At 47.5% G+C, this 278,793-nt stretch overlaps 16 protein-coding genes, 4 long non-coding RNA genes and 3 other non-coding genes across 47 annotated transcripts in view; 12 read left to right on the top strand and 11 right to left on the bottom strand.

Moving 5' to 3' along the window:
- The first annotated feature begins 18,849 nt into the window (after positions 1-18,849).
- On the top strand, positions 18,850-24,998 carry LOC130516496 (uncharacterized). Of its 2 annotated transcripts, XR_008947506.1 has the most exons (3): positions 18,850-19,231; positions 19,480-23,500; positions 24,763-24,998. It is a non-coding gene; the product is annotated as an uncharacterized LOC130516496 (long non-coding RNA). The 2 variants fall into 2 exon arrangements; XR_008947505.1 differs by having other exon boundaries at positions 18,850-23,500.
- A 7,297-nt stretch (positions 24,999-32,295) lies between these two features.
- On the bottom strand, positions 32,296-39,253 carry smek1 (SMEK homolog 1, suppressor of mek1 (Dictyostelium)). Of its 2 annotated transcripts, none has more exons than XM_057016506.1 (15): positions 38,220-39,253; positions 38,034-38,089; positions 37,566-37,664; positions 36,865-37,482; positions 36,404-36,481; positions 36,195-36,311; positions 36,002-36,118; positions 35,784-35,915; positions 35,471-35,573; positions 35,225-35,383; positions 34,960-35,129; positions 34,552-34,691; positions 34,138-34,328; positions 33,854-34,062; positions 32,296-33,740 (listed from the first exon to the last, which is right to left on the bottom strand). In XM_057016506.1, exons 1-15 carry the CDS (start codon positions 38,359-38,361, stop codon positions 33,624-33,626), a joined length of 2,448 nt encoding a protein of 815 aa, XP_056872486.1. In that variant the 5' UTR covers positions 38,362-39,253; the 3' UTR covers positions 32,296-33,623. The 2 variants fall into 2 exon arrangements, with proteins under 2 accessions (XP_056872486.1, XP_056872485.1); XM_057016505.1 differs by having other exon boundaries at positions 34,552-34,694; positions 38,220-39,252.
- Positions 39,254-42,621: 3,368 nt separating this feature from the next.
- Positions 42,622-47,318, top strand: LOC130515915 (uncharacterized). Of its 2 annotated transcripts, XR_008947304.1 has the most exons (3): positions 42,622-42,909; positions 43,847-45,791; positions 45,885-47,318. It is a non-coding gene; the product is annotated as an uncharacterized LOC130515915 (long non-coding RNA). The 2 variants fall into 2 exon arrangements; XR_008947303.1 differs by having other exon boundaries at positions 43,847-47,318.
- An 11,599-nt stretch (positions 47,319-58,917) lies between these two features.
- trnar-ucg (transfer RNA arginine (anticodon UCG)) lies at positions 58,918-58,990 on the bottom strand. The gene has a single exon. It is a non-coding gene; the product is annotated as a tRNA-Arg (tRNA).
- Positions 58,991-61,177: 2,187 nt separating this feature from the next.
- On the top strand, positions 61,178-87,904 carry LOC130516013 (pleckstrin homology domain-containing family G member 1). Of its 3 annotated transcripts, none has more exons than XM_057016743.1 (17): positions 61,178-61,433; positions 71,903-72,450; positions 75,613-75,713; positions 76,230-76,299; positions 79,311-79,357; positions 80,827-80,977; positions 81,234-81,365; positions 81,612-81,794; positions 81,876-81,971; positions 82,122-82,208; positions 82,536-82,569; positions 82,653-82,739; positions 82,834-82,895; positions 82,971-83,156; positions 83,249-83,368; positions 83,451-85,275; positions 85,354-87,904. In XM_057016743.1, exons 2-17 carry the CDS (start codon positions 72,052-72,054, stop codon positions 86,304-86,306), a joined length of 4,533 nt encoding a protein of 1,510 aa, XP_056872723.1. In that variant the 5' UTR covers positions 61,178-61,433; positions 71,903-72,051; the 3' UTR covers positions 86,307-87,904. The 3 variants fall into 3 exon arrangements, with proteins under 3 accessions (XP_056872723.1, XP_056872722.1, XP_056872721.1); XM_057016742.1 differs by lacking the exon at positions 61,178-61,433 and adding an exon at positions 65,032-65,771; XM_057016741.1 differs by lacking the exon at positions 61,178-61,433 and adding an exon at positions 65,818-66,037.
- Positions 87,905-89,410: 1,506 nt separating this feature from the next.
- On the top strand, positions 89,411-93,185 carry tcp1 (t-complex 1). The gene is made up of 12 exons (XM_057016295.1): positions 89,411-89,569; positions 90,013-90,098; positions 90,173-90,301; positions 90,565-90,662; positions 90,758-90,868; positions 90,951-91,132; positions 91,409-91,535; positions 91,776-91,951; positions 92,057-92,180; positions 92,286-92,478; positions 92,567-92,730; positions 92,831-93,185. Exons 1-12 carry the CDS (start codon positions 89,497-89,499, stop codon positions 93,042-93,044), a joined length of 1,677 nt encoding a protein of 558 aa, XP_056872275.1. The 5' UTR covers positions 89,411-89,496; the 3' UTR covers positions 93,045-93,185.
- Positions 89,801-89,939, top strand: LOC130516675 (small nucleolar RNA SNORA29). Its single transcript, XR_008947565.1, has one exon. It is a non-coding gene; the product is annotated as a small nucleolar RNA SNORA29 (small nucleolar RNA).
- Positions 90,340-90,482, top strand: LOC130516677 (small nucleolar RNA SNORA29). Its single transcript, XR_008947567.1, has one exon. It is a non-coding gene; the product is annotated as a small nucleolar RNA SNORA29 (small nucleolar RNA).
- A 67-nt stretch (positions 93,186-93,252) lies between the features above and the next one.
- acat2 (acetyl-CoA acetyltransferase 2) lies at positions 93,253-96,044 on the bottom strand. Its single transcript, XM_057016298.1, has 9 exons — positions 95,876-96,044; positions 95,102-95,236; positions 94,837-95,018; positions 94,657-94,774; positions 94,448-94,591; positions 94,255-94,372; positions 94,025-94,184; positions 93,844-93,954; positions 93,253-93,773 (listed from the first exon to the last, which is right to left on the bottom strand). Exons 1-9 carry the CDS (start codon positions 95,922-95,924, stop codon positions 93,603-93,605), a joined length of 1,188 nt encoding a protein of 395 aa, XP_056872278.1. The 5' UTR covers positions 95,925-96,044; the 3' UTR covers positions 93,253-93,602.
- A 340-nt stretch (positions 96,045-96,384) lies between these two features.
- Positions 96,385-101,935, bottom strand: wtap (WT1 associated protein). 2 transcript variants are annotated; one of them, XM_057016296.1, is made up of 8 exons: positions 101,718-101,935; positions 101,146-101,183; positions 101,001-101,056; positions 100,848-100,906; positions 100,593-100,720; positions 99,818-99,996; positions 97,688-97,842; positions 96,385-97,588 (listed from the first exon to the last, which is right to left on the bottom strand). In XM_057016296.1, exons 2-8 carry the CDS (start codon positions 101,173-101,175, stop codon positions 96,930-96,932), a joined length of 1,266 nt encoding a protein of 421 aa, XP_056872276.1. In that variant the 5' UTR covers positions 101,176-101,183; positions 101,718-101,935; the 3' UTR covers positions 96,385-96,929. The 2 variants fall into 2 exon arrangements, with proteins under 2 accessions (XP_056872276.1, XP_056872277.1); XM_057016297.1 differs by having other exon boundaries at positions 101,525-101,933.
- A 157-nt stretch (positions 101,936-102,092) lies between these two features.
- On the top strand, positions 102,093-104,985 carry sod2 (superoxide dismutase 2, mitochondrial). Of its 2 annotated transcripts, none has more exons than XM_057016300.1 (5): positions 102,093-102,116; positions 103,670-103,875; positions 103,957-104,073; positions 104,147-104,326; positions 104,412-104,985. In XM_057016300.1, exons 2-5 carry the CDS (start codon positions 103,788-103,790, stop codon positions 104,555-104,557), a joined length of 531 nt encoding a protein of 176 aa, XP_056872280.1. In that variant the 5' UTR covers positions 102,093-102,116; positions 103,670-103,787; the 3' UTR covers positions 104,558-104,985. The 2 variants fall into 2 exon arrangements, with proteins under 2 accessions (XP_056872280.1, XP_056872279.1); XM_057016299.1 differs by lacking the exon at positions 102,093-102,116 and adding an exon at positions 102,569-102,765.
- An 8,533-nt stretch (positions 104,986-113,518) lies between these two features.
- Positions 113,519-134,784, bottom strand: fndc1 (fibronectin type III domain containing 1). 4 transcript variants are annotated; one of them, XM_057017127.1, is made up of 22 exons: positions 134,625-134,784; positions 131,280-131,474; positions 130,649-130,702; positions 127,759-128,004; positions 127,519-127,614; positions 127,211-127,328; positions 126,935-127,122; positions 126,453-126,560; positions 125,880-126,068; positions 123,301-125,778; positions 123,079-123,191; positions 122,847-122,958; positions 122,413-122,751; positions 121,826-121,900; positions 120,925-121,095; positions 119,216-119,449; positions 118,017-118,125; positions 115,864-115,943; positions 115,708-115,737; positions 115,292-115,453; positions 115,071-115,193; positions 113,519-114,391 (listed from the first exon to the last, which is right to left on the bottom strand). In XM_057017127.1, the coding sequence occupies exons 1-22, from the start codon at positions 134,695-134,697 to the stop codon at positions 114,276-114,278; spliced, it is 5,409 nt and encodes a 1,802-aa protein (XP_056873107.1). In that variant the 5' UTR covers positions 134,698-134,784; the 3' UTR covers positions 113,519-114,275. The 4 variants fall into 4 exon arrangements, with proteins under 4 accessions (XP_056873107.1, XP_056873109.1, XP_056873111.1 ...); XM_057017129.1 differs by lacking the exon at positions 121,826-121,900; XM_057017131.1 differs by lacking the exons at positions 130,649-130,702; positions 131,280-131,474; positions 134,625-134,784 and having other exon boundaries at positions 127,519-127,582; positions 127,759-127,898.
- A 1,941-nt stretch (positions 134,785-136,725) lies between these two features.
- otofa (otoferlin a) lies at positions 136,726-174,428 on the top strand. 9 transcript variants are annotated; one of them, XM_057017777.1, is made up of 48 exons: positions 136,726-137,105; positions 139,701-139,759; positions 146,811-146,899; positions 151,026-151,125; positions 152,562-152,761; positions 157,992-158,065; positions 158,137-158,263; positions 158,390-158,444; positions 159,150-159,281; positions 159,723-159,785; positions 159,859-159,943; positions 160,020-160,179; positions 160,320-160,506; positions 161,015-161,201; positions 161,514-161,737; positions 161,934-162,042; positions 162,159-162,345; positions 162,431-162,551; positions 162,629-162,729; positions 162,984-163,074; positions 163,391-163,507; positions 163,594-163,746; positions 163,838-164,030; positions 164,370-164,494; positions 164,583-164,717; positions 165,217-165,378; positions 165,630-165,701; positions 165,901-166,020; positions 166,103-166,264; positions 166,348-166,510; positions 166,780-166,946; positions 167,111-167,140; positions 167,240-167,368; positions 167,437-167,512; positions 167,755-167,900; positions 167,976-168,110; positions 168,190-168,327; positions 168,402-168,529; positions 168,606-168,776; positions 168,867-169,027; positions 169,092-169,234; positions 169,312-169,400; positions 169,948-170,046; positions 171,258-171,499; positions 171,568-171,746; positions 171,823-171,923; positions 172,118-172,305; positions 173,000-173,140. In XM_057017777.1, exons 1-47 carry the CDS (start codon positions 137,024-137,026, stop codon positions 172,296-172,298), a joined length of 6,150 nt encoding a protein of 2,049 aa, XP_056873757.1. In that variant the 5' UTR covers positions 136,726-137,023; the 3' UTR covers positions 172,299-172,305; positions 173,000-173,140. The 9 variants fall into 9 exon arrangements, with proteins under 9 accessions (XP_056873757.1, XP_056873755.1, XP_056873758.1 ...); XM_057017775.1 differs by lacking the exon at positions 169,948-170,046 and adding an exon at positions 169,610-169,708 and having other exon boundaries at positions 136,727-137,105; XM_057017778.1 differs by lacking the exon at positions 172,118-172,305 and having other exon boundaries at positions 136,727-137,105; positions 173,000-174,428.
- On the bottom strand, positions 172,701-178,090 carry drc1 (dynein regulatory complex subunit 1 homolog (Chlamydomonas)). The gene is made up of 16 exons (XM_057017791.1): positions 177,694-178,090; positions 177,521-177,587; positions 176,972-177,099; positions 176,696-176,879; positions 176,497-176,634; positions 176,343-176,429; positions 176,143-176,265; positions 175,945-176,072; positions 175,729-175,863; positions 175,345-175,651; positions 175,172-175,252; positions 175,021-175,104; positions 174,855-174,931; positions 174,638-174,781; positions 174,457-174,559; positions 172,701-173,228 (listed from the first exon to the last, which is right to left on the bottom strand). Exons 1-16 carry the CDS (start codon positions 177,765-177,767, stop codon positions 173,217-173,219), a joined length of 1,872 nt encoding a protein of 623 aa, XP_056873771.1. The 5' UTR covers positions 177,768-178,090; the 3' UTR covers positions 172,701-173,216.
- Positions 178,091-181,679: 3,589 nt separating this feature from the next.
- Positions 181,680-184,500, bottom strand: ostm1 (osteoclastogenesis associated transmembrane protein 1). Its single transcript, XM_057017808.1, has 6 exons — positions 184,031-184,500; positions 183,683-183,797; positions 183,519-183,616; positions 183,340-183,450; positions 182,847-183,012; positions 181,680-182,405 (listed from the first exon to the last, which is right to left on the bottom strand). Exons 1-6 carry the CDS (start codon positions 184,472-184,474, stop codon positions 182,350-182,352), a joined length of 990 nt encoding a protein of 329 aa, XP_056873788.1. The 5' UTR covers positions 184,475-184,500; the 3' UTR covers positions 181,680-182,349.
- A 9,228-nt stretch (positions 184,501-193,728) lies between these two features.
- LOC130516632 (uncharacterized) lies at positions 193,729-194,220 on the bottom strand. Its single transcript, XR_008947544.1, has 2 exons — positions 194,084-194,220; positions 193,729-193,961 (listed from the first exon to the last, which is right to left on the bottom strand). It is a non-coding gene; the product is annotated as an uncharacterized LOC130516632 (long non-coding RNA).
- nr2e1 (nuclear receptor subfamily 2, group E, member 1) lies at positions 194,199-200,566 on the top strand. Its single transcript, XM_057017806.1, has 9 exons — positions 194,199-194,742; positions 196,949-197,094; positions 197,653-197,740; positions 198,052-198,287; positions 198,588-198,734; positions 198,862-198,958; positions 199,040-199,189; positions 199,267-199,372; positions 199,663-200,566. The coding sequence occupies exons 1-9, from the start codon at positions 194,685-194,687 to the stop codon at positions 199,823-199,825; spliced, it is 1,191 nt and encodes a 396-aa protein (XP_056873786.1). The 5' UTR covers positions 194,199-194,684; the 3' UTR covers positions 199,826-200,566.
- Positions 200,567-200,714: 148 nt separating this feature from the next.
- snx3 (sorting nexin 3) lies at positions 200,715-209,659 on the bottom strand. 2 transcript variants are annotated; one of them, XM_057017815.1, is made up of 4 exons: positions 209,439-209,659; positions 203,801-203,896; positions 203,218-203,342; positions 200,715-201,442 (listed from the first exon to the last, which is right to left on the bottom strand). In XM_057017815.1, the coding sequence occupies exons 1-4, from the start codon at positions 209,598-209,600 to the stop codon at positions 201,337-201,339; spliced, it is 489 nt and encodes a 162-aa protein (XP_056873795.1). In that variant the 5' UTR covers positions 209,601-209,659; the 3' UTR covers positions 200,715-201,336. The 2 variants fall into 2 exon arrangements, with proteins under 2 accessions (XP_056873795.1, XP_056873797.1); XM_057017817.1 differs by lacking the exon at positions 200,715-201,442 and adding an exon at positions 201,598-203,116.
- A 467-nt stretch (positions 209,660-210,126) lies between these two features.
- afg1lb (AFG1 like ATPase b) lies at positions 210,127-226,268 on the top strand. Of its 3 annotated transcripts, none has more exons than XM_057017798.1 (13): positions 210,127-210,369; positions 210,503-210,828; positions 212,829-212,895; positions 212,994-213,095; positions 213,308-213,435; positions 216,586-216,685; positions 218,108-218,166; positions 223,345-223,427; positions 224,140-224,210; positions 224,814-224,914; positions 225,291-225,431; positions 225,544-225,651; positions 225,744-226,268. In XM_057017798.1, the coding sequence occupies exons 1-13, from the start codon at positions 210,255-210,257 to the stop codon at positions 225,879-225,881; spliced, it is 1,539 nt and encodes a 512-aa protein (XP_056873778.1). In that variant the 5' UTR covers positions 210,127-210,254; the 3' UTR covers positions 225,882-226,268. The 3 variants fall into 3 exon arrangements, with proteins under 3 accessions (XP_056873778.1, XP_056873777.1, XP_056873779.1); XM_057017797.1 differs by having other exon boundaries at positions 225,741-226,268; XM_057017799.1 differs by lacking the exons at positions 216,586-216,685; positions 218,108-218,166 and having other exon boundaries at positions 225,741-226,268.
- Positions 226,269-228,033: 1,765 nt separating this feature from the next.
- On the top strand, positions 228,034-257,017 carry foxo3b (forkhead box O3b). 2 transcript variants are annotated; one of them, XR_008947536.1, is made up of 4 exons: positions 228,034-228,681; positions 228,934-229,654; positions 252,114-253,717; positions 254,076-257,017. XR_008947536.1 is itself a non-coding variant. In XM_057017790.1 (4 exons), exons 2-3 carry the CDS (start codon positions 229,097-229,099, stop codon positions 253,536-253,538), a joined length of 1,983 nt encoding a protein of 660 aa, XP_056873770.1. In that variant the 5' UTR covers positions 228,048-228,681; positions 228,934-229,096; the 3' UTR covers positions 253,539-253,558; positions 254,076-257,017. The 2 variants fall into 2 exon arrangements, 1 of the variants encoding a protein (XP_056873770.1); XM_057017790.1 differs by having other exon boundaries at positions 228,048-228,681; positions 252,114-253,558.
- Positions 234,130-234,884, bottom strand: LOC130516633 (uncharacterized). The gene is made up of 2 exons (XR_008947545.1): positions 234,758-234,884; positions 234,130-234,663 (listed from the first exon to the last, which is right to left on the bottom strand). It is a non-coding gene; the product is annotated as an uncharacterized LOC130516633 (long non-coding RNA).
- A 7,218-nt stretch (positions 257,018-264,235) lies between the features above and the next one.
- On the top strand, positions 264,236-274,988 carry armc2 (armadillo repeat containing 2). Of its 2 annotated transcripts, none has more exons than XM_057017787.1 (19): positions 264,236-264,642; positions 265,482-265,749; positions 265,824-265,896; positions 266,064-266,226; positions 266,321-266,399; positions 268,374-268,441; positions 268,959-269,066; positions 269,618-269,799; positions 269,909-270,011; positions 270,211-270,425; positions 270,844-270,989; positions 271,505-271,604; positions 272,306-272,978; positions 273,173-273,295; positions 273,387-273,500; positions 273,684-273,816; positions 274,334-274,488; positions 274,627-274,799; positions 274,933-274,988. In XM_057017787.1, exons 2-18 carry the CDS (start codon positions 265,541-265,543, stop codon positions 274,764-274,766), a joined length of 2,784 nt encoding a protein of 927 aa, XP_056873767.1. In that variant the 5' UTR covers positions 264,236-264,642; positions 265,482-265,540; the 3' UTR covers positions 274,767-274,799; positions 274,933-274,988. The 2 variants fall into 2 exon arrangements, with proteins under 2 accessions (XP_056873767.1, XP_056873768.1); XM_057017788.1 differs by having other exon boundaries at positions 264,240-264,642; positions 272,306-272,582.
- An 8-nt stretch (positions 274,989-274,996) lies between these two features.
- Positions 274,997-278,793, bottom strand: part of sesn1 (sestrin 1) — a 29,470-nt gene continuing 25,673 nt past the window's right edge. For both annotated transcript variants that reach the window (XM_057017792.1, XM_057017793.1), the window contains 7 exons: positions 278,647-278,793; positions 278,392-278,574; positions 278,017-278,253; positions 277,682-277,936; positions 277,412-277,602; positions 277,182-277,326; positions 274,997-277,092 (listed from right to left, as the gene is read on the bottom strand). The exon at positions 278,647-278,793 is cut by the window's right edge and continues 54 nt beyond it. In XM_057017792.1, the coding sequence (XP_056873772.1) occupies positions 277,006-277,092; positions 277,182-277,326; positions 277,412-277,602; positions 277,682-277,936; positions 278,017-278,253; positions 278,392-278,574; positions 278,647-278,793 (1,245 nt within the window). In that variant the 3' untranslated portion in view covers positions 274,997-277,005. The remainder of the gene's footprint in view (positions 277,093-277,181; positions 277,327-277,411; positions 277,603-277,681; positions 277,937-278,016; positions 278,254-278,391; positions 278,575-278,646) is intronic.

The following is a 278,793-nucleotide window of genomic DNA, read 5'->3' as shown; positions in this document are numbered from 1 at the left end:
AGGGCTTCGTCTTGAAATTTGACTCCAGAGGACATGATGTCATCTCTACATGTGGTCGAACATAACGTTCTCTGTCTGCTTCAAAGCAATCAATGTAATCTGGTCATACACCTTTTCTCAGATGAAAACTAAAGAACTGAAGGTGAAAGAAATGATAAATAATAGACCAATGCATTATTATATTTACCAAGACTTATTCACAACACGTCCATAATTGTTTGACAGCATGTCTTCAATAGTTAACATTGACATTGATTAGTTCCTACAATTTTGTCACAAGAAGACACAACATGATTTGTAAGTCAGCAGCAGTTTCCTGGAATTCTCTGTCCCAGTCTCTTATCTTACAATCTTACATCTCCTTAGCCTCCCCAAGTGGATACCTTCAATTATATATTCCAATCCAGCCTGCTTGTGCTCTCATTAGTCACCGGGGAAACAGATGTAATCTGGTCCTTGTTATTGTGTGACAGTCTGCCTGTGGCTTCCATTTGAGATTTGTGTGTGTGTGTGTGTGTGTGTGTGTGTGTGTGTGTGTGTGTGTGTGTGTGTGTGTGTACATCCATTCAAGACATCCATATGTGGCTGGGGGGGCTTTAGCCACACACATATACAAGAAAGGAAGTGCCAAATGTTCCACTTCCTGTGTGTCTGGGTCTGTCTATGCAGCTGAGCTAAGACACAGTGCAGGCCAGCAGACAGCAGAGGTGTGTGGCTCTCTAGAATACACATGAAATACTGGTGTGTTCTGTCTTTTGCCAAAGTCCTTTGCTTACAACCTTTTCAAACAAATAGTTCCCCCACCCACCCAGAAAAAGCTCCATACCCCTACATACAGGTTGAGTGCCCCACTGACCTCCAAGACTAATGAAAACCCCTCAGAATCCTCCCCCCAGCCCATTACCTATAGAAAAGGTCTCTACCTCTCCCTCCTCCTCCTTTTTCGTCTTTACTGCCCTCCCTCCTTCTTCAGTAGCTCTCCTGCTGCGATGCGGTTGGCTCCTTTGATCTGGCCCAGCGCTCTAATTAGAAGGAAGAGAAGTGTAGGCCAGTGAGGTCACCATTACCCGCGACCCCTCTCATCGACCACTCCAAATGTCGTTAGAGAGCGAGACGTTCTCACGCCGTTGACCCACTGGCCGCAATGGTGGGGGGATCTGGATCGTGTTAGGGACCCCTGTAAAAATCAGGCACAATTTACATCTAATTTGAGCCGCTGTTGAGGTCAGTGTTTGGCGTCTCGTTAGTGTCCGACTGCGGAGGGCAGGGGGGAACTATAATACTGCCGGACCAAAACGGTAAAGTCCTCGTTAAGGTGGCCTTGTTACCTTAAGTTTAGGAGTTCATCAGGAGCAGAAATGCAAGGACCTGAGGTAGCTGTCAGACACACACACACAAACACAACTCTTACATTCCAAAAAGATGTTGTGGGTTAACGATTCCTTCAAGTGCCAGACCCTACACAGCTAGGATTTATCATGAAAGCAATAACCTGGATCTTGAGATTTGTCATAAAAGCAATGATTGGGACTCGTTAGAGGATAAGACTGATGAAACAACATGATGACTACTCTTTTGATCATGGCTGTAAAGTAGCAGAGGCTTACTGTGTTTTGTGTTGAAGGATAATGTGTCATTACGTGAGGGATGTGACTCACCAGAACAGGCTGCAGCACACATAAACTAAAGACTTTGGGAAAAACACAAAACGCTAATAATACTCTCAATCTGCTTGTTAGGGGTATTTCCTCTTGCTCACTTAAACTCCCAGAGTGATCAAATCTCCCAAAAGCCAGCCGAATCCCTGCAGCAGGATGACTCGAATAAAAGGATCCCCAAGGGGGGGGGGGGGGGCTACACACATACAGTAGATGCGCATTCACACATGAATGGAGCTAATCACAGCCTCACCCTGCCCAAAAGACTGTAAGTGTGTGCACGATCATTCCTCACCTCACTGCTAAGGAAGCCATAAGAGGGAGGGTGTTAGGGTAACACATCAAAGCGTAGGGATATCTTCCATGGGAAAGGGTAAGAGCAAATCAAACGTCTGCCTACCGCCCCCCCCCCCCCCCAATCTTTACCATCCCTGGATTCTATTGTATATTGGAGGGGGCTGGGTAGAAAAATCCATGTATCTGCCAAGAAAATGTCAGTTCAAAGACCACGTCATGATGTGATTTAATATGCACAGGAAAGTATAAGCCCAGGGTAAACTGTCCAATGTACTCATTAAATGCTCAATAGGGGCGATATTACCAAATTGCTGGGTTGGTTCTCGGCGTTCTCTTTGTCAAAGGTGCTGAGTGACGTTCAGGTGTATGCAGGTGTGTGAGCCTATTTAAAGAGCGGTGAGTGTGATTTGTAAGACTTTTACGAGGAAAGAGCATTTCATGTAATCATGGTGTCAGTTTTCTGAGGGGGGATGCATATGTAGGTACATGGCCGTCACCCAGGGAGCTGATTTGGGTGGATTACATTAATCCATACCTGCTCTGTTTGTCTCCAAGTGATTGTGAAGCCAGAGCGAGGCCAGGCCACCCTCATCTGAGAGTGGAAGTCCCCTGAAACTGCAGATCAACCACAGACTAATGCCCATTTTCCATTGCATGCTACCCTCGCAAGAGAGAGGGGCTTCTTTGCTCCTTTGCTACGCTTCCCTCGGGGAAGTATCAGAACCAGCTTCCTGACTGGAGAAAGTGTGGTGGCTCCCAGCGACATTCAGTTTAACCTTCTTCGCCTCGGGATGAGTCGGCGAGCGCAGCCATCGCCATGTCATCAATATGATTATTTATTAAACAAGGTTTGTTCCATCCTTACGGATTACCTAAATATTCTGCGTGTATGTTTGTTAATGTATAAGAAAAATAGTGTTTTTCCTCATTTGGGAGTAATAATTTATTAACACAAATTTGTAATGTATTTAGAGAAAAACAGCATTTTGTTTATCAAGTGATGGCTAGGTATTTAGATGTCAGTCACGAGGGATACTGAGCCGGGCTGGTTGAGACCACCAAAAATGGGTTCAAGCTTTTGTGGTAGAAAAGGTGCCTCACACGACGGCAGCACTCTTTTGTGGTTGTAACCTTTGATATTTCAAATCGCCGCTCATATCTTTGGGCTATTATGAAGGCATGAGAGCCAAGCTTTTGACATTTTTCAGCATTTGCATGCTAATTGAATGGAGATTTCAGATGAGCTATTATAAAGAAAGCTGAATTAGCTTAGGACAAAGACTAGAATCAGGGAAATTAGGTTATTCATACTTGCACTTTCACATCGATTACATTATTCTACAGAAAACTGAGTGCTGAATAACCTAATCATTTTATCATGTGATAGCCCAACAGGAAGAAATTATGAACAAGAACGAGACCTCTGCAGGGAGCCGCATGGGTCAGAAAACTAAATGTATCGATCAGAACTCTGGGCGTCGCACATACCCATCAAATGACATCACCACTGGATGATGTCACCGTTTTAGGATATTTTGTCTTCCGTTTTCATATCATGGAGAAGACACATTGTCAATCTGTATCTTTAAGCCAAGTATCTCACAACTACGCATAAACCCAACAGCACAGAAGAGAGACACCCTTTTTAGCTAACCTCAAACCAAGAAGCAGCTAAACATTTTAATTTGTATGCTTTTGATTTGGTTACAGCAGAATAGAGCTATTTAAGAGGTCTCCTCCTGTTTCCTGGCTTTACCCTAAGCTACATGCCTGATCTGCTTGTTGTAGTGTCTCATTTACTCCAGGGAATTTAGAGCAGAATCAAACCTAGTCATCTAACGCTCTATGAGAAAGCAGATATCCCAAAATCTTTAAATGGGCAACATCCTCCGACATCCGAGAGTCATTTGGCAGTAAATCTGGCAACAGCTGCATGTGTCACTGGTCTAGATCAGCATTCCTGGTAAAAGGAGGAGGTTAGGATTTCAAGCTGTTGACGCTCCAAATGCCAAGACCATGAATATCTGGTCAAAGAAAACAGACGTCACTTCCGAAATGAATTGTTGCAACACTGCATCCTTTCCAAGGTAGTAACTGCCCTTTCCTTCAGGGAAACTCGGTCCGATACACCCACACATAGGAAATCTTTTCTAAAAGAGAGATTATTCTGATTCATCGTGAAGAAAAGAATAACCGCTGATAATTTCTTGGCAGTGGTTTTTGGAAAATTCGTCCTCCGTCCATTCACCACAATCACGTAAAATGGAAAATCCAGAGCGGTTCGGGAAGTGTAAGAGGTGGCCGAATAATGGCAGAAACCAAGGTTCTACCGCCATCCATAGTGGCTGTTAGCCTCGAGCAAGGCATGAAGAACCCCAGCAGCATGGCTGTCAAAAAGAGCTCTTTCAAGGGTTGTGTCCTCATTATATGGACACCACATCTGTTGTGTGTTAAAACAACACACATGCTGAGGGGATACATCAGGTTCCGTCAAGAGTCTTCTTACCCCACCAAGATTAATTATTGAATGGGTATTATTCCTGATTGATCCAAATCAAACCGCAGCAGCTCTGTCATCACTGTCTGGAGATGTGCTGCGTGAGAATATCTGGCTGTCAAATCCCCCACCTTAACGGGTTTTCCTTAAAAACAGGCTGCTGCTCATACTTTCTGCATGAACACAATCATCATCCTCAGCACTGCAGATAAAAGAGCAGAGTCTGAAGCTAATGCCCGGGTCGCCGTTTGATCCAGATAAACCACCAAGGCTAGATAACCCACTTACACGCCCACGCTCTTTACCAGCTGCAGGAAGTTATTCATTCATTCTCATAATCAGACAAATACCGCCACTCCTTACTTTCTGCGGTAATAAGCTTTAAGATACAAGGAAGACGGGACAAAACTGCTCAAAAGCCGTTAGATAAATGATCAAAGTGATTCAAATGAGCCAGCAGAAATTTCATATGTTACATTTCTGACAGTGGGAGATTCTGTGGGATGCAAGGATAAAGGCTTGGACACAGCACTGCAAGACATCTGTCTGACTGAACCCCTTCTTTAAGGACCTCCGGCCAGCGTTCCTTCAGCTTTGACCTCTAGCCGTCACCTTGAGGCCAAAGCGGTCTATCAGGCGGCCCCCTTTGGCGTGTGTTTTGAAGGGCACCATCACCTGACAGAGTTGAAGCCAATCGTGTCGACAGCGACCAGAGAGCCTCTTGCGCTCCTTCTCACACTTACTCACATGCACGTTCACAAGCACACGCACCTCTGATCTGTGGACAAACACACCTGAACACCTGATACCATTGAGTCAGGGCTTCGCCCCCTTTTCATCTCTTCACCTGCTGTTTTCTTTCTTTCCCTTTCTCTTATTTCTTTTTTTAATGGACAGCCTTCAGGGCGCAGGGAGAAAAATCACAATAAGATTTCTGACAGCTGCTTTTATGTTTTTACACTTTTATGAGCTATAAACACAAGGAAATAAAGTGAGGCAAGTTGTCTTAACAACACACACACACACACTCACAGAATGGAACTAAGACCATTTACTCAGTTGTTATTAGGATTGATTTTAAATTCAGGATTCCTATTTCTGGTATTTCCATTGCTTCACCATCCATGAGGAGATTCCTTTGGAAGTGATCCTTGCGGATTCTCGTGTTGTATTTAGGGTCATCTGCATGTGTGAATATCACCCCACACAGGGCTGATAGCCAGTGTGTTGCTCAATTTAAACTCTGTCCCTAAATGAGTCTCAACTTGTTATGTCTGCACGAGCATTTTTTACACACACACACGCGCACACACACACACACACACACACACACACACACACACACACACACACACACTCTCTATTTATGTGTTAATGATTAGGAGAAAGAGCTATTTGCTGGTGATGGGAATGTGGGCAGTGGCCTTCTTAATGGTCGTATGTGGGTCAGAAGACCAAGGCTGCTGCACTTTTATCGAGAAAGATTGCACGAGTTTCCTCATGTAGCTTTGACTTTAAGCTCCCTTTGAAGTATTGTGGCTGAGCTTGACAGAGGTTCGGGAAGCGCAATTTTTTTTAACTTAATTTAGGGAGAAAATAAAGAAATGGGGGCAATTTGAAGAAAGCAATGAGGATGTGAAAAAGAGCAGTGGAAAATGAAGCTTACTACCCCCATCCTGCACTGCTTCGACTAAAGAACCGCTGGCAAACACAGGCGTGTTACTTTGCAAAAGATTTACAGCGATTACTGGCCATGTTGGGCTTTAACTGCTCGTAAAACATTAAACCAATCATTTGATCAAAATCGCATATAATAAAAAGACCGGAAATGATTAAGAGGAATATTACCCTTATCTCATGTGAACTTTTGACATTATATGCCAACTCCAGTCACTTGAATATCGGGGGGGTGGTGAGGGGCTGTCCGAGGGCGATGAAAGTTGGCGTCTGCCTGCAAGCGCCGCTCTGCCTATTTACATACATGCGAGCATGAGTGACGGCTGTGTCCGGGGAGAGTGACAGAGACCGGTGTGAGTGGTGAATCGTGGTGACAGTGCATCAAGGGAGAAGGAGCGGAATAGCTCCTGTGAACGAGCGACCTCTGACCTCCGTGTCAGGACTGAGGCATCCCTAAACAATAGCATGAAGAGGCCGAGAGGGCCGGGAAAAAGATAAAAAAAAGAAGACAAAGAAAGGGGGGGAAACGGCTTGAGGTCCTCTCTGGCTTTTCCCTGATCCAGCTGTGAAAGCCCTATCACTGCGTCCATCTGTGACACTAATGCCGTCCTAACGAGCCCGCTGATAATGTTGGCGGTGAAGGGGCACGGGGTCAAGGGTTAATGAGGGGGAGATAGAAAGATTTGGGGAGCACTGGAATGACAGCGCAGTATCAGAATTGTACAACCACAGGTGTGAAAGACAGGACCACGTAAGTGTGTATCTAGAGCCTGGAGCCCTTAGCTCAGGGGTCGGCAACCCAAAATGTTGGAAAAGCCATATTGGACCAGAAAAAACAAACAAATCTGTCTGGAGCCGCAAAAAATTAAAAGGCTTATATAGGGCTTATAATGGCAACACATGCTGTAAGTGTTTATATTAGGTGTATTAGCCTACTTTCCAAATGATAAGTAGGTTACAAATACATAATGAGCATTCATGATGAAATGTTTATTTTCCCCGCAGCGCATCCTGGAGAGAATGAAATATTTATTATACACATTTATACAGCATTGGAAAACTTTAAAAATGTTTGTCATGTTTTTCCTCCTACAGAAATTATATTAAAACAATTTCCATTTTCATATTTTTGAAAAAGCTCCAGGGAGCCACTAGGGCGGCGCCAAAGAGCCGCTCCAGAGCCGCGGGTTGCCGACCCCTGCCTTAGACCATCTTAGCCCTCTGGTGTTGCATTTGTTGCCATAACCGGATTGTCTTAGCTGTAGCGTTAGCAACATCCAGTGCTGTTGCTGCAATTGAGAGACTCCTGTGGAACACAACGGTTTGCACGCTAACACGTAGCTCCCACGTTTAATAACCATAAAGACTTAAAAACGCAGTTGCACAAAACTTGCAACTAAAAATGTGTGCAGATGATGCTGCGGGTTTTAGTGAACTACGGATGTGTAAATGCTTCAACAACAACGTGGGTTCGACGGACATCAGCATCCCACCCACACGAAGCTAGCTGCCAAAGCCGCGTTGAGCTATTCCACGAGTAAAACGTCTGAACTGTCAGTGTGGCTAATTGTGAGCTGCAGGTTTTGACAAGAAAGCACGTGCAGGAAAAAACACTGTAAAGCTGTCCTTTGTGGGTTTGTCAATCATGGTCTCCAAGTCCTGGAGTCTGTTCCTCAAGCAAGCAATCAGAAGCACAGATGTTGGATTTTGAGGCTTAAAACGAGGCTACGATGTGTAAAGGATGATGATGATGATGAGCTCTCCTGTGGAAGTGACTAGACTTGTGCAACTGAATTAAGACTGAACTCCACAACCAAAGGTTGAGCTAGAGGAACCCGCCCTGTAAACTTTAACTGGGCCGAATTGCTCCCGATGACATTGTGCAAAGACCCTGTTTCACCTGTCTGTCTTGGTCTGTGTGTGCCTAAAGCAAACTCATTGCTCAGCCTGCTATCTGCTCTGTCTACCCCATGCCTCTTTAAGCAGGGAGAGGCTCGTGAAGACAGACCCAAGGCTGAAGTATTGACTCACTGGCCAGGTCCTTATCATGGTGAGAACCCACACATATGACGAATGAGTCTATGGTGCGGCAGATAAGACGGCAGGTAAGCGGAAAGGTCATGGGTACAGAGGATAGATTGCTTTGCTAAAACAGCAATGCATAAGCTGCATGCAGATATCTGCTTTGTCTCACTTTGGTTTAGACAGAGGTCAAATATGAGAGACTGACAGGGAAGGACGCGGAGAGGAAGCTTAAACTGGCTAATCTGCCTTTTAAGAGTCTGTTAACCACATACAAGCTGTCAGAAACACGTCCGGGCTCTGTACACAAACATGTGTGAGTGAAAAGAGGACACACACACAAACACACATGGATGTGTGTGTGCACGGACACGTTGAGCAAAAGAGGCCACTGAGTGCACAGCAGGAGGTGTTAGATTACGGGGACTGTCCAAAGAGCCGCCTGCTCCTATCTTTATTTAACCGCTGATTAGCCCGACTCTTTGAAGGCCCCTTTAATTGCTACAGTAATGGGGCTCTTAAAATAAGGAGTTTTTTTCACCTTTTTATTGATTAATCCTCTCATGACACCAATAAAGTCGCCCGCACTCCCGCCAACGCAGCTCACATTTGTCTCCTTCTCCTTCCTCTTTCTCCGACACTGGTTTTCATCTTCACCCACACTCCACATTTCAGCGCTCGTCCTTCTACACGCTCCTCCCTGGATTCTTGACTTTGCTTTGCCTTTGAAAGCTTGAAACAGTTTTAAGCCACTTTACCAGACCCTTTACAGTGTTAGAGAAGTAGCTTGTTCAAACAGAGAGGAAAGAACGGGGAGAGATTTCAAATTAAAGGTAGCCAAGTCATTAAGTTTTAACGCCATTTTAGTGAGGCTTGGTCTATTGCCCAAGTACAAAAGTACGGCTGAGTTGCATTTGTACATTGTTTGGTAGCAATAATCTAACAACGCTATTTTAAACTTATTTCGTATCGCTACCATTACACCCCCTTAAATGTTGTGCGTTAGTATGACGTTGTTGAATTTTGTTACATTCAACATCATTTACTTCCTGCAACCTTTAGGAAAAAGCAACTACGACTCAACATTCTGGACTGTCGTTAAAATAACCAGCCTGTTTAAATTGTGAAAATTCACAATCCATCATTGTTAGGAGAGCAAGGAGGCCACTGGACTAGGCCTTGACCTTTGACCTCACGGCCCGTGCTTATTCAGCTAACTTTATTATTATTTGGCCCTGACCTCTGTCACAGCTCAATTCCATGGGCACAGTCTGTCCCTCGGGTTCCTCTGCTCATTAAACCACAGACTGGGACTCACTGATTGGCTAATCATGGATTACCAGCCTCCCCTAATATTTTGCCTTGGACAAATTAAAAAGCGACAGGGAAAATTAGCGTTGTGATGTGTGAAACTGTTTCTTTGACCTTTGATTCCTCCCACATTCTACCTTTTTTTTGAAGGACAGTCAGTTTCTGCCACACTCGTCTTTCCGCCAGACCTGTCTGACCTTCGGAGCTTGAAAGACGCACTGTCCACCGTGTCTACGTACGTCTCTAATATGAGCCGATGCTGTTAGATCACACCCTGCGCGACAGCGTAACCTTGGAGACTCCCTAGCGACGGCTGGTTCTGATCTCATTGCGCGACGCATCGATCTGCGTCTGGCTCCCGTTCTGCAGAGTCAGCCCGAGGACTGTATCGATCCCAGGTGGAATTAAGGAAAGAGCTGACCAGCCATCAGCGGCTGTCCAGGAGGATAAATATTGGGGGGTCTGAGGAGGAGAAAGCTCAATACACAGGGAAAAGTCACGGTAACAACTGAGCTAAAAGCTTTCAAGATGCCAGAGTGGGATGCAGCTATATATTCTATCATGAGACGATGTTTAACACAGCAAAAACTCAAGTGTCACCATCTAGATGGTCTGGATCCACTCGGCTTTTATGTCTGCATCAACATGCATCAGCCTGTTTCCACCCTCAAACCACACTGAAGAAGCTTGTTTACATGTTTGTACACAATAAAGGCATAAAAAGCCGCTTCTGTGGTGTAATGCGAGTATGGAAGTTAGCTGCTTTAGTTAGCTCTAAGGCATATTCGCGTTTAGATGTAAATGACGGCATGAATGAGGAGAGTTGAACACAGTAATCGGAGCTATTTTAAGTATAATTTGAATGTATGGCTGACAGGTGTGGATGATATTACAGTGGGAGGATCAAGGCAATTCCTGTTTAAGTTTCCTTCAGCTATTCTTGTATTTTATGAAGCAACTCCCCCTTTCATCCAATTGTGAATCTAAAATATCTTCTGCTGTGATCTACAATTTAATTTTGTAATTTAAACATTTGTAATCCTTTGACTTCGCGTTCCGAGATACTTTCACCTGCTCATTTTCTCCCCGTCTGGCGTAGAAACTGAGCCCTGACACAGATTAAAGGAGCCTAATTGGGGATTTTTAATCAACCAATTTAAAAAGCAATTTATTGCACCGAGCATGACCTCTGACCTGACCCAGAAATTCTCGACATGTTTCCTCTGACCCTGGTGGATGAGGGGGTCTCACCGCGTCAGCAACGGAGAGAGCCGGAGGCAAAGACGGAATTTGCTAAGCCGTACGTCAGCTACAGCTCACGGCGGGACACGAGGAGGAAGCAGAAACATGTGCGAGTCTGGGCAGGGGTGTAAGGTGGGAACACGACAGGGTAACGACTTCAGAATGAAAGAGAATGTGGTCATTTTGAAGTCCAGCGAAGGAGGTGGGGGGTAAACAAAGCTGGGCCTAGTAATCCCACTCCTGACCTGGTTTTATAAGGATCCACTAATGATGTTATGCCAGCTGACACACACACACACACACACACACACCACACACACACACACACACACACACACACACACAAACCTTTCAGCTGACTGAGACAACCCCGCCCTCCCCTCCACTTCAGTACATCAGCTGACAGACGCCTTCCCATCTCCAGCCTGACAGCTGACTGTCTGCCCCCCCCCCAACACAAACACACACACTCCCCAACTGCTGACCTCCAGCAAATCCTGCATATTCTTGTCCTGTGTGTTTCGCAGTGACAAAAGGCTCATTAACAATAAGACTTAGAGGCTGCAAAACTCCACCCAAAATCCTACACCCAACCTTCGGGGGGGGGGGGGGGGGGGGCACAGTTTCTGCCACTTCATTCGGATTTGAACTTGACTGAGCGGGGAATAGTCACTTGGCGCGTCACGTCCAGCTTGAACATTCTTGTAGGGAAGAGACGGGATTAGGGAGGTAGAATCTAGGTTAAAGACACTACGCAGCCCATCTGTTGTTTTGGTTTTTTCCACCGCCGGTGATCAAGAGCAAAGCCCCCCCCCCCCCCCCCAACCATCCATTTCACTTGAATAAATATGCAGTTTAAACACTGCCGAGCTGATTATAGCACCAGGAATCAGAAAAGACAAAACCTGATGTAGCTATAAAGTCCGTTTAAGTAAAGCGTGCAGCATGTTTACTGTTCTGATGCCAGAATTCATTTATTATTCTAGTTTATATTTGAAGCCTTTCTGCTTCCCTTTTGGTACCCCAGTCTTTATCTCTTGTGTGTGTGTGTGTGTGTGTGTGTGTGTGTGTGTGTGTGTGCATCTCGGGCTGTTCCAGTTTCCCATGCTCCTAAAACTGATAACCCAGTTTAGTGATTTCCACACGGACACACTCAGCACTGGACGCATGCTCCACCGAGCTGCATGCTAACGAACGCACGCTTCAGACCTGCACTCAACATGACCATCTAACCTCCAGAACTGGGTTTACCTATAATCAACCTGCAAATAATGGAACATCTTTTTTCTCAGTGTTTTTCAGAGGCCATAATTAAGCTTTGCTATTGGAGCAGGTATTTTTACTTCTTTATAGCAAAAAGGTCCCTGATGAGGATCCAGAAGGGCCACAATCAAATCTGGGCATTTGGAAGGAATGTTGCACAATTCAGCTTCCTGCCATTGAACAATAATGAAGCCAAAATATTCCGGACACGAGCAGGGTCAATTATGGAGGATGACACGAACAGGAACATGGAAATGGACCTGATGTATCCATGTGCCAGCTTTTCCCTCCGTTGTCAGCTCAACTGAGCCATTGGGAGGAATGACTCATGCAGTTTGATGGTATAATCTCACACACACACACACACTTGCTATACAAATCACGAAAATCGATATTCTACCAGAAGATTGAGGATATTTTGGGGAAGTGAGGACATTTCAGTTGGTTCTCATAACTTCAAAGGACTGGTTTAGGGGTAAGACGTGGTTTTAAGGTTGAGGTTAGAATTGGGTTTAGGTCAGGGTTAGGAGCTGGGTAAAGCACACAAAGATAGAAATACAAGGATGAGTGTGTGTACCTTGTGGTTCCTCACAAAAGTGTGGCCCTGTGTGTGCGTGGGGGCCCTCAGACCCACGACAGACGTTGCTACCACTTACAAAAACCAACCAGACTGATTGAGGCAGCGAAAGATGGAGCAAACGGATAAATCAAGCCTGAAGAAAGACAAAAGCAGCTGGCCAAAGGGGCCCAAAGTGTCATCGTGCCTCCACTTGGGGTGAAAAGGAAGGTGGGTGGGAAAGAGGAAAGGAAGTCTAGAGCAAAATCTAGAGGAAAGTTCTTTCTTTTCCAAGACAGCTGAGAGTCTTATTATGGGATTAGATTTAACCAGTGCCCCCTCTCGGAATGTGGAACAGAGGGCTGGTGGTTGATGGGTGGAAGCGTTTCCAGGGATGATGTGGGCAGGACGGATGAGGGGTGGGGTACCATTGGTGGTGTTAGCTGGGTCAGGGAGGCAGCACGCGGGAGGGCTTGGCCGCACGCCCAGGGTGGGGTGGGGGGGTGAAGCCGCAGCACTGGGGTCCCTGTGGATCTTTGCCAGCACTGCAATTACTTTTCATTCTAAACAGCTGGCACATAATGGGTATTCAGGCGCTCGGAGTCCTTTAGACAGGACACGGAGATCCCAATTCAGCCCAGCTCGCGTGCCTCAGTATGACAATGAAGCCAGTATTCACCTGACCGAGGGACGCACGTCAAGGTGTGATGATGCAAGTTCCTGTGGTGGAATCAACAAACATCCATACAACCTAAAAACGTTCCCTCTTCGATTATCCCATATGACATCATCCCACAGAAAAGGGAATTTTTAAGGGTATAACCAGTGTCAAACGTGGGGCGCCAACATTGGGATTGACGTGTGTGCGTTTGCTTTCCGATGCGAATGCGATGCCTTTGTGGTCATTTAGGCTTTTAGTACCCTTGCAAAGGCGTCTGTCATTGGTTCAGAACAAGCTGCCGAGTCAGCGGACAGAAAACTTTGGGAAGTGTGAAAACAAACTGAAGAAAGTGCACCAGGAGGCGCAAACACAATGCAAGCTCAGACACTGACAGCACGGCATCAAAGCGCAAGGAGAGGCATGGTGTGTGTTTGATCCGCAGTAATGTGCACACAGGCTGGGACCCGCAAGTTGAGTGTGGGGGAATTCTGTGTTTATGAATTCAGTCTGTTTGAAACTCGGTCCAAGTTTGTAATCCACCCACTGTGTGGCGGCTTTGTGCTTTCCCTCAAAGCACTCACACAATGTAAACATGGCATTTTAAAAGGGAGATCTTTTTCTTTTTTTCTTTTTTTTTTTTAAATCTAAAGTCTAAAACAAAGGGAGCACAGGAAATGGACTTCATCTTGAAGGGGAAAACAAACAGAGCAACTGTCACTCAAGCCCGTGTGGCGATGTGGTGTCAGAGGGGATGAGTTGTGGAGCCAGGGGACTCGGCTGCCTACGAGCAGCTACCGGTATCGGCGGCAGGGCAAAAACACGGTGAGCGCGTGTGCGGACGCTAATGTAGCTACGGTGCAGCTGACTTCCTGCGTGTGATAGTGGTGACGATGGATGACCCCATCCTTGGTTCCCCCCTCAACAGGACTCCTCAGAGGACAGGACCCATAGGGTGTAGGACACGGTGGCAACTGTGTGGGGTATGAGCAGATCAGGTCCTGCTGCTGAATGTGAGAAAAGCTTCATTAACTCGTGCGCACCACCTCGACACAGGAGCAGGGAACAAGGAGACCTGCGTGAGTCGCCTTCACGCCTGATTAGAGATCAGTTTCTAGTTTGTTGACAGTTGATTTCCGGTGCTCCGTAATCTCTCTCCCATTGGCACATTACAACTGGATTCGCTTCCTAGACGTGCACGGGTGGATCTTTTTTCCCTCTCCCTTTTTTGTTCCACAAATGTTGATCGAGGGAGGGGTTTATTTGACAAACACGCTTGCCAACCGTTAAACAGCACACCTGAGTCACCTGGAGGACTGGAAAAACTCCCTTTAACCCATCAATCAAAAACACTGACAGAAAAAGAGGATGTTATATCATTTGCGCGCTTACCCAAATGATTCCAACCGACAAAATTCCCTTCACATTTGGCAATAGGTCTATGTCTAAATCCACCTTGTGTGATAAATATATGAATGTGTTGGCACCTGGCCACCTTTGTTTGAGAGATTTCTTTGCTGCAAGGTCTATTTTGGGGCAAATAAGCGGCCCAAAATATAGAGGTATAACAAAAAGTTTACACAAAAGTAAAAATACAGAGTATTTTAGTCCTTTTCCAACCTAAAAGTGCAAATAGAAACGTATTGGTTGTTCTTTTCTGTCAACTGCATCTCAGCTTAGCTAAAACTGCCCATTTAACAAATATTCCAATTACCAGGAAACTATTCCGGTAGTGCCTGTAAAATATGCCTAAAACATCCGTCAACAGTTAAGTAAATGATCTCTTTGAATAAAGAGGGGAGAGGAAAAACCAGTTGATAAAAAAAGAAAAGTTTTGCGGCGTTAAGAATTATATTTCTTTGTTGCGCCTGACGGCAGAATAAATGCCCCTGGGGTTTTTTTTAGCCTACTGGTGGAAGGAAACTATAGACTTTGACGGTTTAAGAATGAAAACAATCATCTGATGACTCGGCCCGGCAGTCAGTGGGCCATCAGAATATCCTGCTTCAGGAGCAAGGAGGAATAACAGCCGTGGAAACACAACTGAGGCTGCAACTTCCTGCGGTTGGAAAAGTTCCTCTGATCAAAAGAATTACTCGTGGCTTTGAGACGACTGCGGGTTGACCTGCAAGCGTGCACTGTATAGCAGAAACCGGTGTCAATCATGGGCTGGATCTTCTCTGGCAGGGTTCCACCCAGTACTTTCCATCAGACCTGCCTCAGTCTTTTGAACCTGAATCTGCCTGAATCTGGTTCTTGGAGAAGATCTCATAAATGGACATCTTTAGAAAAGTGGCACTGTCACTTCTTCCAAGCAAAGAGTTTTTCCCCGTGCTTCCTGCCGCCGAGGTCGGACTGCAGCGTGCCTATCAGCAATGCCAAAATCATCAGCTTACGGCTGAATATGATTAGAAGCACACGGCACAAGTCTGCCCGGGAGCATAACCACGACTCTCTGGCTCAGGGGCGGGATTAGACTCTCGTGAGGTGGCTCCCGCCGAGTGTGTGCGCACACGTGCGCGTGTCGAGACAGGCGGGAGGACAAATGCAGACGATCTGCAGACAATTTCCAAAGGTTTTTCATTATTCTGTAATTGGTTCTACACCCACTACACTACACTTACTCTTGAGTACAATAGAGCATAAATCAGCTTACACTGCATCATATTTGGCCCTTCCGATAATTAAAAGGATGACTCACCACCTCGTTTGTTTTAAACAGCAACAAAGTGTGACGGTCCCCAACAGCAAAGCAAAATGATGCGAAGCTGTAACCACAAATCCGACCAAAACCACAATTGGATCAATATTTATGTCTTAACTCAATAAAGAGCCGGGACTGACAATGAAGATTGAATTACCAACAGGATGTTTAATTCAACTGAGGACACGACTGACATGTAAGGTCAAGGGCATTGGTGGAGTTGACAGCTGCTCCTTTTCACACCGCTCCTCCGTGACCTTGGAAGTCAAACACCCTCCGCATCCAAAACAAAGACCTTTTGCACTTTAAAGAGCCGGCGCGAGACAAACAAAGGAAGGATAGCAAAACATTTGCCCGTGCACCGTCATCCACCACGCGGTCAGTGAGGTCCAGCTCGCCACTGGCTTTCGGCGTATGGGGACGTTTATGTCGCTTGAGACCCTGAGCGGGGGCGGTTGCCATGACGTACAGTGCTAATCTGAGGGGTTATTCAATCCCTTGGAGTTTACGACCGCCCAGACTTTGATGTCGTATATCGTTATGGCAGCTACGCACATTCCGTGTTCAAGAGACGTGATTGGATTGCGCGGAACACATCTGCGCGTTTGCCAGGCGGGAGGAATAGCTTGTCGCCCTCATTTCTGTCCGGGTATTTTTTCACTCCGCCCTTTTCTACGATAGGGGGCTCTCGTCACAGGCTCAGCGTTGGCCCCATCGGATGATGCCCCAGCTGTCATGACGAGCACTTCCTGCGTCTCCCTCTGGGGTCTTTTCCTCTAAATGCTCCTGGTGACACAGAAACATGGAAACTCATTTCCATACCGACCCCCTGGGTATTGTAATTAAATTTCATAATCACTTCAGGGGTCCCGAGTCGACCAAAACAATAGGAAAGTAGGCTTCTGTGTGTGTGGGGGGGGGAGTGTGGGTGGGCGATCACATGCCCCTTTTCCTCCGTGACTTTCTCTTTCTTAAAAAATTACGACCACTTCCCTTTCCTCTCATCCTTTTCAGCTCTTTTTACCCCACTTGCTTTCTTTTGCTTTCTCCGTCCCATAAAAATCATTGACCTTGGGGAGTTCCACCACTTCACCATATCCCTGGTGTTTTATTGCACCCCATTGTGCGTACACCCGGTGGGTCAAAGGTCACCACACTAGGGTCACGCTGCAGTGAAAGTGCCCAGACAGCTCACTTTAGCGCTTTTTATTTGGGATCCTTCAGCTTTTATGGGACTAATGCCTGAAAACGATATGTATCACTTTGGAACCAAATGGTTTTATTTATTATTATTATTTATTTATGTATTTATTATTCATTGCCATTATAGCACCAGAAAATTACCAGAACTTTCAGCACATAAAAACGACATATGAGCAGAAACATTTAATATGAGTTAAATATCCTGCAAGTTCAAATCTTGGAAGGAGAATCTCAATCACATGGACACTCTTCAATGCTCTTCCAGCAAAGCAGATCAAAATGTCGGATGGAATTCAAAGTTCCAGTTGAAGCCCTCAAGTGTGTAAATACTGGACGGATGTGAAAAGGATGACGGTGATGAGAAGGAACATGTGTGCTCACCGAGGATGTAAATAAATTCTATCGCTAACCGGCCTGAATCCCCCATGATGATGTGCAGCTGGCGGGGCAGAGGTGCCAGCGAGGGGAAGCTCTGGCACAGTTGGGGCTCAACTAGATTTCCCAGTACTGAAGTAGAAAGCAACAGGGAAGTGATATAATCCTCCCCTGGACATGGGCCAACATCTTCTATCCCGCTAACAATACCTCCAACACCTTTCCTGACTGTGCAGCGTGCGTGTGCACATTGTCTGTGTCTTCCTCTCGTGCCTGCCTTTGTTACAAAGACAAGGATCATATGGTTATATAAGAGAGATGAGGTATCATTTGGGGAGCAGAGAGCGATTCAAGGGGGGGCATCCCCCAAGGGATTGGGCAGCATTCCAGCCCTTTTCCTCACATTTACCCCCACTCTCTCTCTCTCTCTCAGCTACACGTGCACGCACACACGGTTCAGCACACGACAGGTGTTGACTTAAGAGCCCTTCTCCTTCCTGCTTACACGTTCAATTATGGCACCTTTACACCCGTCGCAGCCCCCATCCTTCCCCATCCTACCCAATGCCTAAAACAGATACCTGAAAATGATATCGCATCATCGCCCGGCATGAACATCTGCCACCACATGTTGGTGGCCTGATGAAATGTAGACAGTTTCTATAACAGAACACTATTCCTGTCTTTCTTCCCCCTGTTTTCCTCCTCACCTCATCCATCTTTGTATCTGCCTGTCTGATTTTTCTATATTTGTCCCGCTCTTTGTCTCCTCTTCCCGGTCCGTTTTATATAACCGCTTCCTAAATCCCACAAGGTCCCAGAGCATCCTATTGTTTCTCTCGCCATATATACATCCACCCTGCTTTAAATGTGCCCTCCCCTCCTTTTTTTTGCTTCCTGTTTTCCACACTCTCTCTGTCTGTCTTCACCTCCCTTTCTCTATCGCTTGTGTCTACTGGTACAAGCCGGTCCCAGAGAGGGAGAGCGTTGCAGACTCCAGGCGGTTGGTGTTCCTGGCAGCCTTTACAAGCAGACACACAGTCAACGAGGACAAAGCGTCTGGGTTGAGATGAGGGGAAAACGCATGACTGGGCTGCCACCGTGAGGGGAGCGCAGGTATAACTACAGGAAGGGTCACCGAGTGGAGACGGCGAGGATGATGAAATACTGGCTGCTTTTCAGTAAACCCAGCCGAGGCTGGGTGGGCGGGGGATGAGCGGCGGTGAGCTCATTGCTGCTGCTTACTAGCTCACGGCCACAACAGCTATTATGCAAGAGAAAGGGGGGGGGGGGGCGGTGGGAGAGAAAGAGGGGAGCGGTGTAAACAACAGGAGGTTTCGGTGCGGATGGTGCGCCCGGCGAGACGATGCCCAGAACGTCTTCAGTGTCAGCGCCTTAAATGCTTCCCAAGCAGAGATGCGGGCTCAGATTTTCAGGGCTCTTTTGTCTCCGAAAGTAAATTTGTTGCGATGGCGTTTGAGAGATTTTCCTGTCGTCAACCGTTACCAAGACAAATAGAGACGTCCTGAGGCACGGCAGGACCTTTAACAGATAAATGGTTTTAATTCATCTCTTTCAACGCAGCTGCAAGATGCTGGGACCCATGAAATATGACAATATTCAACTTCAATGGATATGCAAATCATCAACAGCAAGGCAAATTCATGCAAATCCGCGCCGTTTCTTCATATTGGGAACGTGTCAGACGGGGGACAGGTCCTCGCTCACAAAAAGGAGTCTCATGAAAACACAAGGTGGCAGAGAAAGGGTAGAGTGAGATATTCTATTTTTACAGAGGGAGATTGTCCTCGCAGACCTTGAAAACAACACGCGTGCTTTAATGTGTCCTTTAAAGTGGAAAATCAAGAACTTCAGCTGTACACAAAAGGAACCAACTCTGCATTCCTGTCACGTGAAGGAAATTCTAAATGTGATGCAGGAGAACATGCGGCCGCTCCGAGACAAAAGTGGCACCGGCTCTGGGGTCACTTGTCTTTGTTTGTGCTTACTCTTCAGTTCTGCAGCCCTCCCTGGGCACCTACCCGCTGCCACACTAGACTGAGCAGAGGTGACCTTCAGGATGCAGGTAAAGGCACGAGCAGACACTCCTTCCTTCCTCTTCTAAGGTACGCCTCACTGTCATCTTTTTTTTTGGAGGGGGGGGGGGGTAATATTTGAAACGCTGGAGTCGGTTCATTTGCAGCTTTCAAATCCTGTTTCCTCTCACTTTGGTGCCATGTCGGCTTTCTGTTTGTTTGTGTCGGTACCTTCCTGGCGCCCTTTCCATTCAATCATTGCACAGCCCATCGACAGCATGGGAAAATCAACGATGAATCTAAACCTCAAAGCGCCATCAATTAGAAGACAATCGGGGGCCCGGGGGAACAAAAGGCTGAAGACAAAAACAGGAGAAACATTTTTCTTTTCACAGCAATCTAAAGAGACAGTTTAGACGTAGAGTTTTAGGGAATTGAGGCCGACAGGCTTTTTTCTGGAGCCCAGTGGGGTACTTATAATTTGGTGGGTAGGATAAGGGAGGGAGGGGGGTTGTAAAACAATGGCATTGTCTTTGTTGTACTTGAAGCCTCCGCCACAGCTTGAAGATTTTTAGTAGAAATTTGCTTTGAGTGAGAAGAAAAATGGGGGGTTTGAAGGGAGCGGCGCGTTAATTCCACCGTGGGGATCACATGCCCTTATCAGTCCCCAATAACAACTCTATCAGCGGGTTACATAACTGGGGTCTGCTCCCGAAGCAGACGGTTAACCCTCTGCAAAGTCTGCAAGATTAAGCGGGAGGGGGCGAAAATGATGGAGGTTATGAAAATCCTTCAGCGTTCATTTTAATGCCTCAGTGGTTTCACGGGATCAGAATGTTACGGACCAGACGGCGTCAGGCCGTCTCTCCCGCCTTGCTGCCATTTTCTCAGTCGTTTCCACCACTGTAGCGAGACGGAAACTATTGATTACGCCTGGTTTTGATCAATAGCAGACAAACAATCGTCTCAGTGCGGCACTGATAAAGCGAGGCCTTAATCCGACATTGCTGGGAAAAGCTCACATAAAATCTAACATTCACACGACATCAATAATTGACAGTTCGTCCACATGATCCCACCAGATTTATTCAACTTGACAGAGGTAATGACAGCAGCAAGGGAACAAAGCCTCCAAAACTGGGAGAGATGGAGAGGGCAAGAGAAATAAAAAGTAGACACAGCTAATGCAGCAGGACAGTAGCTTTGTGCTCGTCATTGTGTTGTCCACCCTGTGATAGCTTCCCTCGGGCCCCTCTGCCCTTCATCGGCTGTAATTTGCTGTTGTCATGTTGGGTTTATATCAAAGATGTTCTACAGGCCACGATATTTGAAAAGAATTGTGCAGCTTCCCTGTGCTGTCCTGTGGCTCATGGTCAGAGCCCCAGCAGTGGGGCTTCAAAGGTTGAAGTATCCTGGGGTGACAGCTCTCAGATCAGGAAGGGCAGCGTGTTTGGGGTCCTGGAGACGCCAAAAAGGTTCTCAAGCCAGGGCCCCGTGGTAAAGACAGCTGTGAGGGGGGTGCCTGAAGACAAGAGGTGGAGGGCCAGAGGAGAGGAAGCACATTTTTGGTTGAAGGGTGTATTGTCACCACCCATCATCTCTCATTGCCCCGTTGAGAGTTGAGGGGGCTCGACTCGACATTTTTCTTTTCAATTGCCTTCCTCCCTTCTCCTATATCACAGGAAAACCTCAGAGATGCATGAGAATCTGCGCTGGGCTTCTTTAAAGACTGTGGCCGTGTCCTTTATCTCACTCTCCCACAGACAGGAGCCAAGCCTGCACTCCTCCACGGGGGCCATTAAGTTCAAATTAGGATTTTCATCAGTCCCTAAGCACTACAAGCTCATTATTGACAGCCCCGTGCAGACAGCGCGGTCGATTCACTGCCCTTCCTTTGGCTCTGAGATTCCATTTTCAACAGCCGCCACTGATATTTCCACGACAACGGACACACACCACCCTGGTACTGACACTTCCCAAAGGAGTATACACAGCAGGCCACAGGATCATCATCATTAGTGCACTGGACAGCAAAGAGAAGACACCATATCAATCAAACAACTGCCAGGAGAGACAGCAACAGGGGTGGCATGCAGGTGTCAGGGGCGTAGGGACCAAGGCGGTAGTGGCAAGATTTAAAAATAAGCCAAAGACGCATGACACCGGCAATGAAGCAGCAGACTGCGGAGCAAAAGCACAAAGACAGTAGCAGAGGGAAAGAGCCAGACAAACAAAGAGAGATGAGCCACCAGCAATGCAGGCTACAGAAGAAAAAATATGTCTGGCCACCACTCCCCGAGCAGAGCGCGCCAGGCTATTACAGTAATGAGTGCAACCGCAAGACTGACGTCATTTATCTGTCGTATTATAGCATGTATAGGACAAAGAGAGCAGGAAATTACAGGCAGAGAGGGATGAGGAGAGGAATGATGGAGTAAGGGGGTGTGACAAGGAAGTGTGAAAGAGAATGGAAAAAAAGGTACAAGACAAAGGAAGCGATAATAGGAAATTAATGTGGGAGGGCTTCTCCCACATTCACCTTGCCTGGCATTGTCACAGCACCAGGAAGAAGGAAAAAAACATATAAAACAGCCCCCACCAATATTTAATTCCTCTCCACAGTTGGGTTCACAAAGACAATGGTCGACTTATTGCACACGTATGCGCGGCCGTCACTCCGGCTGGCCCGATTAGGATAATGGACGTGGCAACAAAAGGAGGGCACCGATTATCTACATCTTTATTGCTAATTGGCTGGAGATGACTACCACATGCTAATCCGATGCACAATGATTCCCAATCAGGGAGCGCATTTCGAACGGAGCCTCGGCACTGGAGCCTGGTGCTGAACTTATGTGGTAATCGAGCTTCTGTGTCCATTTTTGGAAGCTAATTGAGGCACAGTCCCGCCAATCCGAGTGCTGGGACACTGTCCGGTACAACCTGTTTATTTGCTGGCCACTGAGCAAATCTGCCCAACCTCATGCAACAAAACTTGGCAAAATAGTTTGTCTGATGTGAAGAAAAACGGTTAATAAATGAACAATGCTTCAGTATTTTCCCACTATTTTGACTTGACTAAAAGCTCATCGATATGGAACACATGTAGGCAGTTCATGAGGAGACTGGAACCACAAGTTAAGGAATGGTGGGATATCGCTGATTCCACACCCCAGGACACAGAGAGCCTCTTTATTTTAGCCAAGCATGGCAGGAGGGGACCTGAGCAGCTATGAAACAGGGGGCCTCTTCAGCGCGACCACCCCAAAGACAACCCGCTGTCGGGCCGACGCTGTGAAAGTTGCAGAGGAATTTGCCATGATGGCGGAAACAGCCTCTCCTCTGGTGGACTTTCAGAAAGAAAAATGCAAAACTTTACCTTTCGGTGCTCAAAAAGTTCTTCTCCGTCCAGGCGAAGGAAACCCTTTCAACACATTCCTGCTATTGTCTTTATTCCCTATTACATGTGGAGCCTGTCATCATGTATCTTTCTGTTTCAGAAAAAGATCATTTCTACCTGAAGCCAAATGTTTATGGATGAACACAACCCGCTGCTTCCGAGATGCCTTATTTCCCAATGGGAGGGGGGACTGTCCTGTAACATGTACCTAGATTTAAAAACCAGCAGTTTGGGGGCCTTGGTATGGACCCTAATAGGACTCTACACATCACTGCTATATTCCTTTGTTGAGATTCCAAGAACACGTCACGTGGCAAAAAGGAAATCAAAGGAGCCGTTAGAACACGGAGTCACCCTCATCAGACTACAGACTGGGGTAGAAGCCAAGACAGGCCTGTGCTTGATCAGCAGGCCCCCTTCAGCAGGCGTCCCACCAGATCCAACTTGGTTGTGCATTCGTAACCAACTTGATCTACTGTACCTGCAGGCGGAACCATTCCGTGGTGCAGATTGTGATCAGACAGGAATGTCTGTGAAGGCTCTGAACTCTGGTGACCTGGCAGCGCAGGATCAAACGGCGCGCGTCCGTCTATACGTCCAGGTATTTCCGGAGTGCACCTCGGGCCCGTTTTACAGCGAACATTCAGATCACATTTCATACAGAAAATAAGTGAATTTGAGTACATAAGCCACGTGCGCTGCATGTTTGTGGGCGCGCACGTCTTTCTGCATGCGCCGGCCGCACACACGCAGGGACGCCGCCAACATGTGTTTCTGATGAGTCAATATAGATCTGCATTTCAAATAAAGATAATGGGAAGCAGAACAAGAGTGAATGAAAGGGAGCAGGGCCTGAAGTATGGTATCTATGGGTGGGGAGGGGGTGGGGGTGGGTGGGGCATTCCTGAGGGCTGATGTTGGAGGAGAATTAAAAAATATCTCCGGCTGCTTGGAGGGGGTACACGGAGGTTGACACACACTGCTCAGTCAGGGCACTTGCTGCTGATCCAGTAAGCGCTCACTCACGGCCAATTATGCTTCCTGTGATGTGTGTTCAACCCGTTCTACACGACCCCCCCCCCTTCACACACACACACACACCACCCAGCCTTCCTGCCTTCAGCCCTCGAGCAACGTCAGCCGGAGAAAGTCGTCAAAGGCGCTGGGATCCAACCTGCAATCAAAAGCTGGCTGTCACACACTCAGGTAATGATTAATGGCTCGTATCCACTGACCCAGAGAAGAAAGGGGAGCAGAGAGCAGATGGGAGTTTTCAACTCATTACAAAAGCATAGTAACATGTGTCGAGAAGGCCTGGCACCTCCGTGTGTTCATGTGGCCCCAGCAACTGGCACTGGCGGGGCAATTACAGCGCTGAGAGATGAAAGCCTCTCTCCATTAGAAACGTTAGGTTGTCAAGGTTTTCCTCACTTCCAGGAAAATTAACAAATTAGATACAAGAGGTCCGCTGTTCACCTGTATCACACCCTCTCATCCTGAAGCCCTCCCCTCTATCCCAAACACAGCCGGGCGCCAGTGGCGTTCCGTGGTGGAAACCAAACACTGGCCAGTTTTGACTGGACGTGATCTGTGCTTCCGGTTGGAATGCTGCCAGAGGGGGATTCATGGTTCTCACCCAGAGGAGGACGTTTACAGGAAAAGGCTCTTGGCTGGAGCTCTCCTTTTTCATATCCAAAACACAGGGACGTAGTCACGGCTGCATCGGGGCAAAGTGTTCCCCAGGTGCAGGTCTGGGGGCACAGAGAGACACCTTGATGAGCTCCCTCACTCGCCAAGCAGATCTTGTTTATGGCCACTCCCCCTAATTCTAATTTCTAACCATTTTCCATCCTTTCCACTCAGTGAAGGCTGGATAATAACGAGGACCGGCAGCATTGCCGTGGAGTTTGCGCAGCACATCCGTCAGTCTGCCCCGTCAGCAGCACTAATTGACTTCCTGTGGAAGGAAGGCACAGATCCACCACGTCTCCTTTTGCCCTCGTCCAGCAAAAGTCAGCGTTCCACTCGGCTGTTCTGTTGTAGCCATTTGATTCTGTGCATCGGAGAGGTAACACAATAAATATGTTTGTCATAACCTGCCCCAGTTCTTCATCTTGGTTGTATTTTGTGTGTCTTGCTTGAACTGTTGCCCTCAATGCAACAACAACGCTGCCCCCCCATCCCCAAGACTTCCGATGGTACAAAACGAAAACCAGATCAATGCCAAGAGCCCATTCATTCTACCATGTGCATATTTCTGCACATATGTGCACTTACAAATATGTAGAGTGCACACATGTGTTGCAGCATGCCTCCCCTGGGAGTTTGTATAGTAGCCATAATGTTCTAATGCACCCCCCCCCCCCCCACACACACACACATTGGAACCATATGAATTAAAAAACATTCCTCAGACACTTTGATCGTCCGCAACAGGAAGATAGAGGAGCTCCTTCCGCAGATCGATCAAAGAGGAAGATGAACACTCAGTAAAGTGGGGGGGGGGGGGGGGGTTGGCCACAGAGGAGGACTTAACTCAATCTTTTGGGTAATGATATATTATTTGTTCTGGATTGTTTGTGCTCCCTGGTTTGTTTTGGTGGCACAGAGCGTGGCGCTCTCCAGATCTGGGGAAAGAGAAGATGCGAGAAGGTCCGTAGAGAGTGAAGCTGCAGGAAAAGGCAGACAGGGAGTGGAGGCAGTGAGCCAGAGTGAGCGGCCTCCAGGGACAACAGCTGAGGTGAACCCATCGATCCGAGTCAGGTTTCACCTCCTCAGCAGTGACGGCGGCGCTCTGCCATGGAACTGAGCCCTGCATCCCGTCTGGACACGCTGACCTCGACCCTATACTGCGTCTGTCGCCTCCGTTTGTGAGACAGTCACAGGAAAACAGAACTGAAACGTGTCTGCAATCCTTCGAGCCGATTTGTAAGCATCCTGTGGAAAGAAAACCCAACAAAAAACTGCTGTAAGCTCGACATGGCATGAAGACTCCCTCCAGTTTAACACGTCCCTACTTCTCATCGCCAGGAGCCTGAAAGAACCAGATCCACTCGTGAGTGTTGGGGCTCTGACGGAGGACAGGGCACCTCTCAAAGCCCTCCACTGTCATCCAAGATGAGTGAGCCTTGTGACAGATGACCGAGCATGTGGCATCCCGCTGACCCCTGACCCGGAAACCTTTCTCCCATCAGTCCCTGCTGGGGCTAACTGGGGTGGTTCCACTGGCCACTGGGGTTCCTTTGTGTGCGTGGGCTATCCCATCAGAAGAGGTCAGGCAGGGGTGAGCCCAGGAACAGGCGAACTTTGACCCGCCCGCTACAGGCCGTAGGTTGTAGTATTCGGGCAGAGTGTGCCGGAGCTGATAAGATTGAGACTTGGAGGCAGATGACAGATAAGACTGATACAATAGTTTGCAGTTACAAGTCAGCATATGAAAACAGACCACACAAAGACAATGGATATGAAGCGATAGTGTGATCTGAAGCTGATTAGATAGAAATGTCTTAGCTCGTGTCCCTCGGCGGCCATGCTAACAACTGTAGTTTACAATTCCTTACATATGGAGCAGGGCCAGAGCTTGGATAATTGACTCCATTCATCAATGGCAATGCTTTCTTTGGCTCAATCCTATTTTAATGGCTGTTATTTTGTTTGTTTATCGTTAGAGTACATGTGATTTTGGCGATAGCAAATCTTAACCGCTAAATTGTAGTTTCAAGCTGAAAATCACGACAGTCCCAGTTGCATAAATTAAAAATCTCTTTAAAATTGCCTTTATGGACTTTCTCAAAAAATAACATGAATTATTAATGGGGAGATACAAGTAGATTTTGTTTTTCCTCTCCGATTCAGAGAGCTGCCAGGGAAAAGATGTCGTTTGTAACTGAAAACTCCAGAAAACCTCAAAGGGCTTTTAGAGTAAAACCAAAAGGAACATTTCTTTGAATTTTCTAGACCAAACTCCTGCTTAATTGAGCTCTATGGAAGGTTTACAGTATTACAAGTAAAACAAATTTCACTGCAAATGGAGAAACAGCAACGAAAGGAAAATACTTGCAATTCGGCGAAAGTGTCAGTCAGAGCGAGCAGTTAGACTCCGAGCTGGATATTGAAAGTGAAGTATTTACAGTACCATAAGTGCTCAATACAAAATGGACAACTTTTTTGGCCAGTCTATTCCGGAAGAGCCATGGAGCCAACTGAGGACTTTATCCTGGACCCAGTCCAAAACCTTTTCAGCAGCCTGACCACCCAGAGGGCCAGACAGCACCAGTTACACTGAGCCCGCCTCAGCCAGCATCAGGCTGAGCAACCCGACCAGAGGATCGGGCATTTAACCCAGACCAAACACGCCACTGCCATCTCCATGAACGGTAAGAGCTGGGTACTGAAACAGGAAGAGGTGGTCTCCCCATTTCTGATGGCATTTTTTGCTACTTTCACACAGAAAAACACACTCAAATTCTGTGTGTGTGTGTGTGTGTGTGTGTGTGTGTGTGTGTGTGTGTGATCCAACACGCAGCTTCCCTGTGCCAAGAGCTCCGTGTACACCAGTTGAATGAACATCACCCCGGTCTCAGGTCAGATGTTAAGGGGGTTACAGTAGAACTTGGTGTTTGGAGGATCATTTTCCCAGGTTTGTTTTTGCCATACGGCTCATGTGCAATAAAAACACCAGCAGACATCACAGCGCACGCACACTTTGCAAGGTAAACACACACACTCACACACTTGTGATGGACAAGGCCATTCCTCAGGCCCTCGCGGTTAATGTCCCTTCAAGGAATCGAACCCCTCCACAGCCTTCTCTCGCGCCGCTCCACCATCTGACCCTTCACGCGGTTCTACCCATCAAAGGTCAAGTCGACGCAGTTCAATCGTGACCCTGCCAACGCCGGCGCTACGCTGGTCTGTAATGAGGATGGGACTGCGAGGGCCAGGGTGATGGCGGGCGCTATAGCCCAGGGCGTGGAGGGGAAATAACGTGTGAAGTGCAATCTGCAGGGTGTGTCTGCCAAGTGAGGTCAAGCCTTTCCGTGCACAATGAAAGTATGTCGTCCAGCTACGGGAAATATCCCCCCCCCCCTCCCCCCCAAGTACTTGACACACTGACTAAGTCACAGAATGTATGCAGAGTAGAGGAGCCTATAAAAAGCCTCAGAATAGAATCAGAATCCCCCCCCCATAGCAGCGAGAGCAGAGTCGTGCGCTGCAGCCCGACGATAACGGAACGGCGCTGTCAGCCGGGGGACGGATTCAGGCCTGTGCTAAAAATAGCTCCCGACACAGCGCCACTCTCAACGCCGACTGAGAATCTCTCATCACACTTCCACACACCGGGACGGCTCAGGCGGGCGCGCACGCCTCGCTCGGCACGTAGTTTGAACAGTAACCTGATCGAGCCGCCGCAGAAACCAGAGGCAATCAGGAATCAAAGCGAACCCAGCCTGTGCATGCGTGCATGTGCCGCAGACATGTGAGCGTGTGCACGGGGACCAGGGTGAGGTAGTCGGAGATAAATGGAAGCAGAGTTTGTGGGGGCGGGGGACCACTTTTCCCTTCATAAAGCGAGGAGCACATGCCTCTGATGTGCCCCACCGGAGGAGGAAGGAGAGGCTTTTTCGTCAGCAACGAGGAGATCTGTCTCTTCTCCTTTAGCTCCTCGGAGAGGGCGAGAGGAGTCAAAGGAGGGGGGGGGGGGGGCGGGATAAAAGATGTGTTTGCTCAGTACCACAGGCTGACACGTCTCTCTTATCTCCTGCCCAGGAAAACCACATGCCCCGAGTCTACGAGGGGAGCAATGGGGAGCTAGATGAGGTGCAAGTGTGTGAAAGGGGGTAAGATTTAAAAGTGCCCTTGAATCAGAGGAGCGTTGATGCCGTGCATCCTGCAGGATGACAGTTATTCAGGGTGAGAGAGAGAGATGGAGGTGGGAAAAGGTAAATGACTGGCCACTGCCCCCCCCCCCACACACACACACACACACACACACCTGGAGTGGCGAGGACACGCACCACAGCGCCGCCATCGAACAGCCTCACACAGCAGCAAACCGGGAGTCATCAGGAGTGACGGGAAAAGGCCAATGCGTTTGATCTGGATTCCCTGCCTGGAAACAAAAGTGGACACAAATTGTAAAATGTCAAACAACATTTAGGTTGGTTGGAGGGGGGGGGCTCAGTTTGATTAGTTTTGTGTTACCGGACGGAGCCCAAAGCCCACCAAGGCACTGCCATTGACTCGGTGGATGGATTTGTGAAGTTGAACGCTGAGTTTAACGCACACATTAGTCTCCCGACTGGTGACCGGGGCAGCGCCAGTGTGTGCGTTTGTGACTGGTCCCACATGTTCAACTCCTGCTGAACCATGCAGCCAATTCCCCTGTTTATTGACTGGAAGCCGATACCTTTAAGGGCTTCATTCATACTACATTGCGTGAGGTAAATTCAATAGCCAGGCATGGTGGTGTGTGCGTTGCCCTTCAGAACCCTAAGCTAACCTTTTTGGGGGGGTTTTAACACATTGGATGTCTGCTGCTGCTTGTGTTCTCTTCTACAGAAGCTGTTCTGTTCTCTACTCATCTGGTGCTCTGCATCATTTCAGAACAAAGAGGCAAATAAAAGAAAAGTATACAGGCCCAGAAGCCCACTGATCTTATAGAATTAAGTTTCACATAGCACTAAACATACACTTCCATGACATAAATATGCACCCGTCCACATATGCTGCTCCGAGGAACAGACCCAAGTGTTGGCATGTGTGTGATCTAGCGTCTGCAGCTCGTGGTGTGGATTTACAGCAAGGCTCACAACTTTACTTCCGACCCATCTTGCACGCCCCCACACACACACACACACACACACACTCGTTTAGGGAAGGTGCACTCTTTATCACTGTGACATTTTCATTTCACACGCAGCCTAAGAAGCCATGCATTTACACGCGTGTTTCCTGTGCCCCCGCTCTGAAGCACAACACCGGCCACTTAGCGTTTAGCGACTGCAGATCAACCCCATGTTCTTCCACTTCCACCTTTTCCTGGGAAAGCTCATTACTTATCTTTGATTTATGCTGCAGGGATTATGAAGGAACCGCAGAGCGTTCCAGAGGAACAAAGGCAGCGTGGGCTTTGCTGCTGGTTTATGATGCAGGCTAAGGAACGCTTGTATCCGGAGTATTGACAACCGCCATATGCAGATTCCAGAGGTGACAGTTTTCTCCTCCTGCACTTGCCTGAGATTTTAGGGCATCTAAAACTAATCATACTAACGGTGTAGGAAATATCTCCTGACCTTTATTTATGACCTCTCCCAATGCAAGACTCATTTAGGACGGGTAAAGGGAAAAACCTGTTTGTGTGACCAAGCAAAGAAGGCTGGAGTGGGTCATTCTGCCAACACTTTTAATGTATTTAAAGGGCAAATGCCTTTGCAACAGGGCAGTTTCCAGAAAATTATTCAAGGCAATTATGGGCAGAGAGGCCCGAGTCATTCCAAAGACTAAAGAGCTTGTTTCATTGAAGCAGGTCTCCATGTGAGCCTTCGGGCACAGATGGAGGAGATACACTGTAGCTTTGACTTAAGGTATCTGTCAGACATTAAAGGGGAGTCCATGAAAAAGCACGGCGCACTTGTGCTCGTCTCCACGTCTCACCTCCGCCTGATGTGGACCAGATGTGGCCGATGATCGTTTGCCTCCTCCCTTTCATTTCGCTACCGACGGATGCCGACCCGGGCCGTCGTGGACGCCCGAGGGGCGGGTCGGGCCTGCAGCCTTCTCTCTTCACACGGCTCCATTGTTTCAACCACGATGATTGATCACGCACGCTCAGGCGGACATGCTGTGCTGAGCACGGCCAGTCACCCCCATAAATGTAGGGGCGCTCCGGCCCGGCCACAGAGAACACTTTGTACCTTGGATACACGGGTCATTGTCCGCAGAGGAGCCCTGCTCGGCGGGGAAACCCGCTGGTAGACTCGGTACGGCTGTTTTGACAACCTCACTTTGGTTTCCCAAAAGCGCACGTGTGTCTCATTTCCTATTTCGGACCCTGGTCTGGTGACGGGGATTCCAATGAGTTACTATAATAGATCGCTGTCTTGTTTTGATCAGTTATTCTAATTTTAAAAAAAAGTGGGGAGGTATAAATTGAGATCCGATTAAAATTATACTATTTTCAAACACGTTGGTGTTAGAAACGAATCGGGAAGCTGTTTACTTGATTAATTACTTGCCCCAACTTAAACGCCATTCACCCTCCGAGTGGTCTATACTGCCGCCTACAGGCCTCCCGGAATACTGCAGCGTGTGGCCAAACTAAAAGCGAAATTTACTTTTATAATGGATCAATTAAATCGGCATTCCATTATAAATAAATAAAGCCAAGATTTATTTTTGGTATAAATAAATCATCATTTGTACAGTGATCAGTTAACGGTGTTGCAAAATCTGTTTGAGAGATAGGATGATGAAGGAAACTTAAAGAACTGACAACCAGCTGTCTAGACAATGAGGAGATGGAACCAGGTCAATCAAGAGAGCTGTCAAAGCAGCTTTTCAGCTGCCCCACAGGAAGCTGGACGGCCGTGTCACCGATGGAGACTCTTCAATCTGGCAGACATACTGACGTGCAGAGCAGGGCGAGAGCCCTGGCACTGGGAGTGGAGGCGGCATCCTGGGGAAGAAGTGGCTGGCACCAGGAACAGGCTGGTCTCTGCAGTGGCACAGAGAGGGAGCGAGATCTCACACACACTCACACACTCTAAATGCCCCAATCCTGTTGAGGAGCAAACGGAGGCTGGCAGGGAGCGCCGCTCCTGAAAAGCTGCCGTTGTCTGGAGATGGCTTTCATGTGAATGGAAGCTTTAATAGGCGTTGTGTGACGGCTCTCCCTGCACACTGAGCGCCGAGTGATCCTCTTCTGTTGGTTTTTAATTAATAGGCAGTGTTTGAAGGCCACAATGCACTTGGCAAGACAACACAGTGACTTCTTGGTGGCCTTGATTCTGTTTGTTTTTGAGTCATACTCAAACCCCCACCGAGGCGACCACATACGCTGGGAGGCGCCGACATTTTCCTTAAACTACGCTCGATCCTTGTAAGCAACAAAACCTTTTGTGAGGATACAACTGAGACATGACACTCCAGCTAAAGAATTGGAGTTAATACTGTTGAATGGGGGGGGGGGGGTATATTTCACCCCCCCCCCCATTGAAATATAAACAGATTTAGATGTACAGAAAAACAAAAGTTACAAGTGTTTTATGGCTCAGCAGGAAAAGTGGAAGTTTTTTGATTTGAACTACGCTGCTTAAACGGCGCCACAATTATTTCGTGCGTCGATGCTGCCACCTAGTGGACGACTGTATGTATATTGGACATAAACTGACTTAATCGGGTGATAAAAACAGTATATTTCACTTTACCAACGACATAACAGTGCTTTAATTCATGGAAAAGAGAAGACGAGCCGAACCAAACACATGAGAAGCGAGTCAGAGCTAAACAAAATATAATGATCATGTATTTGTAGACAGTGTTTCAACAAAACTCATTTGTTCTTTGGAAGAATTCACAAATTTACTTAAAAAACAGAAAGAAAACATTTACAGGACCAGGAATATTTGTGTTAGCCATGTTTAACCCAACGACATTGGATCAATAAAACCAATATGGTGCAGTCGTTCCCTCGACTAAAGATTAAAAACAGGAAAATACTTCTGATTTGAGGATTTAAGCACGGAAGTCTGATAGTAAAGATCATTTTAGTGGTCCCAAACATTTGGAACGATCGAGCGTACACTGAAGGACGAGGAAAAATGAGAAGATATGAAATGAATCATCAAATCTCAATTCCACTCAATCTTTAATCAAGACGGGATTACAAATTCTCCAAAAAATCTGCAGTTTCAAAGGGCAAAAAGGGTAAAACTAGCTCACCTACTGAGGTCTTTAAAAACCTGTTCAAGTGTGACTGAAAACATCCTGAACATTCAAAGGCAGGTCTTTTGTCATTTACAAAAACAGGAGAATCGGAGACAAATAGAAAACAAAAACGAACCCATGAGGGAAATGCTGGCTTTTTCCCCCTCTCCCGAAAAACAACGTCCTCCGAGGACGACACTGATGACATCATCAAAGCGACAGCGAGGACAGCGCGCTGTCCCCCATCTGGTCCTATGCACTAACTTAAAAAAAAAAAAAGACACAACGCAACAGACACGGGAGGAGAAGAAGCAGAGGAGGAAGGAAAATAAAGAAACAAGGATGTGAATTCTGAAGAGGGTGCAAGTGGTGGTTCTGGGTCTTAATTGGCCAACCGTCTGGGCTGCTGTGAAGTCCATCCCTGAGTGGGGGGGGGGTGGGTCGGGGGATAGTGGGTTATGGTCCGAGCCCACGGGCTCTGGAAATTCACTCTGCAGGAACATGTTTGTGTGTGAGGTCTATTCCTCCGGTACGTCAGCAGCACCAGCCGGACCGCAGCTGTCCCAGTGCGCTGGGTCACCGCGTCTCCCCCGACTCACACGTCCGTTAAACTTCAGACAGGAATTCTCTCCTAATTTCCTGATTGGCACTTGTATGCAGTGGGTTCGGGGAGGCGGCTGCGTCGGCTGTCCGCTCCTTCATTCAGTCAGTCTGCTGACCCGTTGGATCGTTCCTGTGGAAAGTTTACGCACCGAAGCCGTCCGAGTGGAGCGCACGCTGAACGCAACCATGCTTCACTAGCTGAGTCTCGGCTTCTTTGTGGGCGGCAGAGAGTCCTCTTTGCTCTCCCCGTCGTCCTCGTCGTCCTCTTCCTCATCATCGTCGGGATAGTCCACCAGGCCCACCAGGCCTCCCTGAAGACCAGACACACGCTTGAATTCATCGCACACTTGGGATTTCTCTTCAAATCAAAAAGCATTTTGGTTTCGCCTCCGAGCACGAAAGACAAGCACGATGGCTGAGCTACCTTTGTCGTTACAGCTGTGTTGGAAGAGCCTCGTGCTCCAGAGCCTGGAGAACCCGGGGATCCTGGAGAGCCTGGGCTCAGCGGGGCAGAGGGAGGAGGGCTGGACAGGCTGGTTTTGGTGGAGCCAGAGAAGGCCAGTTTGAAGCTGGGGTTCTGCCTGCCTGAAAAGCTGGATTTGGCCAGGATTTCTTTGTCCTCTGGTTCTTTCACTGGACACAGATCAGATATTCTCATCTCTCAGGACACCGCCGACTCTGAACTATCCGGCCACTGAAAACACTTACATTTCTTTCTCTCCATAAACTTGCTGATGGGTTCCATGAGATCTTCTTCTGTTTTCATCTTGTCAGAGGGCCGAACCACCGCGTCGCCGTCCTCCAGGTCGTCCTCGTCTGTGTTGAACCACATCTCTTCTTCGTCCTCCAGAGTCCGCGCATCACGACGGAAGCGATGGTTTCTTAGGATGGAACGCATGCTGGAGGGGACGGCATCAAATACGTTAACCTTATGCCTCTAGTTAACAACTAAATAGGCATTAGGCTGGAGGACCGGGTAAGGACATTAGCCCCCGATGTCACATGAGCCCACATAATGCTAATCTAATGTTCAGTACCACAAAAGATACAATATTTAAGAAACAGTCTTTCCATTGACCAGCATCCATCTAAAATGAAACAAACGTCAAAAGTGGCTTTTACCTGTCCAGCTTGGGGTTGTCTTGCCTCTCTCGCTGCTGTTCGTAACGTAGCTTCAGACCTTTGAACGTTTGGACATAGTCCACATCTTCCAGGGCTTTCCAGTAGTTCTCTACTATGTGAGCGGTGAGAGATTTCACGTCCTCCTGGTAGCAACGGAGGGTGTGCAGGAAAAGGAATGTGGAGGAAGTTAAGACAAGACAAAGGAGATGCGTTACTCTATGGAGACGCTACAAACTTGTATAACAGTTAGCTTTATTAGTTTTTATATGTGTTTGAAGCTAACTGTTTACATTTGGAGGCAGTAATATAATAGATGTATTGGGATTATTATTGGAATAATATAGGTGTATTGGGGGTGATTTGCCCTACCACCAGGGAAAACATAGACCCCGAAAGTGCAACACTCACCACTCGTACATATTCAAACATCTCAATGATGGCTGAGTTCATGAGATTGTATCGAGAGCCGTTGTTGAGGAAAGCCTTAATCACAGGTTCAAAGAGAAAATTTCTCATGATGTAGCGATTGTAGAATTCATCCTTCAGACCAATTATTCTCCTCATGAACCGCAGAGCACCTGAGAGGAGGACAGCAGATGAAAAGGAGCCTAAAACCTATGAATCGTTCAAAGAGGGACGGTGGGAATGATCTCGGGATAACTGTGGGACTCACAGAGTGCCAGGAAGGCATGCTGGGAGGCAGTGAGGACCAGCACCCTCCTGAGGATGTCCTTGTTGATAATGTAGTTCTTGATGTGGTAGGTGTGGTGCTCAACACAGAACGTCAACAGCTCCAATATTAAGGCCAGCAGCTGGGATGTTTGGAAATCATCTGATGGAGCAATAATAGACATTTGCATTCTTCCCAATGCAGCATTTGAAAACCAAGCCAACGTTTACAGCCGTAAGTGTTCCATACCTTTGCTAGGCTTTTCCTCTGTGGTGTTGGCCAGTAGTGGAGCTGACAGAACATGCATGCAGTGCTTGTAGAAGAAACTCAAGAACTCCGTTTTCTCTGTTTTCTGAAAACAAGAGAAATAAATAAGCCACTTCAGTTATAAAAACAGGGATTTGTGCTGTTGTTTTATGATATCGTGCTATGTTAACAAGTCGTCTAATCACCAATTCAAAATCAATTTACAATAAAGTTCACTCAAAAGTGACACACTAAAATGAAAACTTGCTTTCAAGTATTTATTTCTAATAATCATCAGTCAAATGACAAAACTCACATTTGCTGTTGCCAGCATATTTTCCGGGTCCACCAAAGTCCGTAACAGACCCATTAGCTGCACCGCACCGCCCAGTTCTGGGTCTGTATCACAAATCATGTGTTCTATGATGAGGTTGATCAGAAGGATGTCCTGGAGGGCCAATAAATGACAACAGGTGAGATGTCTGACGTCTGCATTCACCTGAACCATCTGCTTCTGGCCCACGCTGCACTTACGTCATCGTTTTGCTGAGGCTCCTGCATGACAAACTCTCGTACCATAGAGGGGTTGTATTCCACCAAGTATGAAAAAATGTCCGTTGCTGCTGCACGAACCTGGACATCGTCCATTCCCTGTTCCATGGCCAAACATTTACTCTTCAGCAGCCTTTCGGCATCTTATTAAAGCTCGCGGAACGTTTAAACTCACCAGTATGACCTCTAGGGCTTGGAGAATGCCCATGCCTGACAATGTCTTGAAGAAGGCATCTCTGTTTTGAGGTTGTAACGTTTGCGAGAATGCACAGAATTCCTTTAGGAAATTTACCTGTAAAGAGAAATCAGCACAGCTCGATGAGCGGTGGGTCCTGAGAGGGAGTTAGCGAGGAAATCAGGAAATCGCACACAAGTCTTTGTTACCAATTCATGCCGTTTGTCGTCATCTGTAGTCTCGTCTGTTAGCTGTGTAAAGAGGACACTCAGGAACTTCTCATCATCCTGACGTTGACACGGGGAGAGAAAGAGATGTGGAGGTGAACAGGACATGCAGGTCTTTAACACACCTCAACTGCACGATGACCCAAAGAAAGGTCCGATCTGTTTTAATCAACGCCGATGCGTAGCCGCGTGCGCCAGTTGCAGGTTCATCATGACGCTGTAACTGATTTACACGCCACTGTTCCGTCTCTATGGACACAGCCACTCATAAACAGCGCTGAGGTGTCGCAGCACAGAAACAATGATCACATGATCGTAAAAGACAAGCAGACAATCTCCACTGGACGAAGGACAATCTCGTCCTCGTGTAACCTGTACCTGTCACATGGCGGCTAAAAAGACGGACAATCTGTGGATGTTGTTAAAACGCGTTAATCTCTCACCTGTAGCATGCCCACAATCTCCACCTTGTTGAAGAAGATGAAGGAGTGCAGCGTGGACAACATGTTTTCCTCAAAAACAGAGGGCGTAGGAAGCACCATGTCCTGAATGTACTGCACTCGATATGTCTGGTGGATTTTCTGACGCAGTTCGGGATCAGAGATGGGAATCACCTCTTTAAAATGGGCCGTCTTCGTCAGGAACTCCCTGTGCCGCCGGGGCTGGGGCAGCGCTGGATCGAACTCCAGGCAGCCAATGACGTCCATGATGCACTCGTCAGAAAACATGACCTCAAACAGTGCCGTGCGATTAAGCAGAAAGATGCCTTTAATGATTTCATAGATGTGGTGTAGTCCCTCTCTGTTCTCCAAATCCTCGCAGACGTGGAACAGGTCCAAGAGCTTGCGAATATAGCCCTCGTTCTCCACGGCCAGTGCCAGTTTCTCGCGCCGCAGAGGTGACGGTAGAGACGAGGCCACAAGCTCGGCCAGATCTTCCAAACGGTTCAGTTCGCATGGCGGTAATTCCAAACCCGGTGAAGACATTTCATCAAGACGCTCATCCTCCGACTCATCTACTACGTCCTGGGTAATGTCCACTGATGGATCTTTCCCCTGCACCTAAATGATGACAAAATAATGCAAATGTCAACTGGGTGGACACGGTGAAACTATTAGCAGCCCAAAAACGGCACAGTAGCTACCTGGCATATTTTCTCCCAGATTTCATCACATCCAGCCTTCTCCTGGAAGCTGAGCGCCAAATCGTAATTTTCAGCCTCTGACCACACTATCAATGTATCCTAAAACAAAAAAAACTATTCAGTAAAAAGAATAAATGAGGACACCACATTCAAAACTAGAAAAACTCAGAGCACAGACCACCATGCAGGGCATTTCACCACGTGACAGTTTACAGCACATATATAACATTCTAAGTTGCTTTAAGAGCAACGGCACTTTAGATCAAAGCCCGTTGGGTTTGATCTTCGGATTACGGAACGTCAATGTCCCGCCGGAATCTGAACCGTCACCAAATTTTCGTCGTCCGTCCCTTTGCCCATTTCCTGAACATTTTGCTAGCATCTGCTCCGAACTCTGAGTCATTTTGTTCACAGATACGTAAATGCCAGCTGTCAGGTAACCTCCAGAGGGAATGAGCGCTGGCGTACCTGCTGTTTCTGGTAGGCTGTGTTTGGATTTATCTTTGACTCCAGCAGCAAGGACCCTGCAAGAACAAAAACAAAGATCAAGTGAGGAAGCTGGGTTAATGCTTCACTATGCGGGCATGGTTAGCGGTTGGCGTCGGTTTCCACTGGCCAATATTTCTAAAAGAGTCGAGCATAAAAAGGACTTACCGTCACTTTCTGCTCGCACCAATAGAGATGTGCCTTTCAACCGGTCCACATAGCCCGAGGAGACGTGCCCGGTCCCACGGTCGTCCCACTGTCTGTCCTCATTGAGGGTATAGACTTTAACTCGCCGACGAGTGTCCGTCATCTTGGCCACAAGCTGTAAGGCAGCTTCCCTCCGTGGATCCTGGCTCTAAAAGTCGGGTTTACCTCTTCCGGGCTCGACCGTACACTCCCGTAACAAACCCCAGAGGTCAACCAGGGAAGCAGTTCTTCGCAGGAGCTCAAATTCAACACTCCTTAATATCCAGGTCACTTCCTTGATAAATGTTGCAGTGAAAAATATATGGTCGCCTAAACAAGTCAACCCAATATTGACTTGTTATGGTTACGAGCAACGCGCGCCAATCAGCTTACACTCAATTAGAGTGATCTTAGTGCAGATGTAAATTAAAGTTAATTTACAAGTCAACCTCACACAACCCACCAAATCCAGGAACCGATCTATAAAAGTATATTCCTATTAAAAACCAAAGTTACAATTCAAAATATTGCCTAGTACAGTATGTACGGCGGCGGCCAACGTTTCCCAGAGACGTTGGCTAGCAAGCGAATGAGTTGACTAGCTAACGCGCTAACTACATGTATGCCACATATTCAAGAATTAACAGTACCTTCAAGAAAATTCACAAACGGTGGGAACAGAAAATATTACTCAGATCTATGGCCCACACACGCCTCTGTTCCCAGAAGCAACTGTAAAAAATACGCCAGCTAGCTAGCGTTAGCTGCTATTTCTTCCCAAGTGTTCCGCCATGTTCTGGCTTGGGGCCGCGGAGAAACCATTCTCTCCGCACTGTTGCTCATACGTCCCAGAAATATTGCAAACGGCCTAGATGCAGTCGCGTAATTATTTCACATCCACGCTTTACATTATAACCTTATCCGCCATTCATCCGGAGCATGTCGCTCAATTAAATGCTAACGGTTCCCCCCTTGAGTGTTCCGCCATCTTGGGTCCCTTCAGTCACTACGGGGTTTCCAGCACAGCAACAACAGGGCAGCCCGCCGCGTTTAAAGACACACGAACACGGCTACTCGTGTGCACTTCAGTGACGCATCTTACATTATTTCAGATTTTATTTTATTTTCAGATTATTTTTTAAAACATGTCCGTAAGTAATTATGAGAATTTATCAGCGAAAAGATAAAAATCATTCACGTGGGTAATTGTACACAAGTTCACAATGGACACAATCCAGAAGGACTTCTTTATTTTATATAAATCCATGTGGGGGTGTATAACTGAAGATGTGCATGACATGAAACAAACAGTTAAAAAAAAAAACAGTTATCAGTTAAATGTAAGGGTCAGCAGGCAATGGGGTATTGAATTCACAACTATATAGAAATGATTACACTACAGTATTCCTAAATCAAAGAACAGGCACATAATATTAAGCCTGAAACTGCACAACTCAAACCGACAATCTGAAAGACAGGGATCAATGTTCTCACCACTGTGATTAACTCTTAATGACCGGCGATGTGCTTCTATGTGGCTTGCTGTGCTTGACGGCGCAACAGGACATATATCTTCTCCTTAATCCAATCTTTGTTATATGGTTGGTATGTCTGAGTGTCAGCTCTGTACCTGTATAAAATAATCCATGATACTCTCCTTTAAAAAGATGCTCAACAGACAGAATGCAGTATTAGTTGCAGGGTGAGTTGTACTTACACGAGACAGCTCAGATCTGCCAAGTCATCAATAAAATCAAACAACTGACTAATGTCGTAGGTGATCGAGGGGCTGTTTGGATTCATCCTCTTCAGATGCTCTTCGTACATTTTGCAAACCCCTAGAAGATATTGGAACAAAATCTAAATTTGGACAGGCGTGTAATCATCTGTGGTTGTTCTTTATCAAAAGCAGGCTTTTTAAGGTTATTTGAAGAAGATTGGTCTTAAAATGAGGTCCTATATTATGTTGTATCACTGTCACGTGTCTGCTTTATTTTGGTATATCCTTGAAACCAAATGAGGCTAATGTTATCTCATCGATAACAAAATATGTTTACTCTCCGGGGCTACATTTAAACATTATTAGGGCAATCCTGCCTTTTGATTTCTGTGTAAATTGGCCCAAGGCTCACCTTCCATACATTCATTTACTGACTCATAGTCCGCATATGTGCGGCCCTCCGGTCTCTTCGTGGGCTGGACGAGCAAAATTGTGTGAGACTGTAAACAATAATATTAGTTACTGCATATAAATTACAAACTCCACAACATGTATTTGCAGATTAGACTGTTACTTTGACCCTTTGTTTTAGCAATGGGACTTCATAAATTCATCGTAAATGACAACAAACTAGGAAAATGACGGTCAGTCAACACTTAACGACTATTTAAAGATTCACTTTGTTATATAACAATACATTTTATATGCTAAATTTTTCTCCCTAAATGGTTCACATTAAAACCTCAAGAGAAGTTAATTGCTTATTGATTTTAAACACGGCCTATTTAGGAGAACGTAAAATGGAATACACACTATATTAAAATGTTTTCGCCAACTTTCGCTTTAGTAGACTCAAGAGCGTATAGAGTAATTTGACCTTCTAATGTTAAAAAAAAAGCGTGCTTACCATCCTCTGATCATATACACTTTCTGTATTTCTGAGGGCAAAAACTCTTATTTAACAATTCTCTACTCGCAAGTGATGGAGCGGTTTAAGATTTTTTAGCGGAAACGGAAACAGTTTTATTCCGGAAGTAGATGTGACTTCAAAATAAATTTCACAACAGCTTTCAATGTAAAAGTCCGACCGTAATCGACACCGAATAAAAATTTATCGATGAATTTGTCAAACCTTGTTTGTCGAAATGTCTTTGTTTTTCATGCTAGAACATATAACACAGCAAATATTTTTAAACCAAATATAATCTATGAAATTGTAAATTACTAAGTGGATGCAATATATTTACGGCTTATTTTTTACATTTTCTATATATTTGTATAAAATACATGAAGAATTTAGGCTTAGAGGGTACGCCTTGATGGAAGGATTGTGGAGGATTGAGGCGGCAGATTACGAACTCCGGATTCTGGTTAGAGAATCAGGATGGTTGGAGAGAGGGGGCTGAATTAATCTGGATCTGGGATGGGCTATCGTTCAGAATGCATTAACAAGCTAATGGAGTCTTGATGTTTTAGCTACATCTCTGAGGGTGGGAGGAAGGTTAAAGTTGAGGTTACAGCATAGTACAGTAGTAATACAATGTTACATAGTACAAAAGATTGCTTTGTGATCAAAGCTCCTTGTCCTTGAAACTGCACTCTGACAGAACAAACTCTAATCCAATGACATGATATTTTTAATTAACATGATTTAATGGTTGCACACATTATTTCCAAATGTCAAAGCAATAATAGGCCTTTATGTAAGAGTCCAAGTTTAGAGTTTTAAACGACCATCTCCGCGTCCGTTTCACACATGGACAGAAAATAGTTTGTGGCTGCGAAATTGCCCTGAAGCTGCATTTAGCTGTATTTGAATGAGAAACCACGGTGGTACGTTGCCTGAATGGGAAGAAATACCAACAGGAACCCGACAAAAGCGAAATACTGTGGAGGCCAACAAGGTTTCCACTCACATGTGCATTTAACTGTCAACGTGAAATAACTGTGATACGTCTGTTTTAAGTGATGGGGAAGGAAAAACACTTTCAATTCAGTGCTAAGTTATTGGTGGTCACAGACACACGTGCACACACAGAGAGAACATGATGATCTAAAATGAAAGCGACACGTTTTCCCTCGCAAGTCTCTCATCGTGGTGTGTGGCGTTAAAAAAACAATCTTAACAACCACCACATTCACCTCTTGACCCACACAGCCGACACCTCCACCCTACCCACGTCGGTCCGTCAGACGCCTTCCCCCCTCAGAGTTGGCGTCTGGCGCTCTTGCGCTTGCTTCTCTTTGGCTTCGAAGGCGCTCTTGGTGCTGAAGAGTTCGTCCACCGAATCCATGACGTCCTGCATCTGCCTGGAGAGATCCGAGTAACTCTCCTTCAGCTCCTCCTGCTGCTGCCTCAGGTCGGACGCTGCCCGCATCAGCTCGGTGGCCCGGTGGCTGCAGTGGCTCCTCATCTGCTCCACGTCGGACAGCAGCACCTCCATGCTCTTCGTCAGCTGCTCCAGCCGCTCCACCGTCACATCCAAACAAGACGCGTCCACAGTCCCCACCTGGGAGTTGTCGGGATCCTGGGCCTCGGGCTCACAGTCCGGCTTCGACTCCATCGCACTGCAGCTGCGATCAAGAGCTTCCAGTCACTCAGAGGGAGTCCTGGAAGAACATGGAGTCATTCAGCAGGCTGCACTCGTTTTAGAGAGATGAGGAGAGATGTCAAAGATGCCGAGGTGCCCTTTCTGTGTCTCAGCTGATAATGAGCCTAAGCTTCTTGGGTGCTAATCTGGTTCACAGAGAGTATGTGTGTGTGTGTGTGTGTGTGTGTGTGTGTGTGTGTGTGTGTGTGTGTGTGTCAGGCTGGAGATGCCCTCTCACTGACGTGCTGTCCTGTAATCCATTTTGTGCGTCTATCCTGAGTAACACATCACGGTCCAGAGCCTCGCTGGCGTTGCCAGGCGACAGGTGGGGTGTTAGATTATGCTGCTTCCTTGCTCTCAGGTGAGTCACTGCGTTTCTGTCTGAGCCGACGGGTTAAAGGTCGTCTCCATCAACTCGCCCGGTTACCTCATGAGAGGTTCATGTCTAGATGAGATTTCTCACTTCTCGCTGCATTTTTGTTGCAAATACGGAAGGTTCTGGTTAGTTTTAGCACAAACAAGGCGGCGTTGTATTTATCTTAAATGAATAAGGGGCTCATCAACCTAAAAAACATTTGGTTTTAAGATTTCAAGTAATTCCAGCATCAAGATTTCATGATTCACAGTAGCGCCATAAGCTAAATTACAATGTTAACTGGGGCATAATAAATGTTTTATTCTGCACTTTTTATGTGATAAATATGTTTCACTTTACACATTGTAATGCAAAACATGTGCAAAAAAATGACATGGGAAAATATCGTAATGAGAAACTCCAGTGCACGTGTTAATATTCAGAACCAAAGAGCTGGAATCTTCCCTTTAAATGGGTGTAAAGATAAGGAGCTGAAGCGATGACCTCACCACCTTTACACTCTTATCAGAATAAGAAAACCCGGTGCTAGGAGGCCAACGTCAGGGGTTGACCACGCCGGTTCAGCTGACAGACTGTATGAATAAAGCTTCTTCTCCACAATTTGATATTGGGTTGATAAAATACAACTAGGAGACGCAAATCTCAAAATTCTATTTTTATTTTATTTTGACTTTTTAAAAGGCTTCACTTTCCAAAATGCAATGCACTGAACAATATGTTAGAAATGCCAAACAAAGAGAATGCTGCATATGATAAAAGATGTGAGCAATGGAATTAATCAAGCAAATTATATGAAAAAATATCCCTAAAATTGCCATTTATTACATACAATGATCAATAACCTATTACAGGGGCTGTAAATACAGATGCTCATTTTAAAAATAGGACATTTTCAGTTACCTTTCTCTGCTGTTCTTTACAGAGAGCTTCCATGATCTTACAGCATGCAGACTGAAGATAAATGTGTGTGAAGTGGAGATCCTACCCAGACCACCGCAGCTCTGCCCACCTCACAGGAACTGTGGGTTCAGGACCAAAGAGAAAGTTGTTGCCAGGTGAATATTCTGAATGTTCTGATTTTATCAAGTTAAAAAAAAAAACTACGAAAAAGTTTTAAAAGTTAAGCTAAGTTTTTGTCCACTTTTACGTGTTTAAAAAGCTTGTTTTTCAAAATTGAGCGATATTTAATATGGCCACACGGGGGCGGTGTTGTCCGTCTCAGTTGTCTCATTCGCGCTCACGTTGACGATGTTTAAAACATCTATTTTTGTGCCCTTTTCTGCATCAGTTCTTGCCTGGAAATGTTCACATGTGACCAATTATCGGCCAACATGTGTGTGTGTTTTGCGGGGGATGGGGTATTCAAGGGTATGGATTATTTTACCCAGGGTCGTATTCAGGGAGGGCAGCCGAGCGTAAGGCCGAGAAGAGAAAGGAGGCATTGTTGTGGTCCAGATGAGTGTCATAGGTGCCTCAGAAAATAGATTCAATCATGGGGGTTCAACAGAAACACACTCACGACATCCCAGTGAGCCCCTCATTCTCTGACCAGGCCTGGACCCTCCTCCAATCAAGGGTTCGATGTATTAGTCGAGCTTGTATTGTTGCCTCACCAGTGCTGAGAAAAAGAAAGGAAGATACAGGAAAAGCCTATTTACTCTGATCTGAGGTCAGCTGAGGTTGATGGGACTAATCTTGTCCTCCCTCATCACCCATCAGATCTGATCAAAACAAGAACGTGTAGTAGTTCCCCTCCAGGACCCCCAGGGACCCTGGGGGTGATTTTAACCCCAGAACAGGGTTTTTAGGGACTCTCCTGATGTTTCATGCTTCTCCATCTGGATCTTTAGGGACATTGTTCCTCCTACTACTCGGTCCATGATGGCATCTCCAAAGTGAAACCCACTGTTGACGGGTGGGTCACCTGCGTGGGCGGTTCCGTGGCTCAGATATGGACGAGAAGCAAAGGAAACGCATCCTGTCCATCCCAAAGAGAATTTGGTTAATGGTCCAGGAGCTCCTGCCTGGTTGACCAAGAGCGATTTAACAGTTTTTAACTTATTTCTATTGGTGTTATGTGCTGTGATCAATGCTACTATGTATGAGCGACTTGGCGGACACGAAACCGTAAAGTCAATGTCCACGACTTGAGTTCTGTCAAGGTCCGTTTCGTTGAAGGACCCAAAAATAACCACTTTTTCTCCCACAACGTCACTTTGACCTTTGAAAATCTCTGCATGGGATTTTTTGTCTGAACAAATTTGGTAGGAAATTAAAGGAACCTTGGTGACATAGATCTAATAATGATTCCCCGGAGAAATCTTGCGTTGATCTGCTTTGATCTTTGACGTCTGAGTCGCTGCCGTTCAAAATCGGACGTTCAAAGGTTAAATGGCTGAGGGGTAACTACTTAACTGAGCAGCTTATTCTTTAACTGTCAGTTCCTCCGGTGAGATACTGACAGTTAAATCCCTTGAAAAAAGGAGGCCGAATGCTTTTGTTCAGCAGCACACCAGAAAAAACAGACTTAACGTCTCGATCGGACTTCTGGAGAAGCAGCCTTTTTCTGGTAAATGGGTGTGATTCCTGATCTCATCCCTTCAGGGGAGTACAAGTGCATGAATCGCTAATGTTCCAGAGACGCTTCCACCGCTTTCATTCGGTGCCAGAGAATTTCCTCCCCGCTGACAGTGGAACAGTGGAAACTCGTACTCGTTCGACCCCAGCGAAGAGTTTAAACACTCCTCTTTGTATTTCTGCTTTAGATTAAAGAATTTTATGTTCTCACTGGCACCTGTTGAAAGAAACTGTTTCGCCATGCGGTTTCGTTGCTGCTAGCGGCTGCTGCACATCCATGCGCCTCAGAGGTAACTAGGTCAGCCATTTTTGGGGACGTAATTGAACGCATCAGGCTGACCTCCACCTGACCCGCCTCCTTTATGAATCCCTAATGTGTTCAGAGCATCAGTCAAGTGAAGCACTTGGCTCGCTTCGGGATAAGTGATCCACATGACATCGATCCGCCGCTCACCCAGCCGTAGCGGGGAGTCTTCGCTGCACCTGATGTTAGCCGGCCGCCAGCGCCGCGCTCCCTCCACAGAGCTTGAATTGTTTTCGTGTCCTTTTACACATTCTTGGGCTTTCAGTTTCTTTCCAACAAGCCTCATGGGTAAGCTCAGACTGACTTTTTATTTTTTTAATTTCCAGTGAATTGCTACGTTTGGCTAGCATCACATACAAACACAAGCATGTGGGAATGCAGCGTTTTGTTTTTTTTCCAGACAAAAGTGGAAACAGACAGGACCTGAATGAAATTAAGCAAGTGGAGCAACAGCAGGAGAAAAAGCGGGTCACTTGAAGCACGCTTACAATGCAGTCTTTAGTGTTGGACTCTACTTCAAATGTGAAACGTCTTAGCTTGAGACTCCTTTCACTGAGACAATGAGGCTCATAACTTTAGCAAGTGTTACAGAATCTGTGTCTGTTATAGAGATTTCGACATGCACAATGCATCATGGGTAAAGTAGATAGCATGAACTGTGCTACCAAAGGCACCAATGATTACTACATTTATAATGGAAGGAGCAAAATGGTGGACAAGTTTGTTTCTTTAGTACACATACTGAACACATATCACATTGAATCTACTTTTTCTGTTACTACTTATTTTGTTAAATTTAGAGGAGAAAAAAGCGACAAACATCAAACTACTATTTCTTTCTTTTTTGGACATACTTGCTGCGGCCGCCAGGACCTCATTTACTCATATCCAGGGCTGGGAAACAAGTTTTACACACTGGGGAAATCTGCCGTTCCTCTGCTCCTCTCATAGCTAATTAGTTTTTGAACTAATTGCATGGCTAACTTTAGCAAAGAGACAGCCTAGTTCCATCCGCCTGCAAGAGTACAGAGGAGAGAGAGCAGAGGGGTCTGGTGACGTCTGAGCTTTCTTGGTTTTTAACAGAAGATTCTGGAAAAAGCTTGAGAGTCTTGTATGTGCTGTCTGTTTTGTGACGTAGAGCGCTTCACAAAGACTTTGCAGGTAACATGCATTTTGGAACAAGGACACAAAGCTATTAAAACTCCTGAAATCCATCCAGATCTCTGCAACATGGTGGTGATTTCACACCGAGAGTCCGACTCTTTACTTCACTGTCATGCCTGCCTTCTAAATATGAAGCTCATTAGCTTGAAAAATGTCACCTCGATGTGTGAGGGAACCACCCAGCTAACGTTGGGCTGCCATTACAGAAACACAAACTGTACTTGAGTTTGAAGTTCTGTAACATTCAGTTGCATTTTTATGCGATGCTAAACCCAGCTCAGACAAGCTAATTCCCCGCTCCTGTATCACAATACTGTTGTTCAGCAATAAAGTGAACATATAAGACCCACAGCAGTGTGAAAATTGATTGATGTGTATCTGTTGGGGCTCATCCATGTGGACCTCCCTTCATCAGGCTCTCAAAGTCTTGGTCTGGCAGATGAGGGAAGCGGATCCCTCCACCTGGGGTCGAGGTTCTCCCCATACTTAGGACGGAGAAGGACAACACGCTACCCAAAGCGTTTTCAGATTTCTGTGAAACTGAGCTGTAGTTTGCTCCGAGACGGAGCACAGACACACTCAATATCTACCCCTCGTGCACCAGGAATAAAGCTCAGTGTATGATTAATCCAGTTCCCCCCGCAGAGCTCGTGTTCCGCGAGTTCTCGGTGAGATCAGGAAGCCATCGTGTGCCATCATGGTGTGGTGATGTCATGAAAATATGTTTAAACAGTCAATCGCTGATGGCTGAGGTGGCGTGTGGCTCTTTCCCCGCATAAAACCAACAACCCTGCGGGAACTTCCACTTATCTCTGTTCCCGTTCGCTACAATCTTGATATTTTGTATTTCTCTTCCCAGAAGGTGAAACCGGCGCATTCAGAAATTCCGTGTTATGCAATCACTCGCGCTGATGCGCAGGACGTGGAGAAACAGCACCGCTTCGTCTTCTTCGACAGACTTTTGTAAAGGCAGCGACGGACGCGCGGCCCTTTCTTGCATCGCTCAGGGGGGCAACAGGGTGAAACCAAAACATGGGGGCATGATGGTCATCGGCAAGATATTCCACTTCCTGAATAGATTATGTATCCAATGCAAAAAGTCCTCCTTCTTTGGTGTCCGCTTGCATCAAAGCGGTGCCTGTGTCCCCACTACATCAGCATAAGCTGGTGCCACACTTGATTACACACCCACTCTGGCATTTCCTGCCTTTTTTTGGATTTGACTTCATGCTAGCGGCCATTAATCCCGCCGGGCTGCAACAGCGCCCTCAGTCTTAAAGTCTCCCCTCTCTGTCTCTCCCCAGTCCGGGACGGCGCTCTTCCCACAGAGAGGCCTCCCAATGCCCGAAGGTGAGCACGTGCTTGTGCACGCACCCATCTGTCTGGGAAGCTGTAAAAGTGATGCCCGGCGGCAACGAAGCAGTGTCAGAAATGTCTGTTTTAAGTGTTAATGCTAAAGTTTAAAGGAAGGGGGCCATGAGCTGAGTCAGCAAAAATCTGTCCAAACAGTTCCTTCCGACGCCCCATCTGTGTAAATCTTTGAGGATCTTTCCTTCTTGTGGCTTCCTGCGTCCTCCGCTCATTTGCAGCCTATTTTTAACCCCCACATTGGCCTGCGACGCTTCGCCAGACTCCATTTATCTGCAGCAAACACCAGCCACGTCTGCTCCGGAGTCTGGCGCAGATAAGCCCACCCTGTCCCACCATCTCGGCCCGGTCTCACACTCATGTAGGGACCGGGCCGGTCACACACTCACACACACACGTCTCTTGGTCTAGGAATAGGGGAAGAGTTCCAGGATGCAATAGTAATAGGGAACAATGCTTTGCCTTAAAGAACCACACAATCCTGACCAAAAGGGGCCTAAGAACGGACGCGGGCGCATTAGGAGACGTGCATAAACATCGTTAAATGCAGGAAATATTTATCTTGCGGTCAGGAAATCATTTTGTGTCTCCCGCAGCCCGAGTGATCCGAGATAAACGCCTGTTTTCAACAGAACACTTCCTGATTTCATACAGCCTGGATGGGGGAAATGGAAGGATTTTCCTCAGGGCCCCTCCAGGAGGGGTCTGACCTCCGCTAGGCTTCAGGGGCGGAAAATGGCTCGTTAAAATCTGAATTAAATCTGGTGATGCCCCAAAAGGAGCCCGCAGCCGATTTAAAACTGATATCAAAGTTTTTCTTTGACTTGAACTCTAAACTATGTGGGCTGTGGGACTCCCGCTCGGCTGGAGACGGCCCTGCGTGCCTGCACACGTTCAGGGAAAACGGTTATTGTACAACTGTAATTTCTGCGCTAGGAGACGAGACGCTGACATGCAACCTGAGTGGGGGGGGGGTGTTATCACTGAATCGGAGCGGTCCGCCGCTGACAGCGAAGCGAGGAGCTAACCCTACGACGAGGAGCTAACCCTAACAACAATGGTCAACGGGATGAAAACAGGGTTAAACATAATCATTAAAAGGGACTTTATGGGTGCTAGGATGTTTATTCTCAACGGTTCTGTAAGATGACCCGGCGAGGCTCATTCGGGGCGCCCTTGGCTCTTTAGGACAGCTGGTTTTCTCTGCTGAGGCCACAGCTGGGAGGGTCAAAGCTGTGGCGAAGCCGTGGCCACTCTGGATGGTGTCTGGTCGCTACATCCATGTGTGTGAATGGTGGTTGGGTTCGTGTTTAATGGTTCTCTGTCACGTCTTGCAAGTTTTTGATGAGCGGCTTCCTGCCAAAGGAATGTAGATGAGCTCCCAGCAAACTGCTACGTCTCATCAAGTACCATGAAAAAGTAATCCGGCACTGAGCACTTTTGACGGGACTGTGTGTGGTGTGATCGAAGGCCTCACCAGCACGTGATTCTGTCCCACCGCCGATCTAGAATCTCGTTCTTCACGCCAGAAATCTCGGAAGATCACAAACAAAAGATTATCAAACAAAACGGGAGGACGAACCTAGCGAGAACCGGGGGAAAAAAATCCACAGGAGTTTGGAAATTCAAAAAGATGGGATGAAGGTGGTCTTGGGATTCTTTTTAACAAGATGGATTCTGTAACCTGTGGTGGACGGAGAGAGCCCCGTCATGGATCTGACGCTGACCCTTTTACGTAACCACGAGCCTCCGCCGCCCACGGCAGGTCCGCTCACCTCCACGGGTTTTTCAGCAGGGGCACGATGGCAGACGAAGGTGCGACTGGGCAGGTTTTCAGGCACTTCAGGCTTTTTAAGCGATGATTGACGCAGCAGGGGGACATTTTTAACTTCTCCCAAAAAAGGGAAAGTGGGCTGAGCCGGATCTCTTCGGCGGCAGGTGTTCCTCTCGTCTATCTCGAGAGAACGTAACGCGAGAGGCGATGACCTTTGTGACCTTTCCCCCGACTCTTATGTCAGCTGTGATTTATGGCCTGCCACTTGGTGTCTGAAGCTCCTTCTTGCCGTCATTTCTGATGATTAGCTTTAGCTTTAGCCGACATCAGATGTGTGAATTCTGAACCATTGAGGTAAATAAGGACAACATGACACACTTTCCAGACACTGAACCAAAGCAAAGTCCAACGATGTTGTTCGGAGCCACAGTAGCAAAGACGGGGGGAGATAAACAGGCAAATTCCACTTAGTCACATGACCTGCAGAGCTGCCAATCAGGATGCTTCTTTGTATTTTTTCCTCACAGGAAAATTTAATATTACAACATACATTTGATTTTAATCCAGAACTGAAAATCCAGGCTACCTTTTATTCAGAAAGCAGCAAACATCAGTGCAGGTATGATGTCCTGGAATTCCCCAACAACCGCCTTTGTAACGTTGCCGCCCAGACAAACACAACAAACTTATGACATCAGCCTTTTGGTTAAACAATGAGCTGCAGCTTAGTTTAAACTTCAGAGCATGTTGCAATAACTCAGCGGCAGCTAGCAAGACTTTCAACACTGTCGCACTCTTGTAAGTTTATTGTACAAAAAAAATACAGAATTTCCTGTTGATGAGAAAAGCTAACTTTGGAAAACGAGAGGTTGGGTGCGTGGAAAGTTCACTCTTGTTTGTCACATGATGATACCGTCGCAGCGGTTTACGAAGCCACAGCTGGCAGATCTCTTACCGTGTCCCCCGATTGATGTTTTAACTGGAGATCTTTCACACGAATGGCTCCACAGGAAGTCTTTGGTCCTGCACTGTATCACGTGCCCCCCCCCCCCAGATAATCATAAATCACTCTGCAACCTGGCCTAATTATAAGGTCCAGGTGGTGCAAGAGCAGCACGAGTCAGAGGGCATCAGTTTGCAGCTAAAAAGAAAAGCATCTGTCTATCCTAACCCCAACCCTAACCTAACCTAACCTAACCTAACCTAACCTAACCTAACCTAACCCCAACCCTAAAACTAACAACTTCACTAGGTCACATTTTTGCATTTGATGACGGATTTTCCTCTTTTGTTAGCATTTCAGCTGTGTAATATTTGCTGAGTCATCATTAACCCTAGTTATTTTGAATCACCTCAGCTAATTTGTTGAAAGATAGCCCCCCTTCCACCACATCCATCCACCCCTTGTTTTCCTAGAGGCTGGAGCAGAGCTCTCTCCGCCTGAGGGGATGGGCAGCCGGTCTTTGTGCGGGGGGTCATGATCTTTCACCTGCTGCTGGCTGCCTCCCCTGCTGGACGGCAGTGGGGAGGAGCTGAGGCGTGAAGGGGTTGACAAGCAAGGGGAATCAACTGAGAAGAGGGGGTCGAAGATAGCGCCAGCAGAGGTTAATAGGAGTTGACAAACACCTTCTGTGTTTTCTTTTGTTTGTGGCCAGTGTAGGACCAGATTTGGTGCCGTGGTTGGTCTGAATGAACCGAAACCACAATATCTGCCAGTATCTGCCATCATCTGTTGCGTTCAGCCGCACGGAAGGTTTTTGGGTAATAATGAGCCTCTCAAATGTACAATTAAAGCATGAAAAGCAAGTCTTAGCTTTCACAGTAGTCGTGCTAACCTCACCAACAGGGTGTCACCTGTCTTTGGTTCACTTCCTGTCGTGATAGCCTACGCAAATAACAGCCCCGATCAGGGAGACATGCAAAACACCATTTTTCACATGCAAAGTGATGCAGCAATCACGCACAATGCAGTCGGACAACATCCTTCTAGCTGCTGCAATCGATAAAACACAGCTTGTGTGTGTGATCCATTGTATCGTGCAACATTTCAATAAGGTTAGCTTGATGGACGAGCTGCTCTCGCCGTCGTTTCCTGTCATAATTCTCACATTTCTCAGTTTGTCATCGCCCAATTGTGTGTATAGTTGAGTGTGCACATATCGCAGGACCAAAGGTTGATCCATATCTCCATGTGTTTCCTGTTAAGTTCAGGTGTGTGTGTGTGTTTACACTTCTCTGTGAGTCTCTGGGCCAGACAGGAGCTGCAGCTGGACATGCAGGGACTTGCAAGCTGTTGCACAAAGATATTTTTGGACTGCCGCTGTTCCTGCGAGGAACGTCCTTCAGAAAAGGATGGATTTGGGACTCATACTTTGTGCAGTTGTACGACAGAGAGCAAACAAAGTGATGATTGGGTGGTTCTGAGGGGCCGGTTTGCTGTCTTACACACACTTCAGGGTTCGTGTGAGCTCTGTCAGCAGCCATCCAGCACCTCTGATAACACGCTCGCCGTCTGTGCGCCTTCAGCCGGGAAGGACATTCCAGCACACACACGAGCTGTGCTGCGCTACTAACCGCTACTTAAGCCCTTTAAAGATCTGCTGTAAAAACATGTTCCACCTAATTACACCGTTTGTGACAAGGAGGGAAAGTTTGGCCCTCTGCCTTCACCGTTTCACATGCTAACCTTTGGAAACGTTTTAATGTCTGCTTTCAGGATAGCTTTAATACCCATTTGCAGGACAGCAATCACGCCAAGAGAAGGCTAAGCAAGATTCTAGCGGCGTTACGATGGTGGATTCCGCCCAAACAGGGAACAAAGAGGAAACCTGTCACCAAGTCTGTTTGTTTTCGCTTGTTACCTAACATCTGTGCAGGTGTTTGCTCCCAAACGGTCCTCTAATGAGAGCCATTACATCCAAATGAGATGTGCGTTCATCTGTCAGGTCGTCACAGGAAACCAGAGACAACAACTGCAGATGTAGACCCGGCGGCCCAACCCGCTCTCTGCGTTAGCCTCTCTTCAGTGATGGTCTCTGGTGCTGCTCCTGCCAACATTACTGCATTTTGCTTGGGAACCATCCAGGTGCCCTTTGAACTTGGCAGAACTTTGTTTTCCTCCATTTTGCAGCCTTTTCTCTGCCGCGCCACTTTGATATACGGCCCTCATAACAAAACCTGCACCTATTGTTCCAGATCAAAGTCCGCGTTCAGGTGTCACGTGAGAGAGCAGCTCTGAGGTATTTTGGTTTCGTACTCACATATCGCACCCCAATGTGCGATATGTGAGTACCGCCTGCGGCTCGGTTCCAGACTGGAATTAAACGACCGTGATGGACTCTGCTGCAAAATTGCCATGTTTGGGTTTGCTAAGACTTGTTTCATCGGACGCCCCCTCGTCTCTCTCGGCCCTCTGCAGGTTGTAATGTAAATGAAATGTTGTAAGGTCAGAGGTGAGGGGAGGGGTTGGACTGAAATACTCCTGCTCCAGTAGCATGTGGCGTAAAAATACCAGTGGCTGGATGTGGTGGCTAAAAGCTTGTCTTCATTTAATGTTATTACTAAATGCTCCCAATGAAGTGGCTTTGACCAAGCTCCCAGCCTCATGGGTCCATTTGGTTTGGGCTGGTTTTAGTCCCACAGCCACTGTAATAGTCCTGTAAAGTTGCAGGAGGTTTCCTGCAGGGGGGGGAGACAACAAGAAGCCTATGGAGAATGTCAGGGTGGGTCAGTGGTCACCAGCTCACCAGGGCCAGAGGACGTCCCAGGACAACGGATGACATTTTCAATCCCGGCCATTCAGATGAGTCACCAGCCTGAAGTGGGAAAATACGTCCGAAATTCCCTCCAATCACCCATTTTATTTACCGTTCCATCTTTATTTTCTATATTCCGTGCTTCCGCAGCCTTATTTATTGATACCCTTTGAGCGTACCTCCATTTATCTTGGTCTCAATGATGAGACAAGGTGCCCCTGAGAGTATCGCTCCCCCTCAACCCCCCCTCACCTGCTGAAACGCCACCACTGAATTCTGACACCGGCCGGTCTTCCAGCGAGGTCCGTGAAACAATGAGGCCACCCAAAACTGGTAGGGTGATCCAGAAAGTGAATGTGCGCCGTTGTTGGACGCAGCAGCTCCCTCCCTCCTCCCAAAGGCCCCCGTCTCTGTGACCGGCTTCTTTCCTCTCTCAATTTGTTTTGTCTACTTCTCCGCCCCTCCGATGCCCGGCGCTATTTCTGACTTCGGCTCGTTTCGGTGTACATAAAAAAGGGTGCAGCAGATGAGAGTGGGCTAACGCGCGAGTCGGCAAATTGTTTTTAGCACCCCCCCCCCCCCCCTACACACACACACACACACACACACACACAAGGACTGAATTGAACAGCTGCATTTGGCGTCATCGAGGGATTTCACCAGTGCAAACATCAGGAGCGTGACCTCCGGGCCGAACCAAGTGTCAGTGCAGGAGGGGTGCGGGTTTATCTTAGCACAGTGGGAAACAGGTGAGGTTTAAATTGTATCAGAAAGAAAGAAAGAAAAATAATCATAGTTGATTAAAACATAAATAAATGCGTAAAATGCAGACGTGTTGGAACCTCAACTTCAATCAATGGATTTATAACAGTATTGGTTATGGGGATCCTGTTCAGAATCACCCAAACCTGCAGTTTATTTGAGATGAAATGTATAGAGAACCACTGAAAGGTTAAAGGTTATGGTTAAACCATATGGGCCTCCCACAATGGCTCGCTCCACTCCAGCTCTTCTCACACAAACTGTTTTTTTTCTTGCTAGTCAAAGGTCCGAAGTTGGGAAAAGCGTTATATTTGCTGGTGATGCTCCTGATCGACGCCAATGAGGATTAAAATAATCGGAATTTTCCCACAATGGTCTGCAAGTCTTAATACCTCTTATAGGGGTGTTAGGGTTGTAACATCATTTCGCGCTGACCTGTTGAACCCCTCCTGCACACTGACACACACACCTGGCCTACAGCAGCCCCCACATGTCATCTCTATCCCTGTGTTTAGTAAATCTGTCAGCGCTCAGCAGGTTCTGCCACTGAGTGACAGAGTTGGTGGGAGAATTCCCCTCAGACTGAGCCAAAGGACAATCTGGTACAAAGCAGGACATCTTGACACTTTTAGGGACATTTTGCTAAACTTTTTCCAGATTTGTGAAACGCTTTGCAGAGCTAAACTTAAACTCTAGACTGTATAATTACGCGCCTGTCCATTTGTGGATGCCCGAAAAGAGTTGAGGGGGGGTTCTTCAATGGCTATAAAAGTTATTTATTTTATATAGAAAAGAGAAGAACCCTTTCCATAATACGACCAGCTTTTCTCCTTTTTAATGCCCCCCCTCCCTCACCAGTCCAATTCTCCCACTCAGCAGCTGTTCCTCTCACTTTCTACCCTCTTTCCATCCCACCCTGCACCCCTGCATGCTCATCCACATCCCCCTCTTACTCCAGTGTGGGGCCTTTGTTTTATTGTTGCACCGCATTTGGCAGGGAACACCCCCACCCCCACCCCCACCCCTGTGTGGACAGGGGCAGGAGTCCGACTGCCTGTGAGCACCAGGCTTGAGCAACAGAATGCCCAGAAAAGGAGAGGATTAGGAGAGGGCATCCCACCACAAATGAGCTTTGTCCGGAATTGAAAGTGTTGGTTTTGATTCCTTTTTCTTATTCCTTTTCTTACTTATTTTCAAGTTTTCTCATAAAAAAACAGGGTTTTGCGACTCAGTCATAATCTCTGCCACTGCTGCACTTGGCCCTGAATTAAAAACACAGATCAAATGTCACATTGGTTTCAAATGAGCCCACAACGCCCCCAGTCAAAGGCAGGAAATAAACAATCATTATTTGTGCTGCTCGCAGACGCCTGTTTCCTACAAGGAGGTGAAAATATGCAAGTCGGGGGGAAAAAACCAAACAAAATATCAGGTGCAGGCTTAATTCCAGCCCCTATGAACATATCCAAGTTGTGTTTTGATCCCCTATAACTAGCATTTAGCAGCAGACTCGTGTTAGCCCAGAGAGGAAGAGCCCCGGGGTGTATCTGTCTGATGAGGAAACACAACACACACCAAACAGACAGCTCGTAAGTTGCTGTCTGACTCCAGCTCACACAGTGGATATTTAGACTTTTCTTTGTCAATAACATGTTTAAAAAAGCTATTTGTTTATGTGGACAGATATGTGTTGGGGGGGGTCAGGCTTGTGGTTTGAAAATGAAACCAACTGTTTATCCCACAGGGGCTGTTTTGGGCTCCCCACAGGAAATACCTCACAATAAATGCCCAAGAAGTGAGGAAAATGTGAATCTGTCACCATATGATACATTTGGGGCAAAGGTTGTGAGCGGTCCAGTGGCATTTAAAGCCATTTAGCGACTTCCTGTTGCATTAAAGCTGACATGAAACAGACAGGCTGTAATGAGCCACCCTCTGCAGCAGCCAAACTTCCAACTGTGTCCCCAGTGCAGTGACGAGCTCAATGGCACGTGCATGTGTGTGTGTGTGTGTGTGTGTGTGTGTGTGTGTGTGTGTGTGTGTGTGTGCGTGCGTGTGTGTGTGTGTGTGTCAGACGGTGCAACAGGTGGTGTCAGCTTTTGAAGTTTGTCACTCCGTTCCAGAACAAAAGCTGTGGACGTTTCTGAATGCAGGCCTGTCCGGCTTCTGTCTCTGCCTTTGTGTGCGTATGTGTGTGTTTGTGCGCACGCTCACTTGCGCATGCGCACGTGCGTTGTGTGGTCATCTTTATGAACTGACCATTGTGCCCGTGGCCCTCAGCAGATGTGGACTGAACAATGAGCTGGGTAAATAAAAGGAAGTGATGTATAAATAGCCTATTACATCTGCCTGTGTGTGCATGTGCATGTGTGTGTGTGTGTGTGTGTGTGTGTGTGTGTGATCCTGTTTGTTGAGAGGAACTGTTCCTTCGGAAATGACACTGTACTCTGCAGGTGCAACCTGCCAAACAAATGGTGAAAACTTTGCAATCTAGCAATCTTTCCTTTGTCTGTGCACGTCTGGAGTTTGTTTTTCCCCCTTTCCAGTTAGAATTATCGTTGCTCTTTATCCATCTGTCGGGGGTAAGGTAAGATCTTAATCACAAACAGCAAAGTTTGGCTAGAAACGCCTCTCTAAATCACATCCTGGTGATAGTGCGAGTGCATGAGGGAACGGGTCTAAAAATAAAGGAGCCTCCTCCCTCCAGCCATCCCTCTCCATGGATCTAATGTATCCAGGCCACTTATAGAACGGATGGGGGGTGGGTGGGGGCATTCTCAAGTTGATCTTTCTCAAGCCTGCGTCATCTTTTCGTATTTTGTCTTTTCCTTGATTAAAAATGTAATTATAATTCTTTATGTAATGAGTGAAGGAAAAGCTACATGTGAGGTCGGTGGCTAATTGCGTCATTACCATGATTTGAGATTAATCAGGATCCACTATTTACAACCTTCACCTGCAACCTAAGACGTGTCACAAACATCTGTATTTACACCAAACATGGACAATGTACAGTTCCAGTCCGACACCTTGGACGGTTGATGGACTGGCGATAATCCTTAAATTGTTGCCATAGTAACGCGTACGGTTGGATGATTAGAACATTAAATTCTTTTTGATCATTCAGCAGCTAGAAGACAGACGCCGTTACGTGACCTCCGGGAGGTCAGAAGCGGATTCTTGAAGAAACGTCGGCCCACGGAGCCTGTTGCTAAGCAACTATTCAAACCTGTTCTGCTGTTAGATGTAATAAATGTCACTTTGCAGTATGCTTTATAAATGAAACTAATATTTCAGGTCCAAAATGTGTGAAATGTTCCTCTTTAATTTTCATGATCCTAAAAAGACCCAAAGTCGCTTCGCTTCACTTTGGTTCTGTTCCTGCAAAACAAAACCTTCAGTTTGTTCCGTCCCCAGTTTGTTCCGTCCCCAGTCTCAGCGTCGGTACTTTTACAAGTCTGCATCATTAGCGTGGGCAAAGCTGTAACTACATAATTCTGGGTGCAAAGTTCCACTCCTTTGAAGGGGGAACAGGCGGTGCAGCCATTCATTTGCGTTAGAAGTGAAGGCAGCGGCGTTTCCTTCCTCGTCGGGATTGGCGCAGATATTTCTGCTCGCTCTGAATGGCTCAATAAAAACGAGAGTTTAAAGCCGACTCCTAATTCTGGGCTTACTGGCTTCAAAACCCACCATTTACTTCATTATGGGGGCTCGAAGGGGAGAGTAAAGACTCGATGTCGAAGAAAAGAGTGAGAAAAATGAAAGGAACGGGGAAGCAGGACGAGGAGCTGACACTTGTGTGTGTGTGTGTGTGTGTGTGTGTGTCGGGGGGGTGTTCACTTTGGGAGAAGAGCGATTTTCCTTTGGTACAGTAAATAATAGCCCCCGCTTGAGTTGGACGGGTTTCACGGCTCCTTTTGTCTGCAGTGACATCTTAGGTTCCCTAAAGAGAGCAGAGGGCCTGAGAGGGCTCAGCTTCCAGGGTTTTCACTGGCATGGGAAAGGCTGAGTATTAACCCAATATGAATATGGAGGGAAATAAAGCCTCCGCAGGTCAAAGGGAACCTGCCAACATGCACCCCTGGCTCTTTATCCCAAACAAACCCACATAAGTACTCATGCAGACACACACAGCAGAGCAAACTTGCTGTATGTGTGTGCACAGTATAACTTTCATCCATTTCTTACTATATCCTGAAAGCTTCTTTTAAATGCACAGGCCAAGTCGTAGAGTGGGAGAGAGCATCAGTGATTCCCAGTCATTCCCTTTACACCCTAAAAGCAACACTTAACCACGAAGGGACTCGAACCCTCAATCTTCTGATCCGAAGTCAGACGCCTTATCCATTAGGCCACATGGTCATAGGATCAAGGAGTCCACAACCTTGCTTCAGGTACACAACCTTCACTGTCTGTAAAGACATATACAGTCATCTCGTGAGTCATCTAAAGGGAGCAAAAGAAGTCCAAAAGATGAGGGCCCATTAGCACTTCCTGTTCCTGTGTTGACAGTTTCAGTCCATCAAGTCTGGGTGGAGGAGATTGTGATAAAATCGTAATGTTGTGTGACGTGGGGATGACGCGGCGGTCACAAGAGCGTGACTCACCTTGTTGGCGAGGTCATTTCCTGCTCGATGTGGTCATTTGTCAACAAACAACGGGGGACGGGCAGGAAGCGGAAGCGCTTGGGGACAGTTGGTTTCCTGCTTTGGGTCATCGGGAGGCATCGAGATACTCAAGTCACGTTTGGACTTTTGCTCAGACTTTGGTGTTTTCCTGTTTCTGACGGTCTTTCAGCACTTTAACGATCCCTAAACTTCCTACCCGACTAGTTTGACCTTGTTGGCCAAGAAGAGGAGCACGAGTTACCTGAGCTAATCACAGTCATCATCCAGCTTCACACAGTTTCTCTTCCAGGAGGTCCAATTTTTAAAGTAAACAACTGCATTCGATCATCAACACAGTAAAACAAGTGATTACTTTAGCTTTATAGTTGTACACACTCCACCCACCTGACCGTCACCATAGGTCGGCAGTAGGCTCTCATTTGGTCGTGCAGCCACGATGCTAATGTGACAGCTCGCCGTGTTTGAAAGTGGAAGGTGTTGCTGTTGGGTTACAAAGGTTTGGCATGGTGTTTGTGGTTATAACAGGTTAAGAGCAGCAAATCGCTGACCCACATCAGCCCTGTTTGTCACCGCAACAGTGGGTCAAGAAGCAGGGCTAAAATAGCTACGTTTCACAGGCTAACTGCTCAGTCTATTGTCAGAACATTCCAGGATTAAGTTACATGCAGCTTGCGTCAGGAGCCAGTGTTGGCGAATGTGATAGCACAGCTACACCTGTGGTTTTGTTTTCCCTCAAAAGGACCAGCGAAAATATGCGAGAAAGTGTGCGCCCCGACAGCGCCAGGAGGTCCTTTATCAATCCCAGGAAGCCTTGCTACCAGGAAGCAGTAACGGCAGCCAGCGGCTCTGCGCAGAAGGGACTTTCCTCCATCCTGCTCTGTTAGGATGCAGAACAATGACTGAATCACACACACACACAATGAGACTGTTGGCTTGGATATTTTCTGTGTGTGCTCATACAGAGCCGCTCGCAGCAGGCCGAGCCCTGTGATCTCCGCTCTTTCTCTCTCTGTTTTTGTTGTGACCCTTTTGTGTTGATAATCTGATAGCTGAGGAGCTCCGATACAGAAAATGGCACCGGGGGGGGGGCATTCTGGCCCACTTGCGGTTTTAGCAGTGGGACGCGGACAGCTAGTCCTTGAGCTAGTTGGATGGAAGCGCTTGGTCGTTATTGGATATTATTTAAGATTATTTCAATTCTTGATTTTTTTTGTGTGTTGAGCTTTCACAACTTTTTGAAATGTATGTTTCTGGGCTGGGACAACAACGAATTGCTCAATTCCCTCATTGTCTCTGCTGCACTTTCCCAGTCTGTTTAGCAGGGAGGAAGCAGGTCAAATAATATTTAATACCAAATATGAAAAAAGGAGAAGAAAGAAAGAACATGAGGAGAATAGAGGACAATGTGGAAAGATTTTAGAAGGCAGCAACCCAAAACACAATGCTAAACATGCGTCTGTACCCTGATTCCAGCTCAATTTGGGATCCGCTAAGGTGTGAGACCCTCGTTGATCTCAACAGGACTGTTGGAAGCAACGGTTCAAAGGACCGGATGGAGCAAAGGGGTTTAAAAATGGACAGGAAGTGGGTGAAACTACGGAAATGAGCGGGCGATGGGGTGTTTTCGCACACCAGATCAGTGCAGTTTCCATCACTTGTGTCCTCTGCAGTGCTGGCTGTTCTCCAGTCCCCACCGAGATCCCATATGATAGAGAGAGAGAGAGAGAGAGAGAGAGAGAGTGAGAGAGTGAGAGAGAGAGAGAGAGAGTGAGAGAGAGAGAGAGAGAGAGAGAGAATAACAGCCTAGCTAGAAGCAGGGAGAGAGACTAGTCTTGCAGTAATTGGTCAGGAAGTGGGCTACTTGGATGTGCAAGCTCCTCTCTTGTCTGTCCCCCCTCCCCTTCCAGTGGGCAGTCATTGCTTCCATCAGTCCCCCCCCTCACCTCTCTCCCCTTTCCTCTCAGTGTCCGTCTTTATCCCAGATCTGACCTCATTGAGGGGAGGACCACAGAGAGCGGGCCGCCTCAACGTGAGCCCAGCTCTTCCCCAAGTCATTTTTCAGAGGTCTCGCTCCTGGTGAAGCTGGACATCGTTCAAAAGCGCAGACATGGATCTAACCTTCGACAGGACACTGGAATACCAGCGTCGGAAGAAACTGTGGCAATGGTCTCACTGAGGTGAGTAACAGGTTGGCCTCCTCTGAGCTTTGACCTCACTGATGCCTGAGCAGATTTAATTTGCTGTGGAGGGTTTTGCCTCCCCAACTTGCTCAAAAGAGAGAGAAACGCCGTTGCAGCACTGGCAACTTTATAAAATCTTTCTTCAACCTCTCAGGACCCTCAATTAGAGACCGAATGAGCATTTCTTTGAAGCTTTGTGGTCGGAGATGTGCGTAGAAGTAGGAATGATTACATCTGTAGGTGTGTTTGTTATGTCTGTTTAATCCAACTTGAAGGGTCGCTGCTAACCTGGTTGCGCTTGTGTGTGTGCCCACACGGACGTGTGTTCTCCTTTGTGGTCTGTCCTCATTCTGGGGACGGTAACTGGAGCACCAGGCTTCTAAGGGACGCAGATCTGCAGATAAACTGGGATGGACCCATTTCGAGTGTGACTCCAATCGTTCAGAGTCACAAAGTTACCAGACTTGAGATGACTTCACTTTTCGAGGTGAAAAAAATGTTGTCGCTCAAGTCATTTTCACGTTTCCCTAAAACGTCTCACCGTCTCAGCTCTGCGGGGTCTCCTTTCCTGGATCGGGACCCTCGTCCTGTGTTTTTAATCTCAGGCCAAACACCGTTTCCTCCATACATCCGCCACACATGTTGACATACACACGTTTCTGATACAAGTCGAAAGCTGAGACAGCTCAACTGTTATTTGCACACAGGAAACATAACCCGACTCCAGAATGCTTCACATTTTGACTAACGGTTGGGGGGGGGAGTTTTGGTGCGTTTCAGATCCATTTTCCATCCAAGGGGCCAAGTTATTTTTGTATACAGGAAATAAAAGTTATGAATCCCAGAAACCACCTGTTTTTGTGCTCTCCCCCCCCCAGTTGTCTGTGCTAATATGAACATCAACTCCAAGTGGTTGAAATCTGACATTATCTCCCATCGTAAATACTTTTCCTGGTTTTTCCGAGCCTGCTCCGTCATTAGGAGCGTCTGCTGACCTTGTTGACACAACAGCTGCAGATTTTTCTGTGTTGCTGTTGTCTCGTCTGACTGTACTGAGAGGATATTCCCGGGTTTTCAGCCAGTTTGGGCAGGGACAAATATGAGATGAAACTTGTTCTGTAGTCAGCTGTGGCTGGGAGAACAGCGTCTGCAAAGCTCATCTGTAAATGGGGAAATCAATATAGTAAAACAGAGTTAACTGGCTTCTTTCCACTGGGATTAAATTAGTCTACTGGGATGCTGATGCCTAAGAAAGGTAACCAAACAATGTTTTTGGCATGAACTAAGGGTTAAATATATGAATAAATCATGTAATTTAGAGTATTGGACCTCAGTGATCTCCAGTCACTGATCCACAATCCAGAAATATCAGTGTGAATGCACACAGACTCCAGTATTTGGAGCATTACCTAGCTATTCAAGCTAGCCATTAGGTTTTAGAGTGGGGAATTAAGCATTTGTCATAAGATTTATATCACAATAATGCTCTTCTTGTCAGCTAGCCAGGCTTTAGCCGCTGCCCTTTACCGCTGCTGTTCATTTAATATTCTCATTTGATATTCATGACACATTCACACCAGTTTGCACTTCATAGATTACAGTTAAAATGTTCTATTCCTTTCAGATTTCAAGCATATCACAACAAATACAGAGGACACACTGTTAGACAGTGATGAATTCGTTTTCTGGACTTGAAAAGGGTAAAAAAAAAAATGCGGCTAAACTGCTAATGAAGAGCTCAGAGGGCAAAAGCCAAAGAGCTGTGACACTGAATTAATCTGTGTGTGTGTGGGGGGGGGGGGGGGGGGGGGGTGCTTGACAGATTGAGAAAGAAAGGAGTGTGTGTCTGCAGATGATCCATCTCACCAATGACCAAGACAGACTGGGTCACAGAGGGGGGGCAGAACTGTATACGAGCGACCCTCCACCCACAAACTGCTCGTTACTCACAGCAGTTCTGCAGTCTGGGGCTTAGAGAAAAGTAGAGAAATGAGGATGCTGTGACCCCCAACGCCAGCCCATGGCCTTTCTGCGTCATTCCGAGCCTTTTTCGTGTGTGTGTGTGTGTGTGTGTGTGTGTGTGTGTGTGTGTGTCTATACACTAGTAAAAGTTCAGCAGAGGGTGTATGAACTCTGTGCTCTACTTCAGTGTTTGCACTTCAGGATTGTTATGAGGAATTGAGTAGTTTATTGACTCTCTCTCTCTTTCTCTCTCTGTCTCTCACCCGCCCTCCCCATTCTGACTTCCATCACTCTGCCAAACAACCATTTTCCCAAATTAAAATAAAAGCTTGACATCGTGCTCCAAGAATGACAGTGCAGCTCTTACCTGTTGCAGGGGGAAGTTCATCATGGTTTCTAGAATGACATTATTAACATGTTAACTTGGTCACCTGACCTTGTCCTTAAATCAAGCAGCTTTGTCCATGCTGGACACACACGCCTCTCTGTGTTTCTGATAATTCAGCATTTCCAATGACTTTTACATGATTTAACGAAACTATAAACTTATCAGAACCTTTCCATACTGATCTCCAGGAAAGAAGGATGAGCTTTTTCTCTATAACTGCTGCAGTGTTCAGGCATTCAGCTGCTGCTAAAGGTTTCTATCAGTAGATCGACCTCGGCTGATCGGAGGATTTAAAGGCCGCCTCCCTGTCTGCCAGGCCAGAGGTGCTCATTATGAAGTGTGTGTGTGTGTGTGTGTGTGTGTGTGTGTGTGTGTGTGTGTGTGTGTGTGTGTGTGTGTGTGTGGCAGGGTAACAGTAGTTAGATACGGAGGTTTAAGGGCTTTGTGGTTCAATGAATCCTCAGACCATTACCAGAGAGGGGCCATGCTTCTTGGAGTCTGGACTCTACGTGTGTGTGTGTGTGTGTGTGTGTGTGTGTGTGTGTGTGTGTGTGTAGTCCAGGGGGTCTCTATTATTGTATTGGTAAGAAGGGGGTGGTGTGAGCAGGACCCCATGCTGCTGGGACCAGTCCTTGTCTGTGGAGAGGGGTGACTAATGGTCGGTGCATTGAGCCTTAGTGCATGACTGAGGTTCTTTTGTCCCACGTGTGTCTCCTTTTGGGAAACATGGTCTGACCTGAACTTCAAGTGTTTCTGATATGGTCGTGGCACCCACCACACGAATCTGGCGCTCTGTCCAATGTCGTCTTCCCAATCTGGAGCTCGCAAAGCAGATGCCTCTAATTCATTCAACTGGCAGCAGTGACACCGTAGGTAGACGTTTCCTTTTCACATCAGTTTTGATTAATGATGGAAACATGTTGGATCAAAGGGGGGGGGGGGGGGGGGGGGGGGGGGGGGCTGTTTTGAACCACTTTTGAACCGCTCTCACCATCATCAGCATTAGGGGCTGCATGCTTCCTCTTCGTTTGTCAGGAGTGTTAAAGGTTATTAATCCTTCATTCAATTGAAAGTTGCCAACTCACCTGTGCCCCAAAAGCGCGTCTTTGGATTGTGGGAGGAGTCCAGACCCCCCGCCCACCACGGTGGACGGACAGAGAACATGCACACAGGGACGCACCAATGAAGAGTCCGTGCACGTCACGTGCGTTGCTCCGATCTGGGAAGCAATGAGCGGATGAGGTGCTATTTTTCGTGAGCAGGCTCCCGCCCTACTCATCAGCCCTAACCCTCTCCCCTGTTCCTCCTAAACCGCGCGAGCGTGCGTGTGATCTCTGGGGCTGTGCGCCAAAAGCACACAGCGGTGCTGGTGCAGCGGAACGCGATGGAGCTGCAAAGTTCGACTTCGGCTAAAAGGGGCGCGGTGGCAGGAACGAAGGAGAGGACGGGAAGATAAAGGCAGAGGGACGAGCAGAGGCGGCTCTTTGCGTGGAACTCCCAACTCGTACTTGTAATTTGCTGTGGGGCAGAGAGGAGGAGTCAGGAGGAGGGGAATACCCAGCTGGGAGGGAGCAGTGGAGAGCAGAGGCCATTCACTCCAGCACACACATGCAAACACACACCAGCACTTTTGTAGATGCACACATGAAGGCAGCGGATGTGTTGCAAAGGAGGCAGAGAAACATCTAACCAGCAGCAGCAGAGAGAGGCTGCAGGATTCTGTTGAGTGCCCCCTCATGTCCCTGCTGGAGGATTCGGACTTGATGTTTGGCCCCCGGCTGAAAGGATCCACAATGACTGGGAGACTTTGGGACGTCTGAAGGAATTTTGGTTTTTTTGGTTCCAGATTGGTGGGAATACTCAGGATATGTGGCACGCCCGGGAAAATCCTGCTTACCTGTAACCCTGCAGCAAACATTTTTGCATTAGACAACTGCATTTAGGCTAATTTCTGTTGGAGAGGAGCCAAGGCACAATGCCTACTGGTGAGAAGACGCTTTTTCCTCCTTAACAGAGTGTGTTTTCTTTCTTTATGCTCCAATTTAACAAATCCATTCGGAGCCGTTCACATGCAAATTTGTCAGAACTGCAACAAGAAATGAATCCCAATGTGGCCGGAGCCCTGTGTTGTGAGGAGGAGAAAGCTGTGGAAAAGTGTCCCGAAAGTGTCACGTGTGCCACCCCAAAAGCCAGAGAGGAGAAGAGAAGAGGTTGACGGTGCGGCTGTTTGTCTCGATGGCTCTTTTGACTGGTGTGTGTGATAGTTTGTCTTTCGCTGACACACTGTGTGAAGCGTCTCCAGAGCACCCTTCTCCCAACAGTACAGCTGTGTGAACAGTGTCCCCGGCTTGTTTTATCACCCCTGCCGTTGAATGTGAGTGTTTGCTTTCTCGCATCACAAGTTAAATCCCTGAGCAAACTCAGATCGTGGCGTCTGCAGCGTTTGGAGATTCTTTTGCTGATGTGACGGTTTATATGATTGCAGAAGTTGTTATTTTTGAATGTGCGCTAGTGAATCCTGATCTGTAGAATCTCTGGACACATATACCTATGTCCTCTTGTGCGGAGGTGCTTTTCTGCAGTTTGTGCCCCAAATTAGAGGCTTGAGGGCAGGGGTGGTGGGGGGTAGCTTCAAAACGAGATCGACAGCAGAGCGAAGAAGAGTTGGGGGGGAGGGAGGAGGGGGGGCGGAATAATTACTGTTAAGAACAAATTCTTTGGTTTAGAGGTGCTGGAGACAATGGACCCCTCGGTCTTCCTCCTCCCACTCCACTTGCTTGGCTGTGCAGGGAGGTAGAGGACATCTGCCCCCCATACCGTGGACTCACGTGCAAGGAATGGGGGGCATGGGGATTGTAAAGTGGGGTGCAGGCTCATTCGAATAACATGTCTAGTATAGGAAATAAGTCAATAGCCGTCCAGTCCTCGGGAGAGCCGCAGGACGAGTGTTTTCCCAAACATCCGGAGAATGAGACTAGTATGTCACACTCGACGGGGGGGCAAGGGGAAGGGTCGCACGGGTGTCCCGAAGGTGGGTGTGTGTTTCTGAAAATAGGGAGGTGTAAGTTTGCAGACGGACATTTTTTTCCCACAGAGGCTAAACATCAATGCTGTCTGCTAAAACTATGCTGCGCATTCCCACTCGACCCGGGTGCCGATCTGTGTGTAGAAAACCCATAAATGTGCTTTTGAAATGTTGTCGTTTGATCACTGGAAAGGTTTCTGTTTGATGACAGAGGAGGGGGGCGGGCATTTCCTGTTAATTAGCCTCCCAGCTGTGTCCGTGTTTATTTTAACAGTGTTTTGTGGGTCAGCGAAGGCCATAAGAGTCTATTAAATCACAGATCAGGTTTATGTTTCCTGGGTTTGTTCAGTATGAAGAGGGAAGGCTTGTTTTCCTTTACACATGGCTGCTGAAACATCTGTATTGTAATTGATGCATATGTCCTGGCCTTAGGAGCTCTTTGTTTGTCCCGAGGAAACAGGCCATCCTGTCTTAAATCCCGTCCTTGGACCCTGCCTCTCCCACCTCTACCCTCGCTCCACTCCATCTCCTCTCCCAGCCCCTCCGTGACCGCTCGGCTCAGCCGTGGTGTGAAATGCCGAATGACACTTTAAGGTCTTTAGCGTCAGTTGAAATCAGGGCTGCGTCTCTATCAAGGGGACGGAAATCGAGCCGGGCGACGAGGAGCAAAACCAGCACGGCGGGACTCAAACATCTCATTTTGCTTTTGCCTTTGATAGAGTGGCGCTTTGATGATTCGGGCAGTTTGCTTGGGGTGGGGAACTTCGATCCGCACTGGTCTGGAGACAGAAAAGAGAAAAAGCGAGGAGGGTGGGAGGCGTCTGACCTTTTGGCGTCTCTTCTCATCTCTTCCTACTTTCATTCCTCTCCTCTTCCCTCACACATGTCCAGCTCATGCGACACCGCCCCAACATTCTGTGGCTTGTCTCCTTAAAAACACCGCAAACTGGCACATTTTCACCCCCCCAACTTTGTGCACCAGTCATTTGTAATGTTTTTAAAACCACCTCTGCACGGTGTTGAACCTAAATGCCATCTGGCCCTTTGCCGCATAAACAAGCACCCACACGGACAAACAGCGTTGATTAAAGGACCTGTGAGGTGTGTGAATTGTGTGGTCCAGTTTCTGCAGCTAACACATCAGAATCTGGTTTTAATGGTGTGTTGTTTTTTTTAAATTAAAGATTTGGGGAGTTTGTGTCCTTAGAATTCTTCGCTTGGACACACAAGGTCTCGTCCTCATAGATGAGTCCCTTAAACGTGACTTGGTAACATGAGTATGAATAGGGAGTGCTATGGAACACATGTGCTCCAAATGCTAATATGAGCACTGGTGGTCTGAAGCCGTGCACGGGTCCCTCAATGTGTATTTTTACATGGTTAAGTATGCTTGTAGAGGGATGGTCTGAGCTCGCAGGAATGTCCTGCAGAGCTCACAAAGCGAACAGCAGCCGGCGTTACGGCCCGACAAACACGGGGTTTAAACCCATAATGACACGAAAGTAGGAAGTATTGGACAGAGTGGCATCGATCTAGAAATGACGGGAAATACAGACGAAGGAATGGGGTCATGTGTGAGGCTGGCTCATGTCCGCCGACGTCATGTTTCACCCGATGATGTTGACAAGAATTTCACTGGCACATCCTCGGAAAATAAGCGGTCTGCATGTCTGACGACATAATGAGTGTTTGTGGACTGTGCACCGGCCGCACCGAGAGCGCGTTGTTTACTTCACAGACATGAAGAGCCACACTCAGCTTTCCAGAACCAGACAAACGGCTGTCTCCAGTTTGGACCTCCTGGCTCTTTATTTCATCGATGTCAGCAGTGTCAAGACCAATATGCCCCTCAGACCGAATGCACCTTCACAAAGCCTGCAGTCTTTGTGGACAATGTGCCTTCATCCATAACATATCTGCCCCTTTGTTGGTCACTGTATTCACTCACGCTCTCCAACCAGACCAGAGACATGTGAAGTTCACTTGCTCATTACTAAAGGCTGCTTTCTGCTGTTTGGGAGACTCGTGATGATCATCGGGGCCTGTAAAGAGATGAAGGAGCCCACAGCTGTTTGCTGACCACTCTGGTGTCGAGAGCAATTCAGGGGGCATAAAGTGAGAAGTGGGCGGGTTAAGTGCGGCATCAGTCATTAAACTTGGCTGGACTGGTAGAGAAGCACCAGGGTGAAGATAATGATCTGGAGTTTGGATTTAAGGTCAAACTCCTGTGTATGGATAACTGACTATTCTTGGGTTGTTTATACATGGAAAATGGTCACAAGTGGTTAAAATTAGAACAGTAATAATCCAGTCATATCCAGGCAACACTTGTTTAAAAAGTCCAAAAACGGCTTACAAAACTTTTTTCTGATGACAAGTCCTCAAGGTATTGTTGGTGTTTTTGGCATTATCCTGCCTGTTTGGTTTCCAGACGTGCCTGATGTTTTAACATATCAAACTGGGCTGAACGCTTAATAATCCTGCCTCAGGGTGTTGAAGAAAAGGCAGACAGTGAAAGGTTGTAATGGCCTTTCTCATACACTCACTCTGGCAGGAAACACGGCCCTCATTTACCATCCTAATCCTTGCGCGTGCACGCACACACACACACACACACACACACACACAGAAGATGTCCGAGCTTCAGTTACCTCCCATCCAGATTATGCTGAAATGGATCTGTGTAAATGATCCCTAAATATGGCTGCAACTCTGTGTGTGTGTGTGTGTGTGTGTGTGTGTGTGTGTGTGTGTGTGTGTGTGTGTGTGTGCGTGTGTGTGTGTGTGTGTGCGCGTGTGTATGTATGTGTGTGTATGTATGTGTGTGTGAGTGAGTGTATGTATGTATGTACAAAAGTCAGACCAGTTCACCCAGGAAACAGCCAGGGTGTGCCCCAAACATGAAGCTAGAAGGTGGGAAGGAGGGGCTGGGCAAACAAGATGGAGCAATCTCTCTCTAAAGATGTTTGGGTTTCACTGCAGATGTACTCTGTATTTGCCTGTGTGTGTGTGTGTGTGTGTGTGTGTGTGTGTGTGTGTGTGTGTGTGCGTGCGTGCTGGTATCTATATCATTAAGTGCCTATATCAGATTGTGTTATAAATGAAAGACTCACATATGTTAAACACACACATTTACCTACCATGATAATGAGGTAGATATGTCATGCGTCTGTCATTCAGCTCAGTTATCTGCTAATGGCAGGATGTGTAATATAATATAAACCAGGTCCCTTGGAAGGTGTGTGTTAGCGAACCGCTGCTCTTTTATCTTATTTCCCCATTAACACTTGTCGCTCATCTTTGTTCGTCAAAAAGTGGGTCGTGGCTTGAGAGGGCAGATTAAGAATGCTAATAAATAAGATTAGCAAATAAGAATAAAATAAGTTTCTCTTAAGTTTTGCAGGCTGAAATTCCTGCCTGTGTCTCTTGGCATTAAAGTGGAGCCAAATTAAAAGTGGAAGGGTTGTGATTCAACACTCCTACACAAGAGCCTGCTTCAGTGAAGCAGAAACAATCAGCATAAGACGCTTGACTAAATATTTGTGCTATATTAAAAATACATGACTGTAGTTGTATAAACAGACAAAATCTTTTGGATTTTCTTCATTACTTGCTTGTTTTAGTACACCTTTACTCCCTCAGTAAACAGTCTAGTTTCTCATGTGTCAAATGTCAAAATGGAAAAAACAAATCTACGTGTGTTATCTGCGCTACCCAGGAACAACAGGCTGGGTGAGTCTCCAGGGACAAATTGCATAATATCGTAAATACCGCATCTACGGTAGTAACAAGACTGTGGTTTAGAACATATAAGGTGCTGTCTCTTCTCCTTTTGATTCATGGACCAGCCGTCTTAAAATGCAGCTAAACCCAGATCTATAGAGTGTAATTTGTACTTCTCATACACTCTTGGTCCCTGGACAGTAGGGACAGAATCCGACCTGTGTCCAGTTTAACCAGCGTGCCTGCTGCTCACCAAAGAGGTGTGTGCAGACCTCCAGGGTTGGAAAGATGAGAGCGAATGTACCGGGAGTCTTTGCGCCTGTTCCCCGCTTCACATTACATGTGTCTGAATGCAACTCTGTGATCAGGGATGCTTTGAAGTGAGGCCGGTTTAGGCTGAACCGGTGCTGCTGGAAAAGAGAGAGACGGAGAGACTCCATCCCATACAGCACCAGAGCTGCTGGGTGAATCCAGCTTTGTAGATAAAAATCGGCATCAAACCTGATCTGAGCTGGCAAGAGGCTCTGTTGTCCTTGTTTATCTACTTCCTGGTTTAGGGGCTTTGGGAGAGTCTGGAAGAGGTTGAGGGGAGCAGGTTTGAGCTTGTGCTTAAGCTTCTTTTTGCCAGAGTGAGGCTTTGGGGATGGTAATCGAATCTTAACGGCTCTGTCCACAGACATGAGGTTGGGTGCCAGATTGGCACCGTCTGAGAGCCAAATAAACACACAAGGAGCTGCACACACAAACATAAGGCCTCCATTCACCGCCTCCGTCTCCTCCTCTATTAATCTGCTCATTAAACTTAAATCCCTGCTCCGCTCTTGCTCAGACACCTAAAACGCTCAGCCTCTCATCTCCGGCTGTTTTGTGGCCATCAGGCTCTTCTGTGGATGGATGGAACCGAAGATCTGTGAGGGTTAGTGATCTCGACTGGCGGGTGGTCACCCGGACTGCGGTCAGCAGGAATGTCAGGAATTGGGATGTGAAACAGATAGAGACTGTGAGGCTGGAATGAACGCCGCATTGTGAGAGCGTCGCACACAGCACGCTTAGTTTGAGGGGGGGAAAAACGTGTCAAATGTGCGCAACAGCCTCAACGGCCGTCAGGCGGCTGCAGGGACGGCGAAAAGGCGGGAAACATTATGCGTGATGGCGATGAACTCAGCTCACTAACGCAATTCACGGGTGACACGTTTCAGATCAGCTGTCTAGACCGGGCTCGGGGATTACCCCCGTGATGACCCCCGTGATGACCGCCGTACTGCAACAACCATAGTGGAACCAATGCTTCGGTGGCGCCCAGGTGCCTATCGCACGTTATGTGAAAGTGTGTGACAGTGTTTTCTTTTTCTTGTTGTTTCCCCTTAGACGATTACAACTACCTGCCCGATGTTTTGCCCCCTCTTCCTGAGGTTCCGGACTCTGGCTCAGCCCTGAGCTCCGTCGACATACCACCCCGGTGGCTCCGCAACCCGTCCTTCCACCACGCCTCCTTGCGCTACCGCTCTGCCCTCAGCATGGACTCGTCCCTCGACAGGCCGATTAGCTACAGCTCTACCTCCTCTTCTGCCTCCTCCCGCGACAGCCATTGCTCGCTGGGAAGCCGCTCCACGCTCGTTGCCGCCCCGCACTGTAACCTCGGGACCCCGGATCAGGACTCTGGGGCGATCCGGCTGGAGCTGGTGCCGGCCCGGCAGCTGGGGTGCCAGGATGAAGATGGCGGGAATGATGGAGGGAGGGGACAGGGGAGGCCGGACAGTGAACAGACTGTGGCAGAACATTCAGAGCCTGAGGTGGGCCCAGATGCAGAGCAGACGAGACAGGGTCAAGGACCCAAAACCTATGTTGACCGGGTGGTGCAGGAGATCCTGGACACAGAGAGAACCTACGTGCAGGACCTGAGGAGCATTGTCGAGGTACGGAGCACTCAGCCGTGATGAGACATCTCTGAAAGGATATTAATGTAATCTGATTTATTACCAGTTGCTGTCAGCTAATGTTATAGATAAGATTGCTTTTTTACGTGAAATCACAGATTAAATTCCTGCCAGGAAATGTGTCACAACCTGCGCCTCCCAGATCTGGTTTTCCTGAGACACGCTGGGCTTTAAATCACCAGATAAGAAACTTCCCCCAGGCCTTTGTGCTTCTCCTACCACACGTGACACTCGAAACCTCCGATACAATAAGGTCACCTGTGTGTGCGGTTGCGGTCTGGATGTTGTCATTTCCTCTGAAAGACTTGGAAAATTCAATGTAACGAAGGACACGAATGGAAAAATAGACTTTTGTTGTGGTTCGCTTTGGGGAACAAACACGCTTCCCCCTCTCGCCGGTGTTTTAGTGGCACTGCTGAGCAGCGGTGCATTAAAGGTCCTTCCTCTTTATTTCTTTGTCCAACCAACAAACATTTGGACAACAAACATCATATGGTGTGCGAGATGCTAAACTACGGTAAATTTGCATATTGAAATGCTTTATTTTGCATGTGCTGGAACCTGATTGGACAGCGCTCCCTCCCCCACTCCTGGCCGTAGTGTCATGATACGTGTCTGTGATATTTGGGGTTAAAAAGTTCATTCCAGAATCGCAAAGCAGTGCAGGAAACTCACATTTCGAACACAAAGTGAAGCAACAGTGAGTTTTCCCATTTGTAGGTTCGGGCTGTCACTGATAATCAACGTTCCCCCTTCTTTCTCCCCCTCAGCTCCTTAGAGGTGGGGGGGGAGGAGATAGGAAAAAAGGTGGAAGATAACAATGCCTAAAGTGGGTTAGAAAAACACTGAGCAGAGCTGAGGAGCTGTTCCAGTAATCCCAGCTTCCATTAACACCACAGACCACCTTTCATCGTGGGACCACCAGACCACCCAGCCCTGGACGGCCACGTTAACATGGACAGGACAGCTAATTATTCATCAGGGAAAAGTTGCATGTACCGAGCGTTCCCTGGCCCCCCTCCATGGCTGCGCTGTGTGGACACAGAGCCCTGATTGTGTTTGCCATTGCAGAGCTTTTAAAGGGATGGTTTACCTTTACGCACGCCACCGTCGCATCTATTACCAGCTGGTTCTGCAGCCGCTAATTCACTAATCTCTTTTCCCATGCTGCTTCCTGCAGCGGCGCAGGGTGCGACGGCCTCAGAGTAAATATTTAGCCAGACTCCCCTGGGCTCACCTGTGTTTCATCTGTCAGCAGCAGAGATGCGCTCAGTGCACGTGCTCAATGGATCTGGGTTACTTGAACTGTATATAAGGGAACAAACAACCGCAGACGGACTCTCAAGCTGATAGAAATGGGAATATACACCAATCTATACAGGGACCTGGCAATTACAGAAGCCATCTAACCGTGGATGGAGAATGTAAACAAATCTAAATCTGATGCCACAATGGAGGGCTGGAGTTTTGAAAGGCACCTTCCATATTTAGTGTCCTTGGAAACGTCTCAAACTAGACTCGCAGCATACGACTGGAGATTTGTCCCATTTGTCTCCACTTGCTGTGTTGTTGTTTTCCTGGTGTGTTTTCTCCAATTGCGGTGTGTTTAAGATCTCCTCTGATGTTTTTTAGTTCTGTGGGATCACCCCCCCACACACACACACACACACACACACACTTCCTCGACCATCTCGCCATCCTCTGCATCTTTCTCGCCTTCCTTTGTTTTTATTCTCGTGTTTTTGAGGTCTGACAGGCATCGTGGCGGCCATTTGACTAGGATTAACCTGGAAACAGCGCTCTGCCTGTGGAAACATTCCGAGTAATGAGATTTCAGTGTTTGCACTCAGCATTGTCTGGATTGTGTGGACTTCCTACAGCGCCGCAGAGTGAAGGATGTGTTTGATTCTTTTTTTTTTCTTCAGGAAGAGCGTGCGTGCTGGAGGAGGTTAATGGTTAACGCGAGAAACTATCGGGTTTGTTTTCGTGTTGCGTCTTGTGCTTCACGGGGAGTGTAGCTGTGTTTTTGTGTGCCCATTGTCCAGCTTAGTCAAGCTTTGGCTTAGTGCGATGACGGAGCGGGTCAGGCTGGCTCAGACCCGCGGCCCCATGGCCAATGCAGCATCGCGTTACGCAGAAAGTGGTTCCTACTGAGATACATAACCAAAAATTAAATCAACGCACGGAACAGCTTCTCTAATGATTTACCCAAAGTATGTTTGGAGTGGTTGCCATGCAGGAACTAGGAAGGTTTTTACTCATAAAAACATTTCGGGAACCAGTTTAGCTACTTCAGGACAGGGGCCAACCTGCTCCACCACTGCTCGGCAGGATGACATAAACTCCTTTTAAATTTGAAAGGATCCAAAATATCAGTTAATCCTGGAAACAATCAACCCGTCTGCAGACTGATGGGACTGATATGATTTCATGTGTAGTTTCTACACACTCAAACGTGAGTTCGTGTTTGTTGAGGCGTTGGCGCCCGTTCAGTGTGATCCGGTGATATCAGAGGGCTTCAAACATCCATCCTGCCCTGTTGCAGGTCTAATCACGGTTGGACCCCAGCCACCAGGAGGCCTCCAGCCCCCTGAACCCATTTGCCTACCTGCTCCCGAGTACGACTGGGTTGATGTTTGAGTTGGAACGAGTCTTATTCCTGTGTAGCTGTGGGAGTCAGGCTGGTCAGTGGAGTGTGTCCAAGCTTCCAGACGGTTCCATGCAGACCAGTGCCCTAACAGTTCCTCGCTCTGTCTCTCCCGTCTCCTACTTTTCCTGGCGGACTCGTTTATCATCTCCTCAGGTGAAATGCTGAAGGAGTGATAAATGTCGAGAAAAGGAAATCCTCCAGATTTATGCCTGTTTGCCTCCCAGCATTTTCCTCACTCGGGACTTACAGGGACGACCTTAAAGTTGACTAATGTCACGCTCGGGCAGTTGTGACGCAGAGCTCTAATAACTGCCACTAGTGGATTACCTGATCATTCTGTGTGGGTGGGGTTGGAACAGACTCTGCTTTGGATCTTGAAACAAAATGGCCGTCCTGTGGTCAAGAGCGGTCTGCATGCGTCCCCGTCTGAGCTCTAAAATTCTGGCTCCCTCATAACTTTAATGTGAACAAACTGACTTCTCTTTTGGCAGGACTACCTGGAGAGCATCTCCAACCAGTCCCGTCTGGCTTTGAGCTCTGAGGATAAAGAAGCTCTGTTCGGCAACATCCAGGATATCTACCACTTTAACAGGTACGGCTCACACGAGCACACAAACGCACGTACCGGATGTGCAAATCTACATTAAAAACACTCTCAGGCTCATTGGGCTCATTTCTGTTTAGGGTGTTGCCATGGCACTCAGGTGTGGGTCCTCGGTTACGCCAGCAGCACTTTAATTTATGTGCTGTTGTGTTTGTGCACCATTTCGGCGTCAGCCACGGTGGTCCGATGACATGCACGTGCACGCCCCGGCCTCCCACTGAAGTGGGGCAGTAAAAAGAGTGGTCGCAGTGACCTCATGCTGCAGCCATGAAACAATAACTCCCAAAAGAGGCCGTTTTATTTCCTCAACCCGTTCTCACTTATGTGCACGAACCTATGGGAGATCCCTGATTGAATTCATGGAAGTGGTGCCGTTTGACCTAACTTGTCTCGTAGGGGGTGGCTCCTTCTGAAATCCACTGTTTGAAACAATGAATTGTGGGAGTCGGGTGGGAACTCGTGTGTGTATGACTGAAACTGTGCGTGTGTGTGTGTGTGTTTCAGGGACCTTCTTCATGAACTTGAGAAGTGCCACGCAGACCCGGTGGCTATCGCAGAATGCTTCGTGTCCAAGGTAAAACGTGATTAAAGCACTGAAGCTTAAGTGTGAGTTGATGTACTTGCAAACTCTAAAGATTGGACCCTGTTTTCAAGCTGGTTCTAAACTCACATCAGACATCATAGAACTGGTGGAAGCTCTACGTGAAGTGTAGTAGCGTTGTTTTGGTGGGTGGAATGTCTGTTTTAGTGCAACAGGAGGGCAGGGAGGACAGACCACTGGAAAGGAATTTTAAGGACAGTCCAAATGTATAATCACCTTTTACGGGAGAAGGGGGATAATTGCAGGTCTACATCAACAAAAGCTGGAAAGTCAGCAACTCTGGTATCATCGGTTCTGGCTAAGTGCTTTTTTACCCCCTCCTTCCCCTTGTTTGTCTTTAAATAACTGATTGCACAAGTATGTCCTACAAATTCTGATGTATTGTAGCACTTCCACAAAACCCCCCTTAGCGTCCCGTCCCTAACCCCACTGCAGTTACACTCCATTCCGCGGCGCAACTGTCTGTCTGGCAGGTCCTGGGACACCCGAAATACGGCGACTGTTATCGAGACGGGCTCATTTTATTGCAGCCCACAGGGCCTATTCTGCACAATTATGTGGGATCCCTAAGCAAACCGCTGTGATCTTGTAACTGACACCGCCGCGGTTACACTTCAAAAACCTGATCTCAGATCAACTCTGGAGGCCGATCTTCATTTTTGGTGTAGATTGTTACGCCACGGTCACACTCACACAACTGTGCAGATTTTCCACAGCCACTTGTGTTCCACGCAGGCACTGTTTCTACCCCCTAGAAACCACATGCCAGACATTATTCCATCCAAATCTATTTTATATATAGCAGAGATAAAGATACTAGCATCCAGTATACAGATGTGAGCCTGACAGTTTAGGTGTGTGTGTGTGTGTGTGTGTGTGTGTGTGTGTGTGTGTGCGCGCGCGTGTGTGTGTGTGTGTGTGTGTGTGTGGGTGTGGGTGTGGGTGTGTGTGTGTGTGTGTGTTGTCAGTAAGAATTCAAATTTATGAGTTGTACAACCACATGGCTGCCTGGAAATCTTTAGTCATGACTGACCATTACGCCCCCTTACACTGGTGATGGTGTGTGTGTGTGTGTGTGTGTGTGTGTGTGTGTGTGTGGGTGTGTGTGTGTGTGTGTTGTGTGTGTGTGTGTGTGTTGTCAGTAAGAATTCAAATTTATGAGTTGTACAACCACATGGCTGCCTGGAAATCTTTAGTCATGACTGACCATTACGCCCCCTTACACTGGTGATGGTGTGTGTGTGTGTGTGTGTGTGTGTGTGAGTGTGGGTGTGTGTGTGTGTGGGTGTGTGTGTGTGTGTGTGAGGCTGACAGGAATCAGAGCTGTAACACTACAGTTCTTTTGTGTGTGACTGCAGTTTATTCATGGTTGTCAAGACTATGTATGTCGCTATGTTAAAGACACACACACACACACACACACACACACACACACACACACCACACACACACACACACACACTCTCACACATGAACAGACACATCCACAGTCGTCTCACACCTTTTTTTCTCCTTTATCTCTCAGATAATTGGCTTTCTATCCCCATGTTCTGATCCTGGTTGTGCAATCTGTGTGTTCAGCATTTTTAATGTGTTTTATGAGTTGCTACACGCTAACTGCGTCACAGGCACCATCACCACCACATTTATTTCGGCCCCAGTTATCTCTTTTACCCTATGACTCATTTATACCAGCCCGATCTTGACAGATCACAACTTTTCAAAAACAAAACACTGATGCACGAGTTTGGGTTCGACTTGTTTTGCTTTTCCATATTGTAGAAAGGGATGAAGTCCAGTTTGCTCTGATTCAGACCCGGAACATGGTAATTATGCCACTTGGGCATACGTAATGTAATCTTGTGCGTACGTCTCAAAGGGAGCTATATTATAGATTGAAGCTATTTCCAGGTCTGCTATTTCCATGGTTCAAAGAGTGTGCACAGAACCATGTGGCGCACACAGATTTGAGTTTCCATAGAAGCATTTATACGTCTTGTGGTTTCACGGTCCGGTTTGATATTAGGGGTGTGTATTAAGCGTGTGTGTCGGTCCTTGTGTTGTCAGAAATTAATGCCAGCACATCTGGTTGTGCTTAGGCCTGGTCTGCGGTGGCAGACTACTGGAGACAAGGAGGAGAACTCTGCTCTCCAATTTAGGACAGTTCCCACGGAGCACCTCAGGCTGACAAAACAAGAATGTGTGTGTGTGTGTGTGTGTGTGTGTGTGTGTGGGAGCGCACTGTTTGTGTTTTTGTAGGCTGGTTGAATTGTTCGCTGTGGCCTGAGTGGCAGTGTATATTTACTTAATGTGAGAAACATGCGGGCACATACAGACAGAATCACATGTGAGAAAACACATGTGAACACTGAGTGTGTACATTATAGTCTGGGTTTCTGATGCCGTGGCCTGATCTCTGTGTACTTCCTGTGACCCCTGCAAGTGTTAATGGATGCAAATAGATTTCAGTTAGGGGCACTGAAATAACAGGATTCAAGACCAGGGTGGAAAATTGGTTTTAAGCCGCACCGAAGAAGAAGACAATGCTCCCGTTGCATTCGAGTCTCGCTCCGACAAGTCCAGCCTTACTTGATGTTAAGTCGGCCGTGAAAGGTGGGAAAAGTCTCAATTAGAGGGGCGGGGACGCAGTACGGAGGAACATTTAATCTGAGAGCAGGTAGACTTAAAGGCTGGGACGGCGGCTAATCACAAGCTGCTGAGTTGACTTTGAATAGCAGCAGTGAGCGGAGCAGAGAGGAGGAATTGTCCGTGCGCCCCGAGTGTGCAGAGTTGTAAACATGAACTGACCCTGACATCATCAGAACAGCGAAGAGGAAGGGTGGGGGACCGGGTCGTATTATAATAACGGCATCATTTTGTTGTTACAGTTCAAATTGTTCTTGACGGTCCACCACAGATTCAGAGCTAGCATAAACCCATCCGTCTGGTCAACGCATTAACACGTTTGTGCTCGTGTTTTGCAGAGTGAAGAATTCCACATCTACACGCAGTACTGCACCAACTACCCCCGGTGAGGACGCCCGTGTCGCACCTTCCCCCCCATTATCGGCTCCCTCTCACCCTCATATGCTGCCCAGCTCCCCTCCCACCGTCTCACATGCCTCCATTGTACCTGCTGATGAATGCGTTACCTTTTTTGTTGTTTTCAACCCCCCCCTGATGCGTTCCAGCTCAGGATCAGTGTCTGCCTTCACTTGTGCCTCGGGGGGGTTCCCCCTCCCTTATGTTCCATTATTTGCTCGCAATCTTTTATTTTCTGCCTATTGACAGAGTTACAGCTCACACACTGACAGATGGGCTGTTATATTTGTCACCCAATCATACTTAACACCATTTATTCAGCTTTGTGGGGGGGGGGGGGTCCCGTGGGACACCATCATAGATCCTTGGGATACACACAGCATTGTGTGTTATTAAATGGGCTGAAAGGTGAGACAAAGATACACACAACACACACCTCAGGAGTTTTTGATAAATCATAGAACTATTTAAATACTAGTGTGTGTGCGTGTGTGTGTGTGTGTGTGTGTGTGTGTGTGTGTGTGTGTGTGTGTGTGTGAGAGAGAGAGAGAGTGAGTGAGTGAAAGGGGCCATTCAGACGTTTGAGATATAGGTCTTCTCCCACAGCACAGCTGGTGACCCCAACCAAGGTCACACACGACAGTCACTCACACACATTGGAGACACCCACACGCATGCACGTGCACAGCCACAGTGAGTCGGAGATGCTCGGGCACACACACACGCGCGCACTCAGAGGCTGCAGATGTACCAGAGTCATGCTGAGCTCCAGGGTCGGGTTTCCTGTCGAACAATGCCAGGCCTGTGTGGAACTTCAGCAATATGTAGGCATGCAGTCATGCACATGCACGCGCTAATGGACTTGCGCACACACACACACATCCTCGTACTTCTGTCTTTGTGAGGATTTTCATAGACATAATGCACCCTCACCTTGACCTCAGCCCAATCCCATCCTGAACCTTAAAACCACGCCTTAACTCTCATTTGAAGTTGCGGAAATGCCCTCACTTCCCAAAAAGGAATGTAGATTTTGGTACTCGGTATGTAGCAAGCACAATAACACACACACACACACACACCTGACCCATGTCTTGAGCGTCTGTCCACATTAGACTACGAATGTCCAAATGTCTCAGTATGACCTGAGAAGGGTCATGTGGACTCACGTCCGTGCCGTTCTTGAGAACATAACATCCCAGGAATGTCAGACAGGATAATTAAGCTGAACTATAGCATCTCTTTCTTGTCTCAATAATGTCCAAAAACAAACTGGCTGTTTTTTACAGTGGAAGTTGGCTCGTTTCTGCTCACATCTATGGCGGAACGCTCCCTTTCTTTTTGGAACACGGCCGTGCAAAGAGCCTCGCTTGTCACTCGCTGTTACCTGTCGTCACTGACAAATCACAGCCTTCTCAGCAGGCCTGGTATCTGACTCTCCGTGTTCTGCCTCCACAGGTCGGTGGCTGTGCTGACAGAGTGCATGAGGAACAAGGCGTTGGCCAAGTTCTTCCGCGAGCGCCAGGAATCTCTCAGGCACTCGTTGCCTCTGGGCTCCTATCTGCTCAAACCGGTGCAGAGGATCCTCAAGTACCATCTACTGCTGCACGTGCGTCAGTCTGTCCCGAGAGACAGTTCTCTCCTTTTTCTCAAGCATGATAAACGAGTCCAGGCACATCCGTGTCGGAGCATTAAACACTAATGTTTTTCATGTGCACTGATGTATATAAACGTGCGCAGTTAAGCTGGAGCTTTTCTCTCAGTCTCCACTGGAGAGGCCATATGTTTACCTTTATGGTGCTCTATTGTCTATGGCAGATACATATGCCTGACCCCCGGGATTGTGTGTGTGTGTGTGTGTTTAGGAGATTGCCAACCACATGGAGAAGGATACGGAGACGTACGAGGTGGTGCAGGAGGCCATCGACACCATGCAGAGAGTGGCCTGGCACATCAACGACATGAAGAGGAAACACGAGCACGCCGTCAGGCTGCAGGTGCGTTCAGCGCGAACACGCCTGACTCCTCATTAATCCCTCGCAGTATTTTTAAAGTGTTCGCTCTTTCTGTCTCCATGTCGTATACAAGCATATTTATTTGCATCCCTGTTGTTGAAGTCAATCATTGCGACACTGTTTTACACCCATTTTAGGCCCTATTTTGTCTGCAAACAGCATTTTTTATATATTCTTTGCTAGGTCAGCTACTTCACTCATCCTAATGCAATTTGATGCTTCCTGCAGGAAATTCAGAGTCTGCTGACCAACTGGAAGGGCCCTGATCTGATTGGTTATGGCGAGTTGGTCCTTGAAGGGACATTTCGCTTGCAGCGAGCCAAAAATGAGCGAACGCTCTTCCTCTTTGACAAGCTGCTGCTCATTACCAAGAAACGAGAAGAAACCTACACGTACAAGGCTCACATACTGGTCAGTCGTGTGTCCTGAAGAGAAATTGAATGTGCTTTTGCACAGGGAACGAGGCCTGACTTTTTAATGTGTGTTTTGCAGTGCTGCAACCTGATGCTGGTGGAAGTTATTCCTAAAGAACCACTTAGCTTCAGTGTGTTTCACTACAAGAATCCCAAACTTCAGCACACGGTCCAGGTACGGCAAACACCATAAACGTCCACCAGCCCATATCTGTTTGCATGTTGTCACTCATGCTACGAAACAAATGCATAAATAATGGAGAATCACATCAAGAATTAGCCTCTCACCCGCTCAACTACCTGTTGTCTGGTCTCTCTTCTTCAGGCAAAATCACAGCAAGACAAGCGCATGTGGATCTTACACCTGAAGAGACTCATACTTGAAAACCACCCTGCCAAAATCCCAGCCAAGGTAAGAGTAGTTGCTGATAACTTAGTCTGCGTTCACATTGCTGTAGCAGGACGGGCCCTCTCTCCTGCCCCCTCCATCTGCATCCCCGCACCACATTACTTTCCAGCTGCTACCACTGGGCTATTTTTACGAAGCCACATTGACTTGGCTGTTTTCGCATCTGCCCTTGACCATCTGCGAGTGGAAACCTTTAATGCGCCCTATAAAAAGTGCTTCCATGTCATTATACAGTATAGTGAGCCTTGATTAGTCTGGCCAAGATGCGCTTTGGCGCCATCTGGTGGCTAAATGCACAACTAACCGAAACTCTCTCCTGTTATATTCCAGGCTAAGCAGGCAATTCTGGAGATGGATACGATCCGTACGTCACAGTCTTCATAAAAAATATTACTTTGATACCTATTATCAACCTCTAATGTGACTTTTCTCCTGTTATTTGTCCAGATCATCCTGGGTTTCATTATAGTGATGGAGACAAGAAGGATTCCTCTCTGTCCAAGGATGGTCCTCCTCGCAGAGGACGAAGGAAAGGTAAAAAATAAAATTAAAAAATCACAATCACAATCAAAGAAAGCATATCAATAGCTGTTATTTTTTCATTCAATATTTCATTTTGTCCTCCCAGAGCCTCTGTCTAAATTACTGAAGAATGCCAAGCAAAATGCTGCAAACACAGATGTGGAAAAGGTGAGTGATGACAGGTTGTGTGTGATGTTTAGGCCGACATGTACAAACCTTCAACAAAACCCGCTTCCTTTCCAGAGAACGAGTCTGGGAGCCACCCTGCTCTCACCGGTGTCCCAGCTGGCTTTGGGCACTATCGGTCGCAGCCGCAGCCTCATCAACCAGTCGCAGGAGTCGCTTGACCCCTGCGACCACTACAACCACAGCGACAGAGAGGAGGAACCACATCAGCGAGACGCTGATGATGAAGATGACAGCGGCATGGTGAGTGTACCTCTGACCTGTCTGATGCACCGCCGTGTGCAGTTCCTTTTCTCGCCCTCCAAACGCGCTAATGCTGAACAATCTGAAACCAGGGAGGTCAAAAGAGGCTACTAGTCCCTGGCAAAGGCAGCAGGAAAAGGTTGAACCCTCAGGCGTCTGTTGATAGCATAGAACAATGGAAATCCTTCAATATGAGTGCTGCAGACCTTCAGGTAACAAACATTGATCTCTATCGAGATGATTTATACTCCATCAATTATGTATTTTTAAAAAGCTGACTGTTTTAAACCACAGCGAGCCAGAGAATCCCTTATGAGGGAAGGAAGCCACCACCCACCGCTTCTCAGGACACCTAACGTGGTGGAGGAGCCTCCGGAGGTACCAATTCCTGCTGTTATAGTCACAGAAAGTGACCACTCTGTGAGGAACATCTGGGCGGACCATCGGGCACGCAGAGCCATGTTTCCCACCCGTCAGAGGACCATGCAGCCAGATGACGATGACGAGGACATCTATCAGATGTTCGTCCCCACTGAACCAGGTGCAGCAGAACCCGAGGTGCCCTCAGAGAGTTTAGAGGGGACTTCCTCACCCAAGACAGCTCGTCCCTGCAGCTGGCACGTAGAACAGGTGCCTACGGTGCAGGTTGACCCTCCTCCGAGTGGGGGCAGAGTGCTCCGGAGGGCCAGCAGCGCGGGGGAGAAGACTACTGAGGCTCGACAGAGTCCTGACGATGACCTGTCCAGTAACTTGGACGTGATTCACACGGAATCTTCTAGCAACGACCTGTCCGGGTCATCCTCGGCCGAGCAGCTGACGATAGACGACATTGAAAACGTGTACGACAACATCAGCTACGAGGACCTGAAGAGCATGGGCCTGGTCAGGCGCGACCCAGAGGAAAGCCAGACCCGGAAAGAAACATTTGCAGCCCCACTGGATTCCCTGGAACAAGCAGGCAGGGCAGAGAATGCATTGAAAGGGGCAGAGGTGAGGGACCGTTCAAACGGGGCCGAGAACACTTCTGAGAGCAACAGGTCGTCCACACAGGAGGGGAGGTCACATGTCCCAAGTGACCTCAAGATAGTGGAGGAAAATATCTATGACACCATTTGTTTCAGGGAGCCTCCAGAAACAAATGTCATCCTCAATAGGATGAGTGAGGATGAGAAATTAAAGAAAGAGAGGGACAGTCTGGTGGCCTCCGAACAAGACCTGACTGAGAGCCTCAGAGGGTTTTTATCTGAAGAGAGCCTCCACTTTGGAGACGATGACGGTCCTGACTCCTCTCACCATGTCCTATGTCCCTCTGAGCTAGATTTCTCCTCCTCCTCTGCCTCGGAGACATTCTGTCAGCGATCCCACAAGAAGGACAAAATGTCAGAGCGGGTGGATGAGATCTGGAACGACCTTGAGAACTACATCAAGAACAATGAGAAGAAAGCTGATCGTCTTCCGGCTGCCTTCCCTGTCAGCGCGACAGAGTCCCCTAAGAAGTCGTCCTCAAACAAAAACAGCCCTACAAAGAGCTCCTTTGTAGTTGCTTCTCCAACCCACCCGTCTAAACCTCCCGCTCTCACCTCCACACCATCGTTTACCATCCCAATCATCAAACTTCCTGACCTTCAAGATGAAGACCTCAATTCAGAAGAGAGTCACAGCCCGGTTCCTACACCACACCCTCCACCTGTCACGCCAGAGCCCCCCCCAGGGACTGTTAAGAACATTCGAAACAGGCTGGCTCGCCTCAGCAGCGGCAGCTTCCGCCTAGAAGATGACGACCTGGTGGAGGTCCCTCAGAAAAGCACACAGAAGGAGTCGCTCAAGGACCTCAGTAGTTTCTTCCCGGGGGAGCTAGCTGGTCTCGACTCCCCACTGGCCTCCCCCTCTCTCCTCCTGGGCGAGTCTGTGGATTTCTCCCTGGAACTGATGGATAAGTCCAAGAGCCGCGTGTTCTTGATGGCCCGCCAGTACAGTCAGAAGATCAAGAAGGCCAACCAGCTGCTGCGCATGAGGAGCATGGACCCTGGCGACTCTTGCAGCCGAGCCAGGGCTGAGAAGAAGCAGAAGGACCTGGCAGCCATTTTGGAAGAAAAGAAACAAGGAGGAGCCGCCATAGGTAAAGACGACTGTTCAGACTTGTGATGGCCAATTTTTTCCCCTACAACTCACAACATGATATTCTCTTTCATTACAGGTGCGAGAATAGCCGAGTATTCCCAGCTCTACGACCAGGTGATGTTCAAGAGTCCCGGCGCTGGTCAGGCCTCCACCACCCGACATCAGAGCCATCCGGGGCTGCCGTCCTCCCCGTCCCTGCCTGAGACCTCCCTGGAGGAGGACTGGCTCCACTCCACCTACAGTAACGGAGAGCTGGCCAGCTTCGTCTCCTCATCCAGCGAGACGGACGTAGCCCGAGGACCTTCCACACAACAGGGACTGACCTCCTCCTTCTCAATCCCTTCCCTTCAGACCTTCCCTCCCGCTCCGGCCAGCCTACCATCCCAGAGGTGGAGCATGACGGCGCCTAGCGAAAAGGAGGAACATCCGTACAGTTCAATTAAAAGGAATCCGTCTTTTAATTCTCCTGCTGGGGACTGTCAGTCAGTCGGCTGTCTGTCCAGCCAACAGCAGAAGAACCAGGTTGGACCCAAATCTCACGGCCCCGCTGTTAATCGACATCACATCCCCAGTCTGGGTCACGCAGGTCGGCAGAGTAGCCTCCCAGAGCGCTCTACCCAGGGACAGTCAGACCTCACCTTACATGATGGCCAACAGGTAGTTGTCCTGAACCGCTCTTCAGGCCTCAGCGTCCTCCGCGCCACTCAAAACTACCTGGCTAACTTCAAGGACAACGGCGAGGATGATGACGACTATGTAGAGATCCGCTCGGAGGACGAAAGCGAGAAGGAGCAGGACATGTTGGCGCAGAGGGTCGGCACCACGGCGGATCTTTACCATCAAACCCAGGGCCTCGCACAGTCCAGGAGCCTGCCGTGCACACCAGTGCGCTCCTGCAACCCCCTGGGATCTCTAGACCGGGAAGAGCTGGAGAAGTACATGTGGAGCGAGCAGCAACACAACCAACCCACGATTGTCCAGTCCCTGCGGGAGAAGTTCCAGTGTCTCAGTTCCAGTAGCTTTGCCTGAAAACTCAAAGCCAAATAAACTCGCAGCATAAAAGGACGGCGCTGCATGGCCACGAACGCCTCACATCTCTCAACATCGAGCGTAACCCAGCCGGATATAGATCAGACGTGCTTATGCAGCTATGTGCGCGAACAATTCCCTCCTGTCGAAGCTTGTAGGCGAGAAGCTTTAGCACTTCCTGGTTCAAACTGTTCCGAACATTTCGAATAGATTTCGCAGTGATTACGCCTAAATGTCTAAAAGCGTTCGGTGTGACAGTGCGGCCTCTTACTGCTTTTCCACGAGCCTTTTGGCAATAATAAAGTCGTACAAACTGGTTTTTGCTGCAGGGCTTTTGCACACAAAGCGTACAGATACAGTAGATCAGGAGATCAGTGAGTTATAAGAACTAGAATCTCTCACGCCATCATTGATCCTAAGCTCCGGAACCTTCTCAAGCAACCTTTGATTTTCTCTTAAGTTGTTTTAAACTCCATTTCTTAGCCTGATTTAACCTGTGTAGGAGGACACGTCGTTACACATTTGCTACTCAGGCTAGTTCATCACTTTTAACAGCTGTTTTGGGATTTTTCTTTTTTTTGTTGTTGTTGCAGTAACTATAACAGAAGGTTGCAGATATTAAGAAAATAAGCTCTTAAATACAAGATCCATTAAAGTTAAGGTATAATTAAATGGAATGTCTATGTAAACCTTTGTCATCAATAAGGTTTTATGCTTTAAAACAAGAGCAAATACATTGAATATTCTAGAAGTGCTTATAGGGCTTAATATTTATTTTCCATCTGTGTACACATCAGATTTAGACTCTGAGTTCATTATCTGGACTTTGCATCTCGACAAAATGTTAAATTCTTTTGTTTTAAATTTCCTACGATTTGAAACTGTTTTAAGAGGGACCACGAAGGAGGCAGTACTGTATCTTCTGGGGGGGGTTGGTTTTTCAATGGTCAACTAGTTTGTTTACAATATGGAACGCTCACACTACTGATGTTGCAAAAAGTCTCCAAGATTCACTTTGAGCAGAGAAATTTTCTTTCCCCACCTATAAAAGTCAATCGGTAAGCTTTGTTTTATTTATATCCGTCATTCTGACCCCGATCACTATTGTTTTTGGAGCCACGGCCAAGCTGAAAAATAAAGTCCGATGTATTTATTGAACGGTTTGTTCATATTGAGGAGCAGAGACAAAATTTAAATGAAATACTGTGAAGCTGGGTGTTCTTTGGCGCACTGGTTAAAACGAACTTAAGTTCAAACGTCTAAAAGCACAAAATCAAAGCCTGTTGTGCAGGAAATGTGCGTAAAGTCCAAGACAGGAATGAAGTATGATTATTTTTCATCATACATGTTTGTCCTTCGTTTCAGCGGGTGGGAATTATCAGTCTTTGTTGACTCCGTTTTGCACTTTTCTTTCTCTGTTTGATTTGTAAACACTTTGTAAAGATGTACATTTTAGGAGAATTATTCTTGTATGCCACAGGTATGCTTTATAATGCTTTAATCTTTAAGTTAAGTGTACTGTATTTTTTTTAACTGCCTAGTTGTCATTGCTCAACAAGATAAATGTATTGGATGTAATAAATTCAGATTAAACTCTTCTTTGTATTTGTGGTGATTACAGAATAAAAATGAATATGGCAACATATCACAGTTATGTTTACTAATCTTACCGCCTTCAACCTTGGTGAGAGTTTAGCAGTCAGAAAATAAGTCAATGGTCAGAATCAAGATCTACTCCTATTTAACCTGCTCATACCATGTCTGACTTTGTTTCAATAAAATCAGAGATTTTTTGTCCTCTCAGGCTGTTAATTGCATCTAGTGGAACAATAACACTAAATTACAATATGTGTTCCATCCTCGATGGTAAGCCATGTCAAACAATATGGAAACAATATGGCTTGAAACAAGACTTATTGTTTAAATCTCAATGTAGTAAAATTTTGTACCCATGCGACACGTCCCTTGATCCTCGAGGGATCAAATCCAGGAGCCCTTTATCGCCAAGCATATTTGCCTTATGTTTAACCACTGTTTACATATACTTAGATTGGCCAACGCCTGTCTCATGTACACATCTGTGTGTCAGCAACTTCAGCAGCTATAAAAACATCATCTCTGTAACCTGTAACGCTGAATCTTCCTCCCGATCTCAATTTAGAATAAAATAGGTGAAACCCAGTTGCCCGTGTCCGCACCTTTCGTCCAAAGCGCCCTCGATTCTCTGAACCGGTCGATAGCCTGCTGCCTTATCAATCAATCAATCAATCAATCAATCAATCAATCAATCAATCAATCAATCAATCAATCAATCAATCTTTATTTGTATAGCGTCTGTTACAATCAAAATTGTTATTAAGCACTTTCCAGAATCCCAGGGCCTGACCCCCAACAAGCAACAGTGGCAGGAAAAACTCCCCTTTAACAGGAAGAAACCTTGAGCAGGACCGGGCTCATGTAGGGGGACCCTCCTGCTGATGGCCGGCTGGGTAGAGAGGAGAGGGGAGAAGGGGGAGGACAGGTAGAGGAGAGAATTGGTAGAACATACAGAAATACATACAGAAATACATTATATTAATTAAAATAAGCTGCCGGTAGAGTCGAGTTGAGTGGGTCAGCGGGGTCGGAGGTCAATAGGACAGCATGCAGCTTCTGGGACTAAAGAATTAGTGATAATAAGCTTTTTCAAAGAGGTATCCAGCAACCCTCGCGTCCCACATCGAATACATGCAGAGAACCCATATTTGTTGGATTGATTTATTCAAAGACGACCGTAACCTGAGAAAAGAAACTTTAAGAGAGTGGCAAACAAAAGAGACCCATGAATTTACAATCCATCTTTGAAAATAGCAGTCAGTAAAAGACGTACAGAACCAAAGTTAACAGCAGGGGGCGTGCCTGACACCCAGAAACCAAGAAGAAGGCATAACGGATGCTGGGAAACGCTGGGAAATGTAGTCCATTTTAAAGCTTTGGTTTTTAAGTTGTATTTCCTCGGCTGATTAGAGATCCAATTGACCTCATGCTCAATGCAAGATATAAATTAGACTTACACAACATCGCAAAACGTTAGCATAATAATAAAATATCTGTTTGTGATACGTTTTCTTCTCGAACCTTCTGCGTAATACCGGTTTACCCATAGTGCACCGCGGCACCTCCTTTCTTCTTGGTTTTGTGGTGGTCCAAAATGTCGCTTATGCACGGTCCGTTAAATGTTTTTGGTCAGAGAACGACCGGCGAGTCGGTCCGTACTCAAAATGGTGAGTTTTGTTGCTGATTTTTTATGTTTTCGGTTTGCGCTTTGTATTGTAAATGTATCACTTGTGACGGACTGGATACACGATTTCCTTTGCCGCTGGTATCACACGTGCGGATGATGCTAACGCTAGCCAACTTAACGTGAAGATTATGTCTGCGGTTTTTGTTTATATCATGTGAAGCATGGTGAACATGTGTACCACAAATGCACATATCGTTAAGTATCCAGGCCGGGTCCCATTTCAGTACCTTCCACTCGCTTTAAAATGAATGGATGGCTATGCTAATGGGAGAGAAAAACGCTGTCATGGTCTGAGGGTGTGGCTAACCTAACTGTGTACCACACTAAATAAAATGACAGAACATCCGAATATCGGATATAATCTCTATTACAAGCTAAGATATTAGTTTGTTTATCACTGCGTTTGCTTTATGATTTGTACAGTCATGGCCGCAGCATCAATTGCCAACATTGTCAAGAGCTCCCTTGGACCAGTTGGCCTGGACAAGATGTTAGTGGACGACATAGGAGTAAGTCTCACATGCAACAGTGTCTTTTCACATATTGGATATATATGAGACTCATCTCTATTATTGACGCGTAGGATGTGACCATCACTAACGATGGAGCAACCATCCTGAAGCTGCTGGAAGTGGAGCACCCAGCTGCTAAAGTCTTGTGTGAACTGGCTGACCTGCAGGACAAAGAGGTCGGAGATGGAACCACGTCTGTGGTGAGTTGGATGAACAGCTGCCGGCCTGTGCATGTAAAAGTCCTGTTTTAGTACCACTTCTCTGCATTTTAGTACAGATGTGTGGCTATGCTAACAGGACAGAGAAGCTGTCCGTCAGCATCTGAAGGAGTCCAGCGGTCTTCATTCAGCAACTCCTAATGAAATGATGGCACAATAAGAATTGTGTTATTTTTATGTTGCGCGTCCTTTTAACTAGCACGCATATTAACTTGTAACCATATTAAATATTGTGATGTGTTCAGGTCATCATTGCAGCTGAACTGTTGAAGAGTGCAGATGAGTTGGTGAAGCAGAAGATTCACCCCACGTCGGTCATCAGTGGATACCGCCTGGCTTGCAAGTGAGTTTTTCCTCTTTAACCCTTTCATAGACTTGCAATTCGACAAGGTGTGCGCATTCTATTGACACCAAAACTTGTCTTTTGTTTACTTCAAGGGAGGCAGTTCGCTACATTAATGAGAATCTCACCATTGCCACGGATGACCTGGGCAGGGAGTGCCTAATCAATGTAGCCAAGACAGCCATGTCCTCGAAAATCATCGGGGGGTATCCTTTTTCTCACATGGAATGCAACTTTGATTATACGAGTAGAATTTTAGATCTGTTGACCTTAATCCACCACCCGCAGTGATGCTGACTTCTTTGCTAACATGGTTGTGGATGCTGCCGTGGCTGTGAAGTTTGTAGACAGCAAGGGGGTGGCCAAGTATCCCATCAACTCTGTCAACGTGCTGAAAGCCCATGGCCGCAGTCAGAAGGAGAGCTTCTTGGTTAACGGATATGCACTTAATTGCACAGTTGGTTCACAAGGTGGGCAAAATTATATATAAATCAATCTTTGGACGTTTTATGTTGGCTCCAGCTAATTGAACTCCCATTTAATTTTGCTGCTATGTCAAATGTACTGATGTAAGCAGTGATACGCGTGGGAGAGAGAAGCCCGGCCTCGAGAGAATGTGGACTAGTTTGTCAACTGTTTCACTGCTTTTCTGGCCGGACAGATGAATTTAATCGTGACTTGCAATACTTTCACCTAATGCTTAGCGACCGTTAGAAGATATTTAACGCGCCGTTTTCTTTCCTCAGAAATGACGAAACGTGTTGTCAATGCCAAAATTGCCTGCCTGGACTTCAGCCTGCAGAAGACCAAGTTGAAAATGGGTGTACAAGTCATCATTACTGACCCCGAGAAGCTTGACCAGATCAGACAGAGGTCGGTTTGCTTTTGCCGCCACCGGCCAGTATGAAAAAAATCCCATTTAAATTTGCTGTGATGCTGAATAAGTAGTTTACACAGTGATACGCGTGGGAGAGAATAATGGCGGCAGCAGTTAATACAGCAGCTTCCGTTTGAGCTGTCGTTCAACTACTGTTGGCTGAACAATTCAGAATTCTATTTGCTTATATGTGTGTATTTTATTTTTTAATTTAATACCGGGTTTTGTTGCCTCAGGGAGTCTGACATCACCAAGGAGAGGATCCAGAAAATCCTGGCATCCGGCGCCAACGTCATCCTCACCACCGGTGGCGTCGACGACATGTGTCTTAAATACTTTGTGGACGTCGGAGCCATGGCAGTGAGAAGGGTCCTGAAGAGGGATCTCAAGCGCATCGCCAAGGCAACAGGAGGTATGCTGATGTTTGTGGCGGCAGAGTTTTTCTATGTTTTTTTTTATGTGCACATGGTGGAATAGAATTACCCGAGAAAACAAGTTTGTGTTTGCTGATCTCCAGCAACCGTCTGCCCCTCTTTAACCAATCTGGAGGGAGAGGAGACGTTCGAGGCCACCATGCTCGGTCAGGCCGAGGAGGTTGTGCAGGAACGCATCTGCGACGATGAGCTCATCTTGGTCAAAAAGTAAGAACAAGAATCGCGGCACCTTCTTATCATACGCTTTTCTGAGGGGTTTTGGAGATTTCCGTGCCTTTGTCAACCGTCTGTCCTCCCGATTTATCCCGTCAGCACCAAAGCACGCACATCAGCGTCCATCGTTCTGCGCGGGGCCAACGACTTCATGTGCGACGAGATGGAGCGCTCATTGCACGACGCTCTCTGCGTGGTCAAGAGGGTGCTGGAGTCCAAGTGTGTCGTTCCAGGTGGGGGCGCTGTGGAGGCCGCTCTGTCAATCTACCTGGAGAATTATGCCACCAGCATGGTGAGATGAATGTTCATGCAGCTGCTGGGAACTAGGAGTCTTAAATTGGTCAAATGCTCCAATCATACTGTTTTTTTTTTTTTTTAAGGGTTCCCGAGAGCAGCTGGCTATTGCAGAGTTTGCCCGTTCCCTCCTCGTGATTCCCAAGACGCTGGCCGTGAACGCAGCACAGGACTCCACTGACCTGGTGGCTAAGCTCCGAGCCTTCCACAATGAAGCTCAGGTTAACCCCGAACGCAAGAATCTCAAATGGTGAGCATCCTCATCGCTCAGAGACCTTAGAGTTAAAACTGAGGCAGAAGGGAAACTTTTAAGTTGGGAAGCAAAATCTATATTTTAATACCTATGACAGGATCGGTCTGGACCTGGTGAACGGCAAACCACGAGACAACCGTCAAGCCGGCGTGTACGAGCCCATCACGGTCAAAACAAAGAGTCTGAAGTTTGCCACAGAGGCCGCCATCACCATCCTCCGTATCGATGACCTCATCAAATTATTCCCCGAGCAGAAGGAGGGCGGCCAGTCGTACAGGGACGCTGTGCAGTCTGGTTCTCTGGAGGGATAAAACGCCGTTGCTGGTCGTCTGTGTTTAAACAAACGGAGCTCTTCGTGGCTCTGGCTCTAGTATAGGCTGTGCACTTCGCCTGGTTACTGCTCTACCTTTTCAGTTTTGTCGGACACTTAATAAAGCTCCTCTGGTTGTAAATTAGTCCATGGCTTAATTCGGGCTCGCTGGCTGTTGTGCACACATCGATAAACGAGCTTCAAAGATGGACACCGCGGCTTGTTCTTTATTGACATGTTGCTTAGTTACAGGAAAGTTACAGTTAAAGTTGGCAGATTTATGTCCCAAAGCTGCTGATTGGAATGTTGATCAGGACGCATTTTGGCTACATCCAGTAGATTAAACAATAAGTGAATATGTTGATACTTGAGAGTCCCTAAAAATGTTAATTATCTAGGAAATTCCACACCTAAAGGAGAATAATTAAATATACAGCTGTACAAACCCGAGCGCTTCAGTGCAGTGAAGATGGCGAGCAACAGTCGTACGTGGTCCAACAGTCATTGTTTAACTGTAGACGACCGTGTTCCCCGCCGCTGCTTTACAATCTGAAACGCCTCAGGACCTCTCCACGCACATGGCGATGCCCATCCCTCCCCCGATGCACAGAGACGCCACACCTTTTCGACCTCCAGTCCTCTGCAGCGCGTGCAGTAAGGTCACCAGCACTCTGCAGCCCGACATCCCGAGGGGATGGCCCAGAGAGATGGCGCCGCCGCTCACGTTCACCTGAAGGCGAAAGGCGTGTTTTAAACTGAAGGGGGGGGGGGGTCGATAACTGGCAGGTCAAACCCCTCACCTTGTCTGCGTTCAGACCCAGCTCTTTGACCACAGCGACCGACTGGGCAGCAAACGCCTCGTTGACCTCAAATAAGTCGACTTCCTCCAGCTGCCAGCCTGCTTTCTCCACCTGGCAAACGCGATCATTACAACGTATTTTTCAAGTGTTCTCGTGTTTTATTGCCGTCCCGAGTTCTCACCGCTGTCCTGATGGCCGGTATCGGTCCTATCCCCATGACGGCGGGCTCCAGACCAACTTGAGCTGAAGACACAATTCTGGCCAGGGGTTTTACGCCACGCTTCTCGGCCTCTGATTGGCTCATCAGGACAACCGCTGCTGCCCCGTCGTTCATACCTGAGGTTGGAAAATAAATTTACCATCTCTAACTGGAGTAAGTCGGACTCGCAAATGGATGGCGGCAAACCTGAGGCGTTGCCAGCGGTCACGGTCCCACTGCCGTCCTTGATAAAGCAGGGGCGGAGCTTGGACAGGCTGCCTACGTTGCTGCCGTGCCGGGGAAATTCATCGGCCTTCACCTCAACCGCACCTGAGCGTGCATGTTTGCTGTCAGCGCACAGGGATGAGATCTGATGAAGAGACGCAGCACACGCTCGCTACTCGCCTTGTCTGGTCATCACCGTCACCGGAACGATCTCTTTGTCAAAATGGCCGTCTTTCTGCGCCGCCTCGGTTCTGTTCTGGGATTGGACGGCGAACAGATCCTGCTGCTCTCTGCTGACCCCCCACTGCTTTGCCACATTCTCAGCTGATTAATGACATTGGAATAATTAGCCATCTGGAACGGCCACTCACAGATCAAATGTAAGTCACCTGTGATGCCCATGTGGTAGCCGTGGAAGGCGTCGTTCAGGCCGTCAGCTAACAGGGAGTCCCGCAGCGAAGCGTCACCCAATTTTTCACCTGTTCTCATGTGCAGGGTGTGAGGAGCCTGAAAAGACAATCAAGAATCATCCTGCCCATCTTCTCTCTAAGTCTTGACTCCTAACCAACCTTGCTCATGCTCTCCATGCCTCCTGCCACCACTACGGTGGACTCTCCAGTCAGGATGGACTGAGCGCCCAGACACACGGCCTTCAGCCCGGAGCCGCATATCATCTGACAGCTCCAGGCCGGGACAGGGTAGGGGATCCCAGCGTCGACACTGGCCTGACGTGCTGGGTTCTGCCCGTGACCTCAAGCACAAAAAGAGCAGTGAGACAGCTTAAAATAATATCCCCAACAACATGACGCAGTTCATCATTCGCTGGTGTTTCACCTGCTGTTAAAACGTGCCCCATGATGACCTCAGAGACCTCCTCCGGATTTACCCCAGCACGCTTCAGGACATCCTTGATCACCACGGAACACAGGTCCCGCAGAGGCACCGTGGACAGAGCGCCGTTGAAAGACCCTGGGAACAAACTCGTGCCGTTAATCATTCATTATCAACGGGATACAGAACAAGACTCTGCTACAAACCTCTTGAGAAACACTCAAACCGAGACACATTCTGCATTGTGAACATAAATGCAAACTCATCCATGCACAGATCATAATACATCATCTGATATCTAATATTTACATCCATCCGTCGCATCCTCATTAATTTCTACCGTTGACAGTTTTGAATTGTATAATTTATCAATTTATTAGGATAGAGATACGTAAAGACTGTTAAACTATATAATAATGAAACATTTTGGCGTCTTGACACGCCCATCGCGTGCTGACACACCGCCAGTGACCAATAGCAGAAGGGGCGTGCTTTGTCGCACTATGACCAGCTGGCCAATCAGGAAGCGACACACTGGCCGGACAGGCGAGTGAACCAATCACAGCGACGGATCGGCGGACGTGTCTGGCTGAACTGTTTGCACTCTGCAAAATAATGTGGCTAATGAAACGTTTCAACAAAATGGCATATTTTAAAAGATTATCTTGGTAATAGCGTTACAAACAGTAGTATGTGGCGCATTTTAGCAGCAGCAGTGGACGGTGGATTTATTTATTCTGATGTGTGCGAGTTTTTTGGGGGAGTTTTAAATCTTACCGATTGGTGTCCGAGCAGCAGACACGATAACCACAGATCCGGAGCTCATGTTGCAGCGGGGTTGTTGGTCAGAGACGGCCGAAGTTTGGAGTTCTCCCCCGGGGATGTTGATCCTGTCAGTCCAGACTCAAGACTGCAACATGAGTTGTTGATTCACTGACAGTGAATCGAATGTTTGGGGGCGAGGCCGCACCACAGCGCCCCCACGCGTGTTGGAGGAGCAGCGGCGTTCTGTGCCAGACACAGACCTTTGGAGCTATTTGCAGTCAGACTTCAGTAAATAATTGCTTTATTACACAATAAAAGTGTCAGTTTGGATTTATCCATAGTTTCTAAAACTTGTATGATCTAGTTTAATGAAATTGCATCGTAATTTCCTTTTGACGCAAATCATGACAATTATAAAGCCTGTTATCGGCTTGGGTTAAAAAAGAATTTAATTGTCAGAGTTACCGCGAATTTTTCTCCCCAAGATTTACTGCTTTGTAGTAATAATGGGTTTCATGCTATAGTATTAAAAGTTTTTATTGGTATTTGGTCAGTACATGAAAAGGACTGATGTCAGAATAGTATGAATGCTGCATATAAACTACTCATAACTCACTGGAATCTTGTGAACCACTGCTTCGGATGAAAAATTAAAATGCAATTTTTATTTTAAAAAACAAAACAAAAACAGGCCAACAATGACAATGACCTGAAATATCGCAAAGCTACTGTCATTGAGTGATTTTACTGTTTACAATGAGTTACAACACCAGATGTCTATTTTCAGTGTCACAATCTCAAACAAGAACAGCATAAACATGCTCAAATTAACAGTTGAATCAAGCATACTAGTTTTATTTTAACCAGACGTTCCACTCAATTTAAATCTAACATTAACCCACACCTTTAATCCCTGTTTAGAAACACAAATGTGACAGAAGAATCACAACAGGAAGAGGGAAAGGTGAAAACGCCTCCGACAGCAGTGCCGTGTTGCACACTAAGCATTTGTTGCCTTGTATAAAAAAAAAACAACAAACAAAAAAAAAAGACACATTTAAGTACATTACAAAACCATACTGTCACTGGCGCTGGCGTCCAGGCCGTTCTGAGTGTGCCGTGACCCTGCAGTCCTGGAGCCCTTTGTGACCAGGGCAGCCTTGTCCTCGTGGGGGTCGGTGGTGGAGTCTGTGTCATTTGAATGTTGAGTCAATGACGTCTCGCTGCCCGTTGGAGAGTCCACGCTCTCGTACCCTGCGCTGAGCTGGCCCCTAAACCCTGCGGCCCCAGCAACTCTGCCCGCAGTTGTCTGATTCCCCGTCGCTTCCTCCGAATGGTTCGACAGTTTGGTCTCGGCTTCGCCGGGGCTGGAGACCACGGGGGACATCGGAAAGTCTTCCTCTGTGCTGCTGACCTCCCGGTACAGGCCGGGGGTGGCGGTCTCGCTCCTCTGGGATGAGCTGCCATTGCTGGGTCCATTGCTCACCCTCCCGTAGTCTCTGGCCAGCGCGTCGGGAGGGGCGCCGGCCTGCTCGGGCTGTGTTGGTGGTTCGGCGGAGGAGCCGGACGCTGCGGGGGAAGTCCTGCTGGGTCCAGCTCCGGGTAACGACCCCTGAGTTTGAGACATTTGCTGACGAGACTCCTTCAGCTGCTGCTGCAGGACAAGAATGGTGCTCTGCATGCCCTCCACCTCCTCGTCTAGCTGGATGATAAAGTCATTCAGCTCTGAGGGGGATCGGGAACACACACATTTGTAAATATAAATAAACAAACACCAGATAAGAAATCTGAGCAGGACAAACACCAGACTCGAGACTTTCTCACCATCTTGGCTGCTCTTGAGCTCTTCGCTGTACTTCTTCTGCAACGCCAACTCGGCCTCCAGCTGCGCGATGCGTCCCTGGGACAGCTGTCTTCCCAATTCCTGGTTTTCCTGAATCAGCATTCGACACTTGGCCATCAGTTTCTTCCCCGTTTGGCTGGAAGGGAAACAAGTCTCACATCACATAATGAACCAGAAGAGAAAATATTCAAAGAGTCGATCCGTTCGTATAATCAGGTGGACACGTGTGACAGAAAACTCTTCCGGACCCCAGAAACCACGTTTTCTAGTTGCACCAGTCAGATCTCAATAAAAAGTTGAAACCCACTTTTCCTGTAGGACAACTTAAATACCACGTGTCTTGATCACGGTCACACACACTTGACTCTAGAATTAAATGTAGAAAATGTTGAAAGCATCTCATTTTAAATTCAAAACATGTTTTAAACAACCACATTTCCATTTAACTATTTTCAACATCGCATGCAGAAAGCTTTAAATACCACCGGTAATCCAAACCCTTTACACGCATGCGAGGGAAAAGGCAGAAGGAAAATATGACATTAATATCAGTGACACACTACAAATATCAAAGTCAAACCTTGACTGTGAGTATTGAGAATGGGCCTGTGCACCACGGGGGCAGCCCCCAGTTCTGTGGAGCCATCAATTACATAACGCTGGAGCAAGTGGAAGATAAATATAAGCTCAAATGTTGCTATCTCAACCTTAAAACAGGTTTAAGAATACTGCAGGTGAGCTCGCCGCATCTTGGAACAATACTGAGTTTGTGATGACGCATTCAAAAACTCACTTAATCAATAAGCCAAAGTAGTAAACAGGAAATCAAACTTAGAACATGTTTCATTGTCACCTGCTGAGTCCAGATATCCCCAATGAATTCAAAAAGATTAACATAAATAGCAAGTTCACAGAGTCTTAAATGTAAAAGGTGTTGCCCTTTAGCTTTCATGACTGCGGGGCTGAGAGGCTGCCATCGTAAATGTCACCACAGTGAGCAGCTGTGGTTTGAACGGTAGCAGTTGCTAACACGTGCTGCACATGTCAGAACGGTCTGATCGGCTATGGGAGAGATCGAGGGGTCATTGAACAAAAACACACAGAAATACATCGATACATCACCATCACCTCATAACATGACTAGTTAAAGACATTTGAATACAGATTCAAAACAGGACTTGGTGAACCTACAGCAGTGTGTTTCAGCCAGTTTCTCAAGATTCAACTGTAGATTAATTTGTAATAAAATATATAGGAGACAAATATAAACAAAAATCAATTATATTCCAGGGTTTACACACTGCAGTAAGTGTCTGTTTCAGAGGAACAAATTCAAATTAATTGCCAGTCAAATGAAACATGTTGCAAAGAAAAACATGTAAATACACTCTACCGTGACCGGGCCCGTGCTCAAAGACACAGATGAATGGACTCTCGCGCCGGAACCAAAGTCCCCAGTGAACCGAGGATCAGGCTCCTTTCAGTCTTATTTCTAGTGGCTCTTCTCCCAAAGTCTTAATTTAGATCCTAGAAACTTTCCTCATGTTACTGCAATGTATCTAGACTGTCCAAAAAGTCTTTACGTTTCTCAGGCAGACTAGAGGGGTACGTGTGTGGCGTTATCCACAGTTAAACGTCTTTATAAACCAGGTCTGGTTATTGTCTGGAAAACGGTTAAGGCTCAGGAGGGTCTCTGCCTGACTCACACTCCTTAACCCCCTTATTTTATATATGAACTGTCTGGTGTGAGCTGAGGGTGCAGGGAGGGCATATATCCGCGTTGGGGGGCGAGGGACCACCTCTTCGGGAACAGTCCGGACTCCTTCAGGTCCATGGACGTTGTGGGGATAAGCGGGGACAAAGCTGAAACAAGTGTCACCTGACCATATTGTCTTGTCGCTTAAGCTTATGTGATAAATAGCTGGTACAGCAAGAGGAGAAAAACAGGATTGTTTTGCAGTGACTGTCTCTCTGTAACAACGGGTGAGTACAGCATTTGTCAGCCTCCCCCCCACCAGTGTCCCTGCATGCCTGCAGTGAAAGTGTAGGTGGGGGGCATGAGGAAGTCTTGACTTTATTTGGAAGGGGGGGGTTATTTTGATTGTCTTTACCTATCAGGTGTAAATTTCCAGGCACTCAGTTCATTTTGGGCCTGCTCCAGTTTATCTTTAGTCTGTTCTAGTTCAGCCTTCATTTTGAGGAAAAACAAGTTGATGGCTGGATCCACCATGGACGACCGCAGTTGGGCTGCACTCGGCTGCTGGACTTGCTTCAGGTACTGAATCTGGGTCTGCAGGACAAAACAAACAGGTGTTAATGACTGATGTGGCACACGTAATATAAGCACCAAGTGAAACATTCATTTTGGATAGCCGAGTAGCTAACCAGATATGACCTTGAATGCCAAAAGGACATTTTGCTTTACCAAGCAGAGCTCAAATGTTGCAAAACCACTGAATCGTAACACATTTTTAAAAATGAATGCGTGCGTAACTAAGCGGTGTAACGGCAACCTTACACCAAAGTAGATAACCCAGAAACAGTTAAAAGGATCCAAAAGATACAAGTGAGTGTGCGCGGTGTAAAAATCAAATAAAACATCACCTCCTCTCGTACACTGGGCAATTAACGAAGGTACCAATCGGGTAAGAGTAAACACTTAATGGCTACTTCACACTAGCCATCATCCACTTACCACAGTTATGAGTTATGGTGCCAAAGTTACAAGTTTATTACAAGGGAACCATTCGAATGAATGTCTGAAATCAATATTCTCAGCCCGAGATATTTTCTTGATTTAATTATTTATTACAAGTGTTACTGTTAGTAATGTCAAGCAAGGTCACCGGCAGCTGCCAAAATAAGAACGGCATGATCAATACATACTGTGCACTCTTGCATCTCCTGCTCCTTCGTCGCAAGTCTCATAACCAGAATGTTCTCCCTGCGAGCAGATTCCTGCTGCTGCTGCTTCAGCTTCTCCTCCGACTCCTTCAGTCCCGTCACATCGTTGGCTGAAACGGTGAAGAGGGAAACATCGAGGAGTACATTAAAGGCCATTCCAAATTGTGCAATGTGTAAGAAATGCCTCCGCACACTGGTAAAAAAAAAACAACAGAAGTATAATTGTGTTAGACTTACAACATAAGTCTGCATATTTGGCCTCCAAGACCTGCACATAAGCATCATACTGTTTCCACCTGAAAGGAGCAGAATGCATGTAAACACCTACAGAACTTTCACTTAAAAATCAATAAAAGAATTTCAAAAGCATCAAGTGTAGCGTAATTTTACCTTGTGCACAGCTCCTCTCTTGTCAATGTCTTCAGGTCCGACTCATTAAGGCGGACCTGTGGGGAACAAAACCACGCTAGAACATCAGTAATTCCCAGGAGCCAAACCTCCCCCGTGTTCATGCTTCCCCAGTAAATACACCTACCTTCTTGGGCAGAGGCTCCTCGTTGGTCATGGTAAACTCTAAAGGCAAACGTGAAAGAAAGCCATCATGAACAACAGTCCGATGTCGTATTTCTGCAACCGCACAATCATTGGCAGCAACGGTAAATTTATGCAATCCGAGGCCCCTGCGTTTGTACTAACGATAACAGCCGTTAATGCACTGACTTGGTTAGTTGCACACAGTCAACAGATCAGCGGTCCGAAGAAGTTAGCATTTTGGAGTCAATGAACACAGGCCAGCCTACGGTTAGCTAGGGCAACAACGTCCAGGCAACAGAAAACCAAGAGTCTCTACGGATCTGCTAACCTTTACAACATATCAACAATAGAAAAAAAAGAAATCGACTTTAGAAACACACCGCCGAGCTGCAACTTCGACTTTACGTTCCGACAGAAAGCATGTAGTTCTTGGCTTTTTTTTTCCGGCTCCTTGTTATCACAAAATGGCGGTGAAGGAAACGACTCCCTCCCTTGAGCTTTTTTTTCTCTCTCCCTGAAACTAGCGGGCAACGGAAGCTAGCTAGCAGCCGCGCGGCCTTGCTGAAACCTCACCAGATTACGCTGTGAAACTCTTCCTGAACGGTGACTCCAGATCCAATAAAGCGCAGCGACGTTAAAATTCGGATGCGATTTTCTAATTGTCGCGGAGCGGATTCAGCGCACTGGCCACCATCGTCACTACGGGGAGGACCGAATGGTTCTGACCGAATGGTTCTGACCGCCTGCTGCACTCGCGTTACTGCGGGGGACCGACGGAGACGGAAGCGACCGAGTGACGTCTCACTCCGAGGAAGAATGACGGATGGAAAACCATCTGCCTCGGAAACATATCGGACTAAGACGAACGCAATAATTCAGCAGTTGCGGGAGGTTTACAGCAGTTGATGCGGGGCTATGCGGGATATTTGTTTAAAAAGGGAATGGATGTCTTAACAATTTCATCGTAGACAGGTATTTGAATTGAATTTGAAGGTTTTTTTTCATAATTTAAAGGTAGATAATAATCTAATAATTGGTTAAAAAATGGATTTGCAAATTAGAATAATGAAAATGGTTTAAAATTATGTTGGGTTTTTCTTGTTGCATTGAAGCAAATAGCCCTAAGAACTAGAGCGGTCCATTTTACTACCATAGACGATCTCTGGTTTTGCCTACTCACGTGTCAGATTTTTCTAAATAATAATACTGAATTATTTGTTTTCTTTGTGCACTTTTGTTATAATATAATCTACCGTTCTCATTTTTGTATTGACGTATCGTGGAATATTAGAAATGTTTCGAAAACATTGAGGCACTAAATGACGCATTGTTTTAAAACAACAAGATCGCAACGCAAAGCCTAACGTGTTCGAATGTATGTGAATAAACCCTATTTATTTGCGGATGTGCCGCGACAGAAAAGCTAAATTGCAGCTGTTCGAAGTCATTTGCTTAATTTCTCCGCGGTCGTACACACCCCTCAGACTCCACAATGGTACGATCCTCGCCGTGTCACGTTGAAATTGCACATTTCAAGGGCAATCACCACTATCGAGCACGACTGTCCCGTCTGCCAAACGAGCACTATGAACACGCTTTGCAGAGTTGGTCAGATACACAGGTAAAAGCTCATATCAGCTCAGCCTTTCGCTTCTTTCGGCCTGTGTTAAGCTCTGATTGGGGATTTGGGGCAGCTGACTTGTTTCTTGCAACATTTGCTCATGAACTTGAGACAGTTGCCGGGAGTTAATGCCAGCTAGCTGCCATGCTAACATATCAATGGAGGCGGGTCAGCACGGCTAGTCTGTGGCGCACCCTCAAATTTTGTTCAACTGTGGCTTTTTGGGACTCTTTAGTTCAAGTGGCAACACTTGTTTTAGCTGCCCTAACATTCACACAAAGTAAGTTCGTAACTCTCGCTTCAATGCATGTGTAAGCTTTGTATTATTTCTTTTATTCGTTTAAATCATTGGTACCTCAGCCGACGAGCTTATGCGACAGCTGGTGTTTATCTGTCTGATTGTTAGCAGGGTAATTCGAGTTATCAACAGACTCGTGGTTACGCAATACTTTAGTTTGCCAGGTGAATGTGAAGTCGTCACCGGTATTTGCACTACTGCCAAATGAGCACTAAGAAGAGGCTTTGCAGAGTTGGTCAGATACACAAGTAAAGCTCATATTAGCTCAGCATTTAGCCTCTTTCGGCCTGGATGAACCTCTGATTAGTATTAAAGAAGTTTCTGAATTTTTATGACGGGGAGAACAGAATGTAAATTAGTGAAAAGTGTAGACGGCTACACCTTGTGACCAACAATGTATTCTGCGAGACTCTGCAGATGAAATGTCTGGAACCCAGAGCTCTGCATAGGCTTAATTTTTTTTTTTTTTAAAAAGTAAAAATTATATGAATGGAAACTGAGCGAGTCCAGTGGGGTTGAGACTGCAGGTTGTTGAAAATACGCACATCCCTGTTCAATGATCCAAGTCCTTCATGTTCTGAAATGAGTCCCTTTGCTTTATTTCAGATGTGCAGCCAGCCTGAGCCAGGCCGTGAGGCAGGTGGGGGCGTCGAGACACAAGCACACGCTCCCTGACCTGACCTACGACTACGGAGCCTTGGAGCCCCATATCAGTGCAGAGATCATGCAGCTGCACCACAGCAAGCACCACGCCACATATGTCAATAATCTTAACGTCACAGAGGAGAAATATCAGGAAGCATTAGCAAAGAGTATGGATGCAATCATGCATTATGGGTGTCATGGTGGCAGGCTCACCGTCTGACATTGGCGCGTGATTGTCTTTATTTTAGGAGATGTGACTGCACAAGTTGCTCTCCAGCCTGCGCTGAAGTTTAACGGAGGTGGCCACATTAACCATACCATCTTCTGGACGAACCTCTCTCCAAACGGCGGAGGCGAGCCTCAGGGTAATGGGCCGCAGCTGAGCATCGGCCTCTGGCGAAACCTCCATGTCTAACGTCCACATGTCACTTCCTGTAGGGGAGCTGATGGAGGCCATTAAGCGGGACTTTGGCTCATTCCAGAAGATGAAGGAGAAGATGTCCGCCGCTACGGTTGCAGTGCAGGGGTCAGGCTGGGGCTGGCTGGGCTACAGCAAAGAGACTGGAAGGCTTTGTATTGCTGCCTGTGGCAACCAGGACCCCCTCCAAGGAACTACAGGTGGGTTCAACAGCTTTTGTTTCATCGTTTTCTCTTCCCGTGTAACATCATCGGCGCCATCTGAATAATTTTCTCTTTTTCCCAGGTCTCATCCCGCTCCTTGGCATCGACGTATGGGAGCACGCCTACTATCTTCAGTACAAAAATGTGCGGCCAGACTATGTTAAGGCCATCTGGAATGTGATCAACTGGGAGAATGTGAGCGAACGTCTCCAAACTGCCAAGAAGTAGGAGCCCAACCCGTCACCCCAGAACTGACCCTCAGTTATGTGGCTGCTGCGTATGTTGTAATGGTTCCATTAGCTATTCAAATATTTTCAGTGTTTGTTGCAGAATAAACCACCTTGTTGGGAAAAACACCATGTTACACCTGCAGATCGAGGCACATTTCGAGCTGTATTTATCTGATTCCGCTTCCCAGATTTAAAATGTAAATTTACATAGATCGGAATCTGATGATTCTACACAAATATGGCCATGTTTCAGCCAGATTTTTTCCATTTGTCTAAATAATTCTACATGAGCGTTTGCTTTGTGTTTTGATGTATTATAATAAAATGATACAACTGCAGTTGAACTGGAGTGAAAGCTGTTGCTCACTACTCCTGTGTGCTGTGAAAGATTTAATAATGGTGGGAAATAAAATTATTCATGTTAAATGGTGTGTATTAATGAAACAATGACAACTTTTATAATTATTAGTCTTACCAGAACAATAATTAGCTTAAAGTGTATAAGTGTATTCGTCCAAGTGCAAATAATAAAAAAGAACCTGGAGAAAAAAGCATTTTAACGTCCTGAAGGGCACCTGCTCTGCGCACCACGACCGCTAGAGGGCGCCGTTTGATGCCGATTCATGCCGTTTGTGTTCGGGTCATCGAGGTGAAAGACCTTTTATTGTGCAAAGAGAAGCAAGTCCAGCGTGCGTGTGCGTGTGAGCTACAATATGATTGTGTATTAAGGATGGTTTATGAACTAAAACCAAGTTTTCTGGGCTGTTTAAATGGTTCCAGCTGTAAAATCTCAGATTCAAATATACACATGCTTCCCTGAAATTTCGAATTTTCAGAACATTTTCAGAATTTCAGTTCAAGCAGTTGGTTGGATTAAATGCGTATGTGGTTCTGATCAATGTTGAAGACCTGAACGTGCCCACTAAATGTCAAGCATGGCCTCTTTGTTTAAACGCTAAAGTCCTTTCCTAATTTTTACATATTGGCGTTAGGTGATTTTTTTTTATAGTGTCAGAATTCTACTGATGTGGCAGAAAGCAGCTAGAGAAGCTGTGACTTCAGTCTGCTTTAAGGATCACTGGCAAAGAACCATCCTCAATTCGACAGGGCCATAAATACCAGCACTCACATCTGAGAACTTTCATTTGACATTGCCAGAAATTAAAAACAGCCCTCCCTGTATGTAGGCATCCTTTCTCCGAATTCGGCCTACTTTGGTTTGTGCCAGAACCGGCTTCCCCTCACGTACGACTTGTTAAAAAAAAAATGGTTTCCACTCAGGAGTTCTTGAGCTTTGGAGACTTTGAAAGGAAAATCGAATCGGTCCTCCAAGTCTTTCCCGTTCCTCGGGTGTTTAAGTGCCACACAAACACGGACACATCAAATGTGGCGCGGTGGAGACAAATGCATAATCAATTTCAGTTTTCTTTAAATCAGGCTGTGCTTTTGCCTGTAGAATTATCGTAACTATTACCTACTCTGCATGGAGGAGACAGTCAGTCAATGCAGTCCTGACGTCCCTTTGAAGCCATGCAAACAAAGCCAGGAAGCTAAGGGAAGCTAAAGGGAATCCAATAGAAACGCGACGTTTTCCACGCCAGCCACACCTGCTCAAGATCAGCACTGGTCATCCGTCCCCTCGGCCAATCAGACATCCCTTTTTCTGCCCTGTTTCGGCTCTGCGCCGGTTCTGATTGTTCCAACTCGCCTGGAAAGTCGTTACAAAGCCGTAAGCGCCAATAAATAAATGAGGAAACTTTCCAGCGCTCGCTACCGATTCTTCCTGGCACAGAGGGCTGGAGGGCTAAACACAAGGGGCACCTGCGTGTCTGGGAGGCATTTCCGTCAGGGATCAGGCTTCCTTTTTTTAAATTTCAACATGTCAGCAAGTCTGCAGGCTGCAGCAGAAGCCTGTGTATTAGGGCTGTAATTCATGTCTGGCTCTGGCAAAAAAAAACACACTTTTTTTTTTTGTAAATGTCTGAAAAACTTGCGCTCTGCAAAAAATGAAAGAGGAGGAAATGATTGCTTTAGGAACAGGGCGTCTCTGGCCAATTCCTCTCTGTTATGTAACAGTTGCGCCGGCGAGGCCGCGGCCTTGTTGCGGCGACGCAGCGTGATAAAACGCAGCAGGCCTGAGGTCATTCGAGTTTATGTGGGTTTGGCCCAAGCCCGACGGATCTGGATGCATATCAGTGCTTGTGCAAGGAGAGATGCACCAGGAAAAGCAGCCCTGCTCTCTTTGATGGACGGATTTGTAACATTTGCCACCGGGGGAGCAGCTTTGGAGCTAGAGCACCCTCACCCTGCCAGGATTCGTCCGTCTTGCCGCCGTCACACTGTCAAACCCTGGTCCCGATTCAGTCGTCCCACTGGGCTCATTCAGGATATGGGCCAGCATTTCTGTTGAGAGCGAGAACATATCAGGTCCTTTTTGGCTGAGCGGACCGGGGCGTTAGACAGGAAACGGCAAAGATTGTGTGATGGATGGCTGAACGGACGCTCCTGCCGACTCACCGTTTGGAGCCTGAAAAGAAACCCGGTCCCGTTTTCACATCAGTCCAGGTGGCCTCAGACCAGCAGACACACCAACACTGTCCTGCAGCACTTGTGAGCTTCCTACCAGGGTTTAGAAGCTTTGGTACAAGTCCAGCCCGAGAGGAAAGAACGCTGAGCAGGTCTGATTGGGGACTGGGGTCTACATATGAGAGTCTGCCAGCATTAATACACAAAACCACTCAGATGGATCAAGTTCTCCCTCAAGTGTCAGCAAACTTCCACCTGAAATCATCTGTCCAGAGAGAAAAATAAAGGCACCATTGTTAAAGAGACAGGCCTGAAGTAAATAGACAGTTTGGAGGGGGGCTCGAAGCTGAGGGTAGAAGTGAAAGTGAAACCAGCGTGTACAATTTCTGTAGCTCTCCTCCTCCTCCTCCTCCTCCTCCTCCTCCTCCTCCTCCACCTCCTCCTTCTGCTGTCTGTGTTTCAGTCTACCTGGCACATCGTATCAGGTGAGCTCATAACCGTCCTCTTAGATGAGTCCATCTTAGCCACTCACGCAGGTTGAGTCCTACATGTTATTTAGACTCTAAATTTTAGAGGACACATACGGACCTGATTAGGTGGATATAATGAAAGAAGAAACTGAGCCTTCCAGGTTAATGAGTGCAGCTATTAAACACCAGCAACTACGTGTAATTCACCCTGGTTCTAGAGCACAAACATGACCTCAATTCAAATAAGGTTCCATAAAATGAGCTGGCCCACCGAGCCGTTTCCGCACTGTGGAAAACGGGCCGACCCGCAGGATCAGCGCATTCTTCTGCTCCCGGAAATGTGGACTGGATCTCTGAAACCCACAGGTTCTGCTGCCACACGGCCTCAGACGGGAGTGTCGACTCCAGCAGGCGGCAGCTTTGGAGCCAAGAAGCAACCAAGCCACCCTAAACCAGCGTGTGTGTGTGTGTGTGTGTGTGTGTGTGTGTGTGTGTGTGTGTGTGGTGTGTGTGTGTGTGTGTGTCAGCTCACTCCACACTCTCACTGCTATTTGTCTTCCCCTCCGTGTCCGGGCCCGTTGCTCTTCTCATTCTTCCAGTGTTTTCTCCCCGACCTGCCTCCTCGTCCCAGCAGCTGGCTGCTCCGAACAGACAGCCGCTCATTTTCAGGTGGTTTGCACATCATTTACGTCCCTTCTGCTGAAATCAGCGGAGGATCTGGAATTAATGCTGCTACTCGGGGCCCCCGTTCTCATCAGCGTCAGCTTTTAAGTCAACACGGGTGACCTCATCCAGGCAGCTGCTTTAGCGGGGCCGCGGGACTCTGACGGGGTTTTAATCAACACTCGGCTGGTCCTTTTTTTTTAAAGAACACCTTTCAAAAAAGGAAAAAGAGTGCACGGGCTCTATCCATCACTGCTCGTCAGAGCTGGAACAACAATGGGGGAGCGGTGCAGTGCACGTGTCTCTTGGAGATCCACTAAGACGGTGATTTCCTTGTTGTCCTGTCTGGACTAATCAATAATACATGCACTTTATTTAGTTCATAGTCTCCTTGTTTGTTCGGGTTTATCAGCTCGTCCCAGTTTGCCGTCCCGCCGTTGCCGGACTGGTTACGTCCCTTTACGAAAATAAAGCGAGAGCCAGAAAGGAAAAACAGTGAAATCATGACAAGGTCACGAGGTCAAAGTAATCCATCAGACTCTCAAACAAACTCCAGAAACACGCTGCTTTTCTTCTTTCCTTTTCACTTTGTTCACCGCCGGTTGCCATCCTTCCGTTGCACCGGCCATCGTCTTACCTCAGCGTGCATCGGGACACGGCGCTCCAGTTGTGATGGGAATTTTCCATCCGGACACGCAGACCTCAGCGCTCGCAACGGCACCGGCAGCCACGAACGCGGCAGGGTCGTATGGAGTAAAATAGTGCTTTGGATGCCGCTTTTGGAAAACACAATTTCCACGTATGATGTGTTGGAGATGTATCGCTCCTGTCTCCAAACGCGTATCTCAGATCCAGCAACCGTCTGTCCTGGATGTGTCTGGATCCAGCATCGCCTCTTCTGGCTCCGAGTCATGTTTACGTGCACTCGTGCATCATTTTCCCTCCCAACCGTCATCTGTCTGCGGAGCATCCGCCAACGGAAATGCTTCATTTCTGTTCATGCCACATCTGTCGGTGTGTCTCTGCGCCTAAACACGTGTTGTCCCTGAAGTACAGAAGCACAACATCAGGAGGGCCGGGACCAGAACACGTCTTTTTGGACAAAAACCCATGGGCCGTAAATCCCATTTTTATGTAGTTCTTCCCGTTGGTGTCCCCCCCCAGCCAAGGGCAGATGGGACGGGAGGGAGTATGAAACTGGAAACGAGCAGGAATTTAAGATCTGCCGAGCCCAGAGGTGGTCAGAGCGGGTCCGTCTGACCTCCCCTGACCTCTCTGTGCGCCGCCCTCGCGGATTTATCCAAACAAGAGGAGCGTTTCCTGCCCGGCGCAGACGTCCAGAAGCACCAGACGTAAATAGGAGAGGAGGACCAGCTCTCCCGCCTTCACAGAGCACCCTAACCCTAAGTCCTCCTGAATTAAATGAAATATATGATCGATTTTTAGGCTTGGGACTGCAATGAGTGAGGAGCTATCGCCACCCTGGGCCACCCATTGGATACAGAAATAAGGGTCACCACCTCCACACCTCCACACTGGGTCCGCTTCAGCTCCACCGCGGTGCCAGATTGTTCAGCTTAGCCCGTGTTGTTGTTGCACAGTATCCCTGAACTCAACAGCTCAAGCCACCATGTTGGAAAGTCAAGCAAAGGATTAAGCAAAGACAACAAACCTGTCAAAGGCAGACGCCTCTGCCAACATTGTGTTTCAATTATTACCCAAAGCTGCTCCTGGCCTTGGCTTCCACTTCCGCGCCGACTTTTCCAATGACGTAGCCAATTTATCTGCAGCAGACCAGGAGGACGTTTGTGAAGTAATAGAAAATCTGAGTAACTTGGCATTCGCCAACAGCATTGTAGGTGATTTAATGAGCCCTAATCCAAACATTTGCAACCATTGCCAAGGTCTCCGAGTGTCAGAGGACTTGAGAGGGCCGGGTGTGTTTCCATGTCAATAGCAGAAGATAGAGCATGTAATAAAATGTGGATCTCATCACAGCTTGTCTGTTCAGTATAAAATAAATGACTCCCCCTGGAACTTACACTAATTCTTATAGTTATCAGGTTACGTATTGGGTATTTTTGGTCTTTTTGCCTTTAGATCATGTGGCTGCGAGCAACCTCATCCAGATCTCGATCCATAAATTAATTTTTGCAGACTTGTAAAACTGTCACCATAAATTCCAGATCTGACCAATCAGCACATATCCAGGTTGTTTAACTATGACTCTTCAGTCATCGGTTATTCAGACAAGTTGGCTGTGAAATGTGTCTCCCATCATCCATCGTTAAACCGAACTTTATGTGACGGCAAAACCGAGCGTGCCTGCGTGGAAACACCCAGTTCAGCTGTTTTCCTGCTTTCATGCGGTGCAAGACAAAACAAAGTTGCATATTTGGTAGCGCTCCAGTGGGCTCGAACGTGGGCCTCTGCTGTCACTGGGATGGAAGGTTTTACAACGTCGCTGTTGGGCCGCGCTCATTAATCGATCAGTCTCACATGGAGGTTTTAACAAGCCCTGTAAAGACGCCACAAAGCACGCAGCTCTTTTTTAGAGCTATGTTCGCCAGGCCAAAATGTGTTCAAACATTAGCTTCATATTGGCTGCCAGATGTTGCTGAAAAAAGCCTCATTATCTCTTATTGCTAGGTGAAACTACAATTCAGACATTTACATTTGATTAAACTCATCACACGTTTACATGCTGTGTGCGGAAATATGCGTCTTGGCGGTACGACGTACCCCCAAAGCTCTATTTCTGGCTCAGAAGTGTGAACATTGAGATTTGGAAAACAGGCTGATAATGTGGGACAAGCTGATACAACAGCAAAGTTAGCCAACAAGCTACAACATGGAAACGCCCATCATTCTGGGAGGAATGAAAACTGCCTGGATCAGGAATAGAGTCGTTTTTTGCTGTGAAGGGGGCGTGAATGTGCGTGCTGGTGCCTGGGTACGTCTGATTTCCAGACAACATAAGTTTCATAAAATGAAGAGAAAAGTCGCTGTGTTTCCGGTGGTTTTCTGTGTAAGTCTGGAATCAAGACAAAACAAACGGCACCCCGAGTGATCTGAGGCGATAACAGCGATTGACCCTGGTGACCTCTCAGGCTGCGCGATCCCGGGCAGCTGCCAGAACAGTGAGGTCATCGCAAAGATCACCGATTTTCACATGAGATCATGATTTAAAGGGGGAAAAAAAGGCCCTTTTCCTCCAAACTCTTAAAACAACAGCAGAGTGACGACACATCCCAGTCCGCCTGTTTTGTCCTCTTGGAGTTGGGTAAATATTGTGTCTCTGAGCGATTGAGACTCCTCGCATTCAGCTTTTTTTTCTCTTCAAAAATCAAACGTAATTTTTGTTTTCCAGGACGCTTGTTAAGTTGTTGCTCTCCATTTTATCACCCAGATGTGTCAGTTTTCCAGGGTGTTTTAGGCAAAACGTTCAAAAATAGTCTCTGGTGTGGTTTCAGGGCAGCAAGTGGACGGAATGTCGAAAGAGGACGTGGACAAACCTTCAGGCTCTCGTGTTCCTCACTGCAACATTTCAGCACATGCAGGGATGGAAATTAAACCTGGCAGCGATCGCAAGGTTCTCGATCCCGAGTCTGCCGGCTAACTCTTTCCGTCCATTTGTTTTCTTCTTTCTTCAAGCTTCATTCGATCCATACATGATTTCAGCTCCCTAGAATGAATCGAACCCCCCCAGTCTGACCCAGAACTATCGAATAATGCTTGATACCGACAACAGGGAGACGCCCTGCATTCCGTCAGGTTGTGACGGTTGAATTTCCAAACTGCGAGAATCTTGTTGAGCTCAGATATCATCTAAGTTCAAAGTGCGGAATGAACGTCGATGCTCCACTTGGAATTGTGTTTTTCCAAGAGGAATCATCCTCACAGCTTCTGGTCTGTGTTACCTTTTGATTTCAACAGCACGGTAAACAGGAACAGGCCGCAGTGCTCGGGTCAAAAGGGAGATGCAAAGATGCAGAATTAGCAGCAAATTAGCAGAAAATTCCACAAATTCTGTAGAGAAATCTCAGTAATCTGTCGTTGTTTTGTCTGTTTCTTGCCGTGTGACGTCGGTGCAGTTGGTGGTCTTGGAACAGAGCGTGTGACCCGTGAATAACGGGACCACGTGTTACAGGACGACAGCTCCCGTAATATTTCATCAAATAAAGATGTGAATGCGTCTCTACTGTAACCCCTCCTGCCAACATCGGGCTTTTTGGACAGACATGGAAGAACTTCCTCAAACTGACAGGGTCCCGATTCGCCGCCTTCTCCCTCCCGCCGCCACGAAGACGTTTGTTATTAGCTTGGCTCCTCTGAAGGACCCGGGCCACCGTCTCAAATAAAAGCAACCGCAAGAATTCAGCCCAGAACAAAGACGCTCTGGCAGAGGAACCGCCTGGTTGTTTTATCGTCTGTTTTTTCGCTGTTAGGTTCTTACTGTCTTCGCCGCCGTGGATCATTTCCTCTGCTGCTTTTCCTTTTCACTCTTACCTGCAGGCTGAGAAAAATGTATTTTCCATTTCCTCAGCGGATTCACTTCATTCACAGAGAGAAGGAAAATCCAGGCCTGGAGGGAAAGAGGCTCCCACAGGGACCAATCGGAACCTGGATGTTTGTTCATCAGTGTGAATTCATCCTGCTCTGAGCAACTTTAGCTAAAAATGAGATCCCGTTCCTGTTTTCCTGTATGTGAGCATGCAGGTTCCCCGTCCACATGCTGGACCATTAGCTCAGCAGATGATGTGGCGCTCAGGTCCTCAGGTTCCATCTCACTTCACACCTCGAGGAAGAGTCGCCCGTATCCAGGCACAGATTCAGAGAATCAAAGTTTCCTTCCTGTCAAATCTGACAGCTTCCCAGCAGCACTGACAGGCTTCTGCTGCTGGGGTGGTGGGGGGACGCTGGTCAATCTCAGGGGCCAAACCCTCAAATTCCTGTGCGTGCAGTAGACGTAGACCAGTAAACACACATCTGGGTTCATTAAGCCTCATCTGTGAAATATTTTCCACCTGGATTAAAGCAGCAGTGACGCACTGGCGAGCGCACTCTTCCTTTTTAATCAGTTCATTTACACAGATGGCTCACGGTAACTATGACAACACAGTAAAACCAGAGGTCGGCGCAGGGTTTTTGGCCTGAAAATTCGAGTGTGTTCTGGGATCGTAACATGGATCATCTTGGATCATAACATGGCAGCGTTGGATCCCGGTTCTGACACGCTCAGAGAGCCTAAATACAGCATGTGCAGCATGACTGTAAAGACACAAACAACAGCAAAACCCTCAAATGGAAAATGTTTAATTATAAATACATAAGGGCTGGATTACCGTAAGAAAAGAGGGACTGGTTTATGAGAAAAGAAAAGTTCTGCGGGAAGATGAATATACTGCAGTTCTGATCTAATTTTATTTGTTTCTATCAGCTCTTCCAAGCGGCCCAACCCGGCATTTTTTCAGTTTGTTTTCTTTTTTTTTTATTTCTGAAAATCAGTCTTTGATGGAGGAGATCAGGATCATGAGAGGCAGAGATTGTGCCGGGAAAGACTGTGGCAGCAGGACGACGTGACATGGGTCACGTTTGCGGTCTGCTGCCAGTTCCTGAGAAAACGCCCGCTCTGTGATTCGCCCCAAACAGAACCACACACAGCCACATGGAACGAGTTCTGCTCGACGCCGCACAGGTTTGGTTTGAAAAGGCGGAGGATCCAAACGCAGCGTTGTCCGATGTCACGCAGGCCCATTAGTGCTGATCAATTAGATAAATAAAAATAGAGAGATTCTCTTTGGGATTGCTGCAATAATACAACAAAGATGCTTCCAGGCAGGAGATAAGCTAAGACAGAGCACTCGTGCTTCTATTTATCCCTAATATACAGACTGTTTAATAGACAGAGTGCACCGTAACGATATACAAAGAGTTCATAAAACTGAAGCTGTAATAAAGTCATAGCTGTGGTTTTGTCGCGGTGGCCCGGAAAAGTCTCTTTGTGGAGTGCTGCACCAGCGGCGTCCTCGGAAACGCCGCTGCGCTCCACCTGCGTTACCATTTCCCCGGGACGGGTACCCCACATTCGTACCAGCCCACGAATGGATGGCGCGTGCGTCTGCCGATAACTCCAAACGTGACTGGCTCCTGTCTGTAAGCCCGATAAAATCCTGCAGGAGAGACGAATAAAAAGGTTATTTCCAGCCGTTTACGGGCTTTTCTGAGACTACAGCGCCATAAAGGCCGAATGTGTCTGGTTGTAATCAACGGTACGCTCGTTTTGCTGTTTACTTGTTTGACTTTACAATTCAACACCCTTCAAAGACTCCTGCATCCTAACATTTCACATCTCTGTCATGCAACGCGTCCATGAATAGGCCATTACTCACGGGTACGTGTAAGCAGAGGTGAATGTGCTGTAAACACTTAAATAATCAACACAAACGCACAAAGACCTGATGGCTCGCTTTAATCCTCACAAATGGGTGCCGTAGCTTCTTTACGGTTAATATGAGTAAAGGCCTTGTAAATGTTCACTGGATACCACTGCATCAGGCATTGACTCAAGTAAAAAAGTTCCTCCAACACGTTCCAAGTAAGGTTGATGATTAACAGATAAAGGTGAAACAATTGAGAAACGTACGGCACTAAGCTCACACATGTTTTAGTCAAATGGGCTCCAGTAATGAGAAAAAGGTGTTTTGATCTAAACCCTGGTCCACCTTTTAAACATTACCCTCCATCTGTATCCAGCTGTTCCACTAAAGAGCCCAAGACGATAATACTACACATGCTAATAAAATTAGCTGGCTAAGAACCGCGATGGTCGCTAATGTGCAGTGTGTTTACCGTGCGCTGAGGGCAGATTGTGTGAGAGGTAGGCGGGGCCTGTCCTCCCGTCCCTGTAGGAGTCCACGAACTGGCAGTGGTCCTCCCCCTGCCCAACCGTGTCTCCTATACTGTAAAATGGCTCTGCAGGAGGGAGGGAGGGGTGGCACATTCTCCTCAACATCGATATCTCAGAGGGCTTCAATAAGTCTGATTTTAGAAGGGGTTTGGTTCTACAGTACCTCTGAGTCCGTTCCCCATGAAGATCTTGTATCGCAGGGAGTTGCACAAAACCACGCCGACAAACTTCCTGTACCACGTGCGCTTGACATACTGGCTGCCCTTACAGCTGCTGTGGGCTGAGTTATACTTGAATTTAAAGGGAACCCAGATGGGTTCTCCACCTGTGGAACACGGAGAGCTTCCATCAAATTCTCCGTGTACAATTATAGAGTATTCACAGTATAACAAAAGTATGTACATAAGTACATTCTGAGCTTTTACACTGAATGTAAAAAGGTTTTACATTCCAGTGATTTTGCTTCAGAAAGTCAAAACCCAAATGCCAGTTTGTTTTTTCTCTGTGCTCCAAACCCTTGCTGAGGCTTCGGCAGGACACAGCTGGTTGATTCAAGATTCGGTCATTTCATGGACTTACCAGGTGGTCTTTCAATGAGCAGAGGATCATCTGAAAGAGAAAACGGATGGGGTCATTCCACCAGGGAGGGGAACAAACCCACGCTGTGACGTCTGATGCCTCCACCTGTCCGTGAGAATCACTCTATTTCGAAACTATCGCAGCATGCGTACGCACCAGATTCAGTGACATAGCTGAGAGTCTCGCTGATCGGTCCCAAGCCGAAGACATTCTTGGCCTGCACTTTAAAGTAGTACCTGAAAGAACAGAGACCCAATGTTACCCTAACCACGAAGCAGGTAGCATCGCCATTGGAAAGAGGTGATGAAGATGTTAATAATTAGGCCGGCTGGATGTGTTTTAGGCTGATTTCATAGAAGTCTGTTTTCTATCTGCACGAATCTTAGTGCAGCTCTATAAAAAGAATACTTGGCTCGTGTTGAAGAGAGCAGGCGGGATGGCCAGTGGAAAGAGTGGTTAAGATGGGGACATGCATCAAGACCAACACTCATTAGCCGCTATAGAGGATAAAAATAGAGCGAGTGAGCAGCGGCGGGTGGATGAAGTGTGACGATAAACACTGACAGAGGAGGGCAGAAGATGTGTTTTTCACCAGTGTTACAGAAAACCTTCTCAAAACTTTGCAGCAGCCCCATTTTCTCCGCTTTTGGCCGAGGCGACAACTTCACAAGCAACATTTTCCACCACGGGTGACTGGCGCGTTCGGTCATTCGCTTTCTCTGAGCCCGCGAGGTCACGCGGCGAGTCCACGGCCCGTCGAGCATCAGCCAAAACCTTCCGCTGTCTAAACACCGCGGGGTCTGGATCCAATCACGTCGGCCATGTGACAAATAGTGACCATGCCCCCGGAGGGAGAGCGAAGAGAGCTGGAGAGAGATGACGTAATGACAGAAGCGAGACCGCGCACGGAGGAAAAAATGAAGGGAAAATGAGCCAGAACAGAAAACCAGATGAGACCTCGAGATGCTACATCGAGCGTTCAGAGCCTCGCTGTCACCGTCCTGACCGGGCCATGTCCAGCTGACAGCAGATGAAACAGGTGGCCACATTTGCCTCATATTCCCGAAGCTCATCATCGGCACTCATACAAACGATGCTGCAGCCGTTTATCTAAGCGTGTCGGCATTTCTTGGCGGCCTTCGTCGCCTTCAGATCTACTGACGCTTCCTCACATGTGCCGGCTGGAAACCTTTCCAACTCAATGACTTGCAGCTATCGCTCTACAGGGTCAAACAAGATGTTACTCTTTTATGATGGCTATAAGTGGCAAAACCCGGTAAAGTAACATGAAGCTCGATGTTTGTCGGGCTCCGAAGCACATGCACAGCATCACCTAAACCATCTCAGGATCAACTTAAACCAAAGAATGTGAAAGCGGCGGCCTGGGAGGGAAACCTCGCTCAAGACCTGTGGAAAAATGTTGGTGTAAATTCCTAACATGAGACCTCCTCTATGTAACACCTCAGATTTATGCTTCGAACTGCCAAGTGTGCTCTGTTCCTGATGGGCTCACACATCTGAAGGTGTGGAAAAAGAAATTGGAAAAGACTTTTTAGAGATTGACCAACAGCAAATGTCCACATTAGGTGCTTTTAAAACAGTGTGTTTTACTTCATCTCATCTTATTTGCACAGGTGGGTTGTATAGAGGTACCTATGTAGCGTTCCTCCATGTTCCACATCAGTCGGACCCACTGCAACTGCTACTCACCCAGAAACAGCATTTTTGCCCCTGGAATATGCTAAACGGGCTTGGGCTTCGTGATCTGTCCACATTTTTCGGCTTCTTTTCTTTAGTGAAGGTGTCTGATATGTATTGTGTAATATATATTGTATAATATATTGTTTAATATAGTTGAAAGAGTGTTCCACCAATCAACGCAACGCCCCGCCCCCTCCAGTGCTACCCCACAAGACCTTAAGTTCTCAACTGATCCCAAATATCTTGCTGCAGAGAATTTGTGTTTCTATTTGAACAAACTGGTTTGATTAGCTCTCAGGATTCAGTGCTTTTCAACCATTATCAAGTATCAAACTAAGGCTCTGATGGTCACAACGGGCACTAGAACATGACGGGATTAGGAGGCACAAGGACCCGTGGTGTAAATAAACACGGTCTGCCACAGCCAACCACCCGCATCAGTGCGAGCAACCAGATCCGCTCCATCACATGTAGGTCAGAGAGAAGCATTCCGCGACCAAACAGCTTGTTTGTTTATTGGGGTTTTATGACTCCCATATGTGAGATGATGACTGCAGGACCTGAACGCACCGTCCCTTTACTCACCGGCAGGGGGGGTTACGTCTTACCTAGAGTTGGGTTTGAGGTTCTCTAAAGGCAGGTGAGTTCCACTGGAGAGTCTAGAAGACCACCGGTTGTTGAGGACATCATCATATGAAGCACTGTAAACCATGTAACCTGCCACAAAGATCAAGCACAATATATAGAATAATGACATTAAACTAATGAACAAATTTCTTTAAATGACTCACTGGAAAGTCGTATATGTATTTTTATACATCTCGACAACTAGCAAAATAAAAGATACAAAAAAGTCTGGAAAAGAACGACATTACCTCATATCTTTGCATGTGTTGGAACTATGTCAATTACTCAGAACTTAAATCCAGTGATAAATCGAGCAGAGCTCTTGCGCAATCACGACCATATTACTGAAATGACCACTTATTTATTGCCTTATGTAAGTGCTATTGAATAATCCAAAGAGTGAAGACATCTGGCTTTTAAATCCTGCTATTTCTTGTTTAAAGCAGCATTTCTAAAATATAAACAAAGAAATATTTCATTGAAGACAGCGAATGCAACATGAGTACACCGAAACATCCCATCCTGAGTCATGGACAACAAGGAAAAGGGGGTAGTGTTTTGGACCTTCCGATGAAAACATCTTCTGCCTGATTCATTACAGCCACCTCTTCAAATTTAAATGATACGACTGGCAACTTTGCATAAAGCCCAATCTGGTTCGTGCAGAAGAGAACAAATATTTAGGTTCGGGTACTAAGTTTGCCAGTCCCCTTCCTCTCCAGGGCCCATTAGCCTCACATCTGTTTCCATCCACTTGTTTCCATTGAAAACCTCGACCTGCAACTCATAAGACATGAGGCAAATATTCTCTAATTGCTAAAACAGCCCGGCTGGATCTGCATCTGTGACCTATTCCTGCCTATCTGGGTCAAATCGTGTCAAATGTTTGTCTTCTTTGAGATAGAATTTTATTTATTTTTGATGGAATGATGGAAATCTTTTAAAAGACGTTCAACTGTGAGTCTGAGCAGAGAGGAAATGGCGAGACGATATAAGAGCCTGTGTGTCTGGTTTAAACATCAAGAGGTCGGACGATCACACAGCGCGACCGAGAGCTTGAGTTTCCCTGCCAACAGCAACAACCTGGCTCCCCGGCCACACTGCTACCCCTGCTAATGGAGTTCAGCGGTCCTCTTTCATGTTACATCCCCTCAGTTGACAACGGCAAGAAAGTTCTTACCTGACACCATGTCGTCCTTCAGTGGCCGGGCCCAGTCCAGGATGATGAACGAGTGGCAGCCCTCCATGGCGACCACCGTCAGGTTGTGAGGTTTGTGTTTGGGAGGCACCTGATTGGCTGACAGGCTGTCGTTCTTCATCAGATCTTCCAGGATGTCAACCTGCAGGTACTCCAGAGCCTCCGTCAAGGAGCAGGGAGCGCCGGGATCCTTCCGGATGTAATTCACATAAGCGGCTGGACAGGAAAAGCGTGACGGAAATCAAGCAATATATTCTATGCTGGGAGGGATAACTTCAAGGTGATACTTGACTGTGACATGCACATACTTTAAATAAATCCTGTTTAGACATTTTAATCAGTTTTTATCAAATTAAAGAATCCAAATGCAGCTTTCTTTTGTCCCCGATGGCCATTTGGATCCATTTGGGGAGAGCCAGCTGGACCTACAGCTGCGAATTGTTGAGATATCCCACAATTCCTGGTCAGAGTTGGAGGGACCCGCTGGAGCCTGGAGCCGCTCCCACCACCCCAGATGACTGGCCCACTGCTCAGGCCAGGAGCCTAACACGTATCGGACTGTACACGTCTGAGGGGCTGTGGTCCTGGACCACTGACAGGAAGTTGTTGATGTGTACATTCAGTCACAAGTCACACGGCTTATGCATCACGCCGTCCCACAGCCACAAAGGACCTGAAATCATATTTAACTGTCTGTCTCTCCGCAGGACTTCTATCAAGCAGTTCATCCAAGAGCCGCTGAGACTCATATACACACACGAACCAGATGTTTTGTTTCACTCAGGATTTTTTTTTTTTTTTTGGCTAAATGTTCCCCTCCACAGAGACTCGCTATCTTCTGCTTGTTAAAAACCAAAACACACTAAAAGAAACTGGCAGGGGCGAGTCTGGTGTGGACCAAGTGTCACTGAAGCGTTCCCATAACGTCGTGTCTGATATCAGGACGTAATGGATAAATTAGCTTTGTGAAAGTTATAACATCATTTTTTTGTTGGCCAGCGTTCCACGCGGATTATCGCGTTAAGCAGGTTCACAGAGATACTTCTGGTCATTAGTCAACGCCTTTCGTTCTGTTTCCGGCTGATTTGTTCAAGCCTTGTCCAGCGGCTGTCTCCTCTTTTCTGTGTTGAGGTCAGCAAACTTGACTTTTATCATTTCCAGTGTTTATCTGCTCTTGCCCCGTTATGACCTCAGGCGGTGTAATAGCGCTCAGATGGCTGAGCGGACCATCACAACACGACGAGATGGCGTTCAGGATTGTTCAACGGCTGATCCCACCCAAGCAGATTGAAGTACACAATCATCTCACTGTACTCATTTAAAAACAACATACACACTTTTCCATTTAAAGCATTAGAAACCAGGACTTAGCTGTCTTTTTTTCATTTTTTCAGTGAAAGCCAATTTCTGGAAGGCAATGAAATATTTAATGACTTTTTTACACGAACGCATGTTTTACGAGTTTTCTTGACTCGTAAAAAAACATTTTCAATTAATGGAAAGCCTTGTCTAAGGAGTATAAGCCCTTATCAAAAAAAATCACCCACTTTATTCCGAGGAGGGCTAAAGAAAGTCTGATAAGAAAAGAGATAAAAGCTTTCACAATATTTATACTGCATCCCTCGTGCATATTTGTAATGTGACAGTGTAGCTTTCTGCTACATAAGAACTGTGAACGACTGCGTGATTACCTGTAAACCGCTTCCTGCCACTGAGGTCATATGCAGATGAAGGGCTGTTGTTGTGGGACGTAGAGTCCGGCACGGTAGTGGCGATCTCTGTAGGGGTACTGGTGGTGGTGGATGTTGTGGTGGTAGCCATGGTGGTTGTAGGCTGTTGTGTGGTCTGGGCAAAAAGATCATCTGACAAAGACACTCTTGTCAGTTAGCATATAACCGATTAGAGCCGTACAGTAACCTCTGTAATTGTGCGTAACTCGATACTTGTAATAAAGCCTCTCAAGATGGGTTAATAATTGTTATCAGCTGTGTGAGTGTCTTTGAAGTGACTGCCGCTACCCAGAGCTGCATTTTCATGTAATGAAGACATGGACAGTGTCACAGTGGTTGAAAGATTAGGTGCTGAAATTTCATTAGCTCCACTGTTTTCAGGCACTGGATCAGTGGCCTTTGTCATACGCAACAAAGAGATTCAAACACCTGTGTGATCACATTTTACAGAGGAGCGTGCTGAATCTGAACTGAACCGTCCATTACATTACATTACAAAGCAATGTTACAAACAGCAAATGCAGCTAATAATCACGAGCCAGTGCATTCTCCACAGCTTAGTAATGCATTTCACATGGACAGTGCGTCCAGTTTTCTTGAAAAAAGTGATTAGAAACAGCCTGTTAGGGAAGGTATTTTAAAAAAAACAGCAAGTAAAAAAAAAGCAGTGAAGCCAGACCAAGTCAAACAAACTTTCAAGAAGAGCAACAGAGTTCAGATTCGAGGGAAACAAGAAGAGACAGGAAGAGCTACCGAACAAATGAACTGACCAGCGGGTGCAAGAGGCAGTCAACAAGCAAGAACCCATCATGCAGGTCAACTCTGCCCAGTCCAAGTTTCTGAAGCCAAACTCAGCCAATACCTTCCATTAGCACTAAAGCATCAGGCACCATGGTCGCCGAAACCATGGGATCCGTTTCCATTCCTGAGGACTCTTCTGTCAGAAAAGTGGAACAAACTGTAGCATCAAATATCACACTGCCACGACTGCCTCTAATCTAACACATGCATTCACTCACAGGCTATTGAACCAATACTGTCGATCCAAGCACAAAAAGAAATGCTGACAGTAACTCAATTCATCTTGTGTAAAAGTGTGAAAAACTTAAAGGGATAGTTTACGAAAAAATGAAAACTCTGCTGTTAGGTCCTTAGCATTATGTGCTATATTACTATAATTAGCATTGAAGTTTGGACATTATTATTGTTGCTATTAATAATGCACGCTACAGAACTGTCACAGTAAATCAGTGTTACTGTGACCACGGGGAGACCCCAGATGTGGAGACTCTTTATTGTGGTCTCACACAGACAAAAACATTTATACATTCTTTCCAGATCACTTAATTAAGATACACATTCCTTTGTTGTTGCTGGGTTTTATTTAAATACCAATTGTTGGTAGAAAAATGCAACCGTGGCTCTGAAGTAAAGGTGTCAAAGACTTACCCTCTGGATAGCAGTCCAGGATGCCATCTGGATCTAGCACTGGATTACCATATTCATCTGTTCTGGAGAAGGTTCCAGGTGGACATGTTGGGAAAAGCAGTGGAGTGGTGGACTCTTCTGTAATCCATTTAGGTGTTGGGGGTTCAGGTGTTGTAGTCGTAGGAGCCGCGGTGGTGGTGGTGGTAGTAGTGGTTCTAAGATGTGGAAGGTCCAAACCAAGCACCGGTTTCCCACCAACCATGAGGAGTTTTTCCTTGGGATTGACCACAGGGCGGCTATCTCGGCCATGGCCAAAAAGAGCCATACCTTCCTGGTTTACCAGCGGACTTCCCATGAGGTCTGGTAATTATCAGCAGAAGACAGAAATTAGCAGTTAGATTTTCTATGCTTTAGCATCACAATAAAAATACAAAATTGACTGAATGAAATGTCACCAAAAATTGTGCGTCCATCTTCTCCAAGCACCACTCTCTTTGGTTTACCCTGGGAGTCCTGGAGAATTTGTCCATCCTGGTTCATCAGAACCCCTTGCTCCAAGTCCACCACCTAGGGTCAGAAAATAGGCACCGCCACGCTTGTTTAGAAATCTTTAACGTATAGTGCAATACAATATAGTGTAAAACTTCAACTTCAATGTTTGTACATTCCATGAAAGACTATATTTACCCATTTCATCCCATCTGGTCCTGTGATAGACTTTTGACCCGCAGCTTTGCTTATCCCACGGTTAGAGGAGTCTTTCTCGTTTGTTGCTGTCAGGTTCGGTCGTCCATTTCTACCTAAAAAATATCAAAAGTCTATTTTTTATTGATTAATGTATTTCTTTATTTTGCTGATAAAACATCTTTAAATAAATCTATACTTCAACAATTTGCTAGATGCCTTTACCATTGCCATTGCCAGGTCTGAACTGCCCTCCGTTGGCTAGTTTTCCTCTGAGGCTTGGGTGACGATTCCGGAACCCTTGCCCCCTAAAACTGTCTCTAGCTGAGGATGATGATGCTGAAGATGACAATCCTGAAGATGACATTGTGGCCTGGGAATTGCTGCCCTCATATTCCCCTGTCTTTGTCAGAGTATTGCCATTGCCGACAGGATGAACTGGTTGGGGCACAATTGAGGAAGAAGAGGACTGAGATGAGGAAGAACCTTGCCTTGGGTTCTCTCCTTGCTGCATTCTGTTAGGAAGCCTGGATCCACTAAATTGTCTGTTGGCCAGCAGAGGATGGTGTCCTCTCCGATTTGCTCCGACACCTGGGCGTACATTTGTAGAGGTGACTCCAGATGTTGAACCAGAGCTTGATCTAGAAGGAGTAACCATAGTCCGACGTTCTTCCGAATTTTTCCGAGGCTCAGCTGAAGTTAAAGAAGGATTCTTCACGGCTGATACGGGGTTTGACACTTTATTGTTTTTTTCAGCATTTCCAGTGCTTTTAAGATATTCCTTGTCGTGGTCATTGTTACTCCCATTGGAAGTTTCACTGTGGTTCCGCTCACGTGAGTCTCGTTGGCCATTTGAGTAGCTAGGTGTGATGGGTTTTGAAGTTGTTGTTGATAAAGAAGTTGATGAAAAGGAAGATGAAGTAGATGGGATTCTGGGCTCACTGGTGACTGTGTTTCTATTAGTTAATGAAGGCCTAGCCGACTCAGAACCTATTCCATTCTTAAGTGAGTCATGGGTCAAGGAATCGCTCGGATCTTCAGCGGTCTCCTGTATTCTCGATACTCCCACGGCACCTGTGGCTCCTGACATCCTGGTGGTAGTTCCTCTCACAATGGGTGTACCAGCACCAGCGGAGGATGATGTCCTAGTTGTGGGAGTCCTTCCATCTGGTCTTGAAGGTGACACCCCCTTTCCTGGACTTAACCTGATTGGGTATCGACTGGCTATCCATGGAAATCGTTCCGCAAACGAGGCACTTACTCTGTTAGGAGTAAGCCCTGGTTTTCTACTACTGCTCTCCCGTCCCTTTTCTACCTTTTTCTCATTTTCTTTGGGTTGTGGCTTAGAAGGTGAAGTAGGTTCTACAGCTTTGGCTAACTCTGCATCTGTTGTTTTGTAATCACTGTTTTCATTTTCCTCTTCAAATGTATCTTTTTCATTTACTTTGTGTAAAGTTCGGGCGTTGTTTGCATTGTGTGAACTAGACTGTGAAGACTCTGAAGTTTTCACTGTGGTCAGACGGTTTAAGGTGCTCCCTGCTGTCTGTGACGTTGTAGAGCCTTTGGACTTTGTTTTGTCAAAATTGTAGGAACGGGATTTTTCTGGGCTTTGGGTAACACTTTGAGAAGGGCGCTTGGTTGTTGAGGAACTTATAGCTTGTGTTGTTTTGTGGGTTTGAGTCCTATCTGGTAAAGTGGACTGTGCCGTTGAGCCGCGAGAAGTTAATGATGTTTTTGGTAAGTTAGCTTGAGATACGATGGCAGGTTTATAACCATTGGTTACTCGAGTTGAATTCCCTCTGGATGAAATTCCAGAATGTCTTTGTCCATGACTATATCTAGGACTAAACCCAGAACCACTGGTGCGCCCTGTTGAACCCTTTCCGACAGATGTAGCATCTCTCTGCTGCAAATTAGCATCATTTCCTCCATTCATGGATGGCTTTGTAAATGTTGTACTGGGCTTGTCATATGTCTTTTTACTTTCTGGGGATGTGGACGCAGGATACTCTTTCTCGGTGGCTATTGATTCTTTAGTATTTGAAGCGCTGGATACTGAATTTTTAGAAGGTGTAGATGATGAGGATGAAGAGGAAGTAGAAGGAAAAGAAGATGACAAAGATTTGGAGGAAGATGAGGATGACGTAGAAGAAGAGGCAGCCTTTATTCCAGGTTTTTGATGGACCCTTATCTTAATGGGACTTCTGGCACGGCTGACCTTTTTTGTAGGAGATGGTGTCACGATCTTAAAAACTGGGGTCTCCGTGGTCCACTGATCCTCATCATATTCAATCTCATCCTCAGACTCTGGAGAAACATTGTTTTCTGGTTGTTTTGTTGTCAGTTTCACCTCTTCAGTTGTTGTCTCTTTTGTTGGAGGTTGCGTTGTAGATATTTCTTCTTCTTCTTCTTCTCCTTCCTCCTCTTCTCCATCATCATATTCCCTATCTTGTGCTTTTCCTCTGGATGAACCTCTGTCCCCTCTGACAGAACCCCTTAAAGAGGAGAAGATGCTGTGATAGGAACGCGTCTGGGAGAGCGGGCGAACGCGCCTGTTGGTAGGTACTGCGACGTGTGAACGGCGCTCAGACGGCTCCTCGCGCTCCTGTGTTGACTGCAGGTCAGATTCATCCTGTTTAGGAGGACTATGACTCGTCTTGTGGCTTTCTTTGCTTTTTGGGAATGACGAGGCAATGCTGCTGGCTGACGAGAGACAAAAAATGGGAATAAATATAATTTGCAAAAGCCTCAGAAACCTTTTGAACTGCTCATACTTGGTGTACAGTCAAATGAAGCCTACTTACATCCCGGCATGGCGATACTGATGGCTTTGCTCTGTGGTCCCTGTCCCCTGCGGTTTGTGGCTCTAATTTTGAAGATGTAGCGGTCTCCTGGCACGAGACCCTCTATGGTTGCTGTGGTGGTGGTGCCTCGGTAGGTCACAGTCTTCAGTCCAAATGGCTTCATAGCAGGAGCATAGGAGAGGATGTATTCTGTGTATTAGCACAGCATGATAAACCGATTTAATGTAGGTTGAAGAAAAGGTTTAAAGGCTAACTAAAATGTTTTGTATCTAAATATAACCCAGCACAACAATGCAGATATCTTGTCTTATTGGGGGGTTACACAATGGGTGAAGGTAGGGCCCACCCCTGGATGAGTCGCCTGTTCATTGCAGGGGTAACCTTGCTCAAGGGTACCCCAGCAGTGCTCTGAAGGTGTTCTGGCACCTTCCTCTACTACCCGCACCACCTTCCATGTTTTGTCTGCACCAGGGCTCGAAACGAGAACCCGCCATTTCTCAACCCAGCTCCCATCAGACTGAGCGACCACCGACCAAAAACAATGCAAGCATTTGAAACATAAATTTGTGATACCTTTTATCCTTCCATTCGGTTCTTCAGGTGGATCCCATGTTGCCTTTACAGCGGTTCCTTTTCCTCGTAGCGGTTTGACCTCAAAGTTCTCTGGTGGTCCAGATGGTGCTGGCAAGTGAAGGGAAAACAACTCAATGGAGACAGAGCGAGAAAAAAAATAGCATAGAAGTAGCATCAGCGTCAGAAATTGCGGCTTAAATGAGGAAAGAACTGCTACCCTAGTGTGTGTGAAGTTGACTTATGATCACAAGTCAACAAGATCCGATCTGCCAAGTTCTAAATACTTATAAGTCAGAGAACTGCAGCTAAGGAGATGTGATACGGCAGGACCGCAGCCAAGACTGATCCAAGTAAAACATGCAGCAAAAGGGCATTGCTCATGATAAATGGACGTATGAAGAAAACCTGAATAGTTATGCAAGACTGAATTCTTTTTGAATTCTTTTTCATCGTCACTTCCCAAAGAAACTTTCTCTGCATACCCGACTCAGGGGTCCTTTGGAAGACCGAGATGCTCCACTTCCCTTCATTTGTTCCCTCAGAGATTCTGACAGAGAACTCATACATGCTGTCTGCTGTCAGGGTGTCAATCAGCACCCTCCTCTGGTGGCTCTCCTTGTACTCCCAGCGTGCCGATTCTCCCTTTTCCCTGTATCTAACTGTGTAAGATCTGTGAGGAGAAAAGGAAAATATGTAATTCCAGTGGCTTCTCCTGCCTTCCGTCCAGCCACAGACACACATGCTTTACAGATCCCCACCTTGCTACCTGCGGGTCGACCTTCCCCATTTCAAGAGCTGGGTGAACCCAGGAGACGAGTACGGACTGGGGAGACATGACCCTGACACTGATGTCCTGGGCTTCATAATCCACTGACTCTGTATGGAACACACATACACAGATGCACACTCTACAGATACAGAACCGTCTAGCTCCAAATAATATACAGCCGGGTCATCAAGTTCATGTCTGCTCTCACTCTTTTTTTTTTTAACATTTTGACAGGTTGATATGAAATAAACGACAATTGTCCATGAAGACGGAGATCCTTCATAAAGCTGAAGGTACCTGGAGTTGTTTTGGTGGTAACTGCTGTTTTTCCCAGTGTGTTCTGACCCGGGGTTTTCAATGCCTGCAGTGACACCACATGAACGGACTCAGATGCTATGAATAAAAAGGGATACCAGGCACGGCCAGGGTTTACACTATGGACACTAAACATAGTACAAACAAAATTTATTTCTTCAGCTCCTCTTCAATGAGCATGAAAAAGACTCATTTGTTCTGGTGTGAAACGCTTCCACTTACTTAGTATATGTGTGTTGGGGTTTCTTTGGTCGGACTGCGGCTTGGTGTTGTGTTGGCGTCGTGTCTCCAACAGACGTGTTCTAGTAGAAGCACCCTGAGCCTGTCTGGGGCCAGAAGACTGCAGAGGGGTCCTCCTGTTGGTCCTCGCATTTGATGCCCGCAGTGGGTAAGTTGTCCTGTCCACCCTGGCGGCCCGCGCCACAGGAGGCTGATTTCTGAAGACAGTTTGGCGGGATCTGCCTGGACCTGTTGGCGGTGGAGGTAAAACCGCTTTATGAAGTCTGACTTTCAGTGGATTTTCATGGACATACCTTAGCTGGACATAAAGCAACAGTAAGCATTCCCAATGGCCACCAAAGGTGTGCTCCCTAGCAGCATGTAGCGCTTCCTTCCTGTCTTAATCCCAGTTATTAATCTTGGATACTGTTAAATGGGACAGACTCACCCACTCTTCTGGCATCAGTTCTGATAGCGCTGACATTAGCCCAATAAGTCCCCAGCTCTTTCTTCTTTCTTTCCTGACCTACTCCATTTTTTCTTTAATCTGTTTCTCATAATCCCTGGCAGATGAAAGGCATCTGCCCTGTTTCCCATCAGGAAAGCAGCGTCCATTCGCAGCGGGGAGAAAATTAAAGTGAGTTGATTTGACAAAGTGGAAAGCCCTCAAAGCTAAATTGGTTGGCGTTCAGGGAGCAGGTGATGTCGAGCAGACATGTCTTCCCTGAGCTGGGCTCTATTAAGGTAAAGTGTGATGACACGTGGGCCTCCACCATGACAACACATGCACAGTGGAGCAAAGCTGAAGAAGACGTGAAGAAGACACGTCAGAAAGCTTCTCAAAAGACAGGATGATAAATGTCCCAGTCTCTGTCTGTTCGGCCAGTAAACTGGGTGGATTTCTCCCCACTGAATTCAGACAATTTGCCTGTTTAGTAATGACAGCTCGTGCTGTGTTTCCACACAGCTTTTCCTGTTTTAAAACATTTGTCTTCAATATTTTTAAAGGTTTTGGATGGCCTGCTATGAATCTTTGGCCAACACAACAGCAAACTGTACTTTTTTCTTTTTAAAAGTATTTCAGTGATCAGTTTCACCATCATGCTAGGAAGTGAGATCAACGAAAACATGGTATTTTATTTGATGGGCCCCGAGTTCACCTTGTATCCTCTTACTAAAAACGGTAAAACATTGAACATTTTACCTTTTGTTGGGGTTAAATAATCTGCACCTGATCACAGCTTCAGAGCAAATGCCCTATTTAAAGGTAACAGATGTTGGACTTTCTCTTTTCCCTCGCTGTAGAAACAGTGCATATTTGGCCCAGATCGTCACACTGTCGTCTACAAAATCCCTGACTCCACAATGCCCTCCCAGCCCGATCCTCTCTCTCTCTCTAGCCTCCAGACAGACAACATACCAGGAAAGAACCGTCTGAATGTGTTCAGACTGATGTTAAAGAATGCCTCTGTTGTGCTCTATCCCTCTGGAGCTGGTAGAATAAAAGCCACTCATCTACAGCCGATCAAAGGTTGAATAAGTAATTCACTTTTTTCCTTTTTTTTGGTCTTCAGTCAGCACTTTTTAGAGCTGAAGTAGCTCTGAAGTAATTAGCTATTCTGAATAGAAGAGGCTAAACTGTGTGATGTTTCTGTGGTTGGACTCTTGACTAGCGTTACTATTTAAGTCATAGATCCTTAAAAATATTGTATGATTTAGTCACATAATTGACTGGGCTGTCACGGCTTATTTGTGACTTAATTGTAACCATATTAATTAGCCTGTAGGTTGCCAATACATGTAGTTAAGAGCAACACTTAGTGTCTCCACTTCTAAGACGATCCTACTCAACAAGAGACCGTTTGAATCTCTGGCTTCCTCCACTGAGGGTAAACTCAGCAGCCATGTCTGCGTCGCCGGAGTCGCTCTGCTTACAATAAAGCCGAGTCAATCTGCAGATCAGCGAGACGCGCCGGCAGCATCGCCTCGCGGCGAGAACATTCTGGCTTCAATCGTGGGTCCTGATCGTTTGATGGTGAAGTCTGAGAAGGGGTTTCTGCTGGGACATGTAGATGAGTGAAGCCAAGCGGATCACGCGGCCTAAATTATCTCCAGGGTAGAGAATGAAAGCAAGGGTGCAAGTGTCTAGTTTTGCTCAGTTTTTACACGACATAAGCAAAAATGCCTCACAAACGTGCCTCACAAACAGAACGTGACAAAGAGATTTCATTGAATTCTAAGGTGACGCTTGTATAAACATTCTTCTGTTTAAAAGTTATTATGGAAATTGGAAATGGTGAAGTAAATATCAAGGAAATCTCTGCATTTTGTAACTATTGGACATGTAATATTCCGGGAAATACGACAAGGAAACTTTAAATTGCTGGCCCAGAGATCTTGGATCGACTGAGTTTTCTTTCCTTTTTTTCCAGTCGCTCTTCATCATAGACAGAAAAATGATTAATGACGAGCAGGCTGTCATCACTGTTTGATGTGACTGATGAAGTGTGTGCTGCAGACAGCAATTAGCGTCTCAAGCAGATGTTTCCCATTAATTTAGTGTTTTAGATCATCTATTAATAAAACACACAGACGTGATATGAACGGTAATCCCACTCTATTTTCCAATCACGGAGCCCCGGCTTGGTTTTCTCAGTGTGTTAGTACAGGAGGGGTTCAATGTAATGGAAATGTGTTTAGCCAGATATATGGAACCCTAGAGACAAGTAGTACGGACGGAACAGGACAGGAGACTGTTGCTCAAAGACTGTAAATCAATGCGTGTGCCTCCTTTTAAGTCTACAAAGGCAGCAGTTTGAGGCAGATCGTCTCAAATTGGAACCATCGTTCCCAGTTGCTCTTGCTGGTGAAGAGGTCTTCAGCTCAGGTTTACCTGTTGATGAGTTGCCAGTCACGGCGAAGCCGTCCAAGTTTACCCATTCGGGATCTGAAGGAAAAGGAGAAGGTCAGGCGGCTCGTGCCAGCAGTTTGGATGAAGGATGTGACTCCCTCCTCATCCCGGTTATTTCACCACGCAGAAACAAACAGCAGGATTTTATTTATAGGAACCGATGGTGCTTTCGTGTTGCAGGGGGAACTGTTGCAACGCAACACGGAGCTCAGCGTGAGGGTTGCCAGAGATTTACTACACAGCAAACAGGACGAGAGGTGCAAAGACGCACACGAACATGTGAACAAGCCATGTTTAAATACGCCTCATTCAAACTTACAAACTACGCAAGACAACACGCCCACCCGCACACATGCTGCACACACACACACGCACGCACACGCGCGAGTGGCCACAGCCGGGCAGGCTGGGTTACAGGAGCTGGACTTGGATGTGGAAAAGACAGGACCAGGACTCTAAGAGCACAAGGACAGAAAGTGGAATAATGGCAAAAGCAGGCTCCACACCGACGTCCACACAGAGGCAAAATGAAAGCCTACACACACACACACACACACACACACACACACACACACACACACACACACACACACACACGTGCGTCTGTCTTTACCTACTGCCTCCTCCACCGGGGGAGAGGAGCTGCCCTTCGCCCCTTTGAGCAGACGGTGAGGCCTTGCGAGTTTGCTGGAGCCGATGGTGTAGCGGTCCACGGGTCTTCCGTCCAGATGGATGGTGCGCTCCCAGCTGTCCCGCCCACCCCGGTCCGCAGCCGTTTTTCCATTGTGTGTCCGCACGAGCTTCTCTGCTGCAAAACCAAAGACAGGACGAGGAAGTGGAGGTCGTGTGCAGGAGTCATCCCCCCCGGAGGGACCGCTTTCACTAAATAAATAAGGATAATAATGTGTCTTTCCTTTCCCTCTTAATTTGGTTTACGTGGAACATAACAAAGCAGAGCAACCACGACCTCATTGTTTTGGATAGCAAACACCAGATGGATGGAGCGAGTCAATGCAGGTTTGGTCCCAGCTCAGCTTTGTTTCGCTCCCATTATTCACATAATAAAGGAAAGATGCAAAATTCTGTCACTTCCTGCCATTGTTCACCATCTCTGACTGATCTCATCAGTAACTAGTTAAACCAACTACTCATATGGTCGACATAAACTTTCAGCTTCAGGGTGAAACATCAAATTAGTAGAAAGAAATTTAAAGACCATAACGTGGATCAATATAGCCTGGTGTGAGAGCGTTAGGCCCTCACTGGCACACAAAGCTGCCTGTGCGCGTCATCAACAGCTGCTCCCCGTGACCCCGGGTGTGTGTTTTCTCCCTGCTGGAGGTTAAAGGTCGGCTGCTCATGGAAGACTCCACTTGCAAACCTGGACGGGCTTCAATCAGTCTTGCTCTGTTTCCAATAAGGCTGCGTCACGTAGGACAGAACCCCCCCCCCCCAGAACAAGTAGACAGTGGAAAGTATTAAGTATGTGAGGAATGGGGGCATCGCCTGGAGATACACACTGAAAAGTAAACGTGCACGTCACAGGCGTGCGTGTACACACAGGCATACGTGAGTGACCCCTGAGGTCAGAAGACAGCTCCTCATTCCTCCTGAATTCGTGCGGTTGCCGGGGATTTCCGAGCGCTGACCCTTGGCTCACCCCCACCTGCCAACCCTCGCCGTCCACGCGGTGCACCAGGGTTCCCCTCTAATGCCCCTTCACCATTGACGTTCAGGGCCCTTCAGCGGCCTCATTCGCACCTGGAGTCCAGTGTTACACACGTGGGACGTCAGGAGAGCGGCCTGCTGACGGGATTCAGGACGTGTTGGGAGCTTTCGCTTTCCATTTTGAATTAAATCAAACCCATCCGTGTGATTTTAAGCAATCAGAAATGGAAATAAATGAACTCTGAGGTTGACGGTGATGAATCCTGCAGCTACGCTCAACAGCTGTAAACAGAAAGCACCTGGTTTTCTTGGGAGGCTGCAGCTTTTGTCGGTTCATAAGTGAATAATTACACTTTGTAAAAACCGCCTGAGTGTTTCTTTTGATTTTTACTGACTCTCCCGCGTGGACCCCGGGTACATTTCACGCATCTGAATCACCAGAGGCTACAAACGTCTCAGGAGCTCGGCCTTCAGCACCTCCAACCTCTGCCCTTCAGTAAAGTTTTTCTCGTAACCGACGGCATCGTAAACCAAGGCGGTGATTGATGCCCTCAGGTGTCACTTCACGCTACGTGGATTCCTTTTATTCCTGACGAGACATCCAGGAGAATCAGTGGGATCACTTATGCAAATATCAGACAGCCCTTCCAGTTTTCAGCCTTTACACAGCCAATATCCCTCCTGACTGCAGCAGCCTGCATGTGCTGCTGGTGCAGATGGCTTCAACAACTGGAACGGCACTTAGACTAGGATGACTTCATGACCCGATCGCATTAGGAGCGGCCTGCCAAGCTGCAGGTGGGCCGGGGCGGTGGGTCGAGCTCTGTCAGGTGATCAAGGGCGGAAAATCTGGAGAGTCCACGTCACCAAATCCCATTTTGCAAGTGTTTTCTGTGGCCCATATCATGTTGCACTGCTCCAGAATTCCATCACATTAAGTGAATTCAGTTCAATTCCACTGGTCTGCAAGGGCATGATTCCCAATTTCCCCTCCGATTTTATACCCCAGTTACTCTACACTTCACAGGTTTGAGGGCTTTGGGCAGTATTAAAGATGTCAGAATTATTTATTACTTAAATATACAATGTTTCTGTTCCCTTTACCCCCTCACCAATCCTGCCTAGGTGTCCAGATGTTCCCCACAGTCCCATTCACTCACAATTCCGAGGAATTCTGAAGCTGACAAGTCGATGGCATCGGACCAGAGAGCAGCCAATGAAAAACCCTCCGCCGTTCATTAACAGCTACTGTCAAAATGCCCCAAGAGAGGGCATTTAAAGGGGGGGTTGCTCCACCGTGGCTGCTCTGTGGCCCACAACCATCAGCCGTGACAGTATCGAGAAGCTCCCGGGTGAGACGTGAACGTGTGTGAAACGGGGTGTTACGGGAGTGCTCAGCAGCTCTGTCTGCAGCCGCGTCTGAGTGATGGAAAAGAAAATGTCCCGAGGGGGGGAAACGACCACAGCGAGTAGCTGCCTGCATTCAGAGAAGGCGGTGAGCTCACAGGCTGTAAATGCTTGCAGTTGTTTGAAGGGGACACATTAAGGTTTCTGCTCAGTTATTGCAACAATTCAATATCTGGGAGACTTTCAATGGCACCTGGGATGTGTCTCGCTCCACATTTACGTCAGGTCAGTTTTAATATGAACCTTAAAACGGAGCCACATCAGTTGGACTAGCCACCCTTTAAACCGAGGATTTGGCTTTCAGAGTCACTCCACGAGCCGCTTCCCGTCAAACTGGATTTTTTTTAAACCCTTTCCATCAACCTATTTGGAAATGTGCTTGCTGACATTTGTCATCATTTTCTAAGCGATGACAGTTCCTCCTCAGGACTTTTCCATGACTGCTGCTCAGCGGCCAGCATCATAGTTTCCTCCCATAAAGCCACAGGCAGGATTGTCCTTTTGTCTGTTTTTGCTGCAACTCCTCATTTCAAACAAATTCCATCATAAGTGAAAGCAAATGGGCAAAACCTGCCACTGGCAATTAAAAAGGGAAACGAGGACATTTGCACAACCTCGAGAAACAATCAGGCTACAGTAAATTAGAAAGTGTTTATTTTCTCACCACATGTTAGAGTGGCTCAACTTTCTGCAACAAATAATTAATTTAGGATTCTGCGGCTGCAGATTCTGAAGCTGCGACTCATGTCCACCCTATTTTAAAAAAGAGGAAAGTTCCCCCGGGTTTAGAAGCTAAGCAGCAGCACATCCGCGCAAACCGTGCACCTGCTCCAGTGGAGGTACATGTACAACATGCAAAGAGGGGATTTTCTCTTGCCTTTACCTGTCCATCCGCATCCTGGCGTGCAAAACGTGACGAACAGCACCAAAAACGTCCTGCTTGCGGCTAAAGCCATGGCGAGTGTGGTGCGTAACTGCTGTGGAGAGACGCACCAGCAGGATCCAGAGGGCTGGGACACATCAGCCCACCCACCCCTCCTCTCTGCTCGCTTCGTCCGAATGGAATGCTGTTTTTTTACCACCAAATTTTTGTTTCCTTCTTCTAAAAATCTCTCTTCTGCGGTTGTGAGATCATTTAGCAGTCAGGAAAATCTATGAACAAAAGTCTAGAGGACACTGTGTTATTTTCTGTTATTTTTTTATACCTCATTTTTGTTTATTTTACTGTATATTTTTATTATGGCTTGAGGCACGTCACAGGTACTAAAACCCGTTTAGGGTGATCTTGAATAGATTTTTTTCTTATATTTTTCATTTCATATTACTTGGTCATGTATCCCCTCGCATCTCCTTGAGTGACAGCAGATTGGGGGGGGGGGGGGGGGGGGCAGAATTACAGCTCGGATGGATTACAGGATCTAAACGACGGCCACTGACAGAACCTTGGCAACAGTGTTGACCGATCGATGTCTTGTTAAATTGCTTAAAAGGGGATCCACTCATCTGCTTGCAGACTGGATCCACTTTAGTATCTTTCCATGACACTTAGCTGGTTTAGGGGAGCAGGTCTGTAGCCCGAGACTGCAACAAATTAACTTAATTGTTTAAACAGAACGAGATTACAATTATTTTCCAGAGAGTCCAGCTTCAACCACTAGATGGTGCTGAAGGCCAGCGTTTCAGAGTCCACGACATGTTACTGTCCTGCCCTGTCTGTCTGTCTGTCTGTCTGTCTGTCTGTCTGTCTGTCTGTCTGTCTGTCTGTCTGTCTGTCTGTCTGTCTGTCTGTCTGTCTGTCTCAGGATAGAATATTGAAATAAAGAAGAAATTCTCTCAACTGGCAGATGACTGGTATATTAGGGATACTTGCGTTTTTGCCTCGCTGCTGGGAGGGACTTGCCCCTAAAGTTGAATCGCCGCTAGGGGGCAGTATACCTGCACGGTTTGAACCCACAGCTTGACGCCTGTGAACAGCTACACGCCCAACCGAGACTTTCAGAAGCTTTCCAGTGGGGACGGGACTTTGAACCCCCATGAACACAACCCGATGTGGCTACAGCTGTGGACGGTTTCCACCCAGTCAAAGTAGATCCATTTGCCCCCGTTTTCCTACCATTCTGCTTTCCTCTTCCTGCTCCAACTGCATGTTTGTTCACTCTCTCTCTCTCTCTGCAGCCCAGAGCTTCCGCAGCTCATTCCTTTATTCAACACTTACCTCAAGGGAGAGCCATCTCCTCCTGCTGGGGTTCCACAGAGCGTGATGTGCTCCCGTTGGGCTGTCAACTTTATGCTTATGCTTAAATCCAGCTTGTGGCAGCGGGGAAGTTTAACACTGCTCACTCTGGGATGTTGTTAACCGCAGGATGCTGACAGATTTATTTCTGGTTTTAGTTGAACACCAGGGATTTCTGTTCTTTTCTTGACGTTATCTGCCACTTCCACGCGTTGACCAATATTCTGTTTGACAGTTGGAGAGGATATAAGTGCTTGTCAGGATCCTGGGACCGTGAAACGTCACCACAGCTGCGAGATAAGCTCCCACTGTAGCTGCACTCCGGATAACAGCAGCAGTGTTGCAGAAATTCACTGCACCTTTCAGTTTTCTTTCAACTCCTCTCCAGCCTCCTCTCCAGCCATACGATTAGAAATGAATTCAGAACTCTTCCTTCGATGCAGCCGCTGCACATGCATGCAATGCAAGCCCCCCCTCGGATCTCTGCTCCGGATCTGGTCGCCCCTGGAACTCATGTAGATGTAGACAGATAACGAGGGGAGTTCTAGTTCCTCAGTTCGGCTTCTGTTCATTAGGAAATCTATTGTTCTTCCTTACAGAACTGATGCTATCACCACTTAAATCCATACTCGGGTATTTTAGAAGGTGTGAATTCTGAATCCTGACAGTCTGAAATATATAAAGCTGCTGGTTCGAAGTGCAGATGCGTGTTGGGGCAGCTCGTGCGCAGGAGGATTGTATTTATTTATTTATTTATTTTTCAATGAAAAACGAAAGCCCCAGATCCTGGAGCCTGCAGCATCCTCTCGCTGGTGCTGGAGCCATCCCCCCCAACCCCCGCCCTTGTCGGTCGACGGGCAGAAGCAACCGTCGGGTGCGCGGCACAGACAGAGGCGGCGCGCTCTCTGGACTTCATTGAATTGTGATTGAGACCAAATCTTCATGCTGCCCGTGCGGGAAAGGATGTCCGCCAGAGGCTGACACCAGGACCACTAGAACACGCAGATTCCATCAAGTTTCGCCCCCCCTCCAAGCGGCTCCGCGGACCGATGATGGCTTTCATGGTGCACCTGAAGACCGTCTCCCACCTCCGCGGGAGATGTGACCGCATCGCCAAAGTTACATTCAGAGGTAGGATGACCTATCGGAACCGGGCCGTGATTTGATTTGTGCTTCCGCGGGGGGAAAAGTTGGTCGTGCGCACTCCGGAATGGAGACGCACAGGATTAAGAAGTGTTTTTGGTTTTTTAAATATTATTTTAATTCCTAAGAATACTTACGTCGCCTCGTTTGATGCTCTTACGTAATCCTCCCTTGTATAAACTGCAATATTATAAATATAAATGTTACTATATGGACAATTGTTTCACTTCCCTCCTGGTGAAGGGGGAATATATCCCGTTTTTTATTTTTATTTTTCTTCTCTTCTACATCGCTAATTGCCGTGTGTAAAAGCATCTCAGGGAATTAGGCGACACCCACACGTGTTTTGATTAGATTTGACCACGCATCATTTAGTTTCTCCAGCAGTGAGGTCAATAGGTGGCGATGGGATGGATGTCCAGGGTATTGATTGATGGAGTGTGTTAAACGTGTGTTAAGGGCTTTTTTCCTTCTTCTTTGCACCGTTAGGGCGAGGTGAGGTTTGTTCAGGGACTATCCCTGATCAGTGTTGATTAGTCCACATGTGTGAATCTGTGCAGGAGGGAGAGTCACAAAGGCAGGTTTCTGTGATTGGACATGTAGAACTAGAACTAGATATCCTCTAGCATGTGTAAATATACCGAGTGCTGTCCTCAGGCACCACAGAAATGACCGGGACTCAACAAATTCAAGGTAAAGGAGGCAAAACACAGACGCACAAACACACGCAGCCGATCAATAAATCATGAACTAAAGTACTTAAGAGTCAACGACGATATCGCTACCGCAGGAACCCTACTTTTATTCGTGTGCTACGTTGTAAACAGGCCCTTTTAAAAGAACCAGTTCAGCACCACCACAGGTACTCAGGGGGCCAAAGGTACGAGCCCCCCCCCCAAAGGCTGACAGTGTTGCTCGGACTGGCTGAGTATCTCTCAAAAGAGCCCTTAATGAACGGGTCCGAGCAGAACACCTCGCTTTAATTGTTCGTCGTGACCTTCAATATGACCTCTTAGATTGAAAATACGAATCCATACTTGTGCATCCATAACCAAAGGAAAACTGTTGTGTTTTTAGGATAAAATCAGGAATTGGGGGGGTTTATTAAGGTGAAAGTTTATTCGCGTTTTTCATGTTCTAATTGAAAAGTGGCTTCCTGTTTTCTGCCCCTCTTTTGAGTCATGTTTTTCTTTCCAAGCTGTCTTTCACTAACTCATCCTGTGTGCAACTTCCTGTCTGCGGAGGAAGTGGTCTGAGAGGACGCCCCGGCCCCCGAACCTATCCGACACACCAGCACACAGCGCTGAACCGAAATATTAGCGCGGCTCGCCTGTAAAAAGCAGCGAAGATGAGTTTGCAGCTGCCCGTCCGGAAGCTTTGAAGCATCGTTATCAGACATTCGGACCATGAATAAAGTTTTCTTTATAATGGATTTCACAGCGAGTCTTTGATGATTCCTTCAGCCGCTGTTCTAGGCTTTATCAGAGAATGACGCCCCATCTCGCCGCCCCTGGCCTTCGCTGCCAGATCCCACGCATGCCATGGTATTAAGCTAGAAATGAAACGTCCCGATGCTGAGGCAGTCTAGCACAGCCAGCCTCTCTTGCTCAGCCCCTTAATCCACCACCTATCCTTTATCAAAGCTCTTGATCCGTCCAGCGTTTTGGATCTATTTCCTCTGATTTCTGTCGACTAAACGGGTCCAGGTCAGTTCCGCTCCCTGCTGCCGCCGCTCACGCTCGTCCTCCATTGCGTTGCCTCTCCCCGTTTCCGCCCGAGGTCGCAGAAAGGCATTGGGGGGGGTGACTCAGTGTTGTTTCAGTTTGGCGTGAAGCACCTTACATAAGTTTTGCATGATCTGCTTTTCTAAACCTCCGTCTGAGTTGTTTGAATAACGTAGGAGGCACGTTGGCTCTGGGTCTCCGTTCCTGATGTCAAATGGTGTTTATTTTCTGTCTTTTTTTAAAAATAAATAAAAGCACGCTGAGGCCAGGAAGTGGGTCGATGGGAATTTTCCTATTACTGTCTTAACAGCCAAACTGCGGCTTTCATTTCCATTACATATTTATAGTCGCCTAGGCGACGGTGTCAGATGGGTCCTCGCGCTCAAATAAACATCAGTAATCAGCAAAACCTCCAACCCTTAAAGCAAACACAGTAGTCGGACACCGTTCGTGAGCGTCAGGGAGCAGGTGAGCGCGGCTGCGGCACGCATGAGTGGATCTACTTCCTGACCAAAGCACCGCTGCTTGCCTCTGATTTTGGAGAGAATCACTGAATTAGAGCGTTCTCACATTTGATGGAAGTTAACTGCTCCTTTATGACAGCAAACATATACCCTGTTCCTAATGTGTCAAACTCAACATTTAAACACGATACAGCAAAGAATTATGGAGACCAGGTGATCTGAGGTCTTTTATCACTCCAGAATTTCCCTAAAATGGGTTTGGAGGTCATTTCTGCAATGATATTTGATTGTTTTGGGCGCCATTCATCGATCGAGCGCGCGTTTCCTCTTTTCCTGTCCATTTCATTGAAATGAAATCCCGTTGAACATCTGTGTTTGATCTCTCTAATTGGCAGGTCTGCCCTTCTACAGCCGCGTGGCGGAGAACTGCGAGGAGGTGGCCCACTTTAATGAGGCGAGTGTTTTCATTTCCTCTGTCATGCGCTCACTCGTGGTTATGGCGGCTCCGCAAATACGTGTCCGCTTACGCCGCTCTTGCACGATAAGCAGCAGGCTGCAGCTTTGTTAATCAGCCTGGCAGTGGGTCAATATTTACCCAACAGGTAATGGCAAGCAGGTAATGGGTGTTTTTTAAATTATTATTATTATTATCATTATTTTAATCATGCAGCCACCTCAACAGTAGAACAAACGTCCAGTAGGTTAGTAAATCCTAACTGTGTTGATGGTGTGGATGGCTCTCATCTGCTCTGGGTTTTTGCCGCCTCCTCTGCTAAAGAAAGAAGCGCTGCTGTTATTCAGAGTGTCAGAATTCTGTTTAATTAGGCGCTCGCACATGAAATGAGGAGCGGAATCACCAAGAGTCCATTTATCCAGATAGAAGATTGCAGGATAATACAGCAGAACCTCATTCCAGCTGGTAATTCCACCAGCCAAGGATCCCATCTCATCACCTAATCATCTCCCTAATGGCATTCTACTGCTCCGTGGTGGCCCATCAGCATCTGGGGGGCAGGGCTGGCGGCCTCCAGCCACACGTGGCGCTGGACGCCGTCTCTGCTGCAGTTCAGCTGGACTCCATGTTCTCTGCAGCATAAACTAAAGGGCCCACGGCGCCGCGGGTCGTCGGGGTCTCGGTGACGTTGGAGTTGCTGGTTTCAGAAGCTCTTTCAGTGAAGCCGTAGGCGTCATGGGAAATGTTTCCTGTGAAGAGGTGTCACGACGGATTTAAATCCAAGATGTGACTGGATGGGGGGGGGGGGGGATCAGTTGAAACCAACGAGGGTTGAGGGAAGAAGAGAGACACGTCGGAGGAAAATCCACACACAGTGGGGTAAAATAATAATTGGACCAGCGATAAAGCCAGAATCGAAGATTACAATCAAAACAAGGGAGCCTCAAACACCCCCCTCCCCAGGAGAGGGTTTAGAACCTTTTTGTTGTTTTTCTGAGCTGCTTGTTCAAGAATGTGTGTGTGTGTGTGTGTGTGTGTGTGTGTGTGGAGGGGGGGGGGCGTTGCTGTTCTCACAGCAGCTTCCTTTGCTGAAAAGAAGGTTTTTGTTTCCAGTCTAATCAAGAGACTTTGAATCATTTTGTATTCGCGCGTCGTTCCCACATTTTAAAAAAATGAATTTTCAGAACAAGACGATAAAACAAGCCGACCGTAGCGGCTTCAGAACATTGCCAGCCTCACCCGACGGTCCTGTGGTGCTGGAGAGGTCGTTAGCATCACTCAGCATCAATGGTGTCCACACTTCCTCCAGGATAATTGTTGTGCCAGTGTTTCCTGTGTGTGTGTGCTGTGTGGCTGGTAGATAACACACAGCCACCCTCACGTCCAGACGCTTCCTCACAGCGCTCCCTCATCTTCATCGTCAGCAGTGGAGCATTTGCATGGTTCAGTAGGCTGTCAGTGCAACCCCTGGAGTGGAGGGGCATTAGCATCGCCCGCGTGCTGCCTTGTCTTATACGCGTATGAGAACGACGCTTTGAACTCATATGTCTGAAGACTTGATCAAGTATTCATTATTCATTCCGTGGTGGGTCTTGAGTTTTAGCTGCAGCGCGAGCGAGGACATTTCCATCACTGTTCAGATGTGACCGGAGGCCTGCGAGCCTTTTGGCTGCAGCGACGGCAGACAGCGCACGTGGGTGGAAACGAGCGAGGCCAGTGAGAGAATCATAACTGATATTTGTTCTTGTGCAGTGGCGACGGCGAGGCCTGTGAACCACGCGGACAAGGCCGAGGGAACGGTCGTGGGGCGGGTGAAGCCGTGGGGATTGAATGCACGAGAGGCTCAGCTTCAAAAATCCAAAAACCGAACCTGTGCCGCCGTGTTAACATTTCATTAGCTACAAATGTGTCAGAGCACCTTCCTCTTCCTCTGATCACAAATGGATTATTCTCACTTTAACAAGACTGCAGGGAGCAGTTTTTATCATGGCCTCAGAACTCGACAGATGATTGACAGCTATTTTGAGCTGAACTCCACCCCTGAGCCTTGGGAGCTGAGTCCCGGCGCTGATGTTGCTAGTGAAGTGCAACAGCAGCCCTTTTAGTAGCTGCTTAGTGGTGAAAAGTAGTGGAAGTCCTCGACCATTTCCAGAATTCATTTGGTGTCGTAGGCTTAAAAAGTGTATATGCGAATGAGCTTCAGCAGCAGCAGCAGCAGCCTGACTTTCTAAAGACGGAATCTTGAATCTTTCAGGGAATTTCCTGCTTTAGTTTTATTTTACTCTACTTATTTGATCAGCATTTGAAGAGGATTTGGATCCAAATGAAAAGCCGAGAGAAAAGATAACAAAGGTTGGGAGTATTGTGTAGGATGAAGATCTGCTTAAGCTCCTTAACCTTCAGGTAGAGATGAAGAAGAGACCCTAGTTTATTAGATCTCTTATTTCTGTCTCTCACAAAAAAAATATCTTACTCGGAGTTTTCAGCCTCTAACTGACGTGACTGCGGGCAATTTTTCGAACTTCACACAACTCCCTCCGGATCCAAGCGCTGCTCACCACAACTTTTCTTTTGCACATATGCAGAAACACTCGCGGCTTTAAAACAGCCCTTTCAGCACCGAATGAAATTCCATAATTTAGAGAAACAGCATCAGCATGTTTGTTGACACTTTGCTTGAGATAAAAACAAAGATGGAGTCTTAGCAAACGTCACTTTTTGGCGTTAAAGGTTCAAGAATCGTCAGGAAACTCACAATTTTTCGTGATTGATGTTCTTAGACGTGAAGCTGCAGGTAAACAGTAGCTTTTATTTATTTAGAAGTTTTATTTAGACGAGGTGAGGCTGTAATTAAACACGAGAAACACAAGCTGACAATCGGCGAGGCTATAAATACACCCCATTTCCACCATTTTTAAGCTACCGGGCTGCTCCAGGGAGGTGCTTTCCCCATCTCTAGGATGTTAAATAAATGATGACCTGTGCAGAATATTATCTGTGCACGCTGTCTGACGGCAGAGGAGCCGAAATGAGCACGGACCTCTAATGTGACGGGGGGATTAGCACAGCTCTCTGGGAACAAACTGTGATTTCTTTGGCTGCATAATTTGACACTGTTGTGATCTCTGAGGAGAATACAAGCTTCTGTTTGCCTTTTCCTGCGCTTTCATGCGCAGCGGCATGTAGCTGCTCTGCTTTAAGGATTTCCCCTCAGGAGTGGCGCCGATGCACCAAACCTGCAACAGAAATCAATCACACAGTGTGACGAACAGTCATCTTAGTGCAGCATGTAGTCATGTCCAAAATGAAGTTACCTTGGATCAATGAAAGCGCATTAAAGCAGCAAACATGACCTGCAGGCAGGGTTCTTGTATCTTAAGAGGGAAAAAGATCAAATACACAGAAATGAATAAGTTCTAAGCATTCAAACCAAAAGGCTGAGGTTAAAAGCATCCCAACGCATAACTCCAGGGCAAAAAGCAGAAATAAAGAAGCTAATGAAGGAGAGCACGTTCTGTCTGGAGACATTTCACTACAAAAAGAGAGGCTAACCCAAACCCAGCACCCAGAGTGGGCAGAAACCGGTCAGCGACCGGGCAGACTCTCACAGCAAGATGGGTTTTGAATCTGCCGTTGAGCTCCGTTCATGCTGCAGAGGTGGTTACCTGGTGGTTACATCTGCACCATCTGGTCCTTTCACGCCAGTGCTGGTTTAGCTGCACCCCCGTAGAGTGAGATCAAGCTGAAGTGGACATGCAGGTTGTGAATTGAACCAGATTGAGTTTCTCAGCTCGTGTTTTGTACGGACACGCGCACGTTTTGAGTCCTGTAGAGGCGGTGAAGGTATCTGGAGGAACTGGAAGGGATATCATTTCCAGCCAGGCGAGTTAATTAAGCTGTTATACTGCATCAGTAAATCTAGCCGTGGTCCTTTGGCGGCTCTGCTGTTCGCTCAGGAGAGACGGCAGCAGCAGATTCAGGACATTCAGGAGGAAAAAGCACTTTGATGTGAGACACCTGCTCCGAAAAGGATGATGAAATCAAAGCAGAAAGAGGAGTTCAGCAGCTTCAGGAGAGAAATACAGAAAATAATGACTTACATTTAATCATGGGGAGTTGGTGTTTGGTACTAAATCAATGAGCCACCATCTTTTATCGCTTATACACACAAACAAACTCTATTTTAGTGTTTATATATCTATTTCTTCATCCTGGTAAAAAATGTTCTGTTACTTTTGTAAAATACCTTGAAAAACTTTGGTTTTCAAGGCCAGATGAAACCAAAAAACCAGTACTCTGATGGGTCGAAGAACAAAAAGCCAGGGTACAGCAGCACTCGCGTCTTTTGGGGCTGGTTTAATAATTGAACAAAGGCTCAAGGCTTCCGACAGTCACAGAACTAAAATCAAAGTCAGACCGGATAAAAAGGAACAAAAACGTGTTGGTGGAAAATCAGGTGAATGAAGGTGGTGCAGCATGCCTGCAGGCAAAGTCCAGTGTTGGACTATTTGTCGAGACAGAGGTGGATTTTCTCTTGGAGTGTCCGGCGGTCTGTCGCCATGGAGCAGCGGCTGACGCCGTTCCTTTGAGCGCCCTCCCTCGCCTCTTAATGCTTCTACACGTGACGCAGAACCCGAGCAAAGAGGCCAACGCCTGAAGTTCAAGTGCCAGAGAAGGAAGACGATTTTCATAATTAATCGCAAATGTGTTTTCAGCCGCCGTGTCCATGGCAACGGTCCAGAGACATCAAAAGGGCGGCAGGGAATGGAAAGCGAGGCCGACCCCGTGGTCCATCTGCCGACCACAACGCGCGGCGCCGGATCACAGCAGCGACCGCTGTCGACAGCTGAGCCTCTGCCTCCTCTGATTGGCTGCTTCCTGTTCCTGAGATCGGACCTTTTCACATGACTAATCGGCGTATCAAAGAACGGAGGGTCACAGGGTCAAGCCGGCGTAAAAGTAGCATCACCTCGCTCTCAGTCTGACCAGCATCTCAGCAGACAGAACTATTACAAACTAAATGGATCCCCGAGCACCAGAACCACCGTAACCGCTGCAGGGGCGTCGCCCGCTCCAAGAGTGTATGTCTGGATCTGTAATACAGGCAGGAGATACTGTATGTTTGTTTGTTTGCTTGCTTTGTTTGTTTGTTATCCCACTCTGGAGGAATTCACCCTTCCGTCTGCTCTCTCCAGAGCCGGAGAGTGAAAACACATCATTAGCTGTAAAGCACCGCGTACGTATGTAGCACTATGTGTATATTAGGCGTCATTTTCTCCATTACCGCCGCGCGCCGTCATCCATGCAACATTGATGCCACGCTGGGGCCTCTCCCCTCCCCCTCTCTCGGGGAGATTTTATTGTAGATGACTGGAGGTGCCGCTGTTAGCCGCGATCTTGGCTCAGCTCACCCACCATCAAATTGAGCCATGAGCAATACAGATTGCACAACACAACATTTCATTTGACTCATGACTCACATTTAGCATATTTAGCATTTGTTTGTCGATGGAAAACAAATGGATATGTTACAGTGTGCGTTTGCATGAAGTGCGTGAATTAGTTCATTTTATCTCTCCATGGATGCGTGTTGTATTTCCAGCCAACGTCCACTTAAAAAAACAAACAGATTTGACCCCCAAAACTGAACTGGATTATGTAATATATTTATATTGATGCTGTCACACGTGCAGCCTCCGGCTTTGCGCTTTTCACGGCAGAGGAGGGACGCGTGAGCCGCGGTGGCGTCTGGTTGAGGTCAGGGGAAACCGCAGGGCCTCAGGGCGGCAGAGTGATGCGTTAATACCGCGTCGCACTGACACGCCGTCGCACGTGGACACGTCCTTGACAGGCAGGTCCAACAGAAGCAGGTGCGTGCGGCAGGATCCGGTAATAGGAGGGTCCTGACGGATCGCCCGCCCGGTCGCTCGGCGATGCGTTGCGCCGTGTGCGGCCCAGATCAGCAGGGGGCAAATGAATTTTAAATCACTTCAGCCTTTCACCCAACACGCTTGGTAGAATAAAGAGAGGGCTCAGCCAGGACAGACTGGCTCCTGGACCGGACCTCATCGCGTCATTAATCAGAACAGCTAGGAAAGGAGGGGAAACCCGCCTTTATTGCTAACGAATAATCCTGTCTCTGAAGATTCTGGAAGGACTTCGGCACCCCCCCCACTAAGATTAGCTGTAATTCCAAATTAATGAGGCACGGATTAGGAGATTTTCAGTGTGCTGCTGTCCAGATCTCTCTGGTCTTGATGTTAACACCAGAAAAACAAAAGTACTCAGCTCCCAACCAGTCAATCAATAAAAACACCCCGAGGTCAATTATGCTGAAACCCAACAGCGCCCGCGTCCATTTTGCAGTAAAGGCCATGTGAAATCAGCCACCTTGAAAGATTTGAATACAGAGAAAACAAAGGGCGGGGGCTTCTCCTTTGAGCTTCCCCTCTCACCATGTCATTGTCGAGGACGCGCTCACATCTGTCCTCGCCTGACGCCAGGAAACAAAGAAGCACTTTGAGGCGAGGCTGTACATCACCCAGAGACATTTAAGGTCAAAAATAAAGCACAGGTATCAAACCTTTACTTTTACTCCCTTTGGAGCGATGCAATGATTGATTCTTCAGGCTCAGGGACACTTTAATGAGCAGCATATTTAGAGCAACGCCGCGGTCGTGAAGCCGTTCACGGTCTCTGGTGCACTTCAAGCCGCCGGTTTTAAAATCCCAGTTGATGTCACTCAACCGTGACCTGGAAGAGTGCGAGTGATCTTCAAAATCCCAAATAAACACACGGCTTCAAGGCCCGCTCTGACCGGCAAATATCATTTATAAACCTCATCCTGATTATTCATCAATAATTATCATTCACTGTCATCAAGGGTGGGTTTTTAGCACCGTACTGGAGTAACTACATATGACTCCTGTCATTGTGTTCAGGGGAAATATGTGTTTTGGCCGATGTTGAGCTGATGCTAACCATTATATCCCTAAAATCCAGCGAGGTGGTTCCATTAAGTAATCATACATTGTGTTTCTTTTAATTGTAGGTGTTTCGGTGGCCTATAGCCAGCAGGCTGGATGAAAATGAGATTCTGGAGATCCAAGTGTACAATTACAGCAAGGTCTTTTCCAACAGGTAAGGCCAGGCCCAGATGAACAGGGATGTGTTGGCATCTGCTGAGTGTAATTACTGTAACCATGGGGGCGGAGCTAGTGAAACAGCATTAGCACCGGACCAATGGCCACATTTGCATCACTGTTAATCAGAGCATTAAAACCAGGTATGATGTCAACGCAGAAAACATCCAGTCCTCCGGAAAGGCCCGCTTATAGCTGCTGTATTCATCGCCAGGGTGATTGTGGCCCTAATTTTTCACTGGATGGATTCTTCTTTAGGGGGTCTGAATCTGAAAAGACCATTAGAGGATGCTTGTAAGATTACAGCTGCTGCCTCTCACTGGATTATTCATTAATGTGTCTGGACTGGACATGTTGTGGTGCCCCTACAATTTGTCCTGCTTGTCACCTTGTATATGTGTGTGTGTGTGTGTGTGCGTGCGTGTGTGTATTGCCGTCCTGATATTTAATCTGTGTGACTGTCTGCAACTGACAGTTGTGGCGTGATCACATTTAAGTAAAATCAGCCATGGATCCATCTCGCTGCGCCTCTGGGTCACTCTCCCACTGGGGTGCACGCTGAAACGAGTCCACAATGATCCGTTAGACCAACACATCGTTACAGGCGTCATTATTCTCCAGGGGACAGATGCAATTTTGAGGGTTGAAAACAATTAAATCAATCAATCATTGCTTCAAGGTTTACTTTAGCGCACACGAGAACGTGCAGATATTCACCAAAAACCCCACCAAATTTTAGCAGGTACCAAGGAAAAGTGAGCTGAAGCTTGTGTGTATTGGGTCGCATCCTTTCTGCGCATTCCAGCCACAGGACAGCGCCGGTGCCGTGGAGACCTGATCTGCTCCATCAATGCCAGGAGCATCACGCTGTGTCACACCCAGCGACCACAAGTGGGCTCGTATTACCGCAACACGAGGAGGAAGCAATGATGCGCCCGGTTCTCCGCTCTCGGTGCAGACCGCATTTTATTAGCTCTTTTCCCCGGCGGCTAAGAGATTGTGTGTGTGAGTGTGTGTGTGTGTGTGTGTGTGTGTGTGTGTGTGTGTGTGTGTGTGTGTGTGTGTGTGTGTGTGTGTGTGAGTGCGTGCGTGTGTGTATTGCCGTCCTGATATTTAATCTGTGTGACTGTCTGCAACTGACAGTTGTGGCGTGATCACATTTAAGTAAAATCAGCCATGGATCCATCTCGCTGCGCCTCTGGGTCACTCTCCCACTGGGGTGCACGCTGAAACGAGTCCACAATGATCCGTTAGACCAACACATCGTTACAGGCGTCATTATTCTCCAGGGGACAGATGCAATTTTGAGGGTTGAAAACAATTAAATCAATCAATCATTGCTTCAAGGTTTACTTTAGCGCACGCGAGAACGTGCAGATATTCACCAAAAACCCCACCAAATTTTAGCAGGTACCAAGGAAAAGTGAGCTGAAGCTTGTGTGTATTGGGTCGCATCCTTTCCGCGCATTCCAGCCACAGGACAGCGCCGGTGCCGTGGAGACCTGATCTGCTCCATCAATGCCAGGAGCATCACGCTGTGTCACACCCAGCGACCACAAGTGAGCTCGTATTACCGCAACACGAGGAGGAGAAGCAATGATGCGCCCGGTTCTCCGCTCTCGGTGCAGACCGCATTTTATTAGCTCTTTTCCCCGGCGGCTAAGAGATTGTGTGTGTGAGTGTGTGTGTGTGTGTGTGTGGTGTGTGGTGTGTGTGTGTGTGTGTGTGTTTGTGTGTGTGTGTGTGTGTGTGTGCTACTGAGTAGGTAAGAGATGGTTTTACTGACTCAATCTGGGGTCAGTGAAGAACATCAGGCGATTCTTTGAATGGGAATATAACCGGGGTTTTCTGCTCAGTCCGTCTGCTCTCTCGGGTCGACGGCCGTCTCTACCTGCACCTTTTAGTTTTCATCTTTTTACGCCGTCGGTGCCTCTGTAGCACCCACAGAGCACATGCATGTTGATAAATGCAGCTTCGGGCAGTGGCCGAAAGGACCAGATCGTAGATACAAGCGGCTGAAATAAGTTCCCTTCAGCCGGATGTGTGGGGTGGGGAGTGTCAGAGCAGAGCTGCTCGGGAGCTGGCTCAGTTATCTGACTAGGATTGCCTCCTGGATGCATCCCAGGTGAGGTTTTCCAGGCCTCCAGGTTTTCTGATGTCCTGCCCAGCATCGCTCTAATGTGGGCAGGTAGGAAACTGGACTGCAGCTGAAGCGTTCTGGAGCTCCAGAACGCCACGGGCCTTCTCCGGAGCCAGTTACCCAGGCCAGCATCACGCTCATGCGGGTGGGAAGAGCAGGATGCAGGAAACTGAAGAACGTAGAAATCAGTCCCCGCATTGTTGCAGAGGTTTGAAAAGCGGAGGAGTCTGGGAGGAGAGCAAGGACACACTGGAGGGACTCTGTCTCCCTGCTGGCCTGGGAGCTCCTCGGGACGCTGCATGAATATGAAATATCGTCCTTTCCCCCCCTTGTGTCCTCATTTGTATAGTAATCATGTTATAGTTTATAGTGTGGTTAATAAAGGCTTAAAGATAACCAACCAAAACCTCTGTGCGGCTTTTTCATTATGGTCCATCTGTCTGGATTTGTGATGTAAAGAAAGTTGGGGGAGAGAACTGAAAGGGAGGTGAGCTCTAAATTATAAAGCAGATGAAAGGATGTTGTTTTCAGGACTTGGATCAATAATAAATGCCACCTTTAGAAGTAGTAAAAAGTGATCCAGAACACGATCGGCTCTGCCCAGCTCAATAATTCAACACTCGTAGGGGTGCTCCGCTGGCTGAATGGAGATGATTGACCATTTTGTCCCATTAAGTACCCTAATAGTGGACATATTGATCCAAATCAATAAAGTCCCGTTGTGGTTTATTTTCTTCTCTTCAGCTGCACAGAGTTAGACTAACTTTTCCTCCCAGTCTTCAGATGTTCAGGTGCTTTCTTTCATCTCCCCCAAGGTTAAATAACAAAAAGAGTGGTTGAGAGATAAAAGAAGAGGAATGGTGAAAATCCTTAAAAGATGCACAGTTAAATCTCACTGCACCAAGAAGATGTTTATCCCGAGGAACAGCCAGGCAGGAGTGATTTATTATTAAAAGAGGCAGAAACCAAACCACGGTTCTTGGACCGGGAACTTCTGAACACGCTGAACTGTGCTGGGTCTTGGGGCTTGATCATTCATATCTAACGCTCACCTTTTTATTGAAGGGATCGGATCCCTGATCTCTCCGTCCGGCCCGGCGGCGGCCTGGCGTGCATGTTTGCTGCGTACCGCCGTGACGCGCTCTGCATTTCTGACCGACTGCTGTCAGAGCAATTCACCATTTTGGAGGGAAACCATCTCAATTATTCACAAGCTTTAATTAGCCGGCTGAATGGGAACTGTGCTTGGTGTCTTTCTGCTGAAGCGCATTTTCTCTTGTGAGCTTTGCTGGGGAGGTCCTCGCAGTTACTGTAAATCAGTTACTGTAAATACAACAGTGCTTTTCTTTGCACTTCTTTTGCACCATCTTTGTATTTTGTTGCTTTTAACATCGTGGCCAGAGGACTGCAGATGAAAACTAGCATTTTGGCTAATTCTGGCTTTTTTAACCATGTGAAATTGGGTGTTTTATTAAATTGTCTTGTCCCCTTTTGAATCAACAAAGGTAAAGCTAAAGTACTGCACTGCTTTGCAGAAGGTTTAGAAGATGGTTTGGACTAATTGTAATGCACGGTGCATTCTTGGCCCCATTGTTATCTATATTCTTTGTTAAAGCCACAATAAAGCTCCTAAAGCCTTCAGCTTAGTTCAGTGAAATGCTTTATACTCATGCAAACTCACAGAGGGAGCAAACTTACACAGCTCAACTCTCTTCATAATTCACCTTTTTCCTTCATGAGGAAGTGCCTCATAACGTTAAGGAGTTACACTATTAACACAACAGGAACACACACAGGCACCTCTTAATAGAGCAACACACACACACCCATATTGACACACTGGTGCAGGAAATGAAAATCTTTATTACTCTAAATGAGTTCAAATGAGCCCAGTCGGTCAGCGAAAACAGATGAGCAGCAAAAGAGAAACTTCACGGCCATAAACAGTGGATACGATGTATTGATCCCCCTTTTTGGCCCGCAGGCTCGTGGGAACCTTCTGTATGGTTCTTCAGAAGGTGGCTGAGGAAGGACATGTACTGCTGACCGACACGCTCATCGATGACAACAACACGTCAATAAAGGTAAAACCGCCGTCACGTGGGCTGCTGCCCCTGCTGCACAGCCTTTAGACATCAGGTGCCTCCTCGCTAAGTCTAAATGGAGATAATAAGCTGGCTGTAGAGAACTGATAATTACAGGCACAACATCTGAGAAAGCAGTTTGAGCTCCTGTGAGCTTAAATAGGCCTCAGTGGACGTTTCCGTACCGCCATCCATGAAGACGAGAGCACAGCTTGTGTCGCCCTCTGGATGCTGAAGACCAAACACCCAAAACATGAAAAAGGACCGGTTTGATAAAATCCAAACAATAAAGCTAAAGGGTGCCAGAGTTTTCATTTCCCACCACTTAACAAAGCCCTTTAGAGCTGCGAATAAGTCAGTTAATCACAGACAAGAGCACATGTGGGAGCTAAACTCCTGAAACAACACCAGTGGAGATTCCCAAACTTCAGATTAAAGAGTGCGTTCATAACAGTTCGATTGAGACCAGAAGATCTTTTTATTTTTTAATGGAGTTAAACCAGTAAGTGAATAAAAGAGGAAGAGGACACGTGAGGCAGAGCGCAGGCATTTACAACACACCTCAGGGTGCAGAACGTTGGTGGAGCCGGCAGTGCTGATGAGATGTTTTTAGGAGGAGACAGCATGGGAGTGCTTTAGGGTTTGCTCTCTCTTTCACACACACACACACACACACACACACACACACACACACACACCACACACACACACACACCACACACACACACACACTTTTATTATAATTTTAATGCATCCCCCTGAGGGATGACAGTTGTGAAACTAAACACAACACCACTTTTACCTACAGCTGCTCTGGTGTGGTTGCCATAGTAACAAATCCAACTACTCAGCTTGTGAGGAAGAGGAGGGAAAACCCCATAGAGAAGGAGAGGAAAATGAAAGGAAAAGGGAAAAAAACACGTATTGTTCCTGGTCTGACTGTGTCAGGACAATAAATTGGCCATTCTGGCGTAACGATGTTAGCTGCTCTGTCATTCACTCTGATGCTAATCTTTTAATATCAGCGTTCTACTGGTGGCAAAACAGAAGGAAAGTGCTGTAGAAAGGCCGGATGTACGAGCAGCAAGTCAGTGCAGACTGACATTTTTATTTGCAACTGTCCCCTTAATTAAATGCATTGCTGAATTTGTTTGCCTGGACTGTTTCCATCCGGTTTTCGGTGACACACATTATGACATTATTTCAATCATTTCCCCGGAGGACCATATCCTCGCTTTGGGTGACGTGTATTGACATAAGGTATTTATTTAGATATATACTTTTAGATTATCACCTCAGTGCTTTATCAGTCAGCTTAGATTTTGACACATTGGAAGATTCTGCCTACAAGGTCAGTCAACTACAAGTTGCTTTTAATGGTCACAAAAATTAGATCCACCTGTAGGAATAATAGCCATCTGTTGTTCTGTGCACAGACCAGCGTTACCATAGAGATCAAATACCAGTCAATGGATAGTTTGGGGACCGTGTGGAGCGATGGGGAGTTCCTGGACGTTCCCGATGACCGTGATGGGATATTTTCCTTTGAGACAGACAGCCTGCTGTCAGGACAAAGCCACGGGTCAGGGACGTCTCCGGGGCGATCCTTACAGGGATCCATACCCACGTTCAGGAAGTAAGTCAAAACCACGCTTTTGAATCTGTGAAGTGAATAATGGGACTTTTGCTGTACAACACACACACACACCCACACACACAGACACACACACACACACAGAGGCACACACACACACGCATGTGCTCCCCCTGACTGGGCTGAAGAATTACTGCAGCAGAGAAAATGAGGTTGAAATGTGTTGCTGCCAAACTGGGTCAGTGCAGGTGGTGCTCAACGTGCACTGTGTTGCACAGGACTGCATTTGGGGGGAGAAATCAGGCTCAAAGTAGAAAGCGCATTGGCTCCTTTGGCCTCTCAGCATGAGAAGCAGATTAAAGCTACGATGCAGCACGCTGCAAGTAACCTTTTAATGGCGCAGTTGCCTCATAACCAGGCGACGTTTACGGGGTATTTTGGCGGGTTTTAACAGAAACATGAGAGACTTTTTCCTGTGGCAGGGTATTAAAGCACGCTGTGTTTATTCTGTGTTTTAGAAACTGACTCAAGTCATTTAGCCTTTAAGGTGAGGAGAAAAGATGGAGCCCAAGGTTGTCAGTCTGTCAGTCTCTGAGTGTAAAAATCCATCTCTTCTTGTTGCTAGACAACTGATTCCTGTTGCATAATACATACTAAATAATCTGTGTCCCAATAATGCGACATAGCTCTGCTGTTTTTGTTTGCTCTTGTGCTGAATGGCTGCTAAAGACATCTGTGGGCGGCTCTGGTTTTTAACTGAAGACTATCGGCGTGGCCAGATCCTGCAGTCCTTCCTTCATCTGCAGTTTTCTGGAGGGGAGTGCCAGGCAGAGTGGCTGTTTCAGAGTGTAGAAGTGTGCTCTGCTGCAGATGAAAGACAGCTTAACTCCATTTCTTTTCTCTTTTTTTCTTATTCCTACACAAACTGCTCGTCTTGGTTTTCATGACACGGAGTGCTCTGCTAATGGAGTCTTTATGCAGGTGATGGCTGCAAATGGGTCGAGGTTTCACTTTTGCTGCAGTTTCACTTAAATAGTTTGTTTGGAATTAGTTCAACGTCTTCAGCTCTGGGTTCAGTGTGTTTTGTGGGTTGGGGAAACCCATTTGCTTCTGTCTAGGTGAATCATGCCTCCTGCAGCCTAAAGGTCAGATTTGTTGCTTACAGTACAAATGTTCTCATAAAACTATGATTGTGGCAGACTATAAATTGTTTTTTCTCTCCACTCTGAGTCCTATTCAGTCCTACATTGAAGGGATCTGTTGCTGAAGTTGCTGCCACATCAGTTTTCTGCAGCTTCGCCCTCTTTCAACCCTCCTCCGCGCCTACAGGATGATTTAAGATGGCTCCACTGAAGCATTTTGGGCTATCTGTGGCTCCACTGAAACCCAGCATGGGTCTTTGTCACCCCTGATGAATAAATCACCCTATCAGTGCTTCTACTGCCGGTGAAGCAGATCCGCTGACTTCTGCATGTAGCAGAATACCGAAAGGACCGAAGACCCAGAGCGTTATGGGATCTGCAGACTTCAAATGCTTAAAACAATCAAAAGCAGAAATGGAGGAGCGGTTTAGGCAGACATGGCTGTGTGCTAAACCAGTCCATAAATTAACAGTTATCATCCCACTGAAATCCAGCCATTGGGTTTATTCAACACTATTGAATATACATGAAGCATCTGCATATCAAAGGGGATGCTCCTGAACAGCCTCGTATTAAAAATGTCATTCATTTGTCCAACTACCTAAATATTAATGACAACACACGGGATCGTTAATATTTGATCTCATTCTGTGGAGTGTGGGAGTCTAGTAGAAATACTGGTAGACCCCAGACAGTAAAAGCAGGCTTTATTCTGCATTTATTTATTAATGACATTTTTTATATCTTTTCAATTAATCAGAGGGAGCCCCTCTCTTTTTTCCAGTTTTATTCAGCAACGAGGACAATTGAAGCCAGAAATAGCATGTTAGCAACCATAAAACGGCCCAGATGTGTCCACAGACATTAAGGAATCATCTTAATTTCAAATATTTGTATCACTGGCAACAGTAGTCTTGTCATTCCGAACGAGTCAGCCCGTAAATAATGTTGGCGCTAATATTTTGTGTTCCGGTCTGTTGCCCCGCCCCCCCGGCGATGAGTTCCGGCATCCAGGTTGCCAGTTATGGCCGAACCACCCGGCTACGAGTTCACCAATGTCGATACGAAACCTAAAAGGCCTCGTTATGGTTCCCAAATATGCCGTGACAAAGTCAGGAAAAAACAAGGGTCTGTATATAAAGATGGTAACAATTGAAAGCGTAAAAGACCGACGCCTAAGTTGCTCATTTTCTCCTGGACAGGTAAGATTCAGCTAAGTTTCGGTAAATGAATTCAAATCAGTGTTGGCATGGATATTTCAAATATTCTCTACAGTCGAATAACCTTATTCATGTTCCTTTAGAGAGCACGCACTAATGTGAGTCATCGAATTACCTAGGTAATACATTGAGAAATAAAGACGGCCACTCGTCATTGCTAATATTAGCAATGCATCAGAGACCCTTTGTCTGGCATAATACTGAGACGATGTGGGAAAAAGCTCCAACATTAGCAGGGCCATTATGGCAATATGAAACGGAATGGAGAAAGGTAGACATTTTGCCTGATCCGGTAACCAAACTGGCAACCTGTGCCGTGGGGCAGGCGGAGGGATACCACGCTGCACTGCATTTCGATTGTTGTTGCAGGACCAGCCTTGGCCACAGAGGTAAATAGTGCTCCTTTAACCCTACATGCTGAATCACACCAGTAATGAAATGTGGAAAACAAACCTTGTGTCCTTGTGATGATGAGGCCTTAAAGGCTGGGGGAGCGAGTTTTGTCTGGATTTTATTTTCCAGTCCAGTTGATGCAATAACAGAGTAAAAAATGCAAGAGCCCTGCAAAAGACTATAAAATTTTTAGAAGTCGTGGGTATACACGGGAAAAGTGTCCGTCTTGCAATGTTCAGGGCTTTTCTCATCATGGATTTTTCATGGTTTCTGTTTTTTGGGGGTTTTTTTTTAATCTGCATTAGGAAGAAAAGATAAAATATTGTTGAGAATGTTGAAATGCAAACGGAAAATTGGGTTAAAGCTTTTAAAAACCTTTTGTTTTCTCTATCTAGGCCAAGAAGGCTCAGAGAACACTTTTATTTTTAGGGCTGTATTAAAATTGCATGAGGCTCTATCTTTGTGACACTAATGAAGATAAAGTTATGAGCTGCTTCTCGGCAAGAAAAGAGGGATCAATTAACGTTCCCGTTGGCAACGGCAGTAGCAGATGAAAAGAGACGCTGTAATCATGGGAAATAAATAATAATAGTCAATAATGTATTTAGTGAAGCATGTCACTACAGCTAAAAACATGAAAGGTTTAAAACAGTTCTGAGGTTTGGGGGGAACTAAATTCTAATCAACTAAATTCAGGGTGTGGTTAAAGAGTCCGATTCGAAAGAGACATGGAAATGATTTACTATCGAGGAATAGCTCCAAGCTTATAATAATCTTATTTATTTTTATGCAGTAAATTAGCACTGGTTAACATATTAAACTGCTATAAATTTGGATATTAAGCCATGTATTAAATCAGCGTCATTAACGAGAAGTATGCACGTGAATGCAGCATTACGCAGTAATCAAATGTGTTTTTCGTGAACATTAAACTTGAATCTGTGACAGGAGTCTATAGCACATAAAGTCTGCAACCTGTTTCTGCTGCAGAGATGGAAATCGAGCTGCCGGTTACCAGAGCAGAACCTTGGGAATAATTTAGCCTTGGGTACATCATTCATCCTTGTTTTAATTTGTGTGTGTAACAAGCAATCTACTCAAACTCGCATGTACTATCAATTTGTGCTGGGAAACAGATCATTTTTAACTTTATGTTAATATTTCCCACAGCTGGAGCCAAAGTTCTGTTCAGATGCTCAATGTTCCTCTTTATTACTGCGGAGCTGCAACTAAAATCTGACCTCCGACCGTAGCAAACCAAAGATAGGCAACGCCAGCATGTAGAATGTGAGGCGATTATTTGTGTGTGGTGGTCCAACGTACTGTCAATAAGAGCTCACGCTCACGGACACACAAGATCCTGCGTTTTGTCTTTAGACGGGCTCGTTGTGCCGCCTCATTTGAATGTTTAGAGGTAAAACTTTAGCTAAGATCAGTATTAGAGGTGGTGATCTCCATCCCAGGTGTCAGCGGCTACATTTAAGGTTGTTTAAACACCGTCGGTGTGACAAAGAGGAACTTTTAAAGAGGCTTTAACCAGACTGTAGGTCAGAATTTGTGATGAGCTCTTTGGTGTTTAGAGCCCGGCCCATCCAGAGCCTCCCTCATCCCCCTTCTGCCCTTCTGGCACCCATCTGCCCTGCCGTCACCCCCTCTCTGCTCTGGATTACCAGCACCTGACAGGTGGCGACAAAACTGGAAAAGAAAGAAGGAAGTTTACTGGTGAAACGTTGTGGCTGATTTATGGTGATTTGAGCGGAACCCCAAAATTTGATTAGATATTTTTGCGGTATGTATAGAACATTTTACACATGTAATGATAGCGTGTGGTGCGGCTCGGGCGGGACGGTAACTGCTGACGTGAAGAGTCTGTTTTAAACCTTTTGATGCCGTGAGTTGAATGATCAATACTTGACGTAACTCATTTGAGAAAGTAAATCAATAACTACCTGAATGATTGTCTTCATTCATTCTTGCACTTGTGGCCTGTAGGCTTTTGTGTTGCTTTTAAATGTGAGATTGTCCCATTTTTAGCCTGCTTTTGCATTGCTGCATAACCATTTTTGTCATATTTGCTAGGTTGGCTCTGGCCTCCCAGGAAAGGTGGACAGTAAAACCCCCCTATTCATTACACCCGGCGCGTCTCCATATCTGAAGCAAATTGGACGCTCGCGCTCAATTTGAATTATTAAGACCCTCATTTGTTGTTTTGCTGAAGACATCAGAAGCTCTTTGTTGGTACACTGATATTTGATCCAGTTAATATCAATGCGGGGACACGCGATACTCTTGTTTTGTGATTGAGAGTCCGGACAGCTGACGGCGAGGTGGCGGCGATCGGATGGGGCTGGAATTGAATGTCTCGTCGAGTTACGCAGATGTCGGAGATATACGGGCGGTTTGGGTTGCACAGGTGGAAGTCTGGTGGCTCAGAGGAACAAAAATAAGCAGGAAAAAGGTTGATCCGAAGACCAACGCGCCGCCGTGACCTCTTTCTCTCGCCGTCTCCTCCATCAGAGCAGGGAAGGGAGTCTTCTCGGCCATGAAGCTCGGCAAGATCAAGCTCAACAAAGACGACCACAGGAAAGGAGGTAAAAGACTCTTGTTTCCGAGTGGGAGAGTCAAATCCGCTCACATAATCACAATTGGTTCAATTTTTCAGATGAGCCGGCGATCCTGGACATGGAGGACCTGGACAGGAAGGCGATGCGACTCGCTGGCTCTCTGGAGCCTGACACGGTCTCTCTGGCCTCTGTCACCGCCGTCACCACCAACGTCTCCAACAAAAGGTGGAACAGTTCTTCCGACAAATCAAATGGCGAGCTATTCCGCAGGAAGTGACCTGTTTATGGCTCCATCTGTTAGAAAATAAGCTTTAACCCACTGTAGACACGAGCATGCGGAATGTGTTTCAGGTCGAAGCCAGATATCAAAATGGAACCAGGATCTGGAAGACCTGTGGATTATCAGGTGTGTGTGATTCTGTACTAACGCCATATTGAGTAACCAAAATATGCAGGCAACTAGCAAATAATGGGACGATTAGAGGGTTAAAACTTGGTTTTAAGGTTGAGGTTAGAATTGGGTTTAGGTTTGGGTTAGAGGGGCAGTGGTTGGGGATAAAAGAGACGATGTGCACGATGAAAGTCCCCACAAAGATAGAAGAGTGTGTTTGTGTGTAAGCTTTGCAGCCTAATGAATTTAAGCAGGTAGCTAATCAAATATTTTCAGTGGGTTTTTTTTCCAGAAAAGTCAAACACGTCTTGAAACCATTTATATGTCAAAGAGCAAACTTTAACGTAAGTGGCCGTTAGCTGAGCTTAGCAGAGCGCCGCTACATGAGCCAAACAATCTGGTTCTGTCTAAAGGTGACAGAGGAGCAACCCAAGACACCAACAATAAGTCGTGGTGGTTTTGATCTGGTTTCATCATGGATCCAGATTTTCTCGGTATCCTCAAGCGATCAAACAGAGAGATGTCGCTGGCATAGCGAAACCTTTAATCTACTCCAAGCTTAGATAAAACACTGCAGGAACAATCCTGCAGAACCTCCTGCTGCCAGGAATGGGCCTCATTAGGGCTCCCGAATGTTGTTGTGTATCCGAATGAGCCTCTGGGTAATATCCACTTCTGACGCTCGTCTTTAGCTTTTATGTGCCTGCAATCGCCCATCAGATCAGCATCACGGTGATCGAGGCTCGGCAGCTCATCGGCCTCAATATGGACCCGGTGGTGTGTGTGGAGGTGGGCGATGAGAAGAAGTACACCTCCATGAAAGAGTCCACCAACTGCCCCTATTACAACGAGGTGAGGCTGAGAATCCACCCCACACACATTTCTGTTTAAGTATTTAATTAATATTTAATTTTACGTCATTTTCTTCTTAATTAAGGTGGATTATGATAGAATAATTCCTGCTACAGACACACCTGCGTAAAAAAAACACCATGAAACACTTTAAATGTCTCTGCTGGGGCGTTAATGATGTATCGTAACGATGCACCAACATTTAGAATTAAAATGGAGTTCCTCAGAATCCAAACGCACAAAGTGACGTGGAAGTGCTGGGCGGCTAAACGATCTGGTGTCTGAATGCTGACAATAAAGGGCAGGAGAAGCTAAACTAGACCCGTCTTTGTATATTTGCCTGTAAGATTGAGCGCTCTGAGCTGCAGTGTGAGCTAAAAGCTCAAGTCCAGGACTGTATCCAGTGTTGGGGGACCTCATCACAGTCTTTCCTCCCCGCAGTATTTCGTTTTTGACTTCCACATCCCTCCTGATGTCATGTTTGACAAGATCATCAAACTCTCGGTGAGTAGAAACAAAGCGGCATTTTACAGTTTAGGGCTCCGAGTTTATTGTTTGATTTCAATGGATTCTTCAGGTGATCCACTCTAAAAATCTCCTCCGGAGCGGGACCCTGGTGGGAACCTTCAAGATGGATGTGGGCACTATTTACTCCCAGCCTGGTAAACCGCTGCAGCTCGCTTTTCTATGCCAATAACTGTTCACAGCCTGGTCCTGACTGGCTGATGCCTCTCCTAGAGCACCAGTTTTATCACAAGTGGGCCATCTTGTCCGACCCTGATGACATCACCGCCGGGTGTAAAGGTTACATCAAGTGTGACATCGCCGTGGTTGGAAAGGGCGACACTATCAAGACGCCACACAAGGCCAACGAGACCGACGAGGATGACATAGAAGGGTAATGGCTCCTTGGTTTAGGCAGAAAATAGAGGGAACATATAAAGCCATATGGATACAGTATACATTATAGACACAATGTAATGCTCTCTAGACTGGTCAGATAAAGCAGCAACCCCACTGGTTTGTGTCTGCGTGCAGAAACCTTCTGCTACCAGAGGGCATCCCTGCCGAGAGGCAGTGGGCCAAGTATCACGTGAGGATCTACCGCGCAGAGGGCCTCCCCAAGATGAACACCAGCATCATGGCTAACGTCAAGAAGGCCTTCATAGGAGAGAACAGAGACCTGGTGGACCCCTACGTTCAAGTGCATTTCTCCGGTCAGAAGGTAACTCTCTCCACTCCCTCGGGTCTCAGGTCTTATTACCCCTGAGCTGCTTGAGCGCGGCGAAGCTCTATTGTTTTAAAGGGGCAGCATGCATTATTTAGTGGCATGAAAAATAGCTGCAAAATAAAAGCTAGACCTAATAAACGTGTTTGCTTTGACCCGTGAGGCCTGTACTTAACATCTACGCCCCCCCCGGCCTCCATTTATGAGACAGTAATTGAAGAGTCTGGCGAGGAGGCAGAAGGAGGATTCACAAACTTTCCAGATGCTCTCTGTGCCCTTACAGGGAGCCGCAAATACAGATTTGCTCTCGGATTCATTTACAGGCATTAAGAGTTGAAGAGCAACTAGAGAAGGGAAAAGATTTAAGTGGGTGCTTTAGGACATTTACAGCCATCCTGAATTTATCTGAAATGTGCGTAGAAAAGCTCCTTAAAGCACGACATGTTGCCCCCCCCTCAGTTATCTGTACTTCCTGTCATAATTTCATCCATCTGTGCGTCCGCAGGGGAAAACTTCGGTCCAGAAAAGCAGTTACGAACCCATCTGGAACGAGCAGGTGGTTTTCACCGAGCTCTTCCCGCCGCTGTGCAAGCGCGTCAAAGTCCAGATACGGGACTCGGACAAGGTCAACGATGTCGCCATCGGAACCCACTTCATCGACCTGCGGAAAATCTCGAACGACGGCGACAAAGGTGGATCCCATCACGTGCAGATTGTCTCTCTGTGATCCACCGCCGGCTGCACTTGCTAGCCTGTTTGCGTTGGTGCTAATTAGCGGTTGATCAATCGGCGCGGCCGACCCAGACGACCCTCTGCTAATGGTTCTCGGGATTTATTGGGTGACGTTCAAATTGATTTGAAATCAATACAGACGTCGGCAAATCTTACCTCAGAACCACTATGAATAATTCAGGGAATTTCAGGGAAACTACATGCACGTGTGGAATATTTTAAATATACATTGGCCTTTGCCACACTGGCTAACGAGACGTTATCTTCTCCAGGGTTCCTGCCCACCATGGGGCCAGCCTGGGTGAACATGTACGGCTCCACACGTCAGTACACTCTGATGGACGAGCACCAGGACCTGAACGAGGGCCTTGGGGAGGGCGTGTCCTTCAGGGCCCGTCTCCTGCTCTCCATAGCGGTGGAGATCCTGGACACCACCTCGCCTGAGATCGTGAGCACCACTGAAGTGCAGGTCGATGCCATCTCCAACATTTCAGAGGTGAGTGCTCCTCAGTCCAGACGCTGCAGGTTTTTGCTGTCTATTATGCAGTTTTATTGTATATGGATGTGGGACATTTTCTGAATTTAGCTACCGAAAGCGTCAACAGGCTAAAAATATAATCAGTTCTAGACTTACAAAAGTGGTTAATTCTTGAATTAATGGCAATCATTCTATCCTGACCTCTCTTCATCAGAGTGCCACTGGGAAAATAGAAGAGTTTTTTCTTTTCGGTTCCTTCCTGGAGGCCACCATGATCGACAGAAAAATTGGAGACAAAATGATAAGTTTTGAAATGACAATAGGTAAGCAAACTCAACATCTTCACCTCCTTAATATTGACCCGCGGTGCACAAGTTGACGGTGGGGGACGTGCGACAGAAAAAAATCAATAGCTGCTACCTGGTCTGCTTGTCCACAGGTAACTATGGCAACCAGATAGATGGCGTAAGCAAGCCTTCGTCTGCGAAGAGCAAAAAGAAGGATGGAGAGAGTGACGAAGAGGAGAGCGAGCTCATTCAGAACTCCAGCGACGATGACGCAGACGAGGACGGGGACCTGGTGTCCGTCTCCTCCACTCCAGTGATGAAGCCCGTCATCACCGACAGGTCAGGGCTCAGGGTCAATTTTATGGTCAAAAAAACCAACTCGGACCTTGTCGTTCTGTCAGTTAAACGTCCCATCTGATCTCAGGAACTACTTCCACCTTCCCTACTTTGAAAAGAAACCGTGCGTCTACATCAGAAGCTGGTGGCAGGACCAACGGAGACGACTTTACAACTCAAACATGATGGACAAGATCGCCGACAAGCTGGTGCGTGTACCGATGAGCGCGCTAACAGCAGATCGCCGTGCGCGGGGGTCAAATGATTTAACCGTATTTTCCAACAGGAGGAGGGTTTGAATGATGTGCAGGAGATTATTAAGACCGAGAAGGCCTTTCCAGAGCGCAGGCTCAGGGGAGTGCTGGAGGAGCTCAGCCTGGGCTGCAGGCAAGCTACACAACAACAATAATAACTCATTCTAGCCTGGTCGGTAAAGGGTTTTTCTTTTTTATGGGATGTTTAATGCTTTTAAAACACTCTCGTGCTGCTCTCATCCGCAAAGAGCTAAAACAGTCAGTGTTTTCCCGACTCCATTTCCTTTTTTCCAAAATACAGATCATGGAAAATGGTCGGATAAATATTTGAACAGGCGCTTTTTACCCTTTCTCATTTTCTCCTGTGTGTTTTCTGGCCGCTTCTAGTCAGTTTGTGGCTCTGGCAAACAAAGACGTGAACCTGGCAGGACGGACCAAACTGGATCGAGAGCGGCTCAAGACATGCATGAGGGAGATGGTACGATTAGTGCACATGGAGAATAAACAGCACCAGAGTGTGCGCGTGTGTGTGTGTGTGTGTGTGTGAGTGAGAGAGAGGGTCCCAATTAACAAATAAAGACACTGGAGTCCCATGAAAGGGGACAGTGGGGAAATGAGTTTTCTCTCTTGCCTCTTGCAAAACATTTGCAACCTGTAACGGTTTCATGTCTCCTCTGTTTAATATGATGGGTTCCAGAGAAAAGACAAGCTCCAACAAGTCAAAAGTCCACATGAGTCATTTTTAAAGATGCTTCAGGACTTCAGAACCCGTCTCAATGAACCATCTCTTGCAGGACAGTATGGGCCTGCAGGCGCGGCAGACCCGGACCCAGGTGAAGAAGAACACAGTCAGGGACAAACTGAAGCTGGGCCAGAACTTCCTGCAAAAGCTGCGGTTCCTCGCCGATGAGGTGCAAAGGGCAGGATTAACGGGGTTCGTATGGAAACTCCGCTGAAAGGTGAGCGCTGATCATTCCTGCGTTTCAAATGTGTCCAGCCTCAACACGGCATCCCAGACCTGTTCATCTGGATGCTGAGCAACAACAAGCGCATCGCCTACGCTCGCGTTCCCTCCAAAGACGTCCTCTACTCTGCGGTGGATGAAGAAAAAGGAAAAGACTGCAGCAAAGTCAAGGCAGTCTTCCTGAAGGTAAGGCCACACGCTCCTCCGATCTTCTCCTGTTGAACCAAGGAACAAGGATGACTTGCTGTGTATCGCCCCTCATAATTTGTGTTGCCAGCTGCCTGGGAAGAAGGGATTTGGACCTGCGGGCTGGACAGTCCAGGCTAAGCTGGAGCTCTACCTGTGGCTCGGCCTCACTAAGCAAAAGAAAGACTTCCTCAACGGGCTGCCCAACGGTTTTGAAGAACTCAAAGCAGCTAAAATGGGTCCCAGTTCTGACTCCAGCCCCCCAGTCAGTCTCGTCTACAACAGTGAGTTGGAAGCAAACGTCGGCGTCTATGCTGGTCCTTCATTGATCCATTTATTGATCCCGTTTTCCAAAACGTCGTTGACTGATAATAGCAGGATTAACGCCGAGTGCTTATGCAAAGATCAATAGGCAGCATCACAGAAGCTGCTAAAGGGGATTTCTTGTCTATTAGTGTTCACAAATAACTTCAGTCTCATTAAACCTGACTTCAGTTCATTAACCTCAGAAACTTTTCAAGCCTTTTCATCAACACAGCAGTGGTCGGTTTTGGTGGATGCCAACAACATGCACGTAATGTGACACGTGTGTGTGTGTGTGTGTGTGTGTGTGTGGGTGACAGTGAAGCAGGTATTCCAGCTGAGAGCACACATGTACCAGGCCCGCAGCCTGTTTGCTGCTGACAGCAGTGGCCTTTCGGATCCCTTCGCTAGGGTCTTCTTCTCCACACACAGTCAGGTTACTGAGGTAGGTGTGTGTGTGTCTGTCTGTGTGTGTATATTTGCATATGACTGCACTGATATTGAGTAATATGTGTGTGTGTGTTTGTCTGCAGGTCCTGAGTGAGACGCTCTGCCCAACGTGGGACCAGCTGCTGGTGTTTGATGATGTCGAGCTGTTCGGGGAGGCGTCTGAGCTGCGAGACGACCCGCCCATCATCGTGGTGGAAATCTATGACCAGGACACTGTGGTATGATCTCCATCTGTGTGTGAATCTAAAAAACAATGAAGCTTTCAAACACGATTGGACATCCACTAATAAGAATGCTCTACCTCTCCTTCCCTCATGTTCTGTCCATCCATATTTGTTCACTCCACTCTGTCTTTGCTCATACTACTCTGGCTAAATAGAGTGTGAAATATCTTGTTGCTGTAGAAACCCTGTTCTCAATGCCACCAAAGTGGCAATGTTAGTTTGTTAGTTTTATGTAATTGATGTTGAGCTCTAGAAAGGTCCTGCAGTTAGACTTCACAGCTACAATGTTGGATTAAATTTAATGAATACACAAATACACTTTTTAAATGTTCAAATCTTTAGACAGAATGTTTGTCACATACCCAGAATTTCTATTTAACGTCTTCATCAATACTGCCCCCAAGTGGCCATTGTGTACATTGCACCCCCCACTCACCCATACCTTATCCCCGTCCCCTGCCTCGAATGCCTGCTTTCTCAATGCTGTGTCCAGGGCAAAGCAGAGTTCATTGGTCGGACCTTTGCAAAACCTCTGGTGAAGATGTGCGATGAGCACTACGGGCCCCCGAGGTTCCCCCCGCAGCTGGAGTACTATCAGGTTTACAGAGGAAACAGCACTGCAGGGGAGCTGCTGGCCGCCTTTGAGCTGCTGCAGGTAACATTTGCAAGATCACACAGTTGAAGTATTGAATGACAGCATCTGATGCCAAAACAGTTATCAGGGTGTTCTAAGAAAGGCTATAAATTAAATTCCTTTCAGTCTGTTTTTGCTCATTTCATGTAAAACTCAGGCTTCATTTGCTTCCCTGTCATCTTATTCTTCCCATTGTTACACATTTATATTTCCTGATACTGCATCCACAACGGCTCTTTCTCCTCCGTCTTGCCCCATCCTGCTGCATACAGATTCCTTACAATTCTGAGGAGATCAGGCGCGCTCTGATTGCCGTCCATAACTTTGCTGTCCCTCAAATAAAGGTGCTCTCTTCTTTCCTTCTTCATTCAACATTTTCCCCGTTGTTGTGGTTATTGTCAGGTTGCTTCATTCCTCTCCACGCGACGTCAGCATCGATTGCCTCTGAAAAAATATACATCACCAAAAAAAACAACACAGAAAATGTGTATTTACTGCATAAATAGAAGCACTGCAAACGTTTGTGCCCTGTACGTTTGCTAGATTGGTCAGGGAGGCAGGGCCGAACTTCCGCCCCTGGAAGGATCAACAGACACCGAGCACGGGCCCATCCTGCCCGTCCCCTTGGGCATCAGACCTGTTCTGAGCCGCTACCGCATTGAGGTGGGACTTCCAGATCCATCAGCTTGTTTTGTTTTTTTAAATTTGGAGCTTTTTCCCATCATGGTGTTTTTCCGCTCTGCAGGTTTTGTTCTGGGGCTTAAGGGACCTGAAGAGGATTAATTTAGCTCAGGTGGATCGACCGCGAGTGGATATAGAGTGTGCAGGGAAAGGCGTGCAGTCAGTCGTCATCCAAAACTACAAGAAAAACCCGAACTTCAGCACGCTGGTTAAATGGTTTGAAGTGGTAATTGTCTAGTGTCTACAGATTCCAACCGTGGCAACATTTGAAGAACCGTATCTGTGCTGAATCGAAGTTCTTGTCCCCAGGACCTGCCTGAAAACGAGCTCCTCCACCCTCCGCTGAACATCCGGGTGGTTGACTGCAGAGCGTTCGGTCGCTACATCCTGGTGGGCTCGCACGCGGTCTCCAGCCTGCGGCGTTTCATCTACACCACCCCGGACAAGAGCTCCAACAACTGGGCCACAGCAGGTGAAAGACTCAGCTCGGCTTTAACGTGTGTTTACAAGTGTGTCCCGGAAGAACCGGCCAGAATTCTTTCGGATCTCTACATCTTCCTCACTGTGTTCATGCTGTCTGACGGGTTTTTATTCTTCACTAACTTTTCAAATTTCCTTGCTTGCCCTTCTGGCCTCATCTTTTCCTCCGTCTGCTCCTTTTCTCCCCCTTCTTCCGCACGTCTTTGGTTGCCTCGCTCGCCCCTGCTGCCCGCTGTCTTTGCCCATTCGGCCCGACTGCAGCTAAGCTAATGAATGGCTACATGGTCCTCTCCAACGGCGGCACGCAGCCTCTCTCCTCACCCAGCGTCTCCTCCCACACCCTTTCTCGCCCCTCAGGTGACATCATCGTCAACATGGACTCGGAGCCGTCGATTCGAAAGATGGACACGGTCGTCAAGTTAGACGCCGTGAGTTTGAGGGGGGATTGTATGCGGTGAAAATAGTGTATTGCTGGATGTCCAGTCCTCTTTTCCTGCTTTTGTTTATGTGCCACTCCTGCCTGCATTGCCAATGTGTGTGTGTGTGTGTATTAATTACTGTGCTGTTTTGTGGTGCCCCCCCCCCATCAAAGACATCTGATGCTGTTGTAAAAGTGGACATGGTGAGTACTTGTGCAGACATTCAGCAATACAAAGAAAAGTGAAGCAGCGTCTGCATATGAGGGCAAAACTCTGAGAATCACCAAACTGTCTCTCCACAGACCGATGAGAACGACAAGAAGAAGAATAAAAAGAAAAAGAAGGGATGTGTGGAGGAAGACGAGGAGCCAGACGAAAGACTGCTGGACTGGTGGTCAAAATATTTTGCCTCCATAGAGACGCTGAAAGAGGTGATTCTTGCGCGGTTTTGTGCGAGTTTCAGGATCTTCCGATTCAAACCGGTGAGTGTTTTTTTCAGAAACTCCGGGCTCAGGAGGCGGCTCAGGCTGAGGCGGACGACAGAGAGGAGCTGGAAATAGCTGCAGAGATGGCAGGTATTCCTCACCAGACCATTGTCTTTCTTTCATCAGTACAGATTTTACAGTGTCCATTCTTGCAGTCCTGTAACTTCATCCATCCTGGACCTTCCATCCCTTACCTGTGCACATAAATACATGTTCTATGGTCCTTTCTTTGTACACATCCTGTTTTCATGTTGATCACGTGTGTCGTGCACCTCGTCCTCGTCCTCATCCTCCACCAACCATCTCTTGTTTCACTCACCTCCTCCAATCAGATGTCAAACCTGACGACCTTCTTCCAAAAGGCTCCAAGACCAAAGAAAAGTACAAGGACAAGAAGGGCGCGAAGGACAGGCGGAAAGGTCAGGCTGTGGACGGAGCAGAGAAACAGCCCGGGAAAGGAAGAGTGGACGAGATGGTGGTACGTCAGTCGACGCCCCGTTTGAGACGCTGGCGAATGAAACGCATGCCGATGGAAACACGTGCTGGTGTGCAGGTGTACAACAAAGAGCTGGAGAGCGAGTACGGAAACTTTGAGGACTGGCTCCACACCTTCAACCTGTTCAGAGGGAAAGCCGGGGACGACGACGAGCACGCTCTGGACGACGACAGGATTGTCGGAAGGTTCAAGGTCCGGTGGGGAGGGGAAGGCATCGAGGGGCAGAATTTTGAGAAAAGAAGTTAAAGAGTTCTCTTTTCTTGCGACACAGGGTTCCTTATGTATGTATAAGCTACCGCTGTCCGAAGAGATCACCAGAGATGTGGGATTTGACCCAAACATGGGAATGTTCCAGAGCATTCCGCACAACGACCCAATCAACGTCCTCGTGCGTGTCTACGTGGTCCGGGTGAGTCGCCGCATGGTTCCAGATATCGGATCCAACGTTTTCAGCGGCTGAATCTCTTCATTCCTCCACCTCAGGCGACAGATCTTCATCCCGCAGATATCAACGGGAAGGCGGATCCATATGTCGTGATCAAGTTGGGGAAATCGGACATCAGAGACAAAGAAAACTACATCTCGAAGCAGCTGAACCCCGTGTTCGGAAAGTACGAGCAGAGGGGAGATTTTCCGTGATCGGAGCACCTTTTAGCAAACCCCAACCAAACATCGCTCCTTTCCCAGGTCGTTCGACATTGAGGCCACCTTCCCCATGGAGTCCATGCTAACGGTGTCAGTGTATGACTGGGACCTGGTGGGCACCGACGATCTGATCGGCGAGACAAAGATCGACTTGGAAAATCGCTTCTACAGCAAATACAGAGCCACCTGTGGCATTTCCTCCTCCTACTCGCTGTCAGCATCATTTTACAGGCCTTCGATGTCGCCATGGCACCATATTAAAACCCCAGGAACCCCAAATTTAATTGTTTTCTTTTATTCCAGCCATGGATACAATATTTGGCGGGACCCTATGAAACCCAGTCAGATCCTGGCGAAGCTTTGCAAGGAAGGGAAGATCGACGGACCACATTATGGACCGGGTGGAAGAGTAAAGGTGGCAAATCGAGTCTTCCTGGGACCAACGGAGATCGAGGATGAAAACGGTAAACCGGCTACGCTCCTGCTGAATATTTGTATTCCCAACTGCACACCGTGTCCATATTTCAGGCCTAAAGAAGCAGACTGAGGAACACCTGGCTCTGACCGCGGTCAAACACTGGGAGGAGATCCCTCGGGTGGGCTGCAAGCTCGTCCCCGAACACGTGGAGACCAGACCGCTGCTGAACCCCGACAAACCCGGCATCGAACAGGTGAGACCGCACGCTCTTCTTCTTCACCATCAGGAGACGGGGGCGCGGTGTGACTCCTCTTCCATGCGCACCAACAGGGACGCATCGAGATGTGGGTGGACATGTTTCCGATGGACATGCCCGCCCCCGGACCCGCGATCGACATATCACCTCGAAAACCAAAGAGGTGAGTTTAGAAGGACAGAAAGGAAGATACCAATCCCACAATATGCATTTTTAATTGCACTTTAGTGTTTTTTCCAGCGAGTTAATTAGTTTTATCCGCTGGGCAAATGATGGTGAGTGCGTTGGTGCGTTGGTGCTGTATTAACTGTCAAATCTACAGGAAGTCCAACTGTGTATGTGCTATGACTTCCCTCCTCCTCCCGTCACCAGATATGAGCTCAGGGTGATTATTTGGAATACAGACGAAGTAATACTGGAGGACGATGATTACTTCACTGGGGAAAAGTCCAGTGACATATTTGTCAGGGGGTAGGTACAGCGGGACGCGGCGACCGAGCCTCGTCCCGTGGGTGTCGCGTGAAATTAAATTTTTTTTTTGCAGTTAACCTTTTTGTTTTGTTTTGTTTTGTTTCCATTTTTTTTCCTGTGTGCGTTTCTCGTCTGTCCGCGTGCGTGTGTGTGTGTGTGTGCGTGTGCTGTTTCTCCTGTCCGTCCGTCTGTCTGTCGTCGTCTCTCTCTCCTCTGGTCAATGCTCTGCTGTTGTCTAGCTTTGAGCTTCGTGTTATTATTTGGAACACTGATGACGTAATTCTAGAAGACGATGCTTTCATGACAGGAGAGAAGATGTCTGACATCTATGTCAGGGGGTAAACACACGATTCCATCGCATGGCTCGTACAGATGCCTCCCGCCCCTCCGTCCGTCTGTCTGTCTGTCTGTCTGGCCTCGCCATGCTGCATGAAACACCCCCCCGCTTGTCCCAACATCTTCAAGCAGCATGCTGGAGTTCGCTGCCAGTCAGCAGCTTTTCGGGATCAAACCACAATGGTTTGACTCTAATGCCAAATGATCAACCTTTAAACGCGAAAGCTCGCGTCGAGGTTTGTGCTTTGATTGGCCTTGTTGGGGAACCAAGACGCCCTTTAAATGTTACTTTGGAGCCTTTTGCATGAGCATAATGAAGGATGATGCACGACGCTACAGCAGGCGTCTGATGTTTTTTCAGCAAAACATCGTAACTTTGCAGCTTCGATACTGAGCCTTGTTCACAATGGACATTTTAACGCAGCAGCCTGACCTTTAACTACCATCTAAAATAATCCCATAATTAGTAAGGAAGGAATGACTATTTTGTAATGTTCTGCAGTATTGCAGCGATCCCATCCAGGAGCAGCTGTGGTAATATAAATAAATCCAACTCTTAAAGTGTCTCGGATAAAAAGGTTCGGAATTTGACATTTTCTCCCTCTGCATTCAGTGGTGCCTCCTTGATGCTTGAGTGAAGAATCCAGATCTAAATCCTACCACAGAATTAAGAAGTGGTTATAATTTGGCCTGTCTTATCTTAAACTGTCATAAGGTCCAGATTTGTCCAAATCTCTCATCTGAATTCATCCTTTCACCTCAGTTCAAAGCCAGTCTCATTGTGAAAAAGCTCCGTCTGACGTAACCTGACCTCGCAGGCTCCCATCCTTTCGTCCGTATCCAGTCCCTCTGTTATTGGGGACATTTTAACCCTGTTTCCCTCCCAGATTCATGCGGTGTGTTTGCATGGCTGCGAGAAAAATAGTGTGAAACTCCCAACATCCAATCAGAGGTTTCACCAACTTATTCTGATTGGGTTTTGTGGAGCCACATTACGGGCCGACTGATCAGTAATCATCTCTCTTGTCACAGCCTGGTATGTGTCCATTGTGCTCGTTCGGACCCAATTGAAATCCAACAATTAACACAAAACTAAAGTTTTCCGTGTTAATACTGTGGAACTGCATGGCTGACAATATCCTGTCCAATCGTCATCCCCCGTACCTCCCGCTGGACAGTGGACCTAATCTGGACCTCACTGTCCTGTTCACAGATGGCTCAAGGGTCAGCAGGAGGACAAGCAGGACACAGACGTGCACTACCATTCCCTCACCGGAGAGGGCAACTTTAACTGGCGCTTCGTCTTCCCCTTTGATTATCTCATGGCGGAGGAAAAGATCGTGATCTCTAAGAAAGAGTCCATGTTCTCCTGGGATGAGACCGAGTACAAGATCCCTCCCCGCCTCACGATGCAGGTCTGGGACGCCGACCACTTCTCCGCCGACGACTTCCTGGGTAAGAACCTGAAATTTCAGTAAGACCTTGTGTCGGAGCTGACTCCCCTGAACGTGTCCCGGGCGCAGGCGCAATCGAGTTGGACCTAAACCGATTCCCTCGCGGGGCCAAGACGGCCAAGCAGTGCTCCCTGGCTATGATCCGAAACGAGCAGGAGCTTCCCACCATCTCTATCTTCAAACAGAAGAGGGTCAAGGGCTGGTGGCCGTTCGTGTCCCGCGATGAGAACGACGAGATGGAGCTGACGGTAAGCACGGGGCCGAGCAGCGGTCGCCGCGTGGGAATAGAACCCTGACGCGTGAGTGTGTGTTGGATCCCTGCAGGGCAAAGTGGAGGCTGAGCTTCATCTGGTGACGGCAGAGGAGGCCGAGAAAAGCCCAGTCGGGCTGGGACGGAATGAGCCCGATCCCCTGGAGAAGCCGAAGTAAGAGGTTTTGATATTGTTGAGTCGCCACGGCGACTGGTGGTGAGCTGTTATTGTGGCCTCTTGCGCCCACCGTTGAACAACCTTCCCGCCACCCCCACTCCTCATTTCTGTGTGATTCCTGTTTCTCCCTGTTTTGACTTTCATTTGCATCCCCTGCTTTCTTCTCCCCTCTCTGCCTCCCGTCCTCAAAGTCGCCCGGACACCAGTCTCATGTGGTTTCTGAGCCCTCTCAAGTCCATTCGTTACTTCATCTGGCACAACTACCGCTGGCTCATCCTGAAGGTCCTGGGGCTGCTTCTGCTGCTGCTCCTGCTGGGCCTCTTCCTCTACTCAATCCCCGGCTACCTGGTCAAGAAGATTCTGGGGGCCTGAAGTGCCGGTAGCCTTCCGCCCCCTCTTCTCGCCATCCCCGCTTCTCTATTTAACCCCTCAGCTCCGGGGACTCTTCTTACTCGCTGACTTCCTGTTTTTTTCCCATTTCCTTCCACATCTGTCTCTCCTCTGTTGCCTTAACTGTGATCACGGTGCTTTTTGTCATGAAGCACCATTTCACACTCTAATATTGGTGGAAAAAGTGAGTGTTTCCCATCACATCCGCTCCGTTCATGCCCGTCACTCATCTCCACACCAGCTCCTGGTGTCACAGCAGACGTGAAATAATCCCCGGATAGTTATATTGTCAAAAGACGTCTAGCAAGGATTCCTAGAGCACATTTCTGATCAGTTCTGGCCTTGCTTTTGTTGGGGAAAAGTCCACAAATGACACCCTCAAAATACTTCTAATAATAGAGAGAGACCTCACCATTTATTTCATGTCGACAAAGACTAAAGGAAAATACCTTCAAATCTCTTCATGGCTGTTTGACACCAACAAACAAAAGTGGAGAACCATCAGCCCTGCGAGCTGGCGACCGTTGATTCATGCGTCCATTCTGACTTCATTAATGAGATGAATTTATTGACGCCTCTGGTGTTCCCAGCATGCTGCTGGTGTACTAACTGCCGACCTCTTCTTCTCTCCCTGTCGTACCCGTCTTGTCCCCCCTCCGCCGCCTCTGTTTCTCTCCCTCCAGTCGCCCAGACACCACCTTCCTCTGGTTCCTGAGCCCGCTGAAAGCCATCCGCTACCTGGTGTGCAACCGCTACAAGTGGCTGATCATCAAGATCGTGCTGGCGCTGCTGCTGCTCATCATGTTGGGCCTCTTCCTCTACAGCATGCCAGGATACCTGGTCAAGAAGATGCTGGGCGCCTGAGGGGGGGGAGGGTGGAGGATGGATGGTTTGAAAGAGTCAGTCCGTCACCTACGGGAAGTCAGAGAGGAAGTCACAGCTCTCCACATCAAGCCTCCATCCTGGTTTATCAGATCCAAACCCCCATCCTTGACCCCCACCTTCCCCCCACCCCCAGTGTGCTGTCATTTGTCACAAACTCTCGCTTGTAAACGTTGGCGTGATCGAGGTGTGCATGGAGGGTCACTACAATGCGTTCAAATCTCCCGTGTGCTGTAAATTCAGGCAAATAATGAACAAATGGTGAAACATTTTGCTGTCACCCCCCCCCCATAAGCACTATATGAACATCTGAGAGACTCTTTACTGATAGTATTTATTATTTGTAAATACATTTACATTATTATGTCTGTATTTCTGTTTTCCTTTCTTGTCTGTCGCCTCATTAAGCACCAACCTTTAGATTTGTTAATAAGAGCAACAGGGTGACACCTTGTCATGTATTTAGTTTATATAGTGCTTAGAACATAAGGGTGGTTGAATAAAATGTTGCATTTTTTAAATGCAATCTTTGCACAATAATGAATAATAACCAGGCAATAAATATCTATTTTTCTCTAGCGATCTTTATCGAGGCCCAGAACAAGACGGATTGAAAAGAGGAAGTTCTTTTTCAGAGACAAATGACAAAAGTTGCTACAGGGTTGAGTTGTTATGCAGTGTTAAATGTTGATTTCTGGGCTTTTTACCCCCGCAGACGCTATTCACAAAAAATTGTTTTGCGCTGTTGACGTACAGGAAGCGCCCGAGTCCTGCTACCACATCCTGTTTCCACTTGCTTCGTTATAACCCTGCTGATGAGTAAATAATAACGAGACGCCGTCAAACCTCCTGAGCCACAAGCGTTCGGGGGTCAACGCCGCCCTCAGATGTCAGCGAACGCGTGGGTCTGCATGCATCATTGTGATATCTGACCGCAGAGGTCGTGTGTGTTGGCATGACCGTCTTCCCCGACCAACACCGGCCCGATCGTCGCTGTCATCACCTCTACAGATCCAGCAGGCCCCCTGGGGTCCAGGCCAGGTGGCTCCACCCAGCATCTTAACCGTGTCTGACCCTGACCCTGACCCTACCCGCCGTCGCGTTCCCTGTGATGACGTGTTTCCCCCGTTCACCGTGCTTGTTTTTACGAAGACCTTGTGTTGAAATGCGTGCACTATTTGTTAATTTATTTGGCCTACTTAATGAAAATAAAGTGAATTCTGCTGAAAACACGCTTTTATCCCATTTTATTTCCTACTTGGGAGGTGAGAGACTCGTGCAGCAACGTCCGCAGCTCCGCGTTCTGCCGCTCCAGGCTCCGCGTCTCGGTGAGGAGCACGCCAATGTCCGTCAGCGTCGCACTGGGAAGACAGGAAACGGAAGATCAGTGCACGGCTGAGCCTGTCCTGTCCTTCCTGACAGCGTCCGCGTGTACTCACTGATACTGTGTTAGTTCTTTCACTGCCGCGTCCCAAAATCCTAGCTTCTCCTTGGGCACGGCCTTGCCGATGGTCCCCCAAAAGCCTGGATCCTCTGTGGGATCCTTGTGAGAAGAGCTGGGTTGTAGGTGGGCTGATTTTTCCCTTAAATCAAAGAAACGTGTTATTACTTCACCGAAGATAAAGTAACCACATTTGCTGGTGCTGCAGGTCCTACCTGGACGTCATGATGTGCTCGAGGAAACATTTTACCGAAGACGCCAGCTGTTGAGAATCAGCGGGTTGGTAGCTGGCCTGCCAACGGGCAACGACACCAATGACACGTGAGAGCCGGCATGACGTTACCATGACGCCCCCCTCCCCATCCCCCTCCCCCTCCTCACCTCAGTCCGCGCTCTCTGGTGGCGTTTATACTTTGACAAGAAACTGGCGATTTTGGGCAAATCCTCCTCATCCAGTTTAAAGCACTGGAAGAGAAAAGGGACGGTCAGTTTGAGCCGACTCTGGGCGCCGCTCCGCGCCAAAATAACTCACTTGGAAGAGGGAGCAGAGCTTCTCGCAGGCCGAGTCCAGCGGATCCAGCTGCTTCGGAGGCTCATCGTCCAGCTGAAATCCCTGGGTGGAAGAGGAAATTCCCTGATAAGTGAACACAAACCTCACACCACCTTTCTCTCTGCAAGAATCGGGCTCGTTCCCGAGCTTCTCACCGCCTCGTCGCACAGCTGCGACACGGCCTCTAACCATATTTCCTTGTTCAACGCCGCTTGGCCCTCGTCTTCGGCCTCCGATGTCGGCCCGTCCGAGGCGCCCGGTGCCAGGCCGTGAACCTTGCTACCCTGCTTTTCCCTCTGGGAAGCAGCAGAGCGCACCACCGGAGGCTTTTCCTTGGCCAGCCCGAGCTCCTTGCGGATCAAGGCGTCGAGAGCCGAAGCCCTCTCGAAAACCTGCTTCAGCTCTTCTTCCAACGCAGAACGAACCTTTGCGGCTTTCTGGGCCTCCATGTCTGCGGAGCGCCTGGGCGAATGGAGGAGGGTCAGAGGACAGAATGAGGAGAGCGGCGAGACGGGAGCAGCTGGACTCTTCGGGCTTACTTCGCTTTCTTTTGTATGCGCTCATATTGTTGGACGTTGCGCTTCAAGTCGTCCAGGAGACTGTTGTTGTTCTTCTTCATCTCTTTGGCCACGCTGCTGTACTGGGATAAAAGCTTCTTCAGCTCCATCTGCAGACTGAAAAATGGGGGTGGTGACCTACAGAACCCTGTGCGGCCGTGGTGTGTATTTATGATGGGGGAAGGTCCTCGGACTTACCTGTTGGTCCTCCTCATCATATTTTCCAGTTTGGACTTGTTCTTTATTGAGTCGTCCTCTTCCTTTATTTGCTTGAGCTTCGTGGCCGTTGTGGTCGCCTTCACCATTTGGTGCCGTCTCTGCTGAGTCTGCAAACGCAGGAATCCCACCACCACCATTCTAGTCTGGCGACTGAGCACGGTCACTCACAAGACCCACCTGATACTTTGCGTTCTCCTCTATCTCCTGGAGGTTGGTCGTGTCCGCCGTCTCCAGGATTTGTTTATCCAGTGCGACTTCGTGCTGCTCCACTTTTTCCCTCCTCTTTGCCAGCAGCTCAAGCTGCCAATAGACCAACCGACACTTTAATACGAAGGCTCACAACCTGCGTCACATAGACATGAGTCAGAGGTTCCGACCTCTTTGTTTAAGATTTTCTTCATGCTTTCGTCCCATTCAGTCTTGTCTCGCGTGAGCAGGACCTCATGCTCCTGCTGGTAAATATCCTATAACACAATGGCTGATTAGTAACACAATACAAACACGTGGGCACGGATCCGTGCGCCTCCGTACGCTTATCTGGGCTAGCTCCTCCCTGTAGGCGTTCACCAAGGTTGTCATCTGGCCTTGAATCCTCTCGATCATGAGGTCCAGATCCTCTCTCTGCTTTCTCAAGTCCTTGACGAAGTGATCGTCCGTGACCTTCAGGTCCTGGTGAAATCCTCATTATTAGCGTTTGAATCATCACTTCAATCTCAGCCGGCCCAGTTACCTTTTGCAGCTGCTTTATGAGCTTTTTCTTATCGTTGAGCAATTCATCGCAGAGCTCCTTCTGGCTGGCCAGGATTGCCTGCAGGTCCTGAGGGGTCAGGTTCTCCGTCGGTACTGACCAGGAGCTGCTGATCTCTTCGAACTTTGCCTGGCTGGACTGCGCCTCATTCTCCAGCTGCTCCAACCTGAGGCCGAGCGGACAAGCACGGACGCCAACAAATGAGGAGAATGAACCAAAGGGGAAGAGCCGGAGTCCACCAGAGCATTGTGAGATCACCTCTTCCTCTGGGTGTCCATCAGCTCTTTCCTTCGCTGCACCTCTTTGGCATCGGCTGCAGCCTGGGTGTTGGTCACTAACGTCGTCAGACGCGTCCGCAGGTTGGGGATTCTTTGAGGGTCGACAGACTGGAATAAACACGACGTATGAAGTCAGCAACACACACAGTACTGAGTTTATGCAAGTAAACGCTGCTGTCCGTCGCCAGAAAAAAGGTGCATCAGCTTGATTCATTTCCTTCAGCGTCCATGGCGATGATCCTTTCTGTTGTCGGTGTCTCACCTTGTCGGAACTTCCTGTTTCTTTCTCCTGTCGCTGTTGGAGGTTCGAGCAGTTTAATAGAGCCTTGGACGGCTGCGATATGCTATGTTGCTTTGATTCAAAGCTTCTTTGACCATTGATCCTGGTAGCATATTTTGTGACCTTGTGAAAGCTTTTCCTATTCATCCCATATATCCCAGTACATATATGTCACTCACCGCCCACGCAACACGCACGCACAAAGCGATCAGTTGCTTTTCATGCAGACAGAATAATAAAAACTTAAACCGTTTCGCTGTCCTTCACGCTCTCGTCTTTGACCTTTGACTCCTCATCATCTCGCTGAAGGGGGACCCTGAAAATGTCAGACATAATAAGATAAACGTAGCAGCCTGAGGCTGCGGCGTCGGTGAAAGTTACATTGTGTGCTTGTAGCGACGCGCAGGCGCTTGCACAGTTACCCGGGTTGAGCATCGCCCTTTTCGGACGCCCGCAGAGCTGCAGATGCATCTTGACGGACCTCTTCTTTTTCCATAGCGTATATGCTGACAGTGCTCAGTCTTGTTATTTGAGTTTTAAGGAGACGCCACGGGTCCGTGTGTTGTTTGGGTACGCGTTGCTATGGATACAGGAGTCGAATGAGACACAAGCGACCGGAACCAACAGCGAATATCAGCGTGAATGTGGAAGTGAATCATTACAAATGATCAACCCAGCAACCGCAGGCCATGCTTCAGCGAGATGATTTAATCTCGGCTATGCGTCGAAACATAAGGATTTAGAGGAGGAATTAGTGCTGATTCTTGAACAAACCCAAACCGAGAACAGAACTTTCGTCGCCCCAAAACGCGACTCGGTGCTGCCACCCAACGGTGCAAACGGTTACTGCACCCTTCGCATGGTCGCCCTCAATTATCAAAATAAAAAAGTAGAACTATACTTCCTTGTATATTTCCTATATTTCCTTATATCAATCCCTCGTCACAGATAAGCCTAAATGGCAACCAATATTCAAACGGTTTGATTTGTTAAAATATAGTACAGTTGTATTGTCACGCTTTCAGATTCAAATAGTCGCTAATCACCACATCGACAGTCGCACTTCAAGCAGCAAAACTAACGCAAGGTAACACAAACTAACGCAAGGTAACACAAAAACCAAACTAACGTAAGGTGAAATCAAACTGCTTCGGGTTTCAACCGCTGGGTATCCCAAAGCATTGGCACAGGTTCGGGCACCGGCTGGGGGCGCTATTGCACTGCGTTTTTAACCAGCATCTTTGGCAAGTGGCACGTTTTGGACCTAACACATGGACAGAGCAGCTGTGGTCCACACACATGCAAGCACGCGCGCACACCCAAACCCACACACACACACACACACATACAAATTATTAATGTCTTCTCAAGCTGCAGGCTCTCTGGGTGTCCACATATACTAACACATGCATGGGTCAGATGTTCCTGCCCTCTAAAGTGTGCCCCCCATCACACACACACACACACACACACACACACACACACAAACTTCCTGCCCACTGTGGCCCTCGGGCTCACCCTCTCAACCCACAGGGAGCCTCTCTCTCTTCTGGCCTCAAGTGGCCTTAGTTGCTGCTGAGCCGGTCGGCCAGCAAAGGTTTCTGACATATGATCCAGCATCTGTGATGTCACCAACAGCTGACTTGTCATAAGACCCTTCGGGTGGGGGCTAGCGGGGAAAGGTCTTATTTTCAACAGACCCTTAGCTGGAACGCTGAGTGCTTTCGCATCAAGCCACTGAGACTAGAAAATAAATGAGCTTCGAGAGTGATTCTATAATCTATCATAATACCATAATCTTGGGATTGACAGACTTTGACCCCACTCACAGGTGTATAATACAGCCCATTCACTCTGCATATGCACCCTGACAGAGGTGTGTGTGTCCGCTAATTCCTTCTTCCAGGGGCATATGTTTACTCCTTGTTCAACAAAGCATCATATTCATTGCTCCGGGGGTTGAGAGGTGCAAAATCTAAGCCTGACCTTCAGCCAGTTAACTAACTGACAGCTTAGGGTATTTAGGAAGGGGGGGGGGGGGGGGGGGTTGCATAACAGCTGATGTTCTGACTAACTAATTCTTAATATTTCCATAACGAAGGGGAAATTTGCTGCTTAGCAACCTGCGACGAAGCGCTGAGGTATTTGTTCCAGGGGAGGCTGCGATGGAGTCAAAGAGGATGAGTGAAAGTTCCGTTTTACCCGGAGGATTACAGAAGCTTTTAATCCCACCCGAGGCATCGCCGACACCGCTTTTCTGCTGCAAACCAGCACCGGTGGCTGTGAGGCCTTTTCAACAACCAAAGAGGAGATTTATGAGCGCAGTGTTTCAGTCTTGAAGACAGCGGATCCTTATTTTGGGCATTTCTATAAGTCTTTGGCCTTTTTCCCACCTGTGATATCGCTTTATACATAAAATCAGACAGAGAAGCATCTGGGAAACGATCAAAAGCGCTTCTCCTGGTTTATTAAATATGAAATCCACTGCTAAAAGGACCTTTTTTGCCATTGGTTGATGTATTTATCCAAAGTAAATGTAAATTCAGTGTGGCCCAATGTGGCACAGATGCATATGTCCATACATCATTGTGTAAAAAAACCAACCCAAAAACAGTTTAAATCAAGTTTAGTACTATTGAAATTGAACTGAAAGCAAAATGATCCGCAATCTGTGTAACTGGGCCAACTTGCGTAAACAACAACAAAGATGAATCAGAAACTCTGGTCTGCACGTTATTTACCATGAAGCACAAGTTGCTCGTCGACCTGCATGCGCCTTAAATCGACATTCGCGATGGTTTCGGACCCTTTTTCCTTCCCCGCTCATAATCCAGCCAGACGTCAAAGAGCAGAGGCAGCTGTCACCATCGGGAATATCAGTCGGCTTACAAAATCTAAACAAACATAAACCTTCACATTGGCAGGAGAATTATTCCCAAAGTCATTTTTCTTATCAAGGCTCTTTGTGAGTGGATTAGGTGAACAATAATTATGTGTGGCATTAGGCCGTGATTACTGCGGGATCGGATTTCTATTTTTTTTTCCTCCCAAATTCAACGAGAGCCTCAACCAGCTGTCCTCATTCTTTACCTTATTTCCTCGATGTTCTGGCGGTGCTTCGTGCCATCACTTCAGTCTCCTGCAGCCTTTCTTCTCCCTGTGTTATTATGTGGGATAAAGGCCCTAAAGGCCCATTTCTGGAAGTCTTTGACTTCTACGCCTCAACACTTCAAAGCACATGTAGTGCAACATGTCCACACGTATCTGGAAAGCTATTTACTAATGACTGCACATTAATTTGCTGCATCGGGGGATCAATTTGTGGTGTTTTCATCGGTGGGAGTCATCTGAAGGTGTGACATATAAATCCACTTGTTCAATTGGCTCCATTTCTGACTTAAGCAGACATAACATGGATCCTTTAAACACTTAACGAAGGTCGAATCGTCCTCTGATTTTCTTCTTAATCTGAAAGAGCAGAACTGAAGTCTGAGCCCTGTTAAGGTTCAAATGGCTCCTAATTTACCTGAGCTACTTATCCAGATTTTATTTAACTTTTTTTTACACACCTCTTCATAGCATTAGACTTTTTTGTGCCTAATGTGTCCAAATCACATTAGGCACAACCATCCTGGGTTTGGAGTTTATTCCAGTTAACTAAGACACGCCGACTCCTGTTTAATGTCTCAACAGCATCTTTCAAATGAAATCAGCCATTTGCTCATTCATATTTCGCTTTGCCGGCATTTCCGTCCCGATTTAAGACCCTGCGGAGGGGGCTTAACGGTAATTATGGTTGCACATGAGCTGCTCAGCGCACGGAGGCGTGCAGCAGTGCACATGCAGGCCTCCTTTTGGGTTTGGTGGGTCATATGACCCGGCATTTGTGTAATGCTCTTTAGACCCACAGTGGCTGCACTCCACAAGACCAAAAAGCCAAAAGGAGTTTAACGGATGTGTTGCTGCGATTATTCGGCCAAGTATCTTTATCCCACATTTAGATTAGCTGCTAATGAGGGAGGGAAAAGCCTCGCTGAAACGCGGGGCCACATCGCCGGAGCACCGGGGGCCAAGCCCGTGTGAAGAAACAGCTTTAATGCAGCGGGGACTTATCACACATCGCGGAGCTGCGGCCGCAGCGAAGGTGCTGGTTTGGGAAAAGGAGGGGAAAAAATGGTCAGAAAAACAGATTTGGACATTTTCCCCAATAGACCGGGAGAAGATCTTTTCAGAAAAGGGCAGAAGCAGCAGGCTCGCTGAAGGAAAAGTGCATATAAAATAACATTGTTTTAATGTCTACATTCAAACCACTTGTCGCACTTCATACAACAGCAAATGTTCCATGATATCATAAATGACTGGAATTTGTCTTTTTCCTTCTTCTGAAAAGCAGTAAGGTATGAAGATCTTTTCATTTCATCATGTTAGATTTTAATCACACACACCAATTACTGATGATGGCAAAAAAAAAAAAAAGATTTTATCATCTGGGGCAGCTGGAAACAAGATCACGACCAAAAAAAGAGTAAGGAAAAAAAAAAAACACCGAGTGGAAAACAGAGAAGACTGCAGCTAAAATGCTGGAGTGCTCTTACATTATATGCATTGTGTCTTTTTTCCTCTCCCCTTACAGCAGATACATGTTACCACTAATGGACATCAAGTGGTTTCCTTTTGTAGCTTTTGGGGACACACATGAGACACAGGAAACCCATTTCTCAACCCATAATTAGGACAAGAGAGCACTCTGCTCACCCTTTCTGGTAACATCCAGTGACCTGAAGATTGGTAATGAGTTGAAATAGAAGAAGCGCCAGAAGAACATCAGTGGATCACCCAGTAAACAAAACACCTGATGGTGGAATTGGAACGTTGGACGCGCGGCGATGAAAGTGCTTCAGTTTCTTGCATGTGAGAAACATCCGTGCACCTCCAGGAAGCCACTGATTTGTGTCTTTATTTTTTTTTTTACAAACCCTCAGAGAACTCTGACGGGATCGGGGGCGCCGACGTTGCTCCTCTAGGGACCCAGTGAAATCTTCGACCTTGTAACGTCCGTTGTGCTCCGGTTCTCCTCCTCAGCTCAGTTTATCCTGGATGTTCATCAGACTGTTGTAGGACTTGGCCCGTTTGGCTGCAGCGACATTTAAATGGAAGTATGTTACAAAGCACTCTGGGAAATATCCTAAAAACACACAGCAGAACTGTCACACCAAAGCATGAATCCCATTCTCTCGGAATCCTGCAGCAGAAAATAAGCTCCGATGAATCTTAGAATGAAGCTAAAGCTGCTGCAGGCTAGCATGAAGACGGAATGATCCCTGAAGTTCAATAGCACGTGCATCTGTCTCAGGACAGGTGAAGATTCTACGAAGGTGGAAACTTCGGTCCTCTGTTTTCCAATATCCATAACAAATAAAACAGCAGCAAATAAATGCTCCTATAGGATGCACGCTTGCTTTGCAACCACCTAAAAACAGGCAAACTTCAAAACCAAACGCAGCAAAGAAAGACCCCAACCCTCAAAAACCAAATCTCTTCCTGTGACAATGGATGAATTAAGCTGGTTACTCACGGTGTATGAGCTTGCGTTTCTTTTGTTCTGAGTGAAGGAAGCTGCTCAAGTAGAAGATGACGGGCAGAAAGAGCATGAAGCTGGACACGGCGATGACTGGCACCGTCTCCTCACGGGGGACGGAACAGTTGAAGCTTGTGCTCCAGAGTCTGTGCGTCGTGTTCATCTGGAAGGAAATGCCACAAACGTCATTCAGCCCTCAGATACCATCGGCCACGCGGGGATAACGAGCACGGCCCTGGAACTTCCTTCATTTCCGGGTCAGGACATCAGATTCAGAGACAAAAACAGCACGTCATACGCTGCCACTAGCTTTTAGATCCCACTCAAGAGTGATGGAACATTACTTCATGATGTTTTGGAAGAGATTTACCCAGCCGTCGTAAGGAGGAATCCTTCCTTGTACATCTTAAAACACACTCCTGCAGACTCTAAATCCCATTGATAAATCGGTCTAATTGATTTTGCAGTTCATTACAGTGATTCTTCATACCGAATCCTCCATGTCGATACACACAGCCTGACTCTTGTCCAGCCGGTTGTACAGCTTGTTCAGTTCTCCGTAGATGCCCTTACAGCTTTTGCACAGTTCTGTCTGGTTGTCCTGGAGAGAAATATACGGTTAATATAAACACATCAGGCACAAGGGGCGCTGTCAGAGTTCTTATCTACCTGTTGATTCTTCTCAAAGCAGGTGAGTGTCTGGTTGAGGGTTGCCAGGAAGACCAGCGTGTCATTGGTCAGACTCCGGTATCCTGTCGTGATGCATCCTGCACAAGAAATGAGGTAAAACCCATGTTTCAGAGGAAATGGCGCTTATCTGCTCAGGCTCTCACTGTCACAGTTGGACTGGGTCCAGATGTCACGCAGGCTGTTGTAGAGCAGATCGAGCAGCATCAGTCGATCACTGTGCAGCAGAATCTCCTTGCAGCTTTCGTTGCCAGGGCCAGTCTGGAGACACATTCACACTTTATTAGCCACCTCACAGGTTTGCGGTGCTTTCACGGCCGCAGAAACAAAGTCAAACGGCCGAATTGGCATTTCCTCATATTTGGCCACCAACATCACGGGATCCCCGATCATGAGACACATCAGCCGACACCAGAGTGAGGCTTGGGCTACTCCAGGAGAATGGAGGCCGCTTACGAAGTCAGAGGAAAGGACTTGTTTTTTCGGTAACATACCTTGTCTGAGATGTTCACGTAAATGTCTCCGAGGCTGCCGTAGGCCGAGTAACAGTTCTGACACACTTTAACGGGTCGCGCAGCGGGTACAAAGCAGTCGATAGAAGCGACATAGCGCTGTCCGAAAATGCCAAGCAAATTACGGCAGTAGACGCTGATCTCCTGGTCCTCAGGTAACAAAGACAGGAGGTTTAACGCTAACACGGAGTCGGTGTTTACTTTAAACGCAGTCGAGTTGGACGCGGCAGCGGGAGGATTCAAAGAAATTCCTTCCAGTCTGTCAGCTGCAGCAAAATCAGTCGGGTTTAATCCGTCACTGCACACGGCGACGTAAATATTTGATATTAAAGTTAGCGAAAAAGTAAAGACCGAAACGCTTTTAGGGAAAGACATGGTCAAACGACGTATTCCCGAAACTGTTTTACTTTCTTTCCTGACAACCATTATTTCCGGGTTCCATCGTCATGGTATCATATGACCGCGCGTAGTCTCGCGAGATCACGTCGTTCCGACATAAGAATCTTGATCCTAAAATAACATTAAACTCTAATAGTAAAAGTTACTGTCGTCTAAATTGAATACATTCATTTATCATCTGTATCACAATGCTTGATTTTAAGGGTTTTATGTTTGTACCTTTTGTAAAATCTTTTGTTTGTTTGTGAGTAGTGTGTAACTGCGTGCGCGCCTGGCAGAGATATCCACTGCCACCGTGCAATTTTTCACTGCGCTCAGCTCGTAGCAAATAATTATAGAGTCAATGTAAACGATTTGGGCTCCCATCCTGATTGTGATAATTGTGAAAAACCTCCTCGAATCAAGCAACCACAGTCAATGGCCGTTAATGTGAAATTAGTGGCTCTTGATAAGTTGCAGGCCGCATCAATTCCGCAGTCATCAAAGCCTAATGAAAATGGAGGGAGCGAGAGCGCGCGGCATTAGCGGCCTATTCTGCTGCCTGTGCTCAACTCCGGTGGTAAATATGGATTCTGGCCTTTAATGCTCCTCTCAATGCACATACGGCAGCAGCAGCTCATTAACTCCTCTCCTGACCGGGGTTCACCTAATTGTTCAGATGTTCACCACTCATTTATTATTCTCTAGTGTGGCTCTCAGAAAGAAGACATGATTACAGCCCAAACCATCAAGGCTCACACATTTATCTTTATGCATGATAAAATGCCATTAGCATGCTAGCCTATGGTGCGCAGCATGTACTACAGAAGTTTACACCGTCTGCATGGACCACGTTATGCACAAACTTCTGAAACTTGCCCTTTGCTAATCAGTAGAGCACGAAGTAAAACCGGCGTTTCATTACTATTAGAGATGGCCATCATTGTCAGACGCATGAAATCGTCTTCATTAGCATGTGATAGAGAAGCCTGGGGGGGAGAAATCACTAATTAGACCTACAAATTAGATGAGGGCAACGATGAGAGCCCTTCAGGAGCCTTTGGTAAGACTGCATGATAAGCCTGGCATACAAAATAATGAAAGTGGTAAAAAGGAAGCCTATTTCTGAGGAAGAGAATTGATTATCGGACATTAACACCACATGGAGATATATTTTTTTTAAAATTAAAATTCTCATTAAGGTGTATCTCCAAAGACTATACGTCATATGATCTTAACTAACACATATCAGCCTTCTGTCCAGCAGTAAAGTGTTTATTTCGTCCCCTGGATTAGGCACTTAAAAGTGGGGAAATACAATGAACAATGAGAAAGTTTAAGGAAGTTTTTTAAACACATTTACCTGGGGAAAGTGTTGGGGTTACTTCCATCTTGTTTTTTAACAAAACTATTAATTGATTTAAAAACCTTTCCACCATAGCTGTCACATAAAAACAGCATAAGGTAAATGTGGGCCATCTTTTACCAGTAAATTGTGTTTATTCACTAGTGTCGCTTAAATAACTTGTGTGTTTGAGGAGTCTTTTCAGTCCTTGAGAAAGGCTCTAACTGGACAATCACAAAAGGGGTTAACTCAAACAGTCCAGCCTTAAACTTGGCTCTTGGCGTGGGGAGAGAAAATAGCTGTAAAGTTATGCAGAAGTTATTCTTCATCCTTCGGGCCGTCCCTAATCCTCCAAAAACCTCATTCTTTCATCAGAGAACTGTGCCTCCTTTCTTGTTCACCCCTCTCTATACAACATAAAGTCAGACTGCATTTAATGGTTATGTCGGGATGGGAGCGGGGCTTTCTTCTTCCCCCTTTCTCCAGAATATTGCCCTTTTCGTCGTGTGAGTCTCCCAACCCGCGGGGACACCCATATTCTTCCAGCCGCGTCTGACTCGAATCACAAACTAACCCTGATTTTCATCACTTTGCTGGGAAATGCTTGGAGTGATAATAGAGATTTCGCTTTCATTTTATACGCTTGACTTGGTTATTGTTGCTTTTCTCCTCTCCCGTGATTTCCCCCTTTTCCAGGGATTAGCCCTGACTTTGCCCCCAATACTGGCCGCCGAAGTGCCCCTGAGCCCCACGTCAACAATTGGTGCATATCAAGGCACTTTTGCACTCTTGAAAAATGGGGGCGAAAGAGAACTTCTAATGAAAGAAACTGATGCTTTTCAGATTCACAGCCCCCCTCACCCCCGAGAAAAGGTTTTCCAAGAACCGCCACATTGATTACGTTGATGAGGACGATGGCAGCGATCATCTGACTGCCACAGTGAAGCTGAGGAGAATGGCCGATTTATTTAATATTTTCAGCCCCGTGGCTCCTAACTGGACGCACCAAAAGTTTGCAACGCGGGATGGAGACATTTGCCGTCTTCCCGGATCAGACATCTCTGTGGCGCTGTGAGAAGTTAATCGTTGTTGACGGTGGGTTGTGCACCCTTCCACAGGCGGCAGAGCTGGGATCTCTCCTGGAAAGCCTGATCTGTGCTCATATTGAGGGAATGGATAATTACCAAACACGCAGCCGACAGCAGCGACACAAAAGCCGCTTTGACTTCCTCACTGCTGGTCGCCTCCAGGGGACAGTCCCGTTCCCTGCTAGCCCAGCTCACCCAGAACACTTCTCATCGCTCCTGAGAGGCAGGGACGTCTTGTTCTATAACAAGACATGAAACTGACTTCTTTCAGCTCCAGTGAACTGGACATAAACCCCGACTGACAACCTCCAGTGCCCAAACAGAACAGAGAGAGGACGGGTGGGCCAGGACAGAGGACAAGAGGGGAGTGGGGGCCAGCTAGAACCCTCTAAATAAGTTGCTATTTGCTTTAATCTGTTGGGGATGAAACGCACCAAAGCAACTCTGAACAGTTTGTAAGATTCCGGCCCTTCGTTGTCACCGATTGACGACCCTTGAAAACACACGCACGAATTCTGTCTCCTCAGAGTTCAGAGCATGACAAGAATAGCATGACATGCTGTAAATGGGCCGGGAGTGATTGCTTGTGACAAGCAACAAAACACATCATCCCTCCCCTCAAATTAGTCCCCTATAGGGAGTGGGGTGAAGGGTTCACGTCCCAGGAGACACTGGGCAGGACGGCGTGCCAGTGTAGAGCCATACCATTAACATGGATGTGACTCTCAGCGAAGGACACGGGCACGTGTGTTTCTTGCTTTGCTGGCACCAGCGATTCCAGCGAGTAAAACCACGATCGGCGTGGAAACCGTCACAGAAACACCCGGCGGTGATTGACATTCTAAGTGTTTGTCCAAAGTACTGACGACAAGAAAGACAGCAGATCAGGTGGTTTAAGGGTGGTAAAAATTTAGAGAAATAGGGTCTTTTGTTGATCCAAGGTAAAGTCTTAGCAAACACACAAAGTTTGTTAAAGCAGAGGAGGTGAACTACAACCTTCTCCGACTGTATTATTCATAGGCATGAATAGGCAGTTAGGCTGGAAAGAAAGGGCAGTTAGCTAGGCAGATAGTAAAGGGTTATCTTTAAAGCAAGCCCTGATTTGTCAACGAGGCAGTGGGGGTAGTGGTTGAGGTCTTGGCGTTCAGGAGAGCCTCTCCTGGACCAGAAGAAAAGAAATTGGCCCAGATGCAGGCGGCGATGTTAACTTTGAGTGGCCCCTGTGGCTCAGCGGTACTCCCTCCTTCTTACTTCCCAAGCCCCCAGGTTGCTTTTGCATGACATCATCCCCAAACTATGCCCCCCCATACCCATGTGAATCTGAGCTGTCACAATCAGCAGCCCCCCCATTAAACTGTACTGCGGCCGCAATCCCATATGTCCCCCCCGCACACACACACACACACACACACACCCTGTTCTCCTACAACCAATCTCCTCCCTTCATCTTCTTTTTTAACCCCTAGAAAGGCATTGTTTGTGTCAGGGCTTGATCAAAAAACTGTTGCCCGCCAACCACAGGGCTTTCTGTAAATTCAATAAGGCCACCTTAAAGATTTTCCTAATTAATGGATGACATCTTTGGCTGGAGGAGAGGCTCGGCATTCTGCTCCAGCTCGCTCTTTGTTCGCCTCCTAATTAACTTTCCTAGGTCACTCAGGTCCCCGCAACCTGAGAGTGAAGAGCCCCCATTGAGGAGGGAGTTGTAAACTTACTTTTTTTGCCTCGGCACTTAAAAGAGGAAAGCAACTATAGGGAACAGAAAATATCCTATTTAAGTCTTTTGTGAGTGAACTGCTTGCACATGTTCCAATAAAGGAAGTCTTCTAAATAAGCTGCCATGTTGCTCTACGCTCCCCCTCTTTCTCCCTTATCCCAACTCTTTCACTCACAGCTCCACAGAAAGGTTATGAATGATAGCTCGGGGTTGAGGGGGGGGTAAAGGGCCAAAGGACAGCATCTGGGCATTGTGAGCATCTGAAACTTTGAGGGAATTTGAGGATGGGAACGCACTGAGCCGCTGCTGGGTGGTGGATGGTTGAGAAAATGCAGTGAATATGAGAACGAGCCGCCCCCACGAAAAAATGCCTCTTTGGCCTCATTGTTGTTTAGGTGTTTCTAAAGGACACTACTGCTGCTTTTATTCCTACACATTTTTCAAGGCAATAGTAAAAGAAATTAAAGAAACATATAAAAACTAGTTCAAAAACATCAACCGTGTGAAAAGCGTAGCTTTAAGTAAACCTATATACACATACTGTGTATTCTTTCAAAATGTTGCAGGTAAAGAATTCCTGATCGCAAAATGTTCTTAATAGAAACTCCCTGGTCATCAAAAATAGGTAAACTCATAGCTGACATGTTGTACAAGCTGCAAAGTCTTCTAAATGCAACATGTTGCTATTTGAAGATGTGTTGACCTTCAAATTGAATGTAATCCATAAAAAGGTCGCACACTAGTTCTGTCTGAGTGCACCCATGACCCCAGACTGTGACCACTGAACCTGACCCGTGATGTCAGGGGAAGCGCCACTGACTGCAGAGCAGCTCTGGATCAACAGATGAGCCCAGCGATGATGGCAGAGTTAATCCGCCCAATGATGCTATTGCTGCCGTCTCTTTAAACCCTACCTCTTATACAAACGCTCATTTTCAAAGTGGCTGTTCGTCTGAAGCTTTGAAAACACCAACACACTAACCTGTTGCTTCCCGATGTGGAGGAATTTTAGTGTGAAAAGGTTTTTTTCAAAAGTTTTCACTAGAGCAGAGTTTTAAGAAGAAGTGCCGTAATGGTGTCAATGTAGACAGATGGTACGAGACTGAAAATGAAGACTAAAGCATTCGTGGCTCTTTTTCACCAACTTTTCCATTCAATCAGGGGTCGTCATGGTAAAACAACCTGTTATGGTCCTGTTTTATAATTTAGTTTAAGATACTTCAAATTTTCACAAATTTGTCAGGGCGCGTGTCCTTAGCCTCGCTCGCTTGTTGGCTAGCATTCCATAATCTTTGTCACTGTTCAAAGATTGCAAAATTTTTTAAAAGTCTGTTTCACCAATCACAATCTTTACCCCTTTCTGACATTTTCAGGGAAACTTTGGGGTTGAGGGAAATTCTTTTCCCCCAGGAAACTTTTGGGTAAATAATGAAAGTTTCAATATCGCGGAATGAGGCTGTTGCTGCCACCTGGTGGTATGTTGCAGTAACAGAAGCCCCGCCTCCTTAATCTATTATTAAACAAATGTTTGTCCAAATTATGGAAAAATGAACCACCAACATAAACCAAACGAAGGATTTTGAAGGGCACAAACGTGTTATTATCTCACGTAACTCACGTAAAAGTCAACAGGGGTACGTTCACACGGGGGCTGAATATCCAACCGACTACAGATAGACCGATCACATCGCGAGCTTCTTGCCTCTCGCATGTTTGTCTTTGCAGTGTGAACAGACTAAGCCGCTCTACTCAGCTGTCATAATTTGTTAACGAGTCCTTTCAGGGAGGGAAAAAAGAAACGGAGAAGACAGAAAAAAGAAAAGAAGGCTCTTCACGAGTGACTGAAAGCAGAGGTCCGTCCAGAGAGGGAACCCAAGGGCGACATCAGACCGATTTCAAACCAGCCAGTGATGGCATCTCTGTATATTTTAATATTAATGACCCCCGCAGCAAAGCTGCTTCTAAGCCTCCAACAGGTGCCCCAGCCCCACTTGAGTCTGGAGAAACGTCATTCAACACCCCACTAGCCTGCAGGGCCGCTGGGCAAAAAAGGCTGCAGACATGGAGGACGAAGGCAGACAGGAGGAAAAAAGATGCAAAGGAGAGCGTTAGAGAGTCAGCCATCTCTGGCAAATAGGTTTTTTCAGTCACTTTCCCCATCCGAAACACGGTTCGATATTCCCCCCCCCTCCTCCTTGAGAAAGAGATTGACTTTTGTTTGGAGTTTGTGAGAAGTGGGAATCAGAAGCAGGACAATGGGACTCCCCACGGTGAGAGGCTGAGAGGAGCCATCTCAAATCAGTCAGCCAGAGGACTAACTAATCCGTCCATTGTCCCTCCCCAGCCACCGGCCGCACATCAACACATTCGCCCCCATTGTCCCCCACCCTCATGCAGCGGGATTTGCTCTCCCCAACAGCCAGTTTTGTCCGAGGCAGTTCGAGCGGAAGTTTCTCACTGACAATTTGCCCCAAATAGATTTGTCAGAGCGTCCAACTGCACCACACCAACTTGTGGGTTTCTGGGTTTGGGTTCTGGGTCCGGGTTCCTTTGGAGGGGGGAACTCTTCCACACTGAGGCCTTGGGGTGTGAGCGCACGTGTAGGACAGCAGAGGTGGAGGAGCGGGTGGAATGTCCCTGAACTGACGGAGAGTTTATTCTTTACACTCACCATCGCTGATGTAGCCCAGCTGCTTATGTTGTTGGTCATTTATGATTCTGACATTCTGATTATGAAGGACGCATGTTGGTTTTTCGACTGACTTCTTACAAACTTTATTCACTGAGTAAAATGTGTGCTAAACACATGTATCATCTAGGTGTGGCCCCCAAAATCCCGTTACTAGAATTGTCACTCTGTGAGAGTGCTCTCTCGACTTTTATTGCCATTGACATTTATGTGCGGTCTTTTGTTGCTTTTTTTTATTATTTAAAGAAGGAAACGTATCAAATTGCCCTGGAGCAGAGTCAAAATTGCCATATTTAGCATCATTAATGAAACGACATCATTAAAGAGACACATAGGGACGCGGGCAGCCATCGCATCAGGGGACTGGTGTCCCAGCCAGTCACTTTGTCAAATGTGTATTTTATTTTTTTCCATAAAAACATCCCTAAAATTGAATTCTACGGATTAAAGCTGCCAGACCCCAAAATCAACTCCATAGATGAGCAACCAGGCTCCGAATTCTTCATCGCATCACATCACCTGTGTTAATAACCGACTATTTTACTGATGAAGGCTCAATAGCCCTCGTGACAGAACGGTGAGTCCCGATTGGCTGGTTAAATGTCAGAATACGAGTGATAGTTAATCGGCCACCCTCCCTGGCGCGCGGACAGGTGAGCGGTGAACTGTCCTTGGTGCTGAATCCGGCTCTTCTGCCCCGCGACTGCAGTTAAAGGTGGGCCGACAGACACGGAGCGCGCACTACCTGCCCTCCGGGAGGCCGCTGTGCGTCTGAACTGAAGCCGGGACTCTCTCTGATCCCCCCGGACGGTTCTGGAGGACGCGCGGCTGCGTGGGGCTTCACTTGGCTGCTATTCTCCCCATTATTTGCTCTCCGGAGCTTTGTGACTTCTCCCTAAAGCCGATTGGTTTCCGCCTGAGTGGCCGGGGCCCTGCGCCCTGATAGAAGTGTGTAAAAGGATGGCTTAACTGCGGCAGAAGGAACAATCGAAATGGACCCCAAATGGTCGTGGCAGTTATTTTTAACTACTTTTGAACGATCGAACGGTGCTGCTTTTACTTCTTTATTTGTAACCAGTGCTGTGATTTCCCAGACTGTCGCGGAAACGTCCAGACGTCCTTAAGAGACTCCGGGTGGATTCTCACTCTTCTCCCCAGTGTTCCATCCTATAATATGTCAAGTATCCGCATACTGATGCCGAGTTGTCCCTTACCAAATAGAAAAAGAGATACACAATCCACTGGGCCCTTTGTTATCACCGTTTCATTGACTGTTGGAGAAGAAGAGAGTCAGTAATTCAAAAAAAAAAAGAAAAAGTGAAAGAAGGCAACCCCGGCAACCATGATGTTGGTTATATTTGTGTAAAGGCTATCAGTGAATAACGAGGATTAGGACGAGTTAAGGAGATTATGTCACACATTCACCATTCACCCACCACGGCAGCCACCCACCCGCCCACACGGGAGCGCGCACAGGCACAGGCAGGCACACACGGGAGCGCGCTGTTAAAACAAATCGCAAAACCAAATATTGATGATCTTTGAGTAAACGTTAATTCCTTTTTTTAGTATGTCATTTCATGAAGTGGTTCTTTGCTGTAATTTAAAAATCGGGAAGCAAATAGTCATGATAATTAGTATTGCAGCTTTTATCCCGAGTATTTATAGAAAAAAAATCGCACTACGCGGCTGTTGGGTTCCTATTAAAGGACCAGGGGCTGTCTCTGTGTGTCCCCGCAGCAAAATCAAAGGAATATCATAGTGGTTTCTCCTCAGGCTTGTTAGTCTCCATTGGCTGTTCAGGGCAGGTTGAAAGACAACAATGGCTGATTGCAATTAACTACGCCTCTCCGCCTCAGCCCTGTCCGCTTAAATCGACACTTTGTGAGTCCATATGGCCTCCAATGCACCGTGGGAATGAACACAATTAAAAACAGAATATGGATTTCTGGAGTCCTTCGACGAAAGCACAGCAAGCTGTCAAGGTCAGGGTGTCACTCCAGCCCGACCCCGCAGACGCTCGGGTACAGTCCGTCAAAAAAAAAAAGAAAAACCAAACCAAACAACCCCCAAAAAACAAGCTCAACATTTCTTCCAGCGGCCTGATGGGCGGTGCAGGCAGGGAATCCAACCTTAATCCAGTTAAAGCTTTAGTTTAGGTTAAATAACAAATTAATTAACCCTAATGAGTCCCGCGGAACAATAGAGTTTCAGCCTCGCACCTGACTTCGAACAATAAAAGCATTTTTCTGGTCAAAACGTGTTAAAACAACGATGGCAGCATTTTTAAAAAACAGTTTAATTTTCATTTCATTAAAAAAAAAAAACATTCAGGTCTGAAACGGACTGATTTGCATCGAGGTGTCTGGAAATGAAAGTGAAAATGTTCAATGTCAGTTATTGTTATTAATTTATTTATCTCTCAGTCCTTTTAGTAAAAAAAATAGTTCTACAAGCAACAGGTTGCTTTAGCAAGATGGAGACTTTATTGCGAAAATAGAAACGTTTTTTAATTAAATCCGTTTTTATTACTACTGTTTTAAAATAACGTATACATTAGCTGTTTTATCGGTTTGCTGTAAAACGCATCCTGGATTTGCAAAAAAAAAAAAAGTGCGTGCGTGACGAGACGCGGCTGCTTCTGTGAGGCGAGCGTGACCATCACCGCAGATCTGCTGCTTCTCTCTGCTCCATGTCTGCAAAAAAAAGGAGCAAAAAAAAAGAAGAACAACATATAACTGCAAGTTTTTCAGTGTCTCTCCCTTCTCCACTCTTCGCACGCATTCACACGATCACACGCACACACTGGCTCACACACCTGTGACGTCAGGCTGGAGTTTGAAGTAGAAAGCCAAGTGGATGAAGGAAGTGGAGATCTCCACCCTCCAGCCTCCCCCTGACACTTCTCATAAATATTACCGAGGCTTATTTGAGGAACGCGCAGCACAAAGTCACTTCGTGTCCTGCTTTTACAAAAGATTTCACCTGTGAGAAAATCACGAGTTTGATTTTTTGTTTCTCATTCCATCCATTCCCCGACGGTCTGACACTGTCCGCCGCGCTCAAGGCGGCGTTTTCTTGCCAACGTCAACTTTACGCGGCGGCCGGAGAGCTGCTGTCTGCGGAAACCGGTCCTTGTCCTGGAGCCTGGAGCCTGGAGCCTGGAGCCTGGAGCCTGGAGCCTGTTGCCCAGTTCCTTCACGTCGAAGGTGGCGGCTGTGTAATACAATGATAAACGGTGTTTCCCCCCATTGATGGACGGTAACCGGGGAGCTGTCAAGCTTGGCAGCCTGGGACGGACTCAGAGCAACCGGTGAAGCCTTGGAGGAAACTTCCGCCGTCTCCCGACTCGATTCCTTCCGTCAGCAAGACGCGGAGCCGTCGACACGCACACCGCATTTTAAACTCCGCTTCCCATCATGAGCAAAGCCGCCGGCTCAACAAGTGGCTGTCTGGATATTCTGAACGTCAAATCAAGTAAGTGTCGCGCTGGTTTTTGTCGGGTGGAGAATTTCAAAAGTTCATCGATGCTTTTCAGGGTGCGATCAAGTTTAATAAAACAGTTTACACACACACACGCACACGCGCGCGCGCGCACACACACACAGACACACATACGGAGAGAGAGAACGTGGTGCTTAACGTCTTTTTCCATTCTCACACGCTTGCACGCACGCGCTCACTCTTCACGCGCGCGCACACTTGCACGCTATGTCGGCAATCAATAGTTTCCGAATAAAAGCCCACCGGTGTGTTTTAATTTGCTACTTCAGGGACCCGATTTGTTGCCACTTGCGCAGAGTTGGTCGGATTTTCTGTTTTCCATCGAACTAAAATGACAACCGCGGATTTCTAATTGTTTAATTGTCGTTTAACCATTTTAAAGATTTCCCAATTCTTGCTGTAATATTGTTTGCTGACGGGCCCGCGTTTTCATCCGCCTGTGCACGTTTCTGCGCTCCAAACTTTCGTTTGATTTAATTACTCGCGAACGCGTCCCGATTTTTTTTTTTTATTATTAAAATTGTTCCACAAACTCATCCCAGTTTAATGAGTTTAGTTAATTTAGGAGTTTTCCTTTCTCGGCCTGACTGCAAAATTGAGGCCGCATAATACCTTAAAGATAAATTTCATATTTATCCTGGCATTCAAAATAAAACGCAGGATGCTCATAAAGTATGTAAATTAAATTATTTTAATAACGCTGCAGTTTTTTTTAACCCTCGTGTGGTCACATATATTGAAATTAACGGATTAATAAGCAAAATGTATTAAATGAGGATGAATAAGCGTCCAGTATCACTGATGTCAGCCAAACACAATCCCGCATGATGGGTGGTCACTGGAGACATTTCAGCCACTCACGAAATTTAATTTCCAGCTCCTTTTTTGCGGGGTTTGGGTTTGATGGTGATTACGTTAATAGAATATGCCATATATCTTCAACTAATTACCGCGCACAATGGAGACGAATTGGACCCCCACAGCGTGGAGTTAAATACGTGTATCCCCTTCGCAACAAAATCGTGTCATTTGGTTTGATTAACTCGCAGCAATTCTCTCGTTTAATATTCGTTGTCCCGCTGAAATGTTGCGCACTTCGGTCGTGACGTGAAGCCCGAGGCTCCGTTTTCAGGCGCGCCTATAATGATCCCGACTAACTTTTGCTTTTGACGCACAAGTACCTGCGTTGGATCGTCTCACGTCTCTCAATTGTTTGAAAATGATGAAACTTTGGGAAGGTTTCTGCCCAAGGAAGCGTAAATAACAGCAAACCGGGTGACACTGATTCTAAACCTGAGAAATGTGTTGTGTGTCTGTCGTGGCGGTTCCACCGCAACGGACGCGAGCTAAATGTGGCCTTCTGATTCATAATAATCTGGCAACTGGAGCCGCAGAAGTCTCCCCTGAAGTCCTTGTTTTCGCTGCGCGCTGGTTATTCCCATGCTACCCTTTTTGACGGGTCACTGGCGAATCAATGAGCAGGTGGCAAAACGTCAGTGTAATTACATAGACGGGTTTTCCCTCCAGAATGAAAAGGAAACACCCTCATATGCATAAAAATATGCTTCTATAGATCGGAATACAAAAATCTAAAAGAAAAAAAAAACACATTTTTTCCATCTACACTGGGGTCAATTTCCATACACTTCATTTGAGTTGGTGAAACGAGTAGGTGCGCATTATTGTGGCGGTGCAGTGTCACTCCCTAATCCCGGGGCCTATAGACCTGCGGGATAAAGCAGCTGTCGAGTCCCATTATGAAGGGGAGTTGGCAGCTTGTCGAGTTCTAGGCAGTCAGACGAGGTTCAATGGGGGAAAATCATTAAGTTAACACTTTCGCCTAATGTCTCCATTGTGCGCCCTCGGGCAATTGTCTTAGAAAGCTCAGATATGACGCTTCCCACCGGACTTTATTCTTGAAATTGGCGCCGTGAATTCCAACGGTGCGGGAGAGACGCGCGGTTATCCCGTGCGTGAGTGTCAGTGAGTAGGATCGTTAGAACATAGACAAATTCCCCCAACTCTTTATAATGGATGTCAAAAACAATGATCTTATGTGCAAACCCGAGGTTTAAAATGCCGTTTGAAGCTCTCTTTGAACTTCCGAATGGCCTTAGAGCCACGTGATAAGAAAACGGCCTCAGTTTGAGACACTGGTGAACAAATTTTATGATTCCAGGTCGGATTCTGGACATCCCGTGCAAAGTTTGCGGAGACCGTAGTTCAGGGAAGCACTACGGGGTGTACGCCTGTGATGGCTGCTCGGGCTTCTTCAAGAGGAGCATCCGCAGAAATAGAACCTACGTCTGTAAATCTGGCTCTCAGGTGAGATTATTATTATTATTATTATTTATTTATTATTCTTTATTATCTGACCGGCCCCCGCAGCACAGACGCCACCTTGCTACTTTACAGCATCACAACAGTCAAATATTGATATGCAACCCACATTTCCAAAGCATAAACCCGCCCCCTTTTTTCCTTCACAGAGCGCATTTTTACGCGCAGATTTAAATTTGTATTTTACAGATTGTATTTACCCTTTTCTCTCAACGACGAGCCTAATTTTGTCACGGCTCGAGCATTAAGAGTTGGGCTGAACGCTGCTGCTGTAATGGAGCAGGTGTAATCCAACCTAATGTGATTTAAGATGAGCGTTTACGCATCAGACCGCGGGGTAGAGCACTTGTGTCGGAGGCTTGACTGGAGCTGCGGGAGAGCAGGTCGATAACTACGCGATAACGACACGATCTTTCACCTGAAAATTGGTCTCCTGGGGGGATAACGAGCAGGAAAACGCCGCTCAAGCTGAGAGAAATCCATCACAAGGATGCAACATTTTGTTTCATTCTTCTGTTTCTCTGTCGGTCTCTCCCCGTGCAGGGCGGCTGTCCGGTCGACAAGACGCACAGAAACCAGTGCCGAGCGTGCCGTTTGAAAAAGTGTCTGGAAGTGAACATGAATAAAGACGGTAAATGGCTTTAATCGAATTAGCGCGTCGGCAGTAAACACGCCACGCGGTGCATTTGGGTTTGAGGGAGGCAACTCGGAAGAAAAAGTGTCAATCAGAGGGGGAAACAAAAGTGTGGAATTGGTAATGAGCTACCTGCCTGTCAAATAATCTAATGAGGATCGTTGTTATCCAGTGAGAGAATTTTTTAATATTTTTGCGTAGATAAATTTATCGGGTATTTGTGTTGTGCGTTAAAATGTCTAAATAAACCTAATCCTAATCTATTTAAACGATTCCCTGACGTGGACCTGTCCTGTTACTCCTAATAGCCGTTCAACATGAGAGGGGTCCCCGGACCTCCACCATCCGTAAGCAGGTCGCCCTGTATTTCCGGGGCCACAAGGAGGTGAACGGATCAGCGGCCCATTTCCCGGGATCCTCCCTGCCCGGCCCTCCTTTTTTCACCACGGTCGCGCAACTGGAACCCCACAACCTGGATCTGAGCACAGTGGCCAGCACGCCAGAGAGGCAGACCATCGTGGGCCTGGCCCAGCCAACCCCCAAGGTCTGCTTTCCTCACATTTACGCATCGGAATTCCAAATGCATTCAACAAAATCCCAGTTCGTTTTTTTTTTTAATGTTCCAAATGTTACTATTATGATCACGTTTTCACAAGGGCCAGAAGCTGAAATTCTTGTCCAGACTTCGAGTCCCGCTATTAAATTTCTCACTGCAAATCCACAATCAGCAACGATAACTGTTGGGCTGAATGCAGTTTCTTTTTCTTTATTCATTTTTTTCCTAAAATCTCACCACGCTCTTTAAATCCTTGCGTAAATTTGGTGTTGCTTTCAATTCCTCCAGTACCCCCATGAAGTCAGCGGCACTCCCATGTACCTCTACGAGGTGGCGACGGAGTCTGTGTGCGAGTCTGCGGCTCGCCTCCTTTTCATGAGCATCAAGTGGGCCAAAAGTGTTCCAGCATTCTCCACCCTGCCCTTGTCAGATCAGGTACATACATCTGCGCGGATGAAAGACTTTCTGTGCAAAATATCAGATTGTGCAGCCTGGAATCAACAACACGACATCATTGATTGTAATTTTAAAGGTTTTATTGACCCACGCTTTCTCTGTGCAGCTGATTCTCTTGGAGGACGCTTGGAGGGAGCTGTTTGTTTTGGGCATCGCACAGTGGGCCATTCCTGTCGACCCCACCACTCTTCTTGCTGTTTCTGGTGAGCAACAAGCGAGCTAAACAACCCTCACCGCCGTGGGCACATCCTGCATGGTGACACCGGCTCTGCTCCTCCTCATAGGCATGAACACTGAAAACACAGAGTCCCAGCGGATGACGAAAATCATGTCGGAGATTCAAGCCCTTCAGGAGGTGGTCACCAGGTTCCGACAGATGCGCCTGGATGCCACAGAATTTGCCTGCCTGAAATGCATCGTGACCTTCAAAGCTGGTCAGTGGCACCGAGATAGCGAGCACGTGGCACATCGTCTTATGTGGCGTGAGTTTGAAATTCCACCCTTTTCCCAGTTCCTACACAAGGTAACGCGGAGATCCGAAGTTTCCGGAATGCCAGCGCCATCGCCGCCCTTCAAGACGAGGCCCAGCTCACTCTTAACAGTTACATTCACACCAGGTAACATTCAAATTAGTCAATCCAACAACCTTAATTATGCTCGTTTCTTCGGGTGCTTTGCACCAGCTCCTGCTGTCAACACTCACTCAGATTCATTATGAAGTTAACGAGGCAGCACATCTCACGGCTCAGCCCGCTCTAATTGTGCCCAGGTGCCCCCCACCCCCACCCCCTCCTGCATTTCTTGGCACCAGTTATTTGTCACAGCTGTGCACCACTTGTGCAGGCTGTGCTGATCCTAGGGATGCGCACTTTTGACCCTTGGGAAATGATTGTCCCCCCCCCCCCAGGTACCCAACTCAGCCCTGCCGATTTGGAAAGCTCCTCCTGCTGCTGCCCTCCCTGCACTCCATCAGCCCCTCCACCATCGAGGAGGTGTTTTTCAAGAAGACCATCGGCAACGTCCCCATCACGAGGCTCCTCTCGGACATGTACAAGTCCAGCGACATCTGAATCCCCCTCGAGCTGAAGTCCCCCCCCCCGCCCCCCCGTCGAGAGAACTGTCAAATCACAGCAGGTGTAAATTGAATATTGAGCGCCGAATCTCTTCGCCTCCGCTGGGAGAAAGACTGCAAATCTTTGCCAAGTAGCCTGTTAACAGTTGCTCTATGTAAAAGATTAGCCTGTAACTTTGCTTCTAGAGCGTGCGGCCCTGCGGGGGGGGGGGGGGCACACGCACGGCCCACAACGGTCAAATCAGTGCCGAAGACTCTAGAGACCACCTGGCAATTATGAGCAACAAAGAAATGTTAAGTGTTGAGATGTGTTTGTGTTTGGGACGTCTGTGGGACCAATGAGCTTACTGACCAATCTAGCCCGCCACTCTTGTGCCCCCCCCTCACTGGAAGAAACCAAATAAAGGTGAAGAAAGCAGGAACGCCGGCCCCTTGATCCGGCGCTGAAACCAAACACACGTAGCGAAGGTGCGGGGGCCATCCTGACTGTACATCTGCATCCATCTGAGGACGGCGTTTGTATTTAAGTGGTTACTGTTCCGTTTGTGTCCGTGCACGGCCTCGAAACGCGTCGGTCGACTTTGTGAAGTTAGACACTAACACAGGATAAAAAATAATGTTCAGCACTTGGATTTTGCTCTTCTGTGGCCCGTGACGTTTTTAATTCTGTTGTAAATAAGTGGAGTTATAACTATTTAGAGGAAATAAAACCAATTAATGTGTTTTCGAATATCCTGAACCCAAGCTACCATAAACCCTGGTTATTACATGGTTATTACCCTGGTTATACCCACTTTTAAATGCAATAACAAGTACAGAAGTTGCAGGATTAAAAAGTTAAGCATTACACAATGACAAACCTCACCCCGGTCAGGGAGGAGTCCAAATGATTGGTGACATTTCATCCATTTTATTGGAAATTCTTCAAAATAAACAAAAATGGCACAGCAGTATACAAATCTCAAAATGCGTATAGCCAGTAGAAATACTGCAGCCTCCCTGACCTCCTCCCAACTGGATCACGGTTAGAAAATAACTGGGCTAACCAGGGGGGGTGCTGGTGGACAGACGCGTCCTCCCATTTGAACCCAGGATCAACTGGGTGGGACTGGAACATTGTCGAAGCCTCTCAACTGTGTGTGCGTCGTAGTAATAGTGAGCAACATGCCAGCACTGAATATACACGGTGACAATTGCTGTGGGACTTTTGCATACACACAACGAATATTCAGTATCACTAAATAAATGAATATATTCAAGACGTACTGCAGGTAAGTGATAAATACACAATATATTGATACTGATAAAATTCCCAGGCAATAGGAGATTACTGTAAATCACTTTTAACATCCAATTAGAGGGTGAATACAAACCAGATCAGGCAAGAGTTAATTAAGCTAGACTTATGTGTCCTCGCTGATGTACTCGTCATCTGAAAGAAACCTGGGAAAATGGAGACAACTTTGGGTCGTGGGGTCCGGACCGTGCCGAGCGGACCCGTCTTTGCGTTCAGGCTTGTCTGATCTTAGAGGGGGTGTAGTTCTTGTCCAAGACCTTGTCCTGTAGAAACATGTGCAGGCATCGCTCGTTCTGGGCGAGAGGATGACCGGCCACTCTGCGGAGAGAAGGCGGGAAAGGTGAGACAGAGACGCTCCACCCGACACCCCGGAGCAGGTGAAACTGGGAAAAAGCCTCATGGGAAAGACTCAAAACACAACACGGTCGGCTGAAGTGAAGGCATCCGGAATACGGATGAATAAAAACAGCATGTTTCATGCGTTGGGTTTTATTTGTGTTAATCTGGTTAAACAGTGCGTTAGAAGTCAGGACGTCATCTACGGCCGGATCTATGGGTCCAACTCATGGGGCCCAGCACTTTGCTCGGGAGAGGAAGGGCGGGAAGACCATTGGGGTTTGGTTAGAGAAGAGACGTGGAACAAGCACCACCTCACAGTCAGATTAGTGGAAGGCGTCGTGACATTTCCTCAGCAGCTCCATCCTCCAGAGGAGCGGAGCAGGGAACAGGTTCTGTTGGTGCTTAAACTAGAACAGGGAGAGTCGTGCAACTTCTCCTTGATCCAGTTACCATTCGATGACATTTCCAGAGTTTTTAATTTCTTCTTCAAGGAACAAAGGCAGAAAATATGAACGGGGGTTTTTCTTTTTTTGCTTTTGCCGAGTCGTCCCAGCATTTATTCAGACGTCGTGTCATTGGGGAGGCCAGGTTTTGAAGCTGCTCTGAGGTCAGGATTAACAGAATGTTCCTTTGGATGATATCAAGAAGCTTAATAAGATCACAACAGTGCACCTGCGCCCCCTGAAAATGGCCCATGTCCAACCTGATCAACATAATGACATTGCACGAATAACATGCATCTGAGCCCCCAACGGGAAACATTTTGCAGACATTAAGCTGCCTGAGAGGCATCGGCAGGTCAACCCCCGGAGCAATCCCAGGAGAGATCAAGCTCTTCTTAATAGGTTTTTGGGAAAACTGGACATTGAGTATGAGGCGCATCTGCAGCCTGTTGAAATGTGAATGGCTTCGTTTGCCTTTTGAAGTGGGGATGCAGCCTCCCGGTGCTAACGAACGGGGGGAAGAAAGTGATGCTTAACTCGCCTCCCGCTCGCTCCTCGGCGACAGTCGTGTTTACCGTTTCCCAAAGATTTCCTCTTCACAATGCTCCCAATCATGAGGCGAACAATGCTGCCGGTATCAATGCTGAATAATATGATCAACAGCACTGCTTCGTTCACAGGAACCAAGAAGGGACAGTTCTTAATTACCAACACATTCTCATCGCCACTAAAAAACACATTTATGGATTTTACCCACCCCCACCCCCCCGAAAAACATCTTTACACACTTAATATCCCGACAGGCAACATTGACACATTTGCACATGAAACACAGGATAATGGCCAAGACTGCAATCAAAGCAAATCATTACAATCCCACTTTAACTTTTATTGTTCGGCAGCTATAAATGGAGACATGCGGGATCAAAAATAAGGAGAGGTGGACACGCCTTCCCACAACAGCGCTCGCTGTAATTTGAACAGCAATTACCATAAATTACACATCAAAAATAAAACAAATGTGAAAGAAATACGCAGACGTGTTGCACGCTCCAGTCTTCTCGGGCTTGTTCTTTATAAGCTAATTACCAAAGAAAATGAAGATGTAATGTGAGAAAAGACCCATCAATCTCTGACAGATTGGGTATTCTTTTACTGCAGGGAGGGTTTTTTGTTCTCTCCAGAGAAAATTCCACCAACAAGGCACCAACTTTTGAATAAAAAAGAAGGAAGTGGCATAAATACAAGGCCCACAAACTGATTTTCAAGTGGTGGAAATATGGCGGAAGCTGTAGCGGCGGAAAGGCTTACTTGTTGAGAAACTGCTCCAGACCTTGCCGCCGCTCCTCGATGAAATTTTCCTCAAATATCCCATCATCCCCCCGAAAAGGAAACTGCCGGAACAGAGCTTTTCCTGGGAGAGGCGGGACGACCACCTGGGGTGGGAGCAAGAAAAGGAATCAGATTTTTTTGTTAATAGAATAAGACATTTTCAAAAACAGGTCAAGTGGCAACATTACATGCTGTCCATTAATCGGCACCTGTGTGGAGCTCCACTGGCTACAGGGCCGTCATGTTCGGCACTCATCCTATAGCCACCAAGGCCAGTTTACAAATCAGCAGGCTGATGTAACATTCAAACTTGATTTAATGGATGAAAAAAGGACCCAGTTTATAAAATAACACACAGGCACAAAATTACTGCAGAAGCATTTCTCCGGGGTTTTTAAAAAATACATTGGAAATCCAATTGCATTTCATTAAATACCTCAAAAAATGTAACATTAAGGACAAATTTGTTCCTCCCATGTAAAAGCCAAGTAGATACGGTCGATGTTATCTGCTGCCCACGGTACTTAGGAGCCTTTGTGTGGCGTTCACCTTAATGGCTTACCTTGCTTTCCCTCTCCAGCTCCGCTCTGAGCCACTCAAAGTCGCTGTACCGCCTCTGCACACAAGACTCCTTCAGCTTAAAGATGGGGAGGTTGGTCTGTGGAAACATGCACATGACAAATAACTTTTGCTTTCAATTACTGCGGCTCTCTTCCTGTGGAAACCTCAACAATACAACGGATGTCTGACTGCCTCTGGACGTGCACCATAATATAATCTCGTTTTCTTTAATAGCTCTATATAAAAACACAACTGCCTCACTGGGCAGAGCAATCAGTGAGGTTTTGGATACAACCTTGTGCTTTTTACTCTGACTTTACTGAGGGAGATGTAGAGAGACCAATCCATACTGGGGGAAAAAATGGCTTGCAGTTTAAAAAAAAAAAAAAGTTAATTTAGTCTTGCTCACCAAGGTCAGCGAAATTTCTCTACCATTTTGTGTGCACATCAATAAACAATTGGATTTGCTGCTCACGAGCCCTTCAGGGGTAATTTTATATTACAAAGTGGAGACGCTTCGGCATTGATAGAGAGCACTGAGCAAACAGCACATTATAGCACAATACCAAAGCTCTTCCCTAGTTCTGACAGCACGCGGCCTTCCCACGACAATGTACAAACAAGGCGGGAGGGAATGAACGTTTCGCTGGCGGAAGGTCAGAATTCACGTGAAGCCATAAACAGGAGAGCGCAACACTTGAGCGAGTGGGTTCGGCATGAATGCGGCGCGAGCAGCAGACTGATCGATGAGCACACAACGGCGGTAGCGGTGAATCGGCGTTAACCACAAGGCTGTGCAGAGAGATTGGGGGGGACGGAGGTGATGACAGAGGAGCAGAAAGGCTGGAGAGGCTGCGCGCTTCATGGACAACCGAGAGAGCAGGAGTCAGCTTCATCTTCTGCTCTGGCCCCTTTATTTCTGGGCTGTGATCCATTCATTTTCTGCTCCCGAGTCTCTGCTCGTGTCATTTTAGTGGGGAAAAAAGTAAGGATTTCATTCAGTCTTCACCCTCTAATACACTCAATCTTCACAAATCTGGATATGGTAAAGATATTAAAAAAAACAACCTTTATAGTAACAAAAAGGTGAAAAGTTCAACCCTGATGGACATGATAAACATGTCAAGGCAAATCCCTGCAACGTTCCCTTTCCCACTTATTTCTCCAGGTGAAATCCAACACACACACACTCTCTCTCTCTCTCTCTCTCTCTCAGGGCCACAGAAGAAGTGGATTATCTTAACTTTATGGTCCCACTGCTCTAGCATTAGCTACACTCTCCTCTTACTGCGGTGTGTCCCTGCTGCGTCATGTTACCTCACAGCATGGAGCGCAGCAAAGTTAATCCTCCACCACAACAGATCACACTTACAGGTAATCTGCCACCGCCGTGACTCTAATCCCATCATGTGATTACAGAAAACACTTCAACACGCGCGCGTGCATGAAGTGCACATGCGCAGGTCTTAACTGGGAATGTCTGACCTGTCAGACTTGAACGCATAAATCTTTTAGTGGATGATTTTGAGGCTTTGGTTGTACACGCAGTGGAACCGCTCACCTCCACACAATGAAGAAAGTGGTGCGAGTGTAAGGAAAGAAAGTCACCTGGCCTTCGCGCCCTCGCGAAGCCTGTCATTAAGAGATTGCCTCTGCGGGACAAGGGGAGGGATGAAAACGGCAGAAGTGAAAAGTGAGAGGTCTCACTCGCTCCATCACTCACAATCGCACACAGAAAAAGGCGGTGCGTGAGAGCTCCACGAGTCAAAGATCAGGTTTCCCCGGCCTCTGTTCCCTTCACGGCTGGTTAGAGGTTACAGCCCGGGTGTCTCAACTTACTGGCCCCTGCGGCGACTGGGACATGGGACCAACCCTACTTTCAGCAGGTCATTAAAAGTCTCTGAAAAAGCCAGACTGTTCCTGTTCAGCTCCATTAGGAACCTGATTAACAGGAGAAAATAGCAAAAAAAAAAGGGATCAATATTATTAGCAAAGTTAGAGAAAGTCAAACGCACAAACGAGAGGCGACAGTAAAATCAAAAGCAGGTCCGGGTGAAATAGTGTCCTAGTCTCTGCAAGAACAAGCAAAAAAAAAAAGCTAGGTTAGCTTCACTTTCCATTACAGGTGTGCAAGGTGCAATCTTTGAAGAGCATGTGATTCATAAAGTCTGCAACACAATACCCCGGGCTCATTGAAAATGGGCTGAAAAGAGGTAGAACCCTTAAAACAGCATGAGAGAGCCAGAAAGAGAGAGGGGGGGCTAAAGATCACACAGGCTCCTGAGAGAATAGTTCAAGGCCAGCGCGCATTAGCTTTTAGCAGGATGGATTAAGTCAGGTTTGAGAGTGCGCATCCTAACCCCCTCTTCACGTCCTCCTCTCCCCCCTCCACATCTTTCACAATGATACCATAAATATGGCAACATAATACTATCTCATTGCATCATATTGCTAAATGGTTGAAAAAAGGCGGGGAACAAAGGCGTTGGGGCCGTAGGTCCTTTGCGCTCACCTCTCCATGTGCTCTCACAGTCGTTCTCCTGTTCGTTAGCCCCTGCGATCTGACAGCCTACCCTCTCTCCGACTCGCCTCGCTGGCAAAAAGCTGCTTTGTTGCCATAGTATCAACTCCCACTTTTGATACTGTCATTTCAAGTAGGATATGGTTGCCTTGATACAATATGTTCCCCATTTCCATTAAAATAGTTGTCGAAGAGGATGCTGTAGACTTTGGATTACACTTGACTGTTCCTGACAAGCACCCCCCCCACACACACACACACACACACACCGGCTCCCCATCTCTCCCCGTTTTATTAATGACCAAAGGCCCCCACCCCATTCCCAAATGGAAAATAGAAAGAAAGAGAAGGAGAAGCTATGGGAGTAGGGAAAAGGAGGGGTGGAAGACTGAGAGGATATAAGAGGCCTTTTATCTAGTTCGATCCATAAACAAAGTGAGATCCCAAAGTTCGCTCCCCTGAATGTGCTCCCGGGATGAGATGGGAACCAACTAAAGACAAAAAATTGATAATACCCGAAACACCCCACCCACACATACCCTAACTTCAACCCCTCGTTTGCTGCGGGTGACATGATGGTGAAAAGAGGCTGCGCTGAAACCACCCGGAGGAAACCCCGAGGTGTCGTCAAGGTTAAAAGAAAGAAAAAAAAACCCAGGAGCCGAGCAGCTCAATGTGGTTTCTAAGTCATCGGAGGAAGTAAATTTTAAGCAAATGAATTTAGATGAGAACAAAAGTCCATTGTTTGAACGCGACCCTGGACATTACAAGTCTGCTCAGGCAAAATGAGATATCCGCCTCCTTTCACAGCCCAGCTCCCAGCGCTTTAGCACCGCGCTGAAAGAAGCAGGTTGATCCCGTTGCTTCTAAGACCCAAACGCCTTCCTGGTTGTCAACAAGTGACTGTGTAACCTGTCTCACTGCCACCGCAAACATCCGGCCCCCCCGACGAGATACGGGGAAAAGACGGAGTTGGGATTTTAACGAAAAAATCTGCCATATTTAGTACTGCGAGGACTATAGACTGGTGAGGGGGTGGCTTTCTGCCCTCCCATGGACGGGGGGGTAAGATAGGGAATACGCGCTCCAGCTCCCCCACTCAGGCCCGCTTCATTCTTCTCTCAATGAGGGGATTAGGGCAGACTCTCCCGGTGCGGTCACAAGAGCTCTCCATTTTGGATAGATAGTGGACCAGCGAAAACCAGGGACAAGGGAAGGAATTACGGACAGAAAGAGTACAGAATAATTAGATAAAATATTTCAATATCACGTGCATGAAAGAAGCAAACGGAGCAAAAGCGCGAGCTGTGCATTCCAGTACGAGGCCCTGTGGGCAACTCTCTTAACATGCTGGAGACGGAGCAAAACGCTTCTAAAGAAAGCTGAAGAAAGGAGAAGGAGAGAAGCGAAGCAAAGTTGACACCACGTTTGTGGGGAAGTAAGGGATGCGCCACTTATTCTGTGGTCTTATGCAAAGCAGGGTCAGGCAGGCCTGTGAGGTGCACAATAAGGCTGATTACACGCATATGCTAATTATTACACGCTAATCAAGTACAGTAGCCTTATATTCAACACTAACGCCTGTAGACGGCTTCTCTTCCCTCACCCTGGTTTTTTAAAGGTAAATAGAAACTATAAATACGTGTAGGCTGGCCACTAATCTAACTGCAGCAGACCACTAACTACAGGGGTGTCAGTCAACTGAAATGACAATTTACAGATAAGCGACGAGGCAATCAGATGAGCCCGACAATTCCAGTCTTGCTATAGAGTACTTATTAACATTAAAGCATCCTGGGGTGATTTAATTTCTGTAAACTATGTGGCCCAGACTAATTGCCAATGTTAATTGTGGACGTACAACGGTTGTACAACTTACTTTTATCCATGTGTTGATGGTATGGAATAGACTACGCCCTGATCCTGTTGGTTTTAAGCCCTGGAATCTATCTCTGATGTATTTTTCTTTGATTATTAACATGATTTTGGTTCGTTGTTCTGGAGCTTTAATGGACTTTACTTTTCATCTACTCATGGCCGGAGCACCAAATGCTCAGTTTCTGCCATTCTTGTGCTAAAATGCTTTAAACGGGATAAATGATCTGTGTAAAAGTTGTGTGTTGCAATAGCAGGAAGTTCCTCTTATTCTAACCACCACTACCTCGATAGTGCCAGACTGTTGTAAACTACCAACTCAACAGTCTCGTACTTTTATCAGAATACCCGTCCAGACCATTTTATATGACCTATGAGGTCCACAATAGCGATTAAAGTCACAGAATATTCTATCAGCAGAGACAATTCTTTCCTGTTCTACAAGTAGCATAAGAGGAAGGAAATGTGATGCGGGCGACTGGAGCATCCTGCCCACGCTTCAAAAGAAGCTGACTTTGTGATTGGGGTTTGAAAACCACCAAATCAGAACTCCTGCAAAGCAAGAGTCCCTTAAACAATCTCCTTTAATTAGGAAATTAGAATCTGTTGGTTGTAGTTCATGTGATTTAGCACCGTTAAGGGTGTAAGAATGTTATCTTTTGAAAGCAGTTAAAACATTTCGGGTGTGGCAGGCTTTTAACTTTTGAAATGTGACTCAAAATGGTGCCTTAATGATCCAATACTGACTGGAAAAGTGATCACACAAGCTTAATTGTGTTTATTTGTTGGATATTCCTTCCGTTTCTGTTTAAGCTGCTGGTTCTATAGTGGATCCCTGCAGGGGGTTGAACAGGACACAACCAATTACAAGATTTTACTGGTTAATAAAACCAAAAAACGTATTATAGAAAGAGTAGTTAGAACTCATAAACATGCCTTCTATCAGAGGGTATCATGAGTAACCAGAATCGTCTTATTTCCTTAGATACGGATAGTTATGCTAGTAAATAAACCTAGCCTACTAACTAGCACAGGCCAAGTCGATTTACAAATAAGCACTTGTCATTTTATACTGATTAAAGTCACACTCGTTCAAAGAATAACGAGGGTATTTTGTAGCTCTCCTTCTAGTGCCATTAATTTGTATGTTAAAATGTAGTAACTTCTCATAGCTACATGGAATACAGCTTAGCTTGGGTACAGTTGTTAGCTTGAAGGCTAACGTCACCGCCTATAAGCTCACCTTCAGTTTAACTTCATACGTGGTATATCTGTTCCTGCCAACCCCGACGGTCTCAGGATTGCATACATCAATCTCTAGAAAATTACTTGGGGGTCCATAAGCGTCATTTAAGTTCTGAGGTTTAGTGAAGAGCCTCCTTGTATCAGCTATGGTGCTATCCATTTTCCCTGTCCTTCGAGAAGCTAATGTTACTGCCAAGTTATCCAAAATACAACCAAGCAGGTTACTTCGGTGACCTTCAAAATAAAATATGGGGCGGAAGCTATGTCCAGTAAATAAGGGTTACATTGAAAACAGGGGTACATTTGAATGCTTTAACGTAAAGAAGCATACTACATTTTTGACCGTTTACGTCCCCAGCTGCTTTAATACCATACAACCCCAAACAATTTGCAGTGATATCTTTTACACTGAAACGAAACGTATCAAGTTCCGGCAGTTGTGCGTCTCTCGTTGTCGTTAACTTCAAAAATGGAACTGCTTCCGATCAGCTGACGTTCAGCTGACACCACCGTGGTCGCCGCTCGACCACCTGACAAACACTTTGTTTACTAGTCGCGGCAAGTCGTCAGCAACAAACATAATAAATAGAAATATGGAAAATGCACGAACGTCACTGTACATCAACACAAAAGTCTAATATCGCAAAAATCACGTTTTAAATAAAAGCGTATATGCATGAATAATGTTAGAAAGGGGGTGGGGGGGCATTTTTGATCACAATGAAACACGTTATCGTTGCTCTCAGTCACTTTCTCCTCGTCCGGGTTTGTAAAGACCAAAGCATGTCAATAAAGTTTCGCGTTTTGAACCATCATGGCGGCTCCCACGGTCGTCGCGACTGTCAGCGGCTCTGTAAAACTTTTGCTTCGAGCCAACGGAAAGAAAGCGAAGAGCGCGTGTTGGAGGGCAGGTTGTTGCGCTGGGACAGGTGAGTCTCTGCTCACCTGGCAGGTGTCACATCCACCACTCACCAGAGTGTGTTTAGAGCCTCCTTTGACCTGTGGTTTCCTGTGGTGATGAACACGGTGGCTGCATTGGTTGGTGCTTTTCTGCGTTCTAAGGTTCCATGAGGTGGAGACAACACATTTCCCCATCATCACCCTGCTGCTCTCAGCCCCCCGCAGCGCAGCCGTGCCCCCCCAGAGAAATGGTTGGACTTTACGACCGCCTTGTTCGGTGTGGGACTCTGAGGGGAGACGTCCACCAGAGACATGTGGCCCAGCAGCTGGCTCAGCTGCAGCACACCATGAAGACCTACAGCAACAGCACGTACCTGCGCCCGCTCTCCTCCACGCTCCTTTCAGATGATGGCAGAAGTCACCCCACGCTCGATAAAGACCCCCCCTTCGTACCCGCCGAAACCAAAGCCGATGGATCCATTTACAGGGTAACAAAACAAACGCGTCCCTTTTGGCCCGATGAGCTCCACGCGCACATTAAATGACATTAGAAACAGCCTGGAAGTATTCTTTATTTTATTTTGACCGAAAAACGAGCCACAAAGCCCCGCTGGCGTCCAACATGATGGACGTGACCCCCGGTCAAGTCCACCGCAGCGTCCTCCCCTCATATCAGTGATGGCGGCCATGACGCTTGGGTCAAAGGGAGGGTAGGGGTCTGGGAAGTGTATTGTGCTTGTGAGTTTTGGAATGGCCTGTTGCAGGGGGCTGTTGTTGTTTTTAGGTCAGGGTAGCTGACTGTCTACTATGTGGTGGTGGGAGTTTCTCCCCCCCCCCCCGGTTGTTGTTGGTGCTTGGCTGGCACAGACACACAGGGTTAGGCAGAGATTTTGGAAGGCAGCAGGGCAGACCTCCCGCTGCGCCCGTCCCGGCACCCCTGTCACTCTCACCCCATCCCCAGGCGGTAATGAGGGGATCCCCATTGTCTGAGCCGTTCGTGTCTTCTTTGCTTTTGATTCGGGGCTGAAAAACACTTTAGCGTAAGGCCGTCAACGCCGCCGCTTCCCCCCGCCCTCCCCTGTTGCACCTTATTTCTTGCTCTGTCCCCTGCGCTCAGACACACACTGACCGCAGGGGCCGCCACAATTATTCCGGCATGAATCGGGTCACACCGCTGTCCTTTCGGTGTCTGTTTTCCCTGTGAAAGTGCCGCCATTGTCCTCGCTAACTGGTCGAGTCTGCGAGGGGAGTACACTTGACTTAATATTGACCCAATGTGGCGTGGTTCTTGCGGATGGTCGGCTAACAATGGGCCTTTGTTCGGAGGAACCCGTTCTGTTCGAGTCAATCTTGCGTCAGGGAATCGGGCGTCCCGTGGGACGTTTTCGCCAGCCGCAGCTCGTTATTGGGAGATATGACATCGACCGCAACGCCGTTTTCTAACGTCCTGCTTGTGAACCTCCCGCTCTTGTGCCGGTCTCCATCCTCCACCAGGCAGGTGAGACAAGGTCGCAGCGCTCAGCTAGACGGGGCGGCTGAGGGGAGGCCTTGTCCTTCTCCACTCTGCCGTGGCAAAATGGCTTCCAGCCACCGCTGACAATTACCCCACGGTGCCAGAGGGCATCTTGGGAAGTCAGGGAGAAGTCACACACTGTTATGCCAGAGCAGACAGAGAAGACTTGTTGAGTGCAGGCATGTGGGTTTAAAGAGAAGCACTGGGAAGCGGACGGGGAGGATGGGAAACCAGTTTGTTTTCCCGTGTAGTTTTCAAGTGACCCGAGTCAAGTGGTTCTTGACTGAGGACCATCTCCATGGAACAGTTTGCTAAAGTAAATTTTGAATAAGGAATGTTAAGTTCTTAGATAAAGGCGAATAACCTCTTTCCCTCTGTGTAGCGTTAGCTTTATAGGCCATGATGAGCCAGTGGCGGGCGTGTTCACATGCAACCAGCCCACTTTGTCTTTGGCCTTACTCAACGTTCTCAGCTCGGTCACACATAAGACTTTTTTGGGGGGTTATTTTTTTATAAGCAAGGACCTTTTGATGGTAGGAGGCAAGCAGCACAATGACTTCCAGCAGCATCTCAATGCAACAGTACCCACAAATTACAATAAGCAGCGCTAAACAGGGTGCACAGACAAGTCCACTCCATCTCTTATGGAGCCTCATCCAGTCCTCTCTGTTTTGTCTGACAAATCCCCCCATTGTTCCTCTGATGATGCTTTTCTTTCGTGGGAACCCTGGCTTGTCTTGTTGATTAGATCCCCTTTGTCTTCCTCCCCAGCAGTGGGCTAGTCTGGAGAATGTGAAACCTCACGCTGTAGCCGTGGCTTAATGCCTCACTATACTGGTTATTAAAGCACGATTCCTTCCTATGGCGGTGATTAAAACATTTATTCAGGGTGGAATTAAGTGATTTTAATCCATATTGTTTATTTTTAGGTTTGTCCACCGATTAACAATTGATTTTGAATTTTCTTCCTTTTAGCCCCCAAAGCAGGAGCTGGCATCACTATCACCCCCTCCCAAAGGCTTCTATATATATGGAGATGTTGGTATGTCATTTTTAAAATTCTATGATAATGTATCTAATGAGGAAAAGAACTCTCCCTGATTATGGGCGCCATCCCACCACCTTTGCTCTTGCTGTCAGGCACAGGGAAGACCATGCTCATGGACATGTTTTACTCCTGTGTGGAGACCCCTCGCAAGAAGAGAGTCCACTTCAACGGCTTCATGTTGGACATCCATGAAAGTCAGTACCCTGCCTCTCACTGTGGCTGCCTCGTTTTATTTTATCCTCTATCTCTCTGCTGTTTTCTGTTCTGTCTCAATTAGCCTCCAGAAAATTGTCTTCCATTATTCGCGCAGGTGAAGCCGCTGCTTCAGGCTCTATTGTCTTGGGTCCCGGGTTTGCCGATGCAGGTGTTCTGTAAAGCATGTCTGACATTTGTGTACTGCTTGAAGGGATCCACCGGAGGAAACAAAGCCTTCCAAAACGAACGCTGGGGAAACTGTTCACCTATGACCCCATATCGCCGGTTGCCGTGGAGATAGGCAACGAAACCTGCCTGCTCTGCTTTGACGAGTTTCAGGTGAGCACATGTGTTTTATGCTCTCTCTGGGTTTTTGGGGGGGGGGTTTTCAGCTCTTCAAAAGGGCCTGAATCTTCTGTAAGTGATTAGAACAGGCTGGTAAATCAGCATGTAGCAGCAGTACTTTTTAAAAAAAGTTTGAAACTAGTTCAATTCAGAAGAAGCTGACCTGCTCTGTCAGGGCAATAACACGCAGTTTAATTGGTTTAAAATTGAACTTTTGGTTAAAATTTGGAGGAACAAATCATATATGCCAAAGGCTTGTGGAGTATATTGTCTTCCAAATATTGTGCTTGAGGGGGTTCAAGGGGGTTAAAATTAGGTCAATTACAATGACAGTGTGATTTTATTGTTGTTTTTTTTCTTAGCTGATAAATATTATTAATACTATTTCATATATGGAAAAGTGGAAGAAAGCCTATGAACAAAAAACAGAATTCTAGGTTTCATTTAAAATATGAATTCCTGTTTATACGTCTTTTAATGTTTCAGCCCAGTTTCTGGTCGGGTTTCATTAACGTGTCGACCAGCCTGTAACACCATCCCAGTCAGGTTACTGGTCAGCCTGGTGTCTTCAAGGAAGCAGGACTGAGGACACCTAGTGGCGAATCTATGGAACTGTAGGAATTCTGAAGGGACTTCCAGGAGCGCTGGAAATCTTCAGTGATGTTTCAGTAATTTCCCAAGCATGGATAAACAACAAAATATAACCGCTCGCCGCCATCGCAGGAGTTGGTGGGTTGCGCCTGTTGCTTCTTTATACGCAAAAAATTAGATTTCTGTCCTTGTAACAAGCCAACCAAGCCTTGCATAGTTTTTTTCCAGGCTATATTTAAACTGCCAAAAGGCCTCTTTCAGCACTGTGATCTTATTAATTGCTCACTGGAATCAAAAGGCAGAACTGCTTAGAAAGGTCCTGGTTGGTTGGAAACAGCTGCAGTGAAAGACGCTTGTTCCCATCTTCAGCATAAGCCAGACAAACATCTTTTAACCGCACGCCGCTGCTGCTCCTGCTGATATTACAGCTAATAGCAGCAGGTCAAAGGTGACAGAAGGTGCGCCCGCTCCCTCTAATCAGTCTCTGTGCGTCTGTGAGGATCAAGAGCGCCTCCTTTCATCCGCCTGGCTTTCAGATCTTAAACGGCGCCACTGTTTTCGCTAAAGTTGTTTTGGTTTGCCCCTGCCAGCGCTGCTGTTTTCACTCGCCGACTGTTGCTACCGGTGAATAGGGGAAAACAAGAAGACATGCGCGCGTTGTTTGTGGTGCATAAATAAGAGGTTGCGAGGTTTGTGGGGGAGCTGGGTATGAAGGGGGGGGGGGGGGTCTATACCAATCAGCATCCTCCTCCACTCAGCCATGTAAATGAGGCTCTGGGTATCAGTCGCACTCGGCTGCTTCCTTAAGTGAGTGGAGCTAGAAAGCGACTGGCGGCAGCGGGTCAGATGGATCTTATCCTCTTAAATGCTAATGACATTTCACCATTCTCTTCATTAGCGCTGCGCCATTATCAGTAATTTGTAGCCCCCCACCCCCACCACCTCCTTCCTTTTACGACCCCCACACGGCTTCTTAATGAATACTCACCATTGAGAGGTCCGGAGCTGAGAAGGAGAAGAAGACACTCTAGCGTCATTGTCGCAGGGGCCTCCGCCACTACGCAGCCGCTGCAGAATTACCCATAGGTTGTGTCCATAAAGAGGTGTAACATCAAAAGGTGTGGGGGGGTGGGGGGGTCGCTGTAAACTGACTGCAGCTTGATTAATTGGATGCTCATTTGAATATCTGCATTGGCCACATTATTTTTGTGTTGCTCAGTGCTCGGCAGCCCCCCCCCTCCACCTTTCTCATTCTGTTGCTCCCCATTCTCTCCCCACCCCCCCCAAAAAAACCCATTCAGCAATAAATATTGCCCCCTCTCACTTTGCTCACGTTGGAGGACACATGAATAAACAAATCCGGGTTGTATAAAAGGTCATTTTTAGATGACTCTTTTGAAGTGAAAATAAAATTCTCTGGTCAGAGGAAATGAGGGAGAAGCAGAGCCTTGGCTTTCTTTTTATTCTCACCCCCCCCCCCTCCCCTACACACACACTCACTAATTTGATGCCCTCAGCCACCTCTCCTCAGCAAAATCGAGGCTTTAACACAAATGATAATCAAGTATTGGCAAGGGCAGCGGGGCTAATATGCAAAAGCAGAAGACCCTTCAGAGTGTGAAAGGAGTCATATGCTGTGGGCACGGCCGTCACAAGTACCTGTTGAAGATTGGTGAGAGCAAGTAGGAGGGGAGGGCGTCCCACACGAGTCTTTTCCTCGAGACGCCAGGACTTCTTCATCCTCTAAGTTTGTCCTTAAATACAGCAGGAAACACCTGATGTGCAGGAATGTGGCGGCGCTGGAGTTAAAGCGAAGGAAACCGTCCTTCCTCCCCACGACGCATCGTTTATGGCGTCAATCAGAGCGTGTGTTGTGCGCATGCTAATTTGACGGCCGTCGCAGAGGAACGTCGCGTCTCCCTTCGTGTGGTTTAAAAGAACAACGGGCGTGAAGGGGGATGGGAATAGGGACAAAAGTGAGTGCGCTGGATCACTACTGGAAAGGTCGGCGCTCTTCACGAGTGCCCTTGCGTCAGTGCTGCCATTGACCTTTGATTATTGCGGAGCGAAACCGGCATCAACTGAATTTGATTCGCGCATTATCAGCGCGCGGCCTTGCGTCCGGATCAACCGTCACACGTGCGCACGAGTATGGGCCCGCGCGCGGCTGTGTTGGATGAAGGCTTCGCCTGGAATTGTGACGCCTGGATTCACATTTCTCTGTTATCATTATTATCGTTATTATCATTATTATTATGATCAGGCTTGCATTCAGGCACCCGGGCGTCCGTTCCCTTGATTAGCTCGGCCAGCTTCCCCCTCTCAGCTCCCCTCTCGGCTTCGTGACCATTTACAGTCGGCTCAAGTGGTTTAGGTGCGTGCACATTTGTGCACGCGTGTGGCCATGACCAGATACAAAGGAGTGAATAAGCACACCCAGGTGACACTAATCATCATGGAGTGTCGCTGGCGGGGTTTGACCCCAGAGCCGCGCGCGCTGCCGCAGGCGGAGATGAAAGCGTTTGTCCTTTTCTGCTTCTTCTCGTCCGTCAGGTGAGCGACGTCGCCGATGCCGCCATCCTGAAGCAGCTGTTCCGGGCGCTGCTGGAGAGCGGAGTGGTGGTGGTGGCCACCTCCAACAGGCCCCCGGATGGTACGAGCACAGACACACTCGCAGGATGTTCGCTCCCCGGGTTCGCTTCCCCTCGAGTTGTGATGGCGTGACGCTACGTGCAGGAGCTAATGACCCTGGCGAGGCCTGCAGCGTGATTCAGATGGAGATGAATGCACCACCCTCGGTCCTGCGCCTGTCTTTCTCCCTGAAGACGCCGAGATCTTAAAACAAAGCAGAGGCAGCAGGGCGACGGCTCCCGCGGACAAAGACACGGATCTCTGATATTTACTCGCTATTAAGAACAAAGCACCACACCATACAAAGTTGATCGAGGGCCTACTTGGTATTAATTACATGGTTAATGGAGCTCTGAAAGCCATAAGAGACAACTGGACATGAAAGGCATACGTCTTCCACTTTTATTGATGTGGAGATGGAGCTGCAATCAAAAAGAGATGTGTTTTGGGGGGGGTGCCACACAGTAACGTTTTGTTGGCTTTTTCCACGGAGAGAGTTGATTGAAATTAAGATGTGTTTGGTGGATAAAAGCGCCTTTAGTGTCGTGGACCTTCCACTTGGTTTACATTAACGCTGTTTTCCATTAAGCCGATGTGGGTGAGAATTCAAAAATTCAATCGCATGAAGTGGCCCCATAAAATGAGTGAAAATATGGGATATATTAGTAAAATATAAGTGTAGCATTTTTGAAATGATTCCTAATGAGTTAGTATTGAACTGAGGGGAACACGTATACGCCTGTCCATCATCGCCAAGCCCATTTTTTGTATTTTAAGTCGAACTAAAACTAAAATATATATATATATGTGCTGTATATACAGTATATACCTATATGCAGAATGGCCCTTTAAAGCCTGTAGAGGGTTCTGCTGCACTGGTCCCAGACCAAGACAGAGTCTGGGACACGGACTGTTGCCAACTTCTGATCATTTACCTAAAATCTCGGCACAAAGATAAACAAGAGCGCGTCCCCGGGTAATAGTTGCCTCGGCCCAAACATCACCGCGACCACTTGTTTGCAGCTGGACCGAGCCAAAGGCAGGACGGCGCCGTCCGAGCGAGCGTGCGTGCGTGCGCGCCTTTGTTCGCGTTTGCGTGTGCATCTCTGTCCGTTTTATCTGTCTATCAAGGATGCTACTTCAGATGTAATTTGTTCCAGCCGAGCTAATTGAAACCTCCATTCAGGGAGCTGCTGCGGACATTGTCCGAGCTGAAAAGGCGACGGTCCTTTCTCCCACCACCATTGTTTGGGAATGTAATGAATTTTATGTTGCTGCCGGTAGAAAAATCCATTTTTCTTCCCTGGACCCGGTCCCTTTGTCGCATCTCCCCACCCATCCTTCAGTTCATCAATAGCCACTTTATGTGCCAATCTGGTGGGGGAATGACATTATTAGAAGGCTAAACAGCAGCTCTAATTCAGCCCCTCGCTTCCTCTTTCAGATCTGTACAAAAATGGACTTCAGAGGGACACCTTCCTGCCTTTCATCGACATGCTGAAGGTAGACGCAGAGTCATCCGTCCCTTTTTACTTGTTAATTTATTCATTCGTTTATCACACGCGCACACACATGCGCGCGCACGCATGTCACACATGTCGCGTGTCCCCTCCGCTTCCTCTTGGAAGTTGCTCTTTCGTGGTTTTGATGTTTTCCTTTGCCTGATGTCCTCGCTTAGCGTCACAAAGCTGTCTTTGATCACACCCGGAAAAAAAGAGACTTGCACCAAACCGGGGGTGGAAAAGAGCCCCCGTGGGTAGCGGTAAGGTGAGCGGGCAAATGGGCGGGACCAGCGACCAGGCCGCCTGGGGGAGGTGTCACGTCAGGCAGGTAGCGTCTCACATGGTCACTGATGTGTTTAATCATGATCAGGACTTGGGGGCACATTTTTCCACCCTTATGTTTGGGGAGGGACAACCCCAAAGCCATAAAAAGTGACGGAGACCTCCACAGAACATCCGTCCGTTGTTCTGTTGGAGACATTGAGTTCTGAAGGACAGTTCATAGGGGAGAGAAACTCTGTACTGGCACTTAAAATCCACATTCACCAGCCACAATAGAAACATCTCAGTTAAGGTTTTTTGATTAAATCCAAAAAAGGCCAAAGGTTAAGTTTGAAGCAATGCCAAATAGAAGGTAAAAAAGGGGACGTCGGACTAATCCAGGACTAAACAGAGAAATGACAAATACTTTTAAAAGGACATATGTGGAAAGTAGGAATGGTTTTACTTGAAACAGGGCTTTGCTCTTCAAACCTCACCTTCAAAGTATCGGAGTCGGAGGAGGATGGTTTAGAATCTTCCTGAGAATATATATAGAAAAGCCCACATGAGGCCTTGGAGGCAGCCACCCTCTGCTCCGGCAGCACCCTCACCCTCTCTAATCCAGCCTCACCCAGGGCCTGAATGCCTCTTGTCCCACTCTGCCCTTCCCTACCTCCTCTATTTCAGGGTCCTATGTTCCCCTTTGTAAGGCCATCTGGGTTTTGGGGGGGTGGCTTTTTTCCCTCCTGAGGGCAGCGGGGGTCCGAGGCCTTCTCTATAGCATCCTGTTCTGAAAAGTCGAAGCGTGTTCCAGGGGGTCACCCTGCTAACTAGCTCACCCTTAATGGGTGGAATTAATGGCCGGTGGAGGCGCGCTGCGGCGGGCTCTGGTATGTGCGTGACTGAGCGTGACTCTATAGCGAGTTAACGTGTGAATGAGGCCATTAAAATGTTTAAATACAACCCAGCCCCCGACCTCTCCTCCATATCACCTGTGCCAGTGTTAGAGGTTAATCCACCGCCTCCGTCCGCCTGGGTTGACGTCTTTATTCAACCATTGACTTCTGATTATTTGGTACCCACTTTTTCCCTCAGCACCCCCCCACCAACATCCTAGTTTCCTGATCTTCCTGACATAAGAAACGCCTGCCCGTAAACATAGTTACCAGATAATTTAGATACCCCGTGCCATTTTTCCCAAGTTTAAAAGTCCCCCGCTTTTTTTTTCCCACTTTGCAAACTTCCCCCCCCCTATTCAGTTTGTAATTTCTGTCCTTTTCAGAGTCTCTGCAGACTCAGTCAGAAAATCTATTCAGTCTGCTTTCCCTTTGTAGCCATCGCAAAGCTCATAGTTCTGCAAAATACAGGGTTTAAGGGCTTTTTTAATGGCCGCGGCCAGTATTGTAGCTAAGACACTCTCAACTGTCCTCCCTCTCCACTCTTTCATGGCCCATCCTCTCTCTTTATTCTATTACCATCCTGCTCAGCTCGCTGGATTTACGCACCCAAGGTCAGGTCCCCGTATTTTGGAAGCATAACAGTGACTTTCTCTTCCTCCGTGCTTGTTTGATTGCAGCTGTACACAATGACGCCATAGAAACATGACAACAACCCTGAGGCAACTCTGAGTACTTCTGGGCTTCCTGCTGTTTCCAACCCTCCTTTTGAGCCGTTGCTCTCTAATTTATTTACTTTTTTTTGTCTGCGTGCATGCCATTTTTTTTTTTTTTAAATGATTTGCTGCGTGAGGTCGTTGAGGAGGAGAAACGAAGAAATGGAAAAAGAATTTGATGAATGAGAGGGATGGGGTCCTCTAGCAGAGACCTTGGTGAGAAGGACTGCCTGTGAAGAGGCGGCAGCTTGCGAGCTTGATGACTGTTATTGTCTTCTGGAGAATTTAATGGCAGGGCAGTGCCACTCACCGCCTGCCTCGAGGGCACAACTCACTTGATTTTGCTCTTTTTTAACATGGAATAAATTCTGCTCCAAAAAAATTGCATAGGTAGCTTCACCTTGGCTCCCCCTGTTGCCAAACCGAGGTTTCAAGTGTTTTTCTCGTCAGTGTGTGCACGTGGCCTCGTGCTTGGTTTCATATGTTCGATCGAAAATGAGTGCCGAGGCAATGCGAGTGGTGCGTATCAATTTATCAGGCAGCCTGCAGTCAGAACACTTTACTTTTCTTGTTGCCGTACTTGATGCAAGCTAGCTAGATAGTTAGCTTGTTAGCGGTACAACAGTGGGAGGGGGGTGCATGTACAGGGAGGGGAACTAGGCACGATGGTCTGGAATATCAGACCGAGGACCTGCTCCTGGTGGTCGTTGCGCAGGCTCCGGCTGCAGATGATGTCCGCATCCTCGCCTTTTCCCCGCGGCCCGCTACGTGCACCCGCCATAAACGTCACCGATCTCCCCAGACGTGCGCAGCGCTGGTTGGCCAGGTGTTCCCCGGCCTTCGGAGCAGGTTAATTTGGGGTCGTGACAGAGATTGAGCTGAGGGTGGGGGGTCCCGGTGCGCGAAAGGTGGGGCCTCAGACTCAAAAGATGTTTCTCCAAGAGAAGCAGCCGTGGCAGGGGGAGGTTGTGAGAACGACCTCTCGGAACAAACCACCGTTGGCCCGAGGCGGTCACACTTTAAGGGAATAGATCATTAGGTGTAATTAGGGTGTTCACATTGTCATGTACCCCCCTGAAAGTCCAAGAATGAATAAAATCACCAGTTGCACCCCCCCCACGCACACTCGTACACACACACAGAGCAGCGTCCTGGTTGGTGAAAGCACTTTGATGTCAGAAGAGTCGTCCAGAACTCGCCAGCATAAAGGCAGTGTTTTAAGCTTTCTCTCTTTTCTCCCTCGTCCATCCCTCTCTCTCTCCACCCCTCCATCCCTCCCTCCCTCTTTTCTTCCGTCTTTCCACACAAGGCTGCAAGACACACACGGATGAATGAACGACAACCTTTCCCCTGCACCCCCCCCCTTCTCTTTTTCAGCCTTCCCACCCCGCGTTTCTTTGAGGTCTGGTCAATTCTCCAGGCCAAACAAAAAAAAGCATCAAATGTTTTCTGCTGCGGGTAATGAGGGAGTGGACCTCATCAGGGCCCAATAGTCAGCTATCCTTGGCTTTTGTTGCATCTCAATGGCACCGCGCTCTTTGAAAAACTCAAAAGCAACTTTTTTCGAGGGGTAAAGGAGAGAGAGAGGGAGATATGGTGGAGAGAGAGCGTGCACAGAGGGGAGCGGCAAAAAAAAGCCACGCTGTTTTTATGCTAAACGCTTGTCCTGGGAGAGGAGTGCACGGCTCGGACAATGGCGTGATTAGAGCTACATGTGTTTGGATGACTTTCTTCTAAAGACACCCCGATTCTCATGTCCGTCATCGCGCCTCTCCCGTCTCTTCTGGGGTTTTTTTTTGGGGGGGGGGGGATTGCATCTGCACAAGCAACAGAACTCCTAATTCGCCCCCCCAGGCCGCTTTTCTGAGAATCGTCTCCCTTTGACGTGGAGGTGGACAAAAGTTACTTTCACTTAGCCGTGTTTTCTTCCAAAGTTGAAGATGCAGCCGCATTCCGTGACCCGTTCCATCTCTCCCGGCTTCCTGTAAATATTTGGGAAATGTAGGAGAACTCTGGGACACGGTGCTGCGGCCGGGCGCTGACGCAAGCGGCAGAAATGCGGCTGTGAGCTTCAGAAGTTCCGCCCCCGATGGCGCGGGTAAAGGACAAGATCACGACGTGTGGGCAGATTAAAAATCCCGAAGACGTGAGATCTTGACAGTCCTCTCAAGAGGGATAATCAAGCGATGACCCGCAGGGCTTCAGCCCCATCTGATTATAAATATCCAATGAAATCATCATCTCTGATTGTGTTCCCCGCTCCTCCTCCTTCGGACCTCGCTCCCCCATTCAGAGGAGCGTCAGCAGTATTTGCTGCATGTTGAGGCGGTGTTGTTTGGGGGGTGGGGGGGGGGAAGAATGGCAGGAGAGAAGCAAACTGAGGTTCTAATGATGTGGCGGAGATAGTGACAAGATTTCTTCCCTTTTTTTCCCCCCCCTCCGCTCTTTTTGCATTTTAGAGACCTTTTTCCCGACGGCGGGGTCAACGCAGGTTGATGAAATGACACCCCCCTTTTGTGCGCAGGGGAGGGCGAGCTTGTCAGGTTGTTATTAGGCCTGATTCAGCCAATTGGCTCAGAGCGGGAACCCCGTTTGTGCGAGCGGACACGGAGATAAAAAGTTGACAGCGGAGAAGAATGGCGTATTTCCATCCCCTTGCTTTGTGATGATTACTAATTATCCCGCAGCTCAAAGAGGCCAGTGGCAGGAATTCACTGATTTCCTGATGTAGCGGAGCTGTCGGCGGGCGCCGCCGGGATGATATGCAATTCCTGTCTCTTCTTTGATCGAACGGTGGAGATGATGATTATAGTTTTGTGCCGCGCCGGCTGACATGAATCCCGTTGACGTTTTACACCACGCGGAAAAGTTTGTACCTGGCACCATCAGTTCAACCCCCCCTTCCCCCCCGAATGGCCCCAGGAACAATGGGGTGGGGAGCGGCGGTTCGGAGCCACGGCAGAGGCAGACGGGCTCCCGCTGGATAGCTGCTTATTTGCGCACAATAGAGTGAACGCGTGAATCGTTTACACGTGGAACGGAGCTGATGTCGTTTATTTAAAAAAGAAGATGTTATTCTACATGAAATCACTGCACTGGAAGCGGCTGAATTTATAAAAAAAAAACATTTAAAAGAGTCACGTAGAACCAAAAACCTGAACAAACGCGCCACATTTACCACGGGAGGGTTCTTTTTTCTAGGATAAAGGCCAAACATCCTGGTTTTAATCACTCGTTCGTTTCTTTGTGTAAATAAAGAGAAGTTTGATAATGAAACTCCTTGACTGCGTCTTCTGTCCCCCGCAGGAGCGCTGCCACATCATCTGCTTGGACTCTGGGACAGACTACAGGAGACTGGACAGGGTGGCGGCAGCGAGACGCTTCTACCTGTGAGGGAGCCCCCCCCCCCCCCCCCCCCCCCCCCCCCCCACACACACACACACACCCAGTTCAAAGGCTGCATGCAGAGCCTGGAGTCGGCCCACACAGGAAATGTTTGGATTTGGCACTTACATTATTTAAGGGCAGAAATAAATAGGATGCGACTTGGAAATAAATAGAAAACAGCATAACCTTGAGAGACTGATGAAAAGCGTGAAAAAGAAATACATATCTGTTAAAAAAAAAAAAAGACCAGCAGTGCTTTAAAAGCTACTTTTCTATTTAGCTGATTACATATTCGCTCTTAGAAACACACATGCAGATAAACACAGTATGAATGACGGCGCCGTTGCTCATCACTGGCGGAGCGCTCGAGTGCTTTGCTTCCTTTCACCGTGTGTAAATAGAGCACATCAAACCCTTTTACCTGCAGTTAACACACGCACGCACGCACACACACACACACACACACACACACACACACACACGCGCTGCGATCTCATTTTGATGCGCATTCACAGTCTAATACTCGTGTTTAGAGACAAACATCCTGTTTTTTACCGACGGAGTGAAAAGCTAAGTACCCCCCACCCCCCCCACCCAGCCTCTTCTTGTCGCCACCGTTTGATGCGGCCACTTCATCGTTATTAATTTCATATCTCATCTCGCCTCCTCTGTTTGCCTGGCTGTGCGTGTGCGTGTGCGTGCGTGCATGTTCAGGACCTGCGAGGCTGGTGCCGAGGCCACCTTGGATGCTCTGTTTGAGGAGCTAGCCTTCAGACAGAAGAGTGGTAGGAAATTTCAAAAGTAAAAAATATAATAATAATGGAAAACATTTGGAAGGATTTACATTTTCCATCATTTAAGGTAAAAATTGCAGCTGTAGTTTTCCACCCAGTAGTATTTAATGGCACATTATCTTCTTCACTGGCGTACAAACCGTTTAGCCCAGTGACAGTTTTCTAGATGGTGTCGGTTCTTTTGTCATTCACATCGATGCAGCTTCCAAGGAGATGTTCGTAAAACTGAGGCAGGCGGTTAAAAATAGTGGCTAAACTAGAGTATTGATGCAGTTTTAACGAGAACTGGTTTACCAGAGCTGAATAGATGGTGAGCAGAGCTTTTCTTTATACAGATTAGCAATTTCCTTCCTGATACTTTTGAATAGACCCCAAAAAAGGAACTTTTTAGAAAGGATTTAATCATTAAAAGTTTAGTGCGTTTGGTGGATCAGCCTTGTGTGTGTGTTTGCTACGAGCTGGGTACCAAAATCCACATTCTACTAGCAAAGTGAGGACATTTTTCAGAAGTGAGCACACTTAGGCTAATGCGTTATGCCTGGGGGAGTCTTCACAAAGATAGGTGTGTGTGTGTGTGTGTGTGTGTGTGGGTAGTTACAGGCCCGCGGACGCTCTCGGTCCTGGGCAGAGACGTAAACCTGCAGAAGACCTGTGGCTCCGTTGCTGATTGCACCTTTAATGAGCTGTGTGGCAAAGTAAGTGTTTCTAAAGCTGCTGTGAGTGAAGTGAAGCAGTCACACAGTCCAGTGGCTTTTTAAAGACATTTTAGCCCGTGGGGAGGGGGGTTCGGCCCAGGAAAACATGGGCTGTGACGTATGGTCGGACAGAATCCGTACCTGTCCTGGTTTCCCTTCCCAGTTAAACATCCGTTTCAGTCTTCCAGAGCTTTGGAATTCCCCAGTTCCATTCACGCCTAAGGTGACGCTCCAGACGTTCTCATCACTGACCATAACTGTGTGACGCGTGGCTTCCAAACGGGCAGCTTAATCTGCCGTTGGTGTTGACCTGAGACTGGAGAAGCTGTTTCCCTGTCCTGATAAATCCCGTTGACCTGTCCTACGTGTTTCCCAGCCCCTGGGTGCCAGCGATTACCTGGAAATGACAAAACACTTCCACACCGTGTTTGTTCGGAACGTTCCCAGGCTGACGCTCTCCATGAAGGACCAGGCCAGACGCTTCACCACCCTCATCGACACCTTTTATGACAAGAAGGTCTGGATACTGGATATTGACTCCCGAGTGCATTGGGTATCTGTCAGCTCATGACAGACGCGTGATGATATCAAACCTCTCCGTTAGCATCTCTTTGCATCCTCTCCCCCAGGTGAGAGTCGTGCTGCTGGCAGCGGCTCCTGCTGAGCAGCTGTTTGTCCTCAGTGGAGGGGCAGATGAGCTGGACCGCCAGCTGCTGGACGACCTGGGCCTCAGCGGGGTAAAGGAGCCACTTCCCTCATAGCTGAATACTGCGTTTAAATGTGACCACCGCGTTTACTAAAACCTGCCCTCGACTCCGCTCTGCAGCAGGCGGCCGAGCGGCTGAGTTTCTTCACGGCCCAGGAGGAGCTGTTTGCCTTCCGGAGGACCGTCTCCAGACTAGCGGAGATGCAGACAGAGTCCTACTGGAGGGACGGAGGCCGCAGGAGAGAAAGCCCAATATGCTGACAGGAGACAGCGTTACCCTGTTGCCCACCAGGTGCAGAAAGGAGCAAATGTACATGCTACATGGTCAGGCTGTAGATTTGCAAACTGTCGGTGGTTGGGCTTGTTTTTTGCATGTGTCTCCTCTGAGGCCCGCTCTCTCCCCCTCGTGGACTTTTTCTGTTAAATAATAAGCAGCCTTCTCAGACGCAAACAGGCACTTTATCAGCGCAGAAGAAGGGGTAGTTCTCTTCTGCCCCCTAGTGGGTGATTTTGGAAAGGAAACATGAACCGCGGTCTACAGCTGCTTCCGTTTTTATAAAGCTACGCGAGCCTTTATTTCTTAATTATAAATCATTTCAAGATATTAAAATGGACATTGTGCGAAATAAATCTGTGTTTGTCATTAAATTAGACTAAAATTGGTCTTTAGTGATTGACAGACTCGGGTTCACACTGACTATTTCATTTTTAAACGAATTATACTATGTAACTGATGATTTTCAAGTGGATTTGTTTCATCAAGATCTTTAGGTGTCCCCTTTATCAATCTGCCCCAAATTTCAGGTAGTCTGTTTTACACTTGAGTGAAGCAGAATTTCTTCTTTTTTGTCCAATAGGGCTGTTTCTCTGTAGCTCATAATAACTATTAAAAAAACAAGGTTGCTGACCTTTGCGAGACAATTTATCACTTTTATGTAAAAGACTGGACTTTAAATGGTTCTCCTTTGTGCTACTGTGGACGTTCCGTATTTGGACCAACAGGTGGCAGCAGAGCAGCCAAAATCCACAAGCGCGTCAGCCGCGTCCGTGTAAAGATGAGGTCATCCTAGTGCACCACTCCAGTCTGGACCAGCCCTTAAATCTGCACTCAGAGCAGCCAGAATACCCACCACAAACTAAGAAGGCTTATGTAAGTTCCTGGCCTTGTAGCAAATGCCACAAATACTAAAAGTGCACATGAGATTTAAGCAGTGGCTGAATGATGGATTTAAATGTGTATCTTAACGGTCCATGCAAATCCCACCATAACGCCCAAGGAGTAGTTGGTCACAGCCCGATCCAATCAGAAGATGGCCTCCATCCTTTGTGATGAGCCTAATGGGCTGATTCACGCTGCAGAAGGCTCGGTTATAAGATTTCTCTTCCATTTACTCCAGAACATTATTGCTATTGTTGCATTGGCATAAATCACAAGATTAGAGAATCTGCATCACATTATGATTCACATGGTTGTGAGACTTTTATGGCATGCCTGGTAAACAGGGAGGATATCGACTCTGGAGCAGCGCACGACCCCGAACGCAGCCTCTCACTTTGAACTCGGTCGTTCAGTCAGGGTTCGGAGCTCATGGGCACGGGTGCGAGGGCGTTCCAACTCTCCTCCGAAGGTGGAGGCGCCTCTGACGCGCCAGCAGAGCCGAACTTTGGAGATGTTGCATGACAGTTACCACCCTGCTGCAGCCGCTCATCGGCACGGTGTAAAATTAGTGAGACAAATGTCTCCCGTGAGCCCGCACAGACATCTCCGCCTCTCAATCTGACTGGACCGAAACCGCTGCATCAGATATTTTCTTTGATGCAAAGAGAACAAAGACCATCGCGTCAGAATGGGTGCTTGTATGCGGGTTAATATCGTGGCATCAATATAAAACCAGGCGCGGGTACCACAAACGCCTCTGAATGCAGCATTCCTGCAAAAACACCTGGAGCACGTGCAGGTACGCGCGCACCTTCCACGTCATAACAGGAAGATGTGTGTGTGTGTGTGGGGGGGGGGGGGGGGGGGGGGCTGACAGACCCGATGACATCATCCCCAACCGCGCAGCGTGGGTCACGGAAGTGGGCGTGGCCTGTGCGTTGAGGGGGACGCGATTGGCGTCGCGCTTCTCCGATTAAAGGCGTAATCGACCATTGCTACGGTGGAGAGGCATGAATGAAGGAGTTTAATGTCACCCGTGTTCTGCTTACGTAGGCCTTTCCCGGGAATTGGCAACAAAAGAAATAGCAACTAAAGTCCACAATTTAATATGTAAGGTTAATAGATGGGTTAATGTAGGGCTGTAATGGGTTAGTGAATAGCTGGATGGGGGGGGGGGGGGTGTTCAAATCTCAAATAAAAGGTGTTGAAGATGTGCAAACATTTACTTTAAACGGTTTGGACTGAAATAGTTGATGCAATATTTGCAATGACACTTGATTTAGCCAATGAGGACAGTGTTATATATGGCAGTAAAACAAATAAGTATTTCGATTTTTTTTCCCACCGTTTCTGTTGGTTTTGTAGGAGGAAAAAAGGAGACAGCATGTAAACAGCCTGCGTCGGAAGACGGATGGGAAGCTTCTCGTTTTAGCGCACCTGCGGTGAGACTTTGGCCCCCAGACCGGCTCGGTGGCTAAATTCACGAGTTCCGTGTTTAATGGATGTCTGGACTGCATTGGCTCGTGTTCCATCCCTCTGATATGACCCCCCAGCCCTGTCACTAACACTGACATGTCAGGACGTGTCTCGGCTGACTCCTGCCCCCGGAGAACGTTGCGCTCTCGCTGCCTTGTCTCTTTAAAAGGCGATCCCATTGCGCAGGATCCAGGGGGATGGCCCTTGAATGACTTGCGTGCGTGCGCGCGTGTGTAGATAGAGCTGCATCGAGATACAGTAGTAACCGAGAGTGAGGTGGCAGTCTTATTCCACATCGACACTGACTGAGCCAGCACACGTCCCATCCATGCGCGAGAGGCGAGAGTCGGGATGGCATCTGGACGCGTCCGCAGACAGGCCCGGATCTAGTCTCCCCTGGGCGCTTGCTACCCCGGACCGAGCGAGGTATTCAACCGAAAGGGTCCGGAACGGATTTATTACAGTTGGGACACTTTGCCAGCCGATGTGGCTGCGTGTTGGGTTGCGCGTCGGGTTCGGTGCAGGTTCGGTCGGAGTTCCAGAGGCGAATCGCTTGGTTTGAATCGGGTCACTCACAGAAATCTGTCCGAGTGAAGCTCTCGGCTGCCGTCTCGGGGCTTTACGTAAGCGGCGCTTGATCTTATTGACTATTCATTTCTGCATTTCTGTGCTCAACAGGCGTTAATCTCCGCAGTAAGTTGCTCTCGACCCCGCTGCTGTGGAACAGCAACAAAGGACGGGAGCGCGCATTCATGGGACGCGACTTTGACAGCTCTGCGTTTCTTGTCTTCTAACTTTCGTCTGCCAACGTGGGCGAATTCGTCGCCCGGCGTAGGAAATCATGGCCGAGGCAGCTCTCCCCGACCCGCTCCCGGACTTGGACGTCGTCATCGACCCGGATTTCGAGCCGCAGAAGCGACCCAGGTCTTGCACTTGGCCGCTGCCGAGGCCGGATTCGAACGCCGTGAAACCGGAGAGCCATGAGGCCGATATCATACCGGAGGAAGAGGACGACGAGGAGGACGCCGCCGCCGCCGCCGCGGACATCAGCGTCAACGACGCCGGTCTGGCGGCTGAAGACCAGAGCAGCAACAGCCCCGCAGCGGACGGAGGGCTCTCCTCCCCCGGCCAGGAGAGCGGCGGCTCCCCGCTGTCCACGCACTCTCCCACGGCTGCCTCAGGCGCTCTGACGCCCGGCGCGCTGGCTGCGCAGACCCCGAGGAAAGCATCGTCTCGCCGCAACGCCTGGGGGAACCTCTCCTACGCCGACCTCATCACGAAAGCCATCGAGAGCTCGCCGGACAAGAGACTGACCCTGTCCCAGATCTACGACTGGATGGTGCGCTCCATCCCGTACTTCAAAGACAAAGGCGACAGCAACAGCTCCGCTGGGTGGAAGGTAAGAGTCGGCCCTGTCAGCCACACGGGACCCCCACCTCCCCTCCCAACCGCTTCCTCCTTCAAAATAAAAACAAAAAGCATGTGGCTAACGCTGACGCGCACGAACGCGCCAGCGCGGCCGTGTTTTCACGAGCGTCTGGCGCTCCTTGCTGTCCCATTATCATTCTCCTGGAAATGAGACATTCGGCCCAGCAGAATCCCGACCAGCGACCCCTTTAAGGCCATTGAACACTAAAGGTGTAAGTTCTCACCAGCATTGCATCAGGCGGCTTTAATGGGCTTTTCGGATGAGGTATGTACACGATGTTCCTTAGAGGCCACGGTCATGTGGTGGAAATGAGAGCAAACAGAGACCTTGTAACCGGTTTTTCTGGAAGCGCAGTAGCCTATTTAGAGTGACACAACTCTGTTTAAGACTCTGAGAATAATAAAATTACCTAAGATAGTTTACCGGACCGCATCTTCTCCCATGGTTTAAATAGTCCTCCATGCAATCAAGTGAGATGACCGCGACTTACTTTCAGATATGTGTCAACATGCAGGTGACATTACGCTGTTATGTAAACCCTGGCAGGGTCCTGTTGATCTTTTTGGTCAGGTAGGCACTTGCCAAGGTTGCTGGTTTGGGTCACGAGGGGATTGCGTAACTACTGCTTTGCTGTTTTCCTTATGGCAGTTACACAGTCACCCAAAAGACTTGTGGATACTTAGAAAGGAGGGTCAGAGGTCAAAGATTAGCGCCTGACGATGTCCCCACGGGGGTGCTGGGGAGCCTCACGGCCTCATTTCGGCATTTGAAGTCTCGCTATGATGACGTTTGAGCGGAGAGGACAGACGGTCGCTGTGTGCGTAGCGCCGCAGAGTCAAGGCCGGCTTCACTCTCACCATGCTAAGCTGTTGCTCCTGGAATTTTGGGCATGAGGGCCAGGCCGCCGATGGTTTAGGGTTACGCTTGGCCCGTCAGTAAATCTCGGCGACGGCTCACAGCCAAAGCCTTTTTACAAAGTTCTCTCGATTTGCAGCCCAGAGGTGCGGTAGCGCCATCGCACGGTAGCACGCCGCCCGCTGCAGTTCGCTTTGAGAGAAAAGCCTGTGAAACTAAAGATGGCCAGGTGTTCAGGCGACTCCCCGTGTAATGGGACGTCTTTTTCTGAGCCCTTGTTCTCTCTGCTTCACTCTCAGAGACTCTTAAGTTTCACCTTCACACAGTGATGGGTTTGAACACCTATGTTCCATGCAACCAGGGCACCTTTGTTGAAGAGCTTTGCTGAGCAAATCCCAGTAATCCCTCTGGGTTTCTCTCCCAGGTTCCCAGTTACATCACCCAGTTTCATATCTAAGTCATTTAACCATTAACCCTGGTAAATGAACACAAGCAGAACTCCAGGAATCATTACAGTATATTACAACAGGCTATCCAGGTTATGTCATATATATAACTTCTTCTCTTTGTTGTCAAAAGAGAACTTTAGTAACCTTCAATTAATTATTTTTGTGTAGTTACTTGAGATGAAGTTACACTTTATAAAAACACACTTGAGTGTAAAATTTCTAATTAATGAGACAAGATTTGTCGTCTAAGGTTGTGAGTTTGTTGCCAGTAACCCAACCAGTTAGCCTAGCTTGCTAGCACCATCATGGTCATACTGGTGACTATGGAGATACACTCGGAGGCTCAGAGAAAACATTCTAACAAACATCCGTTTGTTAGATTGTAGGTCGTTTATGACCTCACCTAACCAGTTTACCACTATTTTGTCAAAAAAAAAAAAAAAGAAACACCACTCCTGCACAGCCATTTCAAAGAAACACCCTGATAAAACAGTCATGTAAATCATATATAAATGGGTGCCTTTAAGAGTTTGTCTCTGGACTTTTATAAGCACCACACCTCATATTAGCACAGTGCCATCTTACATGGGCAAGTCTGGTTTGGAGCGACTGAAATGTGCGCTAAAAGGAGCGCTGGTATGGCTGCGTCTGAATATAGCGCCTCTAACACCCTTGTAATGCTCTGAATGTGTGTGTGATTAGACACACCTTTGTGGATTTGCCTGTGCATCACTGCATATGTGAGCAGGAACCTCGTGGGCTCCTCTTACTTAACCGTGCTGTAACAGGTATCCAAATGCCTATTGGGGGGGGCAAAACCAGTAATGCCACCGCCAACCGCATAAATAGACGTGCAAGTTTTAACAGCCCAGCACACTGACACCCAAGGCAGGTTGGGCCGATGATAAAGCTGACAACACGTGTGTTTTTGGGCCTCCTATACATTCCCCATGCAGACAGACATGTTCAGCTCTCCGAGGTGCATGTGTCCGGGCATGTCCAGGCCTATCACGAGGGTTCGTGACTGTTAGGAGCTGCTGCTGCCCCAATTTGTTCACAATATCTAAAATGAAGGCTGTTCCCGGGATAAAGTCGCAATCAGTCTTTCAAGGCCAATGAGGTGTCGAGGAATAGCCATCAATGCCTGTTTCTCTGTGGAAGGCCGTCTGCGGCCGTGTCGTCTGGCACAATCTTTGCTCACGATGACAGGAGACACCGCTGCACAGCTTTAAATCGGACCTTGTCGGGAGGCCTGCAGAAAACATGGCTGCGCTGCCCCTGCAGGGACGTTGATTATCGTCCCGCGCGCTAAAGTGTTGATGGACAAACGCATAAAAGCTGCCAAAGAGGACAGAAAGACGGCGGCTAGGATTTCCACTTTCTTGACATAATCTGGTACAGCAGCTGGCTAGTATTTGGAGTAGTGTGTGTGTGTGTGTGTGTGTGTGTGTGTGCACGCTCAGGTATTCTCTGAATACAATCTGGAGACTTCTCAAATGGAGCTGGCACCTCGCCAAGCTGAAGCTGAAGAAGCAAAAAGGCAATAAAAGGGGGAGTGGAGGTGGGCAGGAGGGGGTCGGGATGCAGACAGGAGAAAGGAGGGGCGGCGGGCGGGGGGGGGGGGAGCAAATTAACAAGCTTTGCTCCAAGTTTGGTGAATCACAGCTGCCCTCTGGCTGTGATTCCCAATGGAGGAGTGAGTGGATGCGTGAGGCTCGAGGGGGCAATGGGTTATGGGAACCCACCGGCTCCAGAGAGCTGTCCAAGTATGAATAGTGACACCCTCAGCAGTCAACCTCTGTGTGGTGGGAACCCCCCAGGCTCTGTTCTTAGCCCGCTCCCAATCCCTGCGCGCGTTTAATGCGACGTAAAATGCTGGCTTTATTCTGAAGGGCTCTGTGTGATCGGTGGCGTCCACGAGCTTTTGGCCGCGGCGTTCATGTCTTTCTCCGTCTCTCTAACGCACGATTAGTCCTGTAACCAGGACTTAGTTAGTCCAAGATGTTAGTATGTTGAGAAAAGCAGATTTTCCTGCCCCTTATTCCCGTTGCGCGTCCTCTCGCCATTTCCTAACCTTGTCTCGCTGCACGAGGCGTTCTCCTCAAAGACGCCTCTCAATTATTCAGCGCACTCGCGATGAATTCGCATCACTGTATTAATTTTTAAGAGGGTGCTCTTGCCTAAAGGCCTCTTTCACAGTTTCTCTCCCTCCGTGGCTCCGACTCCTCTTCCCTCCACTGTTTCTCTCCCTCATTACTCTGCTGCCAGCTCCCTCATTTGCCTGGATGTAGAACAGCGCGGTGAGCAAAAACAGGCCGATTCTCCTCCAGAGCCTCGCCACTGAATCTGTTGTGGGCTTTAATGAAGGGAGATAAATCACACACCCCTACAGTCGGTGTAACATCTACTGGATGTAGACGTAACCTTTGTTAGCTTTGCATAGCCGCTGCAAACCTCCCGCTTATTGCCTGTAGACATTATAGTCATTAGTGTGACGATGAGTCTTAAACAAGACCGAGCAATTAATGATGGCTTTGAGTACGCAGACATGTTTTCTTATCCCGCTTCTCTTTTCCCGAAACCTTTTATGTCCGAAAGAGGACGAGAAAGGTTTATCAGCCTGCGGAAAATATCCCGTCCTTGCAGCCATGAGCCATGCTGGGAAGTGCTGATGCGGCAATTTCCAGCAGCCGGTGTGATAAATAATCTGGGGAACATGACATCATGTTTTATTATTGCACTAAATTGGAGCTGGGTTGCATCTTATCTGTCTGGTTAAATTACTCGTCACGTTAACAAAGACGTAAAAAGAAAAAAAAAAAGCTTGGAAACAATTCAGACACAAACAGCCTCAAAGTACTTCTGCATGCACAGCAAAAGTGTTGCTCATGTAAAAGCAAGAGCCCTGTTTGCAGAAGTGTGTTTTTATGTGTATGTGCTGTGGTGTGCTAAAAATGGACCAGCAAGGAAACATTTGTGGTTGCTATGGTGTGTTCAGGGTCATATCAAAGAGGTGTTTTTTTTAAGTGTCATGCATTAATAATATGTGAGACATTACCGTAATACAAATATGATGTGATAAACGTTTTAAATATGCTTTTAGGAGGCTGTTGTGGCTGTGAAGAGAAACAGAAGCCTTCATTCATGTCACTCTGATGATGATTTTGTGCAGCTTTTTATTTTATTCTTTGTGTTCTGTTTATTTTATTTTATTTATTTATTTTTTAATGTTTGACAGTTTGGAAATGAGGCTGCTGACCTTATTTAACTAATGCCTTTCATAGTGCAAACATGGAGCAGGAGTCACATTTAGATAGTAAATTAGGCCCCAGCACTGATGAAAGTGAGGAAGGGAAATGAGAAGTTGTGGTGAGACACCCACTTGTTTCCCCAAGCTGCCTGCAGTTCAAACCTGATTTCAGACTTCATGCTACGCTAAGCTAAGCTATCTAGCTACATCACCATTTCAGCCGTGCTGTAAAAGTCAACAAATAGAGGGACAGATGACGGTTCACCTCCACTTTCATTTCCATGGTGTGAAGCTCCTTCGAGGACATCTTTCCTTCAAACGGGGAGCGACTCGATTTCCTGGCCAGTAAGACGCATGGAAACGTTGTGCATGGAGGCATGCATTTGTTACGTGTTTGCAGGGCCCGTCTCCATGGCAACCTAAAACTGGTCAAGCAGGTGGAGGGCGACTCATAGTTTGGATGACAGCTGATAAGGGCTCCCCTCCCTCTTGGTTCCGACACACACAGACGGCACATACCTCGCTTTCAGGCCTTGCTTCTCAGTTTCTCTGATAACCACATTGCTGAAGTGGGCCCCTCTGCCTCTTGTCGCCCTCATCCTCGGGAACTGACTCTCTCCACCACACACACACACAGAGACACACACACACACATAATACATGACCCAGCTCCTTAATCTAACCCTAACATCCCAACGAACCCCCTCACCCTCCCCCAATTCTAAGCTCAACCCTAAAACCATGTTTGAACCCCTTTGAATTTGTGGGCCCCACCTCACTAACAGGGCTCCAAATTTGCTGAGAATGAAGATTCTGGTGCTCAGAACAATTCTTGTCCGTAATTCAACAATTGGGTTTTTTAAAGGAATTATCTGAGCAGCATTTTTGTGCCCTTTGGGAGCAGCGGCCAGGTGAACGTCCTCTCTACCCTCAGCCATCACTTAGACTCGAAAGCGATGAATTTGGCCCGCTGAATTGACTGGTGGCGTTTAAACTTTAATTTCGTTCCTTCTGAGCTTGTCTCTTTCGGTTACTTCACTCCACCTGTCCGCCATCGCAGAGTCTCTAAAGAGCTGCCCGAGCCTCCTTTCTTAATTTAGATTTAAGTGACTGAAATAAAGCTTCCTGTCAGCAGAGTGAATGACAAGAAGACAAGGAATGGTGGAAAATGGAGCTTGGGTTGAGTGCTGAGAGTGGTGTGCGTGTGTATTAGGGAGCAGGCTTTCACATATAGACGAGCGTACGCGGCTAGTAGAGCTCGGAGGTGCACGTGGACACTTCAGCCTCTCAGTCCTCCCAGATTTGAGAAGCAAAGACTGAGATTCCACCCAGCCGGCCACCTGTTCAGCCTTCAGGCTTTATCTCTGGACATACAGGATTCTCTCGTGTCTGTGAAACCCTATAGGTCAGAGTCGCACGCAGAATGCACGAGAGCGCGCAGCTTGGGGCGTGCTGCTGTGCGCTGACATTCACGCCGTCCATGTATCGTTACAAGAAGGGAAGATGTTACAAGCTCTGACAAATTACATGCGATAAAGACTCCCGTGATGTTGACGGTGGTGATTTATTTGTACCAAATACAACTTCCCAAAAGTGTGTGTGTGTGTGTGTGTGTGTGTGTGTGTGTGTGTGCGTGTGTGTGTGTGTGTGTGTGTGTGTGTGTGTGGGAGTGTAATCTTCCAAGGCTTGCTCAGACTTTTGCCTTGAGATGGAATTTCACACTACATTCTGCCTCAAGGCCAAAACGAACCAGCCTCTTTAGCCCTAATCCCACTCTCCAGCTACATCTTCAAGTCACAACTGTGACCACGGAATTCTGTGTGTGTGTGTGTGTGTGTGTGTGGTGTGTGTGTGTGTGTGTGTGTGTGTGTGTGTGGTCACATTCGAATGAAGGCCAGTCATTATTTGAGCCTTCTTTTGCCTCTGGACGTCGAACCAGAAAGACGAGTCTGGCGTCGGCGGCCGAACAACTCGGGAGGACGGGAAATGTTTCCTTGTGTTTTGGGTCTCTGGCGCGTGCAAGTGTGGGTCCCCTCGAACCGTCCCAGGCATCAAGTTTCAGTTTAGCCAGTTGTCTGTCTTATCTGCCTGTGGAGAACATGTCATAAAGTCGCTGTCTTAAGCTCCGACTCTGTCCAACGATTCTTATCGTCCTTCTTCTGTGCCCATTGCAGGCTTGTGTGAACATATCTCACCGCTACTGAATAAGTTACTACGAATCCCATGACTAAATCACCCTGAGCCGGTCGTTAGCCCTGCTAGGAGCTGTTGCAGGCTGTGGGGCTTGTGGAGAACTAGCTGATGCGTTTTAAAGATTCAGAGATGCCTCGTAGCGTCTCGGGCTGTGGCCTTCTGATTACGCCGCAGCGAGCAGATGGCGGCCGACTCTTCTGCCGATAATCACAGCTGAAAGGTGTCGGAGGACGATGCAGTTTTGCTTCGTTTTTTTCCCGTGAAGGATCTGGAAGTTTTTGTCCATTTGGGTTAGAGGAACATGTTCCGGATTAAGAGGTCAGTGTAGCTCCGAGGCGCTGCCTTTCTCCCCTGCTCTTGTCTTATCTGTTATCGTTTATGAGGCTTAGGTAAACCTTTGTGTTTGCCCACCTGGCTTTTCTGAGTGAGAGTGGGGGGAGGGGCGGCGGGACGATAAGGGTCAGCAGATATGCAGTGGGAGAGGGGTTGATCTAATAAGCCATAACCGCGTGCGTTGGCTCGCCCTATGTACAAACACACTTGACCTTTGGTCCGGTGCATTTTGGACCAGATGCGAATGTATTAACGTCCCTCCAGACTGCGGTCGGGACTGCTGAGTAAGCGAAACCCGACTCCAGGTTCAATGGCAGGAACATATCTACCTTAAACTGTCGAAGGGAAAAGGTCACAACTTGACTGCTGACCTGCTAACCGAGACAGAAGTGATTGCGCGCAACCTCTCACCGTCCCCACCCCCCCCCACCCCCCCCAACCCCTCTCAACCTACAGCTGAGACCTTCTCCTGCCACGTTTGGGCTCTGGCAAAATTCAACAGGGGGGTGTTGCATGTGATGAGGAGCTTTAAACCGCGCACGGTGGGGTAATCGTGCGCGACCAGACATTTGTGCCCGTCGGCTCAGCACAGCCCAACGTTCCGTGGCAGCGCTTGGGGTGAAAAGCCTTTCTGCAGAGGTCAAAGGTCTTTAACCGGAAGGACTCGCGGCCGCCGCACAAACGGCGTCTCCTTAATTAAACAAACTGGTGAGTTTCCAAACTCCCGCTCCGGTGTTGCTCCGAACGCCACCTGGCACGCCGCTGCCTTCGTCCCCGTTGTTGCGTCACATATCTCGGAAGGACACGACGGGACGGCGAGTCGACCTGCAGGAATGAAGCGGCGAAGCGGAGCGCTCCTTAACCATGGATGCGTCGTAATGAATCCTGCTGGGGCCATTAGTGACCCTGTCCTTCAGCAGAGTTCACTCCTCGTGCATCTTAATCTCACCACCTCCCTTTTATTTTTTTTCTTAAATTGCGCTGGGCGGCAGTGAGTGTGTGTCTGGGAGAGTGTGTGGAGCCAGAAGGCCCATGGTGCCCTGCTCTTCCCAGACAGGAAGTCTGCTCAGCTTGTCCTCTTCACTCTGTGTATTTGGGTTTTTGGGGGGTATTTTGCATGTGCGCCATGGCTCTCAGTTTGTGGCACATCCCTGTGTTCCCACGGCGACCTTCATCCGAGCCAATGAGCCATCTGTCCATCAATCACTTGGTCCCTGTGCGCTGCCGAGGGGAGAAACCGATACTCTGGCTCTGACCCGGAGACCCCGAGGCTCTCTGCAGTTAGGACAGATTGCTGAATACACACGCAAACACAGTCGGAGGATTTGAACACACGCAAATAATGATTGCAGAGCAAACTGGAAGCAAGGGTGGGACACCTGTGGAGGCGGCTGTTGTTTGGATATGAACCCGCCCTGCCGTCCTGAGCAGTTTGTGTGTAAGCAAAGGGATGGGGGGGGGGGCTAAAGCAGAGGAAAGCCCTGGCTTCAGCTGTTGTTGTAGATTTCCCACAAGAGAAATCCTCACTTTCTCTGCATAGTCAACTCTATGTCCTTCTTTCCTTTCTGGGGGAATGAATCCAGGAGACTAGGAAAGTAGCGGGGGAGGGGTGTGCAGAACCATGCTGGGGCAAAGTGATATAGCGTGAGGAGTCAAGCAGACGGCCTCACCCAGTTACACACACACACACACACAAGACAGAGAGAAAGTTAGATTTTTTGGGTTTTGCCCAGACCAGTAATGTAGAGGCTGAATTTTAAAAGTCCAACATCGGCATTTATTATTAAAAAGGTCTTCAAGTGATCAGAACAGGAAGACGATGTCATCTAGTTACAGTGTCTGTTTCAGAGTCGTAATAAGGGCCTCAAACACAAAAGATAACAGCAGCCAGAGCCAGGATGTGACCCAGCAGGAAAATATTACACCCACCCATTCAACATGGGAGGCCCGGCGATCTCTCAGATAGTCCGCGTGACCAACATAATCAACCCCCCCCCCCGTGGTCCCCAGAACAGCGCCTTGTATTTACCCACCACTTCGATTCAGTGTGGTTTAATGGTGCGTTCAGATCGGAGGCTCATGTTGCTCCTCCTGTCCTCTCACTCACCCATTGTTGCATAATTATCCCCAACACCTCAGTCCAGCTTGGGTGGGTCTATTTTTTTGACGCCAAAGGTTCAATATTGGTCCGGAATCCATTTTCCTACGAGCACTTGAGTCGGCCTGTGCATTATTCATGAAGGCTCATCGTCCGTGATTGGCGCGGCTCCTCGGTGCAGTCAAGGGAGACGCGCCTGTGGCTGCGAGCGACGTGCACGAGGCTGCCAGGGAGAGACAGACCTGTGCTGACCGCCGCGTCCTCAGGATGGATTATTGATGCGCAGTGACATCATGGTGTGGTTGAAAGGCTTTTAGGCTGATTAATGTTCAGCGTGTGTGTGTGAACCAGATACAGGATCTGGCGTGCACAAGCGTTTTTTTGCCTGTGACTATATGTGGATCTGTGACTGCAACTGGAGCCTATAACTGTGTGCATGTTTAAATCAAGTTTGTTTTCCAGAAAAACGCTGTGGAAATAAAATCTACCGCCTGTGTGCCATATTATAGCTTTTGGGCTTCCTTTTATTCACATAATCCATCATTTCCACAGTGTTGGCTCTGTTGTGTGCTCTATAAGCCTCCATCTCTTTAAATATGGGTTAGTGTGTCTCACTCTGCACCCCCCCCCCCCTTCCCTTTAGTTTGTCTGGCTGTGGCTTTTTTTATTGTCTTTCTTTTGAGACTCATTTTCCTTCCTGACCTTTTTTAGGAAGAAAAACATCACAGTAAAAACACGGCACAGAAGCAGAGCGGAACAGATCCAGTGTGCATTAGTTATGCTGGAAATGCAAAGTCTTATGCAAATCTGTGCAGTTTGAATCCTGCTTGTGGCAGCAGAATGGTCTCAAAAGTGTGTGTGTAAGTAAATGCACGTTGGTGACTGGTGTGTGTGTGTTTATCCCATCTCCAGGCTGGGCCCACGTGGTTCCTTGTCTCCTTAGGAAATTTCCTACTTTTTTGGAAGCACTTAACTCGAAAAAGTTGATGTTTGTTACGCAAAGACAAACCAAGTACGGCAATAACTAAAGGGTTTCTATTTTTATCACGGTCTTACGTGGTTTACCATCAGCTACGTGAGTAGTCGTGACAAAAATACACCAGTGAGGCTCAGCTGAAAAGGGTTCAAACTCAGCAGTTTGTTTGTCGATTTCTTTCCCTTTTTCTTTTTAAAGTAGCAATCGGGCATGTAAAATTCAGGTTCAAATAATTACCCCATGGCAAACATCAGGGAAGCATTTTACAACTTGTTGACTTTTAATCACATTAGCGTACTATTTAAGTGCCTTGAAGGAGGTGGAACATCGAGCTGACAGGCTCAGAGAAGGCTAGTACGTGCCGGGTGCTAAGCAAGGACAAATCTGGGCCACTAATCCTCTATTTAGCGTTAGCTAGTATTAGCCTTCATCTGTCTACGGTTAAAGACACCAAGGCAGAAGGCAAGGGTGGACGCCACTGCACTTATATTTGTCTGTCGGCTACGTTGCGCCTCAACACCCTTCGTTTATCCTCGTTCACCCCCCCCAACTCTTCCCTTTGCTGGGTTTCTGCTGTCAGACTGGCCCTTTTCCTCCCTCTGTCTGCCTCATTCTCTCGGCCCCAGTGTGACTATAGAAAACTGTATGGAGACAGTGCCAGAGCGCAGCAAAGAGCGGCGGCTGCCATTGGCTTGCTTGCACTCCACCCTCACTCGTGATTGGCCGCAGGCCTCAACGTAGAGTTCAATCAGCTGTGTGGAAGCGTATGTAGGTCACTGTGTAGCGATGTGAGTTCTCTCCCTCCCCTCCTCCACCTACTGGGTTCGGTGAACCGGCTGTTGTGTTAATTGGCCACGTTTCAGCTTTCAAACCTAGAGAGACTTGAGGCGAGGGAGGAAACGGGGAGATGAAGAAGTGTGGCTCGAAGTTGGAGAAGCAGGAAAGAGCAGACGAGCCCGGCTGGAGGAGAGAGGGTGATTTGACACAGTGTAGCCTGTTGTACTCGGTCTGTCAAGTACACAATATTTAAACAGACATCCCTTTGCAAATACAGCAGTGTGGTATTTAAATTCTCTCTGTTCGAGGGGGCTGTTGCTATATGATGCTGGCGAGAGTAACACTGGTGGCGAAGAAGGAGAACGTCAATTTTTTTTTTCAACCTGTTGCATTTCCCATCTGCTGGTTCACCATCGAACCACAGTTCGCCATCACAGAGACTATCAGTTGGTTATCTAATCTGCAGGGTTTTGACTCTGTGGGCATCGTAAACCCACTGATAACACAGCGCAGGCCTGTCACAGCGGCCCCACGCGTCCTCTTCCAGCCGGTCTGCTGCCCCGAAGTGATGCCTGACAGCACTCGGCTGTGCCAGTGAATAATTCAAACCAACCCAAATTCGTCTACATTGCTTACTCAACCCAAAAGTGCCGGGATAAAGACAGAGAAGCACACACACAGACAGACACACAGACTCGTAAGTGGCGGTCCCAAAGCGCTGTTCATCGTAGTCTAACCCAGACACGCAGACGGTGGAAAGCAGACAAAATAAATTCTTGAACACCTCCCTTTGCCGCTCCCTCTGCAGCCCTGTCTGTCTACATACTTCATATTAAAAGCGCCCCACGGCGGCTCTCAGCCCTCCTTTTCCATGTCTGGTTGTGTCCCCATCCATAGGTCTCGCCCTGCTTCACCCACCTCCAGCTTCTTTTATTCATTACTGCAATTTCATTCAGTTGCAGCCTCGGTATTCGAGGGGTGAAGTGCATTCACGTCTGTCCCCATTCTTGATCCTCTTTTTGGGAAATGCGTTGACCCTTTCCTCGCTCTGCCCCAGCTTTGAACTTAATGTGCCGGCTCTTCCCCAGCCGCACTCAAACACGCACACAGACAGACAGACAGACACACTGCGTGCATTTAGCCAGACTATTACCCTCTTAGTCAGCCAGCCACTGACCCACTTAGAGTGGCAGAGAGCACCAGACGACTCCAGGGCATCCGGGGGAAACCAAGGCTGCAAACAGCGACAGATTTAGACAAACAAGTGCGGATATGGGGGACGAGCTCGCGCAGTGGGATCGCGCTGGGGAGAGAATACCTCGACCCTGTCTGGCTGTGGTGGCGTAGGGGAGGACAGCGGGGGAGGTCGACTACTTAAATCAACCTCACCAAATGTCACCAAGGCCGTGACACTTTGACCTCGGGCTCCGTGCAAGTGTGTCTAACAAGTATAGCTGAGCAACAATGTTTTCTAGTGTGTGCAAACGAGCACACCGCCAATGCAGGGCAAGATCATGTCGGGTACAAGGACCGCGTTTCTATTATTCACGTATAAAATGTCTGAGGACGCCGTTTGTCTACAGTCACAGTGGGGAGAGGTAAATACGTTCTGTTTCCAGTTAGAAGCATCTTTATAGCAGCTCTTCAACATTTCCATCGATTAACGATATAAACGGCTGCTACAGAATACTGTGGGTACAGACCAAGGCCGTGGGTACCCCTGGTGAGGAATGTGGCATTACTTTAGAGGCAGGCCGTCCCAACATTAGCTGAACCATCAGCTCGTGACCAGAAGAGAAAGCGTCAGACCGTGAAGCTCGTGCACACTAGCTACTTCCCTTTTTCAGTGGTTATTTCTGTCATGTTCGGCCTGTGGCAGCTGACTGCTCGTGCCACACCGGGGAAGAGGTGAGCACATGATGACTTCCCCGGGGACTAGAATACAAAAGCAATGTGGACTCGTGTCAGGTCAGGCCTCCGTGTCAAACACCGTGAGAGCCGTACGTCAGAGGCGAGTCAATATTTTCTAAAGAATCAGGGCACGCACAAGGTCAGTTTGGCCAATTTTTATTTTCCATGTCGATGTGGTGGTCTGCCTGGCTGAAAATAGTTCTGCACTCTTTTTTCTGCACTCATTATTTTTTCTCCTCTATGGTTTACACAGCCTTCACGTCCAGGCTCCAAAGGATTACCATCACACCTCTTTCAGCAACTCCAAGCCCTCCGGCTCCAGTCAAGTGTGTGTGTGTGTGTGTGTGGGGATGGGCTTTCCTGAGCTTACACTTTTCTACCCACTCTGGTTCCTCAGAGAAAAGAAACTGTAGGAGGAAAAACAAAAAAGAAATGTGTAAATAGGAGAGAGAGAATGTGTGTGTGTGTGTGTGTGTGTGTGTGTGTGTGTGTGTGTGTGTGTGTGTGTGTGTGTGTGTGTGTGTGTGTGTGTGTGTGGTGTGTGTGTGTGTGTGTGTGTGTGTCCAGGGGGGACTGAGTGATTGTTGTTGCTCACTAACACAGCGAAGAGTCAGAGTTTTGGGCTCACAGCCAGCTAGTGCCACCACCAGAACTGACTAACAAAGGAGCTTTCAGAGAGTCAGAGAAAAGGATGAAATCGACAAATAAAAATACAGAGGATTGACTAAAAGAGATTGCCAGAGGGAGAGAAAAATAACCAAAATAAGAGAGGGGGAACAAGCAACTAAGGCAGGATAGACATGAGGAGTGGGAGGAGGCTTTGCAGCAAATGACCGAGACTCATTCACCAGCCTGTAAAGTAGATTAAAGAGATCCAGCGTAGCTGCAGCGCTCTTGTTTTCTGTCCACCCTCCTCCTTCGTAACACCCACCCAATCCCAGTTTAGCCTCCTAAAGGTCACAGAGAAACGGTTCAACTGAAAACTACAAGCGGACATCAACTGTCAGGCATACTCTGCAGCCCTCTTTTTCCCTTAAGGTGAGGTCAGGGGAGGTGCACTACCGCCGCTGCGTCCTCGGTCCCCTGCTCCGGCAGAGGCCTCCGCTTCCCCGCCTCCCCCTGCACGAAGTGCTGGTGGCATCTGGAAATGAGTAACCTTGGTGATGGGTGGGCGGGGCGAAGGACCGCGGCTGCCAAAATACATGAGATAATGTACACAGGCACAGAAAGCAGAAATGGGCTGTACACAAACCTGAAAATGCTGCCCGTATGGAAAAGAACCCGAATGAGGTGACCTGGTGGGGAGGGAATGTGACTCCAGAGAGGCCACAGCGTGGGTGTGGGCACTTGTGTGTCTTTGTGGAGCTGTGTGGCGTGTAATGAAATGCCAGCCTGATGGGAGTGTGTTTGCGTGTCTGTGTTGTCATGTATGAGCGCCTGAGAGAGAAAAGAGAAGGGGGAAGGAAGCCGGAGGAGGGCCTCCTGCATCCCCGATGACCCCGAGGCCCGGATGACACGCTCAGGCCCCAAACAGCGCTCTCCAACACGCGGGTTTGCAAGTTCGCGCCATTGTTGGTTCAAAATAAATACCGGCTCTTGATAATAAGGTACAGACCACTCAGAGTCCGCTAATGAAATTCCATCACGGTCGCCATGGAGCCGAGGACAGACGAGAGGCGTGCACACGGGCAATGAGGAGCAAATATAACCTCTAGAATAAGAGCACAAATCTCACTCTCACATGTCTGGGCTTCCTGGCCCTGGCCTAAATGTGTGGACAGGTTTTGTTTTTGAGTGTTGAGCAACTCCTCGTAACTTTGTCTTGCCGTGCGATAATTAATTTTGTGCGCACCAGAAAGACAGACGGGACAAATATTGCTCAATAACTTGTGTTATTCTTAAAGTCAAGCTTTCAAAGCCAAAAGGAAGTGCAACAGGTTGCCGCTACACGCAGCCTCCTGCAGTAATGGTTTCAGGCACGTTTTCTGAGCATGAGGAGAAAAAGAAACGCAAAGAGAAAAAGGTTTGATTTAAGCAAGCGATGCGTTTCGATAAGGCGGAAGGTTCAGGTCTCGGTTCGGTCTCTGCCTTCTGAAAAACCGGGATCTGTGAAGAGGTTACACAGAATAAATCCGCACTCCAACCAAACACGGTCGCACGTGCGGCGATGTGTTAACGCACGGAGCTGCGAGTGGACGCGCAGGACAGGAGGACGTGCAGGTTTAAGCTGACTAAGCAGCGTTTGGGGCCAGAGCCGCGTCATCAGTGGTTTCCTTTAGCAATGATTAATAAGCTTAACAGTAGCACGCTGCACGCATATTAATAAAGGCTCAGGTCGCTGAGCTCTGCTCACGCACGCACACACACGTACACACACAATCAGGTATAATCACATTAGACAAACAATCGAGTGAGTTACTGCCGTCCTGTAACAATGGTGTCGCTTCAAATTGGAATTCCAAAAGATTGTCTGAAAGTTCTTGAGCCTGGAAGTGGAGGGGAAGAAAGACAAACATCGGATTTATTCAAGAGTGAGGGGCGTAAGATTTAGACGGAGGGGGTTGCGACACAACGACCACGCTCCTTCCCTTTTTTTGCGTCTAATCAGGAAGCCACGTGACTCCTCGAGGCTGGGAGGCTCTGTGCAAGGGGCCTGTTTAAGAATGTGTACATTAGAGACATAGAGCTGGAAGTGCTGACATCAGCACAGTCACTGACACACACACACACACACACACACACACACACACACACACACACACACACACACGGTACAGTATAAACACTTTGGGTCTCTTGTTGTCTGTAAACTTAAATTATTCTTGATTTTTACTCCACTCTCCATATCAGATGTAGCTGCTGATATACCAGTAATCTTCCTTTTCCCTTCACAAAAGCCTTTTCTACCCCGAGGCTTCTTCTAAACCCTTATTTGTACATCAGCTCATGCTTCCTGCCATGTTGGACACCTTTAAACGCGACTTTTAAAACCCCTGTTTGTCAGCATACAGCCCAGGAGTCGGCGGGCTGCAGGCTGCTGTGTGTTTTGTGTGCTCTGTATCTGTTTTTAGCACCATTAGAGAACACCAGCAGGGCCCCAACTCTAATCCACACCAGATGTGAACGGCACCAAAACCGAAAACATGGACGACACATGCAGGCGCACGAATGCACAAACAGCTCCAATTTACATTTCCAGGATTTAGTAGGTTGGCATGATTAAAGTGTAATGCAATTATCATCATGACCTGCTTGATTCAGGTTATAACACTGGAGTATGGCTCCTTATAATACATATGCTAACAGATAACAGAAAATGGCTCAAGCCATCATGGTTCTGACCTGCCTAGAACCCTGAACGTTAAGTGAAGTGAGAACACAGCAGGGCACTTGGAACAGACATGAGCGAAGATAGAAGGCACGCCGCCCTACTGGCAAGCACGGAGGGAAACTGATGGCGAACATGTGAGCGTGTGCCATGTTCGGACCGTCTTACATTTGTCAGGCATGAAGCGCTGCAAAATCCACGACACACAAAGAATTGGACATTTAAGGAGAATTTAACAGAGGTGGCGACGCGGTTCTCCCGGTCGGTCGGACAGTTACGGGTTTTGCTCACTGACTTCACCAATAGAGAGAGCAGCAAATCCATATTAACGTCCTGGGCGCAAACCAATTGGCCCTCCTGGGATTTTCTTTAAAGGCCAGTTTTAATCAGCAAGTGCAGGGATAGACAAAAGTATAAAGGAAGACGTGTGAGGGTTTTTTTTATCCAAAAATGGCCCTATCAGGGTTTTAGCTCGCGTCACACCCGAACAGAGAGATGAATCTGCAGCATTCCTTCTACTCAAAGGTGTTGGGTTGTTAAAAATTCCTTGTTTCTCTCTGGTTAAAACCAGCACGTCGGTCCGCAGCTGCTCTGCTTAGTCTTCATTTCCAATGACCCGCAGACGGTTAAGCGCAACGTGATCTTCCTGATGGCTGGAGGAGCCTGCGAGCGCTTTGTGGCTGGGTGTGAAAGATGAGAGTGAGATCATGGAGCTGTGGCAGGAGAAGGTGCAGGAATAACAGCTCGGATGCTAAAAAGGAAAGAAAATCTGCCTCTTGTTAAATGTTGTTTCCCAATAGGGAAACCAGCAGGATGGAGGATGCACGAAACCTTCCTGCAGGAGTAGAAGCCTTCTGCCCCGGATAATTAGGAACCACTCTGCCCTCCCCATCTCACACAGAGATGTAATTACAATTAATCATTCAGACGCCCTGTAAGTCTTAATGCTAAAGCTGCCCTCCAGCGTCCCTTTATCTTTCTTGCCCCCCCACCTCAGTGCCTCTCAGCCTCTCACACATGCAGTTTAAAGGTGCCGTTAATCACCTGTTGTCTCATGGGTCCTCTACTGTGCCTCCTATTAGCTTCTCCTGTCTTCTCCTGTCTTCTCATGTCTTCTCCTGTCTTCTCCTGTCTTCTCCTGTCTTTCACCTGCTGCCGTTACACCTAACCCATGGCACCCCGCTGTGCTTTTATTGCCATTGTTGCATTAACGGAGATAATTCATCAGTGAATCCAGAGGACAAATAGGAAAATCATGGTACTCAATCATTTTCTAAGGACAAAAGAGAGAAAAAGCAGAGCAGCAAGACAGAGATAAATGGCACTAATATGTTGGGCACATGTTAGCTGCAGATAGCTCATTTATCTTTAGCATTATCTAAATTGTGTCTTTGTTTGGGTTGTTTTTAAGGATTTAGATGACTAAACTGACAATAAATGGATGGATAGATAGATAGATAGCTAGATAGCTAGATAGATAGATAGATAGATAGCTAGATAGATAGATAGATAGATAGATAGATAGATAGATAGATAGATAGATAGATAGACTTCTGCATTTCTGTCCTGCAGCTCTGTTTTCTTCATATACAGAGGTCATCTTTGTCCATGCTGATTGAGTGTGTGCGTGCGTGTGCGTGTGTGTGCACGTGTGTGTTCTTGGCAGACGCTGTTGCACAGTTAGGACGCTGTGTCCTGGAACTCGTGCTGATAAACCCAGCAGATATATTGTCCCAAAGCAAAGCGTACCACCCTCCTCTGTACCGAACAGCATGTGTCTGTAAACAAACACCAGGCGTCTCATGACGACATCCGTCCTAAATTCGTCTCCTCGTCCAAATTACCTTTGTGACCGGGAGCCACGAGCAGACTGTGGCCACGCTCCCGAGCCGATCAAAACACACCACGCGGCTGATGCCTAGCAGCGGTAACGGGATCGACCGTGCCTCCACACAGGCCCGTCCTGATTGGCTGTTCAGGGTGGGTTGGGTCAACTGCCTCTTTTACCTCTGTGTCACTGATTGGAGGGGATGAATAAGTAAACAAGTAACAAAAAGTCTTTGAGCATGTGACACAACCCGGGAATCAAGTCATACAAGGAGAGACAGTTGGAGAAGCAGAGACAGATATTTCATAACAGAACCCCCTTATTTGGGTGGCACGGCCATTGGCTGCCTTCTCCTCGTGAAAAGGTTCCAGGGTTGGTGAAATGCGAGAGATCCCACGGCCGGGCGGGGTGAGGCCGAGTTACCCCTAAACGGGGCGCTTTAAAGATTCCTTTTGCCAACTTCCAGATCTGCCTCAGGACGCACACATGCACAGGACGTAAACGGCACACGGACGGAGGGAGACACCAAGCCAGTGGCTGGAAAATATATGTAGGATTGAAGAGAATGGAATGTTCTGTCTGCTGTCCAGAGTGCAGAAACCTGGACGCTGTTCGTGTGTGTGTGTGTGTGTGTGTGTGTGTGTGTGAGAGAGAGAGAGTATAAATCCCCAGACTGTTTATTTATAAACTGCTTTATGCAATCGCACTTATTGACTCTCAACTACACCTTTGCTTATATTTGTCCAACGTCTAATGTTTTTGGTGTCCATGAAATGATTCAAGAATATTTTAGTTACTTAGTTTTTCAGTTATTTTTGTTACCTCGTGCGCTGTACATATATTTTAATCGGTCATTTCTGCCGAACACAACACCAAAGGTACGAGGCTCAGCTCATAAAGAATGACCAATCACAGCGGGGAGGGTTTCCAAGCTGGGGGGTGTGGCCAACAGAAGAAGGAAGAGCATGTGTGTGTGTGTGGGGTGTGTGTGTGTGTGTGTGTGTGCTTTCTCTGCATTGTCTCACTGGTGAAGACTGGGTCAGCCATTAACTTATTTCTCTCAGAAACCTAACCGGGTTCATGCGTTTGAGTTCGGCTACGCGCTGTAGCTGGGTGATGAAACACACTCGCAACACCACTGCTGCCTGGCTACACCAGCCTGATCCAACGCACCAATCAGGGCTCCTACGATGTGCACAGCCTATCGGAAAGCTCGCTTTGAATCACGGGGACCAATCAAACGAGGGTGTGTTCTGAGCCTCACCAATGGAAGATATAGTATACGTTGGCTCAAAACAGACTTACATGAATGGGAACGTTACACTTCCCACCTACACATCTCCAGAAATCAGAGAAAGGAAAGCACAGAGATCACTATAGTGGTGAGGACAGTGATTAATTGTTCCCACATGTTGTTGATGGACAAAAAGGCCCCTGTGTTTCTGATTCAGGCTGCAGCTGAGGCACTTTTTCTCTCTCGAACACACACACACGCACGCACACACACAGCTGTAGCCTATATTTGAGAATCAGTTTACTTCAGAAAACTTAAACTTGTTAAGTTCTTGTTTTAACTCCTTGCTGCGGCAAAGAATATTTGGACACTTTAGGACAGTATTTGCCGTGTTCCCAGGGTTAGATAAGTTTGAGAGAAGCACGGTGGTCTAATTTCTGCACAGAATATATTTAAATACAGCTAAATTAGCTTAGCATTAGAAAAAAAATGAAATTGGGCAAACCACAAGAGCACTAAGGAGTGCTTAATAGCTATTTTGTTAGTCCTCTGGCTCTAATTTGTGGTATTCAGTGAACTAAAAGTAAGATTATTAGCATTTTTTTCTTTTCCTCCAAGTGTGACAATGAAAAACCAAAAACTAAGTCACTGTTGGTATTTGCTAGTCTGTGGTTTATCGAGTTCTGTTGTGAAACAGATTTCCCATCACAGTGGAAAGCTTTTTTTTTTTTACTAGATGAAAAGGGAGCGTCCCAGAGGAGGACATTCCCAATTACAGAGGTCTGAGGCTAATAACCTCCAAAAGGTTCAGTGAGGAATGAAAGCCGGTAGTGGTGGAGTTAAGAGTCAATTGCCAAACTTTGGATAATTTCAGTGTATATTTATTTAATAAAATGTGACCCGAGAGCCTTGAAATGAAACAGGAACTGCCTGTTGAGAATGTCTTTTATCCAAAAGATAAAAGGTGTTTTGTGAGAAAGATGGCAAAGGTTTGGAAGGATCTCACACACGCACACGCACACACACACACACACACACACACACACACAGAACCTGTCCCCGTCGGGCTCATTTTTCTTTCTCTCGTCCAATCTTCATCTTCTCACCATCGTTCTCACTCACACGTTTTCACTTGGCGCTCAGGTTTCAGCGCTGTCTGTGCTTCGGGTGCAGATGTCACCGTTCCTTCTCTCTCCCCTCCATCACGCTGAGTGTAAAAGATCTCACATGGCATTCTGAGAGTGTGAGCGGTGGCTCGGGATGAGAGAAGAAGCATTAAACAAGTGGCGGAGCTTTGAGAGCAGCGAGTGAGGAGGATGGATGGAGCGAAGAGGTTGAGATGAGGCTGGCTGGTCCATGTTTGCACCTGTCGTCCCTTAAGACCTCTGAATCGGAATCATTACTTACTCATCAGGCAGCTGGAAACGTCACCCATCCATGTTCTTTTCTTTGCTAAATATTGAGTTCCGCTAGTTCTACTAGCAGTGTGGGGACACGGCATCATTTTGGCTGGTCCTCGCAACTTCAAAGGACCGTTTTAGGGCTAAGACTGATGAATTGTGCCTGTGAATGTCCTCACAAAGATAGAAGTACAAGGATGTGTGAGCCTGTGTTATCTCGTGCCTCAAGAGATGCTATCAAACACTGGTCTCACTGGTAGCTCTTCTTAGTCACGCAAGCAAGCGCACACACACATACACACACACACACACACACACACACACACACACACACACACATTAGGGGAATGCTCATTCCCACCACTCCATTGAGATGATGCTCAGCTTATTATGGACCTGCTCACTCCTTTGCAGAAAGGTGCATTTGCCTGAATAAAACACAATAGAATGCCAGAACACCTCTGGGAAATTCCAAAGGGACCAAAAACACGGGTGTACACACACACACACACACACACACACACACACACACACCCGTATGGAGACATCGTTTTCATTTGGCCAATCTGTCCAACTTGCTGCCAACATGTCCATCGGAACAGTAACCTAAGCCTGTTTTCTCCCTTTGGCTGAACAATTCTAGACCAAAAAAAAAGAGAATTCCAGTTTAAACTGCCTGTAAACTGCTGCCCGGGACTGATGAGGCTGCTGCTCGGAAAACAATATGGTTGTTCCCACAAAATCTCCAGAATGTTGGCTATGGAACGCTTGGATCCAGGACGTCTTTTCTGTTTCAGGGAGTAAAAATATACATGAGAGGAAAACGGAGAGGGGAAAAAATATGTGCATGTTGTGGTGGGTGGATGGCTTGTTTATATGGGAGGATATAGCATAGCGTTAGAGTCCCTCAGGGCCCATAAGAGCCGTGTTTGTGAAACAACAGAAACTGCGGAAGGGGAAGGGGGCATGGAAGGGGCCTGAAGCAAAATAATGAAATCTGCAAGGCCCCTGAGTGTTGTGGGGCCCATGAAGAGGGAGGAAAAGATGTCAACCATCTGAAAAAGCCAACTTTTCTTAACTGCCTCTGTTACGACGGCGGGTTGAAATGAAAGGAAATAGCAAGAAATGTTCTCTCAAAGAAAGAAAGAGACCGACCTGATGGGCACAAAATCATGGCTACCCCTCAAGGGTCTCTGTTAGTGGGAACACGATAGTCAGTGTGCTCGTTGTCATTTCGAGCTATTCGCCAATCTGCGTTGTAAATAAAGCTCTCAATCGTTAGCAGAGGCTGTCATGTGCACCAGTTCCTCCTACAATGAACGTCTGGAGCTCATGCAAGGAAGGAGCGCACAGTTGATCAATACACAGCAGAAAGGGTGCTCACACACACACACACACACGCGCGATCACATGACACCAAGGGCTGCACAGAGGCTCTTTGTAAGCGTCATTCATAATCGAGGAGATGCTTCATTACAGGCCGCCGTCTCGCTCCGCTCTTTTATGCGCGTAACACAAAAAGCCACCCCTGCGCACAACGTGCACATTAGCATCAGGTGATGCTGCACATCAAGTGCCCTCTCGCATTCATTCAGTGGATGAATAGTTTAATTTATTGGCCAGACCTTTGCATCGTTGTTTGAGGTGCTCTAGCAGGGTTTTATGGACCAGTGTTCTCCACTCTGCACTGTTTGATAAAAGGGAGGAAACAATACTGCAAAATCAATGTTAATGGCATTCATTGTTTAAGTAATTCCTTCAGAGGGATTGACATGTTTTCATTCTTCTTTGTTCCAGAACTCCATCCGGCACAACCTGTCCCTGCACAGCCGATTCATCCGCGTCCAGAATGAGGGAACTGGGAAGAGTTCCTGGTGGATGATCAACCCGGAGGGTGGGAGAGGTGGGAAGGCTCCTCGCCGCCGTGCCGTCTCCATGGACAACAGCAACAAGTACATCAAGTCTGCCCGTGGCCGTGCTGCCAAAAAGAAGGCCGCCCTGCAGGCTGCAGCTGCCGGGGAAGGCGGCGGGGACAGCCCCTCGGGTCCCTTAAAGTGGCCCGGAAGCCCGACGTCGCGCAGCAGCGAGGAGCTGGATGCCTGGACAGACTTCCGATCTCGCACGAATTCCAATGCCAGCACAGTCAGCGGTCGCCTGACACCCATCATGGCCAACCCTGAGCTAGATGAGGTGCCGGATGACGAGCGCCCCGTCTCGCCAATGGTCTACTCCAGCCCCGGCCGAACGCTGTCTCCAGGCAACGCCACAACAAACGGGAAGTCGGCTCCGGCTGAATTGCCCCGTTTGGCGGACCTGGCGGGCACCATGAACCTTAACGATGGACTCGCAGATGATCTGATGGATGAGTTGCTGGATAACATCAATTTAGTGCCGACCATTACGGGACAGCCTGCGCTAAATGGGTCCTCGGGGTTCAATTTTGTGTCCAAACCGAACCGTCTCGGGTCAACTTCCTCCACAAACTCTCCTTCCTCCAACTCTTCTCCTAATTGTGGAATTAACGGCTACAGTAATTCCATCTTCGGGCCCCACAAAACAGGCTCATCTCTGTGTCCGTCCCCCATGCAGACCATCCAGGAGAACAAGCAGACGTCCTTCTCCAGCATCAGCCTGTCCCGCTTTGGCAGTCAGACGCTGCAAGATCTGCTCAACTCCGACAGCCACAACCACAGTGACGTCATGATGACCCACTCGGACCCACTGATGTCGCAGGCTAGCGCTGCTGCCGTCATTTCTCAGAACTCCCGTCGTAGCCTCATGCTCCATAATGATCCTGTAATGACCTTCGGGGTTCAGGCGAACCAAGGTGAAATGGTGCAAAGTAACAACCACAATCAGAGCTCAATGAGGTCCATCAATAGAGGCATGAACCTAGCTAATGAGGCAAATGCCCTGGCTAATGCAAAGCAGCAGCTCCTACTCTCCCCCTTAGGAGGAAACGGATCCTCGTCCATGCAGATCGACCCCTCAATTTTTCTAAATGGAACCGGCAGTGGAGGGATCTGTCAGGACCGCTTCCCAACAGATTTGGACCTGGACATCTTCAACAGCAGCCTGGAGTGTGACATGGACTCCATCATCAGGAATGACCTGATGGACGCAGACGGCCTGGACTTTAACTTTGACTCTCTGGCCAACATGACCGGAGTGGGGAACCTCACCAGTACAAAGCAGGCCTCCCAGAGCTGGGTCCCCAGCTGAGGGGTTTGACTGGAGATCAGGTGTGTGTTGATGTAGGAATTCATCCTACATGCTGGGGATCGGGGATCAGGGAGTAGCCATCACAGATCCATGTGAATAGCACTTTAGTGCTGGATACCAAATCCGGAACCATCTGATAGCTCCAGAGGAAGTGGAAACATACCGGCAGGGCCATTTTGGTCAGGTTTTCTTTTTTTTTTTTTTTTGGTTTGTTTCTCTGTTATTCTATAATTATTTATAAAAGCACAGCCGCTCTTCTAAACCAAAATCAAAGTCATTATCACTTATGTGACTCCACTTGGAAAGGTTCACCCATGTAATTAAGCACTTTGGCGTCTCTTCCCTAAACTGCCCGAGCTGCTTTTCTTCATTGTCTCTGTCTCAGTCCAACCTAGATCCAAACATTAGTTCGCACAGTTGTAGAACATCAAAGAACATCAAAAGGATGTTACATAAAATGGGTTGATTGTGGGCTGCTGTTTGCTGCGGACAGCAAATTGTTTTCTTACTTAATCGTCTCACCCTTTGTCTCTCCAGGTCTGAGATGTACAGCGTGAGAGAAGATCCTACACCACATCCTTTTTTTTGCCAAACTTGCCATCAGCACAACGTGAAATAAACACCTTGTTTACAGAAGAAGGCTTCCTCGCGAAGCTTTCCCTTCACTCCCACGCTGGCGAGACGGGATCCCTTCAGCAGACTCCAGAGACGCCGCACTCAAAGCCTCCTGGGAAACCACACAAACGAACATCGAACTGGTAAATTATGCAATCTGTCTCGGTCGCTCGCGAGAGACGCGGCCCGTCCGGAGGAGGTTTCAGGTGGAAAATATCGAGGAAGGACCGAAGGATTGCGGAGTGCAGTAGTTCCTGTTGAAGACAACAAGTGGGGAAATAAAGTCATGCAGCTCTCCACTGGTTCCCTGGGGGGGGTTTTCTCCTCCGTGTCTTCGTTTGGTGGTTTTAAATATTCTGACTTTGTTTATGTCTCTTTTATCGTACTTGTTTCCACGACACGTAGACGTAGTTGGTGTCTCGATGAAAAAGGTCAAAATGACGATAAACTGCAACACACAGAAACACTTTTGCTCCAGTCGTCAAGGCCGACTTGAGTGAAATGCGTCACTTTCAGCAGCCGCGCGGCCGATAACTCCGACGCAGCCTAGTTCAGAAGCACTTTTCCGTGGCGCCCTCCTTCAGAGACGTGGCTGAAGCTGCAGTATTTTAGACAGGGGAGATGAATGCCTGCTGCAGCTGTCGGAGCTGCACGGCAGAATGGGGAATGGGGAATTTGACCAAACCAGCCATGCAAACCACAAAGAAACGGCCTCCGGTCAGATGCAAATTTATCTTTTTGTCTGTGCGGAATAATTCACAAGGACTTTTTTGTTTGTTTTTTTTTACAATGAACTCACCATTGTCGAGATCTTCTGTGCAATCTGATTTTTTTTTTTTAAAAGAAGTACAGATTTCCAAAACCTGGGTGGATAAAGATAATCTTCCCTTTGATCTCCTCTCTCAGTTTCTGTTCATCACTGCACATAATGCAGCCAAAGTGCGTGTGTATCTCCTGGGGTTTTGAACATTTCCACACCATAACAGGTGCTATGTAAACAGTGTTGAATTCTGCTCCGAGCATCACATGTGTCCGTTTTGTGTCTGGTTTATTAAAAGCCTCAGAAGTGGGTGGGTGGGGGTGGGGGGGTTAGACTCATTTCTCTAGTAAAACAATAAGCTATCACTGTATATTGCCAAATTACTTGAAATGACGTTAGGACATGCTGGCAACCAAATCACCACACACACACACACACACACACACCCACGCTCACACACAGCGACACACACCAACATATTGCAAACGAGGACATATTACCAGGGATGTGTTTGAAGCTCTGCTGTTAATTTGTTTGAGAGCTTGTGGAGCTTTTCTTTTTGATTTTAGCCTATGTAGAATCACTCAGGGGGGGAAAGGGAGGTTTTTATTAACATCAAGTCACCTTGTAATGGTAATTTAACGTTTCATGTTTTTGAAAAATAAACAAAAAAGACATGGTTCGTGTTTGTGAACTTGTAACCTGTGAAACTGTGGCTGTCGAGATGAAGGGCGGAAAGGACGAACATCGGGATTTTCTTATTTTTCTCCTGCGTCAGAGTTCAAGCATCCTCATGTGTACACCTGCCGCTCTTTTAGCTGATATCCAAGTATATCTGGATTTACATCTATTAGTATGCTTCTGTTTACCACTGGGGTTTGTTTTTGTTGACTTATCCTTACAAGGATGTGTAAAGTCCCCCTCTCTCCTTCATTGGGGCATACAGCACAGCTGACTGTATGCATGTATGTAATTACGCATTATGACTTGTGTGAAATGCATATAATCGCTGTTATGTCCTTATGTAAACACGTAGTACTTGACCCTTGGATTATGTGATACCTCTAAAGGTAAAGCTGAAGAATAACCTGACACGCCGGTAAGGAGGCAACACCGTTACCAGCCGTTTTATCGTTGAATCCAATTCTTTGTAATCGTGGGCAGCCATTCTTGTAGCACCTGGTGACCCTGTTATCCCTTCTCTGTGTGTGGAAGTGTGTATAATAATGTACAGATGTGCGTAATTCACTTGAAGGTTGAGGCAAAGGGTTGTGTGCATGGCTGGCTAGGAAGGTCCACTGTGCTACCTGAGGTTTTTGTGCATGACCTACCTGTACCCACTCTGACCCCCGCTAGTGGGGCAACAAGTACAGGAGGAACCCCCGTGTCTTTAGCACTAAAACGCACACGTTCTATCTTTTATCAGGTCCCATGTTGGTGACGTGTGTAAAAGACACTGGTGCAGGGGGAGCCTCCTTACGTTCCTCGTCTTCACTCTTGTTTAAAGTCTTATTCTGGTGCTCTCACCCAGTGTTCGGTTACCATGTGATCTAAGTGCCATCTGACAACGAGCTGGATGTTTTCCAGAGATTCATAGCACCGTAGACTGAATCCTGAGCCAACATCTTTGTTTTGAATGCATCATACTGACTGGCAAGGTAATTCCAGGGACCGTCGTTCCCTGGAAAACAGACAAAGGCGTTACCTGCTCCTCCTACGGTGTAAAATGGGGACGTTTGCCATTAATCTATTACTCTACTCCTCCACACTGACGGAGAATCTTTATTCTAATACACAACACACACAGCTGTGACACATCTTAGGTGGAAAGAAACAAAAAAACAGAAGCGACACATCACTTAATCACCTCCTGGATGGTACCGTCTCACAATCTTCTCTCCAAACCTTCTCTATTCTTCTATTAGATGCTCAGGCCAGTTTCCTTACATATGCCCTCTGGTTTTTACCCTTTATTAATCTTGCTTCTTCTTGACTTGATGTTCGTAGGGATTGTTTTTTTTTCCAGTGTATTACATTTGGAATTGTAATCTAGTTTGTATAAGAAACAGTGCGCATGTAAATAAAACTTTGCTGAGGCCCCACACCCTCACTGTGCTGAGATCCTTTTATTGCGCGGTCACACAACACTACATCGATTTTCGCCAGTGCCGTGCGAGCACAGGGACTCTGTTGATACAAGGTGTAGACGGAGGAGGAGTTTCCAGCACAGTGCTTACACATGATGTTGATTCACAATGAGCGTAACCATTGTTTTCCAAAGAGGATCCTCAGAAAAGATAAATTTCCCAGCCATTCTTACGAGAACTGCAAAACAACCTCAGCTTCCTGGAAGTCCTCTTGCACAATGTTTGATGTATCTAAGCCTCTGTGGAATGAGAGGAGACACACGGCAGCTCCTCTGACACCCCTGGGCCGGGCACTTTCCCCTCAGTTGTTGTGTAACACAAATCTCATGCAGGCGTGCGTGCGATTCCACCCAGGCCTCCTCACAGCTAACGGTCTCACACCTAATACACCACTTCCCCCCACTGTGAGAGGTTCAGGTGGTTTCATTAAAAGATTAGAGCAGATGATCCTGTACGTGTGTCTTGGTACCCGGAGAAGCTATATAGTATTATTCTTAACAGATTAAGTGATTTAACGCCGTCACTGTAGCACAAAACATGGCGTCCCACAGTATGAATGGAGCTGGTACGGCTTTTTTAATTGTATCTACTGTTTTTGAGGTTGCTAGGGAACCTTCCTGCCAAGCAATCAGAACCCAATTTACTGGCCACAGCTCTGGTAATCAATACTTTATAATGACCGTGACCAACCACGGTCGCCCAGCTCTTTTTAGAGCGTTGTAAAGCCCAACACCAAGGCTCAAAAATACATTTGCCTATTAAAAACCTCAACTTCAATTAGAGGCTCCCTCACCACCCACATACCACGTATAGCATGTTCCATATTATGGCAGTGTAATTACAGAGGCGCGTTACATCTTCAAAGTTTATTCTCAGCAAACCATCTTTGGTTTGCATCAAGGTGATTTGTGAAAGCAGAGCTTTTTTACGTGTGACACGCGTCACACAGCGCACGTCCACCCACGTGGCCTTTGCATTTGTATACAGATATACGAAAGACCTTCGTATATTAGTGTCTTTGTGAAGAAAGGGGCATCCTAGAATGGTTTGAAAGGAAAAGAACGCAAATGTCAAGGTCGGCTGCTAACCGAAAATAATCGAGCGACCCGGAGTGCAGGCGCACCGCAGCTGCAAACACCAAAACCACATTTCAGCAGCATTTCCGCGTCAGGCCGTCACCTGACCGACTAACTATCTAGTCTGGCTACAGTCACACCAGTCTGCACGAGGTCACTGAGGTTTCTGGCCCAACGGAAAATTTTCATCAGCACATTTTCTGTTTTGTCAGCATGAATTTAGAGGAGCAGGGGTTGGGTTTTTTTTGCTTGTTTTTATTTTCAGTCCTGTCAAGATGAACAGTAGTTTAAAGCAATTAAACGACTTTTAAAAAAAAAATTGTGTGACCCCTAAAAGAGATGGTGTGAGCCCAATACAAAAGACTGTACTCCTGAAATTCCAAACGGATTTCTGAAGACTGGGAGCAGCCCGGATCCAGCCCGGTCCGCCCGGCCTGGCTCCAACGGAGGCCTAGGAAGCCTTTGAGAAGAGCATAAATGTTCTCTATGGGACAAAACTATGTATTTGCAGTCTTAACACAGGTAATATGTGTGTATGTGTATGTGAGAGTGTGTGTATGTGTGTGTGTGGGGGGGATGCTGAGAACTGAGCAGTTGGAAGAGATACTTATGTGTGTGTGTGCGCGCCTGTGCTAAGTGCTGCAGTGGGATGACATCATCTCTGTGATGGCAGCACACAGGCGATTGAAGCCGTCCGCAGCTCCTCCGGTCGATTATAGCCGAGAATCACAGCCTGTGGGGAGGTGACAGCTCTCTTCACGCCAAACATCTCGTAATTACACTCCCTGAGGCGCACACGCGCGCACACACACACACACACACACACACACACACATGAAAGATGTCATTATGGTGGATTCACACATACAGTGTCGCTGCGAGGTGGAATAACTGGGGTTGGTGTGTTTACGTCATGTTCAAATGTGAAAAAGGTGCGATGCACAGTGACAGCAGGGGAAGTGACAGGCTGGCGGGAGGTGCAAAGCAACCACAGAAATAGACGCAGGCGTGAGAGGAGTTTGAACGGAAAGTCGAGTGAGTTTGAACTCCGCTGGCGTCTGTGCATGGTTGCGTTTGTGTCCTGTTAATTTGAGGCACCAGCGTCACTTTCCTTAGAAAAAGTTTCCCTTCTTCCTTAATTGATTGTTTGGCTCTTTTGTGGCTTCGTTTACTTCATAGTGAGTCTTTGCTGGGATTTCTAGGGAAAATTCCAGCACATTATGCAAGGCTGGAACTAAAACATGTGTTTAACACAGCAAATGCATGCGTGACATCAACAACGAGCGTTCTTGTTGAACGTCGTTGATCCCGTCAGCAACAAGCCTCCAACCGAATCATAAATATTGCTGAAAGTCGTCATCTTACAAAAACGTCAATGATTATGGAACTATTTTGAAAGGCAGTCTCTCATTCAGATTCAACGGGGGAAACAAAAGCCTCAATCAGTGGGGGCTTGACCATCTGCACTGGATGACGCAGCGCTGAGCTGTTGGAAAAGGGCGAATCGTTGGTCCGGCTCATTCTCTCCATCAGTCACGTTGATTAGTTTGGAACCTGCCGGCATGCGATCAATCCGACCTATACACCATAAACCTGGATTCAGATTAAGTCCTCCCTTTCCCTCTCCATTGTCACCGCTCTCGAAACAATTGGGGGGGTAATGGGCTGGGGGCAGGGAGGTGAAATTTCTGCCTGCTCCACCTTCACCCCCTGTAAATCAGACCAGTAGATTTATAGCTCATATTTCCCCCTCTCTCTCTCCCTCACACACACACACACACAGACACACATGCATGCATCAGGGCTGTTCTTTCCGTGGTGTGGTGGGGGCACGTGCTCTTCTTGCTCTCTCAGCCCAGTAACCCATATCTTGCTCCCTTCCCCCACGACCCTCTGGGTTATGAGCATTCTCACTGCAGCTTGTGGCTCCACGTGACTGCAATACATGCGTGCACAGGCTCATGGGGGGGATGTGTGTGTGTGTGTGTGCGTGTGCGTGTGGGGGGGGGGGGGGTTACACTGTATATTAAACTGTACGACTGCCTTTTTGTGGATGAGGAGTGTTTTGGTTGGGTTTTTGGTTGGTGAACCCAACAAGAAGCATCTGCCTGCGAGCAGCACTGGCCCGTGAGGAACCAGAACCTTTCTGTATATTTATGTGTCTCCTGCTGGTTGAATAAAATATGTCGTATCGGACCATGATGAATCTCACCCACCCCCACCTCACACACGTAGCATCAAGGTCACTGGGTTCTACACATCCATATATCTTGTATGCGCCAGCAAAAATGGATGGCAGGACACACAAAGACACCAGAGAATCCAATGTATTGCGTTGGGTGTATTGTGTGTGTGTGTGTGCACGCATTCATTTGGGCCTTCGTGACTGTGTGTTGAAGTGAGTTACAGCCCAGGCTCACCATTAAAGGACCAGGGAAAGCACATTCACAGCTTCATTACTCCCCTTCTCCACCTTTCCCTTCCTCCTTCCATCCTCTGCCAGGTTAAGTAACGGTGACGGTGGTGGGCGAGACAAAGCGAAGTAAATCTACCGTAAAGAATTCGCCAGTAGCGAGAAACAAAACGATTCACCGTTGGTCTAGTTAACACAAAGGAATTTCACATTGCCAAAGCGGAGACAGGCAGGTGAAAATGATCAAATGTGAGAAACTCGTGACTTTCATGGGTTTTCTGCCTTGTATTTTGCATGCTGGGTGACTCCATTGTTCTCGTGGTATGTGTGACAGCACACACATGTTTAGGTTTCATACCCTTGTGTTTATGCTTTGGTGACAGTAAATAGTCAAAGACTCCTTCTCATCTGTATTACATGTGTGTTTATGGCTGCTCTGGCTTTGCTGTAAACATCTGGATGTTTTTACGCTTGTAAATGGGCCGATTTCCGTGAGGAAAAGCTGCCGTTTTATTGCTTTGTCTGTCATTTTCAAGTTGTTCACTAAAGACTTCGAACAATCCCTCATTATTGACCTTTTGGTCACCTCTGGTTTCTGTGTAAATGCAGTTGCGTTTTGTTTTCCAATATAATGCAGAAACTGACCAAACTGAATTGACGGATTTTTGCTCAAATGCAAAAACTTTACAAATTGAGATAAACAAACAAACCACAAATATAATGTCTTTCTACATCGCATAAACTTTTAGTCCATGACTTATTTTATGTCTTCTTTCAGTTAACCATAGTTATAAACCTGTTTTCCTTGCTTGAAATGGCACAAAATGAACAAAGTCATTGGAGTTAGAAGAAGGTTGTGATCTTGTTCACTAGCCAAAAGACACTCACACACAATCAGGAAGGAGTGACCCTGAAAAACACACTTGAGCCTGAACAAGAACATGTAAAAGAGCGATGCAGGATCAGGCGGCCTTCATCAGCCCCCGTTTGTACAATAGCCTATTGTGAGGTACTGAACGACCTTAATGTTCAGCTGATAAATTGGATTTTTTTTTTTATTACAAAGAATTCCTGCCCACACACTTTCTACATAAGAGCGTGGTCAGATGAAGTGTGCCGAGTGGAACCAGAATGAAGGACAAGTCTGAATCTGAACATGTTTCTAGCTGCAAGTCACCAGGTAAATTTTGTTTCATCCTATTAGTGACTTGAAATCTATCCCTTAAAGACAGGTTAGCAAACAGGAAGTAGCAAGTAAAACATTTCACAGGGGTTTGGGAAAAGAGTTACCAGTTAATCAGCTCTGAAATAAACTTAGATGCCATTATTGTAGCACAAAAGCTCCCACATGCTTTTTTTCCCACGTTTTTTCCACGCTACGTAAACATATACTTACTACTGTAGCTGCTATGTTTATATATAGTTGAATCTGCTGTTTTCATGTCCCTACAGGACTTTCGAGGGCTGGCAAAAAACACTCACGTGTGTACAATAAGAGTGTGGGAGATATTTTAGTTTCCAAGCACATTAAGCCATGACTGATAAGATGGCAACTGTCCGCCCTGCACTTCTGCTTCATTTGACCAGAGCGGAGCAACACGTTAGACCAGGATGACTTCAACCAGTGGCAGGGAGAATTATAGCAGCGACAAAATGTACGATTTGATAGACAGTCAGTGCTCATGAAGTGCCGTAAGTTTGCAAAATAGAGTTACAGAGCACAAAATATGCAGGGCAAACTTTGCTCCGTCCTTCCTGTCAGACACAGCCCTCCTCATCACCATTACGCTGCAAGAAAGAAGATCCTGATTCATCTTAAATGAACAAAAGCCGAATCTGCACTGCGATGCAGCTTTAAAGTTAGGAGTCAGACCCTTTCCTGTCGGAATGTACAAGTCTTTCAAAACCGTACAAAAGCTGCTGACTAAGAGCAAAACCAGAGGACTCATTTCTAATTTCTCTCTGTACTAACTTTGACTTGCTGCGTCGTTAAAAAAAACTTGACTCAGGTGGTTGCTGACGTCATTGCTGTAAAGAGTGACTAAAGATAAGACGTCTGACTCAAAGTGTTACAAATCAGTTTATTAAACCAGATCGGGGTGTGTGTGTGTGTGTGTGTGTGTGTGTGTGTGTGTGTGTGTGTGTGTGTGTGTGTGTGTGTGTGTGTGTGTGCATGTGTGTGTGTGTGTGTCACACACAGTTTAATAGGCTGTGTGGAGTTTGCCACATTTACTCACTGAATGGTGATGAGAGTGGGGACTGAAGGAGCCGCTGTCCTGACAGCATCACTCTAAGGTGCTGTTGGGAGATGAAGCTAGTTGCCAAGGAGACACTGCACCTTCAAGCACTAATCCACTCATTCATTCATGTGGCGTTAGCAGCCCTGATCAGAGCACTGTCAAGGTACTGTGAACGCCACTGCGCGGGACTCTGCAGCACCTGACATGAGCGTCTGTCTACAGCCTCTTGCCGCTCTGATCTGCTTTGACCCCTCAGACATATAGGACATGTTCAACTGTGATCAAAGTCAATCCACTACTTTAAATATTGGTGCCGACTGTCCTGTCAGCGTGTTTCTCCCTCCCTTGGCGACAATGAGAGCGTGGAGACCATCTTTCTCCTCCCATTGGCTGCTAAGCTCCACAGTGTTGCCCTGTGATTGGACCTGGCCAGCATGCACTCTAAGCCAATCAAGTTCCCTGTATCCATGAGACTGAAGCATGTAATTCTATTTAAATCCAACGAAAGACTCGTAAGGTCATTCAGATGTATATTTCAGTATGTAAAAGGGGGGAAAGGTTTTCGAGTGGACAAACCTGCAAATCTGAGTGCCGTTAGAGGTGGTCGACCCATTACAGAGACCAACAGCAAGGCTGGTTATGGGTCGTGGGAGCGGGCTGCTACTGGTCTTCCACTGAGCAGGAATGTTGTCGCATAAGCCAGCTCGGACGGCGACAGAGGTTTCGCTCACGCTGATAATAAGAGCGTAAGTCGGTGGCCATTTTGTGTCCGTGCGTTTTCTTATCTTTTTGTTTTTTTTTAAAATGTACGTTCTGTGAAGAGAAAATGGTGGACACAGCTGCGTATCAGGTGGAAACGGTTTATGAGAGGCGATAAAAATGGAATAGAAGCTGGTTCAGGAACACGTTAGTGCTTAAATCCAGCCTTTCCTGAAATATGACATTTTGCAGATTCTTGTTTTAATAAAATTACAGCGTTATTGTAATGTGATGGGTTTTGTTTTTGTGTTTTTTTGTGAATGTATATACTGTACAGTCGCATTGCTTTTTTCTTTCAATTGATTACGCAACTTTCTTGCAATTATTGTATAAAATCTCCAGTATATTGCTGTGATTTTAAAGTTTAAATAAAGACAATTGAAGGTAGATGTAGGTATTTGCAGTCTATATGATTTTGTCACTGACTCAAAGAGACCTTTAAAAAAAACGAATAAACTTCAAATGTTGTTTTATTTTATTGCTCATGGGCATTGTTGGGCATTTTCAAGATGTTTCATCTTGTTTAAGAAAAAAATGAAGACATTAAACACCACTCTGTTGTTCTAAATTTTGAAGATGTGCTTTGTTTTACATCATAAAGTCACAAGTATGCATGACTATCTTCTCCGGGCCTTATTGCTTCCGTAAGATGTAGTTGGTACTATTTGGGCCTCCCGGGCCACCGTACTAGACAGGGGTACTACGTTTGCTAACTTTGGCCTTATTCTGTTTACTCTGTTTGTGTCAGGTCGTTTTGTCCTTTGGTTTTTCTTTCCTCTGTTACCAGATTTAAACTGAGCGTGTTTGTTTAACTCTCTTTGAGATCTACGTGTCCAAAAACGCTGTTGCGTTTCTTGTCTGTTGGGTTTGTCAGCCTCATTTCCTCATTAAACGCGCGTGCCTGCAAGAACTCGCGAGACTGCCATTGAGAAGCTCGTGCACGGGACAATCGTTCGGGTTCTTACAACTTCATTTTTTACCCATCTTTTAAACCTTTCTTTAAACGTCATGATTGGTTTGCTTTGTCTTCGGAAGGACGTTGTAACATCGAGAATCTCCACTACCAGACGCGGCACATTTTAGCCCGTTTAAAGGTAAGTTTTCTCGTTTTGTTAAGGATTACCGGTGAGTTCCTTCATACTAATACGGTTTATATTGTGTCAAAGTTTGTGTGGGATTATGTCTTTACGCTAGTAGACACCCTTTTTAAATAAAAAAAAATCAGCATAAATTCTTTATCTAATTAAATTTCCGGCTAATTACTTTCTTGAGTTTGTTTGTTTGCTTTCTGCTTCTGCCGCGTCACGTTGCCATGGCTACCAGCCGTGAACGCGCATATGAACCTCGACAGTCCACCGGGGTGGAAGCCTGCGAGGAGAGCTGGGGCCACAAGTGGGCCACATTTACACCAATATCGCCAATAAAACATTTGGAGTGAAACACTTTTAATGTTTTGCGCGCCACTAAAATGCTGTAAATTGGTCTCTTTTTCTTTTTTGCCTCTGCTGAGGAGGTCGTTGGTCTGCTGTGAATGAAATAAATGGAAAAGTTATGAATGGATATTAAGGAGGCTTTCAGGAAATGTTGACAATGGGCCATGCTTGATGATCACACGTTGGTGATGTTCTGGATGCTGAGGGAATGGGACTGTTGTCCTTCCAAAGATCAAATTACACAGCAACCTACTATGTTATGTAACCTTATATTACTACAGTATGGGTGGACATGACCTACTTGGCAGAGGTCTGCACTCTGCCGGTGCTTTTTTGTCATTTACTGTGCTCAGTGAATGATAAATTAATTGGCAAAAATACAATCCATCATCACAGTATACAATACTGTTTATTTCTGATGTGTAGACGTTTTAAAGCTACTCGGTGTTAATTATCGACTCTCGTTTCAATCAATCGGCTGCCATTTTTATTCTCCTCAGGTTTTCTACATCTGTATCCCATCGTTTGAGTTTGACTTTTCAACACCTCATTGGTCAGAATGGCTTCTCTAGAGAGGAAGCAACAGTTTTGCAGCCTGATCACGCAGCAGCGCAACCCTCTGATTAGAACAAGTGCAGAAATTGTAAGTGAAGCCAGACGGTCCCTGCGTGTCCGGTCCACCCAGCGACCATTTACCCCAGCGATTGCAACCAGGGAGCTTTTTGGAAACAAAGATTGCATGAAAAAAAGGCCTCCGTCGACCTTTAGGTTCGTAACACACTTTGTCAACTAAATGGATTCAAAGTCAACACTGAGTAATGTGACATTTTGAATATCTGCAGCCTTCATGCTTGTGATTTTGAAGCTCCCGAGTCCAGACCGGCCTCAGCTGTTCGCCTTTCCAGACTAGAACATGTAAGTTCTCTGCGATTGTTGACCACCATAAAAGCATTTGCATCTGTGTGAAATATTCAAAGAATTTGCACGTCTGAGAGACGCACTTCTGTTTGATTGTTCTGCTTGTTCCCCTGGTTGCAGCATTTTCACCGGGATTTGCTGCTAATGTGTTTGTCTCCTGACAGAAACCAAAGCTCCCAGTGCCGTGCAGTGAGGAAGATCAGTTCAAGGCCTTTCCGAAGCCTCCCGCTGAACCAGAGGAAGTGAAGAACCAATTGGCAGGGGCACGGCTCTCCCTCCGCAGGGCTGGCTCGCTCGCTCTGCTCCCTCTAGAAAGGCAAACAAATGGTATGCACACAAATTGAAATTGTTGCTAGGTCAAACACGTTGTAACGTATGTTGACGCTGTAAAGACGCGCTGTTGTTTCTCACCCTCCATCAGCTGAACGGCAGCTCAGACCTGACAGGACCGGCCACAGGGGTCCCCACAATGCCCGTCCACGCAGAGCAGTGAGTGAAAGGTGCGTTGTCGCTCCCATCACTTTCTCCATCATGACCCCCCCCCCTTAAATCCCTCTTCTTGACCGGAGTGACGGGACCACAATGAGAGCAAGATTTACAGGCACGCCGAGCTGGCAGGGGAAGCCATTACTAGATGGAGCTAATTGTGCTGCTTATTATCCTTCTCGATCTCCTCCTCCCGCTTCCCTTTGCCCTAGTTTGTCACGTTGGGTTTCTAATGTTTTTTTGTTCCTGTTTTGGTCCTCAGGTTTCCACACTAGTGGGAGTAGAAGATTAAATCAGGAAATAACCAAGAGGCTCCAACCATTCTAATTGTTTTTGTTTCATGTTTTTACTTTACTAAAAAAATGAAATTCCTGATTAACATTTTAGAATTGTGCAGCTTCAGACTGAATAATTGTAGTTGTTATTTGAACCAATTGGATCATTACTGCTTATATGTTACAGGTCAAAGCTACATTTGCCAACCCCGTCTTCCTTAATGGCTGAAATATGCATATACGAACGTATCCAGACTGGGAAAACGTATAAAGAGCTGCGGCACATTCTTCAACTTTAAAGCCCCTTTGAAGTGACACGTTGTTGGCAGGCCCTCCCCTCACGGACGCGCCCTCGTGTGTCATATCTGTCACGTGTCAGCTTTTACACCTTCTCTGTGCGGAGAAGCTGAAAGCTCCACGTTTTCCTGCCGACCTCAGCAGCCGCACGTCAGCGAGAGTGGCACAATTCCAGGCGCGAGGTCGAGGGCTGTCGTTGCAATTCATCCGCCTATTGATTGGGTGGGCGGCTGGGGCTGCAAGGGGGGGGGGCGACCATAAAACACTTTTACAGGAAACCTGGGCTGACAGCTCCAACTCTTCTTGCTGCTGACAAATTTATGAGATTCGGTTCGGCGTGTGATTTGGGAGGAAAGAATTAAAGACCTTTCAGTTGTTAATTGTCCGGTTAGACCTTTCACTCTACTGTTCATTAGTGTGTGGCTGAACTACTGAGTCTGCTCAGGGTCTGAGAAATAGTCCAGCGCGTAAGATTATTACGATTTGGATTAGATCAAAAGATTGTAGGATTAGACATCCACTAGCTTCTTTTTCTCCAATAAGATGGGGCTTTATAGCCCCAAATGGTTCTCTATTAGATTTGGGTGCCCATCTGGGTAAAGCTGGCAGCGGTCTCGTGTTGTGACTGCAGCGACGCCAGTAGCCTGGCCGAAGACAAGGATGAGGTCATGTCCCAGAGAATGCAGTATTACACAAAGAGGCCTTATTATCAGGCTCTTAATCCTATCATCCAGAGCCAAAGCCCCCTCTGTGACATTCACTGCAGCATGTATCTGCCAGCAGTTTCTGCTTCATGAGCCTTGTGCGCCACCTCCCACTGGTCACTAAGTCAAAGTGAACTCAGCGGTGCTCTTCCACACAATGCACTTACTGTATGATAACACAGTGTGATAGTTCCCTTTCCCAGTCTTTCTACAAGTCATTACGATCTCACTTGTTGCATAGGAGTTACCTTGTCTCCTCCTGTGATGTTTCATATAAATTATTGTTGCATTACTTCATCATCTTTGCGTTTTGAGGGGACACAAATACAGTGAGATGCAGGCCTGACGAGGAGTGTGTTCTGCACAGAGACAACCACAGCGACGAAGCATAAACTGGACCGCCTGCAAAGATGAAGTCTTATTTGTTAAGGAAGAACTAAAAGAAATGTCAACGCAGATGTAAACGCGTAAATTTAAGGCAGATATAAAAACGCACAACAGCTATTGCAGAAAGATCCCGGCCTCTGCGGCGAGAGTGCCACCCAGTGGTTGTTTATAGAAATGCAGGCTTGATCAGTCCAAAAAATAACCCTTTACATTTGATTGTGTTTGAATCTCCGAATCATAGATTGACTATTCCACCAGAGAGCTTCATGTTCTAATCTGTAAATCGGAATATAACCTGAAACCTGCTGCTTTTGTGTTCCAACAGAAGAATGGTGTCAGTCGGCGATGACTCGGGAGTCAGACCCACAGAAGGCAGATCAGGAGGGAGCACAGGTTTGTCCAGTTACAACACTGCTTTCGCCTTCACTCCATCCACTCCGTTACCTTAAGTGGTCATTTTGGTACCCAAAAAGATGCAGATGACTCTGTTATTGCACCATGGTAGAGCCCGATGGTACACCTCTGTGTCGGTGTTAAACCTTGATGAGGATGTTGTTAGGGACCTAATTTAAACTATGACATGCAGACAACCAAAAACAGAGAGCCGCGGGGATGTGGGTGCATCTCCCTGCATCACAGCACAGAGGCGAGACTCAAATGTTGGGTCATATGTGTGATATTTGAGCATCTGCTCACATTTGCACACAGCAAGGACTCACATTTCCATCCCACATGCACCCATTCACGTGCCCTCGTTCAGATCAGTGTAGAAACAAATCAAAGGAAGTGCAGCCTGTGACATTTCATTGTGGCATCACGTTTCCTGCTGCTTTATTTAGAGACCGTGAACTTCTGAACCTGGTCTGCAGCCACCGCTCATCGCTGCTGCTGTTCTCTCTGCACATTATAGAGCGGCGGGATCACGACGCATGCACGAGTGTGCGGGAGGATGCACAGTCATTGGTGTGGAATTACACCATCACTCCTATTCTGCAAAAACTGGAGAGCGTGTCTGCAGGTAATGTGTGCAAAGATTGAGGGGAAAACAGCCCCAAACATGAGAAGCACAAGAGTTTAGCTGCTCCCTCTGGATTATGCAGAGCAAACTCATTACAGCCTGCTTGTAAAGTCGTGGCGCAATGATGGGTGTGAAACTGCAACCAGCCGTTTCTGGAGCGGTTCAAACTTATTTATACAATGAATAATGTAATTCTTTATTTAACCTCTGAAACAAGGAACAGGTACCACCCTTCCTCCACGTCAAGCTTGTTCCTTTGCTGCCTGTTTCTCTGTGTTTGATCATAAAAACTGCATCCTCGGAAAGGAAGAGGGAAGCTTTTTTTTGTCCATACTGCCAACTAACTTATTATCGATGTAACGAACATCTGTTTTGTAGGTGAGTGCAGGGAAATTGCACATGCATGCCACAAAACACCCAAATCAACGTGCACACGCGTCTATATGGGCCCCGGCCTGCCAACACGCTCGGGGAACGTTTGCTTTGTGGATGTTGGACATGTGGAATCAGGGTTTTCTGACTTCATCAAGGCCCTTCTCCTGCGATGACAGGCTCTGAGGCCTCTGTGGACCGCCTCTGCGACCTGTGCGACCGTCTCCACAGCGCCCTGGAAGGAGCAGACATGCTCGGCCGGAGCTGCAAGAGGAGGTCGGCGATACTTCGAACGCTGTTCCGCCTCATTGACGCCGACTCTGCTCGGCTCAGCCTGCGCATCGCCGAGCTCTGCCTCGCTGTGAGTTTCCTGTGTGTGGGTGTCTGCTGCTAGGTCCCTGGGCCATGTGGACAGCCTGGGAGCCTAAATATAGAATTAAAATGCAGGTTTTTTATGCTTTTCCCTGCAGCTGGCTGTCAGTGGAAACAACCTGCTCAACATCTGTAAACTGGTCTTCCAGATTAGCCGCAGTGAAAGCAACGACGTCCTCTTCCAGAGAAACTCCATCATTGGTGAACACAGCTCTGGTTGTACTTGTGGACGTTTGGACGTTTCTACTGTCAGTTTTCTTTGTCTGCTAATCAAGTTGCTCTGAGACCAGAGAATCCTCCGCCGCCATGGGATGATTTCTTTTTCTTCTTTTTAATTTGGTGCCATTTTGTGTGTCTCCTATACTGATATTATTATCTGAGCTCTCTGTGCTCTCTCCAGAGAGTTTCCTGGCTGTCTTGACCAACGAGGACGTGTCTACGTCTGGAGAAGCGCTATTGTACTGCGCTGGGGCTCTGAAGTTCCTGTCAGGAAACAGCAGCATGGTCAAACTCCTGCTGGACAACGGCTGCATTGCTGTGAGCCAGAAGCTGATCCGGAGGCTCTGCACAGCAGAAAAGGACAGCTTCACCATGGCGGGACACATACTTGTCCAGGTATGTTGCCATTTTAGTAAAAAGGGCACTTTATTGTGGCTAGATGCTACTTAGCATCAGTTGTATGTGAGCAAAACGCAAAGATGCAAATTTCAATTGCTTTGGTGTAATTTTTAAAATATTCTCAGTTCATGATAATCAGAGAGCAGGGAAATAGACGGAAACGTGGCTTCCAAGAACTTCCACCGCTGCTGTACATTGGAATTACTGTTTCCTTTTGTTCTGGAATGATTTATGTCCCGACTGAATAGTTTCCGGTCACCCTGTTGTGCGGTTTCCTCTTCGGGCCTGCAGGCAGCGTTAATGAGCGCGTCACTACCGTAGTGGTTCACACACCCTCTAGCAAAAAGGCCACCAGTATGTAGTTATGCACTTTTTTAATCCGCTTCCCCTCATCTTGACCTTTGACCCCACGTAGCTGACGGCGGCCCTGAGGAACCTCGCCGATCACCCTGACGCCCGTCCAGTCTTCGTCTCCTGCGGCATATTCTCAGATCTCTGTCTTGTGTTGCGCCTTCACAGCCAGGACCAGAACATCTGCACCAATATTTCAAGAGTATGCAGGTATCGCCTCACTGCCCTAAGGTCTCAGGTTTGAATCCCACTCAGGGCCTGTCCATCTGGCGTTTATGGGTTCTCTCCGGTGTCCTTGCACAGACCATAAACGTGCACATTAGATTGATTGGGGAGTCTAAATGCCCCCCAGGTGTAAGAGTGTGAGCCACTGTATTTGTCAAGGGTGGATTCTTGCCTCTCTCCCAGTGGCTGCAGACACAGACTCCAGTTTGAACTGATGTAAACCCACTAAACTCCCTACTGCTTCCTCTCTGCAGTTTTATTGCTGCATCTTTCAGAACAAATCATCATTTTAGTCACGCTGGATTTTAGCACAAAGTGCTAAAACTTCAACCTGAGCTGAAGAATTTTGAGCTTTATTGATGGCTGGTTTTTTTAATTTCTTCTTTTGAATGAAGAAATATCGCAGCTCTGGCCTCCATGTTCCTTTGCCCTGTTGAATCCATGTTTTCATACCCAGCCATTTGGAGAGGTTGCTGTTCATCTTCTCCTGTCTCCCTCAGTAAACTCTCCTCTTACTCGGAGTGCCGCCACGCTCTGGCCAACACCCCCGACTGCTTCCCACTATTTTTAGAAGTGATGAGCAAACATCGGCAAAGACAGGTGAGCCCAGCAGCCTCCTCTTGCTTGTGTAAACCGTCTCCATCAGAAGTGAGTAGGAGCTCGGTCAGCAGCCCCCCTCCAGCATGTTTACCCTCAGAGCGGGCTGGTGGTGTCCATCCCTCCTTTTCTGCTCTGCTTTTGTTTATTTCCACATTTAACCACCCTGAGAAGGGCTAAATAGGACTGAGCTGATTATGGAGGCAACGCACCGTTAAAGTTGGAATAAAACGTGTCGAACGTCTCCTCGTGCTTGAGAGATTCATTCTGAATTGAGTGCACAGGTGATTACTGACGGGGATGATTGGAGGAATATTCCTGAAAACAGAGCCCACTTTCCAGACAGGATGTACAAAGAGGGAGGGGGTGGGTAGTAGAAGGAGGAGGAGATAATCACACACGCCTGAGGTTCCTGAGTAGATCACGTTGACTGGACAGGCTGATATGTGCAGTTAGTGCTGGGACAGCCTGTCCTGCATCACATGCTCATCTTCCCTTCTTGGCTTCCCCGCACCTGATTTTGAGCCAGCGGAGTCGGGATCCAAGGACGACGCAGGTGGGCTCAAACCTGTTTGTTGGGGCTGTTTATTTGGACTCTCATATGCGTCCCGCTGCCTATTTTGACACGTTCTCATCATGTTTACAATGAAAGCGAAGATTCAGTCTAACAAGGGACCACTGTATCCTCTCCTGCTGTCTCACAGGACCTCATAGTGCGCTTTCTCTTCACCCTCGGTAACCTCACCGCCAGCGTGGAGGCTTCTCGGCAGCAGCTATTTGAGTGCACGGGCTGCGCGGGCGTGCTCCTGCAGCTGTACGACCGCTACCAGCGCAGAGGCGGCGCGGCGGCGCGTGCAGCGGAGGACGAGGACGTGCTGGTGAAGCTGCTCAGGGTGCTGGCCAACATGTGCATCCACCCGGCCGTGGGTCCAGCTCTGGCTGCCAGCGAGGCCTGCGTGGAGCTGCTGCTGGAGACGCTCGGTGAGCGCCGTCCAGCGCTCAGCGCGCCAGATCGGCAGCATCGCAGGATGTGGAGCTCTGGAATGTTTACCTTTTTACAGTTTGCGCGCAGTAAATTTCTAACCACTTCCTTTGCGTTCAGAACAATTTGTGTGTTCACGCCATCGCCGGCTTTCCTCTGCGCTCACCTCGATACGGCACATCCTCTTTTGCTTGACTTGAACAGTCTATCCGGGACGCCTCGCTGCATGCGCAGGATGTTCTGTCACATGGCGCCATCGACTTGTGAAATTCTCCCCTGCGGTTCAAAGGTTTCAGGACGGGTTGAGCTGAGGCCCAGGTGTCTGCAAAAGCTCTCGCTCGCTTCCCACGCGTCCCACACGACCGTTGAGCAGCAGAAATTGAAGCCCCTAAAAGGTCAAGTTGGTTAAAAACAAGGTTCAGAGAGCTCGTGGGCGACCCGGCATCTTCCCTCAGAAAGAGAATGCGCTGCTTCGCGGCCCAGTGTCGGCCCAGAGGAGCTCCGTCTGAGCTCCTGAACATCGCTGAGATACACATTCACCTGCTTTTTAATGCTGAATTAACAATATCGCGCTGTGTTGTGGTTTCAGCCCTGAGGTCTGTGAGGGAAAGTGAGGAGCTGGTGGTGAACGCCGCCGCCACCATCAACAATCTGTCATTCTACCAGGCGGAAGGTTCCGCTCTCGACCGGAGTCGCCTCGCAGTCGCCAAGCGTAAGACCGGCAGGCTGTCACTCCGTCGGATCCGTCTGTGCGTCTGTGTCTCTCCTCTGATCCCCGCTCTGCCGATTCTCTCCAACGCCAGTGATGATGCAGCTGCTGCTCAGCGCCAGTATGGACGCCGTGCTTGAGGCCACCCGCGTGTTTGGGAACTTGTCCCAGTCCAAGGATGTACGCAGCGTCATCATGCAGCACAAAGGTGAAACAGACGCACGCCTCCTGCTGCGGCCCGGCGTGCGGTGTTTGGGCTGAGCCCGTCTGCAAGGCTGCGGTCTGTGTAAACATGGCCGCCCACCGTGGCCGCGTCGGCCCGCTTATCTCGGCGCTGCGTCGCCTTTCTCTGCCCCCTCCTGCTATCATCCTGCTCTGTTCTCTCCCCCAGCGCACCGGTTTGTGGTGGCATTGCTCGACTCAGAGAGCACAGAGATGTGTTACTCCGCCTGCGGCGTCCTCACGAACCTGTCTCTGGACTCGGCGGCCCGGGTCAGGCTTTCACGGGAGGGGGCCGTCGCCAAGTAAGCACCCGTGTTCTCAGCTAATCAGTGTAGAAGAGACAGTGGGAAAGAAGACGGTGTGGAAATGAGGAGACGGCCTTTTCCTTCTCTAATGCCACTCAGCTCCCGCGCGTCCATCACTTAGTTGCCCCCCCCCGGAAACATGTCGTCTTGCATTATTATTGTTGGCTGATTCTGACAGCCGTAACCACAACAACTGCTGACTTGAAGCAGATGCTAACAGTTGACTCGCTCGCATTACCCGCCCACAGAGGGAAGATGAAATTACAGATCTGTGGCAGCCGCCGTATGTGTTTAACACATAGCAACAGACAATATTTTCTGTATTACATTATCCCCTTTCTCTCTCTCTCTCACACACACACACACACACACACACACGCACACACAGTCTTCTTTCAGGTCACTGAAGTGGAGCTAATACCTTCAATCCTGCCCGTCATGTGAATCCCTCTCACTCAAGTGTGTGTGTGTGTGTGTGTGTGTGGTGTGTGTGTGTGTGTGTGTGTGTGATCAGGCTTGTGGACTGCCTCATACACTTAGGAGCAGGTGATTGGCAGCTGGCGGGCCAGGTATGTCAGGCATTGTGCAACATGATCGGCGGCGGCTCAGAGAAGCTGCTGGACACGAAGGAGAGAGACTCGCTGCTGCGGATCCTCGGGACATTCCGAGGTGGGTCATCCAGTCCGGGCCGGGCGTCACGCTGGGATGAACGTGCTTGTTGTCACATCACGATTCCCACTGAAACATAACACTGGGTCTGAGGGCTGGAAGGTGCTGCAACCTCTTGGTCTCCTCTTCATCCTGCAGATAAAGAGGAGGTCCTCTGCTGGATGGAACATGGAGACAGGAGGGACCACTTGGCCTGCTGGGAGCTAGAATTCCTGCCTGTGGCTCAAAGACTGATGACGTTTCTCCAGCGTGACGCTGTTGTGGAAACCTGTATATGAGTGTTGAGCTCCATGGTTTAACCCCTGGCCCAGGTGTGTTTTGTTTTTGTGCCGTATTTATGCAGCTTAACCCCAGTGAGAAACACAAGGATAAACCTCAGTTATTTACATATTTTCATGTTCTGTTCTGAAGCTTTAGTGTTGTAAATGTAATTTTATACAACAGACGACTCACCTGGAAAACCTTCTGGATGATGTGCAGTGAAACAGCCGAGTGGAAAACAGAGTCGTTGTTTTTTGCTTCTCAACGCCTTTATTGTTACACGTATATGGGGTCAGGCAGTGCTTACAGGTTACAACAAAGTCGTCTAAACAGCATTTAAAAAAAAAGATCACATTATTACACTGAAACAAATCAGAAGCGGCACTTGATGTAAAACCCCCGATTTCGCACCACGGTGACGTCAACAATCACGAGGCGGGCGGAGCAGGCGACAGACATCGTGGTTTTCCAGGGCGGTGGGACGCTCAGCTGGAGACCAGGGCGCTTCATTGACGGGCCTCCGACCCCCATCCAGGGGTCCTGGGGGTCCAGGGGACAGGACCCTGCCCCCCCCCCGAGACGCCATGATGGAATTAAAACGCAACTCTACGTCCACTCAGCGTTTTGACTCCGGGTGTCACCAAATTGCTCCGTGAGATTCCCGACCCGGCCACGCTGCGCCCCAACGCTTCGATGAGGAAACTGCGACTGATACACAACAGTTCAATATAATAGTTTATTTATTTTTTTTGTCTCTTTCCACATATTTTCCATATAAAAAAAAAAAAAAAGCGTCAGTAACTGACATCAGAAGTTTGAAAAGAAAAACCCTTCGACTTCCTCTCAAACCACTTCCGAATGTACCATTCTTTTATCGCCGCCCTCCTCTCCAGGATATCACTCATTCATCTGTCTCAGTTTTCATTTCACCTCAGAAGAATGCAGTACTTAACTGGTTTTAGTAAACAACAAAAACAAAAAAAAAAGCCCTGTCGAGTGGAGGGGGGGGGGGGGTGCTTGCTACAACCTTATGTAGTCGGGCCTGCGGGGTGATCCGGGCTCCCCCGGCAACGGGAGCACGGGGGCCCAGAAAGCATCTCTGCTCAAAGAGCACTTCTTTAAATGTTTTCTGGAGTAGAGGTATTCAAAACTTCACAATCGACCAGGCAGCCGGGATAAGAGGAAGACTGATAGCGTGGTTGGGGGCAGCCGGAAGCAAGTCCCAACCGGAAAACCCGGTTTTTAAGTTTCTTTTGATGAGCCCCAACCCCCCCCCCCCCCCCCGCATCTGTTTTTACCCACTACCAGAAAAATAAAGACACCAACATGTGATACAACAGTTTTCTCACAAAACCAGAGCTACAGCAGAAGCAAGAAGTCGTTCCTTCAAAGTGCCCCGCTTTTTTTTTTGTTGACACTTGTAATTTAAAAAAAAAAAAAAGATTCACCATATCTATGAACACACACACACACACTCGCTCACCCATGTGTGTACAGTCAAACTCAAAAACAGGGGCTCAGACATTGTTCTTTGAGTTCCTTCACACGCGAACACACACACACACTCTCAGATTAGCTTACTTTAAGAATTAGGGTGGGGACAAGGACATGGGGGGGGTAATGCAGTGGATTTCTGATGGATAGGGGTTTTGAGAGATGGGTTTGGGGTAGTTTGGGGGTCAATATGACCCCACTGAATACAACATGGGAGCAGCAGCATTAGCACGTATGCAGACTGTGCTGGATAGTTCAGGCACACGTTAAAAAAAAAAAAGCCCAACTGAACGGTTCCCTCTCCCGGGACTCAACAGTAACCAGACCGGCGACATCCACGTCTCGTGATACAAAAAAAAAATGAAACAATATAAGAAAAAAATACTACGACAGTGACAGCAGGGTCGGCACGCAGGCCGGTCCTGGCTGGAGGGGGGGTGGGGGGGTTCATCTGGTCTTCAGTGACAAAAAGAAGACACCAAAATACTAAAATGTGGTCCTGGGTGGTGGTGGGGGAGGGGCGTTGCTCCAGGCTGCCCCCTCTTGGGCAGTTTTGGCACTGCGGCATGAGCACAACTCCTGGTATCCATTCGTACTCCGAGATGACCTGCGTTGTCCCTCCCCTGCCCTCGTTTGTTCTGATCCAGCCGGCCGGCTCCACCTTTTTGTTGAATCCCACCCACCCCCCATCTGGTTGACATAAAGTGTCCGATAATGAGCAACAATAACAGTACGACAAACGACAAAAACGCCAAAAGCCCTTCATGTCATGTAGCGGGTGATCGCTCTCAGAGCGTATAACAGTTCTGCCTGCATTCGGGCTTCCATAAGAAGCAAATTAACGTGGACCTGCGGGCGAAAACAGAGGAAAAACAGACGTGTTAAACTCCCAACCTGCCGTCAAACTCGTGGCGCTGGTGCAGAAGAGGCGGTCTCACCTTCTCGGAGTGCTGAAACTGCCTCCAGAAACTCTCATACATTCGTCTGGTGGTCTTCTCCGGACTGCACACCATAGTCTTGATGTAGATCTTGAAGCTACGGTCCAGGAGCTGGTTGATCTCCCCGTAATCGTAGTCGTCGTATCTGGTTGACGCAGGCAAAGGCGCCATTAGGCAACACGCACAAACGACCCTTGACCCCGTGGCACGCGAGCCGTTCGGGAACTGACCTGATGCCGAACATGCAGTGGATGTAGTTCCAGATGGCTCGGCGCAACATGCTGGTGTCCACGTCTTTGTGCGTCGCCATGGTGTTGTAGGTGAGGTTGTACGCCAGCTGGAACTTCTCGTCCAGCATCTGCCCGACATCGGGGTAGAGTCTGTTGACCAGGGAGAAGCCGTGGTCCTCCCAGCTGTAGTCCTGAGGAGCGTAAGAACAGCACCGTAAGGGACCGGGACAGGGACGACCGATCCCGCCGCCGGCTGTGGTCGATCCGCACCTGCACTCTCAGCGTGGGCACCTGCTCCCCCCTCCTGGAGAACTCCTTGTAGCCGTAGCTGGGGTCCTCGAAGTGCCTGGAGATGTCCCTGGAGGGGGCGCTCTCCTCGTCCTCGGCCGTGACCACCAGCATGCTCTCGGTTTTCTCCCTCTCGAAGCGGGTCGCCATCTCCTCCTGGCTGGCCTCCTCGTCGTCGCGGCACTCCTGCAGCTGCTTCATGCGCTCCATCAGCACCTCCACCTCCCCGCACGTCTCCTTCAAAAAAAAAGGCCAAGCGGATCAGGACACCTCCGACCCCGCGCCACCCGACGAGCGCGCGCAGTACCGTCGCTCACCTGGTTGCCGAGCGGGTCGTCGTGGTGGTTGGCGTGCCCGTTGCCGTTGGCGATGTCGCAGACGCAGTACTGGCTGAGGGAGGGGGGCCTGAACGTGTGTCCGCCGTCGCTGTGGATCTCGGGCATGATGCCGCAGCCGAAGGTGAAGGAGGCGAGGGAGTGGTAGTGTGTGAGGAGGACCACGGCGTGGATGAGCTCCGCCAGGGACCAGCTGTGCTCCTCAGCCTTCACAAGTTGCTGGGGGGGAAAAAAAAACGGGACGTTTCTGAGCGTGCGACGGATCAGAGATCGGCGATGTCACCGCGGGCCGGCCGCCGCTCCAGCAACCTTTACGCAAGAGCGACCGCAACCTTCAGACCGTGCCCAGCCGCTCACCTCGATGTGTTCCTTGGTCAGCAGCCAAGGTCTGTGGGCCAGGATTTTGTTGAGCTCCCCGAGCGGCTGCAACTTCCGCGGGGCTTCGTCCAGGCCGTTTAACCACTTTGGATCACCCCCGACCTGGAGGAAGTCGTTCACATGCAGGTTGACCAAGTAGGAACACTGGTGTCTAGCTGCCGCCTGGAGGAAGCAGAGGCGTTAACCACAACACAGCCAGCTGGTTTTTAAAGGGGGGGGGGGTTGCAAAAGTACCATAATGCCGATGTAGTGTCTGTAGTGCAAAGACAGGGGCCCGTCCATCTGCAGCAGGTAGTGCTGTGTCCGGAGGAAGCTCTCCAGGTAATGTGGGTGGAAGCCCATCACCACGGAAATGTTGTCCAGGCGACCCAGCGTTGAAAA

The sequence above is a fragment of the Takifugu flavidus genome, chromosome 19 (assembly GCF_003711565.1).
Source record: "Takifugu flavidus isolate HTHZ2018 chromosome 19, ASM371156v2, whole genome shotgun sequence".
Taxonomy (NCBI): domain Eukaryota; kingdom Metazoa; phylum Chordata; class Actinopteri; order Tetraodontiformes; family Tetraodontidae; genus Takifugu; species Takifugu flavidus.
This window is presented reverse-complemented; position numbering and strand designations above follow the sequence as displayed.

Coding starts and splice junctions, on each gene's coding strand:
- smek1 (XM_057016505.1), bottom strand. CDS start 38,361: ATGACGGACACTCGTCGGCGAGTTAAAGTCTATACCCTCAATGAGGAC. Junction 36,119..36,194: donor AAGCCCTAGAGGTCATACTG/GTGAGTTTAAAC, acceptor GCCATGGAACAG/GGAATGGACGATGTCCAGGT. Junction 34,329..34,551: donor GACAACCCCAAGCTGGACAG/GTAAAAGCCACT, acceptor CGTCCCCTCCAG/CATGCGTTCCATCCTAAGAA.
- LOC130516013 (XM_057016741.1), top strand. Junction 81,972..82,121: donor AACTTCAGCACACGGTCCAG/GTACGGCAAACA, acceptor TCTCTTCTTCAG/GCAAAATCACAGCAAGACAA. Junction 83,369..83,450: donor TGAGTGCTGCAGACCTTCAG/GTAACAAACATT, acceptor TTTAAACCACAG/CGAGCCAGAGAATCCCTTAT.
- tcp1 (XM_057016295.1), top strand. CDS start 89,497: ATGTCGCTTATGCACGGTCCGTTAAATGTTTTTGGTCAGAGAACGACC. Junction 92,181..92,285: donor GAGCTCATCTTGGTCAAAAA/GTAAGAACAAGA, acceptor TTATCCCGTCAG/CACCAAAGCACGCACATCAG. Junction 92,479..92,566: donor AGAATTATGCCACCAGCATG/GTGAGATGAATG, acceptor TTTTTTTTTAAG/GGTTCCCGAGAGCAGCTGGC.
- acat2 (XM_057016298.1), bottom strand. CDS start 95,924: ATGAGCTCCGGATCTGTGGTTATCGTGTCTGCTGCTCGGACACCAATC. Junction 95,019..95,101: donor GGGGCACGTTTTAACAGCAG/GTGAAACACCAG, acceptor TTTGTGCTTGAG/GTCACGGGCAGAACCCAGCA. Junction 93,774..93,843: donor TGGGTCTGAACGCAGACAAG/GTGAGGGGTTTG, acceptor TTTCGCCTTCAG/GTGAACGTGAGCGGCGGCGC.
- wtap (XM_057016296.1), bottom strand. CDS start 101,175: ATGACCAACGAGGAGCCTCTGCCCAAGAAG. Junction 100,907..101,000: donor AGAGAGGAGCTGTGCACAAG/GTAAAATTACGC, acceptor TGCTCCTTTCAG/GTGGAAACAGTATGATGCTT. Junction 100,721..100,847: donor CAAATATGCAGACTTATGTT/GTAAGTCTAACA, acceptor TCACCGTTTCAG/CCAACGATGTGACGGGACTG.
- sod2 (XM_057016299.1), top strand. CDS start 102,731: ATGAACACGCTTTGCAGAGTTGGTCAGATACACAG. Junction 103,876..103,956: donor TCAGGAAGCATTAGCAAAGA/GTATGGATGCAA, acceptor TCTTTATTTTAG/GAGATGTGACTGCACAAGTT. Junction 104,327..104,411: donor CCCCCTCCAAGGAACTACAG/GTGGGTTCAACA, acceptor TCTTTTTCCCAG/GTCTCATCCCGCTCCTTGGC.
- fndc1 (XM_057017127.1), bottom strand. CDS start 134,697: ATGGCTTTAGCCGCAAGCAGGACGTTTTTGGTGCTGTTCGTCACGTTT. Junction 128,005..130,648: donor GACTGGCAACTCATCAACAG/GTAAACCTGAGC, acceptor CACCGCCAACAG/GTCCAGGCAGATCCCGCCAA. Junction 122,959..123,078: donor GACCAGATGGGATGAAATGG/GTAAATATAGTC, acceptor TTCTGACCCTAG/GTGGTGGACTTGGAGCAAGG.
- otofa (XM_057017778.1), top strand. CDS start 137,024: ATGATGGCTTTCATGGTGCACCTGAAGACCGTCTCCCACCTCCGCGGG. Junction 164,495..164,582: donor CACACAGTCAGGTTACTGAG/GTAGGTGTGTGT, acceptor GTTTGTCTGCAG/GTCCTGAGTGAGACGCTCTG. Junction 171,500..171,567: donor CTCCGCCGACGACTTCCTGG/GTAAGAACCTGA, acceptor TCCCGGGCGCAG/GCGCAATCGAGTTGGACCTA.
- drc1 (XM_057017791.1), bottom strand. CDS start 177,767: ATGGAAAAAGAAGAGGTCCGTCAAGATGCATCTGCAGCTCTGCGGGCG. Junction 176,880..176,971: donor ATGGACACCCAGAGGAAGAG/GTGATCTCACAA, acceptor GCTCGGCCTCAG/GTTGGAGCAGCTGGAGAATG. Junction 175,652..175,728: donor CGCATACAAAAGAAAGCGAA/GTAAGCCCGAAG, acceptor CCATTCGCCCAG/GCGCTCCGCAGACATGGAGG.
- ostm1 (XM_057017808.1), bottom strand. CDS start 184,474: ATGGTTGTCAGGAAAGAAAGTAAAACAGTTTCGGGAATACGTCGTTTG. Junction 183,013..183,339: donor GTATCGACATGGAGGATTCG/GTATGAAGAATC, acceptor ATTTCCTTCCAG/ATGAACACGACGCACAGACT. Junction 182,406..182,846: donor GAAACGCAAGCTCATACACC/GTGAGTAACCAG, acceptor ATGTCGCTGCAG/CCAAACGGGCCAAGTCCTAC.
- nr2e1 (XM_057017806.1), top strand. CDS start 194,685: ATGAGCAAAGCCGCCGGCTCAACAAGTGGCTGTCTGGATATTCTGAAC. Junction 197,095..197,652: donor TCTGTAAATCTGGCTCTCAG/GTGAGATTATTA, acceptor CTCCCCGTGCAG/GGCGGCTGTCCGGTCGACAA. Junction 198,959..199,039: donor CACTCTTCTTGCTGTTTCTG/GTGAGCAACAAG, acceptor TCCTCCTCATAG/GCATGAACACTGAAAACACA.
- snx3 (XM_057017815.1), bottom strand. CDS start 209,600: ATGGATAGCACCATAGCTGATACAAGGAGGCTCTTCACTAAACCTCAG. Junction 203,897..209,438: donor CGTATGAAGTTAAACTGAAG/GTGAGCTTATAG, acceptor ATGTTTCCACAG/ACCAACCTCCCCATCTTTAA. Junction 203,343..203,800: donor AGCTGGAGAGGGAAAGCAAG/GTAAGCCATTAA, acceptor CTCCCACCCCAG/GTGGTCGTCCCGCCTCTCCC.
- afg1lb (XM_057017797.1), top strand. CDS start 210,255: ATGGCGGCTCCCACGGTCGTCGCGACTGTCAGCGGCTCTGTAAAACTT. Junction 210,370..210,502: donor AGGTTGTTGCGCTGGGACAG/GTGAGTCTCTGC, acceptor CTGCGTTCTAAG/GTTCCATGAGGTGGAGACAA. Junction 225,652..225,740: donor ACGACCTGGGCCTCAGCGGG/GTAAAGGAGCCA, acceptor TCCGCTCTGCAG/CAGGCGGCCGAGCGGCTGAG.
- foxo3b (XM_057017790.1), top strand. CDS start 229,097: ATGGCCGAGGCAGCTCTCCCCGACCCGCTCCCGGACTTGGACGTCGTC. Junction 229,655..252,113: donor ACAGCTCCGCTGGGTGGAAG/GTAAGAGTCGGC, acceptor TCTTTGTTCCAG/AACTCCATCCGGCACAACCT.
- armc2 (XM_057017787.1), top strand. CDS start 265,541: ATGGCTTCTCTAGAGAGGAAGCAACAGTTTTGCAGCCTGATCACGCAG. Junction 265,750..265,823: donor AGGCCTCCGTCGACCTTTAG/GTTCGTAACACA, acceptor GAATATCTGCAG/CCTTCATGCTTGTGATTTTG. Junction 269,800..269,908: donor TCGCCGAGCTCTGCCTCGCT/GTGAGTTTCCTG, acceptor TTTTCCCTGCAG/CTGGCTGTCAGTGGAAACAA.